Source organism: Eutrigla gurnardus (genome assembly GCF_963514095.1).
Source record: "Eutrigla gurnardus genome assembly, chromosome: 6".
NCBI classification, from domain to species: Eukaryota; Metazoa; Chordata; class Actinopteri; order Perciformes; family Triglidae; genus Eutrigla; species Eutrigla gurnardus.
This window is the reverse complement of record NC_139920.1, coordinates 28,126,259-28,411,611: the sequence shown is the minus strand read 5'-3', so window position 1 is coordinate 28,411,611 and position 285,353 is coordinate 28,126,259. Positions and strand designations below refer to the sequence as shown.

General features: G+C 44.6%; 15 protein-coding genes across 31 annotated transcripts in view; 9 read left to right on the top strand and 6 right to left on the bottom strand.

Annotated features, from left to right (window-relative positions):
• Positions 1-71,906: 71,906 nt before the first annotated feature.
• On the bottom strand, positions 71,907-74,248 carry foxd2 (forkhead box D2). Its single transcript, XM_084011519.1, has one exon. It carries the CDS (start codon positions 73,802-73,804, stop codon positions 72,704-72,706), a length of 1,101 nt encoding a protein of 366 aa, XP_083867645.1. The 5' UTR covers positions 73,805-74,248; the 3' UTR covers positions 71,907-72,703.
• A 4,695-nt stretch (positions 74,249-78,943) lies between these two features.
• Positions 78,944-80,239, bottom strand: foxe3 (forkhead box E3; the record flags this gene model as incomplete). The annotated part of the gene is made up of 1 exon (XM_084011378.1): positions 78,944-80,239. One exon carries the CDS (start codon positions 80,237-80,239, stop codon positions 78,944-78,946), a length of 1,296 nt encoding a protein of 431 aa, XP_083867504.1.
• A 7,466-nt stretch (positions 80,240-87,705) lies between these two features.
• Positions 87,706-91,497, top strand: haus8 (HAUS augmin like complex subunit 8). The gene is made up of 10 exons (XM_084010868.1): positions 87,706-87,837; positions 88,252-88,316; positions 88,654-88,715; positions 88,843-88,966; positions 89,353-89,463; positions 89,548-89,651; positions 89,757-89,915; positions 90,264-90,405; positions 90,521-90,653; positions 90,985-91,497. The coding sequence occupies exons 1-10, from the start codon at positions 87,773-87,775 to the stop codon at positions 91,109-91,111; spliced, it is 1,092 nt and encodes a 363-aa protein (XP_083866994.1). The 5' UTR covers positions 87,706-87,772; the 3' UTR covers positions 91,112-91,497.
• Positions 91,498-91,587: 90 nt separating this feature from the next.
• sac3d1 (SAC3 domain containing 1) lies at positions 91,588-95,298 on the top strand. Of its 2 annotated transcripts, none has more exons than XM_084010867.1 (4): positions 91,588-91,678; positions 92,657-93,080; positions 94,009-94,291; positions 94,416-95,298. In XM_084010867.1, exons 1-4 carry the CDS (start codon positions 91,650-91,652, stop codon positions 94,880-94,882), a joined length of 1,203 nt encoding a protein of 400 aa, XP_083866993.1. In that variant the 5' UTR covers positions 91,588-91,649; the 3' UTR covers positions 94,883-95,298. The 2 variants fall into 2 exon arrangements, with proteins under 2 accessions (XP_083866993.1, XP_083866992.1); XM_084010866.1 differs by having other exon boundaries at positions 91,635-91,678; positions 92,654-93,080.
• Positions 95,299-95,645: 347 nt separating this feature from the next.
• On the top strand, positions 95,646-136,739 carry cpamd8 (C3 and PZP like alpha-2-macroglobulin domain containing 8). Of its 2 annotated transcripts, XM_084012509.1 has the most exons (44): positions 95,647-96,276; positions 98,196-98,347; positions 98,805-98,827; positions 99,489-99,654; positions 100,388-100,440; positions 100,992-101,009; positions 101,515-101,569; positions 101,741-101,854; positions 102,298-102,382; positions 102,481-102,589; positions 102,765-102,992; positions 103,080-103,250; positions 103,337-103,465; positions 103,559-103,757; positions 103,929-104,149; positions 106,132-106,281; positions 106,356-106,517; positions 106,607-106,749; positions 107,756-107,818; positions 108,751-108,982; positions 110,871-111,024; positions 113,256-113,386; positions 113,527-113,578; positions 113,741-114,039; positions 114,737-114,805; positions 114,890-115,046; positions 115,139-115,315; positions 116,403-116,484; positions 120,023-120,179; positions 120,267-120,341; positions 121,674-121,839; positions 122,351-122,437; positions 122,581-122,717; positions 123,474-123,629; positions 124,419-124,481; positions 126,153-126,427; positions 126,514-126,601; positions 129,056-129,130; positions 129,288-129,393; positions 129,707-129,817; positions 130,219-130,431; positions 132,718-132,792; positions 134,900-135,101; positions 135,644-136,739. In XM_084012509.1, coding segments are annotated over exons 1-44 (5,667 nt in total). In that variant the 5' UTR covers positions 95,647-96,190; the 3' UTR covers positions 135,645-136,739. The 2 variants fall into 2 exon arrangements, 1 of the variants encoding a protein (XP_083868635.1); XR_014597338.1 differs by lacking the exons at positions 132,718-132,792; positions 134,900-135,101; positions 135,644-136,739 and having other exon boundaries at positions 95,646-96,276; positions 129,288-129,398; positions 129,687-129,817; positions 130,219-130,238.
• A 1,323-nt stretch (positions 136,740-138,062) lies between these two features.
• cimap1d (CIMAP1 family member D) lies at positions 138,063-140,461 on the top strand. Of its 2 annotated transcripts, none has more exons than XM_084011503.1 (4): positions 138,063-138,368; positions 139,024-139,134; positions 139,474-139,587; positions 139,784-140,461. In XM_084011503.1, exons 2-4 carry the CDS (start codon positions 139,068-139,070, stop codon positions 140,269-140,271), a joined length of 669 nt encoding a protein of 222 aa, XP_083867629.1. In that variant the 5' UTR covers positions 138,063-138,368; positions 139,024-139,067; the 3' UTR covers positions 140,272-140,461. The 2 variants fall into 2 exon arrangements, with proteins under 2 accessions (XP_083867629.1, XP_083867628.1); XM_084011502.1 differs by lacking the exon at positions 138,063-138,368 and adding an exon at positions 138,384-138,548.
• Positions 140,462-140,596: 135 nt separating this feature from the next.
• cks2 (CDC28 protein kinase regulatory subunit 2) lies at positions 140,597-142,223 on the bottom strand. The gene is made up of 3 exons (XM_084011504.1): positions 142,016-142,223; positions 141,459-141,586; positions 140,597-140,911 (listed from the first exon to the last, which is right to left on the bottom strand). The coding sequence occupies exons 1-3, from the start codon at positions 142,072-142,074 to the stop codon at positions 140,868-140,870; spliced, it is 231 nt and encodes a 76-aa protein (XP_083867630.1). The 5' UTR covers positions 142,075-142,223; the 3' UTR covers positions 140,597-140,867.
• A 1,937-nt stretch (positions 142,224-144,160) lies between these two features.
• Positions 144,161-158,386, top strand: shc2 (SHC (Src homology 2 domain containing) transforming protein 2). 2 transcript variants are annotated; one of them, XM_084012221.1, is made up of 14 exons: positions 144,161-144,331; positions 145,888-146,692; positions 149,536-149,606; positions 152,018-152,078; positions 152,345-152,464; positions 152,897-152,950; positions 153,104-153,155; positions 153,305-153,431; positions 154,179-154,359; positions 154,777-154,870; positions 155,721-155,900; positions 155,980-156,296; positions 156,392-156,542; positions 156,836-158,386. In XM_084012221.1, the coding sequence occupies exons 2-13, from the start codon at positions 145,931-145,933 to the stop codon at positions 156,518-156,520; spliced, it is 2,148 nt and encodes a 715-aa protein (XP_083868347.1). In that variant the 5' UTR covers positions 144,161-144,331; positions 145,888-145,930; the 3' UTR covers positions 156,521-156,542; positions 156,836-158,386. The 2 variants fall into 2 exon arrangements, with proteins under 2 accessions (XP_083868347.1, XP_083868348.1); XM_084012222.1 differs by lacking the exon at positions 144,161-144,331 and having other exon boundaries at positions 145,489-146,692.
• Positions 158,387-160,773: 2,387 nt separating this feature from the next.
• ankrd24 (ankyrin repeat domain 24) lies at positions 160,774-172,674 on the bottom strand. 7 transcript variants are annotated; one of them, XM_084011810.1, is made up of 23 exons: positions 172,601-172,674; positions 172,276-172,344; positions 170,528-170,658; positions 170,090-170,178; positions 169,950-170,014; positions 169,751-169,808; positions 169,520-169,590; positions 169,313-169,419; positions 168,633-168,805; positions 168,028-168,050; positions 167,700-167,792; positions 167,393-167,515; positions 167,187-167,306; positions 166,950-167,079; positions 166,664-166,845; positions 165,417-165,580; positions 164,203-164,960; positions 163,810-164,126; positions 163,493-163,726; positions 162,408-162,584; positions 162,161-162,331; positions 161,815-161,880; positions 160,774-161,076 (listed from the first exon to the last, which is right to left on the bottom strand). In XM_084011810.1, the coding sequence occupies exons 2-23, from the start codon at positions 172,309-172,311 to the stop codon at positions 161,011-161,013; spliced, it is 3,354 nt and encodes a 1,117-aa protein (XP_083867936.1). In that variant the 5' UTR covers positions 172,312-172,344; positions 172,601-172,674; the 3' UTR covers positions 160,774-161,010. The 7 variants fall into 7 exon arrangements, with proteins under 7 accessions (XP_083867936.1, XP_083867937.1, XP_083867939.1 ...); XM_084011811.1 differs by having other exon boundaries at positions 160,774-161,073; positions 172,601-172,673; XM_084011813.1 differs by lacking the exon at positions 167,700-167,792.
• A 2,871-nt stretch (positions 172,675-175,545) lies between these two features.
• shdb (Src homology 2 domain containing transforming protein D, b) lies at positions 175,546-196,385 on the top strand. 2 transcript variants are annotated; one of them, XM_084011814.1, is made up of 8 exons: positions 175,546-175,706; positions 176,215-176,584; positions 178,647-178,797; positions 181,471-181,692; positions 189,269-189,346; positions 190,084-190,261; positions 191,809-191,928; positions 194,868-196,385. In XM_084011814.1, exons 2-8 carry the CDS (start codon positions 176,252-176,254, stop codon positions 195,052-195,054), a joined length of 1,269 nt encoding a protein of 422 aa, XP_083867940.1. In that variant the 5' UTR covers positions 175,546-175,706; positions 176,215-176,251; the 3' UTR covers positions 195,055-196,385. The 2 variants fall into 2 exon arrangements, with proteins under 2 accessions (XP_083867940.1, XP_083867941.1); XM_084011815.1 differs by lacking the exon at positions 189,269-189,346 and having other exon boundaries at positions 175,547-175,706.
• Positions 196,386-213,180: 16,795 nt separating this feature from the next.
• Positions 213,181-216,879, bottom strand: s1pr3a (sphingosine-1-phosphate receptor 3a). Its single transcript, XM_084011670.1, has 2 exons — positions 216,109-216,879; positions 213,181-215,441 (listed from the first exon to the last, which is right to left on the bottom strand). The coding sequence occupies exon 2, from the start codon at positions 215,375-215,377 to the stop codon at positions 214,190-214,192; it is 1,188 nt and encodes a 395-aa protein (XP_083867796.1). The 5' UTR covers positions 215,378-215,441; positions 216,109-216,879; the 3' UTR covers positions 213,181-214,189.
• A 15,172-nt stretch (positions 216,880-232,051) lies between these two features.
• On the top strand, positions 232,052-241,736 carry mier2 (mesoderm induction early response 1, family member 2). Its single transcript, XM_084011043.1, has 12 exons — positions 232,052-232,144; positions 233,242-233,405; positions 234,074-234,187; positions 234,265-234,376; positions 235,479-235,558; positions 236,739-236,808; positions 236,923-237,074; positions 237,246-237,327; positions 237,827-237,921; positions 238,027-238,157; positions 238,453-238,595; positions 240,095-241,736. Exons 2-12 carry the CDS (start codon positions 233,379-233,381, stop codon positions 240,544-240,546), a joined length of 1,458 nt encoding a protein of 485 aa, XP_083867169.1. The 5' UTR covers positions 232,052-232,144; positions 233,242-233,378; the 3' UTR covers positions 240,547-241,736.
• A 5,377-nt stretch (positions 241,737-247,113) lies between these two features.
• On the top strand, positions 247,114-266,508 carry plpp2b (phospholipid phosphatase 2b). Its single transcript, XM_084010794.1, has 6 exons — positions 247,114-247,510; positions 260,712-260,863; positions 260,950-261,212; positions 261,873-261,930; positions 262,839-263,015; positions 263,813-266,508. The coding sequence occupies exons 1-6, from the start codon at positions 247,435-247,437 to the stop codon at positions 263,969-263,971; spliced, it is 885 nt and encodes a 294-aa protein (XP_083866920.1). The 5' UTR covers positions 247,114-247,434; the 3' UTR covers positions 263,972-266,508.
• The window catches only part of tle2b (TLE family member 2, transcriptional corepressor b), a 149,692-nt gene continuing 116,221 nt past the window's right edge, over positions 251,883-285,353 (bottom strand). Inside the window, exon 21 of the mRNA XM_084010788.1 lies at positions 251,883-251,892. The gene's annotated coding sequence lies outside the window, so the exon portion shown is untranslated. The remainder of the gene's footprint in view (positions 251,893-285,353) is intronic.
• Positions 282,679-285,353, top strand: part of tle2a (TLE family member 2, transcriptional corepressor a) — a 40,083-nt gene continuing 37,408 nt past the window's right edge. For 4 of the 6 annotated variants that reach the window (XM_084010779.1, XM_084010778.1, XM_084010777.1 and 1 more), the window contains exon 1: positions 282,683-283,083. In XM_084010779.1, coding sequence (XP_083866905.1) covers positions 283,060-283,083 — 24 coding nt within the window. In that variant the 5' untranslated portion in view covers positions 282,683-283,059. Of the gene's footprint in view, positions 283,084-285,353 lie in introns of all 6 variants that reach the window. The other 2 variants (XM_084010781.1, XM_084010780.1) reach the window with 2 other exon arrangements.

Below are 285,353 nucleotides of genomic sequence, written 5' to 3'. Positions count from 1 at the left end.
ACTGCTTTATTATTCCGCACAAGGGGCACTTCACATGCGGAATGGGTTCTCTTTGATATCGACAGCAGCTTGAGGGAGAGAGTGCACTCAAAAACAGGCGCGGGCGAATTTATTCTGGGAAAAAAACAGATAGTTGTGTACTTCCCTTGGCAGTGGTTGCCGCACATGCGAAGAGCCAACCGCTTTGATGCTCCAGCGGTGACACTCCACACGCTAATGAAATATGGTAATTACAGCCACATGAAAGCCCTCCTAGACAGAACTGGAGAAAGGGTAAAAAAAACAACAAATATGACTTTATCCAAAGATACCCACTGTGATTAATTCGCCTTTTCATAAACATATATTTTATGCTGTTCACTTGCGACAAAGCAGCGTGGGCCATCAGTTGACCCAGGAACTGGCGAGGGGGAAAGGTCTGCTGATTAAGAACCCTATTGTTCCCTTTGAATAGTGCACCCTGCCTGCTGGAGAACACAGGTTGGAGCAGTGTGGAGAGAAAAAAAAAAAAAGACCTCCAAAGAGAGTGCTCTCTGTGCTCTGCTGCTCTAACTTAGGCCTCTTTCTTTACAGCAGCAGATATTTTTTCCTGATTTGAAATTCACCTAATCTGGACCGCGACGCCGACTCCGCAGCACGAACCCCTTGGCTCGATCGAACGCCTCAGAAGTCCCGTTTGTGGAAAGTCTGGTCACCGGATTGTTGAAGGTAAGCGATTTAAAGGAGCGTATTATGTTTTAAAGTTTACACAATGGAAATTGGAGCAATATGCTTGCATTTTCCAGTCGAGCTCCATCAGACCATGATGGAACCCAGAGAAAGAAATCAAAGTTCACCAGGCAGAGACCACAACTTGATATATCAGCTACCTTTTTATATTTTTATATAAATGATTGCGCTGGAAGCCGGTGAGCGGGGCAGAATGTGACGGAGGGTAAATTCGGCGGTTTGTTGGAGGTGAATAAGGGACGGTTTGGCTGGAGCCCTAGTGGTCTCTGCAGATAAATACGTCCCATGAGAGGAACCTGGAGACGAAGCAGAGATGGCACACAGGATATGAAAAGCACAGCAGATCCCGTCAGTCTTAACTATATCTTACTTTTGTTATCATAACTCAATTTTTTACACTTCTAGTTGGCAGGTTTAGGCAAGAGCATATGAAATCTGTTGCTAAAATTTATTCTAGGGAGAAGCTACGATATTGATTTTACCTCGAGCTGGACTGGAGTATAGCAGGACATTTAAATCTGTACGTTTACTTAACGTACATATTTCCTTTACAATAAAATAAAATAAGAAATATTACACATCACAACAGGCGAGGAACTGCTTGTCGCTGAGGAGGACGGAGAGAATACAAAGGGGTGGAGGAGGCCGTGTGTTTGACCATCAGTGTTTGCTTTCAGTCAGACGGCCCCCCCATCCTGTCACACACACTCACACACACTTTCGCCTCGCTGACCCGCTCTCCCAAGGGACGGAGACCTCCACCTTCTAGAGGTCAGGGAGAAGGTGGAGGTCAAATGGGCTCTGATAAGTCCTGCTAATAGGACGGTGTATATGTGTGTGTGTCTGAATAGGGCTGTGGGGGTCTGACCAGCTAACTGGGGCTAAGTGGACAAACACACAGTGATGCACTGTGCTGATCCACACAAGCATGAAACACACACACACACACACACGCACACACACACGGCGCGCCGCATGCACACATGAACACTCGTTAAGGTCAGAGCACAGGGTGAGAATGTTAAACGGCCGAGCTGGGACATCAAATATTTTCCTACCCATCACTATCAGCAAACCACCTGCCTGAAATCTTGAAGTGTGTGTGTGCGTTTGTGTGTGTGGAAGACAGGCTGGCTGAGAAACATAAAAAGGCTGAGCTGACTATTAGAGCACACCCTGAGTCAGATAGACACACAGACAGACAGACAGACAGGGTGTGTGCGGGCGCCAGCAGTTGTGGCAGAGCAGACAGACAGATGGGAGTTTTGGGGGCGGATTGTGGTCTCAGATAGGGAGATGATCCCCCACCCCCACCCCCACCACCGTGTTTCCAATACCCCCAGCTCGTTTTATCGCTCTCCTCCAGGTGTATCCAGGTAACTCCAAGGCCACGCTGCTCTTAAAGCCGCGACAGTCAAGGTAACAGGTAATTGCAGAATGGTACTCGTAAAACAGCCTGTTTGCCGACAGCTGAACTCCGCCCTGCTTGCTTTAGACGCCAAAAATGGAGAGCAGCTCATAAGACGAGGTGACATGCCGTAGTGTTCTCTTTTTCAGGCTTCATCCAAACCGTAATGTTAACATATGAAAAAAAAGGATGTTATCATCCTCTTCTTTGACTTTTCTTCCTTTACGTTACATTTTTTAAATATATATCCCCTCTCTGCTTCTTTATCTCTCCCCCTACAGCGCCCATATTTCTCTGACTTTATGAGTAACTCTGGCTCCCTCCCTCTTTTAATGTTTGATTTCAGGTGATAAGAGAAGACTGAGCGATGCGCCGGTTAATGTGGTCAAAGGGCAGGGGCTGTGCTTGTGTGTGCGAGGGGCCGGCTGCAGTCAGTCAGCCCGAGCCCAGAGTGGACGGCGCTCGCCTTTTGGACCATGAATTGTGGATGGTGGAGCTTCGCCAAGCTGCCTGCGCACAAGCCAGGAAAACATACGTATTGAAGCAATTGTCCATATCTGCCCGATGAGTCATTATCTGACAATCTATCAAGATATCGATCAAGAGTTTGTATATATCTACTGTCACATGTACTTACCCTCGAAACAGCGATAAGATTACTACTTCTCTTTGCACCCAGGCCAATAAACACATAGGTGCACGCGCATGCGCGTGAACTGCATGTGTGTATTTGTGCACATAAATATAAACATTGCATACAGGCAAACATGCACAGCACACATGAAGGGGGACTTCACCTCAAACACAATACTGTACGGTTCACTGTCAAACACAGTCACAGTCCATCTCCTCACGTTCAACGATCACTTGTTTGTTTCACACCACAAACAAACAACCCCCACATAGTGGTCATTGACACACACTCTCCTCTGGCTCCTCCATCTTTTTGCTCTCTTGTCCTCTCTAACCCCTCTCCCTCTTTGTCCCTCTCTTTCTCGCGCTCTCTCCCCTCTCTCTGATTTCATTCCTCGCCCTGCTCCGGCCATTATAAATTCATTGTATGCCGTCGTGGCTGATTGAAGTGATGGGCTGATTCCTCGGAGCTTCCTGCCTGATGGAGGGTGCTATAGCAAATAGCCCAATGGGTCTGTTTAGATAACACTGACCTCTCGCAAACCACCGCCACGTCTGCTGTGAGAGAGCTTTGTGGGACTCGCCGTCATCCCCTGAGTGGAAGGACGAACAGGGGGAAAAAAGGGGGGAAAATTGAAATTGATCATTCACAAATGTGAAGATCGAAAGAAAGAATGTGTTGGAGAGAGGAAAAGAAAGATGGGGGGGAGAGTAAAGGGGAGATCTCGGGTGGGCAATGATTTGAAGCGTATTGTAACTCCCACCTGCCCTCTCCATGAACAAAAGTGTCATCATCAGGGTGAATTGTGAGGGGAGACAAGAGGCCGCTACGTTGGTCCCCCTGATCTGCATTCTGCCCATGGGGTTACCAGGGTAACGAGTACAGTACACTGAGGGGCGAGGAGGGCGAGGGGGGGCATGGAGAGGGCACTCACCCTTTTCCTTGGAAATGGATATTCATGCCTTTGTTCTGCAGGGGTTACGATCGTGTTGATTATGAACAAAAAAAACCCGATCTTGTTTAAACTGCCCGCCCTCGCGGCCGGCCTCAGACATCATGTGGCCGACGGGGATCACTGGCCAACACATCAGCATTGAAACGGGAGGAGAATGGAAAGGCAAATAAATAATCAGTGAATGCAAATGTACGTGTCCTGGTTAATTCATTCGTGATGATCACAGGTGGCTGGATTTCTTTTTTTCTCTGTTGCACAAAAATGCTCTAAATATTTCTTCAGTCTGGATTCTCTCTCTCACATACTAAATTCACGAGTGTGTGTGTGTGCTGGTCGTTCCAGCCAAAGTGTGCAGCGTGTGTCCCATGTCCATATCTCCGGCCTTGTGTTTAAGTGCCCACTTTATGATACACATCAGAACACACATACTCCGCCTTGAAGTGTGCATTTAAAAATAATGGTCCTTGGCATTATGCAACACTTAGCACACATCGGGCCCCGTTTGAAAGCGAGTTACGGAGGGCAATGTTGTGGCTCATCTCTGAAAGCTCGGGGGCTGTAAAACGACATCGTAACTTCCTCATGTGACAGGACGTGTTGCAATCGCACCATTAAAAGCTATTGAGAGAGAGAGAGAGAGAGAGAGAGAGAGAGAGAGGGAGAGAGTGAGTGGCGGTTAGTGTAGGTGGCGCTCTCTTTCACTCCTGACGCAGCACTGAAAACAAGGCATTCCTCACTGCAAGGAGTGCAGCTGCCCTAAGACAATGTTGTTCTTTAATTAAACCATCTCTGCTGTGCAGTGTGTGTGTGTGTGTGTGTGTGTGTGTGTGTAGGTATGGCAACCTGAGCAAAACAATGCATTATGAATTCTTAGTATTGTAGGTTCTTGTGTGATCGTGGTGTGCAGAAGAAGTACAAGTGTGTGCATTATTAATGTGTGTGTGTGTGTGTGTGTGTGTGTGTGTGTGTGTGTGTGTGTGTGTGTGTGTACACTTTCCAGACAGATTGCCAATTAAAACAGCCCTCCGCTCAGAGAAAACATGAAACTGACTCTTGCAATCACAGTTATGAATCAGCCATCAGGGCTCATTACAGGAGTCGGGTGATCGGGCCTCTGAAGCAGCTTCAACCTACGAGATTAAAAAAAAGCCCACAAAACACAGCGACGCGGTCTCGCCACACACTGTATATGCATTAAGCCGCATCACTTAAACAAATACTATTAGATATTTCAAATAATATTTTCTCTGTGCAGCCTGTTCAATCTATGCAAATGTGGATATTTGAGCACCCCCATAAAAAAAAAGGCTGAATTATAATTGGTCTAATCCAATTGGCATGAATGCTGATAAAGTTCCATATAGTTATTTCTTATAATAAGTAATATTATTACTGAACCTATGTGTAGGCTTAAGTTTCACTCAGAAATTAACTTTCATAAATCACGTATGGTTCATGTTCCACCGGCTTTGTTCACAGTAGAAAATAGCGCAACAGGAAAACATGCAAATCAAATTAGCGGGGCTCCGTTTTAGTGGGAGTGTGTGTCGGGGTGATCGCTTGATTCACGGCGGTAACTTGATCCGGCAGCTTCTGCCGTCTGTAATTTCTCTCAGCCCGAGCAGCGGTAGGTCAGACCGACTACTGCTGAGATTTGAGAGGAGTAATTCCGCTATCTCCGCGTTGATCCGTGTCCTGCGGTTTCGTCCACCCGGCCTCAGGCATCTGCTGCCTGACACGAAGTTGGCGCACAGACCGCAGTCCGATTTAACCCGAAACACAAAAAAAATAAAGGGCTTGTAGTCTGCTGTTGTCCTGTGAACGCATCGCAGAGAAAGAAAGAAAGAAAGAAAAAACCCTCGCTACTGTTCATTCAAACGGGCTGCTTTTATTGCCGGTGGGCTCTTAATGTGGCAGGCTGCACTTCCCCCTGCGGCCACTAGGAGGAGGTGCGGATGAGGATAGGACGCCTCTTCTCTGCAGAGAAGTGCAAACTCAGCTTCGGTAGGAATCATTAAAGGGCGTACAGAAATAACCCCTATGAATAAAGTATACATTAAAAAAAATAAATGAAATAAACAAAAACATGTTGGGAAAGTGCATAAAGTGCATGTATAAAAGTATCTCCTTGTGGTTTCCACCAGTGTGAAAAATAATCATAATATGGAGAGTGGATTTTTAGAAAAAAAGAGGGCCGGGGGGGAAAATGTCATTTAGCATTCAAGATTTCCATTTGGCCGCCTGAAAGAGACTTAAGGCCAATTGTCCGGCTGGTCATCTCACTCGATAGAATGCAAATTGCGGAGGTCCGCGGGGCCTGGTGCGGGAAAGCCATTGATTTGGGATGAATACAGTGGCTACTCTCAGGCCCTTCACAGTTATTAGGACTAATAGAGAAACATAAAATAGTGAGAGAGGGAAGCACGGATCGGCACAAATGCTCCGAATGGCTGGCTACTCCACAGGCCTCTCGGAGAGTTTGGCTTGCAATTTGCATTCCTTTGTGTGACAACTTGTAATCCTCCCCTCAGCATGCCAAGAAACACACAACAGATTTATTGTCCCAGTCAACAAATCGTTTAAATCATCCCAAACCTATTACTGCCCTAATGCAGAGGGAGCCCCTCCTCCCCTCCCGTCCAGCTCCACGCACCACCTCGTCTTGTCTCATCCACCGAAGGCTCGCTGGTCCAGGGGGGGGGCTGCACCGCTTTGTTGGCCTATTCAGAGTGGCTGTAGTCCCGGAGCTCTATATCACCTCTCAGCTCGGGAGGCTGAGAGCGACGGGAGCCGCGGCCGAGGCTCGACAGCTCGGTGTCTGGAGGCCGCAGAGCTGAACGGACGCAAGGCTGAGGCCACACACGCTGCACACGCAATTTCTAACTGCAAGTTTGCAAAAAACACGTTTGTCACCCAGAGTTTGGATGTAATTTATGTTGAGGCACACGGTCAAATTTAAATATAAATCACACACACACACGACAGAAATTTGTACTCAAGCCATGCAATTTTCTGTCTGAAAAAAATAAAATTGTAGGATATGAAACTAAATCTGGATTATTTCGCCTTGTAATTAATTCTTGCCATTGTTGTTTATTTTATTATTTTAATTCTAATTCCCCCATTTCAAACATGGGCCCATCTTAAGTAAATCATCACACGTCATATTGTTTTTGGACAATGACCTAAGCATGACAGTTGCTTGGTCCTGTTATTATATTTGATGGAGCGTGACCACATCCTCACGTGCCTTGCAGGAAAAGCCATAAGCACACTGTATTTTTGCTCGTCTGGGACAGGCGTGGACTGAATGAGTGACTGACTGCTGTTTGTTTGTTGGTTTGTTGTGGAAGGGAGGCAGACAGCAAGATGCTTTGATGCACTCTCATCTCGTCGGGTTTTATTCCAGACGGGCAGATATTTTTAGCTGACACAAAAAGAAAAAAAAAAGAATCACACCAGCAACTGAGGCAGCAAATAGTCTTCTAAAGAGGACTGAATTGAGTTGCTGAGCTGAATTAAACTGAAGTGAATTGGTATGAATTGAAGTGGGAGTAACAGACTGATAATGAAAGAGTGAGAGGAGCGACAGAAAGAGAGACTGCAGCCCATCTGTGTGTCTCGGCCTCGCACCGCAAGACTCAAACGTGGGGTCAGCCCAGAGAGAGGGAGAGAGAAAAGGGGGAAGATCCTCCCCCCTCCTCCCACCAGTCATCTTCCCACAAACACAACGGCCCTTTGATTCGTTTGTTTGGACACACACATTCATGTCTAATTGTTGTTTTTCTTTTTTTAGTGCGCCCCACAGGGCGCGCATGCATCATGCAGGACGGCCAGCGCATATGGCATCGGTACTCCTCGGAAACCACACGAAACGGCTGTGCACAGGCACCGGCGTTCCCCCATCGCATGCAGAGCAGCGGCTCGGGCTTTTGCGGCCCGGCGAGCGTCATTCCCTTCTCTATGGAGATCAACACAGCCATAATTATAACGGAAGTCCTTGTCCGTTTTAGCATCAGTGAAGAGGAACGCTGCAAATACATCCTGCAAGCCGCGGAGTCACGCATTGTTCCTCTAAATTGCAATTTTTTTTTGTAATTTTTTGCAAATTTCGTTTTTTAGAAAATGATGTCATTTTTCTGCCACTTTTGTTTTTAGTAAAGATGCTTGTTTAACTCTCAACATACTGACTGCAGGAAAGGTTTAGGGCCAAATTTGATGATAGCACTGTTGTTCTTAAGGTTTCTATTTTTTCGCTCTTACTTTATCAGCAATATATTGTGGTTTCTTTCTTTTGACAAATGTACTTATTGTAAGTCGCTTTGGACAAAAGCGTCTCCTAAATGCCCGAAATGTAAATGTGGAGCCAGATGATGGACTCTTATAGCGGTCCCTATCTGTTCCACGTCCAACTCTCCATTATTACTCGGATCCACTAATGACGCGCGAGGAACTGTGGGGTAAATTACAGCCGTTAACGGTCCGCTTGTTGCCAGGCTGCACGGACCAGCGGCCCCCACTCATCTGTCAGAACTTCACATTCACTCTTTCTCCTGCCAACAAAGGCTCATCTGAGTGTTTAACACAGCATTTATTTTTTTTATTCGGCCCTAATCCATTTTTATCCTTCTTTAAAACGCCATTCACCGCAAAAAAACAAGAAACATTACAGGTGTGTGAAGGGGTTAAGAAAATAATTCTTCATCATCATGCAGTCAAAGCTGAAACACATGTTCTCCATTTCCATAGAGTCACTGTGTGATTCATAGACCAACTCCTGGGCCACCAGATAACATCATCCATTACATAATTCTTAAAGACTTAGAGAAAATAAATCAGATTTTTACCAGCGTAATTAGCGTAAGATAATTGATTTGAATAATGCAATTAGGATCCAAAAAGGGGGATTGTGAGTGAGGAGACTGAGCATGTATCTAAATTCAATTATCATTTGATTAAATAAATAATGAGGTTAAGACTTTGAAATGAATTGAAATGCTGCTAATAAATCACAAAGGCCTCATTTATAGAAGAATCATAATTATTATTAGAATAAAATATAGTGGTCATTAAATGATTATAATCATTATCAGTGCTGTTATTAGTATCATTTTTTTTCTTCCTATACTAAAAGAGGAAAAACACGTTTGACAAATGTTTTCTTAGAGAATGAGCTGCATGACGGAGTAACTGTTGGTTGAAGTGGTGCACCGATATTCATTTATTTTGTCACATTAGTTTCTCTCAGAGTCCGTCAAGCCCAATGAAGCCGGGATTTGGAGGGATATTTGGAGTTGTGCTTGGCAAAGTAGGCTGCCTCGTATTTCCAAAAAATACCTTTTGAGGTTTATTTAATTTTCAAAAGTAATTTCTCAGGCAGAATTTCCGGCTGCTAAACATTTGCGATAAATAACCCCCTTTTATACATATAGCCCAATATTCATTTAAATGAAATATTCAAAATCACAGCAGTGTCACTTTTGATTTCCCGTGTTTTCATTAGCAAAAAATAACGATGTGTTTAATGTTAAATTATGAAGGCTAGATATTTCCAACAGAAATGGTCCAATATGGCGAGGAAGCACAGAAAAGCAAAAGGAAGGTCAAAACGAAAGCATCTCATTTGGAAGAACTGAAGGCCTAAATTAAATACGTCTCCTTTGAGGCAGTGAAGCCAGAATGACCTAAGCGACACGAGTTTCGTCTGAATACATTTGTCTGGCCACATGGCTCCCTGCACACATGCCCCTGGTTAGGTCGTCTCCTTTTGCGAGACTTCCCACAGATTCCCTGCGTAACTCAATCTGTCGACAATCAATATTCTGCCCGGAGCCATATTGAATAAATACATTATTCAATCATTTGGGAAACTCCGCAGGATGCGTCTTTTTCCCCCCCTAATAATCAGAAATGGAGTCAGATTTGGCATGCTCTCAGTGTTAAAAAGGGAAATTAATTCAGAAAAGAAAAATCACTTTTTGTACAAAATACAATATTTCAATACTGCCAGAGGTGTATATGTTGAGTGTGGTGGGTAGCAGAGAAGCAGGTGTTTTTCCTTGGGTTTGTTGGGAGAGTCCCACCACAGGCTTAAGGACACCGTCATCCCCATTCTCCCCCCCATTTCTTCTGGACGGCCTGCTGCTCTCCCTTCCCTCCACCTCCTCCTCCTCTCCTCGGGCCTTTGATCAAAGCTGGCCTCTTTGCCACAGTTGCCCATCAGGGGGCTCCTCACCCTCACCTACAACAACACTGCCTGCTGGGCGTCCCTCTCTGATGCATTCACATGGGTGCAAACACACAGGGGCAATACGCAGGATCCCACACACAGATTCACTCACGGATCAAGCCACACACACACACACACACACACGAGTCCCTGAAAACTCTTATTAATTTCTAAGAAAACAGCGAGCAGGATGAGATGCCTGTTTTAAGCTGGATTGCTTTTGCGAGAGGAGAAACAACAAGCCTTTGTGCGTGTGCTTCTCTGTTTGTGTGGGTTTGTCGGTGTCCTGAGGTTTGCACACGGGTTCACAAATTCACACAGGTTCATATGTGTTTTTGCCAAGTGAAAGAGACAGGGAATGTTATCCAGAGTACATGCTATGCTTCGACTGAGCAAACACATTATGCGCTGGGAGCTGCATTTTCCACATACAAACAGACACCAGAACAAACAAGCACCGCAGCTTGCTTACATATGTCGGACTGTACTTAGTTCCACCTGTGAGCTTTTATCTGAAGGCCTGGTGCCCGAGTTACTTCCTCTTCTGTACTTGACCTCAAAACTCCTCTCATTTGGCATGTGTACCCCCAATTATAGACAGAAGAAACACTTTGGTCTCCCTTCCAGAGGCACCGAGAGCATTCCAGCGCAGCATTTTTATAAACCCTTATGTTGGCGGAAAATGTTTGTTGACTTCTTTTCTTTGTCTTGCTCGGCGGAGCAAAAAATCCACTGTTCTTCTCCAGAACTGGAAGTAATCCTGTTGAAACATCTGGTGATGACTCAGGCTGCATATCAGATACACATCACATGTGATTCATTATCCTGAGGTTGGCCTGTCCCGGGCAAATTGGACTTTGTATATTTTCAGATAGTCCCATACATATACATGGGACCCGGCTGTGATGACACATCGGCTCGATGAAAGTGTTTCCAGTGTTTGTGTCCCAGTTCAAAGGGGTTGATGGGTACCTCCACTGGTGACGTGACACAGGAAGCACCTTGGGCCAATCCTCTCCACCCTCACCTGCGCCCCCAAGCCACCCGTCACCCTGTTGCACCCCCATTCCTCACAACGCTGGGGTCAATTAACTAATTAAGTGCCAATTAAAGCATTAGCGGCTTCCCGGAGGTTGTGAGGTAGCACTGGGGTGGGACGTGGAGCAAGTTCAAAAGGGTTTCATTTCCTGAAAACACGACGACAAAGGAGGAGGTCGGGCCAGTTGTGGGGAGAGTGGATGACTTCAGTGTATTTAATGCCGTCATTGCCTGGTAAAAGGTCTCAGACAATAAAACGCTGGTCTTTTTCCAACCGATTAATTAGGCTTTGTTAACTATGACTCAAAAATGACATGCTTTTCATAAAAAACAAACAAATTAGGAATTATGTTACACAAGCAGCTCTTTATTCACCTGCCACATATAAGACTGTATACTTAATTGACTTTCAGAGACTTCCCCTTGTCTAAAGCAATTTCTGATAGCATCTGAGTGGTTCTGTCTGGGTAAACCCGGCCCACCTGACACTTCACGAGGGTTAAAATACACAGAGAGAATTATTTCTCAACATTTGGCCAACGTCTGGCTATTCTATCCTTTACATAGACACAACTACCGTTAACACCTCTGGCTCTGTGCTGAATACAGTGTTCTCTCTGTGTGTGATTTTTTTTTCTCCCACGAACCCCCTGCTGCTTTGCCTGGACCGCGCTTAAACCTTCAACGGTCAGAGTTGAAGGGGGAACCGGGAGTCAACGAGGTAAAAAAAAAGCACAAAGGGCGACATCCATACGGCTTCAGAGGGGTGAACGTACAGGACGAAGGGCGGATACATAAGTAGCAGTGCATGTCCATGTAGAGCTCGAATGACTCCCTTGTAGAGTTAGGGTCAATTTGCTCTCCGTTTACTCAGTTTAACATGTAATTCAAAACTGCAATTCATTAAATGATAACATACACTTAATACTGAATCACTTCCTTATAGTTATTGCAGCAATTTTATGGTTATTTCCAATTTTCAAGAAACTCTACGTGGTAGGTTGACTTAGAAGTAAATTTAGATTCGCTGCCTTGCAAAGGGGAAACTGACCCCTGGAAAATGATTTCCTGTTAGCAAGACCCAGGTCCAAATCCTGTCCGTTACCTATACGTCCCTCAGAGCGTCTGCGATCCAACTTCACTCCCAGCGAGCCTGTGTAAGGGTAAGCCTTGGCCCGGCTCGCTCCCCACAGGACCAGTTATTGCACATTTTTCCTCCACATTTAGGACCAACAGGCTGTGTCCCAGGCTCCCCCCTCGCACTCTGTTTACCCAGGCCGGACGCCACCTCCCTTTCAGCAGGTTCACATGGAGTTCTGGGGTTTCAACTGGCCGAGGGACGCCCGATTCACAGGAATCACATCATCATGACACGGCAGAGAGGGTAGCGAGAAGCAACCTGGCGCAGCCGAACGCAGAAAGGTCTTCACTTTCCATTCAGTGGGCAAACGGGCAGCTTCACAGGAGACGGGGTGGAAGGAATGAAGGGCAGGAGGCAGCCAGCGCCGAAGAAAAATATTGTCAAGAGATTGTGGTGACTCAATGATGTAATTCTGGCGGAGTGAGTAGGTTAAGCTTTAAGATGTAATCTATCTCACCTTTTTTTTTCTTTTCGGTAAGACGGAGGGGGGATAATTAATGTGAGGCAGAAGTTTTCATAAGCTCTGTGGCTTGCAAGGCATTCGTACAAATGTTATGTGAGACAGGGGGAGAGGGGAAAGAGACACCATGGGAGTGGAGGAGTGACACAGAGAGGAGGAAGACGAGGAGTTGGGTGAAATATCCGAGAATACAACAACCCAACACAAGTGACTGCAACTGTTGGGCATTATCATCCTTTTTCGCAGCCAGAAATCCCTGCAATGCACAGGGACGTGTACAACACACACACACACCAAACACACACACACAATCCAAGGAATGCTGACAGCAACTGCTCCTTATGTGCCTTCAGTGTTGAGAGGGAATCTGAGGAATGGTACTGTGAGGAATTTCAGATATCCAAAGCAATCTTTCACTTTCCTCCTAGTGAAGGAATTTAAGCTCTTACTGTTTTGTGGAAGAACATCTGAGACTCATTCATCAACCAACTCGTTTGCAACCCTGAATCAGCGCTAACCGAAAACGAGGACAAACGCTCCCGTTCCAATATGCAGGAATACAGCGGGTCGCAGGTTAGCGCTCAAACCAGCAGCCTTTCTTCCCCTGAAATATTACCCTCCTCCCTCCGACTCCATTCTCTGTCTTTCTATCTCTCATCTCTCCTTCGCTGCATGTTTCTTCTGGCACTCGGCTCCCCTGTCTGTGTGCATCAACAAACACATGAGGAGGAACCAGCAACTGTATTAACAGATGGCCAGAGTCAATAAAACACACACAAATCAAGTGTTGGACACATCTGTTGTGCGTAGAGGCTGACTAATCTTTCTGTGTGGTTCGACGGGAGTGATGGAATCGCAGCAGCTCGGCCAGATTAGAGGGGACGGGGCAGATCACCCAGGGGGCAGCAGGCAGCCTTGTAATGGATTGTAGAATGGAGATAAAGGCCGATAGAGGAGGGGGGGCGCATGTTGTAGTCCGATAGAGTCAGTAGCATGGATAAGAGCCAGGAATTAATGGCCTATCATGTGTCCATTAGCTTACTGTGGAGAAACCTTTCTTTTAAGGGGGCCATAATCTAAGTCACATTGCGTTTTTACAAGAAAAGAAAAAAGGAGGTGGGTGATATGGAAACATTATATATTGCAATAACATAGATTGTAACATGGATTTTCAGGAATTTCAGATACCGTTCAAATACAAATCAAGAGGTTTGTGATCATTTAAGGGGGGGTGAAATCTCTAAATCTTATTTTAGGAAAACTGTCATAGTTTAAAGAAAACACAGGCCTATGTCTAAAATCTGAGTGAATGGAAGTTTACTTTTTTTTTTATTAAATCAATCTGCATATCACGGTTCCTAAACCATCCATCATCGCATCATCAATCTGAGCCACACAAGTACCTGCAAGAAATGTACAACTAACTTTCCGATTAGTGTTTCTGTGAATCGATATAGTATCGCAAAACATACTGCGATAATCAAGTGTATCGATATTTTCTTTGAGTTAGAGTTACTGCAGGGGGTCCCCGAAATTAGATTTATCCCATTTATGTTCTATTTTTAGCTCTTACTTTATCGGCAATGATACGTTGTGGTTTCTTTGTTTCCTTCTTTTGACAAATGTACTTATTGTAAGTCGCTTTGGACAAAAGCGTCTGCTAAATGACCTAAATGTAAATGTAAATCCCAAACTTTTTTATTCAAAGAAATTAAAAATAGGTCCAAAAATACACATTAACATTAATGCAACTTAAATTAAGCAAATATATATTCCAATTTGTTAATTCTTATGTTGTGAAACGCAAATACAGAATTAAAATACATTCTATAAATATATGAATCTGTCAATAATTATTATTTTAATGGCTAAGCATTGTATACATCATAACACAGTAATTTTATACATGGCACTATAAGCTGCACTATACATTATTATTGACTGGTTCAAAAAGCAACACTTGGGGGTCCCTCCACCGTGTCACTACAGGCCTAGGGGTCTCAGACCTCTGCTTTAAGTACACGACTATATCAAACCATTTCATCACTTTGATTCAACAGTCATGTGAGCCAATAATAATAAAGCAGTCATGCTAGTAGACGTGTCCATTCTACTAAACCCAGAGATATTAAAGATAGGTGTGATATGTCTGACAGTTGAACAATTTCTAACCCCACATAAAACACTTAACACATGAAAATATGCAGCCCCTTTGAGCAGAATCACTGAAGATTAGAGATTTCTAGTGCAGCCATACTATGCTTAAAATAAACCCCAATAAAGTTAAAGTGGTAGAGTAATTAGGCTCAAACAGTCCTAATGGCCGTGTCAAGTTTGTTGAACTGTTTGGGACAACCAACTCACTAACTGTGTGACAGAGTGAAGTACTCTAGCTGCTGGTTGCAGCTAATAAAATATACATGAAAGACAGTGATTAAGAGGGAGACAGAGTGAAACACGAGGAACAGGGGAAGAATGGAAATGGGGAGGACATAAAAACATGTCACACACAAAAAAAAAGCCTGGAGAAACAATTATTACAAGTAGAAAACAAAACCAACTCCGATGAAAGCCCCGACAGTGACTAATCCATCCCTGCTAAGCCGCAGCAGTTGCTTCAAAGTGATTATGAGTCATCAATTCCATACACGTGATATTTCACTAACTATTGTTGTATGTTCTATTGTTGTAAAGGGTGCGGATTATTCTTTGAGAAGAGTTGAGGATGTTATCAGTTCCTCTGTCCTCTTAATGCAATGCACAGCAGTTGTTGCTGACACTCCTGCAGCCTCTTGCATCACTGCTAAGTCAAACATTACCAGCGAGATTTCATTGAGAATAAGTCCACGTTTACACATAGCAGGGTATTAAGAAAAACGATATTTCCCCCCCTGCGTTTTCAAAAATAACATTGTGCAAACAGCATCGTTTTCACACGTCATTTACATCAACCCGCATAAATCCGCCGTCGAGTACCATTATAACTATGCCACACCTATGAGAGGCAGTGTAGGGAGAAGGATAAAGCCATGCAAGCCAATCAGAATCCTCAGAATCAGAGCGACTTCCTGTGACGCTTGAGAACCTAAAACCCTGTTTCTCCCTGTTTCAACACATAACCGGCGTTATCAGAAATCTCTTTTTAGAAATAATTGTTTTCTGTGATAAAAACAGGGTTTTCGTGTAAATGAGAGGCCAAACCGCGTGGAAATATCTGCGTTTTCCCTTCGTGTAAACGGGGCCTGAGTCACTATTGAAAGGCCAGCACTGCTGTGACTGGAGATGTGACAGTGCACAGAGGGTCTGCTGCCTCCGGTGATTAGAGGCAAGGTTAATGCCGTACAATGTGAATCCTCCATTTGTCTGAAAACACATCAAATGCATACAGCAAAGAAAAAAAAAGAAAAAAACACGGAATACCGGCGAGCCGGCTGCAGAATAATCAATGCTGGAAAAAAAAGCATGAAAAACATCAAACAGATGTAATCAGATGAGGTCGATAAGCATCCAGGCTCGGTTAATTCCCAACAAATTATCTAATCCAGATGTTGCACTCTTAGTGTAAACACAGTGCCCTGCAGAATCGTAAAACAAATAAGCATGAAAAAGGTTTAAAGTTTCAAACAGAGCCTAACCCCGGACTGAGACCTTTCCACTAAAAAAAAAAAAAAAAATCCACACCACACACTCCCCCTTTTGCTGCCTTCTTGAAACAGGAAAATGTAAATATGGTAATATTTAGCACGTGTTTTAAAACAGATCGGTTTTCTCAAGCAGAGAGAGAGAAGGAGAGAGAGAGGCAGACGGGGAGGAGAAGAAATGAAAAAACAAAAAGGAAAAGCGGGCCACACACGAAAGAAGGCCTCCCCAGATTTGTGTGTGTGTTCCCGTCTGTGCGATGTGGACAGACTGCGGCTTCCTCTGTTTGCACACAGCTCCACCAAGAGCTCTGGCCCGGTGCTGATGGCCGTGACACACTCCAAAACACCAAACTGGATCTGTCACACTGTGAGTCTAGAGAGTCAACAACAACTTAACAATAGGAAAACACCACTCCAACGGCTCATATCATCCGTCTGAACGGCCGCAGCCATTTTTCACAGAGGGGGAAAAAACAGGAGGTGGAAGATAAAGCAGAGGGGAAGAGAGCGCGAGAGAAAGGGAGCGGAGGGAGGAGCAGAAATGGAAACATATGGATGTGTTTAAGGACCACCAGGGAAGGGAAACTTGTGCATTTTCGCATAAACCCCGATAAACTCCAAATATGTAATTACACGGGGTTTAGGGCTTGTCTGTTGCCGATTCATTCAGGAATTTCTGGTTACGTCTCTCTGAGAGTTCGGGTGTAACAGGGCTCTTTATCGTTCTCAAGTGGCGGATCTGCTGAGCTTTAGTGCGGCCAAGCCTTCCACACACACTCTCGCCTCGGCCCTGCTCAGTGTGAGAGTGCCATTGTCGACCCCCCTTCCCACCTATTTAACAAGGCGCTGTGTGAAAGAAGAAAGCCGTCAAAAGAAATACCTCCAACTACATAAAAAAGGCAAAAGGAGTGGCAGCGTCGTAAAATACCTGCAGCACGTTTAAAGGTTTCATCACGTCGCAATATTTATAGTTCTTCAATTCCTTGTCAGTGTTTGTAGCCAATTTGTTGAGCTCCAATAAATAGACTGGCCTATTTATCAGCAGACCACATGGCAGCCATTTATGGCGCCTAACAAGAGGCAGATGTGTTTTGTATATGTTTTCACATGCAGGTTTGACGCGCTGACAGGCCGAGACAGATAGCTGAGATGTACAACCGTTGTCCTGACTGCAGGACGGCGCTGTAAACACCGGCTCTGATTAGAACGTGGTCAGCACTCGCCATTCCCTGAGCCTTATTTGTCTTCCCGTGACAAAGGTCTTTGATTCATACGCTAGCTGAGTCACTTTGACTGCAGGACAGACATGCACCGAGGAAGTGTGCTGCCTGTGAGGCCTGTGCATGCGAGTCTATGTGTGTGTGTGATGTCTATCCCTGAGTGTAAACACAAACTCTGCCTTATGTGTGTACATTTAAGTGTCCATTTCTTTGTACTTCCATGCGTTGTGTGTGTGCGCGTGTGTGTGTGTCTGAGTGTTGCCAATTACCCCAGCTATAAATACAAGATCCCTATCCGTCACTGAGTTTCTGGGTGGCTGCAGCGCCGCCATAATTGGTTTCAGATGGTCACCCAGATCTTTCTCTCTCTGCTGCAGCGCCATCGCACCGCCTGTGTGTGTGAGAGAAAGCCGCAGGGGGAGAGCGAGGCCGAGAGAGGGAGGGGAAAAAAAGGAAAAAAAGATGAGTGACAGGCGTGAATAAATACAGAGCGAGCACAGGAATAAACAAGCAGACACTAAATGTTTCTTTTGTCCTGAAAATCCTCCTCGGCATGAGCTTGGGAGGAAAAGGAGGATTTTACTTGTTAATTCAATGAAAGCTCATGGTTTTGCAACTGGGGTTTTCATTTTGATGTGATTTATTAAAATCAGATGAGGTTTGAGAGATGGGATATTTGGGTCAGATGTAATAGAAATGTTAACATATTTATTATTTATTATGAATGCATGTGGAATTAGAGAATAAAAATAATCACATCCTGCTCATGTCAGCTCAACATATAATAAAACTTTTTTTTTTATGTAATATTTTGATAGCTTTTAAGTTACTTTAATAGTATTAAATTATACGGCTAATGAAAAAATAACACTTTCACAGTTGGACTATTTTATTTAGCGGTTATATTATAAATATTTAATTTATTCATTCAGTTATAATGACTCGGCACAGCTTGGTAATTTCACTTGATGGTATCTATTTGATGTCTTACTTAAGGATTTAGTTCAGGCTGTGTGTGCGCTGGTTCTCTATCCGGTCCCAGAGGACACTTGATCAATGGACATATTAACAACGAATTAGCAAACTATGCCCATCGATTAACTAAGAAGAGGACCCTGAAACTCAGTGACAGCTGGCGAGGAGCTCAGTCTGAAAAGGTTGGAACAAAGAGGAACTACAAGCAAACAAAGACAAGAATTGTGCCTCGAAATCCAAGGCCTTATTTGCAGGAATATAGGCTAAGTTAGGGCAACGCTGTGGCTAATAAAAAATACAGTGCGACCTGCACTGGGTGAATTCCGCAATATAAATCTTACTTTATTTTATATGCAACACCCAATAATTTTACACCCGACAGCATATTTTAAAAATGATACATCTTCAGACTATTTATTGCAATATCAGTCAAAAGAACTGCAAATGGATATTTTGTCAAAAGTCGTTCAGCTCTGGTGTTAATTAACACAAATATTACCTTCTTCTCTATAATACACCTGCCTACGTCGTGCTATGCTACCTATAAAATACTGGTATCAATTGAAAGCAGATTGTTTATCCAAATAAAAAATGTGAGAAAATTACCATCATTATGAGCATTCACGTCTACAAATTTCCACATGCAATTGTTCACACTACTCTTCTATCAGCCCAGCATCTGTGTTGGCCTGGGCTACCTGTTCTCAGCGTTGCCGTGGGAAAGCAGTCAAGAGGAGATCTCTTTTTCTCCCCCCCCCCTCTCTCTCTATGCTTCGTGTTAATGTGGAGGCGGCTCACCAATTATCACAGACATTTCTAGTCGGCGAAGCCAAGAGAATGCGGACACACAGGAATCCTCCACTATAAATCCATCTAATCCCTCTCATTAGAGCACGAGCCTCGTTGCTGCGAGGCGGGATGCAGAACGGGGGCGCGTGCTGGTTCTCACACCGGGTGTCGCCCTGCCTTCGTGCACTCCCTCCACACCGCAGTCATTACCGGCTGGCTGTGGCTCCGACTGACCAACTTCGTTGACGACAACAACAACATGATGTCAGCGCAACAAAACACACACGGCGCTCATTTCAACGCCGTTCCGACAGAGATTCTTGTGGACGGCGGTGGAGGAAGGAAGTTTTGCCTTGATAAAAATAAAATGAATATAAATTAAATATACTCAGTGACAAATAGATACTTTATCATATTATAGGCTATAATTACATTGTTATGAGATAATAGCAGTTTAGTTTGCAGGTGACAATTTTTAATTAAAAATCATTTTTTTTAATTTAACAAATATTTGCCATGGAAAATCTTATCTACAAAAGTATACAAACTATAGCTGTCAAATTTATGTAAATGACATGCATGCATTAAGTTCTATAAATTGAAATACTCCAGTACAACTACCTCCAAAGTACTGGGCAACACTTAAACACTAGTACTTTAAATCATTCTACAACGAGCCACAGAAAATGAATCAGTGTTGACCTTTCCATACATACTGTCAAATATTCAACCATGAGTTTCTGTCGTGCTATATCCCAGCATGCATTGGGGGAGAGGCAGAGCACCAGACAGGTCAGCAGTCTATCACAGGGCTAACTTCTACAGATATAAACGCATTTGATTTTAATAAAAACATAGCAGTTATTATTGTTAATTTGATAAATACTGCAGCTATCCAACTGTGGGCTACAAGATGCATTCAGGGGACCTATAACGGAGGGTATTTCTTTACAAGCAGCAGTCCTTGCAGGGTCCAATGGAGTGGAAAGCTATTTTACAATATTATTCAATTTCCTATAATATAGAATGACACGCTCTTATTTTTTATTGTTCGACTGGAAAGCAAGTGAAAAAGGAAGCTAAAATAACAAGCCCCATATTTTTCCTGGGGCAAATTTATTGCAATCCAAAACATCCAACCGGATCGGTGCTCCATTTTAAATAGGAAAAGTGAGTTGTTCCTATAATACAGTGCAGCCCAGAACTTGATTTACACACGGGTCCATAAATCACTGTGACATTTTCAACTGTGTCAGCTGAATCCTGTTTTTCACGGTGTACTCTACACCGTCTGTCAACAAGCGATACGTCTGCGTCAGAGCGGATAAAGACATCGGAGCCACGCACGTTGGTCTTAAGAATGAACATTTGGATCTTTGCATTTAACAACTGGAGGAGATCGAGTGTGCATGAGGAAAAAGGGGAGACAGTGGGAGTGGAAGCTGAGGAGGGTGCGACAAGAGAAAATACGGTACATGGGCGAGAAGAGACACTGCTGGAAGATGGAGAGATGGCGGGTGAAAGTGAAAGGAGGGAGACGGGGAGGTGAAGGAGAGGACAGCAGGCTCTCATCAGGAGGAGAGCCCCGAGACGGGAGCGGAGGCCACAGCGTGGAGAGCGGGCCCTTGTGTAAATGGAGATGTACTAAACCTTTGCTAACCTGGATCGCCCAAGATAAAATATTTATATATGCTATTGTGTGACGGAGCTCAGGGCTGAGTAGAGCCTTAATTTGTTTTTCTCCAGGGTAAATTAATTCCCTCCCCATCATCAGCGGAGTGAACCCGGAGCGATTACTGCCCGGTTCTCCCTCTGGCCCCTCCAGCAACAAGCACTTGAGAGACTTTAATGGTCAAAGTCCACCTTACAATTATACTTCATCTGCTCCATACATTTCCACAGATTAAAAAAGGTGAAGCAGAGACACTTAAGGGAGATGAACGTTGATCCCTCACTGCCTTGTCTCCTCTCCTCTCTCACTTTATGATTGCCGATTGCTTCCTTTCTCAACCCTCATCTCGTTCTCATCTTCGGCGTCGACGGTGAAAGAAATTCAAAACAAAATACTCAACCCGTGAAACGCAACCGATTTGACAAGTGCGACCAGTAAAATTGTTTACCCTTTAGATGTAAGCGACGATATTGCGCCAAGTGGTGTATTCGTATGGAAAGATGTAGATCATCATTAACCGTGTATATGTACGCTCCGTACACGGCGTCTTCTCCCGACACCGAATACAATGTATAAACAAGATCAATAGAGCGGTGACCAGGCAACGTCTGCGTATGCTAACCATATGTAAAACACACGGTCAGAGGACATGCAGCGTGAGCAGAATTTGGAGCCCCGGCACAGATCGACACTGATTGTCATGCTATTACAGGCAAATAGCAACACTTGCTCGGGAGTCGACAGGGCATAATCACGCGTGACTAACCGTGATGGAGAGAGTGCTACAAAGGGAAAAAGGCGAAATGGTGGAGGTAGAGGCTCTTTGTCTCCCCTGCCATCTTCCTCATCTCTGAGTAGCCTGGAGGGGCGACACAGAACTGGGAGATGATAAAAAGATGGAAGCCACTCAAAGTTCAAGGCAGAGATGCCCCCTTTCATCTATTTCGAGACAATCACGTTGGGTTCTACATGTACATTACTGCAAACTACCAATCTTCGCCTCCTACAGAAAAGAGAGCGAAAGGCAGGAAGAAGTGAAGAGGTGGTGGCACGGATAAGTCCTGCATAATACTTTTCACTTGTTACTTTGGAGGTTCTGCCTGTGAAAAAATAAGTCAAATGCGTCGTTGCATTTTTGTTTATATACTGCAACAGGAGTAACTTAATGTTACAGGAGTTATGTTGAGGAAACAGTTTAAATGTAATAAAGTCGCAAAATGTTATGACCAGATCTGCTTTGTTTTTCTTACGATATCCACTCTTGCGTTACAATATCCACAATATTTAAGGTTAAAGTGAAGGTGGCCGGCTCGGTTTACAAGCGGGCTCGGTAGCCGAGCTGGACCAGAGAATATTTGGTAAAAATAGATCAGCGATGCCGTTTTGCCCTCGTTGCTCTCTGTGAAGTTTGCTGGAAGCGATGAAATGTAGCCCCGTTGAGATTTATGGTGACTGAGCACTGCACCGGACTCCATTTAAAGAAAATGCCTTTTATGTGCTAGATTGCCTTTCAGCAAACGGTCAGCGAGCAGCTTGAAAAAAGTTTTTTTTTTTTTTTTTTTAATAAGTGCTGTGCCGTGATTTATTCTTTTTCTGAGGTGAAGAGTGTTTCATGTCTATTTATAAAAAAAGGGACTGATAATAGATATTTAGAAAATCAACTAAAAGTGTTACATTTTAGCACAGTATTTAGTGAGATGTAATTTCAAATAAACTGTTTACATGATAAACAATTCTACATATTGTAGAGAAACGAGCTGTAGTATGAGGTTTTCATTCACACAAAGTTTCACAAAAGTATAATTGGGATATCAGTTTTAAATTCAAGGTATCTGTATCAGAATCGAATATTTTTTAAATAAGCTCTATTTGAAGCAATTGAAGCTTTTTTTTTCCAGATTAAATTGATACCATGATCTTATCCAAACCTTTACAAAAGAGATTTGGTTTAATTAATTATTTTAACGACACAGGAGACTCAGGAGGCAAACCCTGGTCTCTGCCGTTGAAAAAGAAATCTCCGGAGAGGGTTAGTAACGGTGATTTTATTTTTGCGGTGTGACTTCACGGCTCAACAGACTTCAGTGTGTATTTCAGACAGATATCATGAAGAACCTCCGGCTGCACACAGCCATCGTGTATGGATCACATATCTTAAGTCGACACTGCAAACTAATCCTCCCTCTTGCTCCACCGTACCTCAAAAAGCAGAGAGAAAGGAAGCAGTGGTGAATCAGCAACATGGATTAGTAAGACTGACCGCCAGTCAAGTCAGACATCAGGTCAGTCAGAGCGCCAGTAAGTCCACCACAGCCTAGGTAGTCATTGTCTTGTCCTTCGGCATTTCCTATGCATTTCTTCAGCAGCGGTAGGCCACCACAGCAAGAAGATTACGAGCGCTAAGCCCAATTTCCTCTCATACAGCAAGTAAGTACAGGGCCAATGGTAAGAGCTGTTTTGATGCTGCTACATGCACCAGAACCACAACTGGAACTGATGGACAATTAACCTTAACTGTAATTAACCCCGGCAAGCGCTGCTGTGGAATTGTCACTGCATTGTTGTCCTGCATTACTCATTCTGATGAAGGCCTTCCACAGACTGTTTTAAATCCCCGGAAAAAAGCCATTTTATTTTCGCTCCGAGTGAGATTCCCTTCTTTTGATCTTTCAGTCAGTCACCCGGCTCATCAGATAATCAGTCATCCGGCGAACAAGGAGTCAGTCAGTGCACCCAGAAGGCAGACAGACAGACAGACAGGACGCAGAGTTAAGTACAAAACTGTTCCTGCCACGCAGACTGATAACGTATGCATTACACACTTACAGTGGAGCAGCAGTCCGCGGTTTAATGAAGGTAACCCGAGCTCCCTGTTAAACAAACAGGCCGAACCTGTGAAGAAAACCTCCACATCGCCCTTTCTTCATCTCTCATTAAAATCGCTTGGACCTACAGAACGAGCCAGACTCGATGGCCGCCTTCCATTTCTTTAATCTTTCAATTATAGTTAGTGTTGCTACTCTGCATATTTTCATAAGGAAACGTTAGAAGTCGCTGCTGATGGGTTTTTCCCCGTGCGAGAATGTGGATGAATGACCTAATTGATTCATCGTGACACCAATACGGAAGGGGAAGACTGTCTGATATAAAGATTACAGATAAATGATATCCATGTTTTTCTGCCTTTCTACTCCTAATGGCCCCTTCAAGTGCATCCTGTTTTCTCATTGCAGTGTTTTGGGGGCCTTTTCCTTAAATGATTTATGTAGCTTAGTTTTGCTTGCTTTGCCTGGCTACAAACACATTTATACTACAGTGAAATTTGAATTACAGCTTTAGTATTACAGCCATAACTGCTTTGCCACTCCAGTGGTAGAAACTATTTGCTCACTATGTCAAAGTCAAGCTGGAAATCCAAAACCTCTCCAAGAAGTGTATTTTCAGCTTTCTAACACCCTGACAGTTTACAGCTGTTTTTTTTTATGATTCACAAGGAAAAATAGTGGAAATGTTTCGGGAATATAAAGGGACAAAGAGAAAGACCCCTGCAGAGAGACCTGACGGAAAGAACATTTGAAATGTTAAAGGAACAGAGGGAAAGAGGAGCGACTGCCGGGCCAAAACAACACAGGACTCCCCGTCTTCCTCACCCGCCCCCTGACTGTGTGCTTTGCCCCAGCTGCCCATCAAAAACTAATATCCTCAAATTTGATGCTGGTGTTGTCCTTTGAAATTAGAAAGAATCTGTGTCTAATGCAATAAGCCAAACCTGACTGCTATGAACTCTAACCTCCTTCCCCTGATTCCCATCTCCCCCCCGTTATCCTCCCTGCTGCCCAGCAAGTCCCTGTCCAATCTGTGCTGCTAAGACCGAGAGGGAGACCCAGGATTTAGGGACCTGCAGTACAAACCCCTTCTCCTAACCCACTGCAAAAATCCCCTTCACACAGCCTCCATCTCTCTCCCGTCGCCCCCCTCAGTCATTTTTAAATACAGTAATACAATCTTAGGGAAAGCTGATATAATCTTTTCTAAACTATAAAAGTCAGTCACCCAGAGAAACATCTGCACGGTCAAATTTAAAACAAACTGTCAGGGAGTCCGGTGTCCCCATAAAAAGGGAGCAGAGCAGGAGGAGAAGTGAGGAGGGAGGAGAGAGGGCTCAATGGTGGAAAATAGAGAGGGGGAATGATTTTTAGGAGGGACTTTTAGTGCTTTCCACTTGGCCCTAACTTAAACACAAACCTCCCTCAGGCCATCCGGATGCTTGCAGGGTAAAGCTAACTCATCACCAATGCTACCAGTCTTTTTTATGGCTGCTGGAATTACCAAGTGATTGTCACTATTTTATTGTCTGTTGACACCTTCGGACAGAAAAATATGTCCAAATATGTCATGGTTGACACCTTAACGGGGTGACATCAACGCAAATTCGTGTTTAGATTTGGCTGTGCATCGACTTGAACTTAGTGGAAGTGGTGTGTGTTTGCCCGAACAATCCAGACGAGTCAGCTAACTTAAAAGCAGCCATCAAAATGTCTGGTTGTTTCATGTTCGGTTGTCAGAATCGATATTCCAACAGCAGACTTCTACAGAATCCCGACAGGATCGTGACCGTTCAAGAGCAGCAGGTGTTTCAGTTAAACAAGTGACCATGTTAATTGGTGACTTTGGGCCGGATGTATTTGTTGTCATTGCTCTCCGCCACACTTTAGTGGGCGCCGTGGACCAGTCTACAGTAAGAACACGGGAACTGCAGAAGAAGAAAGCAGGAAAAGCAAAACGTGACTTTCCCTCCACTGAAAGTTACGTTAAACTATCCATTTCCTTCATAAAAATCACCAATTATGCTGCGTTTTCAAGTTTCATCTTAGTCTCACTTGACATTATCGATGGGTACAAAATGTATTATTTGGATTTTAAAAAACTGTACAGCTGTGTGAGAGTTTACACCAGATAGTATTTCTGTCTAATGGTCCAAATAATCTGGATTGACCATAAAACTATATATGTAAAAAATCAGAATGGATATATTGTTATTCATCTCAAAGCCTTGAATGTAAGCGGGCCTCTACAGAAAGCATTATCCTGGAGTGAGTATAGCTAAACAATCCAACACACTTCAGTCCAATTCCCATGGGTTTTAGGTTAGAATGCCACTGAAGTACACGTTGAACAGGGGGGCACAGTGCCTGCTCTGCTCTGCCCCGTCTGTTTTCAGCCGAGTGTTGGATTGCTTTAATTGATTTAATGGGAGAGCATGGTGTCACAGAGGGAGATGGGGAACACAGGATGCTTTAGGGATGTCAAGTGTGTTGCACTACCTCAACCCGATCTTAGACAGCCCGTGTCAGCTGGCAGACACAGCCGGCAGCGATGATACATACAGGCAAACATAACACACAAGCAGGAAAATCTCTCTCTCGCATACAAACACACAGATTCACGCACGCTTGTTCCCAGCCGAGAACACCACGCTCCCTGCTAATGGTTTGAATAACACCCAGAGTGGCGTGATGAAGCCTGAGCGAGACGCCTGTGTGTGTGTGTGTGTGTGTGTGTGTGTGTGTGTGTGTGTGTGTGTGTGTGTATATATATATTCACACACGGTATGATGGACACGGTGGCAGCAGCCCGCGCTAATGCCACCCTGAATGGTGTGTCTAATTACTTGGCCCAGAGATAGCTTTTAGCTAAATCACCCCGCCTTCTGAAGAGCCTGTATCAACAGTGACAAGGGCCTGGACAATTACATTAGCCCTCTCCCCATCCACCAGGTCCAGCACTAACAATCAGTGTGATTTGCAGCCGCTTCATTGTTGTCATCTCTCTCTCCATGACAAGGATGTTTTTCCTGCTGGAGAGACGAGAGAGAGAGAGAGAGAGAGGGGAGAGATTGCAAAAGAGAAAAAGGCAGAGTGAAAATGTGGAGAAGAGGCCAATATGAGAAGAGAGAGAAATAGAGAGTTGTCAGTAGAGGGCTTACTTATGTTAATGTTTTCCCTGCTGGTGGGTTGACTGCAGTAGAGAGCAGGGTAAACCTGGGTGAAGTGAGCTGGTGACTTTATTTGATACTGGAGGGGAGTCTTCTTGCTGGATTGCTCAACCACACACACACACACACACACACACACACACACACACACACACACACACACACACACACACACACACACACACACACACACACACACACACACACACACACACACACACACACACACACACACACACACACACACACACACACACACAGTAGCCACCTTCAGAACACACACAAGCCAAAGCTACTAATCACATCAGGCCGAAGACGTTTTCCGCTCTACTCTTTAGCTCTTACATTAGCCAACTATAATGCAAGTAAATGCAGAATTAGGCTCCCAAAGTGGCCCTTTACCTCAGATTGTTCAACGTTCTTCCTTTCTCACTTACAACGCAATGTTACGCACGCATGAAGTGCACACAAACACACAAAATAAAGGACATAGTCGCCGGGGAGTAACTTCACGGTGTCTGAAAAAGGGGCCCTTGCGGAGAACAGGAAGAGATGACCTTTGAACTCCTTGCCATGTACTAGGAGCTGTGGGGAGAGAGAGTTGTGGGGAATGCCACAATACCTCAGAGAGACACTAAACATCGGCAGGAAGTTTAAAGAAATCAGACGAGGGGCAGGGAGGAACTATTAATGGACGAAGGCCGAAGACTTCATGGACGGAATCGTTAAGATTTAAGAAGGTTTCTTGTTCATTTAACTCCTAAGTATTTAACAGAGACACGCAGATTACAATTTTATTAGCTAATTATTTAGAAGTCTGAGAGCTAAATTTTCTTCCTGAGAAGTATAATAAAAGAAGCTTAATGTTTTTAACACCGTTATTGTAATCTATAGTGGTTGTTTGTATACAAACACTTTTGAGAACTTATGTTGATGGTGATGTTTGTGTTTTGGGGGCCTTATTCATTTTAATTATGTATTATCTTATATATAGAGCTAGTGTCAGGAAGTTAAGGAAGTCATAATTCCCTCTAAAATCTATTTCATATTGCTGTGAAAACATGTCCTTCAGACAACTAGATTTTAATATTTTACCTTACAAACTGAACTTCACAAGATCACATTTAAAAACATCATGATGGCATTATAATGCATCTTTGCCCAATGCTCAAGTTTTACTGCATGGGTGCATCATAATGGAAGTCTGTGCATCCTGTTAATGGTGTTTAGCACCGTGCCGTTGGCCAACGAGGTGGTGATTACTCCGAGCACCAAGCATGGGAATGAATGATAGGTTAACAGTTCCTAATGTTGAAAGCATGATGCCTATTTCACTCATGTGTATGCATATAAATGTGAAAGGTAAAGAAAATGTTTTTAAATGAAATATAAGACTGATTTGTCAGGGCTGTCCTCAACCATAGAAATTATTAGTCTACTTACAGGCATCCGATTTTTACTACTACTTTCTCCACAAATAATCACACAAAAGAACCACTTTAAATCTTGTTTTCACCGGAGATGAGCTCATAAGTATCTTGGTAATAGCCAGTCAGCATGAAAAAAAAAGAAGCATAAAAACAACTAATCAGCTGCAGAAATATTGGTCAACCAAGTCCAAAACGACAGATAAGTCGACTAATGGACCAAGAGGGGATAGAAGAAATACCGAGATAAAAACTATATGTATAACATTCTACCAAAGTTGTAGTCAGTAATCTATACCTCCTTGTCAGTTATATAATGTGTCATGGCGCTAAAGTGACGAGGAAACCCCGAGACACCGTGGAACAAATGGGAGAGATGTTATAATGATCTCATGGCGATAAAACTTCTTGAATAAAATTGAAAGTGAATTGAGAAGCAGCGTCAGAGGAATGAGAAGAACCCTGAGTGGGATACAGACACTATGGGGAGCAGAGTGGTGCCAAGTGGGGTTGGATCACTCAACAACAGCCTGTCCCACCCTATTACCCTCCGAGCTCCCCCACCTCTACCCTCTCCAAACCTCCCCACCACCACCACCAACGTTTCCCCCTGCTCTGTGGGGTAACACCACCAGTCACACCACAATGACACCATCACTGGCTCTTACTGGTTGAATGGGGAGAAAGAGGGGAGCGAGGGGATGGCGGGCCGCTCTTCACGTGGAGGGCTTTGCAATCACTGCGCATATTTTATGGGCGCACGGTGTCATTGTAGCAGACGCCTGTGGGTGTCTATCACTAATGGGATTACGAAAAACCTTACAAGAGATTAAACATGTTTATTAAATGTTGCGTGGCGTTTCTTGCACCGCTTCTACTTTTCTCCTTCTGGAGGATTATCAGCTAAATGACAGACTAAGTAGCATCATGCTACAGCAAAAAGACAAGTGGAGATTGTAGCAGGTAAACATGAGGTTTCACTTTCTGGCCATGAGCATCAAAACGTGAGGGCCTCTTTTAGAGTCTATTTTGTACCAGCATTCAACAATCATACTGTACGAGGAGAGGCAGAAACACCTATTTCAATTCCAGGAGTAGCCTCCGTATACCAGAATGCAACACTCACTTTTATTGAGAGCACTATATAAGAAATGTAGGAAACCATAAACTGAAGTAAATGTAAGAGAGAGACACAGACAGAGTGGGGATAAATATCATTAAATATCTCCATATCTACACTGATAGAGGTTGGAATCGGGGTGGGGTGAGGGTGATGGATGTGGGGTTAAGAGGACAGGAGAGAAGAGTGAAAAGTGGAGCGCTTTGGGAGACACCCGGGCTCTCCTGATGTTAAGGGGGTGCTCCCAGAGGTCAGAGACAACCAGTCAACAACGGGAGCTGGCCTGCCTCGTTCTCATCTCTCTCTCCCACCCTCCATACCCGTCTCTCGGTGTCTGGCTCTCTTCTGTGCCACACAAAAGGCCTGGTCTGAGGGGGCGGGGGTAGACCGGTCGAGAGAGCGGCATGGCATTTTAATGGTGGTGGAGAGAGTGAGAGAGGAGATGAGGTGATGGGGTTGGATGCTGGTAGAAGTAGAGAGGACCCCCCCCAATCACACACACACACACAGATACGTACATACACAAATGGCACATGTAAGCAAGCATGGCAGCATCATTGTCGAGGGCTTTTTATCTGAATGATTGCCCTCAATTAGATCCCTGCTCAGAGTAGGTGAGAACAGACAGCTATCTGGGGAGGGAAGAAGGCAAGAAGGGAGAGAGGGGGAGTCAGAGGGTGAGGAAACCGCTTCCTCCTCGCACTGAGAAAAAAACGTTAAAAAGAAATGCATCATCTATTTAAAAAAAATGTAAAATGATATATATATTTATAAAAATGTAAACACAGCCCTAGTGTGCATCACTTTAATGTTGCAGCTGCCACACTTGGGTTGATTTCAAGTACTTTATACACTGCTAGCTTATAAAAAGAAAAGAAAGAAAGAAAATAAATCATTTTGTCTCCTCTCCTTGGGTTTCTACCCATTCAAATACTCCATCAATATGTGGACAATCTGCCTCTAGTAACTGACATTTTATTCATTCCTTTAATTTTTTTTAAAGGTTTTTAATCCACAAGCGTAAAACATTTAAAAACCTGAACAGCTAAATTACATAAATGATAAAAAATAAAAACGTTTTAGGATGATCTTTTCCTTTAAAATCGGTGGCAAACTCAGTAACTTCATGCTTTTAAGATTAGCTTATTTCTCAGAGGACTTTGAGGATTAATAACTTATGAGAAAATAACAAAAAGTAGGTTAAACTAACGCCCGTTGTAGTTGAGTTGGCTGTCTGTGTGCAGGCGTTTTCCATCAGTCTGCAGCACACCGTCACACACAGGATACAGGACATCCAGCCGTTCCCAGCGCTGCCCACTAAAGCCCAGTGTTTACACCGTTTTGTATTTAATCACAGCAAGCCTAAACTCTAGATGTAATTTTCCACTCTGCATACACCTAAACACAAACACAGACACATAGAAAGATACGCATCCGCATTCACACACACACACACACACACACACACACACACACACACACACACACACACACACACACACACACACACACACACACACACACACACTCACACACATACAGTACGCTCGGCTCTGCAATTACCCCTCAATTAGAGATAATAACATGACCACTTCCTGACCAATCACCTGCAGCCTTGTTATGACTCACACGGCGTCGCTCTACAATCACACCCACACACTCACACATACAGGGTCAGATGGTTTATAAAGTTAGTGGTGGCTGTCAAAAGCGTCGTGTTATTTTGTCTGACCGCAGCGCTTTGTGATTTTCTCTGTATCAGGCAGGTGGAGCAAAAACCTTTCCCTCATTCATTTTATGGAGATAAATGTTAGCTTTCTGTGGTTTCCTGTATATGCTGACTGCTGTAAAGACACTCTCACACACTAACACACAACACAGACACATTTCCTGGAACTGAAATAACCTTTTCTGTCTCCTTGTCCCTCTCATGGGTGATTGAGAGAATACAGTCCTCTCCCACTCTACGGCTGCAACAACAGCAGGCTTTACCTGCATTTAACTTCAATTCGCCTTTCTCCTGCCTTTTATTTTCCCAAGAAAAGACATCAGAGCTTCTAGAGTTAGCACAGCCTTCCGCAGACCGCTGAATGTAGGGGCTGCTACCTGGAGGACATAAATTGGTATTTAATAGCTAAACGTATTCCCACTGCAGCCATTTTCAACTTAAGTCATGTGCTGGCGAGGAAACCTAAGCCAGATGTAAAACCGACATTACAGCTGAAAATTTCACAGATTTACCAGTTATTAAATTATCGAGCAATGCTTGGAGCAGTAAACCATTTGTTTCTACAGTAATAATCTGATATTTTCAGTGGGGAATTTGTAAAATGATAGAAGTTTTTCCAATTTATGATGTAAAGCGTACAGTTTGGTTGAAAAATTGGACGTGACTGGGCGTTCTGGAGGTCGGGGCATGTACCGTGAAGTTCTCACCGTGAACGCTGTAGTCCTTCTCTCGTCTCCCATGATTCCTGTCTGACCTGCACTGAGCTACCACAGTCAACCAGAGACACGACAGTTTTGATTGGTTGTAATTTGTTTCTGATATGCTTGAATGAAGGGTGTTTTACAATGATCAGAGACGTAAAACTACCGTTTCTGTCAATGGGGTCTGGTTTTGACAAGAGCATATTAATTGCATGTTTAGTACTTTAATAAATTATACCAATTGTTCAAAATCCCCATTGATTTTATTTATTTTCTAATAACACCACAGTTTTCCTGTCAGCTTGGCCTGGGCGCGTACACAATGTCGTGGGAATAAAGTCTGTATAGGCGTATCGACGTCTAGTATTATTTGTTATTCTAAAGAGGCATCGCTTACTTGCGCTGGACATGCAGGTCAATGGAACAAACAAACAAAGAAGAGCAAAAATAATTGCATATCGTATTGGCGTTCTTCTTAGACGGTCGAGAAAGCAGGTTTAAAATACTCAGAGCCAAACCCTGAACTGAATATGTTCACTCTGAGCTAAGCTTGGGAGTGGTGAATGAAAAAAAGCCATCATCAATTCACCATGGCAACAGGTAAATAAAACGGTAGGACCTCCATTTTAATCCAGTGGATGTAGAGATATGAACTGTGTATTAGGGTTTAGCCATTAGATATTTATATATTTTTTTAGCTGTAATCTCACGGAATCAGCAAGTGAATATAAAAAAATTAAAAACATATAGAAGACATGATTGTAAGCTCACAAGCTGATCCAGTAATAATGTGTCGGGTGATTTGCACTTGAAAAGGCATCAAAGCTAAACAAATTAGATTTTAAATTAGACACATTCGGATCTTGGCTCAGCAACATTTAGTGGCTTTATTTAAGCTACTTCAGATATAGTTGATTTAAACATTAAAACCCGTTCAGACTATACACAGCTTATTTAATTAAAGAACTCTGCAGCTGCACCACAACCCTGCTCATCCAGGACCTGCATTTTTATTGTGCTTTTCAAGTCTTCTGACTACTCAAATTGCTTTACACTCAACATTCACACACACACATTCATACACTGATGGTGCCATCTGCCCATCGGGGTCCAACTAACACATTTGTGCACATTCACACACACCGATGGCACAGCCTTCAGCAGCAATTTGGGGCTCAGTATCCTCCCCGAGGACCCTTGGACATGCAGTTTATATTGACCTCTAATCTCCAGTATTATGGGAATTATGTTCCATCAGTGCGGCCAATCACATCATGAGTGATAGAGATCAATATCCATTGATCCAACGTGTCTAAGCTTCGTACCGTCATTTACAATTTAATCTGCAGTTACAAATTTTGTGCAACAGTGAAACTTTACTGATCTAACAAACTGACAGTGTTATAAAAAAAAAGGACATATACAAGAGTTTCAGGGCTCTGGAGATAATTAACCCAGAGTTTATGGTAATATAGGCTCATGTCAAAACATTAAACAATAACAGTACAGTAGAAATTATTTACAAAAGATGCACATGGAGAAACATTTATGAAATCTTATACAGTAAAACTTAATCTTAGCCACATCTCCCAACTATAGTCTATCACTGGTAGCACAGCAGGTAGAACAGGTGATTCTCAGCTGCTCTAATCTCAGTGAAAAGGTCCTTTACAGGTAACCAAGATTAAAATATCTACATTTAAACACAAACTCAATAACACACAAACCAAACGCATGTAAAATCCAGCCGTGTGACACAATACTGACACAATCCTCAAAGAGCTCCAGCCCTCGTGCTCATAGGATCATATTGTGGCCCCATAGAAAACATTAGCGGATTGACACCATCACACCAGCTATCCGGCAGAGCCCCTTTCACACTTAATTACAGGCTCTCACTTCCCCCCGCCGAGGGAACAGGTGCAGGGGGAGAGGGAGAATAGTTCAGGCCCACTGTCTCCTTGGGCTTAGGGCCTTTTCCTGGCTCTGAGAGGCCTGTATTGACAGAGACAGGGGGGGACGCCAGCGCTGATAAATCACTGCGAACGTGTAAATGCCACTGCACCGCATTCCACTAAAGAACAGGAGGCCAAACGGCTACAAGTTCCTTTCTCTTTCTGTTGTTTTAAGGCCACCCCCCTCCTCCACGCACACACACACACACACACAAAATCACACACACATGCACTGTCCTCGCCTGTTTCTTTTTTTCCTCTCTCCCTCCATCTCCATCCCCCCCCCCCGTCTCCCTCTCTTCACTCGCCGAAGCAGCTAATAGCATAATTTGAGGAAGAATGTTCCCGGAGTTTCCTGTGAATTCAACCATTAGTCATCCAAATGACCTCTCTGTTCCTCTCCTTTCCCTTCCGTGTCACTAGCACAGCGCTGCAATGGAGCAATGGCTGCCTGGGGAAGAGGTAAATAGGAACCAGAGCTGAACTGAGATTTTGTGTGTGTGTGTCAAAGAGAGAGCAAGAGAGCGAAAGGGATGTATGTGTGTGTATTAAAATATGAGTGTGTGTGTGTGTGTGTGTGAGAGGGAGGTGGAAGCTCCACCACTCAGCGGGGTGCAGAGGTAGGGCCCCACTACTTACCCCCTGACACTGAGCTGTTAACTGGGAAAAGTAGAAAAGGAGATGTGCAGGGTGGAGTGGGTGGAGGGTGAGGGTGTGTGTGTGTATGTGTGAGGGTGTGTGTGTGTGCGTCATGGTGGGTGAGGAAGAAGAGATACGCAGCAGAGGGGAGGAAACGGAGAGAAAGAACGCTTGTGTCACCGCCACCGCGATAGCTGAAATTACTTGTTTATGTTCCTTTCAGCTCTAATAACCACAGTAATTATTTGCTTTCACAGTACAGTTACTACTCTGTGTCCATTTAAGATTTATTTGGATTGATTAGACAACAAGACAGCGAGAGAATGGGGCCGCTATGCTGCGCAGTTAGGACAATTACAAACACATAAACATCACTGCCAGGGATAAGTTGCCGTTTACTGTGGGAGCGTGCAATTAGTTTCGGGGGAGTGAAAGCAAAGGGTTGTTTTCAAAAAGAAAACAGACTTCGATAAATTTAACTCCAGATGATGCAACATTAGTTGGATCTGGAAATAGATTTGGGAATCTGAAACCAATTATTTACAAAAGGAGATTGAGAGTTAGCTTTCTAACAGATGCTTTTGTAAGTCGTGATTGACTCTGGATTGGATTATTATTAGCTGCTCCACTAAGGTTTTTCCAGTGTAATCCTCTGCAGCACAGGTAATTGGCAGACCATGTTCCATTACTGCAAAACATTTATGTTAACATCGTCGGTTCATTGGTTTAATCATAGAGCGGGCAGTAAAGATGTCCAAACCATGTTCATATCGACCCAACGCCGTCCGTAAACTGATCTAAATGGAGGATTCTTCAGAAAATGCATGCAGATGCTAACCTGAACATTTCAGTGACTGTACCTATCATACAGTCCCGTCCTCCATCCCAACACCCTGTGCCTCTGCACCTCCACCCTCCATCAGCACCCCCACCCCCCACATCAAAGGCCATCAATCTCCCACAGTACAGGGGGAAAGGCAAATATTTAGAGAAGGACTGAGCCCCCATAAATCTGTAGTAGGAGAGAGAGAGAGAGAGAGACAGAGAGAGAGAGAACATGATACCCAGCCTACTCCTCCAAACCTCCACCCCCACCACCGTCCCAGTCCCTCAGCAGTCCTATGTCTTGACAGCGAGAGGAAGCCTTGGGAGGCCACAGGAACCGGAGAGGAAGAGAGGAGGAGGTCTGTGGCAACACCAGCGAGGAAGACGATGGAGATTAAGGAGAAAAAAAAAGAGAAAGAGATAACACCCTCCCACACTCGGTAGATGCACAGTCAGTCAAACAAAAACACACTCTCGTACACAAAAAAAGAGCTCACAAACACACACAGCATGGAAAGGGTGCGACTCCTCTTCTCAGCCTTTGATTTACTACAACTCTAAGTTTGACTCAAGTGAGACCAAAATATTAGGAGTATTTATGTCCTTTTACATTTGAAAACAATATGGCTTTCAGTAATAAAGAAAGGAACGCTGCACTGACAGGTCAGGGTTGGGAGGTCACTGGGAGAGTAAATTGGGGGCAGATGAGATCCTGAACAAAGCTAGGCTAGCTCCTACAAAAACTGCCCGGGTAGAGAATGGAGGCTGCTCCCGAACAGCTTGAAGGGAGGCTCCGCATACAGAGAGACAAAGCCATTAGAGATGAGGTTTTCAGACAAAAATCCAGCTCAAAGCCGAATGTTTCCACTCGAGAATTAATAACAATAAACAAGTTCAAGCATTACAAGTACTTATCTCTATTTTCTAAATGCCTCTGGTTCCAAGGTTAACCAAATTCTTGTTCTGTAAACCAATTCCCGTTGTTGAATTGTGAAGACATCCGATGTGGTAATAAACATTAGGAAGTAGAGAGGAATAGCCAAAACACACACACACAATACACTGTTGCAAAACACATGCAGTCACACACATCCAACCGCATTTACTCACAGAAATGCAGATAAGGAAACAGTAAATAAAACATTTTAACACGACAGTGCATGTATTTTGCTTCAAAAGTGAAAAAGGACACCAAACATGAAAATGTACACACTCACACTCACACCCAAAGGTGTCCCCCGCAGTCAGCTGTCAGAGCAGTACGAGGGATTTAAGGAGCTTTGCACGGCTCTGGATGCCCCCACTGACTAATCGAGAGTCCCGGGGGTGAAGGGCATTGATCCTTGGGCAGTGTGTGTCCTGCTCCCCTGACAGACTAGTCGATTGACTTTTTAGCCCCAGTGGGAGGCAGCAGGGGCAGATAGAGACACATAAATGCCTTAACACCAGCGGCTTGATGTCGTAATGCATGCACATATCAGTGAGGAGGGCGGACGCGTGGGGGAAAACGCATAATTTGTTGGTCAGGTCATACGGGCTCGCAAGCAAACACATGCCGTAAGATACAGTATATGCATGCATCCCACACAGCCGCTAACGCCATCGCCACTGTCACCACCACAGCTGCCATATTCATGAGAGGATCCGCACTGAGCTGCATTATCATGGCCCAGATCCTGCCTTTGTTCTGGCCTTTGTTGGCTTTCCTGCCTGCCTCTGCCTCTGTCAAATGTCACGTCTCTGCAGACTCTGTATTTTGAGCATCAATATCAATAATTAGACATGCGACGTAACGGGAGCATCTAGACCTTTTGCTCAAGACACATGGATAATATTTTTCTGTGTGTTTTTACCCTCTCCTTTGCATTTTTTTCTTCAACTTTCTAAGTTACTTGTCCAGGTGTGATAAAAACAAATATGTAAAATAAGGTAGTGCACAAGTCATGTTAGCATTTATTTATTTTTGGATTACAAGGTGACAAAAGGATGGTTTGGCGGCCACACAGACGTATATTATTGCTACAATGCAACATTTCTCTGCCATTTTATTCCGTTTTTAAAGCAATCAAGTCGGGTCAAATCACGTCAAGACTGCACTCTGTCATTGCATTTCCCTATTCTTTCCCATTATTACACACACACACACACACACACACACACACACACACAAATACACACTAGATGTGCCTGGGGGAGGATAAGGGTTTGGGATGTGCTGGGAATGGGCACCTAATTACTTCTTACTGATCCAAATAGCACATCAGAGGCAACGGCACTTCAGTGGACCTCCGAAGAGATCCGCTAGGTTGGGCCTGTTCATTACCCTGCTGACCCCCCAGCTCGACCCCCATACGCACACATATTACACACACACCTCCGCCCCTTCACCTACCCCGGCTCATTGTCTCTGGGGTTTAATTGGAGCGATGTTCTCCATTGTGAGCGGGCTCAATGGCAGTGGAGGGCTCCATTGTGGGGCTGAATGAGGGCAGGAGTGTTCATTAGGTGAGTCTCTGAATAAGGTCTTCTGGAGGTAGGGTACTGAGAGCCGGGGGCTGCCCGAGACCTCCGGGGAGGGTGAAACTGCATGCTCTTCTCTCCTCTCCTCTCTGTCCTCCCAGCTTCCCTGCTCCTCTCCTGTTGTCTCCTTTCCTCAACAGCCTGACGCTTGGCCCTGAAAGGCAGCGGCTGCGTTTGTTGGCTGGGCGCTCTTTGTCCGCGCCAGGAGGATGAATCGTAGGAAAAGAAGAGAGACAGGGGATCAAAGACGGACTACAGAAAAAAGGCAAGGACCACCTCCTCTGATGGAGGGAGAAAGAGAACCCATGAGGCTTGGCCTGAGTGAAGTTTCATCATTCCTCGATCTGCATTTGGACTGCCTCCCTCACCGGTGGTCGCAAGCAAAATACTCAATGAAACTGTAAAAGTGATACTTCACTGATGCCTGATGGGAATATTCTTTTCGTTTGCCCTCACCCGTGGAGGTCTGAGCAACGGTTCAGCTGCAGAGCAACACCTCCTGGGCTGATGTGCGTTTTTCCCTCCTTGACATTAGCCTATAGCTACTTGGCCACCCCGCAAACGCTGCAAATGTTTTACAAGCCAAAGAGAAAAGATGACTGTCAGTTCTGTGATTTTAACGACAGGTTATAGGAAAGGGCACATTTTTATTCACCCCAAAAGTGATACACGTGCAAAATTACCACTCATCGCGGCCACGTCTGGCGTTCATAAATATTAAAACTGAACGGAAGGAAACAGGTGGGCATTTCTGCATGTCTCACTGCTGGAATTGGCAACATTCACACTTCCTTGGCACGCTGCCACATGTATGCTGCTGCTCAGCAGACATAACTACGTTGCAGATTACAGGGGTTTAACCACGCAGCTATATCTTAGTTCTTCTTTTGTTTCCTTTAGGGAGCGGGGGTTGTTTGAAATGAAATTAAACTCATTCAAAATCTACTTAAAAGAGAAAATCCCAATCAACTACATTCTAATTGACCTTAAAATGTTCAATTTACCGTAGAAAAGTACACACCATTTACTTCCAGTATGGCCGGGAGGCTGAGATGGAAACCTTTTAATGTAGAAATCCAATGCCAACATTCGCCGTGACTGTTCCTTCTCTCTTTCCAGACTGCTGCGCTGAAACATTTAAGCTGCCACGGAGCTGACAGGCTTTGGCAGACCACCGTCAGCCAGCCCTCAAGCCTGTGCCAGTGGCTGAGTGCTCTGTTGTGAGCGTGGCGTGCAGTCAGACGACGTCTGTGTGACAGACTCTACGTTCACACTGACCAGAGCCCCTTCACCCGCTCCCTGCCCAGCCGCTGATGTCATCATGCGTCCGCCACACACACACATGCATGCACACAAACACACGCATGGAACGTCTCCGCTCTTCCACTCTCCCTTAGCCGCTACCTTCCGCTGTTTACATTTCTCTTACTGCCCAAAAAACAATACCAGACATCATGTTTCGACACATTGAATACACACACATTCGCACACGTGTAAACACAGGCCCAACCTCACGCTTAATGCTAATCTGACATCATCAGAGAGGTGTGTAGGGTTACAGGAGGCTTATGTGTAGACACAGAGCCAAGTCTTGGAACTGTGTTATTGCTGCCACACACAAACACGTATTATTGCTCCTTAACAAGGGGTGCGTTCAGGTTTCTGAAACAGGATGGTTCATCTGTCTCTCAGCTCCCCGCTGCAGCTCCCTGACTTCAAACAGACGCGCTTTCCACTCCTCTCCTCCCCTGACAGTATTTATTTTTCTGTCTGAACAGCTCACATAAAGCCCTGCATGGACAGTGTAGCTTCTACCCTCTGGATAGGTTGTCACAAGTATTACTACACTCCAGGTCCAGGCACACGTCAACACTCAAACGTGGACGCAAGATCTAAAAACGTACACATACCGCAGGTGTGCACTCATCCATTCACAGCAGCTCATTGGTGTGCAGATGTGCCACTCACAGTGCGAAATGTGGCTACTTGTAGGTGTTTGGCCTACGGTAATGTTTGTGATAATCATTTAAAGGAGTAATGGTAAACTTGATCCACAACGAGAGGGCCTGTTGATGTGGGCCTGCATTCGGAGTCCCCAGTGACGGTCTCCTGTCCCTTCCTGTTTAGCCTGGGCGTCTGCCGCACATAAACACTCTGGGGCCTCCTCTGCTCCAGGATATGGGGATGGATGAAAATGGAAGGGGGGCAAGAGTCATGGTTTCAATCCCGCCTCAGAGAAAGCCAGTGTACAGACGGACTGGATGGGGGCATTGTGGAGGGATGATCCCTCCACCTAAACTAACCCAAAAATTAAACTCTCCCTTTCCTCTGTGCTTAAAGATACCCTATGGAATTCCCAGGAAAATAAACACAGCGGCAGAATGTTTACATTCAGTGTTTCTCACCAAGAGCTCTGTGTGCATCTTGGAAACATTTCAGAGTCAATCCCAAATTCACCATCCTTCTGTCACAAATATTCCTGAAAATCACCCCAACAAATACTCAATTAAGATTACGTTTTAGTGACATTTGCTATAATAAAAGTATAAATCCATGTGTATATAAATAAGCAGAAATATCCTTTTCACAAATGGGATATATGACATTTGCTTTTTGATGTTTTTGTTATTCTATGATTTTTTTTTTTTACAATTAAATGTTGTATGTGAAAGTGTATCTGTAAATGAGGGCACCTGGCATTGTATTTTTAAGGGATGAACGTGAAGAACGACTTCCCCGTCCTGCTCCGCCACCATCCTGAGTCCTGCTCTGATCACAGGGACGGATTTGGTCAGAAATAATGAATTCAAGAGCACAAACCCAGTGTCGCCACACCCAACTCCCTCTCATCTTTGACATGGAGGGGAACCACGATGACACCATCTGCAGGAGACCACACAGTCGGAAACTCAACCATTCATCAGTGTGAACATCTAGTTTTGGTCTGAGAATGATAAGATGTTATGGTAGACTGCACACTATGGGCCGCCTGTCCCCAGTGTGATTACTCCACATAGCTCTGCAAAGGCTTGAGTGTTTTAAAATGTATTGTTTGCCATCCTGTCAGGGTTTGAGTCCAGCCACAAACATATTCTGTCCCTGTCATCACTGTTTCCCTCTTTGTGAAGTTTTAAATATTTACTGTCAGAGAATCTATTAAAAAACAAAAATAGGTTGCCACGGGCACTTTGGTACTACCACAGTCGTTAAATGATGCATCACAAGAGACTTCTATCATTAACTGCTGTGTATGGCTGTCATGTCATATGCTCTGCAAGGAACACAGGCTATGGTATGTGTATGTGTGTGTGTGTGTGTGTGTGTGTGTGTGTGTGTGTGTGTGTGTGTGTGTGAGAATCCATGCACATATGCTTTCATGTCAGCATGCTTCCATGTGTACGTGCTTGAGTTACAGCTGAAGGGACTTTGCAACACTTGTCGCCTGTAGCACTGTGAGAATGTTTTGCAGGCTGTTGCGTAAAATTCTCCAGTTTGTTTGTTTGCTCTGCCTTGGTACCATAAAAACTCAGGGACGGGCAATTGGCACCGCCCTGTTTACATGCCGAGGCTGCGACTCCAGAGAGATGAAGCAGAGTAGGTCTGGGGAACAAATGTTTCCCCACGCTACCTCACCGCAGAGGAGCACTGATTAGGGCAGCCGTGGGGAGTCTGACGTGTGAACCACTGGCTGTGGTGGGACTGGGAACGGGTAATAGAGAGCCTGCAGATCCAAGGCATCAGCGAGGGTCTGCTGCATGGCAAGACAGCTTCATCACTCATCTTTCCTCCTCCTCGTCTTTGTCCCACTTGGGAAGCGGAATCCCGACTTTAGCCACATCACATGACCGCCGTGCATTTGGACGGGAGAAGTGAGAAGGACAGGGGAGGCAAGGAAGGGGAAAATAAAAAAGGAAAAGGATACGAAACACATCCCCCAGCAGTGAATATCCTGCCTGAAGGAGTGCCATCTGGGACTGAACGTTGAAAGGGAGAGAGGAGAACAGAGAGAGGAGAGCCGGGGTTGGGGTCCGTAAGAGAGGGAAGGTGGGAGTCCAGCTGGGTCCCATTAGGGCCGGACCACATGTGCCTGCGGGGGGGTGGGGGGGTGTAGTGGCGGACCGAGGGGGCAGGAGGGAGCAGAGAGGGCAGCGGGGAGGAAGTGCTGAGAGCGATGGGCCTAGACCCTGTGAAGCTTTATTAGGCCTGTCGTCTGCACTTCTCAACGGGGCTGCTCACACCCCCCAGCAACACCAGCCACCCTACCTTAGCCCCCTCCTCCCAACCCTCCTCTGCCCTCGGGCACCGCCAGGGCAGAACAGTGTAAAACTATTAGAAGGAGAGAGACGGGACTAGACCACCCAGACACATACACATTACACACACACACACAAACACACCCATAATGGCTACCAGGAGGAGGCCCCAGCATGAGAGCTGCAGCTGGAGAGGGACATCCACACACACACACACACACGTGAATAGAATGACACACACTACACACACTGAAGTGGGGTGCATGTGCAACAGGGACCATTCAGTCTCTCATTCAAATGTCAGACACACATGTGGAAGTATATTTCCTTAAATTTTATCCGCTTTATTAAGACAGTTTGAAACGTTCGGAGGGACATTACTACGACACTTGAATCACATTGCAAATGTTTGTGCAAAAATGTGGTTCGGTCATGGCCACCTGTGGCTTTCCTCCCCTGCGGTTCAGATAGGTGCATATGTCGGAGGCTGTGTGTGTGTGTGTGTGTGTGTGTGTGTGAGTGAGAGACAGAGAAAGAGCAAGAACAGTCGGAGATTGTTCTCATGCATACTCTACACATGCCTTAATTTGTGTATGTGCTTACATTTCACAGTCCTGGCATATCCGACATGCCTGTAGGCTCATCTGCCTCCTGCCTTCCTACCACCCTCACCCTCTATCCATCCCTCTGTTGCCCCCCGGGGGGCGTATGAGTAAAGTCTGTCAGGAATTTGAGCCCTTTTCCAAAAAGTTGACCAGCACCATGAATCTGCTTTGTTGGAGCGATGATGGTGATGATCCTACAGGGTAGCAGACGGATAATGAGCCTAATGACGGAGAGCTGTCGGTCTGGTATGTCAACATTAGCATACTGAGTGCTGAACTCGGATTTGACTGTATGTGTACGGGATCAGACCCCATAATGGCTGTGCTTCAAAGCTCCCCGTGTTACTGTGAAGCAGATAATTAATTACTGATACCATACACAAGAACATCACGAGAATAATATACTAAATAAAAAATATGATTTGCAATTCCATACGATTGTCACAAAATCCCTAGTTATTATTTTACTTCTGCCAGGAAAGTGACTGAAATTGCAAGATTGGTAAAGTATTGAAATACGTGGAATGTTTGTATTAAAACAAAAATGGTTTAAAATAAAAAATCTCTTCATCTGAATGTAGTTTTTTTAATGAATTAATGAATTTTCATTCAGTACTAATATTTAAACTGTAATATCCACTCCAACATAAAGATTTATTGTGGAAACTCTTCTGCGAAGGTAAGGCAGGGTTGTGTGTATATTTATTATTATTATTCTTATGTGTGTGTGCACACGTACATTTTACCCTATCAAACTGCTCTGCCCCACCCCCCCAACAGACCCCCACCCCCCATCCAGGTCAGGACCCCACAGCCATAGTTACAAGGTTTAATACTTCAGCCATTCAATCATTAAGGCGTTTTATGCAGCCTGTCCCCGGACTTCTCTCGCTTGTAAAAAAAATAATATTTGTCTTTCCAACTGCACTGTGGACCACAAAGTCCTCATGTTTTATTTTAGTCAGGGCAGTAAAACCCACTTCTTCCTCCTGCCAACCTACTTCCACCATAAGCTGTTGTTCTTGCTCTGTAACTGTACATGAGGGTGTGTGTGTGTGTGTGTGTGTGTGTGGCCACAAGGGGAGGAGGTCAAGCCTTCTTGAGATTGGGTTTTTTAAGCTCCTTATATCTCAAAAAGTCTAAAGCTTTAGAGGAGAGGGGAGATCTTACTTTAAATGTTTCATGCATTTCTATTGTTTCTTACATTTTGCCTCTCCTTTGGCTATTTTGATATCCTAATTATTTGAATGTGAAATCCTTCTTGTAGGATGGCATGCTCACAAATTAAATTCTACACACTAAACATTTTTTTGTTATTCAAGAAGTGAGGTACAGTTTTGTTTTTTCCAGAAAGCGCTCCCGTTAATGAGCTGTGATATAGCTTATATATTTGTAAGGACATTAGCGTATTTGTTCCTTTACTAAATCCTCACTACAGTCCTGAATTCGGTTTTCTTCTGTTGTTGCATGTTGGTGAATGGGCTGCATGCTCCTTTATACTTTTTCATTCATAGTTTTCTCTTGATCAAAGGCTAGAAAATCCTTGTCCTCTCTATAAAGACTTGGTACGGTGTGGTTGCCCACAAGACCCTGATGTTAGCATATTAAAAAGGAGTACGCCGGATCATTTTTCAGTTACGTGAAAGCTCATTTTGTGTGATGGCTAATTTTGTCTGGTTATTAATTGTGAGATGTATAATATCCTCCAGCTTGCCTGTCATTTAAAACAATTCAATAGAAAAGGTTGCAGCTGAAGTGAAAAGTGTATGATATAGGCTACAGTGTGTGTGTTGGTGTAATAGACAGCAGGTTTGGGTTGAATGACTTTGGAGTATAAAGATACTAAATGCAATAATGGCCATGAGCTAGCCAGTGGGCCACGTGCACTAAAAACCACAGCAGCATAGAGAAGCTGGGAGAGAAAGAGTCTTTATTCTCTGCTCAGGTGGACGTTGCTCCATTATATCTTTACATGGCAAGTAGCTGATGCTGCTACATTAATGAATGTCTGGAAGTTGAATAGAGAACCTTTAAAGAGAAGAGAGAAAATGTCTTTGAACGCGCAGTGAATGGAGACTCCTGTAGTACAGAGAGCTTGACCTGCTCTCTGTAGATTAACACTGTGATAAAGATAAAGGGGCCTCTTCCTATCATAGATAATCACTGCTTTGAGCAAGATGCCACTGAGTTGAATGACCCCACAGCTAAAGCCCTGTTATTTCGTTGTCACTCACACCTGACTGTATAAATACAGTAAATGCATTCTTTTCACAGTAGCTTAATATGACAAACAAGCAGTGCATTCATAGCTAATCACCATTATGGCATACAATTGTATTTTTTTTACTTTATTTATTTATAATTATTTAGACAATCATTCATACCAAATAGTTCATCATTTTAAAGTTTCTTATTTGAAATGTCCTTCTTTGTTTTTTTTATGTTTCCTATTCAAGATAATAAAAAAAAAAAAAAAAAAGCTTATCCTCAGCTGCTGAGTATTTATGCATGACTCCAAATCATTAACCACAAGTGCATGTGTAACACCATCTCATTAACTAATCAAACCGGAGTCTCAGACATGCGAGGAGAGACGTCTCATTAAGCAGAAGAGGAGAAGGTAAGATGAGAGAAGAGCCATCTTGATGTGCAGTTATGTTTTCTCTCCATGCCGCAACACAAACTCCAGCTGAATGAATGATCAGGATTCCCGTTTTTAGTCCCTAATGAGCAAGGTCAAAGTTTGATTTATAATTGATTTACAGAAGTGCTTATATCTAAACCAGTTATTTGCATTCCCCCACCCCCCAACACGTTTATACAGAAATCTGTTGATCTTGTTTTAAATTGATTTACCGTAGGTGAGACCCACAATCATCGGCAATCATAGCTATGCTTCGTACTTTTTGTGCATTTTAATTCATGTGTTAATGAGTATGAATAATACTGAAGAGTGTCTTTAAGCAAGTTGGGAGGAAATGGGGAAGCAGGGACACGTTGATGGAGTTTATCGGGGGTCGGCTTTGTTAGAGTTTCTACCACTCGATGAATTATAACATTTAAGCCACATAATGGGGTCCTTGAGTGTTTGTATCATGTTTTTAGATATTACATGAGTCATTTTTGTAGAATGGGGTTATTTTGGGCTGCATATAAGGGGATTCAGTATATCATCACTTAAAACGGGGAGAGTAGAGATAGAGCTCATTGGGAGGAAAGTAAATGTTGTGCTGTGTATTATATCATCTCTGGGTGCTGCATCGATGAGGAAATCTAAAAGCAGAAGCAAGTCTTTCTATTTTCTATTAAACATTAACTGATGTCTCCAGCTCTTTGCTTTTAACACCCAACTTTAACGGCACTAAATTCCTTTTGTCTGCCTTTCCTGGTTTGTCTTTCCCTCCATCCTCCTCATACACCCATCCTCCTTGCTTCAGACATCTCCTCCTCTGTGCCGTTCTCAGTCTCCTCACTCCTTGCATCAGCTCACATGAGGCCATATAGAATTCAGCGGACACAAAACACATCCAACCATAACACCAAGTGTTATATTTCACACCTTATCAGATTGTGATACTGCGAACAGTCTGCAGCTACTGCAGAATAAAAATGCCAAGCCTGGCTGCCTCTTATCAGCCGTTTACAGTGCCAGTAAACATAAATCATTGCCACCACTTCCACCTTCACAACCATCATCATCAGCCATCAAAAACCCACTGCTATATCAAACAGTGTGAAGGTGTCAGCAGGGAGGTCCGGGCTGAGTGTCGGTGACAGAACAGCGCCCACTGCAGCTTGTTGGGATGAACTGACTTCTTCAGTGTCTTCTATTTGAAGGATAATATTATGGCCGACTACTCCATCCTGCTGCATTTAATCTAAAACACAAAGGTTATTCACTACGTGAATATTTGTGGAGATGTGCACACCTGTCTTCATTCTGTGTGGACAGGAATGAGGAGCATCTGAAGGAATGGCTGTGGAGTATTTCCCTTTTCAGTCACACTGGAATGTCACATCCATACGTCTGTCTGTCCATCTGTCTGTCTGCCTGCCTGCCTATCTTCCTTGCCTATATAATGCCCTCCACCTAATGGGCATGATCAACATAATGGATCCACAGAAATGTGTAGTGAAAGTACAGTTTCAACTAACAGTCTGTATATTTAAATTATGAAGAAGAAAAGCAGCACTACAGTGGTTATCTGCCTCGCTTGCAGTGAATGCTCTTTTTAAACAGTAAACATGTTTTTTTTTAGTATTGTGATATTTACTGTAAATGACATACAATATAGCCAACAGCAAGTAGGAAACTTCCAGCCCTGTGGCCAGCTGTCACCATATTTTTAGGTTTTCGTATTGAAATGAGGAGGTATCGTGTGGATAACTCATCATTTCAACTTCACGGATCAGACGTTCCTCGTCCACTGTGGGCAAAGTGAGCAACAGGAATAAATAGATAACAGGGTGCCGACAACAGTTCAGTACAAGAAGGCACACTGCAAGTTAAGATACGATGTCATGGTCACATGGTTATACAAATATAAGTCTTTTTTGGACAATTTCAACAGCCTGAGTGACAACAAACAGTAACAGAGACAGAAATGATGACACTGGAAGCAAGAGATCATTCACTTGCACTTGGGGATCTCAGACCGAATTTGGCATTTCTTTTCCTCTAAGTGAACACATCATTATCAGTAAAATCTGGAAACTTGAGCCAAAAGACAAAAAGACAAAGAGTAAGTGGGGAAGATAGACAGCTACGGAGGGGGTTGATGTTTGTGAAGGGGAACATGAAGTGGCAGACGGAGTATTCAGTGTCAGTGCTAGGTTAGGTTTCCAGCTTCAGCGTTGTCAACACTTTCACTCCTTTCAGCCTGGCTCTGCGTTGCTCTGCGGCCCACCATGCGTTGGGCAGGATGGGGTTCGCCCTCAGAACAGGAGCTGGCGTCGCCCCCCGTGCCAAAACCACTCCAACTTTACAACACATGGAACCTGCGAACCCGACACCGGCACTCGGTGGAAAACAGCATGCAGGACCAATTCTGTCACGGCCCGGGCCATCTGAAATGAATGTTCTCGCCCCACATCGCTTGATCTTGTTGATCCATTCCCTTACTCCTGCCAGGTTTAGATTTCCCCCCCCTCACAAACACATTTTGTCACACATGAGCCCCCTGGATCAAAGCCTAATAGACTTACAGTTCTTCACTTTTGACCGTGTTTAACTTATGTAGTCCTACTTACCATGTGTGCATTTGATGGCCAAAGCCGCTTGAGAGACCAAGAGAAGTAAAGGAATGAGAAGATCAAAGATGTCAAGTGTGGACAGCAGAAGAGAAAGAACTTGCTGTGAAGATATGAAAAAATATTTCTGAGAGTAATACCCAAGGAGCGAGAACATGTGGGCTTGTTAAATGTTGGTGTGGGAAGCCGATAGGAGTGTAGCAACAGTGTGAGAGGGAACAGGGTCTGTGGTTGCTAGTGTTTAGGTTCAGCAGCATCTGATGACAGCTAGCTGTTCTTGAATGTGGCTTCAAGCTGCCCACACTACTGCTACAGCCTGAATAGGAATTACCAAAGACTCAGAAGACTGCAGGAATGCTGTACGTTACAGCATGACTGACAACTGACTTGATGGACGACGAGTTGAGAATGCTGCATTTCCACTGGGAACATTTGGCCACCACAGCAAATAATAAATCAATTAACAACAAACAAATAAGAAAAACCAACAAATCACAAAAGAAAAATGGTAGTTAGTTGTACAAGAATTACAAGTGTTGAGTTGTACAGTCGTGAAAAAGGAGGGTCGAGCTCATACTCGTCACAGCCCGGCACTCACGGAGCAGAAATGCACAAGACATTTTGCCAGGATGCTTTTCTGGTTGCTCGGTGTGTTTTTATCCAGTGCATGGGCCTGGTTTTTATGTGGGTGGATTGTAACTCATTAAACACCATAGGTGGGTATGACGCCCAGCAAAGTGCCTGTAGTTAAGGAACACTCTATGAAAGAAGGAGGGGGCGACAACGACAGGTTCAGACCCAGATACCACTGATGATGAAAGATTAATCACTGATTAATATCTTAGTACCCTAAAAAGATATTTTAATTTAAGACCTACTTTAAAAGTACCAATAGCACAAATTAAAAAAAACATCCTCGTTCAAAAACATGTAAATATATAATCGAGAAACTCATTCCATGCAGTCGAATGCAGTTGTTACATTTTTAATCTAAATATCGTAATATTAGATAATTAATTTTGGCTGCAATAAATCTACTTTCATCATTTTTATACTGTTGTATTTCATTAACTCACTATGAATAAATAGTGAAGTAAAATGTGCCGGTGTGGAAGTAGCAGTAAATTTACTCTCCATCACTGATTAATAATATGCTTTAGAAAAAAAGGGCGTGACCAAATCAGAAAGTTGGTAGCACTGGAAAATCTCTAGACGCACAGCTCTCTGCCTGCTGCCTTTTTCTTAAAGGGAGACTGTGTGAAGTGAAACACTTAAGCTTTCAATACTTGATGCCTTTTTTATTAAGCCTGGATATTTTATGGTCAAGAGGAATGAGTTATATTGGCTAAATGCAGTCTGTTGTTTTAGGACCCGTGCAGCTACTCGATTAGAGTAGTCATTTTGGTCTACACCTCATTCTGCAGCCCATAAAGAGCAAAACCTCAGAGAATGTGCATGTGTAAGCTCTACATGGAATAACAATGACACAAGAATAGAAGCAGTAGTCTGAGGGAAAGAAAACTTATTGAAAAACAAGGATAGAAAAAAAAAGGATCAAACGGCCTTGAAGGAAATATCAGATGCTTTTGATTATTCCCACAGTTGGATACTTAACATACGGAACTCCTTTCACTTTCTGACTTCCAGCCATTAACACACACATAAGGACACACAGTTCGCCGATCATGCTGACCACCCAGCCAGTGCCCCCTGGCCCCCACCTCTCACCTCGCTCAGGGGTGCTAGAGCTGAGAAAAACTACACCATTGACTTCCTTCCCTCTCTCCCTCCCCTCCTCCGCTTTTCCTCCCTCCGTAGCTAGTTCCTCCCTCCCTCCCTCCCTCGCTCAGTGCTCCCATTCATGTTGTAACAACTCATAAAGGAAGGAGACTTTGACCCCCCTCAGTAAAAAGTTCCCCAATCTCTTTCGTTCATCTGCTGTGTGTAGGAGGGTTCGGCAAATTCAGACCGACTCTCCTGGAGAGGACGGCTGTGTACTGACTTCCTGTTCAAAGTTCCATTGTAAATGGCCAAGCTGCTAAAAGTGGTTTTAGCTAAATAAACGACTGACTTGTTTTATAATCCAAAGCAAATGCTGCTTAGGACTTATTTTAAAAAGGCACGGCTCATCCGTTTCAAGGACAGAAGACCAACCACAATGTTCGTACTGTACCACTAAAAAGGAGGGCAAGATGGAAACACTGAAATCCTTACAAACCAAAATCTCAAAAATAACTGTTTGAAAGCAATAACTAATTTCCACACAACTGTATCTAATCATTTTGACACAATAACTGTATGAGTTCAATTATCTTCAGATGACCCAGCATTGAAAATGGGTTACACACTTAAAAACTAGTTTTATATAGTATAGTATAGTATAGTATAGTATAGTATAGTATAGTTTATTAATGAGTATTGTGAAAATCAGTACCTGCAATTTTACAGCACACTAATTCAACCTGTCATATTTTAGCAGTCTGGTACTGTCAGACTGTTAAAATAATCTGTGAATAAATAAACTCCAGATTCATTTAATAACAATTCTCCAGTGTTTGTTCAACTTTATTACCGCGGTGGATACCGAGTCATACACTTTAGTTTGTTGATGTGCACTTACTCTCATATCGAAAATACCTCTGCTTTGACATTCAAACTGGATGTTTTTCAATTGAGGTATTGGATGAGGCAGCGTGTTTTCAGTTTATGTCATTGTGGTGTGGTGAAGAGATGATATTTCTTTCTTCAGCCTACAATGAATGCAGTTCCAAACCCCAAAGTGCTTGCCATCGTCCACATGTGAACGGAGAAGATTTGATGAAGCGGATCCAACTTCAGCCACTACCCTGCATTGAAATGCTCCCTTTTAAGGACTGTATAGAACAGTAACACATACACACGCACCACTGTTCCCACACAGACTTTATTTGGGCGGGTCGCCCAAGCATATTAAGTATTTTTGGCAAAGCATTTTAGTGTTATTAATTTTTTTTAATCTGTCCGAGAGAACAACATCAGCCATGATCTATTAACCAGTAGATAATGCTGCTCTACTTGCTCTACACTTTCTCTACTTTACCGCGAGAAGGAGACACGCACAAAGGAGAGAGACCTCCACTGGTATTATGTTAGAATAAGTGAAGACATGCAGTGTTTCCTCATACAATGACTCACTCACTCACTCACTCCCTCGTAAAAAATGTGACTTTATTGACTTGCAAAGTTAATAAAGGCTAAATTAATAAAGGCTATGTGTAATTCACGGCAGAATTAAAAATAAGGATCAAACAATTATTGTCTAGCTATTTAAAAGGCCTAGTTTACATATTCTTCACAAAATAAGGTCCCTTGATGGTCCACCAGAAGGGAAGTAACTTCCCCTCCCTGTAGAATATAATTCTTTATGTGTAATATTCATTCATGAATTTGTTGTTTAAGGGATTTACGACATGGGGGTGTATTTAGCGAGAGAGACACAAAAACAAAAAGGATTTTACTCTTAAACAAAAAAGTCCATCTCTGTAGGTTTATTACATTAACTGCCATCATTAAAGAGCAAACGCAGCATGTGTTTACCTTCAGCCTGCCTTCAGTAGCTAGCATATCATAGAAGCGTTGATGTGCTGTAACATTAGCGCCATCAAACATCTGTACGGATGACAGATCAACTATGGTCTAGCACTAGATTGTACTCAAGCAGGTATTTCAAATATACATTTTCTCTGTATTTTCAGTAGTAAAATTAATCCAACAGCTACATGTTGGATGTTCAATAAAGCATCAAACAGCTGCACAGAGAGATGAGAACCATGAGCCAGAGACAAATGCACAAACATGTTTCAGAAATACCAGCTGTGAGCCTGCACATAATAACCTCGAGTATTCAGGGACAAATCAACTACAGGCCCAGTTTACAAAAGGCAAATAACAGAGAGAAATTTAGATGATCCTCCTGCCTGCTAAACATCCGACCAGATGTGTTAATGAACAACAGCAATGACACACTAGTTTATATTTAACATGTGTATCTGCTGCTGCCTTTTTAAACAGACTTTTTTACCTATGTAGTAGTACGGTGAGTGATCAACTTGTGTATCAAAGATCAGTTCAAGGCGACTGAGGATACAGAATCAAAACCTTCGACACGCACTCACAAGTTGTGCTCAGCTATTGTGTTCACTAGTTGACATGAATACAAACATGAAGCAGGAGGAGTTCAGTAAGCATCCAGTGTGTCGGGGATACAAACTATTTAGGGGAGAAACATTTTCTTTCGGCTTTTGGAAGCATTTGATGGCTGGTCATTACAAATATAGTAATAACATATCAATTAATTTCCATATTTCATATATTGGATGAGGGTGGGGCGTCATTTGTTGAGAACTAACAAGTTTAGAACAGTTTCAACACTTAAAATCATGGCATTTAGGTCTGGAACTGGAACTCTGAATCATTACATCTGCCCTTGAACAAATTCTGTAATAAGAAGTATTAAGTGCACTTGTTGTTGTTGGTTTTTTTTTTTTTTTTTTTTCTTTCTTGTCTTTGCCTGTCTATTGTCTATGACTAGTTTGTCACGTTGATTTTGGGTTTGAAATGTCTCTGTCTATTGTCAGGACTGTTTGTTGTAGTTATTTGTAATACAGAGAATATGATTGTTTTATATGTTAACAGAAAATTACAAATAAAGTGTTTAAACATTTTTTTTTTTTTTTAAATCATGGCATTTATTTTGTAATTACCTGTAACTGAACTGGTCCAATGAAGTCTGTTCATCTGTATTTTGGAAGATGAGTAAAAAGGCTGAGAGACACACTCATCCCACAGCGAGGCAGGCCAACAGACAGACGGGCCAGTCATTCAGTCAGTAAGACAGGCAGGCAGAGATAAACAAAAAAATATGCATGAAGAGTAGGGGTGGGAAAAAAAATCGATATTGCAATATATTGTTGTGCTCTCTGTCGCAATAAATAAATCGATACACTGACGGCAAATATCGATATTTTGGGTCTACGGGTTTTTTTAGACTCCCATCGGTGCATCTAAGAGTTTACGGTTCTCCGGAGCGGATCCGCGGGGGCCGCCCGCTGCCCGGTCTGATTGCCTATTTACGGGCAGGATTCCGAGCGGCGCGCTAGAGTTTAGAGGCTCACGGACTCACGGACTCTGGCATCGGGTACCCCGAGGCGGAGGAGCAGGGTCCGCCGACGTGACCCGCCGGCTCCCTGCCGGCGCTGCCCTCGTTTCCCCCGCTAGAGCAGCACCGGTTCAAAAATGAGCGCGAATAGTCCAAAATGATCAAGCGGCGCGATACACGCGTCTCACGCGATTGTATTCGCGTCTATCGCGTCCGGTGTGAACGCCGCATAAGCGTGGCCGTGTCCTGGCCGGTGCTGTTGTGAGCTTCAAGCGCTTTTCACACAGCATTGAGGGCATGAGGACCCACTTTTCGGCCGGGCTCCATTGCCTATTTACGGGCAGGATTCCGGGCGGCGCGTGTTTACCGTCCGCATGTGTGGATCCGCGGAGCCGTGTGCTGCCCGGTGTTGCTGTGAGCTCCAAGCGGTTTTCACCCAGCTCTGAGGGCATGAGGCCCGACTTCCCAGGTACTGGATGGGTGAACATAACTCTGCACATAATTGGTTGCATACTGAAATGTGCCCAATATTTCATTTAATTCTGATGTTATTCTTATCTTGTTTAGCTATTTAAGTTTACATAAAACAAGTTGCTACTGACTTTTCAGTATCAGAAAGCACTGTCCTGGTTTACATAAGACATGTTATTAATGTTCATGCACTTTAATGTGTCCAGCTGGACAGTGTTTATTCATTTGTACATTGTACGAAGTTGTGGAATTTATTTTTTATGCATATTTTTTCTTTTTCAGTCACATATCGTGATATATCGTTGATGAAATTTCTTGCAATATATCGAATATCGCAGATATCGTGTATCGTGATATTATCGTTATTGTGGGCCAAATATCGTCACAGTATCGAATCGTGAGTTACCTGTATCGTCCCACCCCTAATATATATATATATATATATACATACATACATATTTATGTACTGTATATATTGTGGGAGAAACCTGAGCAACCCTTTCACATTGGAGGTGAGGAATAACAGAGTGGAGTGGAGTGGAGGGAGCAGTAGCAGGGAACAGAGGTCAGAGGTCAGATGGGATTTGGATTTCCGGCTTCTAGACACCAGTGGAGCTCAGAAAACCATCACATCTGTCTGGGTCTGTTCTGCTCTGTGTCGTCTACAACTAACACACCTGCGTTCCTCTGTTTTTATATAACTAGCATCCAGAACTCATTCTGCAACTGGAAGACTTTTTTGTTACACTGCCTTAATTACGTTACTGAACTGAAACAGTGTGTCTCGCTCTCTCTCTCTCCTCTCCAACTTCACAAAAGCCAGGATGTGTGAAAAGCATGTAAAATGTTTGTACAGTTTGCAAAATTGTATTTTTGTGCAAAGGCTATGTGTTTCTCATAGATGTATGCATGGCACTATTTCAATCACTCATGTCTTTGTGTACATATGTTTTTTGTGTATCCTATGTATTGTACATGTGTGTGTGTTTATATGGAGGCAGCTCCCACTGCAGCACTCTTTATAAACACATCAGTTGGGCTGACAGTGCACAGCAGGGGGGAGAGAGAGCCTTGAGACAGCCTGAGACAGAGGCCTCATAAAAAATCACTTCTAATTTATTTCCCTGCAAATTGGAAAGTGCACGCTCACACCTGACTAAATCATCACACGTCAACTGGAGACGGCCCCCCATTGCACGCTGACGAAACCTGACCCCAGTTTTGCTGCGCAGGCCCAAACCGGGCCTGGCAGAGAAAACACAGCATCACGCCGCATACACAGACACTCCTTAATGGCTTTTGCAGATGTGCTGCTCCCGATAGCCCCTCTAAAGCCCTATCCCAACCCCTCCCTCTCGCCTGTGGGCTTGATCCAGCCCCCGCTAGCCAGCAGGGCTTTATCAAATTTTTCATTTTAACCCTTTTTTGTGGTTTTCTTAGACTCCACATGCCCTCTTGCTCTTTCCCACCGACTCACCCTCCTCTTTCCTAGTCACTTCCCCATCGCATTTCCACCCCACTTCTTGATCCGTTTCTTCCCTCCCTTGTCTCATCTGTCACTCCGCTACAAGGCATGAGCTCAGCAAACGTTTGGAAACACCTCCTTCTTTCTCCCTCTCTTTTCATTTTTCACAATAAACTCCCCTCCCTCCTGTTCTCCAAGGTAGGTCCACTTTTCTTCTAATGTCAAACACAGCACATTAGACAGGGGAATCATAAACTTGACAAATACTAAACAAACAGCAGGGGTGGCCAGTAGGACATGAGTTGTGTTTGTGTCAGATGTCAGTGCTACTAATGCCATCACAACAACGCACCGACGCACAGGAGATCTAGGAGGAAGTTGCTGTGGAGAGCCGCGCTCCTCTGCTCTGAACTCAGCCACTCCTGACTCACTTCCACCCCATCACATTCTCCCGGCCCCCGCCTGCCACCACCTCCTCTTTCCAAAATAGCGGCTCTGCTCAGCAGTTAGTCAGCTTCTCTTCCGATTGACTGGATTGGCCAGCAGCACACACTGGAACTATCTTACTGGCTAGCTTGCCGGCTAGCACACATGCTAAAGCTAGCGACCTACCGTGCTATGAATCAACGACCACACACACAATAAAAAAAACATTTCAGGAAGCTGGAAGAATCGTCTTCACTCTAACCGAAATGAAAATGTTAAACTTACAGTTTGGTTTCTGTCCTGTAGAGACGTTTCGGAGAGTAGCGGGTGACCGTGAAGGCTGACATCTTGGTCGGAGACACCGAGGGCTTTTCCGGTCACCGGTGGCGCTATCTGACCTTGTGACGTGGTCCCAACAGGTGTCTTCAGTGGACCAACACAGCTTCCCCGGTCCGTCTACACCCTAAATCCATCGACGTCGGGTCCAAGTTCACGCTCACTCTTGGTTTCTAGAAACCACACAAGCTAGCTTCAAGAAACTATTGCTAGCCGGTGATACCGATGGCTAAACGGCTAGCCTCCCGCTAGCTTACGGCTAACAGCTACGTAACGCACAGATTTTAGTCATACACACGTAATAACGCGGTGCCTACTTGACTGAAGCCAGGTAAAGGTGGGCGTTAGCGTCTTCACCGACTGCTGTTATTTATTTTTTCCTCCTTTGCGCACTCTTCCGCCTCGTCCTACTTTCTCTTCGCTCGTCCCCTCCGTGCTGTGCGCGTGCACCCGCCCTCTTCAGTTTCTTTTCCTCACCTACAGCCAATCACAGCAGCGCCCACTGCCCCTAAGTAACCAATGAAAATTAAGATAGACACTAAAGGCGCAATCGTTGTTTTTATTCTAGCTATCCCTAAATATTGATTTTAATATTCTATTTTATATATATATATATATATATATATATATATATATATATATATCATATATATATATATATATCAATTGTTCCTATAATATATATTGTCCCCTTGCATATGTTCACATAAAGACAGTTGATGGAAACATTAAGATATACCACACTTTAGTTTGCTGAAAGTTCAGAAAAAGAAAAAGTATTTAAGAATAAAAGTATTTAAAATGTTTAACTGAGTTACAATCAACCCTAACACACAAATAACATGAGCTAAAACTGACATCAAGCTAATGCCTCCCCCAGAAAACATAAAGCTGTTGTTTTTGCCGACTCATCAGAGTCTGCATTGCTCTTTGCGGCTGAGCGATCAGTCATGCGTGCGTATTCCAAACACTGTTTTGACCTTCACCTTTCCACCACAAATACTGTTCCCTTTCATTATCTAATGAAGACTGTGGCTGAGGAGTCACAAAACAAACACAACAAAAAAAATATCCCAGCATGCCATGTAAAAACAAAACGTGGCAAGCTAAGATGGATGAACCGTGTCATGTGCAGTCCCGCAAAAGTTCCCAAGTCAACATGAGGCTGTTAAATGGTGCAAGGACTTGCCAATGTGTGCCTCACACACCATGTTTGGATCAACACCAGATCTCCCCACAACATAAATTCAATGTAAAGTTCAAACAGAGGAAGACAAACTAACAGCATGAGTGTGTTTTGGAAAGGGTTTCTCTCTGCTGAAGTGGACACCGTGAGGCCTGCTCGTTGGTCTTTGCTGATGTGGCTGGCTTGCATTTGTGGTGCCTCTGTCTGTGTTTTATTGCAGGTACAGGACAGACTGGTCAGATGTTGAGGTCACTGAGAAACTGTTTACAAACTCACCCCAAGGCCTCGAGGTCGGGAGAAGAGGGCAGTAAGGGGCTGGGAGGACGTTGTTTGTACGACGTTGTCCGGCTGTTTTTTCTTTTTTTGTTTTCTCTCTTCCCCCTGTTTTCTTTTTCACCCTCCCATTTTCACTTTTTTTCCATTTGGTCTGGGTTATTTTGTGGCGGTAGATGAATTTGCTATGAAGGAATTATCACACTATGCTTTATGTATTGCAGATGGAAAAACAGAGAATGATTGATATTATGTGTTTCTATTGGCAATCTTTTGGGTAAATTATAATATCAGCTGTGGGTTATCCTTTGATCTCAAGAGAAAAAACAAAGATTTTGTACTTCACTTAGGGGGTATACATATATATAGTATATAAAGTATCTATATTTTATACAGTACATACAGTATGTATATATTAATAAAATATATTAAATGATTAAATGATTTTATATATTATTGTGACCAGTAGGGGGTGTAGTTTCACTCGCTTATCGGGGCGGTCGCTCGCTCAGAGGTCAGAGGGCGCCGGGAAAAACCGGAAGTGCAACCTAACTTGCTATTTTGCGCGCGGCGGCAGAAATATCCGCTTTTTGCCAGAAAGCTTTTTTTTTTTTTTTTTTTTACCCAAACCACGATCTTTGACCAAATCTAAGGAATCTGGCGAGTTTCCTAAAACCGAAGGAGATTTCTTACAGAAAATCCCCGAGGGCCCACATCTCCTATTGACCTATTTTGCTGGGAAATACAGGAAGTGCATTTTGTTGGGAATGTATTGCCACGGTAAGAACGAATATGTTGATTGGGTAATAGTTTCTTAAAGAAATCCACAGTTTGTGTTATTTCCGGGTTTAGGATTGCCTTATTATCCCAGCGTTAGATAGGTAAACAGTGTTTGGGAAATATTTTTGATTTGCTTTCTTCTATTTTTAGCCAATATTTATGTTACTTTTATTCTATAGATGAGCACTATAAAGCAGAGGAGACGCCACTGAATAGCATTTGAAGTTGTCTGTGTGATTAAGATGGCTGGGAGGTGAATGTTCATTCGAATGCAGATCTTACAGCTAAGTTAGAAGTGACCTGTTTAAGTTAGAAGTGACCTGTTTTAAAGTCAAATTTAGAAAGACATCGATAGAATTCCTCCTCCTCACCAGCTGTCACATGGAAGTAAGACATTCATGTCAGGCGTTTTAGTGCTGGTTTGGCAGAATGATTGCTTCAGTTCAATATTATGCGCTCTCTGGCTTGCATGATGTTCTGAAGTTGACCGTCAGTGGGATTGACAATGGCAGCCCAAGGCCGTGGACTGTAGGACATCATTTTTGAACACATGGAATTTGCAAAAAAACCTTCATCTGTCTCCTCATTTCTGACTCTCTCACATGCTCCTCTCTTGCTGTCAGAGATGAGTAACACAATCTCTGCTGTCTTTGTGTCCAGATGTTCAACTTTGTATAACCCACGGCTGGATAATCCAGGCAGATCACAGTCTGAGTCCCTCCTCGGCTCTCTCTCTCTCCATTGGCACCGTCACATCCTTGTTCAGGTAAAGTCAATACGCTTTTAAATCAAATCATTTCTAAATAAAGGTTCCAAATGGAGCTTTTAGCCAATTGTTTGATCCGGTGCAGGATGTTCAGTTTGTGAAACCGTGTTTGAGTGATTCACACCAACAGTTCACCCACACAGTTTTTATTGGTTAACAATAATAATTCATATTTAGTAAAGATTTACAACCATCACCCACATGAGGTGAAACAATGTCAATTTTAGGTAATTTATGTTCATAATAGAGCAACACAGATAGTTGCAAATAGGCCTTTTTCACTGTGGATTTATTTATAAATTACTGCCTTAATATAAGAACATTCATCAAAATGCTTTTTATTGTGTGGACTAGAGCAGTTATTTCAACCAGTGGCCTGGTGCCAGCGCTATCTAGCTGTCTGCAGAGGTACTGTTAAATCATTATACTAAATAAAATTTAAAAAATGAATTAGTTAATCATTTTTATATCTATGTGTGCTCAAGAATCAAGTCAAATTAAAATGCATCAATGACCAGTTACATTCGAAATACCCTCAGGCCAATTTGTGACTGAAGCATTCTAATGTTCCCTCAGAGGCAGTGATAGAAAAAGTGTGTGTTAGAGATTTAACATATAGAACAAGAGGTTGGTTTACCCAGTGCAGATGTATTTAATAAAGCACTACTCCCAGAGCTGAATGTTTGCAAGTGCATTTCTTTAAAAAGTCTGTAGTTACGCTGGCAAAGGTAATTTCATGGTGACTTATTAACTGAACATGGCTGATAAGATGTAATCCACGCATATGATGCAGTACTCATTGAAAACCAATCAAATCTTTGTTGACGTGCTGTACATGAGGACCCCCCCCCCCCCTCTTTTCCCCAACTGGTATTAAAGCGGGTCCACAGGGAAGTGACCCAACAACCCACAGACCAATTCCCCGTCCGCTCATATCCTGGTGTGTGCTCAGAGGCCACTGGCCCGGCCCGGCCAGGGCAGGTGAAGCCCTGAACTCCATTACATAACGCCAAAGGAAGTCATCCGTCAGAGGGGCGGGGTGGCACTCAACTATGTCCCGTTTTATTTTCTCGGCGGGAGCTGCAGCTTCCAGCGTCTGAGGTTGACGACGCAGTGTTTGTGTTAGCCTAAATCAGTTTGAGAGGAGTGGAAACAATCCAGGGGGGCTCGTGTGTGTGTGTGTGTGTGTGTGTGTGTGTGTGTGTGTGTGTGTGTGTGTGTCCCTCCCTAATGATTTATTGTGACAAATGATCAGCCATAAACAAACAATAAGCAAGCCACCCGTCTGTCCACATAAACAAACAGACAAACAAACAGAGTGACGGCCAAGTTTAAGATGATCAATCACGGTTAGGCGAGAGATCAATGGCGGCTTGATTCGTTGTGATCAAGGGTGTGTTGATGTGTGTAGCTGCGCGTGCACGCACATCTGCATGTCCACCTGTGTTCGCGAGTGTGTGCGAGCACATGTTTTTGGTAAGCGTGCATGCGTGTGTGTGTGTGTGTGTGTGTGTGTGTGGGATGTAACCCAAACCAGAGCGGCACAACACAGCAGCCTGTTCAAAGGCCCGTTTGTATTATTACAGCTTGTCCAGCTGCTCAGGACAGACAAACAAGACTTAGAGCTCTGAGCTGCAAAACACAGACCTCCCACCCCATCGCAGAAACCCCCGTGGCCCGGCCCGGCAACGTGGCTCAGAAACGGACAAACAAACGCCTACAAATAGACAAATTGGCAGGCACGAGTGGAAGTTTTGGTCCTGCGATGATGAAGGATGAATGCAAATTCAAACACCCCCCTATTCTTATATTTTTTCTGTTCTTCTTCCACACATTCGGCCTCCCTTAGTCGTTACAGTTGAATGAATGTTCACAATGCTTTGTTGAAATTGATAATATCCATTTATTTAAAATAGATATGCTATACGAGCGTCAACATTTGGACAGAGGCTGCCGGCGGCCCCATCCTCTCCCCGTGAACCGTATGGAAAGTCACCTATACATTTCTGCACCACATCGTAATGAGTAACGCTAGCTCCTGTCAAAATATTGAGAGGCCATTCCACATTTGCTTTTCAAATCTCACATGCTACTATTGAGCAAGGATCCTAAAAACAAAATATTGCTTTACATACACAGTGATCTACTTAGAAAGCTCATGAAAATTAATGCCCCGTATTTCCAGTGCAGCCCTTTTTTTTCTGTGGTATTTCTTCTCGGTGCACTCTGTTGCCCTCTGACAGCTCTCTCCTCTGGAGATCTCCCCAAATGGATCTGATTGTGGCGATTAAGATCGCAGTAAGCCAACACTCTCGCTCCCTCACACCTCCTGCTCTCCCACCTTCCCCACTCCTCTGTACTCTCTCCCTTTCACCTCAACTTGTGCCGTTCGTCCTCCCCTCCATCCTCTGTTTTTGTCACTCGTCCTCCATCCTCCTCACTCCGCCATTCCTCCTCCTCCTCCTCCTCTCTCCCCGTGCTCCTGCTCCCTCTCCCTCTCTGAATCAGGGTCCCTGTGTGCCTGTATGTAACATCAGTAAAGCTGTCAGGCAGCCAGGCCAAGGTAAACAGCCCAGCGCTGGGTTCAGGGGTGACGGGGGCCGAGATGTTTTTCCTCAGGAACCCAGGGACCCCTGGAGGCTTCTGGCTGGGGCCAGGGAGGGGCCGAGGAGGGAAGACGATCCCCTCAGTTGCCCCCCACAAGAACACACACCGGCCTCCTTTTTTTCTCTCTCTCTCTCTTTATCTCCATCTTCTCCCTTTTGTCACCTTACTCCTCATCACACTCGCTCTCCTTCGCTTTCTGCATCTGTGTACACAAAGCTCTTCAACAGCATCTCCTTGACACATGCACAATCATTCATCAGCACCCTCACACACTCCTACTCCTACACTCCGACTCCTATGTCTCAGCTTCAAGGAAATACACACATGCATGTGTATAGGCGGTATATGTGAGATGTTGAAATCATAAATAACAGTTTATTTCCAAATGCATGCCTCTTAATAGGGAAAATTACATTTTAAAGCTAGTCTTGGAGTGTGATTCGGCCCCGATGTGCTTCTGGAGGAATTCAGCAAAAATCAATTATGTCACTTGACGAGGTGGAAGAGGAGAAAGAGGAGGCGGCGGAATGTCTGGAGGGGAGAACATGAAGACAAGAAAGGGAGAGAAAGACGTATAGAGGAGAGAGAGGGAGTTAAAAGGATGGATAAGGGAAGGAAAGGTTAGAAGGAGATAGGGGAGAAGTGATATCCCTCACCCAGGCGTGACCCCTCTCAGCCCCAGTGAGCTGCTCCCTCCGAGGGAGGCAGACGGGCCCGGAGAAGGAGCGCGAGACGGGGGTACGTCCAGAGGTTGCAAATCAGAGGCATCGCTGCAACCGGGAGCAAGAGGGGGAGACAGAAAAGGGGGGAGAGAAAAGAGACGGAGAATGCTGGGAGTTGATGAGTGGGAGAAGAGGCTAAAAATGAGGTTTTGAAAAAAAAAGAAGAGATGGAAGAAGGATTTAATGGAGAAAACAAAGAGGTCAGGGAAGACACAGAGGGGGGGAATTTGTTGAATGAAGACAGGAGCCGGTCATGCCAAGAATAGCATGTAGAATTGAATTAGGGGAGGGAGAGCCACCGAGCAAACCAACGGGAGAGGAAAGCAGGGGTGCAAGGAGGAAGAGGAGGACCATTACCCTTCGTACATCAGCCATTACATCCCTTGGCGGCCGTCAGGGAGGAAAAAACCGAGAGGAAACATCACAGAGTGAATGGAAGGATTAGGATAATTGGAGAGGAGTAGGAACGGGGGAGAGCAGATTCAGCTGAAAGAGAGGTTAGGACCAGATTTTATTCACCAAATACTGTTTGTTTTAACCTTCCTGGAGGAGCAGGTGGTGTGGGTTTTTTAAGGAGGCCCGGAGCTGGAAAGAGTCCAGATATGTTGTGTCATGGCGGATGGCCTTCGTCAGAAAAACCTTTTGGTTTTCTTTTATTTTCTTTCACATAATAATTCACATGACATCATCAGAGCTGTGATGCTGTGGTGGTTAAATTATTTACTCTACCTTCTTTACAACCATTTGGCCTATGATTTATAATCCTGGCATTTTTCTGAGTCAGACTGGAAGAAACGACTCTTGTGCCGCACATGAACGAAGAAAAAGAGTGCAGTAATTGTAATTGTATCCCTTTATCAATGTCAGCGCACACTGATACTTAACGACTTGAAAAGCTGAGTGAAACTGGTCGACATGCCAGCCTCCAGACGTGATATTTTCCTGAGCATCAACAGTCTTCTTTCCCGTTCGACGCTCTGCAAAGCCTCACGAAACCTCTCGTCCCCAATTAAACGTGGCCTCACATCTCTACCTGCAACTTGAGTTCTCTTCCTCCTCGCCTTCCTCCTCTCGTCTCCTCCTCTTCCTGTTCCTGTTTTGCTGCAGCCATTAGTCGCCCCGTCGCTGCTCCTCATCAATCCCACACCGCCACAATGGTGTGTGACAGCAGCACTGACAGCCCCCTGACAGGCCTGCCACCCGGACGGCCTGTCCCAGCCAGCCAGCCAGCCAGCCAGCCAGCCAGCCAGCCAGCCAGCCAGTCAGCCAGCCCACAATGTGGGAGAAGACAAACAGACATGAACATGCACAGCTCACTTCCCTTCCCCCTCAGACCTCGTTGGCGCCGGGCGTTGGGTCCCAGCCCTCTTCCTCTTGAGGCACAGCCTCGGCCTGCTTACCTGCCTGTGGGCCTGGATCACCTTGTAGGGGTGCTGCCGTACGGCTGGAGCTACGGTAACGCCGGTCCGTCGGTCTGTCCACCACTTTGGTCCAGGCTGAAATATCTCTTCATCTTTTGGATGGATTGAAATCAAATGCTGTCCAGATATTCATGGTCCCCAGAGGATGATGACTTATCAAATGTGGCAACGTTTCTTCCTAAACATCAGCCTTTTAGCATTGGTTATTATGAGCATGTTAGCATGCTAATGTTAGCATTTGACTCAGACCACCACAGAGACAACAGTGTGGCTGTAGACTCTCAGCGTAGTCATTGTACTTTGTGGTCCCTCCCATGAAACGGCAGGGTTTTTTTTCTAACCACGTTCCTTTTTGAATTTTGCCTTTTCATAATACATTGTTTCAACAAGCTATATTAGCTCAGTGCCCAGTGCTAATTAAGGCCTGATTCTCTTGTGGTCTTGAGTCATGTCTATATCTCCAATAGCTTTGTTTTTTGAGAGGTTATTTTACTGTTGGTTAACCTTTAACATTTTTTAGCGAAGGTTTTTTTTTAAACAATTTTACCACCAACCATAAAGTTGTCATGCTAATTATTGTTTTAACCTTTAAGTTTATGTTTCTCACTGAAGATACTTTTTTTTTTTTCAAACAATACTGAAAAATAGTCTGTTTGTGTTGGCGAAATACGATGTGTTCACTTTAACATGCAATCTGAGTTGGCAAATTAGGTTGAGTTTATCTAAACTTACATTTAGTTTTTTTGGAAAGCTCTGAATGATTATAGCCGATGTCTCTGCCGTGTTGTTGCTGCTGCACACCAACACATAAACTGGATAGTACAGATTTGGCTTTTTACAGCTGCAGATTTAAGAAGTTTGACTAACGCGCTTGTTCCCACTATCCCGTCGGTCACTGTGTTAATTTTATTTTATTTTCATTAGAGGGAGGGAGGAAGAGAGGCAGCGCCGTCCAAAGCCAATGTCGACTGGGATAGAAAGCATGAAATATGTCACTAATACAATATTCACGCTACAATTATGTCTTGGTGGCACTCCCGGAAATCTGTGTAACTCTGCTTTCCTCTCCCTCTCTCTCTCTCTTCCACACACACACACACACACACACACACACACTCAAACTCCCCCACTCTTGATCTGCTTAGATCTGCAACATCTAACTGCCACTTAACCTCACTTTCTCTACTTACCCATCTGCTCGCTCCTTCAGCTTCCAATCCATCATCCAGCAGCGCCTTTGGCCCTTTGAAATGACTCTACTAGTCATTAATAACATTAACCCCCCCCCCCCCCCCCCATCCAAATACATGCACGCATACACATACATACATGTGATCAGATGCCCCTTTACCTCTACTCAGAGTGCAATCTCGGGCTACTTCACCCCTGCATCAGCCTCTCGCTGTGGAGCCAGTTGTTTTCTCTGCTTTCCTTTTCTTTATATGTGAGGGTTTTTTTTCTCTCAGAGTGGCCTCGGCATCTTTTTGGCCTTTTCACTCCCCTCGCCTTTGAACCTGGCTGTTTTACAGACACACAGATGTACTCACGGACGTAAAAAAAAGAAAGAAAATACACTGTATTTATGATACATCGGTACTAATTGGATTTCCACCGAAGAACACACACTTGGTCTTCCGATGAACGGCGCAGCTGTCGCGTATTATCACGTATACGAGCAGACTCGGGTTAATAGCGCGAAAAAAAGAGAAAAAATCAATGTAAATAAAAGCTAGCTGTGTGTCGGAGAACCGGTTTGATATCGGGACTCGGTGCATGCGAGACTGAGTCAACACATGTGTGTGGTGTTTGAAGAGCAGCGCTTTGTAGTGGGAACGTGTACAGGCTGCCATTCATACGAGACTTTTTATTATGTTTTGTCTACCTGCACGTCCGCATGGTTACACTTAACCACATAAAGGCTGAGCAAGTCCAACTTGAACTGATAGGAAGAGAGTTCACGGATTTAAACCTCCTGACACAAGCCGGCTTCAGCATCATGTGTGTACAATATGAGCTTGTTGCATGCTCGGACCGAGACATAAAGGAAATGAGTAGCTCCATGGCCATAAAGGAAATAAGAATATAGAGTTTGCCGGGTTCTGTCCCTCCACTCTGCCTCTCCAGTGAAGTGGCAGCTCGCAGGCTGTGATGCTGCTGACGCTTTAACTGCTGTTGTGGCTCCTCAGGGCTCTTATCGGCTGAAGAATCATATGGGCCTATAGTGCAGTGCAATTGTGCAGGCACTTTCACGTACAGAAAAGGGCGGCCATCTTTGAAGACTGAACAGCTTCTTATTCCGAGTTTGAGCAAAGTAATGATAATAATTTCAAATGTCATGTTGCATTAAGCACCTTGTTGTGAAAATGATTTGAAATACATCTAAACAACTCAACTGTACATTTAATTTTAAACAATTCGGACCACATGCACTTTTTTTTTTTTACATGCATTCAAGGAGTTATACTCCTCGCTAAAATGTTCATGTGGTGTGATTTGTGCCATTTGACAGAAGGGGTGTGTGTGTGTGTGTGTGTCTCTCAGATCAACGTTGGTGGCGGGTGTGTGAGCTGCCCAGAGGAGGAGAAAGTGAGGTGTTGCTTGGGGGGGGAGGGGTTAGGGGGGGTCTGCTTAGGGGTTAGAGAGGAGAGATGGTAAAGATAGAAATGGACGGCACGGACACAATGTCTAATGGCAGTTCCAGCTGAGAAAACAAAAATACCCAAGGAACACTAAAACCTGAGGGGTGAAAAATCTGCGGCTCTGGCGAGAGGTCAGATTCCCCACCGTATCTAATTTAATTTTACAAACTGTAAGAAAACACGCTGCTGCTCTGCGGGCACTGGGGACACGCGTTTTTACACTTTACAATGGAACTGTTTTCTTCTTTTTAAAGGGATCAAAACGCCAGGTGAAACAACGCCACTTCTTCCAAAAAATGCGGTTTCAGTTAATAAGGAATATATTTTGTAAATATCATTGAAATATTGATAAATAAAGATTGGAAATATGTAGAATGAAAATAAATAGATGCACTCCAATTGATGGAAATGGGTGTTTTTGGTGTAATATCTTTTTTTCTTTTAAGATTTCAGTGACATATCACATCAGAAAATCCTTGGCTTTTTAAAATGTATTTTTTTCTAGCAAAACAGACGTTTGAATTTGTTTTATCTCATCCAGAATGAGTGTAAACTGTGTTCCATCCACTTGCCGACACTCGGCCTGGTTTTAATGGTGGATTAGTGGGACTCAGTGAATGAAAAGGCCACAACAGGCTGCAGCGAGCGGTGCAGTCCTGCTGGTGGTCCGCTCCGGCCTGGTAAAGACATTAGTGGAGCATTCTGGGAGAACGGGGAGTCCCATAGACAGCGCTCACTTCTCTAAATAAACATTAGTCTTAAAAAGTTTGGCCCCACGACCTCAGCGTGATCGCATTTCACTCTGGATGGTAAACTTCAATTTTATCGCGAGCCCCCCCCCCCCCCCCATCCTCACCAACCTCCTACTTTTCGAAAACACACTTTCACGCTGAAAAAGATTAGATAAACAAAGATTAATTTTCACCTTCAGGCTGCAGTGTCCTTGGCATTTCTTATATCACACCGCACTCTTACTTTTGTTTAACTTCACTACCATTGAAGTATAATCATTACACTCTTTAAAAAACCATTAGGCAGACATCGATGCATGTGATTGGCCGGTTAAGAAGGCAGACAAATGAAATAGGGTAGATTGCCTCCGTGGTTTTTAACGAGGCTGTATCTATTAGACTAATTGGGCTCAAAGTCTTAATTAGAAGACAAGCTCTACATATAGTACATTGTTTTTATTCATAATGCTCCATGTTTGGTCAGTGGGGAGAAAATTAAACAGTTTGCAGGGCGTATAAGAAACCCTTTAAATGCTAAATCAATAATCCTGGGCTATAACAAATGGGCCCGCCTGCTGCCGTTAGTCGCGGTGGGTCCTGGCTGTGCGTCTAATGCGTTGGCATCAAAGGTCAAATAGAAGAAGCCGTAAAAGCGCCCGCATGACACCGCTGATTGTGAGGGAGAGCGACCTGCAGCTGCGCCCCTCTGTCTAAAGACACCGGCCTTTTCCTTCCCTGAGTCCCTGATGGAGAAGACTCCTGTTGCATTGTGGGGGTCCGAGGACCACCAGGGAACGTTGAAAGGCACCCAGAGGTCCCGATTTGAGAAGGCGGGAAAAACAAGTTTGATTTAATAAGCTTATGAGTGAATGAGTTTGATCCACGGTTGATTTGATCAGTCCTCCCCCAAACATGAGCTCCCAAAGTGTTGGGGTCACAAAAACTGCTGATTAACTGTTTAATTTTACATTTACATTGACATTTAGGGCATTTAGCAGACGCTTTTGTCCAAAGCGACTTACAATAAGTACATTTGTAGAAAGAAAGAAACCACAACATATCATTTTAGCCACATTTCTACTCTAGATGTTGAATCTGGAATCAAAAGTAAATATTTAGAGAAGCCCAAACTGGAAATGATGCTGATCACGTGACAGACACCTGAGATGCAAACATAAGAAAAACAGCTTTATATTTTCCTCATTTTCTGAGTCTTATTGATTCGTTTATCAATGCGATGTTAACTCATGATCTCCTGGCGCGTGCGCATGTCGTATCAGCCAATGGATCGGCACGCGCAACGTGGGTTTTTACACGCGTGATTCGCCGCCAGATCAGATGGCTGAAATCATTTGTGCGGACAAGTTCACGAGCACGTCTCCGCGGTCACGACTCTGTTGGACTTCTTTTTTTATTCCCCGTATCACTATCGCTGCTTTTTAATTTGAACACGGCCCCGACCCGAGAACAGTTTCATTTTACTGGATCTTAAGCCAAAAGTATGATCAAAGACTTTAGAACAACAAATAGGAAACAGAAGGCACCAGACTTTACAGTAAACACGCACGCGCACTCTTCTAAAACAGGCCTGGATACCTGCTATCAGGTTCTGGTGACCTTTGCAGGCTAATATCTGCGGTCATTAATACCCCGACACTGTGTGTGTGTGTGTGTGTGTGTGTGTGTGTGTGTGTGTGTGTGTGTGTGTCTGTCTTTTTTTCCCTTCTTCCACTGCAGCAGGTGTTCGTTTAGTGTGTCAGAGTCGGCGAGGCGAAGATCTTCCAAAGTTAATATTGTGCTTCCAGAGATGATGGGGAGTTCACTGTCCTCGCTTTATTTACACATTCTAAATTAATTAAGCGAAGGATTCCTCCGTCTGTTGCGAAAACACGGCGGCTGCAGGGAGACGGGGAGCCGCGAGGAGGGGAGGCTGTGATTTATAGCCGCGGTGCAGCGAGAGCCGCGGCTCGCCTCTCCTCCAGGCCGGGGAGCCGCCGCGGACCGGGCCAACATTCCTCCGCGGGGGCGAGGAGGCGCGCGCACCCACACGGAGAGACAGAGAGGGAGAGAGAGAGAGAGATGGGGGAGGTATAGGGGTTAAAATATAGTCCTATTTGTTTCATAGAACAGTGAGAGAAGTAGCTGAAAGGCTCTAAAGGGGGAAGAGTCAGAGTGGTTGTTCCCAAAGGTCTCCTAAAACTGTGTGTGTGTGTGTGTGTGTGTGTGTGTGTGTGTGTGTGTGTGTGTGTGTGTGTGTGTGTGTGTGTGTGTGTGTGTGTGTGTGATGAGGTTTTCTAATGTCTGAAAAAAGTAAATTATTATATTAGTACGCTGCCTAAACAATAGCCCAGCCGCAGCCCTTTCCCTGCGGCCTGATGGGCCTCTGTTTCGGGGAACAAAGTTCAGGAGACCGAAATTCAAAATCTTCAACCTGCTTTTGTCTACAAGATAACTACAGTGATGATATCGATATACAGGCCTTTTATTAACGCTAGAACCACCTGCAGTCTCCGGGTGTCTTGAAGGCAACATTTTGTTTAAATAAATATTTATATTATTTCTAAACTCCAAACTATACTTTGCAGCTTTGTTAAAGTAGATTATATTACGTTATATGTTTTAATACAGTTTCAGTTGACGAGCGTGACCTTGGGACCTGACATCCCTATTAAACACATGGACGCGCGCGCGCCTCTGTCCTCGTGCCCTTCAAGACGCAGCAGCGCCCCGTGCATCGTAATTGGCCAGGCAGAAGAAGATTGAAGGAAAACGATTTAATTTAATCCCCTGATGTCACGCGAGGAAGAGGAAACTCTAGTTATAATAATAATAATAATAATAATAATAATAATAATAATAATAATAATAATAATTGTACGGGCTATAATTAAGTCATGTCATCCAGACTTCCCCCGCGAATCGTAAAAGAAGAAGATGAATCTTAATCTTCCACTGACATCAAAAGTCTATAAATAAATTATAGCGGCACGAAAAGCCGCGGGTTCGAGTCCGCCTCGACGCCCCAACATATGGGAGCGGTTACACAAAGATGGGAATTGCCTTGAAATGCATAAATGTGTTTTTGGTGACGGTTGAGTCATTTGGCTGTCACTTCACATATCGCTCGCTCCACTTTTTTTTTTCTTTTTTTTTCGTTTGAGGAAAAAAAAAAACGTCCCAAAAAAAAAAATATGACGGATGTCGTGATGCCTAAATAAAGACACGCTGGGAGCACGTGGGTGGTCCCGGAGTGACAACCACACACGCATCTTTGTGAAGTATTAACGTGTCAACGCGCGAGCGCCGACCTGATCCCAATTAGGACTTAACATGGGAAATTAAAGGGCGCTGGAGAGACGCGTCCCGGATGTCTCACGTGTTCAGTGCGGTGGTTTTCGAGGAAGACCAAGTTCCAGGTCTATTCTGGTCCCAAGCCTGTAATCTGTGCAGCGGAGACGGACGGATCCACTCCGAGCTGGGAGTCCGTTGGAATGGTTTCAGTCTCCAACGCCGGTGCCTGTGATCCAGCGTGTATTACGTGATATTTTATTCTCACTTTATTGCCTCGACTGTTCGTTCCTGCCGTTATTTAAACGCTTTAACCACCTCTGCGGGCGCTTCATGTGGATTTTAATGGAGTGACGCGGCGCGTAATGACTCCCTGTTAGAACGTGTGCAACTTCAATAAGCCCGCTTATGTTTTTCCACCTCATTTGATGGACGCAGGATATCAATTAACATCACGGATACAGCGGGACAAGCTCTAATCAAAATGACGCCCCCCATAAACCCCCAAACCCCCCAGCCGATGGGGGCGAGAGAGAGAGAGAGAGAGAGAGAGAGAGAGAGAGAGAGAGAGAGAGAGAGAGAAAATAAAGGCTGGCTCCGCATAAAGAAAGTAGTCATGTGTTGGTTTTCGTTTCAAAGAGTTTCAGTGAAGCTGTGCTGAGGGAAAACAGAGGAGTCAGCCCTCCCACCCTTCATCCTTAATAATCATCTGTCAAAACACCCACAAACTCATTTAACCATTTGCACACAGATCTGGTAAATAAAGGGGGCTTCACACACACACACACACACACACACACACACACACACACACACACACACACACACACACACACACACACACACACACACTCCTGTCTGTAAATATGTGCTCCAACAACTCTGAAAAAGACCAATAGGGCTGTTTTCTGTAGCAGGACGACGCTTCCTTTATGTGCGGCCCCCGAGACGGCGCATGATGACATGAAAGCGCAGCAAACCGAGGCCCTTTGGAGGGAGATTGCTTTTCAGGCTCTAAATGCGTGTGGCGGGGCTCGCATGGGGACCGCACGCTGCGCGCACATTCACTCCCCTGGGCCAGGGGTCCGCACTGACAACATCAACAAACGGCCCCAGAAAGCCGCTTTATGGTGGATTAGGAGCCCGGGTGAAAAATGCTGCTACAAATTAGCAACGAAAGCCCGAAAGACCGTGGGTATATCCTTGTTCACTTTCAATTACAGACCGCCGAGGCCTGCTGACGCCCCCATTCATTTAGGGCCTTTGTAACTGGCTAGAAAATGGTCCAAGAGCCACACAAGAGGAATACTTGCCCACTGTTGCGTGATATTCATGACTGTTTATACGCACGGAGTTGTGTTTGGGGTATTTCAACTGAATGTTGTGCGTTTGTTAAGTCTTAATTAACTGCGTTACTAAGAGACACGTCTGGTGTTTTAATTGGACAGTGTCCACATGAGCTCATTATATTCAGAAGCTGCACGATCACAATAAGGATGGTTTAAATATTCAGATTTTACCGTAATGCATATAAAGTAGGATATGAAAATCTCCTTCATAATGAAGGAAATGCGTAAAAATAACAAATTAAACGATGCGTAAAATGGATGGAAAGAAAACGTTTGATTTGAATTTGTAAGTTTGCAAAAATCAGCATTTAATCACGTGCTGCTGTCTCTATTTGACCCTTATTTTCTATCTAAACGAGGCATTAAACTTCCCACGCAATAAAATCAATTAACGATTCCTTCAAATTCACAAACATTTATTATTCTTGTCATAACAACAAAAAAAATGACCTATGAACATTTAGGTGTCTTTCTCTATTGGCAACACATGACATACTGTTTGTTTCACAGAGTAAATGTGAAGTATAGGAACGAACAACAATTAAATCGTTGAGAGAGGTAATGCGCTCTTTTGTACAGAAAAAAACACATAACCTGCTGTGTAATGATTCCTTTTTTTGTCACAAATTCACCTTGTAGAGGAGATCCGGGGGTGGAGGGAGTGAGAGTGGGGAAATTCTTATTTTGGGGTCAGAAACTCCCCTTTGTCTCCATGTGCTTTCTAAGTAAAACCTGAGTTTTTCGTCTCTGTTCTATGTCAACAACAACAGTGCCATTTTCCTCACGACGCACAAAATAAAAACAATATAAATCATATTAAAATTCTCAATTATATTTAAAAAAAGAGAGAAAATAATCGGAAATCATCCTGGTTATGGGTGACACCATTTAACTTATGTTAAAAATAACAGGATCTTTTTTTTTTTCTCCCACTGCGTTTGAAAAGATCCTTCTCCGAGTTTCTCTTGCTTTTTGTCTCTCAATATTATACACATATTTACAAACCATAAATAAACCTTTCTCTCCACATTGATAGGAAATGTGGAGAGTCCAAACACCCTTCCTTTTTTTTATTTCTTTTTTTTTTTTAACCAAGAATGTACAGCCTACCTTCACACACGACGACGCCACAATTGGCTTTTTTTTTTTTAATAAAAGATGTTCATTCTTGCCATTTTTTTAATTCTTTTTTTTTTTTAGAAAGGACAAGTGTTCATATTGGGGGTTTTGCTGGAAAAAGTCTGTGGCCCGGCTTGTAATATGCTGTCCTGTGATAGGTTCAAATGATTCGAAGCTGAGGCCAGTGCTGGGGTCAATATGGCCAGGATCTGCGCCTGGCTGCCCGGCTGCGCGCTGTAGGGAGAGCCGGTGGTGGAGTTGGCCGCACCGATGATATTGTCAATGGAGAACGAGGGCCGACTCGGGGCGCTGGAGTCCGTCTTCAGAGGCGGCAGAGACGGGCTCAGTTGCGGGTAAAAGGGCTTTCTTAAGTCGGCCCCTAACAGGGAGGGCAGGTGATGCGGCCCCGGGAATATGGAGGCGGACGAGGGCAAGGTGCAGGGCGCGTTGGGGAACGGGAACGAACCACCTGTGTGGTGCGGGTGATACGGGTTGTGTGCTGCGTGGAAGTTCTGCAGCTGGAGTCCATAGTTGTATCCGTACGGGCCGTATCCGAACCCGGGCAGGAAGCCCCCGGACTCCCGGAGGATCTCGTTGGCTTGGTGCCTCTTGAAGCGCTTCCTCCTGCGCAAGAAGCTCCCGTTGTCGAACATGTCTGCGGAATCCGGGTCGAGGGTCCAGTAGTTGCCCTTCCCGGGGTTGCCGGGCTCCCGCGGGATCTTCACGAAGCAGTCGTTGAGGGAGAGGTTGTGGCGGATGGAGTTCTGCCACGCGGGGAACTTCTCCCGGTAGTACGGGAATCTGTTGCTGATGAACTCGCAGATCTCGCTGAGGGTGAGGCGCTTCTTGGGGCTCTGCAGGATGGACATGGTGATCAGCGCGATGTAGGAGTACGGGGGCTTCACCAGGGCGCCCTTCCTGGACTTCTCCCCGATCACGGTGCCGACCTCGGCGCCGGAGCCCATCTGGTCCGACGGGCAGTCGGAGCTGCTGAGCCCGGGAGAGGAAGCCCTCTCGGCCGCGTTCTGGGAGTAATTATCGTCCGAGTCGTTGTCCAAGTTGAACTCGTGGTGGATGTACTTCCCGTCCTTGCCCACGGATATGTCCCCGCCGACCACGTCGATGTCCACATCTTCGGACAATGCAGAGCTGTCGGACATATCCGTGCCTAGAGTCATCCTCGGAGACGCCGCTTCTCTTCCCCCTCTCTCCCAGATTCCCTCCTCCTCGAGTCCAGTCAGGCTATACTCTCTCTCTCTCCCTCTCTCCCCCTGACACCCACACCACTTTTTGTTGTTGTTGTTGCTGCAACTTTATCCGCAACTACTGAATGCACACATGGCTAGAATCTATGAAAAAGAGGAAACAACTTTTGACCTGTAGATTTGGCGACTCCTGGTCGTCCGATGGTCAAGCAGGGCCGCGCCAGCTTCTCACCGAGCAGCAAACTTCTGGTGTTCGGGGTTTAAAAAAAAAGCCACCCAGTCAGAGATCATCGATCTTGTGTTTTCTTGAGATTGTTTCCGGTCGTTGCGGTTCAGTTCACGATGTTTTAAAAAATGCTACTTCTGGATATCCAAGCGTCTTTAGCAAAATGTCTTTTACGCGCGGGGTCGGGTAGGTATCCAGCCAGACTATCACACTATCCTTCACTAAAAGGTATTTATAGGACCCCGCTGGTCACGTGGTCTTGGTGTCACTGTTACCAGGAACTGGACGAGATTGCCCTGCAGAAAGTCACATTTGGAGCTGCACTTGAAGCTTTAAATCATATTTCGATTCAAAACCTAATAAAGAAATAACAAAAACATGTTTTATGAGCTGTCCTCATGTTATTTTTACTTATTGGTGATGCCCCCTATTATGTGCTTTATCAGTATATTGACAAAATATGAAGGAAAGTAGGAATATGTATAAAAAAGCATTACAAACAAAATGGTATCACTGATAACGCAACTATGATATTTTATTATTTAATCTCTCAAACGCGATTTTATTTCTGAACAAGAATTCAATCAAATAGTTTGTTTTATTTTTCTGTATATGAGAGAATTATAAAGGGGGTGCTGATTGGGATCTTTATGAAATGTCCTACAAACACAAGCAATGCACATATCAATATTTAGACAATAATCTAAATGTATATTTTGTCAGATTTAAACGTCCAATTTGTTTATTATGTGGTTAAAAGTAAGTTGTAAACATGCCTTAAAAATATTTGCACGTAAAGCTCAGAATGGTCGAGGAAAAATACGCCCTGAAAGCAAATTATTTATTCTTATTAATTTTATTATTATAGTTATTATTATTATTATATCAGATTTCGTTCTTTCTCCGAATTTAAAACTCCAATGTAGCCTAATTGTTGAATTCAGAAATGAAATACATTTTTAGCCCATATTGTTTTAATTTTATAATGATACCAGGATGTGACGTAATATTTAACATTTAATTAAACCTGTTGTTTAGACTTACATCTCTGATTGTTTAAGGTGTTATATCAACGTGTTACTAATTAATTTCCTCATTTCCCAGTTGGCCGTGCAGCTTTTTAATTCCCCCTCAGACGTTTTGGCCTTCGCCTATAATTCCCAGAATCCACCGTGCACGTGCATCTTCTGCCGGGTTCCCCGGTGGACACCGTCCGCTGCAACCTGCTCCGCTGTGCGTGTTGGTGTGGAGGGGAAGGCCGTGGAAGGCTGTGTGATGATGAGTCTGTAACGCTTGATTCAGAGCCTGACGTCCCAGATTACAGTTATTACAACGCATTCGCGTCATCTGCACCCCAAAACCCGAGTCCTTCATCTAATCCGGACCCCAAAACCCAAGTCCTTCATCTAATCCGGACCCCAAAACCCGAGTCCTTCATCTAATCCGGACCCCAAAACCCGAGTCCTTCATCTAATCCGGACCCCAATCTGGTATTTATGTGTAAACCTGAATTTGTGCTCCTCTATGTTGCAGGGAAAACGCAGCTCCACTGAGGAATCAAGTGCACGTCAAGCGTGCAGCTTCTCCCGGCTGACCTGCGCGTCACGAGCCATACGCGCGCGACACATGACTTCATCCTCGCCTCACAAGCAGCTGAACATTATAGAAGGTATTTATTTTTTTTATTTTAATTCATGGACTCCAAACACTGTGCACGTGACTGGTTTAGGCCTTTGTGTTGACGCGTCTTCCGTTATCTGTGCTCTATACTGGACTATTTTTAATATTTTATCTGACAATCAATACATAAAAATTAAAATATATGCATTTATTTTGTGTAGCAACAAATTAATAGGCCTTTTTTTCAGGTTCAGCATTTTGTTTTAGTATGAATTCTAAAAATAATAATAATAATAATAATAATAAGCTTTCACAGCAGTAATGTCGTTGGGACTAAAGGCCAATTATTTAATGAATTATTCAGTTGAATGAGTTTAACTGAATAAGCTGAATTACATAACGTGGCCTGTGGGATATTATAAGTTCGCAACGGTTCAGTGGGCTTCTTGGTTCAGTGGAGCCGGGATTTGACTGGAGGGGGTTCTCGTTGCAGTTTGTGGAGTTGAAGCGCCCCCTGCTGTTCACAAAGTAATGAACATATATAGATAAACATGGAGCATGATGCACCTGAAAAACTGAAGGCTGGTGAGATATTTTAGATTCTGAAAGAGAGGGAGATTAAGCTCGAAGTCAAGTTAACCAGCTGCAATTTATTTATTGTATTTTACTATTTTTATTCTTGTATGCAGTTTGGTAAAAAAGAACAACAGACTGAAAACTAAACACAACATTTGAAAATCATGAGTGCTCAAGTCTTGTTCCTGACAGAACTTTTGATATATGACACTATAAATAAAATATAATTTAATTTAATCAAGTTAAAAGAAACACAATGCATGTGTTCATACATTAGCAGGAGCCATTATGTTGTGCTTTTATTCGTGTAAATTATAATATTGAAAGACATTTGCATTCACAGACAAACTGTGATGAGCTTGTAACCTACAACACAAGGAGGTGAAATTAGACAAACTACTCAGAAAATATCCACGTGTTATGATTAGTAAGACTTATGAGTGAATGTAAAAGCAGGATTTTTACTCATCATGTTGTTTTTGTGTCAGACTGAAGAACTAATGATTATTTTTAATTCTAGATGAATCAGCTGGTTGATTGTTTGGTTCGTGATCAGTGTGAAAATATAGTGGGAAATGTCGTCACATTTGTACAATGTCTTCAGAATGATTTAAACAAGTCTCCAAATAGATTTATATATATTAACTTTCTGTCATTCATCATTCATTCATTCATGCAGCGGTTCCATTGTTGGCTGTGTGAACATCCTTGTGAAGGAGTGAAATCTGAACATGTTGTTTTTGCTTCCATCTAGTGGTGGAAATCTGAACCTTCTTCAGTTCCAGTTTTTAGTGTTACACAGAAGAAAGAGGTTTAATTTGACTTTAATGACAAACTGATTTGAAATATCTGTGAAGTCTGAGTTTATTAAATATCTGGATAGATTATCAGAGTTAAGCGGGTTCAATGTTTGCTTGGTCTTCATTAGAAATTATTCTGTCTTCAAACCAAACGAGATTCTTTCGACCTGCTTCATCCATATCGTTTGGATCAGGTGCAAAGTCTGATTATATAGCTGAGTGGGAATAATCTAATCCTAAAAACCAAGGCCCCATAACTTCCATCTGCCCCTTTTAAAGCATCAATAGTTTGAGTGCTATTGAGTCTGGGGGGCTGGAAGTAACACAAATATTATTTACAAGCATTCATAACCTGAGAATAAAACAGACAGACATTAATTAATTCATTATTGAATTTGAACAAACTTCAGCATTTAATCAGGAGCCATGTGACCGCAGGATGAGAACTTTGAGGATCTATATTTCTAAATAAACACCTTTTATGTCTTATTACTTCTACATGACCTCATGACTCGGGAAGCAAATTTATCAAATTCTGGTTATAAATTGGTTACTATTTTTCTTATTTATTAACCGAATCATGTGTTTAGAATTGATCGATGTGTAGTTGATATTGTTACAAGAGAAGGGAAAATTAAAATGCTAATGCTTTAATGTGAATAACAGTTAGTAGTTGATAGTAACAACAATATGTTAATTTATTTTGTATCTTACTATTGAATAAAAAAAATATATTTTTTTAGGAACATAAAAAACTGCTGTATTCACAAGCAAGGATTAAAGTAAAAGTAAAAAGTATTTTAATTAAAAAATCACCTGAAAAAGAGAGAAGATGAGACCAAGTCATCAACACGATCTGAACTTTATAATAAAACAATAAATAATTAATTATGAGGAAAAACAAGCTGCTGGTTAAATTGTGATCAAGTTGATTTTGTGTGTATTATATTTATAAGTTTACAGTTTTGAGTTTACAGTTTCGAGATTACATGATCGACATCCTTCAGACATCCTTCAGTTATTGTTTGTACATTTGTATTCTTTGCTGAATAGATGAGAACATTTGTGCTTTAGTAGTAGAATGTTTGACTAAATCCATCAATACGTTTGATCAATAATTCATAACCCTCCTGATTAGTATTTAATTTGTTGAGTTTAATTGCTCATTTGTGGCTGCATTGTCTCTAATTGATTTGTTCCTAAAACATATTTAGTCTTTAAGGCGGGGAATCATTTAGACTTTTTAATTAAATCAGATAAATAATTTGATGTTTATGTTGTGGAAGATATATAAATATAAATACATAAATAGGGATATAAATTAAATTTAAAAAAGGAGTTTACACTTTAAACAGGTAAGATCATATTTCCACGCACAAGTAGACCTGAATGAACATAAAGACCACATTTATTTTACTGCAAAAATGAATTTATTTCAGGCGACCCGTCGTCAGCAAATATACTCACTCTTTTCCTTCTTTTTTTTTTAATAAAGTTTTCATACATGAACAAACTATTTACACGGAAAAACAGCAGAATTGGTTGAAAAAACGCTCTAAAAACACTAAAAACGCATGAAAACAGCAACGAAACGTCACATGGAAATACATTAAACGTCTCTGAGAAACGGTCACGGAATGTGTCAAACGGATCGAAATGGCTTTTAAAACGTAGGAATGTTCGTGTGATGAGGCTCGGTCGTGTCTTTGTGTCTGAAAAAAATATACTTATAAAATGTGTGACGTAATAGAAGGCCATTAAACACGTCTAAATATAGGCCTCATGTTGGGCTCTAATGGGATTCATGTTATTATAGGCCTTCCAGACTTCTGTGTGTGTTATGGACTCATTATTCCTCTAATAATTAAGGGTTTTCGGGTAATTAACGTCTCACATGTAGCGCTCTAACCCTGACGCGAAGTTGGCCTGTCTCATGTAGGTGTTGTTGTAGGAGTTCATGGGCCCGGAGAGGCCCAGCAGCTGCTCCGTGTGCTCGGCGCAGGAGCCCGGGCGCAGCGCCGGCAGCGACAGCCGGTTCCCGGAGCAGTACACCTGAGAGCTGCCCGGCGAGAAACCGGACTGGCTCATGGCGGGCAGGTTCGGAGGGGAGGCCGAGGAGGAGTACGGGTACCCGGCGGCCAGGTTCGACGACAGGTTCCCGCTGTTCCTGCCCAGCATGTTGGCCGAGGGGTTGACAGTCTGGCTCTGGAAGCAGGCGGACGGGTCGGTGCCGGCCACCGAGCAGCTGGAGGTCATGGCGCCCAGGTCGCCCCCTACTCCGACCCCCCCGTGCAGACCCAGACCCAGCGCCTGCGTGTTCAGGTCCCCCCCCGGGCCGCCCTGCACCACCGTCTGCTGGCTGATGATGTTGTCGATGCTGAACATGCGCGGCTGTCCTTGCCCGACCCCGGCGGACGTCTGGTAGTGATGCAGCATGGCCGGGTGCGGCGACGTGGCCGCCAGCTGGGAGCCGTAGCCAGACCCGATCCCGGCGTACAGGGTGTTGGGGTACGAGGGCCTGCCCATGGGGGTCGGCGTGAAGGCGCTGGAGCTCTGCATGTAGCCCGGGTAGGTGCTCACGTCGGTGCGCTTGAACCTCTTCCTCCTCCGCAGGAAGCTGCCGTTGTCGAACATGTCCTCGGCGGCCGGGTCCAGGGTCCAGTAGTTGCCCTTGCCGGGTCTGCCGGGCTCCCGGGGGATCTTCACGAAGCAGTCGTTGAGGGTGAGGTTGTGGCGGATGGAGTTCTGCCACTTCTTGGAGTTCTCCCGGTAGAAGGGGAAGCGCTCCATGATGAACTTGTAGATGCCCCCCAGGGTGAGCTTCCTCTCGGGGGAGTTGGCGATGGCCATGGCGATGAGCGCGATGTAGCTGTAGGGGGGCTTCCCCCGCTGGACGGGCCTCTTCCTGCGGCGGCTCCCGGTGGGCAGGTGCTCCTCCGTCTGGCCCAGAGCGGACCCGTCCTCCGTGTTGGGGCTGGTCCCGCGGGGCTCGGACTTGATCAGGACGTTGTCCTTGGACCGGGCCTGCAGCATCAGGGGCGGCGGCCCAGGAGGAGGAGGCGGCAGCGGCGAGTCCAGGCTCACGCTGGGGGACATGACGACGGGACTCGCCTCGGCGGGCGAGTGCTGCGTCTCGGCGGTCATGTTGCACATGCCAGAGAAGTAAGAGTAATTTGCCAGATTCATAAAAGAAACAACGTGGAGGTCTTCTTGTTTTGGGATGAAATGATCAGCTGGGGAGGGAAAGGAAAGGGAGGAGGGGGGGATCGAAAAGTTCCCTTTTTTCGCTCTGGGCCAAAAATAGCAGGCTGCGTCCCGGCCTGGTGTTTGGGGAGGTTGTGTGTCAGTCCAGGTGGGAGGAAGGCGTTGACAGTTTTATAAAGCGAGGCTGGAATGACGCCACTGGCTGGCCGGTGACGATGGAGGGCAGGAGGACATTTTAATATGGCTCCCTCTCATCCAATATTTCACAGTCAAAATCAAATGATGTCACAGTTATGCAGTTTTTTTTTGTTGCCAGATGTGGTTATTCATTTTCTGTCATACTTGGATAGCAATTTTCAAAAAGGGATGCTTTTATTTTGAAAAAATGGCCTTTCATCAACTGAATGTGCATGTGTGTGTCATGCATGGATTATAAAGGTGTTAATGGCTTTATTACGTATTCTATAATGTTTCAGGTACTGATACCCCCCCTCTCTATCTCTGCTCTCCCCTGCTTTCACTGAGAGCTCTGTTGTATATCCAGGGCAGAAACAACACCCACAGAGCCGCTCCGTGCTACTCCAAACCCAACAGCCAATCCACCAATTGAAAAATAATAACAGGCCACTGAAAACAAGCAATTGAGCTATCAAAGCTTTTGGGGAGGAAAAGTAAATATCCCCCCTCATTTCATGTTCACGTTGGGAGAGAGAGAGAGGAGGTCTTATCGGACGGGTTCTTGGAGTGAAAACACACTCCTGCATGCAGACAAACACCCTTTGAACACGAGCGATGGGTGCTTGTAGCGGATTGTTTAGGCAAATAAAGGGTTGAAGTTCATTACAAAAGGCATCGCTGCAGGACTGAGCCCAGCCAGGATCGGTCTATAACCTGAAACAGCAGGTTTAGGGGGTTTAATGAAGGGGTTGATGAGCAACGATGTGAGTCAGGTATCAACCTAATCAAACCCCAAATGAGGGAATATCGTTTCAGAAAGTTGTAGAGGGATAGACAACACCATATTAGGAAACTTTATGGCTGTTTTTCCATAATGTATGCAGATACATTGGGGATGGATTGAACCGAGAAGAGACTCATTGTCTTTCCAACAGGAATGATATTAAAAAAAAAGGTGGCGATGATCCAGCCAAAGTCATTAATCATAGCCTTACTGGATTTCCCCGTCACCCTCACACCACCAACACAAAGTAGCTGGCCCCCTCCCTCCCACAGATGATAGCACCCCCCCTCCTCTCAGACCAAGCCGCAGCTCAGACAACACTAAGCCCAGCTAGCTACTCACAGCCAGTGGCTAACAGCTTCAGACAGGCGTGGGAGCGGGGCTGTATCCAAGCAGGATCTGCCCCCAGAGCTGCCAGGTCAGGCAGGACAAACAGGGGCTCAGGCCAGGAAACGGGCCTTCTGCCTCGGGCTCTGCGGCCTCTTGCTAATCCCCTCTCCTCCTAAACCCGTCCCACCGCCCCACCAGAGCCTCCCTGTATACCTCTCGGCACCTCTGAGCTCCCTGTACACTGTACGTCCATGTAACGTGCACATTTGTTTCTATGCAGTGCGCTGCTTCGGTTCCACGCTGCAGAACTAAACATGATGGTGTCGCCCTCGCCATGATGATGATGCAACATTGGCAAAATAGAAAATGACATATTTCTGCAGCAAAATTATGACCTCTTATGCAACTGCTGCTAACTTTATGCAACGATGCATGTTTTTTTTTTTGCCTGTAACCACAAACATGTGGTTACAGGCAGAAAGCTGAGTTTTTCTATAAAGTTATAAAGCAACGGAGCTGAGGCCCTGCTGGTTCAGGTTCATATTGATGAGAAGAAATTAGAACTTGGAGGGTATTATGGTGTCATCTCTCTGTAATGCATAGCTTTGAACATTTAAGTTATATTTGGCTTAGACTTAATCACTTTAATATGTAGACGTGACCAATCTAGAATCTGAAATTCAGGCAATGCACAAAACAAATTTGCCTAAATATGCTGTTTTAGCTTGTAAGAATAAATCAAACTTAACAATTTGTTGATTTTTAAATGCTGGATACACCCAAATATAAATAGTTATTTAAAGAGAATGAGTTTTTAGAGGAGCAAAATGTATATTCTTAATTGTTAGTCAGTGAAGGACGGAGGTGGCCGGCCATCCTGTTTGTTTTTGTTTTGCATATGTTTCAAATCGTGCTTCAATTTTTGTCTCTTTTTTTGGAATTCCTTCAGCCCAGCAATAAAGCTCAACCCTCCAGCTGAAATAATATTTAAATAAAATAAAAATGTGAATACAAGTATACTACACCCAGTAATACATTACAAAGTGGCTGGATGCGTGTCTCCCTGGAAGCATTCAAATGAATCCCAACAACGTTTGTGTTTGTGACAGAAGCAAATCACAACATGTGAGTTTCCATGAATGCAGAATGAGTTGAATACAGGTTTGTATTTGGAGTCACAGATGAAGGTCTCTGGTCTCTGATGGCGGCTCGTCTGCAGGTTCTGTTCAACTTAAGAAATTCTTAGTCAAATAACTCACCAATTAGTTGATTTAGAATAGAATAAATCTTTAACGTCCACAAAGGTGGAAATTTTTCTTTGGTTCACCAGACATAAAATACAGATAGACATACAGCCACAATATCATCTCAGACATATGAAAATATTATGATAAAAAAGAAAAGGATAATAAATATGCTTAAATACATAAGAATAAGAGTAAAAAAGAGTAAAAAATAGCATATCAGTTTGATATTGTCGCTTGGTTTGGTTGAGGATACTGATGGCATTTAGAATAAAGGATTTTTTAAATACACTTTTTGCCAGAGACACTCTGTAGGGCATCCCAGACTTCAGGAGCTCAAACTGGCTAGAAAGAGACAGATCTGTAAAACTGAGCTTCTCCACAAAGAATCACACCAGAGCACCACTTTGAATTTGTGTTTTCCAGATGTGCTCATAATTGTCTTTGAAATAAGACATTTAATGTGCAGAAAAAGCATGAAAAACAGCTGATTGACTAAAGAAATGAAAGTCGGCTGAGACCAAAGTTGCCGACTAGTCGACTAACTACATTTTCTTTATGAAATTCTGAGAAATATAGAGGGACAGGCAGAGTTGCTGAGTAAACACTTGGTATCCATTCATTCGCAAAGTGGCTCCAGGGGACGGGCAGGAGGGGGGCATGAGAAAAAGAGGGGGAATAAAAGAGTGAGAGACAGAAAGAGAGGGAGACAGATAGAAAGAGAGAGAGAGAGGAACATACGAGTGAGAGAGAGAGAGAGAGCGCAACCTTTTTCTTGCTCAAGCTCATCAAGTACGGGCCAGGGCTCCTGAAAACGCAGGGATTACCAGAGTACTGGGGCTGGACCGGCCTGGGCCGCCTCTGTTCACTCCTGCACTGCACGCTACACTGCCCTGCTAAAGCACCGCACATGGTTCTCACACACACACACACACACACACACGCACACACACACACACACACACATACACACACACACACACACACACACACACACACATACACACACACACACACACAACCAGTCATGCTCGCTGTATGGTGCTCATCTCTCATTCGCAAAAATTCACATGGATGCTTATAGATAAAGACAGATACACACACACACACACACATACACATACATACACACACACACACACACACACACACACACACACACACACACACACACATTTGCAGGAATTAATCCGTCCAAATCTAATGGTCTCTAAAGTTATAAACATGTCATATTTTGCCTGGTTTCCAATGGTAAATGGTGCTTTTAGAGTACCATATAGTATGAATAAAAAGTAGGAACATCTCCTCCTGTTGCACGTTGATTGGAGGGACGTTGACCTGCACTGATGTGAGTGATGATACGCCGCATGTTCTTAAAGCTTCTGCCTGAGTAAACACCCCACCGCCCCCAAGACACATGTAGGAAATCCCCCCGGCCTCCGGCGCTGCCGCTCGGGGACGCTGCATCCACAAGAGCGAACACCGAGCCGAGGTCACATCCTGGGGAGATAAGCACCGTAATTAAACAATTAGGGGAGCGAGCGACACGTGGGCGAGGTGGAGGACGAGGCTCCGGGTCGTTTGGCGCCGTCTGCGGCGTCGGAAGAAAAGATACAGCGACCTCGGCTTTAGTCCAGCTTTACGTACCTTGTCGTTTGTGACACCTGAACTAAAGGTCAGCAAAACGGCAATGACTGAAATATTGGACATTTTGGGAAATTCCCGTTTCTTGCAGGGAGTTAGATGAGAGGATTGAAACAGCAGCCACGTTTTCAACATCTGTTACTCTCACTAATTTACCACATTATATATCTGCCTTTGGCTGGCTCCAGTGTTTATGCTATGCTATGCTAAGCTAAGCTAACCATCTTCTTGCCACAGCTGCACATCGACTGGACAGAAATTAATGAAGACAACACGCTTATCATCTAAGGCTCAGCCACAAAGCCAATACTCTTTAAACTCTTTATTCTCACACAGCTAATCTTCAGGTGTTGATAGGTGTCGACTCTCAGTGGGAATACTTGTCATATAATGCAGGGGTCTCAGACCTGGGGCCAATTGCGGCCCCAGGAACAATATTTTGCGGCCCCCTATCTAAAATCAAAGCTTGGTGTTTTCTTCACTTCATCTGCGTGAGTCGTTGTTCTGTGCGTTTTGTATTTTTAACACTTGTGGGCTACCGTAGCTCAGGCTTGTGACAACAACACGAACTAGCAACGTTGGTCACTTGTACCGTAATTTCTGGACTATTGAGCACACCTGAATATAGTATATAGTATATAGTAGGAGGAAGTAAGAGAAGCCTGTGTTCTGAAGAACCATTCATGTTCTGAATTGTTGAGAAGATTGAGATCGGTTGTACTTTCTTTTGGAATACTTGAACCCTTTTTTTTGTGGAGTACTTGATGCGACCCAGCCTCACCCAGACTCTACCTCCAGCGGCCCACAGGTAAGTTGAGTTGGAGACCCCTGATATTAAGTCTCTGCTGCTGACGGTGTGATACACCTAAAGTGCGTTGGAGATTTAAAAGGCACGGAATGACCATCAGAGCCGCCCGGACGCTCTGAAGGCCAGAAGTCAACACCATCCTAATGCTAGTTAGTTACTGCCCAACAGAGACCAGCTTAACTACTTAATACTGGGAGCTCCTGGCCGACTGGTTCCTTACCTTCTTCCTACAACAAGCACCTCAAATACATTCACTGACATACCCACAAGCAAAGGAACCATCGTCACATGTAAAGACCAGTTCAGATGTTTGACTGCAAATCCTGCCGATTGGCTTTACTGTATGAGGCACTGTGTATTTGAGGCATTCCTGGAAGACTATGTGGACCAGACTGTCAGACTGGGCAGCGATGAGTAACAGCTTACCGCAAAGGGAAGAAGGGCTGGTGTGTGGGCTGCATGGGTGGGTTTGTGCGTCTGTGTGTGTGTGTATTCATGTGTGCATACATGTGTGAGTGGCTGGACAACAGCTTTCCTTTCAGAAGGTGAATTCAGGCCGTTTCATCTCACATTTTTTTTTATCGCCCTAAAAATATGTCTCCAAGCGGCAAAGCGGAGTATCAGTGAGGTCACCGTGACGGAGACGAAGCCTTCGCTGGACGTCAGAGTTTCGGAGCAGAGAGAAAGTGCAAGAGGGGCGTGTTTTGGAAGAGAGACAAGGACCTCCATTCAGCGACTCCACGGTGCCGTCTTTCAACGTGCACTTTCACGCTTTCACGACCTCGGATCTGGAACTCCAGAGAAAAGCATAAAGGAAACCACCTTCCCCTTAAAACGAATGATTGTTTAATCACACATTTTACTGATTGGATCCTAAAGCATCCATGTTGCATGTATCACCATCATGAACACTTGTTTTCCACCTCAAAGGTCCCAGCATTGCTTGGTGGTGAGAGATGGACGGCCAGCATGCAGACACACAGCAGCCTCAAGGCTTTATTACACTGAGAGAGAGGGAGAGAGAGGGGATAAGACTCGGCCTTTACACACACACACACACAGACACACAGACACACACACACACACAGACACACAGACACACACACACACACACACACACACACACACAGGCATGTATTTGTGAGATATTTAGTTTTTGTGCCAAGCTCAAATGTTCAACCTTTTATCATGAAAATTCATTAAAGCAGAAAGGTCAGGATAAAAGTTTGAAGACCTGGACGTCATCCAGCACACACTCTTTATACGAGTCTCATCTTTAAGTACTGTTAAAATACTATAATGTGATAGGCCTACTATACGATACACACTTTAAAGCCATTATTAATTGCCTTCATTCCTTTCAGCCCATATAAGAAGAAGGTATTCTCTCTCTCTCTCTCTCTCTCTCTCTCTCTCTCTCTCTCTCTCTCTCTCTCTCTCTCTCTCTCTCTCTCTCTCTCTCTGTGGATGTGACTTAGGACGGAGGTTGCTGGTCCGTGTTTACCACCCAGACCACACCCGCTCCTCACATTGTCCTTCCTGTTGTCGGAGAGCAGCTCAGACAGGTGGGATCAGCACCCATTATGTTCTTTAAGACTTGTGCACACGAACAACCAGCCAAATGCAGGTATGAGGACTTGGTAAGCAGACACACACACACACACACACACACACACACACACACACACACACACCTTATATTTCTATATGCTTACATATAAGAGCACCTTTGATGTTCACATTTAATTTAAAGTTCACAGATATGCAAATTAGGCGGACGCATGGATGCAAGGATACTGAAAGTAACTTAAATGGGTTGTCATCGGATGTGTGTTTACACAGACAGCGAATGCAGACCCTTACACCCATCTAGTGGTTACTAGAGCAACTGATGTGTTTCGCAGTTTCTGCCTCAAATTCAAACTTGCATTCTTTCTCTCCAACATGTATTTTTTGAATGGAGCCCCTATGGAATCTGCACCCTAATAACTGAGATGTTATGTGATGAAATAACATAGTATTTGGTGTTATTATGAATGACGCAGGTTGCAGCATCATTATTAGAGTAACTGCCAGCGACTGGAACAAAACAGGGCAGCAATAGATCTTTAAATGTTGCTAAGGAAACATGATATGAGGATGAAGTATTCACTGAAAGACAAGATTAATATTTAGTTTTTACTTCTGTAAAATACATTTAATGGCAATTGCCAAGACACAAAACAGATGCCACTTACTACTTTATCTATAAACCAGGTATGCAAAACCATATATACATGAGTATATGACTTGTTTTGCCTTTGCACTTGTTTGTCATATGTTTACAACATGCTACACATGGAGATAGCATCTTTTTGAATTAAGAGGTTGCTATTCCACTCCACTGCAGTAGATGTCAGCACTTCCAATGCTGCTTTGTAAACCGCCATAAGCGACAACGAAGAAGAGGAAGAGCGGAACAAAAGTGTCGCTTCGTGTTTCTGCCGGCTTCTAAAACGTGTAGTACGGGCGGTTCACTTCAAAACATCATGGCGTCGAGAAGAACGTCCACAGTGCCGAGTAGTTTTAAAAACACCTCCACGGACACTAAAAGGTAAAGTTACTGCTCGTCCTGTTAACTATCTTTCTTTTTAGCGAGTGTCGTGTAATTTTAGGAGAATTTAACGCAGCGAAGTCCGGCGGCTGAGCTGTTTTAGTGAATACTATCTGACGTCACGATTATATTGTTTTATGTGGCATAAACGTCACGTTTTCACCAGAAATTTAACGTCAGCTAATAAGTAGGTTATGCACTCAAAGACACATAACGTTACGAGCCGTTGTGTTCCTGTGAATTGGAACAATAATGTAGCTCATCGTTAGCTACTGTAAGCTAGCGTTACTGCGTAGCTTCCGGTTTAGCTCGTTTCAAAATAAATAAAATGAGCTTTTATTTTGTAATTTGTGCTCTCGTTTATACATTATTGAATTTCACTGCTAAATTTGAAATTTAACAATGTGTTTTCAGCTCGAAAAGCGGGAGCAATGCTAATAAAGCCAGCACCGCTGTTACTGGGAAGAAGGGTGTTAAATGTGAGTATTCATAAAGGTTCATGTTAATTATTAAACCGTTCTGTCACTTACCAATCCACATAAAGTCCTTTCCCAGTGTTTTTAAACTATCTTTACAAAGTGTCTCTCCATTTATTACCATACACCTCAATTTGAATTGTTATATTCCCTTGATGAGAAGTTGTCACTGCAGAAAATATATAATAAATAAACTTCTTAAAACATTTGTATACCCCCATAAACTCATGATAGATGGATAGAAAACTGTATTAATCTCTATTTTTATGGAAGAAAATTCAAAAAGCATATGGCTGCAATGCTTAGTGCTGTAATCTATTTATTTTTCTTCAATCTTTAGCAAGCGGTACTATTGTCAAGTCACGATATATGCAGTCTGCTGAGAAGACATCTCTTTCAAAGGTAATACTAGATGCCAGTATTCTGGGAAATGTTTAAATGTGATAAATTCTGCCTCTCTTGAATCCATGCAATTCATGCAGTCTGTCTGTTGTTGTCACACTTTCTACTCATCTATGTCCATTTGTAGAGTAGCTCACTGACCGAGTCTTTCGCTGTACCACTGAGGCCTTCCTCACCTAAACCCGGTGGTGTGAAGCCGAGAGTGGGAACTCCACCAAGACGCTCAATGGCCCCGCAGGCTCTAGCAACATGTAAGTATGTACTATGTGTGTATGTATGTATGTATGTAAGTAGTACTCCTGAGGTGATACTGTATTCACAGTTGTTCATGACAGATGAGGACATTTTCTCAATTCTATTTCTCAATTTTTCTCATCTACATCTAATGAGTATGGTCACTATAGTGTGTCTGAGGAGCATTTATGTTATCTTAGAAGTTCTTTAACTGCTTTTTTATTTTTAGGTGTAAAGACTGTTGTTGGTTTTTGAATTGTATTATTTTCTATAAGACTCTATTGTTTAAATCTTGCTGTGGAACCCACTTAATCACTTATTTCCCCCGAGTTCTGATTGAGACTGTAACATTAACAAGAACCATAAATAACCTTTGGCTATGTTCATGTTATCTCCCTTACAGCAATGATGTCACATGAAGCTGAGCCTTCGTTGCTTGGGAAAAGTATTCTGCAGTCCACTTTCTCTGATGGACACTGCTTTCGACCAAATTTTGATATTTCAGTTATTAAAGGTAAACTGATTTAAACAATTAAAATACTGGAAGTTATTGATGAGAGTATCGAGTATCAGTTTTTTTTTCTTCTATCTCTCTAAGAAAAATCAACGACTGAAAATGCAGCAGAGCTTGAGAGAAACCCAGAGAATGAGAAAAAGATCATTGAGATGCAAACATTCCTACTGGCCTACCTGACAGCTAAGGTGAGTGAGTCTAACATATAAGTGTATCTTATAAGCTGCTTTCAAGGCATCCGCTTTCTTAAATCTGTGCACGTTGACCCATGCTGGGTTGATGTTTGACTTCAGATGGAGAGCAGTACTGCAAAGGCTGTGGCTGAGGCTGAGGCAAGGCTCCTGCAGGAGATGGAGAGAGAGGAGGCGCTGTATAATGAGGTCCAGGAGAAGAAACGTCAGTACCACCTCAAGGAGAGGGACAGGACGGTGAATGAGCTGCTGGATTTACAGGTCAGGAAATCACCTCCTTCGTAGACTATCACAAAAGGTTATTGCATGGTGGTTGAAAAAGCCCAAAATAAGAAGAACATGAAATTCCTTTTATTTCCAGTGTTATTGCTCAGGATCATGTGAATATCAGCTCCTCGCCAAGCAGCAACAAACTTACAGATCAAAAATGTTATATTGTAATATATTGATGGAGTATCAAGCTATTGCATACTCTTTGAGGCTTGTTGGGTCGCATATGCACTTATTTGATAATGAGGTTACGACAATGAGGTATAATGCAAAATAATGTGTGTACTGTGTCTAAGATAATATACGTGCATCTTTACTAATATTATAATTCCCCCTCAGATTGCTGCACTGACTCCTGTAGCAGAAATATCCCAGCAGTTCACAGACGACTACAAGTCTTTCGCCACAGCGTTAGACGGCACCCGACATGAGCTGCCCGTCAAGAATTTCTACATCGACGGGGACAGGAGAGAATTTTTAGGTTTGTTGTTGTTACTATGTTGATGTTTAACATTTAACAATGGTGTGTGTTTTATGTATTTTGCATGAAGTTATATATATTATTCTAATCACATCCACTTGTGTGTTCATTTTAGATAAGGCTGTGGATTGCCTGAAAGAGAGTGAGACGTTGCTGATGGAGTGCACAGAGGGAGATCACAGCACTTCTCTGGAGTGCCTCAGGGACATGAAGACGACATCAAAGACCATCGGCCAGCAGCTCTCCGGGTATCTATCTATCCATCTATCCATCTATCTATCTATCCATCTATCCATCTATCCATCTCTTCTCTGATCCTGGTGAATTCACAATCTGCTGTCAGCTTTTTGATTTATTCCCCTTTGTCCTCTCAGAGGATTTGACTGTATGATGCAACAGCTTTGCCTTAACTGTTCATGACTATCTTAATTTTGTATTTATACAGCAGAAACAAGATGATTCGTTCCTTGCCTTGCTTTTAAATAATTGATCCCCAAAGTATTTAGTAGCACCTGGAAATGCCTCCTGACTTTAACTAGGACTTTAACTAAAACATTTTTTTTGTTTTTGTTTTCCTAGTACGTTTTCAGAGCTGCTGGAGCTCTCATCATTAGTCTCCTGCCATACCGTCCATGTCCAGCAGGCCATGGAGGAAGAACGGCTTGGAACTGCGAAAACCCACCAGCTCTTTTTCCCGAAGCCGTGAAGGACACCACCCAGCATGGGGACACAGTACATGCACTTTGGATACCACTCGACACCAAATGTTCCCCATTGTACATAAACATTCGTACCATTTGTGTCTAGTGTCTATGTATGCTGTCTGATTGTTTTGCGACTGAATTATTTGTTGTAAATGTTGAATAATGACTTGATACTACTTCACTTTTTCATACTTTTATTTTTTTCTATTAACATTGGGAATATACAGTAAGAAACAATTTAAATATGAATTGAACTTGGGAAAGAAATAGGACTATATTGGAAGAGTTATAAAGCACGGACAACTTTAGATCCTTGTTAGATATTTGTTCACTTGATAACATAAACTAACATTTTTTATTAAATATTTAAAGCAGTATGAAGTCTGGATTTAAGAAGTTTTTCAATCATTAAATAAACGTTCAGTAGAGTCTGCTTGGAGCCGCGGACCGGCGTTCAATTCAGCTCCGGATGTGACGTTCAATCACAACAAGAAGCGCGCATTTCTATTGGCTGCTTCCTGGGAAGTGACGCAGTGACCGATGAACCGCAGGAGAGCGCCTCGTCGCATGTGAGTACATGTTTTTCCTCCCACGTATTAAGCATTTTGCGGTAAATGGCATCCAAAGCCGAGTTTTCTAATGTGTGTTCACGGCTCTCTTCGTTCGATTTGCGCATTCTCCGATAGTCTGAACGTTTTTCGCGCGTTGTTATCTGCACTTGCTAGCTAGCTAGCTAGCTATCGTAGCTAGCTAACGACAGCAATTTACAGCTACCGGTTTGTTGTTATGCTGTTTGTCATTTCATAACACGTTAACATTGATGTCGTGCCATTTTGGTGCATAGTTTTAGAAAAACGCAGTTCTCGGATATCGTTAGCATCACAGCGACGTTGCTCTCTGCTCTATTAACGGAGGATTTACGTTGATTTGACATTAGATGGATTGTATGGTTCGTCCATGCATGAGCTAAATGTGGAGATGGTTGTCTCTTGTGTCAAAAGTTATAAGAATTCTTCACTAAAAAGTTTACACACTGTAAGATAAAGGTAACTTTGAAATGTCTCTACCCAATCAGCAGAATTGACTTCCATAGCTTAACAGTATGGAGTGGTGAAGTCCCGCCTTTCTATTTCCGGTACATGGCACCTCCAATATGAATTTCTGATGTGTTCCTATGGCGAGATCGAAATTATTTTCTGGTCCCGTTTGAATTGTGCCATGAATTTCCCATGTTTGTGTTTTTTAAATATAATTTTCATACAAAAAATAATACGATTTATGGCGAAGAAGTTTAATAATAGTAGGTTTTATGTGAAGCTGCTTTATGAACTACAGCGCGTCGCTGCTCTTGATATCAGTCAGTTTGAGCCAGCGATTCCTTGTCTTCTTATTCGGGCCATATAACGACTTGGACCAGCAAATAATTATTTTAGCTGCATTAAGACCCATGTCGGTGCAGGAAATCAGGTGTCATTAGGGCCTTGACACACTTGTTGTATCTGATCCCTACATTGTCGGCTAACAACCATCCTGTTTCCTTTAAGCAGCTCCCTCTCTCAGAGGAGGGATCCAGCAGGAGGAGGAGGAGAATGGAGACACAGGAACGAAGAGCAATCGCAGCGCCAAGGCAAATCACATGTGAGGGAGGAGGAGGAGGACGACGAGAGAGGCAAGCAGCGTGGGAAAGAAACCGTGCCCACGGGGACCTGCCAGACCATGTGCCCTGCTCGTGAGCTGCAGGACCGTGAGGTTCAGCACCGCCTTCACCGCTTCGAGTTGTTGGTGGGAACAGAACGAGCTCGGCGCCCCAGGGGAGACCCCTTGCGTGCTGTCAAAGAGTATTCCAGACCGGCGGCTGGGAAGGACTCCACAAAACCCTCTGACCTCCGTCCACCTGCTGTATTGGTGAAAACTGTGCATTACCTTATTGATGACATCGCTGCCTCCCCTGACCTGCATCCTTGGACTGAGGTGAGTAGTATTTCCCCCCCCCGTCGCTCAGTTTTTACACGCCCCTGATGACGATTCGTACATCGATTAGGTTTTACTTTACATCTACTCTCAACACCTGGGCTAGGACCCACTCTTGGGTCTTAGAGCACCATCTAGTGGGCCGCAGAGGTACTGCCAATTTGTTTTTAAATTTAAAACTTTATTTTTATATCTAAAATGTGATCAAGAATTCAAATAAATGAATACAAATTTAAACAAAACATATTTTTAGACCAGTTGCATTTAAAAATGACTACTACAATCATGCCACATCGGATGTGGTGACACAAAATTGATCACTTTTTGTAATGAAATGAAGAGTGATGTGGGAGGCAACCCTGTGCCAGTAAAAGCTCCAAGTGTAATATATAATAAGATTAAGATTAATAATGGCAGGCAGTGATGGGTGAAGGGAGGCATAATATTTATTTTGGTCAGTACAGCTGAGGGAAGGAGGGAAACTGGGCTGTAAATATGTGTTGTGCCAGGGAGGGATAAAGCATATTTACAGCCCAGCTTCTTTTTATTCCTTTTTTTTTAAATTATTATTTATTTTTTTCACATTATTTATGGGATGTTGGTCCAATGTTGAGAACCTGTGCTGTATCTTTCAAAACAATATAAAGCATATGTGCAGAAACCAGTACCAAACAGGCCCCTAATCATCATCTAACGATGAGTATATATTTGGCCTTTGGACAAGCTGTGTGTTATGGTGCCTTTACAAACCTCCAACAACTGATGGCCAAAGAATTAACATAAGAATCTTCTGCTGAAAAACGAATTTCAGCCAATAACTTTGATCCTGATATGGTTAATTTGGTACTAGGCCCTTAAGAACACTGTAATGATGAAGTTGCAATCATCTCCACAACACGTATTAACGTAAATGTTACTCGTCTTGCAGGTGTACAGCTTTGCCTTTGATCGGCTGCGTGGCGTGAAGCAGGACATGATCATCCAGAGGGTGTCTGGGTCGAACTGCGTGGCCATATTGGAGCGAACGGTGCGCTTCCTCATCTACGCCTCGTTCCGTCTTTGTGGCGAGCCGCTGCGGCTCTACGACCCGCGCATTAACGACACGCACCTACAGGAGAGTCTGAGCTGGCTGTTGGATTGCTACACTCATGAAACCGGACCGCATCCCAACCAGGAGGAGTTTGAAGCTCTTGGTCTGCTGAACAACTTGGGTGAGTCACTGTTTTATAAACATCCTATTTTTGATGTATTTGCATGCAAGTCAAAGCATCCTATACATTACACAAGCAGGCTATTGATGTAAAGATCTGATGAATCATGCTTGCTTCCCCCCAGGTTCAACTCGTGCCACAGAGCACGTCATGGAGCTCCCAGAGCGTCTCCGCAGCTCTCCTGACATCGCACTCGCTCTTTCCATCAACAGAGCTTTTCTGGAGCGGAACCCCGTACGCTTGCTCCGATTGGCTCGCAGGCTGAACTTCCTACAGAGCTGCGCTCTGCACCGCCACTTGGTGACATGCGGTCGAGACCTGCTGCTTCTGTACAGCCACGGATACAGCAGCCGCAACTGTCGCTTCCCTCTGGACACGCTGGCTCAGCTTTTGACCTTAGACACGGCGCTCGCAGCCCGACTCTGTAAGGCGTACGGGGTGGAGGTTAACCGCGACAACCAAATAGTTTTCTCGAAGGCTGCGTTCACTGAGCCCGAACAAGAGAAGCTACACTGCAGTTTGTATCACAACATAGTGGCCGAGAAGCAGAGAGACCTCAGTGTTGGGAACATCATTCACGGTTACGCTTGAGACACATAAATGAGTAAAAAGGTATTATGATGCTTGATTGGTATCCAAAGGATAATTGTCTGTTCAGGGATTTAAAGTCTTAAGCGACTTGAGCAGTGGTTTCATGTTGGATTTGAGCCTCAGGTGTTTCGGTCTCAGACCTGGTTTAAAATCCGGGTCTGGGCTTTTGTTGAGCTAATGGTGCTGAACTCAGAGGAAAGTTCCCTTTAGGCTCTCAAGCTACTTTTTCACTCTGAATTTTCACCACAAATGTGAATTACTTTTATACTGTTACCATTTACTGGTTATGTTATTATTATGTATATGTTCTGTTAACGTCATAATTGTTTTTTTTTGCTGGAAAAACTACTGTGCAACAGTGTTCATTTACTCTCATCAATGCAGTACCTCAGAAGCATTTCAATAAATGTTTGTTACCTAAATGAGAAACGCCTTGATCTTTCATTTGATACATAACTGCAGTTATACTGATTTCCACTAGAGGGCAGCAGATATCCGTAGAGGGTATCGACATAAAAAAAAGTGACTAAAATGTTGGTTTTTTAAGTGTTTTTGTTGTTTTTTTGTAAACCAGTTTGATCTTGTGATATATATTGTTTTCCAACCCCAAATGAATTAGTCGTAGCACTTAAATCTCCCAGGATGTATGAAGAAGGGGAAGTATGTGAAACGTGCAGGTAATTTATGGATTGAGCAGCAGCAGGCTCCTTCCACTGGGGTTAGTCATGCTCCCGCAGCAGCGCTGAGAGGAGCGCAGCAGATCCCAGACCGACTCTGTAGGAGGAGAACAGATCATAAAGATCCACCACCACTCTAAAAGAGAGCACTGAGACGGAACTATCGGCCTGCACGGATTTCTCTTTTTTCCTTTTATTCAACATGTCAAACATTTCTTTACTGTGACATTTCTGCTCGCTGAAGTGGGAGGACGCTTCCAATTTGTAATGCTGAAATATGAGAGAACGGAACCGGGGCGGGTGAAGGCACATGGGAGAGGACTGTCCGTGTACTCGGGGCTCTGAGAGGAGGAGGAAAAAAAAAAAAAAAAGAACACGATTTTGGAACTGGATTTGGCGAAGTGGGATGATTACAAAAAAAAGTTGATCTTTGGGGGTTCCGGACAGAAAGCTGTGCACACCTACCATGCCAGCCGAGCTCAATGGATAGATAAAGAGGGAGCCGAGACGCAGGCTGCTCATTGAACTTCTCATTAGATTCGGAGGATTCCCCCCCCCTCCAACATACTCCTTCAGAAGGGAGAACCGATATCCAGCAAATCTCGGTTACCGGGGGTGGTGGGGGGGCAACATGTTGCGGTGGTCTCTGACAGCTTTGAGTCTGTCCTGGACTTTGTTCATCTGCAACGTGAGCAGGAGTTGTGCACAAGAAAGACAGTAAGTAGTCCGTGTTGCATGCTTTAAACTCAGCCTCTAAAGTCCCATTGAAATGGGAGGAAGTGTAATTAAAATGCTGCTCAAGTCTTGATCATTACATTCTAATAATTGCTGCATGATCAATCTGTGAGATACTTGTTTCCATGCCTTTACTAACACTTCTATCACAGCAACTTTCATTCACTGCTGTATTATTGGACCTGCAGGTCTACTTTTGGAGAGAGGGAGACGCATTTTTTTAATTCATAGGTTTGACAGCAGTCTATTTTCTAGCAGCATTTCCCTCCAGAACCAGAGGCGAAGGAGGTCAAAGTGACTTTTCTCTTTGGTGCCATCAGTCAGCTGCTTAGGAGCTCAATCCTGACCTTGAGAGTTGAGTTAATAGTAAAAAAAAAAAAAAGTTTTAAACAATTGCAATTTTCTTGGGAATCAACCACAAATTCCTCAAAATCCAGGCTTGATTCACAACAAACCAGATTAAGTGTTAAATGGCTCAGCTGAGGTCGAAAACACAGAACCATGTGACTGAACTAAAACAGAACTGGCTGTTAAAGACTTCACCTACAAAAGAGAACACAAATCCTTTCTCAGGCACCGACCGGCTCTCAGCTGAGGACAAAAAAAAAAAAAACCCCAATGAGAACTTGACCACATCCAGCCATGTGACTGAAATAAGCATGGTCTCCACCACCTGATCCGGGCTCATCCCAGAGCTGGTTAAACTCACTGTAGATCAAACGCGCGGAGTCAATTTCCTCGTATTATCTTCCTTCTCAATCTTTTTTTTTTTTTTTTTTTTTTCCAGGGTATTTTCTCATGACTCTCTCAGGAACTGCAGTTGCCTGTGGCTGTAATGCCGTAGTGCTGTAATGCCAACCACCTGATCCGTCTCTCAGGCATGCAATTGGGTTTGCTGCTCGAGGCTTTGCTCACTCCTAATTTGTGTGATCTTCGGTTAAGTTTCCAGGGGGAGAGGAGCCTTAAACATGAGAGTCGGAAACAAATGAGGGGATATTAAGCCTCATATTGCTCTACATAGTCTGAGACCGTCTTTTCTCAAATCAAGTTTCTTTTTGATTCTTGTTTTGTCATGTTTTTCTTGTGTAGCATTTCATTCGTTGCATAATGACAATAAATGATCCTCGAGCCGCTCCACACACCTCCAACATAACCCCGCTAGCGAGCCACAGTACCGATTTAAGTTTACAGGACCGCGCTAACAAGACCCCCTAAAGCTGGGCGCTTTGGCTCTTCCAAATAAAATTTAAATTGGGCTTTCCCTCCCCCTCCTCCCCTCCCCTCCAGTTGATAAGCATCAAAGAACGACCTTTGCTCTGTGACCTCAGCGACGGGCTCCTTCCCTCAATTAAATGTCAGAGTGACTGTGTGGAATCTCAGTCATTATTTTTCCCCCAAAAAAACAGAAGCTAAGGTTCTTGTCAGAGGTGGCGGACCACCCAAAGAGAAAAAAGTAGAGCCCGGAGCTCATTGGCCGACAGGTAACCGTGTCCCTGCTAACAATTGCAATTAAATCTGATCTTGCTGCACAAATCCCACGTGGAATACCTGCCTGCCTGTGTGTGTGTGTGTGTGTGTGTGTGTGTGTGTGTGTTACGTCTTGCAAGATAACACTTGAAATGATCTTTGCTTTAAGTCAGGAATGGTGATTGGTATCGGTGTGTGAGTTCACCTAAACGTGGAGCAGTGATGTAATTCGTATGTTCATGTGTCTCCTTGTTCCCTGACCTTCTCTGACCTTTGTCTCCTGCCACCACCTCTCCCTCTCTTTTGCTTTTACTTCTCCTCCTCCTCCTCCTTTTGCACTCTTATGTCTTCTTCTTCCCGTCTCACCTCCCTTCATCCCCCTTCCTCTTTATCTTACATCTCACACATCCCGACCTCTCTCTCTCCTCTCACAGGGGTTATCTGGTCGCGGCGCCCTCGGTCTTCCGAGCCGGCGTGGAGGAAAGCGTGAGCGTAACCATCTTCGATGCGAAGGCAGAAACGCGTGTCCAGGTGCAGCTGACGGTGAAGGGCCAGGCGGTCGCCCACAGCCACGCATCGGTGCTGGGTGAGAACAAAGCCGAGGTTAACGCCGGTACAATGCATCACTTTTTAGAGACGGAGAGAGAGAGAACTTGCACTAACAAGTCGAGCTATGAGACACCCCTCCTTTTGTGTGATTTATTCAAAGGATGTGGAGATCACACAGGCAGGCTGGTAGAAACAGATTGAAGAAGCTCCTGACCAGCTTTGGTTTTCATAGTTACCTTTGATTGGAGGCGTCGGCTAAGCCCCTCCCACCAGCCACTTGGTGTATACAGTGTGTGATGTGTTTGACAGCTCCATGAATAGATGGGCGCTCGCTCTGCCTCAGAGTGGCATCCAGATAGGCTGCAGCTGGATTCCCACTCCAAGCTCTCGTAACTGCCAGTTATTAATAGATACAGATGTTCCGATTTCACTTGATCGAAGTGAGAATGCACTAAAAATAACCTATTAAAATATCTCCCATGTTTCTGTTTTAGATAAAGGCACCATCAAGCTAAAGGTGAGTCTCACTTGTGTGTTCAACTTTCTCACTTATTTCCGTTCCGAGTCCCACAGTCACGAGGGCGGCGCTTTTCCAGAGATGTTTAAACTCCACGGCGCTGTTTAGCGGTGACAGCTGCACAGTAGTGAGAGCCCCGTGTCCGTTATGTGCACATTCCTCAGGCAACATGCAAATCAACACTAACATTATTTGTAATGCAACATCTGTCTCTGCTCATTCATTGGGAATAAGGTAACAGCCCCAATATAATATGCAACAGCTGTTGACGTGCATGTATGGTCCGCCGCCCCCGAAGGCTGGAATAGATCAATCTAGTATACACAACTCGATCCCCCCCTCCCCTTCTCTCCCCCTCCCTGTAACCTCCACCCTCATTCTCCTGAAATACAGTCATGTGTCTGTGTTATAGCTTGGCATCTTCCTCTGGTGTTTAAATGGACTTCTTTTGGTATTAAAACATGCAGAATCAAGGTGAACTGTATGAAGCAGCTCCCACCACTGAGCTAATTTAGGGGTGTGTGTGTGTGTGTGTGTGTGTGTGTGTGTGTGTGTGTGTGTGTGTGTGTGTGTGTGTGTGTGTGTGTGTGTGTGTGTGTGTGTGTGTGTGTGTGTGTGTGTGTGTGTGTGTGTGTGTGTGTGTGTGTGTGTGTGTCACCAGGTTCCCTCTGGGCTAAGAGGCCAGGCCCATCTGAAGGTGTGGGGTAACCGTCACCTGACAGAAGGAGGCTACATCTTCCACAACTACACCACCGTCACGGTGGAGAGTAAAGGCACCGCCGTGTTCATCCAGACCGACAAGCCCGTCTACAAACCCAAACACAAAGGTTCCCTCATAGAGCAGCCGATCACTTAAAGTCCCAGTCGGCAAGTCCGGCGGATGGAGGGCACTCTGTCAGATTTTCAATGTTTACAACTCTCAGGCTCCTCCCCCACGACCACCGAGCTCCTCCCCCTCCACTCCGTGCCCTTTGAACTCCCTTAGATCACGCCACCTTTGAAACGCGGGTCCGATGTTGACTCTGGTTTTATCACGGGCACCGTCGCCATCTTTCTTTTTTTCCTTCTTTTCCACCGGTGTTTTCTTTTCCTTGGTTGTTTTGGACCTCCTCGTTTGGGTTTTTAACGAGGAATTGGAAGCTTGTTGCTACTTCCCTCCGCCTCCCCCCTGTGATAGTGGAACGACCCGAGGGGGGAGGGGCTCTGTGTGTGCACGAACACAGCCCTGCGTGCTGATTGGACAGGATGATCCGGGCGCTGGCGATCTTATGTTGTTCTATCGGGGCGTAGTGTCGGCTTCAGGGAATATGATCAAACAAATGTTGCAGACTGGGACTTTAATGCAGAGAATATTGTACTTATTGTAGGTGTTTTTGATGATAGAATCCTTCTTGGTTGATAACCGTCATGGTGATGCTGGGTTCAAAGACGTGATCCCGATAGGAAGCGTTTTAATCCATAGCATTCATTTAGATGGTCAAAGCGTTCAAGCAACAAGAATTTTGAAATTTGAAAAACCAGATTCATGTTAAAATGTGGTGTTTTTCTTTCTTCCTCTAGTGTTCATCAATGTCTACACAGTGACCCCTGACCTGAGGCCAGTAAATGACAAGGTGAGTGGATTTAAGGTCACATTGAAGTAAATAAAGCTGCACATAAAAACATCACAAGCATTCGTCAAAAGGCAGAAGTCAAAATGATAAAAAATCTGCGTTCTCGCCGTCCAAACCTGCTTTTACGTGACACAATTGATGCATTCATCTTGTTTTCGGTTCACTTCGGCAATAGAACAACATAATATTTAGCGCAAACATGCTTTTCCATCTCTAATTGCCGGAGTTAAAAGGAGAAACCTCGGCCTGCCGTGAGTGCAGAGAAATGTACAGTTACCTATTTACGGGAGCCAAGCTCCAGTCATTTCTCTTGGAATGCTAGCAATGGCTCCAAATATACTGTGCAACTGTGCAGACAGACGGTTTATTGATGTTTGCAGCTATAAAGGTCTGCTGCCGGTACGGGGCGATGCTCACTTTCACAGATGGATGATTGTTGGATCAGGAATGAGGAGCGTTGGGAAGAGGCTCGGGATCCTCTCTGGGCTTTTAGTTTCTATCCGATTCATGATGTCTTTCTCTCTCTTTCTTTTTCCCTTTTTCTTTTGCAGATTGATGCGTATGTTTTGGTGAGTGGAGGATGTCGGGACCACCCAGGGGGACGGTGGCAATTTTAGTTGCCTGGTTGGAGATTACAGGAGTCACCTAGATAACAGGGTGCTCTTTGGAACAGGGATAAACAACATGAAAGGAATCTCTGCTCGTCTCTTGGTTTTGTCTTCATCAGCACTCCCCCCCCCCCGCACACACACACACACACACACACACACACACACACACACACACAAGCCGCTGCTTCATAAGAAGCTGAGGGAAGTCCATGCATGACTTATAGCTCAACAGGAGCGTAGATGTTTTTCTTTTACTACTCTCGTCCCTGCAGCCCAGGGGGTCACCCCGGGGGGGAACGTTGTAAAAAGTATTTTGACAGTGGTCTGAGAGACTCGGGGGGGTCAAGTTCAGTTCAAAGACCCAACAATAACAGTATATGACATCGTCACGGTGTAATGACGAAGCATATCGACACTTCAACGTGAAATCTGAACACCGGTTTGTCTGCTTCTGGTTTGTCAGGATCCAAGAGGGTCCAGGATGGTCCAGTGGAAAAGTCTGAAATCCGTCTGCTGCGGTGAGTCTTCTGTAATGGATCCCCACCATCACTCTGCATTATATGGATGCACATGTTGTTGTTTCTCCAGGTCATTTTGACTGAAGTGATTATTATTATTGAATGAGATTGAGAGAAACTCTGTTCTGGTTATATCAGGAGAGTTACTAACTGTGTTTCTCTGTCCTCCAGGCGTCGTGAACATGAGTTTCCCTCTGTCCGACCAGCCGGTGTTTGGAGAGTGGTTTATCTTTGTGGAGGTGCAGGGCCACACCTATAACAAGTCCTTTGAAGTGCAGAAATATGGTGAGAGTTTTATCAGGAGTTCTTTCTTGTGTTTTTATTTTGAGTCGTCATATTTTTATGTTTAAAAATGCATTATTTGTAATTGAGGAGCACAATTAAACTATAAAAGCTCCATTTAGTCATTGAAAAAGACATTTCACATTATTCTAAAAGACAGAAAAATAATAATTATGTTGGATGAACAGCAGAGTAACCCTTACCTATAGCACTTTGATCATAGCACTGTTGTTCTTAAGGTATGTTTGCTGAACAGCTACTACTTTAACACTTGTTTCTATTTTTTCGCTCTTACTTTATTGGCGATGATATGTTGTGTTTTCTTTCTTTTGACAAATGTACTTATTATAAGTCGCTTTGGACAAAAGCGTCTGCTAAATGCCCTAAATGTAAATATAAATGTAAATGTAAATGTATGAAGGAATGTTCTGTCCCCTCCGTCACAGTGATGCCCAAGTTTGAGTTGATGATCGATCCGCCCCACTACATCCGTGATCTGAGCTCGTGCCAGCAAGCCACCGTCAGGGCCAAGTAAGTGGCTCCGCATCCATCGTAGAATACGTGAAACACAAGCGACCCTTGACCTTTTTGTGAGGGACGTAGCGGTCTGACGCGTGGTCGTTGTGCAGGTACACGTTTGGGAAGCCGGTGACGGGGAAGTTGACGGTGAACATGACGGTGAATGGAGTGGGCTACTACCGCCATGAGATGGGCCACCCTGTCATTAAAACCATGGAGGTCAGTTTACATAACAACACATATAGATTTAAAGCTGCGTGTTAATGCTCCTGTTTAAGAATGTAATAGAACATTCAAGGTATTGAATTATGAAAGTTGTGTCTGTATTATCAGTCGGGGCCATGTATTGTTAATAATATTATCATATATACAATTATTGTTATTATGTTGTCAGATCAAAGGCTCTGCCAACTTCAGCCTGTGCGTCAAAGACATGATGCCCTTGGATGTAGCCGACCACTTCAGGGGCACCGTGAGCATCTGGGCGTCGGTGAGCAGCGTGGACGGCAGCAGGCAGACCACGTTTGACGATTCCACCCCCGTCCATAAACAGCTCATCGACATCAAGTACTCCAAGGACACGCGCAAGCAGTTCAAGCCTGGTCTGCCTTACAAAGGGAAGGTGAGGCAGCGAAACGGAGCTTTAGAGACTGTACTTCTAATAAAAAAATAGGACCAGTTCATATCTAACCTGCTGCTCTCCCTGTAGATCGAGGTGACCTACCCCGATGGGAGTCCAGCTGACGGCGTGAGGGTGCGTGTCAAGGCCGAGCTGACCCCCAAGGACAACGTCTACACCAGCGAGCTGATCTCCAAGGACGGCCAGGCCACCTTTGAGATCCCCTCCATCCCTACTGCGGCCCAGTATGTCTGGCTGGAGGTCAGTAGCACGAGTGGAATGTGACGTGGACAGAAAGTGAGAAGGTCATTTGAAGCAAAACTCCTTTTCGTTTCTGTTTGGCGTAGACCAAGGTGACAGCCATCGACGGCAAGACAGTAGGAGACCAGTACCTGCCCAGCTACCTGTCCATCAGTAGCTGGTACTCTCCCAGCAGGTGTCACATCCAGATTCAGAGCCCCAGCACGCCTCTCAAGGTCAGTCTTCTGTCCAGTCTAAAAAAAAAAAAGAAATAGTACGTCATCCTGCATCTGTCGGTAAAACGATGACGATTCTCTCTGTGTGTGTAGGTGGGCCAAGAAGCAGAGGTTGCTTTCAAGTCCACCTGCCCCTGTAACTTCACCCTCCACTACGAGGTGGCATCCAGGGGTAACATCATCCTCTCTGGCCAGCAAGCCGCCAACCTGACGGCCTCGCACCGAGGGAAAAGGGCGACGGTCACCTTCGACAAGAACATCCACACCACCCAGCTGCCTCCTTCTGCCTCCGGTAAGCGTGCTTTTATCCATCCGTGATGTAGGAGGCGTGTTATTTTACTCTCAGCCAGTTAGGAGGTAAAATATCCCATATTTATGAACACATCTGTGATTCTGTCTGTTCTTTTTATTGAATACCTTATCATCAGAATACCTAGTCGTTAATACCTTGTCCTTCTGCCAGGTGTTGCAGGCTCCTCCCCCTCCTCCTCCTCCTCCGCCTCTTCCTCCTCCTCCTCCTCCTCCTCCCAGGCCGAGATGGACAGCTGCGTGTCGTATCTGCGTTTCCCCGTGAGCCACAGCATGGCACCTCTGAGCCGCCTGCTGGTCTACTACGTGAGGGAAAACGGCGAAGGCGTCACCGACAGTCTCCAAATCCCCATCCAGCCTGTCTTTGAGAACAAGGTTTGCATCATTTTCAAATATGAAGCTTAATATCCACCTTTCCCTGCACACTTTAGTTTATTTGATATGGACGTCACAGTAGTAGCATTAATGCACCAGGACCAGGTTTAGTCATCTGTCTACAGCAGGCAGAAAAAGAAAAGAAATACATCCACAGAAACGTGCAAAGGGTGTTAGCTTTGAGAACAATATTGATTCTCTTTTAACCATTTGTTACCTGTATTAAAAACTTGAAAATTGTCTTTCATAGTTTGCCAAAATCAGGTTTTCCACAATGCAATGCAACAGTTATTGTTTCTTGAGGTTGAATCTACTCGTGTGCTGCTGTCTTGTAACTTGTAACAAAATAATCTTTAAGTTGGAATAACTTATGCGGCTTTCATAGCTGAACATCGCATGTTTTTCCAAGATGTTCTACACACAGAAGGGCAGCCTTCCGTCTGTTATCTGTAACCGATTCAGGGTCGCGAGGAGGCTGGAGCTGCAGGGCGAAGACAGGGTGAAGCTCAGACAGGTCGCCGGGCTTTCACCATTCACACTTAATTTAGAGTCCACAATTGTATATAGAATAGAGAACACACATTATTAATTCAACCGATGATAACTGGGGGTTCCTTTGCCCAAACATTGCTGTTGGATATGTCTTAGTTATCATAAAAACAGCTTCATTATGTAATAATTAATAAAAACACGGAAAAAAAGTGTGTATATATTTTGGAGGCGAGTCCCAGTAAGCATGCACCAGCTCCGACCACAGTGTGATGTCTGTAAACAAACAGCTGTGTTGGCCTGGGAGAGCTCCCCGGTTCCTGCCTGCATTAGGTGGAGTTAACTCCCTGAAGTATTTACAGCTCCCTGGTATGCCATTACAACACTCCGTCTGTGTGTGTGTGTGTGTGTGTGTGTGTGTGTGTGTGTGTGTGTGTGTGTGTGTGTGTGTGTGTGTGTGTGTGTGTGTGTGTGTGTGTGTGTGTGTGTGTGTGTGTGTGTGTGTGTGTGTGTGTGTGTTGGGCATGATGAGGCAGAGGCCACGCAGGCCGCAGGCAGATGAGTGGGGTCGTGACAGCAGAGGATGACAGGTTACAGAGTGGTGAAAGGAGGGCAGCGGAACCGATTAACGGGGCTAATTTGTGACTGCGTGCCGCTGGAAAATAGTTTTTGATGTGTGAAAGTTTAACAGCCGACTCTCACCGGCCCTCCCCTCTTCCAAAGCCGGTAGTTTTCCACTCTCCGGTCCTCGTGTTTCCCACCGCATCTGACCATTTAGCACGGCAGGATTTATGTCCGTCGACTGTATAAGGTGCAAAAAAAAAAAAGAAGGTGCTTACTTAAGAGCTATCAGGCAACACTGCCGTCTAGTGCTGAAACATTCATTCATTAGAAGATGAATAGAAAAACAACTTTGAGCACTGATTTATCCTTTTGGTTCATTTAAAGCCAATTGCTGGTTTTCAAAAATGAGATTTGTTTTTAAAAAAATATTCTTTTCTATTATTGTTTCTGTCAGCGGCGTCAAGCTTTGGAATTCAGAAGGATTTAAAGGGTTGTACAGATATTTTTCAGTTTAAATAAATGTATAAAGAAGGACAAATTACACAATATGCATATGAAATTTAACTTTTGAACTTGAAAATGTCTATTTTGCAGGTTATTTAGTTTTTTGTTGTTAGGATTAAGGGTGTAGGTGAAGGTGTAAGTGAGGGGCAGACAAAAAAATAAGAATTATATTCCTTCTTTCTGCTCCTTTCCAATCATGAAATGCATTAATTTAACATCTGTGATGTCAACTTTATATTATAATGTGCATTTTGATGAAAGGAACAAATAAAAAAAGTAAATGAAATTCTGAATTAATCTAAATATCGATCAATGACTAACTAAAAGCTGCATCCTGACTTCACTGTGGTGTAACATCCAGGTGCTTGCTGCTCTACAGGAACGTCATGTTATGGTTTGGTTGACTGGTGTTGCTTGGCTTGCAGGTGTCTGTTTCCCTGTCAGCTAATGAGTCCATGCCCGGCGACCCCGTGACCCTCCTCGTCCGCGGAGAGAAAGGCTCCTGTGTGTGTGTGGCCACTGTGGATAAGAGCCTCTATCTGTTGAAGCCTGACTTCCAGCTCAGTCCAGACAAGGTGAGTTTGATGTTCCACTATCGCGACGTCCACCTTCTAAAACGCCACTCAATCTTCTCGTGGCGTCTCCACAGGTGTTTAAAGAGCTGACGGACTTCGACGTGTCGGATGCCTTCGGCGTTCCCAAAGATGACGGACACTTCTGGTGGCCGGGGCTGTCCTCGAAGAGACGCAGGCGCTCCTCGGTGTTCCCGTGGCACTGGGACATCACCAAGGACGCTCGCTTCGCCTTCTCAGTGAGGACGCACGCTTCCTTAAAGACGGCGGCGGGACGGGGGTGATAAGGATGCATCGTAATCATGATGTGTGTGTTTTTGTTCATCAGGAAACGGGGCTGGTGGTGATGACGGATATGGTGAGTTTAAACCACCGGCAGAGCGGAGGCATGTACACGGACGAGGCCGTTCCCGCCTTCCAGCCGCACTCCTCCACCTTAGTGGCCGCCATGCACTCTCGACCCACGACCAGGTAAATGACCTGCTTTAGAGAGGGGCGAGACGCCAGAGTTTACTTTGATAGAAAACTTTATTTGTATAGCACCTTTCTTTTTTTATCATTTAAATGTTTATGCATATCATTAAATCATTAATTTATTCATTTATTTATAATTTTTCCTTTTGCAAAGCATTTTATAAAGTAACACAACATCAACATGGGGTGTTTTCTGTCACAGCAAAGTAATTAACCAATCAAGTACATCTTGATATAGAAAAATAATTAAATGTGTAGCACCTTTCATACACAAGGCAGACTCAAAGTGCTTCACGTCATAACATGTCGTATTATTATTATTATTATAGAATTAAAAGACAATAAAGGCAAAATTAAAATGCATTACAGAAAGACAAAGAGAATAAAAACATATTTGCAATACAATAGACAATAAAAGACGTTAAACGAAGGTGAACATAAAAGTTTTCAGTCTAGTAATGGATGTTTAATAGAGTCTTTGTCAGATTTCTGTGTTGGGATCTAAGCACGAAGGGTTTGAACTCCTCGTTTCTCTCCTTAATGTCGGAAGGCAGAAAACAAGTTAGTGATGAAAAATGTATTTTGATCTTTGCCTGGACCGCACACAGTCACTAAAGCGTTTACTTTCCTGACAATTCATTTGAAAAGCAAACCCACAAGAGAGCAATAATCATCTAATGTTCCCTTGGCATGATATTAGTAGTATTAGTCAGTATTAGTACTGTAGACAATAGTATTTGTCATGCCTGGGTTGAATAAGGTCTCCGAATGAGTAATGTTTAACAAAAAAACATGACAAAAGAGATGTTGGTTTGTCCATATTTTCATCGGCATTCCTCAGCGCCACGAATCCGTCTCCTTCTAGTGATGAACATCAAACGCATGACGTGACTCCGAGATTGTCAACGTGGAATTCGGAATAATACATTCTCCCATGATGGTGTTTGTTTTATTGTGAGCAGCTGAAACCTTTTATTGATGTCAGCTTGTGTTTTGGTTGCAGAGCAGAGAAGCGTAGGCGTACATTTTTCCCAGAGACTTGGGTGTGGCACTGCCTCAATGTCAGGTATTTAAATCTTTGTATAAATATTTTTCACTTTGTGTGTGCGTGTGTGTGCGTGTGTCGAATGCCTGTGGCTAGAAATATCAGGTGCACCAGATTGCCTGTACTTATATGGGATTTAGTCACAATCTCAAGCACTTAGGGAGAGTAGAGGAACAAAGATGAGACCTGTGAGAATGAAAGCGAGGGCAGACAAAAGGGGAAAGAAATGGGGAAGGAGAATGCGAACGGAGATGGGGAAAGGTGGAAGTTGGGGTTGTTGGAGAGGAGAGTGAAGATGGAGGAAAGGTGCGAGCCTGATGTTCCATCCCTCCGGCAGGGTCCAGCGTTTCCCCCCTCTGGGTGTGAATGTGCCTCATTTAAATTGGGCGATCTTGGAACGGAGTGTCACTTCTCTCAACAGCTCCTTCCATTCATTTTCAGCCAATATAAATGAACTGCCCATAGATTTCCATATGCTTGATTCCTTTGGATGGGTCTTCCAGCTCTGCCTAATTTCCTGTGAAGTCCAAAGCTCTGATTCCCCCCCCCCTTTAAAAGTCTATTAAAGTGGGATTTTTTTGGGCAACTCTGATCAAAAGGAAGGGCGTGCATGGAGTTTTTCAAGTTTATTATGCCCGGGCGACGAGTTGCCAACACCAACATTAAATACGCGTTGCCAATAATGAGCTCAGCCCGTTTGGTCCAAAGAAACAGATCGGGTCAACACCTGACTGTCCGTCGCACCTATCCGTTTTCAGAGTGTTTCACCGGTGCAGGTGTTGGTATTGACACAGGTGCTCACATAAAAGTGATCTACGGTGATTCATCAAGCCCGTCCTTGTAGTCGGTGCTGTGTGTTTGTGTGTGTGTTGTATGAAAGCATGAAAGGATGCAAGCTTTTTTTTTTTTTTTTAAATCGCCCTCCAACCGTCTCAACATGTCTTCACTCGCAGCTCCGACACCGGCGAGGCCGAGCTGCGGCTGGATGTGCCGGACTCCATCACCACGTGGGTGACGGAGGCCGTCGGGCTGTCGGAGGAAAAGGGGCTGGGCTTAGCGAAGAGGGCGGAGCTTCGCACCTTCAAGCCCTTCTTCGTGGACTTCACCTTGCCGTACAGCTTAATCCGAGGGGAGCAGACCAAAGTTCCCCTCACCGTCTACAACTACCTGTCTACCTGCTCCGAGGTAAGACAGGACAGGAGAGCGGTTCTGTTTCATCAGCATCACACAATACAAACGTCCTCATGTCCACCATGCTTGTGTGCGTCTTACGTAGTAAGTATTACAAAGGTTTAATTGACAGAAGTCTTGCCTGCCGTAGGTGGGATAATGTTTGAAGAATGTTTTTCAGGCCGGCTGTTGGGGTTCATGAGGATATTTTCAATATTTTCAAAAGTTTAATCCAGTGGAACCCAACCATTTTTATTGTAATCTTCCCAAACCTCCCAAATCTCATGATTTCTTCAGTTTTAATACTTTTTAAAATGTTCTATAAACCACACTTAATGCAAATGGAGCTGATTCTCTAAAAGTCATGAAACATTGAAAACGCATAATAAATAATCTTGCAGGACCCTTGGCCCATCCTCAAGGTAAACCCCAGTATGTTTTAATCAATTATATCATTAGGAATTATATTTAATACGTCTATAATATAATATATGTAAAAAAAGAATAAATAATTCTACAGAGGAGACGCAGACTTGACCAAACAAAGAGTTGGGTGATTAATCAGCTTCTTGTTGCTTAAACTAATGTACTGGATGTTGTTTCCACATTGCTGACTAAATAAAAAGGAGTAATATATGATATTATTATCATACATACCGCTATTGCTGATACTGTTGCTCCAGCAACTGGTATTATTGCTCCTGCTATGACGACTGCAACTCCTACACTACATTAACTTTTACTGCTACTGTTTCTCAGGCTGCTTGTATTTTACATCCTGTGTGGTTCTCACTCTGGAAAATAGTTTCTGCGGAATAAACACCGAGGTTATCTGAGGTTAAGCCGCTCGACAATGCAGGCGCGCGCGCACACACACGACAAACTACCACTTCTTTGTTTGTTTGGAAAGAAGTCTGTGGAAGTTGGTTGGATTGCTGGATGTTTTTGTTGTGTGGTGAAACACATAAAGATGCATTTACACTGTAGAAGGAGAAGGTCAAAGAAAAAACAACTGCTTTACAGACGGATGCAAAAAAAAGTGTAGTAGGAATGGCATGTTTGTTGTTTTATATTGCAGAATATTACTAAGTTGTCTCTTCAGGCTTTACAAATGAACGATGAAGGCGACAAAAAGCTTCAGTTTCAGACAGAGTGTGGAAGTGTTGAAGTCAAGAGGAGACAGAAAGCATCACAGGTGCTGGAAACCAAACCCAGAACACAGGGTGTGCTTCGTAGGTGATTCCCTTAAAGCTGCGACGGCCCTTAAAGGTGTTTTATATACTGATGTCAACACATGATGATGGAAGGTCGGCCCGGAGGACCGGAGGGAAGCACAGGTTTGTAATGTAAAATGATGAGATTAGCCCAGAAGTGCGTTTTAGCGCTCACTTCCAATAACCCTGGAAGCTCTGCCTTGGCCTTAAATGGGTCCATCCTGCGCGCCACACAGATGACATCATGATGTTTGCAGATGAGCCTGTTAAATAGCCTGTGCGTGTGCTGCCCTGATGTCATGTTAGATGAATATACAAACCAGAGTAGCCCTTCCTTTGATGTCCGCCGCGGCAACATGTGATTCCTATATTTTCTGCTGGGTTATTTACGACTTGTGGCGTGTGGATGGAGAACAGTTAAAAGATCCCTCTGCGTTGCTGAGCCCTCTGTGAAAATTGGACGATGAGTGGAACATAATCCTTCAGGGAGCCTCGAGAAGCATGAGTCAGTCGGCATGGAAAATTCACAATGTGATTTGAAAAATTCTTCCCTCGCTTTCGGAGCTTTGAGGAGAACACGCTATATGAGGGAGGGATGCGCCGGCAGGAATGATGTCATCGCAGCATGTCAGAGGAGATCAATTGCCCGTCTGATGCGTCTCTTTTCCTCTTCTCGCCGCCTCTCCCAGGTTCACGTTAAAGTCTCAGTTCCGAAAGGCATAAAGTTTGTCGGCCACCCTGGAAAGCACCACCTCACCAGGAAGAAGTGCGTCGCTCCCGGAGAGGCGACACCCACATCCATCGTGTTGTCTTTCAGCGAACTGGGCTCGGCGAACATCACAGGTACAACAACAGCAGCTTTCACAAATCACTCATTCACCCCGAGGGCTGGAATCAGACGAGGAAAGCTCTCTAGGAGGGTTTTTGGCAGGGTTGAAGGGTTCTAACGTTATCTTGTTCCATGCACATTTTCTCCAGTTGCAGTTAAGGTCAAAGGGCAAATTCAGGAATCAGACACATTCAGTTGTAACTAGGGGTGTGAATCTTTGGCTTCGATTCAATTAACGATACAGTAGTTGGCGATTCGATTCAAGGATAATTTTTTTTTTTTTTGGAATGATTCGATTCGATTCAGTAACTTGTAACCAAAATTCTATATCCATGAAATAAACATGCAATAATGTGAGTGAGACTATCTGTATTCTTCTGAAAGGTGAAAAAATAAACAGAATTACTTATTAAACATATTTATTCTATAAAAAAGTAGTCCTGCATAATATTTTATGCTGAATATCAAAATGTGATGCTCAGTTATTTTGAACATTTTTCAATAGAATACATGCTGGCAGGGGAGAGAGTGTCTTAAACGTATTAAAACATTAATCATAATTAAGAATTCATAAGATTAAACACATTTATATTGGTTATTGGTGAAGCCAAAACGATTATTCTATTTATTTTAGCAGATCGATTTAGTTGAATCATAGGACTGACAATCGATTCATCGATTAATCAAAACACTTGACAAATACATTTCCTCCAGGCATGCATCTTCACCATTGGTCAGTATTATAATAAAACAGACAGTTGTATTATTCTACAAATAGTAACAAAGCCACTTTATATTTCCTGAGAAAGGAATCGGGCTCAGCCTTTGTTTTCCGTAGGTTTGCTTCAGTTTGCTAATGTAAACAATCCAGATAGAATTGTGCTGTCTCATGGAAATAGCATTACTTGAATTCTTAAGAGGCATGCCATTTGGAAAAGAAAGCAGCCTTTCACCGGGACGTCAGTGCCCTCAGTGTGACGCCTCACAAAAAGCCTTTGACTTAAGAGAGCTCTTCTGGCCAAGGGGCCGAGCTGTGTGTGATCTGGTCACCCACCCGGAGTTACAAACAGTCCCCTCCAGAACGTATGTGAGAACAAAGCAGGCCAGCAGTGGGGGAGCAACCGGAGCTGTGCTGTGACACTCAGTGGCATGTTGATGAGTTTGCAGGTCACTGGTGGTCAATGGGCCCCCCATGGCCCCACTCCTAGTCCCCTGGCCCCTTGTGTTTCCCTCTCAGTACACATGCACAAAGAGACGCCACTGGCACGGGGCCACATTTCCAATGTGCTCCCCAGTAAGAGAACTGGGAGTCCTCTTACAGACATGTTTGTCCCGCGTAACGTATGTTGATGTCCACGAATGACGTTGGAGAGCAACGGCCAACGGGCAACTCGTGATTCTGGACTGCAGCGCTTTGTGATGTTTTCCAAAGCCTGTTATGTCATGATCATTTTGTATACATATCTACAATTTTATATATTTTATATATATATATATATAGATGTATAATTATATATCTATTAGAGCCCGACTGATATATCGGCAGGCTGATATTATCGGCCAATATTAGGCATTTTCCAAACTATCGGTATCGGCGTTTATAACGGCCGATAAATGAATATTTTCAAAATAAAATAGAAACGGACGAAACACCCTCATAGAACTTAACAGAATTTGTCTCCAGTCTTGTTCAAAGTTATATTTATGAAGCTTACCAAGTCTTTTAATACTGGTAACTTTGTGTTTGGTTGTTGTTGTTATTGTGTTTTTGTTCAAAGGACTTTAAGTTTTATATCTTAAGTTTATATTTTTATACATTTTATTTATCAGTTTACTTTAATATATTTTGATGTTCCTCTGTTCCGTTGTGACAATAATATAAACAAGTTTATTTTAAACTGCATTATCATATTATTTTAGTGAAGACTCATAAATAACTACAAATAACTAATGTTAGAGAAATCTGTTGATGTTTTGTTACGCGTTTCTGAAAAAAAAAATATCGGCCGATATACCGGAATATCGGATTTTTAAAATAACAAACATTTGTATCGGTATCGGCCTTCAAAATCCTTTATCGGTCGGGCTCTAATATCTATATAAAAAAGCTGACAAGACAAGAACCCAAAGTGTGACTGGCTTGGGGCGGCTCTATGCTTGGCTAGACAACCAAAGGAGTAACATGGTGCTGTGACGTAACTGAAATAAGGAAAGCTGATGCCGGTCTCTGTTGCCCCGACAACAGCGCGTGCCATCGCCTACAGTGAACCAAGTTGCTGCTCAGATGGATTCCAGACGAGCAAAACGAGCAACGACGTGGACGATAGAAGGACCCCGATTGGCCAGGATTATGTCCGCAGAACTGTGCAGGTGGAGGTAAGAGAGCTGATATGGATTATTGTCCCTTGATAGAGAAGAACTCCTTTGATGTATTTTAATTCTCCAACATTAGGTCTGTCAGAACCTTTTTCCTTGATTTATCCCACTTGTGGTGCTTTTTCTCCTCCTCTCTGTAGCCTGAAGGCCTCCCCAGGGAATACACCTACAGCGTCTTCTTCTGTCCCAATGGTAAGTGCGGATAAATATCATCATCAATCTTTTTTTTTCTTCAGGAAACCAATGAAAGGTCATGTTTTCCTGCTGTATCATCTCCCTAATTACGTTTCCTCCACTGATGAATGCTCGTGCACCTTCGCCATACCTAAGTGCATTTAATATTTCCATTCTCAGAGAGAATCCACATTTCCACCCCCAACAAGTATGAGTATCAGTATGTGAAAAAGCCAGCCAAGATGAACCAGTTCCAGGTGGCAGTGAAGACCCACAACGACGCCCACTTCGCCCTCTCCGCCAGCCCCCACGACAGCGCCGAGATGCTAGAGATCGTGCTCGGCGGGAGGCAGAACACTCGCTCCTGGATCTCCTTGGGCAAGATGGGCGAGCCCCTAATCAGCGCCGCCACACCGGGCATCCTCTCCTGGGACGAGTTCCGCAGCTTCTGGATCAGCTGGAAGGGAGGCGTGGTGCAGGTAAGGAGAGAAAGGAACCGCAGTATATGAGTTATGAGTGGATATACAATAGAAGCAATGAATAGACAGATGAGCACATAGAAGGATGAAGTGCACCAGATATGTGTTCAGATCACAAGCAGATGCTTCGGCACAAAGAGTGAAAAGGACCCAGCAGGCCATGGGGTCTGTGTGTTAGGAGGACTGGCGCCACTTTTACTGGCATGCCTTCCTGTAAGGTCATGCTTAATGGTCTGATGTCACCGAGGGCACTCAGTGATCCATGGCTCGGTGCTCGCATGGCACTCTGGAGCTGGCACACTGCTCCCCAGCCCCAGCGCTAGCAGCCTCGCGCCCCCGTTCAAGGCAGCAGTTAAAAGCGTATCGCAGCCCAATAGGATCCGTTTATCTCCTCGGGTACGACGGCGTTTTTTGAGGAGGGGGGTTGAATGAGCTGTGGGATTCGGGGGTCTTTGGTTTAATTTGATTACGCAATGAAAAACCTCGAGTACCGGAGTGGAAATGTGCTCTACATGGGTCTGTTTGTATGTTTGTGTTTGTGTGTGGGGGGTTAGTGAATCACACTAGCATCACTAAGACTTGGCAGAGGGACGTTATTAGTGCTCAGTATGAGGGAGTCCAAAACAAGCACCAGTTGCTTTCTGGGGGTTCACCGCTCTGTCGTGTTTTCTCGTTGACCGCTGTCTATTCTCCCTAGGTGGGCCACGGTTTACACCCGTCCAACGAGTCCGTGATCCTCCAGTGGGCAGGCCAGTTCCCTGGACAGGTTCGACTCTTACACTTTTTATAATAGTTGTAGTAATTTGTCTTTCTAGAGAGTTAAATACCAAAAATGTGTTTGTCCATCCAGGTGCGTCACATCGGCTTCTCCACAGGCTGGGGGTCCGTCGGGGAGTTTAAGATCTGGAGGAAGGAAGACTCTGATGAGAACCACAACGAGGCCTTCACTCTGGGGGTCCCGCACAACATGGTGCCTGGATCTGAGAGAGCCACAGCATTTATGATTGGTAAACGTTTGCATACGTTATACATAGTATTGTGTGGAAGAGACATTTACTCGTCTACAGCTTAGTAAAACCTCCATGTGTGCGTCTACCAGGGGATGTGATGGGTCCGACTCTGAACAACCTGGATAAGCTGCTACGGCTTCCCTTCGGATGCGGGGAGCAGAACATGATCCACTTTGCTCCCAACGTCTTTGTTCTCAAGTACCTGCAGAAGACGAGGCAGCTGAGTTCGGAGGTTGAGAATGAAGCAACCGACTATCTGCTGCAAGGTAAAAAAAGAACCTCACTAAGCTTTAAAAAAGCTTGTATCTTATGACTTTAAGTGTCAGGGAAACATGGGTTTGAGTTTATTCCTCTGTCTTTTAATAATTTGTTCTAAGATATTTATTAGAAGTTGAGTTCCAAGAGCTCTAACTTCACATAAACTTTATTTTAACACCACTTCCTTGTGACTAATCGGATACAACATGTGCCACTGAGATGATGGATCACCTTTGGTACCACAGATTCCACCTGTATGGCGAGATAACCTTAAGTCCCGCCTCCTACCTTCCAGTAAGATAGCAGCTGTTTAAGCAAAAGGAAATGCATCAATTAAATGCACCGTGAATCTCCACGAGTAAAACCCCTTCTGGCCGGACAGAACGACTCTGTGCTGAGCAGAAGGAATGTTTTCTAATTGTTGGCACGTTGAACACTGTTGTTGGGTTTTTCTGGAAATTATTGGAGGGAAGTTTACCTTGGATGGTAGGATCTGGTTGTGGGACTGTGGATTTCTTGACGAGGAGCCTTGGCGTGGCTGGCACTGAATACTTTGGATCGTGGATCGGAACAAGAAGCTGGATGTTGTTCCTCAGCTACCCAGACCAAACGTTTCTCCACCCCTTCTGTTTTCTCCACTTAACCCTCCCAAAGACTCGCTGACCTTTTTTCCTTTTTTTTTTTTTTTTTTTTTGCATGCCGAGCCTCAGGATTCCAAAATAATTTGTATGTTTAGAGGTTTTTGCATCATTGAAAGTGGGAATTCAGCTGCTGGGCTGTTTAAAGCACAGAAACAAACATCCGATGATTTACATGTAAATTATTTTTGTGGACTCTATAAAATAACAAATGCACCACCTATAAGAGACAGCCCCAAGGTTCAGTCTCACTTTGTTGCTTCTCATTTCCTGCCAAAACTTTAAAGATCACATGATTAAAGAAGAACCCCTCACATTAAATACACTTTACCGTCTATTTACTCTCATTATATCTTCTTTGAATGAGTTCATCTCCAGTTCCATTCCATGCTGTGTGAGCGGTTTCAGTGGTGGAGAGAGAAACTGTTCTATTCTCACTCTCCTGTTCTGTACCCAGGCTACCAGAGACAGCTGACCTACAAACGTCAGGATGGATCCTACAGTGCCTTCGGAGAGAGGGATTCCTCTGGCAGTATGTGGTAAGTCGTCGTAGGTGTAGCAACTCCAACCAGCCAAACCGTAGCTGTAGCCACATTCTTCCGTTTTAACTGGGACATAGGTTGCTGGCCAAAGCAATGAAGTTCCTCAAATGAATCAATTCCTGTTGTTTAAAATCGCAGGTTAGTGTTTATTTCAGGTTTGCACTCCGGCGGGTGAGCAGGAACCATCTCATGATATTAATAAAAAAGTGAAATCGAGCTCCTCCGCTTGCGTTTTGAGGCCCACGCAACACAACGTGCATACCTCCGGTTGATTTATGAGCCGAGGTGGGTATTATGATATTTAATAGAGCTAGCGCTGTGAAACAGCAGGTTACATAAACGGCAGAGAATCATAAACAAACTGCATAATTGGATCCCCCGAGGTAGGCGAAGCTGTGGAGGTTTGTTTTGCAGTTAATCAGGATTCATATCCGTGGCGGTGGACGGAGTGGACCCACGCTGCTTCGGCCCCCGCGGACCAGCTGTTGGAGACGCTGCTATAAGTCGTCTGGAGCCACTTCACCAAATGGCTCTTTTTTTTTTTTTTGACATGGTCTAGCAAATCGAAGCAGAGCATGCCTCTTAATGACTCACCACCTGGGTGTAATTGGTAACATTAAACTGCTATGGAAACCTTGAACTCTTCCCGCGATGACTACGAGAGGATATGAGGATGTAACAAGCGGCGGTCCGGAGTTTTCCTTGGCACGCCGGGGGCAACAAGTGTGGGTTGTGGTGCCACAACTTAGGTGGTGAACCCTCCGTAAACCTGCACCAGACACTTTATGAATCCATCAACAACACGTCTGCGTCCAAAACAAGCCGGGCTTTTGTTTTGGTTCCAGAGTTCACGAGCGGAGCTCCGCGTTTAAACCGCATGCTTAAAAGCAGCCGTAATGCAGTGTTAATGTATTCCAGCTTGTAAAAAATGTATCTGAGTGGAAATTGACAGGATCTAATGAAAAGATTGAACATAATGACAAGGGCTGGCTGGTGATGGTTTTGGTGTGCAGGCGCTGGCCGTGTCCGGTGCCAAAGGCTGTTAACACAGAGCGGAGAGTTCACTCATGTAATTCAGAGGCAGGGAGACACTGACGGGGAAGCATGTGGCCCAGAAAGTATGTTTTTTAACCCCCGGCTCCTTTTTTTTGTTCACGCTGAGCTGAGTGAGAACTACCTGCTGTTTTTTTTTTTTTTTTGCAAATCCAGAAAATACAGAGCAACATTGTGGTCGGGTGTGGGTTTGTGCAAACATACATAGGTTTTTATTGCCATGCTTGTGAAGCCTTTTCCTCGGCTACATTCATTTCCTAACCGCTAACCCCAGCTGCAGCCCTTTTAACCAAACATAACCTCGGCTTCAACCTTAACCTTGAGGCTTTTGTGATGTTGCTTTCCGTCTCCTACATCTACCACAATGCACGCAACGTCTCCCCGTACGCTTCAGCCCCGCCGCCCTTTGAAAAACCTCCTCCTCGACTCTCTCACAAACACCGCTTCAAAAGACTTTTTTTTTTAATAAAGGTTCATAGGTTCATCCATTTCAAACGAGCTGAAGTCACAGCTAAACATAAAAGAAGCTTTTAACAAACTTGTCAAGAGTGTGCTCCCTCCTTCTGTAATTATTTTTAAGAGTAGGGCAGTTATTTTTTCATTTTCTCTGACATTCTCAGTCCTCGGCTGTACATGTTCAGGCTGGCATGGCATTTGTGTCTGCCCAAAGAAGACTGATCTGACAGCAGCGCTAGTGAGGGTTGGGGGGCTGAATACCAGAGATTGAAACAACTGATATCTTCAGCTGTATTAACCCAATATCTATTTCCAGTCCTGCGCCAAAACTGGAAGGTTTCTTTCTCTCTTTTGCTATAACTTGGCTAAAAACAAAGCCATGAACAGTCACCAAATATGAAGTCATGTAATTAAAAATATAGACATATCCACCAAATGGTGATGGAGACATGATCAGCCACAGGCCACTGGTGTCTTGATTTAATTTCCCAGTTTGGTTGCCTAATCCATCATTTCATCTTCACCAGCCTGGAGGTGTAATCCTGTCTAATCTCAGGCTAAATGATAGATCTCTGGATGCTTTTCCGGCATCGTCTCAGTCGAAGGTGAAAACCACTGGAAACAGAAGTGGGCAACACTTTCTCCGAGTCCAACTCATAACATTCCCCATTAAGCTGGCCGACCTCAGCTTTATCACGGAGCACAGCCGTGTATTGTCTCGTACTGGCCTTCAGATCTCCCCCTTTGAAGTGTGGAGCTGGATAAGGGTAGCTCAGCGAGGGGAATGTGGAAGTTAGAAAACAGGAGAGGGGAGTGAAGGAAGGGGGGGATCGGGAGAGGGGTGACCCCTCAGCCAAACAGCCGAGCTGTGGAAGTGAGCGTGTCCGGTGCTTCCTTCCTTCCCCCCAAACTAAATCATATTTACGCTCTTTCCCAGAGGCCCGGCATTTAAAGCCAGTGACACAATATTACTTAACATTATAAAAATTCCAGCAGGCTTTCGGCTTCTTCCCTACTTTTGTTTCCAGGGAGGAATAACATCCAGGTTCCAGCCAGAGAAGATTTAGTGTTTTGCTTTATGAGAGCTTTTTTTTTCTCTTTTTCCTTACTCCTCTCCCCTGGTACTCTTTCTTGGCATTCACTTATGAGCAATACTAGAAACTAGAGCACAACCTGTTTGTTTATTTCCTCATTTCCATCTTGTGCTTCGTCGTTTTTATGGCGAGCTCTTCCTATAAGTCCGTCGTGGTCAGGGGTGCTGTAATGGAATGTCTTGCTTGTCACCGAGGAGTCGTTGGCCAAAGACTGCAGGCTCTTTCGAACCACTACCGGGAGGTCTGTTGTTTATGGATGAGTGTGTGTTTATTAGCTCAGCCGTGTCCCCCAGGGCTGACCTTGGCCTTTCTCCGGTGGTTCCCCCTGGTCCTTCTCCACCGTGGCCGCACTAAAACCACGGCTCATAAACTTCCAGTTGCACTCCCAGGCCAGCCAGATCCGCAACCTTCGTCCCTGGGATCCGTGTTTGTTTAAGTTGCGGAATGCTTTTGGGGAAACTCCAACGTACATACAGAAATATACTTGATTGGCCTGTGTGCGATTTTCACATTCTCAAGAGCGCAGCTGCCGCATCCTGTGGTGGCGATCAAACCCCGCCGCACCCATCTGCTCCCCTCCTCGCTTCCCTTTCGTTTTTTTTTTTTTTCCTCTTTCATTTCCTCAGATCCGTCTATACATACCAGTCCTTTCTCCCGTCTATCTTTGACAAAAACATCCCTCCATCTCCAGTAGCCTCCATCGGCTCCCCCTCCTCCCCTGATGACAGACTGAAAGAGTGACTGGTTGGGAAACTGCTCACTCTGTTGAAAAAGTGATTGCAGTCAAACTCTTGATAGTTTTTTTTTAAGGGGGGGGGGGATTTGTCAGCACATGTATCAAAGGGTCTTAAGCTTATTCTCCTCTCTTATCTCCTTCCCCTCACCTGTCTGTATCCGTCTCACCCCTCCACCTCCATCTTTTCTTCCTCCAGGTTGACAGCATTTGTGCTCAAGTCCTTCGCTCAGTCTCGGGGTTTCATCTTCATCGACCCTGAGGAGCTCCGCGCAGCCAAGTCTTGGCTCATCAAACATCAGCGAGATGACGGCTCCTTCCCCGCCATGGGACGCATCCTCAACAAAGACCTGCAGGTAGGATGGTGTGCCCACCTCATAGCTGCCTTTAAACGGACTGAATGACTGGATTTAATCTGAAGCTCTGTCTTTTTTCGTCCACAGGGAGGGATTCATGGGAAGATCTCCCTCACAGCGTACGTGGTAGCAGCTCTGCTGGAGACGGGGATAACCACGGAGGTGAGCAGCCACTAATGTGACTTTAACACGCTGAATGGAGGTCAGATGTTCCACTTTGGCGTGATCTGGATCCCATCTACGCATTCATGATGTCAGCGGGCTAAACAGTCTTTTTAATCAGCGCTACCTGCCCCACTTCCTGCTGCAGCCGATCCCGCCGGCCTGCTGGGAATCTGGAATCGTGTGTAGACGTATCGCTGCATTCCTGATCGTTGTGAAGATGGATGTGCTGGCAGTCAGCCTCCTCATATTTGTTATGCCCCAGTGCTGCTAATCTAATATCTAATCACGTTTTTTTTGGGACCACATCAAAAGATTCGGGCTGACGTGCAGAGACGATTAAGTTTCCGTGAAAGACACCTCGGTTGCATTCCTCCCCGTCTCCTCTCTCCCTCGTTGCCCTACTTTTCTCTCCGTTTTTGGTTTGATTTTTCTTTAATCTCTCACTCATAGCCATCCTCAACAATTAAACATGGCCCCATATGTGCTGCATAATCACTGAAAGATATGACAACAAAATTCCTCAGCACGTATATATAAGCCTCTAAATAGTTTTTAGCCTTTGTCCACAAAGTTGTCTATTTTTTGAGCGTTTCCTCTCGCTGGCTGCCCTCCATCTGTCTCTCCCCTCTCCTCTGCTATCTCTCTCCTTCTGAGAGTCTGTCCTTCTACGACTGATACAAATATGAGAAGGTATCCTTCACATCAAAGCCGAACCTTCAACCCCCCCTCAAATTTCACTTAATTAAAAGATGACTGCAACAATTACAGTGAGTGGATCTGGAGGCCTATCATCTCAGGGATGAGAGGGGAGGTCACATCTGCATGAGATGAAAGTCAACTTTTTAATGGCCGGAATGGATGTTTATTCAGTGTCTGTGTGTGTGTGTGTGTGTGTGTGTGTGTGTGTGTGTGTGTGTGTGTGTGTACACGTGGGTGCGAGCGCATATTTTTGTCAGTTATAATGTTGCAAATCTACCTATTTACCATTTTATTTGACAATGTTAAAGTTTAAATCGTCGCAAATACAACTAAATAGTTTTGTTAATTGTCCGCCGAGCCACGAAGCTACCATTCACTATTTACACACACAAAGTGTATCAAAAGGGGCCAACATAAATTAAGAATAATGAACTGACAACATTGGTTTTACCAGTTGGAGAAAAACTACACACAAATGTCTCCATCCATGCAAATTTTCTGCTAATTCCATTAAACGAGGAAAGTTGGACCAAACATTCCAGTGTTAAAAAGTCCACGTCTGCCACGTCTTGTAAGCTGTTGACACACGATCGTTAGTGTTCTGTTTTTCTTCCGTCCCGTCTGCTCCAGGAAGAGAAGGTGGCTGTGGCCAAAGCCAAGGATTTCCTGGAGAGCAACACCTACTCGGCTGATGACCCGTACACCACGGCCCTGTCCGCGTACGCCCTGGCTCTGCTGCGCAGCCCTTATGCCCCGCTGGCCCTGCGTCGCCTCAACCACATGGCCATCACACAAGGTAAGACAGCAAGTCACCGCTGGTTCATCCGCTCAGAGCTCAGTAACCTGCACAGTCGTTGGATTAAAGTGTTCTCAAACAATAATTTATTGACTTTTTGAAACACATTTGTTGTTTGTTTCTTCACTAAAACCACCAAACTGCTGCAGGTTTGCAGTTAAAGCCTCCTCCCCTCAGGCTGCTTACATCTTGAACCCTCAGATATAGAAGAGAAGTGACTGATAGAAGCTGCTGTCATGCTCAGCAGTTCATTCCACCCTCCCTTCCCCCTCTGTTTCTTATCTCACGCTTGGTTTCCTTTGGCCATTTCCTTCTCTTCTTCTTCTCCACTCAGAGTTTTTCTGCAAGCTTTGGCATATTTAGCAGAACACACACATTCTTTCTTCATCACAGTTATTGTATTAACCCACGTGTAATGTTTGCATAGCTGCTGAAAGATTGAAACAGTAAGGATATTGATGAGTCATGTGATACAGGATGCCCTCGCTCTGTCCTTGTTTGTCTTTTGTAGATGGACTCACCCACTGGAGTCTGACGGGCAGCACCATGACCGATGAGGACACTTTCATGGGCTTCAGTGATGGACTCTCTCAGTCAGGTAACTATTTAATGATATTATTGTGATTGTATGAGCTGGACTAACTTCCTGTCATCCTCTCTGCAGACCACACGGATCCGATACTGTCTGTTTAAGATATTATGCAGCATCCAAACAGAAATCTAACTGGTCTTTGTTCCCAGTGGTGTCAGCGGAGGTGGAGATGACAGCCTACGGCCTTCTGACCTACACCCTCCTGGGAGATGTGGCTTCTGCCCTGCCTGTGGTCAAATGGCTCTCCCAGCAGAGGAATGCCTTGGGCGGCTTCTCCTCGACACAGGTAGCCCCGTTTCTCTGGCATCTTTATGGCTTTTGGTTCAGTCCACATTAGGGATGTCCCGATCTCATTTTTTAGCTGCCAATCCGATCCCGATATTTTCATATAAGTTCCGATCCCGATATTTCCCGATACCAGTTTTCCGATATCACTTTTTGTGTTTGTTTTTGTGTACATTAAGAAATAGACAGCCATCCAAGCTGTGCACAATGGCTTTTATTCTCTCACTATCACAAATAAGATAATAAAAAAATCTGATCTTTAATTCAGTTCCCTTTATTCTGTTAAATAGGACTTTGGTTGTTCAACATGCCAGTACTTAGAAACTATAATATGAATATTCTGCAGGTAAACTTTACTATCCAACATGAAGTACCTTTACAACTCAACAGGTTACTCATTCAACAGTAAATACAAGTAAGCTTCACTAAACTTTACTTCTTGGAAGTCCTTTTTTTTAACTAACCTATGTGTCCGCTCCACTTTCCAACTAGATAATGGCGGCTGATGCAATAGAACAACAACGACAAACAAACATAACAATGGAATCATGGGAAATATTAAATATGGATCGGCCATGAAATTTAATTTGATCGGCTGATCCCGATCCACCTTAAAAACCCAGTATCGGGGGCTGATCCGATCCTTAGTCCACATGTAGCAGCATTCAGTGATCTAATGAAATCAAACAACTGTGATGTGACTGAAAACTAGCTGTTGTTAAAAGTGTAAAGTGGATTTTTTTTCTCCGACCCTCAGGACACATGCGTAGCTCTGCAGGCTCTGTCGGAGTACGCCATCCTGTCCTACGTAGGAGGGGTCAACCTCACGATCTCTCTGGCCTCCACCAACCTCGACTTCCAGGAGACCTTTGAACTCAACAGGGACAACCAGAAACTCCTTCAGAGCGCCAAGGTAACCACGCCAATGGCTCCGCAGATGAGGCACGACAATCGATTGGCCGCGCCGCGGCCTTTGGATTGTTTGTCCAGGTTGACGGCACTTTATCAACATTAGTCACCGACTCCACTAATGGTTTTCCCGAGGAAAAGCCCCGGTGCTTTAAAGCCGTGGAGAAACTTTCCCCTCTTTATTAAGAGTAATTGACCAGCAACTATACACAAGAGCCACTCTCTGGCACCGGACATTAATCTCTGTTTCTATGTCCGGCTGTTTGGTAGCCAGGACCTTTTCACGCTGCCAAACCAAACCAGGCTTAACTGGACTGGATTTCCCAGAAGCACCTTGTTGGTCTGTTGATTTTATAACTTGGTTTTATTGGCCTGCTTGCCCACACATTACAAATTTAACAGCGTGGGCACGCACCACCTTGGCTTGGGCACTGTGGCCTCAGGTCACCGTGTGTGTGTGTGTGTGTGTGTGTGTGTGTGTGTGTGTGTGTGTGTGTGTGTGTGTGTGTGTGTGTGTGTGTGTGTGTGTGTGTGTGTGGAGTGGAGTGCTTCATCAGACAGACAGAGTGGTTCAGGTGAGAGTGCAGTACGTTCCCTCTGCCGGGCATGTTCCCTCTGCTGTGATTAGTGGTGTCAGCTTAATTGGGGGCAATTAAGACCTGCTGGTTAGTAGCCAGGGAACCACTAGTGGCGGTGTAGCAGCCTACAGCATTCATTCACTTGATAAATGACTCATTCACCTCTCCCTGCCCCCTCTGACTCTCTTTGTTTCTCTTCTCTCGCTCTCTTCCAGATCCCCAGTATCCCCACAGGCCTTTTCGTCAGCGCTAAAGGAGAGGGCTGCTGTCTCATGCAGGTATTGTACTTTCACAAAAACAAGCTCACACAAACACAAGAAGGGAGCTCTTAATGCTTCGCTTACTTCATCGGGGTCACAGCGAGCATCTGCCGGTAGTCGTCCCATAATGCCCGAATCCGTCCCTTCTTAAATGGGAGTAATCTGGTAGAGTTTAACCAGTTGTTTTGGAATGTGTTGATGATTCCTGCGGTCGCCCCCCCGGACAGGATGCTGTTTGCTTCCTACCTTTGTCACAGACAGATGAAAAACCTCTCTGGTAAACAGCGAACGGTCTTTCTCCCTTTCTCGTTGGATGATATTCTGTCCTCGCTTCTTATTGTTTCAACATTTGTCTGCTTAAAGACCCACAAACAAGGCATGAATGAAATAAGCAAGAGCGATCAAAAGGTGTTTACAATCCAGTATTTTTCTGTTTTTCTTCGGGAAACGTGCATGAGAGATGTGGCTGGGTTTTGTATGAGGCCGAGCCAGCCACTGCAGCGGATGTTGTGCTCGGCTGTGCAGCGCCTGAAACGTCTTCCAACTTGTTCTCCTCGACATAACACACACACACACACACACACACACACACACCTTTCTTCACACCTCTCGCCCTCTCTACTTTCCCTCCATCCACACCTCTCCATGCGTCAACACAGCCCTCTGACAGCCCCTCAGGCCAGCAGCACCTGGGCTCTAATGAAATACAAGAGTGGGGCAATTAAAGAGAGCTGACTGTGTGTGTGTGTGTGTGTGTGTGTGTGTGTGTGTGTGTGTGTGTGTGTGTGTGTGTGTGTGTGTGTGTGTGTGTGTGTGTGTGTGTGTGTGTGTGTGGACATACTCTATGTGATGAGTATGTGTCCCGTGCCTCAGGATTATTATTTTTGTAGCTTTGCAAAGGTCTCAAATCCGATTGGATGATTCATTCAAAATGTGTACAATTATGGGAATAATAATAATATTCTGTGAAATTTAAAAAGCTGAAATAGTCTATTGAATATGTGTCCAGTGAATATATATATATAAATATACCAGGTATGTCTCTATATCAGGACTACACAAGGCTGTTGCTTATTGTTGTTCATCTCCTCGTATGAAAACTTGAAGCTGCCACCAATAATGTGGATAATTGTGTGTATGAGCCCAAGACCGGATGTCCTCATCACAAAGGGAAATATTAAGTTACTGACTAACTCTACAGCCATGCTAGCAGCTCTGTGAGGCTGCAGTTAGGGGACCCCTGGGCAACATGAACGTCTGCACCAAATCGCCGGGCAATCAATCCATTGCAGGGTTGTTGAGACGTTAATCAGCTGGAAAAGTCAGTAGGCTTCATCCTGTTGGGACCAGTACTTTCTGTACACAATTTCATGGCAATTTAAATAGTTGGTTGCAATATTTCAGGACCAAAAATGGTGGTCGAACAGACTAACTGGGTCTGAGTCATTCTGCTATTATGGCTGTCTTTACAAGACGACCGTGAACATTCAGGATTTATTAGGGATGTCTCGATCTAATTTTTTAGCTTCCGATCCGATTCCGATCCACCTTAAAAACCCAGTATCGGAGTATTGGATACATGATACATATAATATGGTGTTCATCCATTCAGGCTGAGCATTTAAAGTCTTCATTTCATGGATATCCGTCTTAAACACCGTTGTCCTGCTACTCTCCGTGTGTCTGTAGATCGATGTGTCCTACAACCTGCCCGACCCGGTATCCAAGCCAGCCTTCCAGCTCAAGGTGGACCTGAAAGAGCCTTTTCAGGAGCGACACCCGCAGCCCCCTTCCTCCTCCTCCTCCTCCTCCTCGTCTTCCCGCCATCCTTCCTCACGCTCCCGGAGCCGGGCTGACAACCGCTCTGAGCTCAACCGTAAGCGGCGGGCGCCCATCGACGATGACGACCCGGCAGCCCACCAGGACAAGATGGACTTTCACATCTCCTTGGAAGTCTGTGCCAGGTAGAGTACGAGTGAAGAAGGCGGCCTTACACGTATGCACAGCTCTGCTTCTAACATTTCATCCTCACCCCCGACTCTCTGTGCAGGTGGCTCCATTCAGGATCGTCCAACATGGCCGTCATCGACGTTCCCATGATTTCCGGCTTCCGGGCAGATGTTGAAAGTCTAGAGAGGGTATGAAATCACATTAGCACACAAGGTTTAGAGGTTGCACATCCCTCCTGAACACACACACAGGCCCGGAGACACCCACATGGCTAATGTCATCGAGGCTCGCAGATCGCTAGACAGGCATTGGAAGGAGTCAGGTAAGTGCCCCCAAACCCGAAAGGCAGGTGGAAAGAGAGACAGATGCATCCACATCTGGAGCCCATTTGAGGAAAAAATGCAGTATGTCATGGAATTCATCAGACTCCTCCTGTTTCCTCTGCAGACTCCTTTTTTTTTTTTTTTTTGCTCACGTGTACACATTCACACCCACACAGGATGCATCCCCGAACATACACGCATACTTAAGATATGGGTGTTTTTTCCTGCGGTGCAGCGGAGGGGTGTCGTGTAAATATTTGTCGGAGGAGGAAGGCGTCGTGTTTACCTGACATAATCTCCATTGTTGTAAGAGGTTCGACAGACTTCCTCCTCTGAGCGCTGCGTGTTACACACGTGTTCCAACGTGTCATAGAGAAAGGAAGGATCATTAAGGTGGGGGTCCTTTTTATGGTGTTTCTTTTTTTTTTTTAAGGTACGATAAGAGAATGCCAGTCGGCTCAGACCCCGTAGAGTTACAATGTCTCGAGGTCAGAGGCCATCGGGCCTCTCTGGGTCGACCAAACACACACACACCTCTTTCTGAAACATTGTGTCGTTACAGAAGACAGAGGGAAGACACAGACAGACAGACATCTGGATCAAAGGAGTAACGGACGTCTGACGGACGGCTCATTTGAGGAACGGAGCGATGATTAATTTAAGGGGGGCTGGATCCAGGTCAGCTCCCCAGCCACCCATCAGAAGCCTGTCCCTCATTACTGGACAGTTATGGGGCTTTAGTCTGCGGGCCTCCACCTTTTAAAAGGGCCACCTCTCTGGCTACCTGGGGAGACGTTAAATACGCACACACATACGTCGACGCTCCCGCCAGTGTGTCAGTTGAGGCTGACCTGAGTTGTAGTGGCTAACAAGCTCAGTTTACACCCCCGCTGGCCTCCCTCGGAGTTTTACTGCCGCCTGCCCCGACTGCCACTTACATTCCTCAATTTATGGTGGCAAGCTTGGCTTCTGCAGTCATGTCTAGTTGCTTTCATGGAAGCTGCAGTCATGAATGATTAGTCCGGTGACCGACTGGGAGCCACCGCAGCCATCGCCTCTTATCACCCAATATAACGAGCTCTGTCTAACGACCCAGAACGCACTGCGGGTAGAACGGTGGAGCTGAGGGAGTTCATTGGCAATGTTTAGTTGCTAGATAGACAAACAATGCTTTTGTCAGCAGAGAGACCAGTTGTGTAGTGTGTATGTAAAAGAGTGTGTGTGTGTGTGTGTGTGTGTGTGTGTGTCTCGGTGGCGCCAGCTCAGGCTGAGCACCTCATAAACCCCTGCTGTCCAAAGGCTGCCACCTTTGACAGAATGAAAAATCCCCCCGTGGGGGAATTAACTCTGCTGGCTCTCTATGCACACACACACACACACACACACTCACATTTGCAGTAAACAACTTCCCCAATTACTCATTCATACACTCATATTTACAAGATGTCTGACCTGACTATACATTTGTGCACAAGGTTCACAAAAAAAGTACACTAATCAGGCGAATCCCGGAGGAAAAGCGTCATCCCTCGTTGATTTCAGCTAATAAAAGCCTCGCCAAGTCCGTGATTGGTAACCTGTACATTTTCCACCCTGCAGTCATGTCATGGTGGAGTGCATATGGTTTGCATTGCAGCTGTGGCCCGCGGAGCACGTTGAAATGCAGACCATGTGGACCCTGATGGTTACAGCACAGACTAGAAGTGTAAATTACCGTTCACTCGTTACTGAGTTTCAGTGACGTTGGCGAGATCGGCCCGAGCTGCTAACGTTTAGTTCGGTGCAGGACGAGGCCAACACAAGCATTGTTTAGACGGGTACCAGCCTCACCTCGTTCATCACATCACGAGTCCACACCCCGTGAGTCCAACAGTTTAATCTCAGGGAATCATAAACCCTGGTTGGCTGGAGATGGAGCTGTCCACTCCGCTGTGGTGCTGATCACCACTTATGTCCATTTCCATGTCCGTGACTACTAGTCGGCCATTAATGTTGGGATCAAATGATTGATAATATGCCTTTTGTACTATTAAATGTATGTCATTGCACAATGAAATGTAATGTGGAGTCCCATTTGATACATAAGAATATTACACACACACACACAAAACAAAACTATATTTATTCGGTGAAGGGTGGAGATTAATTATGGAGTCCAGAGGAAAGAAGCTGTTATGATATTTGGTGACAGATGATACTTCTGTAAGCATCAGCCATCACGTTTACTTTGTCCTGATAGATGGAATGCACAAAAGAGATGTTTAATTTTCAACTTTCATGAATGAATGATGCATGATTTTCTTCTGTCTACCTCACTAGCTGCTGATGGACAAGCGAGTGGGTCTGAAGAGATACGAGCTGAATGGAAGGAAAGTGTTGTTCTACTTCGATGAGGTGAGTTTTGGCTTTGTGTCCATCAGGGCTCCTTTCAAAGACCACTGTTTTTTAATTGTGTGTGTTTGTAAAAGTGTATCAGCGTGCATTGCTGTTCATTTGTGGTGTTTTTGTAAGTGTTTCATGTGTGTGTATGTGTGTGTGTGTCCCTTCTTAGATCCCCAGCCAGTGTATGACATGTGTGGCCTTTCAAGCTGTCAGGGAATACATTGTGGGCAAGACAGCACCTGTTCCGGTCAAGATCTACGACTACTACGAACCAGGTGTGCCTCTGATGAATATTCTAAGTACTGTTTTGAAAGATGTTTTTTTTTTAGAAATGTGGTTGCCATGCAACAGAGGTCCCAGAGGACGGAACTGAACCCCGGACGTGTAACTATTCGGCGCTCCAGTTCTCTAGCTCTTTGAAGAGTTACAGAGCAACAAAACTGTCTGACTCCCAGTGATTTATGAAGTGGATTCCTTGCGGTTATTGATTGATTTTGCAGTTTATGACCGAGTTATGGTGAGCGTCATCGTTGTTTTGTGTGTGTGGGTGTGTGAACGTGCTGGTGTGGGTCTGTGCTTGTCATGCAGCCTTTGAGGCCACCCGGTTCTACAACGTCAGCGAGAGCAGCCCGCTGGCCCGGGAGCTGTGCGACGGACCCACTTGCAATGAGGTGGAAAGTTCGACCAATCAGTGGACAGGTGAGAGTCCCCGCCCTTAACAATCCCCCTCCCCCACTGTCATTGCTCTCTCTTTTTTCAGTTACAATACAAAAACACAAATCAAAACACATCAATAAGTAGAAAAGGCACTTGAAAATTAAAAAAATATGCAGATATAAGTGGTATATTGCTAGTTTGGTAACTAACTGTTTCATCATGTTTTCCTAAGAAAAGTAAAGAATAAAAACATTTTCATCAGCATCCATATGTTCATGTTTGTGATCGATGAACAAAACAAAAAGTAAAATAAATAAATAAAACAAAGCAAGAACAATAGACTACAAAGCTGTCATGAAATCATCCCCCTCCAAAAAGGCCATAAATGATATTTCCCTTTAATAGCATATGTGAGTTTTGTCATGAGCATCGTCTCCCTGCAGGTTTCGTGCAGGCCAACCAGTGCAACAACGTGTTCGGCTGTCTGGAGGAGGAGCAGTTTGAGCGTTGCACGTGCTACAGGGACTGCGGTTATGACGGGGAGCCGGTCTGCGGCTCCGACGGCCAGCTCTACCAGAACCAGTGTCAGATGGAGGTGTTCGCCTGTCGCAACGGGACGCGCATCAAACAGGTCCCGCTGTCCCAGTGTCCTCACGGTAAGCAATGTGTCACCTGAACTCTGACCTCACAAGGAGGCAGGCTCTTCAGATTCACTGGTGCTGCTGCATGAACGACCATAAAAAACCAGCTTCCAGGCCTCTAAATCTCACAACCACATCCCTGATTTGTTCAACCTTTTAAATTCCAGTCAAGCAATCAGAGTTTAGTGGGCAGAATTAAGTCATTTTCTTACATACTTAGCTAACTACCTAGCTATATTTGGGGTGTCTGTGGCTCAGTGGGCAGAGCGGATCCTACTTTAACCACAGTGTTGGAGAATCAATCCCTGCTCCGACCCTGAGAAGTGTCCTGTGTGAGTGAGGACGCATTGAATGCAGAGGTTTCATTGTTTGGATTTCATGCATGTGACGACTGTAATAAAGCTTAATGAGATCGACTCATCAGTTGTAAATCTACAGAAACTCTTAAATCAAAAATATATGTGAAAAACGTGAACTGATCCTTGAATCCAAGGCAGCAGCAAACAAAGAAACAAAGAAGATGTCGGGCTGAAAGAACGATGTGAAACCACGTTAATGCTAGATAGATAGATAGATAGATAGATAGATTGATAGATAGATAGATAGATAGATAGATAGATAGATAGATAGGTAGGTAGATAGGTAGGTAGGTAGATAGGTAGGTAGGTAGGTAGATAGGTAGGTAGGTAGGTAGGTAGGTAGGTAGGTAGATAGGTAGGTAGGTAGGTAGGTAGGTAGGTAGATAGATAGGTAGGTAGGTAGATAGGTAGGTAGGTAGGTAGGTAGATAGGTAGGTAGGTAGGTAGGTAGATAGATAGATAGATAGATAGATAGGTAGGTAGGTAGATAGGTAGGTAGGTAGGTAGGTAGGTAGGTAGGTAGATAGATAGGTAGGTAGGTAGATAGGTAGGTAGGTAGGTAGGTAGGTAGGTAGGTAGGTAGGTAGATAGATAGGTAGGTAGATAGGTAGGTAGGTAGGTAGGTAGATAGATAGGTAGGTAGGTAGATAGGTAGGTAGGTAGGTAGGTAGGTAGATAGATAGATAGGTAGGTAGGTAGGTAGGTAGGTAGGTAGGTAGGTAGGTAGGTAGGTAGGTAGGTAAGTAGGTAGATAGGTAGGTAGGTAGGTAGGTAGGTAGGTAGGTAGGTAGGTAGGTAGGTAGATAGATAGGTAGGTAGGTAGGTAGGTAGGTAGGTAGGTAGGTAGGTAGGTAGATAGGTAAGTAGGTAGATAGGTAGGTAGGTAGGTAGGTAGGTAGGTAGGTAGGTAGATAGATAGATAGGTAGGTAGGTAGATAGGTAGGTAGGTAGGTAGGTAGGTAGGTAGGTAGGTAGGTAGGTAGATAGGTAGGTAGGTAGGTAGGTAGATAGGTAGGTAGGTAGGTAGGTAGGTAGGTAGGTAGATACAACAGCGTTTTACAGTGTGATAGCATGTGGCAGGAAAGATTTCCTGTATCTACGACACTTGGGTGGAGATAATTGACATTTATACATTTATACTAACTCACAGACTTGGAGGGCTTATCCCAGAACGTGCATTCTCAGGAGCTCTCGTGTGTTTTACTGGATACAGTACGTCGGCTTAGATGTAACTCAATCTGTGTAATCGTCCATATGTCCGTGTGTGTGTGTGCTGTAGAAACAGCTGTTCAGGTGTTGAGCTGATTACTGGATGAGTTTTCTTCGGAGAGCTACCCAACGAACCCCCCCCCCCCCCCCCCCCCCCCTCTCTGCTGTATTACAGGGCTCCCTCCAAATGACAGAGTGCTTTTGTCCAGCCCTTTGAAATCCTTGTCACATTCCTTTCCGACGCGCAGCCCAACAACAAAGGAGCCTTCATGTTGTGGGGCAGATTGGGGAGAAAAAAAAAGGCATAGACAAAACTTTGGTGGGAAAAGACCTCAGTTTGTGCCAAGTGGGTTCATGTTGTAGATTATCAAGAGGAGCGTATCTTTGTTTCCAGCTCCCCCGACCTTGTTTGTTTGTGTATGGTTGTGTGTGTGTGTGTGTGTGTGTGTGTGGGTGGGGGGGGGATTCCTGCCACCATTTCCCTGTTTTGAAAAGGAAAAAGATACAATTTGTTTCCGCACATGGGTCCCTCTGGCCACGGTTCGGCCCTGGCTATTTTTAGAACGGTTTGAACGCAGGCCCTCTGTTGAGCCCGAGTGTTGCTCAGTGGGGTGGATAATGCTTCTGGGCAGCATTTAGATTATGCAACACTGCAACTCTGTTAATTCATGACCAGTTTTTGCTGTCACAGAAATGGGAATAATGGAACGGATGTGTTTGTTTGTATTTCCAGTGGAGACGGCGGTGGAGGAACGGCAACCAATCGCCAACCAGGAAACCGAGCAGCCCTCAGTGCCTGTACACACAGGTAACTTACATCCACCACACCTTTCCTTACTCACACACAGCTTTAGTATCACCTTCCCCTCCAACCTTCCCTCCGCCTGCATGCTGAGCTGCACCCAGCAGCACATATATTCTACAACTCTCTATTTAACAGTCAGCAACATGTTACATCTGCTCTTTGTTGGAATGTAACCTGCATCCACTGAAAGTCAATCTGGGATTCAGTGTCAGCTGAATGTAAATGTGGAGAAGGCGTGTGAAGGCATGTCGTTTGCTTATAGCGTTTTTTTAGAAGATGATGTGTGTGTTTTTGTAATGTGGAGCGTGAAGGTTCACGAAGAAGGAGAGGCAAAGAGATGAAAGGGTGTTTGGAGGGGGTGTAAAACTGAGAAAAAAGAAGGGAGGGGGGGTAGTTAAAGAGGGATGACAAGATGAAAGAAGAAGGAGAGAAAGGATGAGAAGAAAGTAGATACTTGGTGGGGTTTGTGGCAGCGCATTCCCCCGCTACCACATCATGTCTGCGATCGGTGTGATAAATAGGTGGATAGGTTTCACACTGCAGGCTCCACTGTTGCTCTGCCATGAGCTTAGATCAGCTGCCACTTCCAGAGAGCCGGCCAGAGAATTCCTGATAGGATGTTTGGCTGCGTGTGGAGGGGAGGATGTAGCTGTTGGCAACAAAAACATACAAAAAAAAAAAAAAGGCACCGCAAGTCATTCACAACTTGCAGAAGTGTGTGTTAGCGGGGTTGCATGTGGCCAATATGTGAGCTGTTACTGATATGTAACATTGCAGTCCGCCTGTGTGAATGTGTTGGTTATGTACAGGTGTGTGTGTGTGTGTGTGTGTGTGTGTGTGTGTGTGTGTGTGTGATATGGCACAGCCTGCACTGACTTGTTTCCCAGCCTGCAGCTCCCGGTAGCTGCGGCTCACAAAGCTGCTCTCAGTCAAAGGTCTCTGTCGTACAAAAGCTAACGCTTCACACACACACACTCACCACAGGAATGCACTCACACACCCCAACACACACACACACATATATATATATATGTATATAAATATATGCAAACACATACACATTGCATGTTCACACGAGCAAATACGCAAACACACACCCACCTAGAGTCCGATAACCCGGGTGATTAGATTGAATACGCGCTGTAAAAACAGTGTGATTGTAAACCATTAGAATGTTGACGGCGTGCCCGCTAAGTGCACTGAGAGTGTAAAAGGTGAAGGCGGGCCGTGCCAAGGAGCTGACAGTTTCCACTGGAACGGCGGAGGAAGCTGAAGCTCTGGAATTAGCTTCCCTGTGTAGACTTGTCTTATTAGTGAACTTGTAGCAGAGGACAACATCCAGCGTGATGATACACAAACACGCAGGCTTCCTGTGAGACGTGTGTGATGGTCACTTTTCATTAAGACGTCTACGTGGACGTCTTTGTGTGTGTTTGTAAGACGGTGGACTCATGAGCTTCTCAGAGGAAACGTTAAATAAAGCTATGCTCTTGTTGCATGTTATGTGAGAATACATTTTAAGCAAGGAGGGCCCCCTACTGTCTGTGGTGGGGTATTGCAGTTGCTCTGTGCGGCCACAAACTCCTCAGGGTGCCTTTAAGTCGCCATGACGCCCAGTTATTTACCCGTCACGCCATTTAGATGGTGACATCATTCAGTGACTACGCCTATCTGCCAAGTCTCACTCTGTGTCTCCACCTCTGTCTCCATCTCTGTGTCTCCACCTCTGTGTCTCCATCTCTGTGTCTCCACCTCCGTGTCTCCATCTCTGTGTCTCCATCTGTGTCTCCACCTCTGTGTCTCCACCTCTGTGTCTCCATCTCTGTGTCTCCACCTCCGTGTCTCCACCTCCATGTCTCCATCTCTGTGTCTCCACCTCCGTGTCTCCACCTCTGTGTCTCCACCTCTGTGTCTCCATCTCTGTGTCTCCATCTTTGTCTCCATCTCCGTTTCTCCACCTCCATGTCTCCATCTCTGTGTCTCCACCTCTGTCTCTCCACCTCTGTGTCTCCACCTCTGTGTCTCCACCTCTGTGTGTCCACCTCTGTGTCTCCACCTCCATGTCTCCATCTTTGTCTTCACCTCTGTGTCTCCACCTCCGTGTCTCCAGGTGAAGAGGAGCAGGGCTCCATGGCAGAGGTGTCTTACTACTCCTATGAATACGACCAAGATTCGGAGCCTTTCCTGGCTGATGCAGAGGGAGCGGACCACCTCGACCCTCCTGAAGGTGGGGAGGAGGTGGAGCAGAAGGTGCTCCTGCCAGCAGATACCCAGCTGCCCACACTGGACACAAAAAACACCCCTGAGCGATGGTAGGAGCCAATGATTTATTATTTATTGTTGGTTTTTTGGGTTTCAGGTTCTCAGGCATGTTTGTAGTGTGTTTTGTCCAGAGCTTGATGGATGCTTCCAGTATTATTTCCATATATTTTCTTTCCATCAACAAACCCTGTGAAAAGACCAAAACCTCAATCCTTGGAGAGTTCACTCACCTGTCTTTAGCGTTCAGCCTCAAGCTCATTCATTTGTACGAAAGTTAATATTCATAAATAGGTTCGCAAATATACAATAAAAAACTACACCTGGGCTCTGTGGTTTTTAAGCAAACGTCACTCAAACAGGGGTAACGTCAAATAGATAAACTACTGTGTTAAACTCCTGTATGTGGTCAGAAGTGGACTTGACGTGGCATTTAATATCATTATGTGTAATTATTGCTAAAGATATAGCGGCGTTATGTCTACATAAGCAGAGAGTGAAGTCAGAACGTCGTATAAAGAACCGTTCAAGAAGGATTTGGTTCCGATGACAGATTGATATTGTTGAAGTTCACCTTGTTTTCTTGTTTCCACAGAAACGCCCACAGAGAGAGAAGCCATAGCCACCTCCAAATTGTACATTATTTGTGAATATGCTAGTGAATGAGAAGAGAAGAGAGGACTTGGGACTTGCTCAGCCTGAAAGGAACAAGATGATGGAGTCTGGAGAACGAGAGTGTGTGTTGTTTGGTGTCGGATGGTTTTGAATGAAGTCTGTGTGGATGCATTTATACATTTGTGTGTGTGTGTGTGTGTGTGTGTGTGTGTGTGTGAGACTGACTGCATATGACTGCTATTAAAGTCCTCCAGACTTATCTTTCTTCCTCCAGACTCCTGGTCACCAATAGGCACCATAGCGTCTTTGTTATTCACTGTACTGCCTTTATAATCACTAGAAGAAATAATCAAGTATTTATGTTTGTAATTACACCTGACTTTAAGCAAAATATTTTGTTATATTTTCTATCTGTGGTATTTATTTGTAGCTAGAGGTCATATCATTTTTATTTTTAATGTTTTACATTTTGTCCATACAGTCTTCTTTCTGCCCTCGTGGTTCTTTGAATTCAAACAAAAGTTACGTGCTGTCAAAGGCTTTTTTTTTTTCTCTTTCATAGCAAGCTTTAACCCAATTATTGAAATGTTTGATGAAATTTCTGTGCTGGAATCCTGCTGGAAAAAGACATATGCCAACCATATGCTTAACGGAAACATAAGCTCAAATGTTATTCATTTTAAGATATTTGTTGGGGGCTTTTTGCCATAATTAGACAGCAGTAGAGATGGACAGGAAACAGAGGAGGGGACTGACATGTGACGAAGGTCTCTGACCGACTCAAACTGGTCCTCCAGGACGAACTCTTCTGAAACTGTTGCACCGAGACGCCAACATCATCTACTTTCAAGTCACCTTTCACCTTACCTACCTTGAGATTTGATTGTACAGTTCATAAGCTATTTTGTTTATTGTTAAATTTTGATTCGTGAAGCAATCAACTTAAAAAAAAATCAAGAATGAAGTTTTTGAATTTCTGTAAATGTCCCAAATTTGATTAAATATAGCCCCTATTCATATAAAAAAAAAAATGTGCTTTTTAAAACAAAGGAGAATAAAATTTGTATACAATCCAAGGTGTCGGATTTGTTGCGTTAAACTCTTTCAGGTTTTAATCTGAGGTGTTAAAGGATACAGATGTTCTTAAGACTCCGGTAAAAGTAGAAGTTCTGATTCAAGTTCAAGTATGAAGTAATCCCTATGAAGGACATTTCTATTGGCTGTTGTTTAATAAGGCTAACTGAATCTTGCATCGTATTAATAAGGAGGAAAATAATCAAATTCTCCTCTAATGCATTAAAACTAAAGTAAGCAGCCTGTTTTTTTAAAATGTGAAGTAAAAGTAAAAAGTTAAGGAAAGTACAGACACCTGAAAATCCTACTTAAGTCCAGTAACAAAGTATTTGTATTCCCACCTCTGGGTTTTTATTCTGTGGTTAAACAGCAGTCCAGTCATTAGTGACTAACCACACTTAGTCCTTCTGATTTAACTTTGTTTAACCGTAGGAAAGAAACACCTTGACCCTTGACCCTTGTTGCTTTTTCGAACAATGCGAAGTCTGCAGACGCAGCGCGGTACATCTGCTCTACTACAGCAGCGTCGCTCCATTTCCTTTGAACGGCTAGTTAAGTCTGGAGATCATTTCCTGTCAGCAGTGAGCTGTGTTACGACTCTGCTGCTTTGGGAAGGCGCTCTGCTCTAATATCGGACATGCTTCTGTGTTGGAGACGGTTTGGTACACACTGTTCACATCTCCGCGTTCGGATGTGCACCGTTACGATTGATTGGTTGGGGTTACTGAAAGCAGAGAAAGTAGGAGCCTGTTAAAAGTGTAGTGTTTTGTTTTCCGTCACCCTGGGTTACCGTGGCCTCTGGCAGCTCGGGCCTTTAAATGACCGCAAATCCTCACCGGGATGAGAGGAGATCAAAGAGGGCTAAACTGTGACTGCATCCGGGTAATCAGTCTGACCTCAGGTTAAAGACGAGAAGCCGGGGGCCTGTGTGTATGACAAATGAAGGTGCTTGGCCTGTAACTGCTCCAGGTGTGCTGCCCTCGCTTCTGACCCCGCCGTATGCACTTTCACAGCAGGGACATGCATGTAAAGTCTGGAGAGCCAGCGGTGCCACGTGTTAAATAGTTGAAGACGATCCACAGCAGTCGCCGCGGCAACTGCATGCATGGCTGAAGAGTGATATTGCGTCTCCGCACTCCGATGAGCAGAAAGAGTGAAAGGACAAAGGAAGGGAGAGGGGGGGGGATCTTGGTTTCACGGTGCAGGGGGGAGCTAGCATTACACCAGAGTGAATCGGAGTGATGACATTGTTCCCAAAGTACCAGCCGAGTGCACCTTTACATCCACCTCTGTGGAGGACGGGCTATTCATCTGCCCCAGGCACTACAAAGGGACCAACTGGCAGACACATAAAACCCCATCCAGGGTAGAGTCCGCTCTGCTGTTGACACTTTGATAGGAATTATACGTCTCGGGTTCCCTGATTGTTTCAGAGGAAATTAGAGATTGATTCTGGATCATCCGGGGGATCTGGGTTTCAGTGTCAGCCAGGGCGGTGACGCCGGTTCCCCCCCCCCGGACATACGATACTGTAATATCTGAGGAGGGACCACCAAGATGGATATGGAGTGAGACGCTCCTCCAACTATGCAGCCTGCCTCAGTTCTGGCTAAGAGGGGGGATAATCTGTGGTAAGGTGCTTTTTATGACTTTAGAACAGTCGACCTTTATTTCTTCAGCCAGTTTCTTGTCGCGACTGACGCTGACTATGAATGTTTTGCGTTGCAATCAGTGAGGAAATCCTGAAGTATCTGTTACTTCTACTTCTCAAATGGAGAAAAAATACCCCGTAATAGCAGGAAGAGAAAAAGGTAAGTTCATCAATAGTCTGATTGTGTAAATCCATGTGTATAAACTGTAAATCCTATCCAAAGGCATGAATGTTCCAGTTTTTGTCATTTGGTATTTCATGATTTTGAAGGGGCAACGCTGACGTGAGTGGAGTAGAGGGTTTCTCTGTGCAGACTTGCCAGGACTTGCTTGTTTTCTGTGAAAAATGCTCCCCACTTCTGCTTGGCTCTGGGTTGTGTCCCGACGTCCGCTTCAATACACATGATGGACAACAATCAGATGCAATCAGCTCATAGCTGCTAATTATAATGAATTTTCAGGTTTAATGCAGATCAGTCTCACCTCTTACTGGAGTTTAACAGATCAGTTATTCCGATTTATGTAAAGTTCTGTAATTTTGCTAATTTGTGGACTTTGCATTTTTACTATTAATGTTACAAATATGTGCTGTAAACATGTTTTATATAATATGTATGTATTTCCTCATGTCTCCAGGGCCGGGGCCTGGTCGCTATGGGTTACCTACCACTATTGGATATATGGGCCATGACTTCACCAAGCCAACTAGTGCGGCCTATTCTTTCCACAGCAGGATGAGTGACACCAGTAAGTTCTTTATCTCTCTCTGACTTTTAAATGATCATATAGCTATAACTGCAGTGAAAACGATTATTATTTGTGTAATTAAAGGCTTTGATAAGAACTTCGATGTCAAAGCAATAAATCGTATCAAGATAACAAAAATATATCACATTTTATAGTGACAATTATTGTCAGTCTACATCCTCAGTGCTGTAATGTCAAATACAAGCCAGTAGGGGGAGACAGCACCTCATTTATGTAGTTATAGCTCATCTAGCCAGTGTATTTTAGATCTGTTTCATGGTTCAATAAACTGACACAGCAGATATATCAAATTAATGTTGATTGCTTACTTCCCTGCAGTGTATTGTGTGGACTCGAGTCCCGGGCCGCGGTATCACGTCGATGCAAAAATGACCCGTTTTGGAAGGGATGGCACGCCTGCATACTCAATGTTGGGCAGACTGAAAGCACAGAGTAAGTTCTTCAGAATTATTAGTATTATTATTTTGAGTGCTAATATTATTAATTGCTCTATTATTTTTGAAAGAATGACCCCATTGTTTTTTGACGCTACTTCTAGAGATCCAGTGTCAGCTGTTTCAACTGAAAATCTGAACTGTGCCATATGCTGTTGATGGTTTGTATTGTTCAACCGTTTTCTGTTCTCTAGAGGAGCTGCTCCAGACACCTGGACCAGGGGCCTACAGCCCTGAGAGGACTCCACCATGCAACCTCCAGCGCAGGCCACCTTCCTACACCATGGGATCTCGAACAAAGTACCGGAGCATCGACTCGGTACCTGCTCCCAACAAGTACCGTCTCCCTTCTCTTATGGGTCCTCACGTCCCAAACAAGCAAGCCAGCGCCAGCTACACAATGTCAGGTAGTTACAGCGCAGGGGGACCATCTGTGGATTTAGCCAAGACGCCAGGGCCTTGCAGGTACAACAGTACGGATCCAAGCGTGTATCTACCCAGACAGCCCGCCTTCTCCATGCTGGGACGGCACAGTTTACCCAGAGATACCTCTAACAAACCCGGTCCGGGAACTTATAATCCAGAGAAAGTGACAGTCCACAAGGCTCGGGCACCAGCCTACTCCCTGGGCAACAGACACTCTGAATTTGTTACACCACTAGTTGTCAGTGTTTCTGACTGAACATCACTGCACACCAAAAAATGACAGTAGTATAATTCAGACAGAATAAAATATTCATGAGCAAACATAATGTGAAGAAGTACATTTAATTTTGTTCTTTTGGCAACAAAGAATGTGTTCGATCAACAATGAAGCAGTCAAAATGTACAATATCTAGAAATAATATTATGTACAACATAAGTTTAAACAACAGGAAAAACATAGAAAGCTCTTTTGGGAAAATAATGGGCTTGAGAAGAAGGGAAAAAAACAACCTATGCCTGTACGATACTTAGTAAATAAATCAAATCATTTAAAAAATGGCAAAAAAAGACATTTCTTTAAAAAAAAAACATTAAAAATGTACAACTGACAGGCAAGCGTTCACCATCATATTGTTCATACGGTTTACATTCACAGTGGAATCAAGCTGTTTGCCTCTCATTACCTCTAAAAAATTGAGGGAGTTTGAAAGGACAAAAAGAAACACTATACAACTCGGGGTTTTCTACACAATACAGAACATATGTAGACAATATGTAGAGAGAGAGATGTATGGGTCAAATACAACACATATCACCAGAGATGATAGCAGGCATTTCACAGATGGTTCCCATCTAATCCTTCGGGAGAGGTCTTCTGAAAAGGAGTATGTGTGGCTCTGGAGAGTAAAGCAAAGTACCTGTCAGCATCATCTACTGTACAGTACAGTAGTTACACCATACTGTGTACCTTCATGACTATCTTAATACATTCCTCACACACTGGTGTACATCTCTTTTGTAAACCAAGAGTTACCCGTCCCTGAAATCACTATTTCCCTTAGTTAGTTTGGTAATTGGCCTTCAGCTGCCCGAGTTAAAGGTGGTATTTTCAAAAATGTACAGTGTTAACTACAAAATATAATATTTCCATTTCCCCACAGTGATTCCTTGATGAGCTGTAGTGAAGTGAAATTGACATTAAGGGGTATATAATGTTGGAAATACCCATGTGCTTGGTTTAATTTCTACGGCTGAAACCATAAAAACATACATTTGCTTTGGTTGAGCATTATAACGCATCGCTGCACTGACTGTAGATTGCATCCCTCATCTCTTGCAAGATGATACCCGGTAAGAAAGGATCTCTTTACACCCAGCATAGATAGAAAGTGGTTTGTGAGCACAAGAAAAACAAGGTGATTTTGTCCTACAAGGCCACCGTACCTGGTTTGTGGATCATGTAATGAATCCAGCCCTGGCTCTGTTGCACCCCCAGTCCCCTCCACTCGTCTTCTGTCATCAGGTGGGAGGAGGGCACTACTTTAGACAGCTGCTTCGGAAGCACCACATGCCTGTGGGAGATAAAGAAATAAAACTTAATTTGACGGTGACAAAGACGATTTCAGATGACGTATACTTTAGCTAACTTGACTATCGAGGCCACGATTTACGACACCAGTCATGTAAACTCTAATTTAACTTAACGTTAGTTCGTTTTTATTTTAGTTATTCCCCGCAACGTTTAAAGTAAAGCAGTTTTAACTTTAGCCACAATTAGCAAAGCTGTGTTAGCCGTTAGCGTAAAGTGGGCGAGGCGTTTTGTTTTTAGTTAGTTTTGTTAGCCATTAAATTATTTCAAAATAAAGTTGCCAATACACGCTAGCATTATTTTAAGTAGTGTAAAGTTAGCTAACTTTACCAAACTTGCCGTAATTTGACGTAAACGAACCAACGTTAACGGCACAAAAATAACGGACTTTTGACAACAGAATACAACGTACCTGTATTCGAACTCCTCGTCGGTGTACTTGTCAGAGTAGTAAATCTGTTTCTTCGACATTTTCAGTCGACGGTAGCGGTCAAAGCTGACGTTCAGAAGGCTGTTTTTTCGGGTTATGGAAGAAGCTAGCTCTCTAACTTGCTCTTACTAGCGACGTTTGCGAGCGCAGCAACAACAAGCAAGCTGTCATCTGCCGCTGTTTTCGCAGGACAATTCAAACCCCCCAACGGTTCCCCGCATCCCTCTGATTGGCCACGGCGGCACCACGTGGCCTTCCAATCTAGTCAGATCGTCTATGTTGAAGAAGATGAGTTACTCGGGCTGCGAAACCGCAACTCTTCAACGGTTTGCTACATTCGGATGTATTTCCCTGTGAATTATATTAAAACCTACATTTTCAGTTATTAACTAAGTATTTTTAGGGGGTTTGGGGTATAGGGTTTGAACGGAAGGTATTTAACACATTTTGAAAACGTTTCTGGTACTTCCGCCAGGACTTTTCTGAAGGTGCAAAGAGGGGTTGAACGAGAGGTCATCGCCTCTGAATCCCCTCTGCTGCGTTGCGCCTCTTTCTGCCCCCGCCTCCCGGGCAGCGAGTCATTTTGCCCGGGGTGGTGCTGGTGGAGTCGTGACTGCCTGGAACTCGGTACACCTAGGTACACCGTAGTAGGTAGGAGGTGTCAGGGGGGTGAAGTGCACAAGGCACCCGGTAGTGGAGAATTCAACATCTAATATTGACGCACGAAACATATCAGAATTAAATATGAAATCTAAACGTTACAGTCGGTGGGCTTACAAAGCGTAATACATAATTAGTTACTCCCATGCATTTAGTCTACAGTCAGTCAGCAAGTAATGAGTATTTAGTTGGAAAGTTATCTAACCTAATGGAATTAAAAACAACTATAAATGTAACGTTAGAATTTGTTTTAAAATGGTCATAATTCGTGTTGTTTTATCCAGTTTATACTTGTTATATTTTCTCTTTATTTTGCCATGTTGACATGTCGTTGGAAGAGTAAACACAGGTGTAGTTAATAAAGTTAATTACGGTCCTGTTCCATTCAGGTGAGCCAGGGCCCTGATACCCTACATGCACACTAAATTGAACGGGACCATAATATTATCCATTATATTAATATTAATTATATATTAATGTTATCCTTCTTTGAGCAGGTCTTGGTAAAATTATATATTTATGATCTATGTTACATTGTTGGCTGATTTGAGGCAAAGAAAATAATAACAAACTGTTATACGCACTTACAATTAATTAGTAGTGTTGCTTATTGAGTTATACTTTTGTTAGATGACCTATTTGGATCCAATTTAATTTGTTTTGTCAATTAATATTTTCTGAACTCAAATTTTATTACTTGCTATAACATTTGATCACTCATATTCCTTTGTTATACAGGCCTATTTACGCCGACGTTTTTGTATTTCAATAATTGCTGTTGTGGCACCATAATAGGCCATACATACATATAGAAGTGCATCAGTCATGTATTATATTTTCTCCCTAGACCTGACATCCATATATTACTTTTCTCAGTCAATGATTTGTAAGCACACGAAGAATAAACTCCTTACATTTTAACCAAACAAAGTACTTTGAGGGTTCCTGTTGTTGCAAGCAACCTACGTTGTCGCCCTTGGTTGTAATTGCTGTTGCCACGGTAATGGCTGCTAATGAGTTGTGGTGCATTCACAGCATGACTTGTTCCACTCGTATATGCAAACTACCAAAGTCAGGAGGTAAATATGTTAAATACTCTGGAGAAATCACAGTATAGTTGACTGATACAGATAAATTATTTATTAAACCTATGCATCTATTTGTTTAAACTGCTTAAATCAATTTGGTTGGGATTAATAATGGCTCCAAATCTGTTGTATGTTTGTTTTAGTATGTTGCTGGAGCTGTTTGTTTTTCTTTTTTCTACAAAAAAGGGGACAGAACGTACCGAGGAAGGCCATCTATGTGCATCTGTCAACATGCAATGAATCAATCTGGTTTATCAGTAACTTCTTAGACTCTGTAGCAAACAAACAAGAGGTGATTGGCTGTTTGGAGGAAGGTGGGGTGGCAGTGGTTGGTGGAGTCATAGCCTCACGGATGGTGGTTTGTTTGTGTGTTTGTAATGAGGTCTCCATACTCGTGGAAGGAAATTGTTCTCTTAGTCAACCGTAGCTGCAGCTCATTTGTGATATTTGAAGCGTACGCGTTGCTTTTTTCTGATTTAAAAAAAAAACAATCCATCATTGGATGTTCACTGGGCTAGATCTTTTTCTCCATCCTCTTGCTGACATCGAGGTAAGCTCTCTGATGCCCTTCTAATTAACTCATTCATTGTAATGACTTGCTTGATTGAATTGAAGCAGTTGTCAGGAACATAACGTGCCTTCCCTCGGCCGCGGCCCCTCTTTGTGCGTAACGGATGACCCTGACTATTGGGTTATTTCACAATCAGTGCAGACATTGCTCTCACCTGTTTGCATAAAAGAAAAACAAAACAGTCCTGTTTAAACACTTGATTTCACGCTGAGAATCCGGACTGCTACGTTTCATTAAAACTCGAAAATCATACAATTGAGTGAAATAGTGAGTTTAGAAAACAGAGTGGACATTTTTTGATGGGGAATGAGGAAAAGACATGAGGGAGGGTGCAAGTGAGGAGCTAAAAGCAGCGTGCTGAGATGGCTGATTGCTCTCTGGGGAGGAGGACACAAAATACACTTTAACTAATTGGATGAGGCTCCTGCATTACATTTACTCTCATATCCATTTTGAAATTAATATTTTGTATTTCAATAAGACCCTATCAGTGCACATCTATACACGCTTTCTATTCATGAATAACATTCCTTTACTGAGACTGATTAAGGCAAATTAGCATGTAATATACATTTTATTTGGATAGCAACAAAAAAAACAAAGGTTTACAAAGTGCTTTGACAGAAAAAGCAAAAGGACACACAAATATCAACATAATAAAATAAAATAAATCATAGGACACCTTTTAAAGGACAGTAAAAACAACAAACAAATAACAAAAAAAAATGAAATGAACAGATGATAAGGTAAAAAAAATATATAAATAAAAATAAATAAAGAGTACACATAGACAGATACATAAAAAATATTAAACTGATAGTGGGAACCAAGGAACACTTGCTTATTCTTCATTATTTAGCTTCCTCACTTTAGTAACAAAAAAACAAAAAAAAAAATCAATATTAATCATCTAGAGAGAGTGAAAAGAGGATTGACTTCCGAGTGACCGTTCTCTTCACAGTAATCGTATTGATAACCTTAATATCATTGCTTCTTGTTGTTTCAGTTTGTACAGCGACAGCATTGTTCAGGTTGAGAGGTTTGAAATACCGCTGCTAACCTCGCCAGGTACAGGTAACGTGTGTGTGTGTGTGTGTGTGTGTGTGTGTGTGTGTGTGTGTGTGTGTGTGTGTGTGTGTGTGTGTGTGTGTGTGTGTGTGTGTGAGGTTGACTATGGTTCAGGCAGATGTGTTTTAGCTAATACAGTCTGAGAGCAGCTGGGCAGGGCAGGGCTAATAGACCCGATGACATCATCCAGAGAGAGAGAGAGAGACTGGGAGCATGTGAGCGAGCTTGCCTAAGGCAGTGAAAGGAAGCAGGCCAGCTCAGACAGAGAGGAGAGCGGCATGAGAGCGGGACAGTGTGTGTGTGTGTGTGTGTGTGTGAGAACGGGAGAGGACCCGCTAGCGTTCAGTTGACAAGGATATAGGACTCCACCTGGAAGATTTTTTATCTAGTTTTCTCCCGTTCATCCATTGCACCTCTTCCCCCCTCCCCTTCCCCCTTCCCCCTTTCCCCTCCTCATTCTCCGGCAGTTATCCCCCCCCATCCCTCCTGCTTCAGGCGGCTCCTCCGGGCATGCTCCTTAAGCCAAAGTATGGCCGCTTTCGCAACGAGTCTGTGACCTCCTCCGACGACCTGATGCAGAGCTTAGCCATGAGTGGCAAAGTTGTGGCCACGCCGGTGGTCTCCTCCTCCGCCACAAGCCTTCCTCTGCCTCCCCTGCCTCCTCTGGATCACGGCGCCAGATCATCCTCCTCCGCTGGGGCTGCAGCCCTGGCCGACTCCCCTTGCCTGGATGGGGAACAGGACGCCACGACGACGTTCTGCATGCTCATCCCCAAGATGCCCCAGTGGAAGTTCTCCAACTCCCTGCTCAGCCGGAGCCCGTCCAACTCCAGCTCCAACTCCAGCTCCAGCAAGGACTCGGGGAAGGCGGCTCCTTCCCAGACCTCGATCTCACACGGCTCCCCGTCACACAGGAACAGCGGCGCGGCCTCAGCCAGCGGGCCAGTGGCCAGCCTCGCCGCGGTGCTTAACTCCTGTGACCCCGTGTGTGTCACCCCCTGTTCCTTGCAGGCCATCCGAGGGCAGAGAGCAGTGGCGGCGGCAAACTCGGCGAACGCCGAGGGGCACGTGTTCGGGGCCACGGAGGCCATGGCGACCCCCGGGGGTTCAAGCAACTTCAGGTCAGGGATGAACCGTAGGACAAGGGTGGAAGGCATGTGGCTGGGGGGAGAGGACTTCACCCAGAAGGGCAGCTTCATCCACAAACCCTCTCAAGGCTGGCTGCACCCTGACAAGAAGATTGCAGGACCAGGGGCCTCGTACATAGTCAGGGTGAGTCAGTGGGCGCCTTTTTTTTTAATGCATGCTGTAAAGACACACCTCTTAAACATCCACTGACATCAGGATTTGTTTTGAAAGTGTTTACATCCAACTTTTCTTTCTCGGGCGCTCCGAATATGAATCAACGGCTCACAGGTGAATCCCCGAATCTGAATTAAAGGTGTCTCTGTGTGGGTGGGGGAAACAAAAGGACACCACAGCGCCAGGCAGTTTGTTATGCAGCTCATGTGGCGAGGGCTGGGGCAATACATAACCCAGATAGATGGCTTGGTGTGGCTGCGTCAGGGCAGCACACAGGCGTCAGTGTGGAGGATCAACTATAACATTATGTGCACAGACTGCAGTCAGGATTGTCTTTTTCACTGCAGCGGTTGCCGAAGGTTGTAATGCATCATAGGATTGACTCCAAACAAGAGCCGTCTGTATTTAGAGTGCATGGAACCTATGGCTGGTGAGCTCCCACTGTAAGCTGGTGGGAGTGGTGTTCTTTGTGTGGTTTCAGGGTTTGTTTACATTCACGTGTTCAAGGACGCCACAAGATTTCATCCATAAAATGTGATCTAGAATCCCTGAGCAGAGTGAAATCTTTATTATAGTTTGTGTCATTTTTAAATAGTGTGCATGTTTTTTTATTCAAACAACATCAACCATGGAGGAAGCAGACCAGATAGATGAGAAGAATTAAACATAATACGGGAGGGATATGAAGAGACGTCTTGTGATTTATGTTTATAAATGCAGACTGCTCGACGTCAATGTCAATGATCTCCCCCACGCCTGTTCACCCCCCCCTCTCCTCAAACTAATGACATGGCTCTTGATTAGCCCCGTCTGGGGCTCAAGCAGGCTGTCTAATGCCATTATACAGCCACCATTCATTGCTATATTCAATTACATTTAATCACAGTCATTTGCATCATGTGATGAGGACGGTTGGCTCGGTGTGGGCGGGCTTCCAGGGACGAGAGCGCCATGCGGGGCTCTCCTGCGTTCATAACAAGTGCTGCCTCCAATGTGTGATTGATATGTTGGTTAATTAGAAGACCAACGGCTTATTGTCGTCATCTTCCAGTGGTTTGAGATAGAACGTTGTGCATTTCACAGCAGCTAAACGTGCGGTTCAGTGGTGGATCCGTGCAGGGAGGAGCAGCGCTGCATGGATTAGTGTCAGTGTGACAGTGGATTTCTGCTGCCCTGTGCCTTTTTTTTTTTTAATCGGCATAGCTGCCACAGCACACAGCTCTCTCTACCTCACACACACACACACACACACACACACATGAACTCCTCTGCTGGGAAAGACACAAATATGATTTGTAGTATTGGTTTGCACTTTCTCTTTTGTCCACGCAGCCGCGTCTGGCCTGCATCTGCCATCTTTGACAGCCGGGGAACCATCAAACCAATCACTTAGAGGGCGATACACAAACCAGACTGCTCTCATTGGATGCAGTTATCCCTCACAATCTGGTTCACCTGTCAAATTACACAAACATACGGGTGTTTTGTTGCTTGTTGGTGCAGTTTCCAGAAGAGTCCGTCCGTGGATGATCTGCTCAGCGCACACATATGAAATTAAACCACATAAACTTGCAGCACGAGTTACAAAGAAGATCTCCGGTAACATCCTGCTGTCCTCGGTATCTGCCCCGTAGTTACACAACATTGTTGCTTCTCCATCTTGCCTCGCCTTAGCGGTTAGATAAGTAGCTGCTTGACAATAAAGTGGCTTTTTTTTCTTACATGAATTAACTGTAAAACAGAGGCCACACGATTGCCATGAAATGTTTGAAAGGGTAAGCCAGTGTTATTACATTTCCCAGGAATGCTTCTTGGACAGTCCGTGTCCCCGTCGTTCTGGGAACAGTGTGCCGGAGAGATTTGGCCCAAAGGAAGGGAAGGGAGATGGAGTGATAGAAGAGGGGATGTGTTTCATCAGCAGATGAGTGTGTGACAATGGAGGCTTTGGCAGAGAGAGGGGAAGGGAAAAAAAGAGACAATTTTCCTGATGGAAGACTTCCCCTCGTCTCCAAATCTGGTTAGAAAGCTCATTAAGCTCTTAGGCTCGGAGGATGCCTCCCCCTTCTCTCTCTCTCTCTCTGTTTGTTTGTGTGGCTGCCGTGTGGTCTGTCTGCTCTCTCTCTCAGTCACCAACAATCCTGGAAACTGCACTAAATCCGGCATCGAAGGAGCCAAAGTGCAGCCGGAGAGGATGTAAATTGTGTAGCACTAACTTAGTTGGGTTTATGAGTCACACAAGCTAATACACTGTTTTTCAAACAAGTGAAACATGGAGTCACGATCAACGGTGACATTAAAGTGGATGTTTTCTGCCCTACGTTTTCCTCACCCTCTCCACAGAATTGCCAAAACATCCTCCCGTGCATTGATTGTGAACACAAACACACTCACACCCTCAGCATCGCCTGAAGAAGCTGCTGTTTGTCTGCGATGTGGAGCTTTTAGTGCTGCTAATCCAGTCAAGGTGCTATTAGCAACCTGACGGCCATTAGGAAGCTGCTCAGCTGGCTGCTGCTCGCTGTAATGGTCTCTTTGTGGATTTGAGTTAGATTATCACCACTAGAGGAATACATAGTGCATTCAACGGAAATGTCTTTTCTTCACGTAAGACTTGTAATTCCACTGCATACTGTAATAACTTTACATAGTTTATAGATATATTTAAACATATAGATGCTCGTTTATTATGCAAGTTCTAATAAAGTGATCCTGCATCCCAACCATCACATCTCTTATTTCTCTTATTAAATTAAAACTTAGAACTTACATATTTTCACACTTGTTTTAATGCATCCGTCTGTTTCTTTCTGCAGTACATGGGCTGCATTGAAGTATTGAAGTCCATGCGCTCCCTGGACTTCAACACGCGGACTCAGGTAACAAGGTACGCTGGTAACCATCTCTATTGGAAGTGATGAGTCAGCAGAATTTGATCCAAGATGTATGAGATTATCTGAAAGTATCGGCCCCTGTGATGTCACATCGATACCAGCCGTGTGTCAGTTCTGTTATTTAAAAGTGTGGTTCGATTTTTTTTGTTTTGTTTTTTGTTATACATGTTGCTCTTATGTATGTATACATTTACATTTACATTGAGGGCATTTAGCAGACGCTTTTGTCCAAAGCGCTTACAATAAGTACATTTGTCAGAAGAAACCACAACAATCATTGCCGATAAAGTAAGAGCTGTAAAATTAATACATTTTCCTGCTCCATATGTACCTTTTCCTCATTCATAACTCTTCTTTCAAAGTGTGGTTAGATTTTAATGTTATTATGTTGATGTTGTTCCAGCTAAAATGTGGTTGTTTGTTTCATTTAACGCTACTGGAATTTAATTTGCCCAAAACTCACTCAACCCGTCGTGTGTCCCCGTGACGGTATGTGTGTATGTGTGTATAAAACTATACCGCAGGGTCTTTGTTATGTCATGCTGTGTTGTTATGCCCCCACATGTGATGTTATTGTTATAAAAGCAGGATTCTCTCGGGAGACTCTCCTTCTCCGTCTCTCACCCTCCCCTCTCTCTCTCTCTGGTTCTCCTCCATAAATCGATGGGGAGTAATCGGAGCCTGCCGTGCAGCCCGGGCTTAAGTGCAGGGGGGAGGAGGCAGCGGAGGATGGAGTGATGGAGGGGGAGATCTATTATTGATGATGTTTGCTAATGACTGTGGAAAGCTGCAGTGGTGCCCATGAACGCACCCTGCTGGATGATGTGGTTGTAACGTCTTGGTGAAGAGGAGGAGGAGAGGGAGGAGGAAGAGGAGGGGAGGAGAGTTCAAAAACATTAGCAAAGGGAGAAACCACACCGAGCCCAAGATGACGAAGACACGTTGTATTGTATTCTGACTGATGACAGCGGCTTGGTCATGATTATTTTAGTGCGTTGCAGATGAATGTGTTTGTTTTTACATCCGAATAGAGTCGGTTCTTTATTAATGGCACCATTAGAACTGACTTCCACATGTCCAGTGATGCTAACGTTCTGGATTCTGCATCCTTAGATCCCACAAAGCCAAAAATCAATCAATGATCTCCATAATTTAGCACATTTACAACATATTTTCCTCTGTTAATTGTTGCTGGGTGCAGATGTACAGCACCATTTTAAAGTCAGAGGCTGTATTATGCATCCAGACCCGGTCCTGGTTCATTTAGTCCTGGAAAACCACAACAAAATAAATCTTCAGTGGTTGTCAGAATTTCAAAAATGTACTTCAGCTCCTAGATTTGTCCCAACAGAACGCTCTGTGTCACGGTGTTAAACGGCAACACCGGCGGTAACGAGGCCCGGGTCGGGGTTTTATTGCAGGGAAGAGTCTGAGGCTGCAGACGAAAACAACAGCCCACCTCCTCCACCTCCTCCTCCTCCTCCTCCTCCTGCCTCTGCGCCCTCATCAGCATGAGTCATTCGAACATTGTGGTGTTTTGCAAAAATCCCTGAGAAGACCTTTACTCGAGATGGGGCCCGGGACGCTGCTTTTTAAATATTTACGAGCCACTTGATAGGGGCAGCTGGGTTCCTGACTGCTGTCCCCTGGCAGCGAGGGCATCGCAGCCTCAAACCCACATCACACACACGGGGAGGCTTTAAACGCCCATTAGGCGCTCCATTCCCAGGAGTTACAGCGGCTTCACTGCAAGTGTTGTTGCAAATATGCAAAGGATTGCACTGTGGAAAATAAATGTGAGTTACGATGCCCTGAAGAAGCGGTAGAAAACACTTTGTGTTGGCTCTAATACAAAATAATCCCTGTTGATGGCCTTGAATGTCAGTGGGATGCTGTTTTTGACCTCTGAACTGTGATGGGTCTGTGACCTATGACCTTAGCCCAAGGGAGGGAACGCAAATGCTGCAACCTGTGCTCTTCAAACTCAATATGGCTCCGATTGTTCAGCATACGTTTGTGTCAACAAACAGTAACTTTTGGGACACTGAAGTGTAATGACTCACTTCCTGAGGGCCTCCTTGCCGGTTGGAGAGGCGTAACCATGGTAACCCATGCCAACCTCATGTGACCAAACAATGATCTGTGAGCTGAACTAACTTAAATAGCTCAGTAGCATGTTGGCATGGAGTTTCAAGCTGAAGCTTGTGTTCATGTTTAACCTCAGGAGTTCTCCATCATTGTGATGCAGCAAAATTTTCCTGAACGCTGACTCAGCATTTCTCTCACTTATACTCCTCACATTGTTGTGCAGTTAACAGGAAAACCACATGATTTTTTTTTACTTTTAGTGTCCATGTTGCTCACACCAGTCTGACCTTTGACCTTTCTTCATTCCCCTAATCAGGGAAGCCATCAACAGGCTGTGTGACACTGTGCCAGGCGGGAAGGGAGCTTGGAGGAAGAAGGTTCATAGTGAACTTTAATCTTACTGTGCATGTTTAATCATACCATTGTTACTAAATACTAAATAGCTTTTTTTCCCTTGCTGAGGAACTACATAGGTTAGTACAGCAGTTTTAAGCAACTAAAAACTATCTATGAAAGTCACTTTGGTACACATGATGTCTGAATATTGATAAACATAAACCAGTATTTTTCTCTCATAACAAATACAGTAAATACAGGATGTTTTAAATGTGTGATTTTAATCTGTTGTTTTCTCCTCATGTAGGCCCACAACAAAGCTCTCCAGTCCGTTATGGGGAAGAGTAACCTGCGATTTGCAGGCATGAGTATTGCTGTCAACATTTCCATCGATGGCCTTGGTCTGCTTATCCCCACCACCCGACAGGTACCATACATTCACATATATATATATATATATATATACACTACATGGGGTTTGGGGAAGAATAGAGATCACCCTGAAATGTTTCCACTTAATTACTCTCTTTAAGACGATTGTTTTTTATATTATATATATGCACACGGGCCATTATGTTATTAAATATGTGCTCATTTGCATACATTTCTGTATCACATCTGAACCACAAATAAATGAACAATATTTTTTCAATAATTTGTTTCAATTCATGTTATGAGTTTATTCAGTCATCAATGTCAGTAATGATTTCATTGAATCCCAATTTCTTTCTCATCTAATAAACACTTGGTGTTCATCAATTGATTGAAAGTGAAATCATTTTTTTTTTATAAATATGGGGATTAGGGGAGAAATGCTCCACAATGGAGTCTTATTATTTTATGTGCTCGTCTCCTGCAGGTGATAGCTCACCATCCCATGCAGTCCATCTCGTTTGCCTCTGGAGGAGACACGGTGAGCTTCTTCACGCTGCTGGTGGACATGTTGCTCATATCTGACTGGAGCGGAACCATTGGTTTCTAATCCCATGACCAAAGAGGGCTTTAATTAAGTTATATATGCGCCGTTAATCTGGTCTAATTGAATTTATCCGCCTTTCTGTTGCAGGACACGCCCGATTACGTTGCATATGTGGCCAAAGACCCAGTGAATCAGAGAGGTACGTCTTGAAGAATTCACTTTCATGTGATTATTAAACATTGTTTCAAACGAAGCTCACTTCTACGTGTTTTTATGTTGTCGCAATGGATTAAAAATGAATATCTTATCCAACATTTTGAAAGGAATGTGTTGTTTGGTCTCCTTCAGCGTGTCACATCCTGGAGTGCTCCGACGGTTTGGCCCAGAGCGTCATCGGCACCATCGGCCAGGCCTTCGAGCTGCAGTTCAAACAGTACCTGCACAGCCCGCCCAAAACCATGGCGTCGGTGGAGAGGTAGCATGCTGCATGAACTGTGCAACTTTCTTTCTTTTTTATCTATAATTTCTCCTTTTACAAAGTCAATGAAGAGCTGTCGTTATTTTAGGAAGACACCCAAAGGAAGTGGAGGTGGTCACACATCAATACTGTCCTGCAAATAAAAAGAGCTTAGTCGCGTTTTCCGACACAAACACACCTGATCCACTGTCTCACATTGCTTTGTTATTTATTCCAAGGAGACGTGCTCCTCAAGTCCGTCTTCTCATATCGATCCTCACAGATCGTCTCTCGTCTCTCGGACCAAACCTCAGGTGTTGCAGTGATGTAGACACAGAAGGAGTTATTCTTCTGGATTCTGGTTTCAAATGAATGTCTTCCTGCTGCCAGCAGCTCTGGTGATCTATATAAATGTGCAGCAGGCTTCTATAGATCACTGTCGGATGTGGAGATGTCATCCGATCGGACTGAAACCATTTGAGAACCCAGATCTTCTGATCGTAGTTATTACTATTAATAGAACTACAAAAAGTAATAATAATAAGCAATAATAATGATCAACATCATGATTGTTTGTCCCGTTTTCTATCAGTGACATATTTTATGGACATTTGATATGCAAGTAACCCAAATAATGAATGCAATACTTCTTTTCTTTCAGAGATGAGTGTTAATATAATTCTGTGTCTGTATTAACTGCATAGATAGAAGTTGTGGTATTTACTGTGCTAACAACAATCCCACGTGTCTTCTCCCTTCCTTCAGGGCCGTCAGGACGGACGAGGCGATGTGGGCGGAGGACGAGGACTTCTCCGAGCACGATTACTACAACAGCATCCCGGGGAAGGAGCCTCCCGTCGGGGGCGTGGTGGACTCCAGGCTCAGGCCCAGCGGAGCCCTGCTGGGTCACATCCACACACAACCGCAGGGCAAGACGGCAGCACAGGTGAGTCTCCAGGCGTAATGATATCACAGACGTAATCCAACATCTGGTCATTATCAAGTAAGACGAACCTGTAACAAGCAGCAACAGCCAGGCTCGAGGTCTTTCATCTCACAGGCTGGTGACTGATGTGTTTTCATGCTCCTTCCCCGTATTATTTAGATATAATATACTCCATAACTGTCCTGATGCGCCTGCACCATCATTTAAGATAGATGTGATTACATAGAGATGAGTGGAATCACCGCTCTCCCTCCCTGCAGCTCGTTCAGAAGATGGTGACACGCTGTGGCTACTGTTTCAAATAGAGTGCCTCCAAACTACATTATGTGTTTGGGAAAAGAGACGGGAGAATCGTCCGCTCGGGTCTAGAGATAGAAATGTACTGAGGACGTGTTCCTCTGGTGTGTGTTTGTGCAGATGGGCTCACCAGCCAGGAGGGAGCACGCATCTTACCCCCCTGGTCAGCTGTGCTATGAACTGCACTGGGACACCGAGACCACCAGCAGCTCAGGTGAGACCCCCTGTGGCAGAACACGGGTATGACATCACTTTTTGGTGACTTGGCTCGGTGGTCCAGTAATCACTGCACTATGTGAAACTTATTTAACACAAAGAGAAGCTGAATGTTTGGACTGTTCTCAAGTTCACATTCTTAGGATCTTTAATCAGGAGAGACTTCAAAATAAAAGACTTGATGGTCCTCAAGATTCCCTGAATTAATTTAGATTGTTACAAGAGTTAATCTTCTAATTAATAATGATAATGACATTAGAATATAAATGGTTTTGATTACAACTATTTCTGTATTACATATATATCATCTTCCTTTCATGTTAATGCAGTTCAAAGTACTTAAAAAAAACAAAAAGCAAAGCTATCTTCCAATAATGAGAATATAAAAATATGTATATCACAGTCTTTTGACATAATGATATAATGGTTAGTCAAATCTGTAAGCACAGCAGTTAACAATGAATATGTCAGTATATAGCATAGTATTTAATATTTATACCGTGAGAAGCCTTTTCAATGGCAGCGACATGCAATTGGTCTATAATTAGTACACGTGAAATACACACCGATTTTAGTTCATAAAGCTGTAGGTTTAATTGTTTCACTTATAGAAATAATCTATACAACAGTTTAGACAGTTTACCAACTGTGAACTCTGATGGAGACTATTTCAAGTTGTGATTTCAGCCACTAGAGGGAGCCAGAAAGTAAATAAAATAAAAAATTCCTTATATCTTCAACTGCATAACAAAGGTCATATACATGCTAAAGAACAGTTTACACACACGACACACAGAAACACACACATCCAGACCAAAACATGTATGAAGAACAGCTGACGTTCTCAGGTCTGACGTCGGACGGGTACCTGTGTTCTGACGGCCAGCCGCCAGCCAGCAGAGACTGTGAGGAGCATCAGTACGTCAACACCCAGAGTCTGGAAAACCTGGAATCACTGGCACAGGGGCCCAACGGACACAGAGGACCCAGGGCACCCGACAGTCCACAGATGGACCTCTTTGACATGAGTAAGTCCTGAGGGGTCAGTGGCATTCTGACACTTTTGGAAAAAATACAGTTAAGTGACCACATTCATTGTCCCCGTAGGGCCCTTCGAGGATGCCCTGAAGCTACACGAGGCCTGTGGAGGAGCCGTCGGGGCCGGAGGGGGAGGCGTCCGGGTCCTGGAGGACCAGTGGCCCAGCCCCCCTCGCCGTCGAGCCCCCGTGGCCCCGAACGAGGATCAGCTGCGGAGGGAGTCGTGGTACCACAGCCGCATGAGCAGGCGAGACGCGGAGAAGCTCCTGGTCCGCGACGGGGACTTCCTGGTCCGGGAGAGCACCACCAACCCGGGGCAGTACGTGCTCACTGGCATGCACTGTGGTCTGCCCAAACATCTGCTGCTGGTGGACCCAGAGGGGGTGGTGAGTCTGGCAGCAAGACCAATACGGTTCACCGACCAATAGGAACGTTTGTGTAAAGGTGAATGTGGTGAACACGGTTGCTGTCCTCCGTACAGGTCCGAACAAAAGACATGTTATTCGAGAGCATCAGCCACCTCATCGCATACCACCTTAAGAACGAGCTGCCTATCGTAGCGGCGGAGAGCGAGCTCCACCTTAAACAGGTGGTCCGGAGGAAACAGTGAGCCATCCGGGCCTGCATGGGGGGTAAGCATGCAGTATACTACTATGCTACTACTATATATATATATATATATATATACAGGATTGAAAATGCAGATATTAGTGGGAATGTGTAGGGTAATCCTTAGTCTCCATGTTTAAGTAATATACGAATAATTGATCGGTAAAAGTCTATTTTTTCAAGGAAATCTAACCTGTCATTATAGATCAATATTATTATATACTTTATCAAGTGTCAGGGATGTGACTTAAAAAATGAAATAACCTTGAATCTGTGCCAAAATGCCTCATCCTTCTTTGTCTGCTATATTTTACAGCTGACTTCTTTGACTTCCCATGCCAACACCACAGAGAATATTTAAATGAACATGGAATAATTCTTCCCAGATGGACATCTGTGTGGAACCACGGATATCAGTGATACTTTTCTTTCCTTGAACACTTTGGCTGAGGAGAGCATGAGGCGTCTTGACATCTCCGTGTACTTTCTCTGCCTTTCTCTGCCGACCAGGATCAACCAAACTATCCCTCACCTCGTCATGAACTCCTCGGCATGCAGCTGTTAAGCTAACGAACCAACCACGATCCACAGTTTGGCACATTTCAGAGCTGGAGAAACGTGAAGGAGACGGCCGTTTGAAGAGGAGGGTTTGATGCACATAGAAGTCCGGTGGTAGTGAAGTGCTTCCAGTCAGTCACAGAACCAACGATGGACTTTTAATCCGTTACGGACGACGTATAAAAGATGTCAGGTTTCTCAGTAGTTAATTTCTGTGTAGAAATGAAGACACTGTCAGCCAATCGAAGGAAATGTCTGATCCTGCGACGGCACAATGGAAACGCTCTGAGCATGATTCCACACGGAGCCACACATAACGCCTTTTCTCCTCTTGTTTCTCTGTGATAACCGAAGCACCAAATGCCACTTTAAAGAAAAATGAATGAATCTTCACACAGAAAGTCACGTGGATCAGTCATTTGCATTGCGGTTGTAAGGCCTTTTTATGAATAACCTGTCAAAGATGTATGTGACGTAAGCCTGCGGTCCAATGAACACTACGTCCTGAGACGGAAACGTTTGCATATGAACTCAGTGTATCCACGCCTGTCTTTCCACAGTCCCTCCAACTTCAGTGCCTTACTGACTTCAGAGACAGGCATTCGTGTATATACATGTGCATTCACGCTCTTGATGCAAAAACACTGGGTTTTCTTGCCATGCCAATGAACGACGGAACACTTCAGGATGATGAAGCTCTTCTACGTGTGAACAGTCATGTAAGCTGCTCTTGTTTCGGGCTAAATGTTTAATACTGTCTCGTTGTGTCATGACTGTTAATCGTCCCCTCAGTGAAGCTCCTCAACAGTAGATTTCAAAGAACGAGGATTCTGATTTGATCTTTTATTTGTCGTTTATCGATCGTCCTGATCCCAGGTCTGTCTTCACACGTCGGTGACTTGCTTGTGTATTTCTGCTCCTCATCTCCTACTTTAAAACTTCCTGGAGGAGGTCGTGTACTTCGTGCATCTCTCTCTCTGTGTGATTAGCAACGTGTTTAATCAGGTTCTCCACTGTTTCTTGGCTGCAGCCTCACCGATGCACAGAGACGAGGCTTTTTGCTGACGTCCAAACGATTCATGTGATTATTTATCACATCTCCCTTCTTTTTGCTTTCTCAGGTATTTTCTCGGATCTCTTCTTCTTTGATTAACTTTAATGGCTTTTTGTCAATAAAACCAATTGAAAAGAGGGTTCAATTCAAATGGTCTTTTGTGGTTTGTCAGTCTTCATATCCGACAGCTGTCCAAGGTTATATGCACATACGCTGCAGCCAAATTAAGTATGGATTAATCAGCTTTACATCACCTTAGAAGAGCTGTGGGACAGTGTAGCAACTGTAGCTTTGATAACCTGTTTGTTAAAGCTGCAGTATCTGTGCATGAAGCAAGTTATCAACACAAGAAACAGCAATTTGTATTTAAAAAAATGAAGATTTTAAATTAAAAAAAAACATTTGGACAACGTTTTCTTAAAAGAAATACGTAAATAAATGGACAAACACAGTTCTGCGAGTGTCGGCTGTTCTCTGTTCTCGTGACGTCACGTTCTCAACCCCAATCCTAATCCTAACCCCAATCCTAATCCTAACAACAACCCTAAACCTGAAAACCCTGAAACTAACCCCAACCGTAACCCCAACCACAGTGTCCCCTCTCAGAGTCCGCTGGCTGTCGAGCTGTGTGACTTCACTCCCGGCCTCACCAAGCCTGCTGCAGTTGTAAAACCAGCTGTCAAGCTTCGACTCTTAAGGTGCATCACAGAATGAAGAAAAGAAACTAGTCTATAGTTAACCTCCAGCTGCACACGCTCCTCCTCACGACCTTCTGATATGACAGAAACCTTCACATACATCAGGAGATCCAGAGAAGACCTCTTGTCAGTCTGCTGGTAGAGCTGGATTTCACCACAAGAGGGCAACAAAGCCTTTTCGTTGGCCTCTTCCTCAACCATATCAAAGGATTGGGTCAGCAAAAGCTGATGCATTTTAGAGTTAAGAGAGTATCTTTACCTTTTGTGATCATTTTATGAATGGCTAAGTCTGATTTTGATGCATTTGTGATGATGACCTCTCATGCTGTCCTTTAAAAAGACCTTTTGTCTGCTGTTTGATCATTTTCCTGCTTTTCCTGGATTACAATGAAGATTTTGTATTTGGTGCATGTTTAACATGCATGGTTGTGGATATTTTCATTTATGGCACCCAGGGGTGACTCTTTGAGGGAAGGGGTGTTAGATGTGACTCAATGAATGAAATATAATCATCTTTAATATTCCCCTCCTTTATAATCTGATGTTCCTTCATAAGACTTTAAACAGTGTTATGTTAACAATCAACTACGGTTTGATGGACAGGTGTAAATCAGTGTCCCTTGTTGTTTTCGTTCTGAAGCAAAAAAACTATCAAAAATATAAATAAATAGATAATTGTCCAAAATACATATTTTGTTAAATATAAAGTTCCTATGAATGTTTAAAAAACGCTTACATATATTTGATTTAATTTACTTAAAAGCTGAAACATCCGGGTATCTTTCTGGAGACGCGCACCTGGACACAGACGTGGTGAAATGTGTTAATTAGATCACGTGACGTGCACGCGGAGACGGCGCGAGAGACGAGAGGAGCTGGGAGGGAGTTTGAATTTGTTAATGTGGATTATAAACAGGATGATCAGCAAGAAGACATGTTTGAGTGAGTGACAGAACGTTTAATGGAGGTTTGAATGGTTTCACCTCTTAATTGCCTGCTCGTTAACTAAGAGAGAGAGAGAGAGACAGATGCTGCTGCTAGCTAAGCTAGCTCGACCCGGTGGTTCCGGACTGTTTCCGCCTGGAAACCAGAGACAACAAGCTGCTCGTAAGGAGCCTGAAGAGTGGACTACACAACTCCAAGAAGGTAACAAGCTGCTCTGATATTTTATTTTGCTCAGTTTGAATGAAGCGACCACTAAGTTTTTGGTCTCAAGCAGCGAAACAGGTTTATTTAAAAATATTGTATTTTGCCAGCTTAGCTTAGTGTGTGTATTCATATAATATAGTAAAGTGCAGGTGAAATTACAGGAGAACTGTTTATTTTATGTTGAAACTAAGAAGAAATAAGAAAATAAGAGATCATTTTCATTCAGGATTTTAAAGTGTGATTCACGGTGAAACATAAGGTGATAACAACTGACTTTAAAGTGATATTTTCTTTGATTTTTGAATTTTGAAATTCAAGTAAGAAATCACTTATATTTCTTAAATACCATTTCTGGGTGTAATTATTTTCCTACGTGGCTAAAAGGGTTTCTACAAACATGATTTAGAGTTTCTATATTGTTGTTTGCTTGATTCACATAAATCCCATCAATAAAACGAGGTTTGTTGAGTAGCCCAAGATTCACAAAGTCATATCTGCCAGCTAACATTCAAGTCCAGCTGTCCAGCGTTCCAATGCACACATGCTGCAGCCAAATTAAGACCCCAGATCCCCCGAAAATAGATGTGAGAGACGGTGTAGACGCTGTTGCTATGGAAACGTATTGTTTGGTCAATCTACAGTATCTTTGCATGAAGAAAGTAACAAAAAAACAGGGTCAACAGCATGGCAATTAGTATTTTGTTTTTATTATAACAATATTATATAAAATCGATAGGCTTGTCACACAATCAACGCACGCACATATTCTAAATAATCACTTTCTATTCACATTCATTTTCTGCTACCAAAGGCACTCTGTAATTCTTTTTTCACTGCTTGTTCTCAGTCAAGCCTCCTTTAGCTGTCGTTTAAGTTGCTGTATTTTACACATGCAGCCTTTTCTGAACACGGATCAGATGTATTTGGCTTCCTGGACAAGGTCTCTGTGATGTCGGACCAGCAGGTTGCAGAGCTGAAGCTGCTTCCTGCCGTCCTGTAAAGAGAGACACGTCCGTACAGACGTGGTACGGTTCAGTGCTGCGACATCCTCAGGATTTGGAGCAGCAGACCCTGCACCTCTTCATCCATCCGGCCCTGCTGGGCATCACACAACCCGTGTTAGAGTATGACCTTTCTACATTGGGTTCCACATTGGTTCCTGGCTGTATGAGCACAAGCATCCTTGCAGAGCTCCTCAGCAGGTGTCAGTCTTCAAGCCATAAACTAAAACCCCGCCTCTGACCTCCATCAAAAGGGGGTAAAGAGATGCAATCCCATTATGGCGAGGGGGTCAGGAAGCCACCAGTCATGCTGACTGGTAGGTAGAGGCATTCGCTGATGGCTTGTAACGCTATATGCCTCTACCGAAGTGTGAAAACAGACCCAGGAGGGAAGTTCTGTACCCATGTGGACTCTGTACACCCTGATACCGAACGGCACTAAAGATTTTGACTATAACGGCCATTCATTATGAATGCCGGATGCATCAGGAAGAGGGATTGAGCACGCTGGACAGCCTAAACTGTTCCCAACCTGCCATATAAAGCATAAAGATGGAACTGATAGAACGAGAGAATGAGCTTTTTTTTTTTTTACATGCACCTCTTCTGAAATTTCATCCACTTTTGTCTGGTAAGCAGAGATGGCGGCCGGATCTTTCTCGATCTTGATTGTCTACACCACAAAGGGGGACAAAGTCCAATCCTGCAGTCTGTCCCATTCAGAGTTCAGACTATGAGTGGCACTTAGAAAACCTCATGACTTACACAGATGGAAACCGTTTTTACATCTCATAGCAAAGTCTTAACTTGGGTTTATATGTGTGCATCAACTCACCTGCACAGCTGCCAGTAAATGCGTTCGGTACACAGTCACCACTTGTCTGTGCTTTCTCTCCCAATCCTGCAAAAAAAGGTCACATGCAAAGTGCAAGAAGAACATTGCAGGGGATTTTGGCACAATTCTTTGGGCCACTACCCACACGTTTAGCTGTGTTGTTCATTCCATGAATGCGTGATCCTTGCAAGTTGTACCTCATTGTAAAGGTGACTAATCAGGCTTTCCAACGATATCAAACACAATACCAATTGGTATTATTAAAGGGGAGGAATAATCGACCGAAATAATGTTTCCAAACTTTTTTTGAGGAGTTTAGATAATGGTCGATATATACGGAAAATACCTGGATCTGCTGGGAGAGTATGGCGATCCTGTTCTGCAGTGCCACTTGCTGCCCGGGGTTCCCATGATGGGCAGACGAGGAGGAGGAGGAGGGAGGGTTGATGCCTAGAGGAGGTGACAGAGCTCCCAGGGCCTCCTTTAGCCGAAACACCTCCTTGGACAGCTCTGTTACCTGTACAAAGAGGAGAGGCATCAGTTCCCCCCTTCCCTACAGCAGTTGATTTTTTACTGGCCATCCAAACCCTCACTTTGCGGTCCTTCTCCTTGATCAGGCCCTGGGATTCCTGGATACCCTTGTGGAGGTCCTGGATGTGGCCGGACTGGGCCTGTAGTTCGGCCAGCTGCTGCTGCACCGTGGCCAGCTGGGACTCCGCCACCTGCCGCTCACTCTTGTTGAAGAGGGCCTCCCTCTGCACCTGGAACACCTAGACCAGTAAAACCACCAGCGGCACCCAGTCATTACAGCAAGGCGGTCTTTGTTTGATCGCGTCTCAAACTCTTTATATAGAGGTGGAGGCTGATCCAGGAGCACGTTTGATACTTAAAGGGTAATTACAGATGCTGCTATGATGAATAGACAGGTTCATCCAGACAGAAATAAAAAACTTCCAGGAAATGGACTTAAAGACAACCGTACAGCATGTATCTAAGTATCTAACATTTCCATGCTAACACCTCATGCTATCAGCTTGTCTTGTTTCCTCGTTTAGTGGATGAACATACCCTCTTCTATCATTTTATTGCTCTTATTTACTGAGTAAAATCTAAAATATTTCTTCTTAAGAATCATTATTCCCCAAACTACTTTGCTCATGGGAATTTCTTTGATCTTCATACACTCGTGCTAGAGTGCACATAAATACAGCAAACCGAGCCACAGTAAATAAACATGGCAACAAAAAGGCTCTATTTTTAACTGTGGTTTTGTGACGATTACCAGCATGTAATATAAAATGTAATACAAAGCTAAATATGAACGTTGCATTTGGTTTCCAAATGGGCTGTTGTTGTAATTCTGCTATTAGCAGGACCCAATTCATGAAGTACATAAAAGACATTTTAATATCTTGGCCCCTATGTGGCCCCTTATTAATAACCCCGAGTCAGAGAGAGCCAGTTTACAAAGAGTTTTTTATAGAATGACTTTTGGAGTCTCATTAGTCGCCTATTGAGTCCATACAACACTACTTCAGTGCATCAGTAAGCACACACACAGGGGGCTCAATGAAACACAGGGACGGACTGAATAGAGAAAGTAATCCACACATGAATAATGTAGAGGCCTGCATGGACACAATAACACTTAATGTGGCATTAGAGGGGACTGACGTACCTCGGTGCAGGTCTTCTCGTGTTTGCGAGTGAGATCGTTGAAGCGGGCCGCGGCGGCGTTGATCTCCGCCTGCAGAGAGAGCCGCAGGGCCTCGTGGTCCTCCTTGGAGATCAGACCCTGTTCTGCAGCCTTCTGGGACTTCAGCTCCCTCAGCTCCATCTCCTTCTCACACAGAGCGTCCTGAGCTGCTGCTGCACTTCTCTCACTGGCCTGTAGGGAGAGCTGGAGCTCCGCCTAAGAGGCAGGGAGCACAAGGCTTACCTGATGAATTATGTACAGTCTGAATAGTAACATACTTAAAAAAGATTCCTGCAGACCTTGACTTTGTCATGCTCCTCTTTGGGTATGGCGTCCTGCATGGCCTGCAGTTTGGCCTCGAGTCCGGCAGCCTGCTCCTCAGTCTGACTCTGAAGGGTCCTGACCTCCTGGAGCTCCTGCAGCGCCTGAGCTAGCTGCTCCGATACCGCGGACAGCGCCTCCTTATGTTTTGAGAGCGGCACCACGTCGTTCAGCTGCAGGGCGTCCTGTGCCCGGCCCTCCCGCTCCGCACACAGGCAGTCCAGAGCCTGGGCTGCTTCCTGCCTCGCCACCTCCAGCTCTTCTCTCACTGCCGCCATGGTGCGTCTGGAGTGCTCTGATTGGACGGAGGCACGATCACTCACAAAACAAACAGAAATCATGTTTGACTTAAAGTAAAAATCTCTGCTCACCTGATAAGCCTGAGCTCTCTGACTGCTCCTCCTCCTCTTCCTCCTCCTCATCATCTCCGCGTGGAGGAGGCCTGAGTCTCTCCAGATCCAGGAGAGCGCCGTTGAGCCTCCTTGCCACGTCGGCCCTCTCCCTGGCCAGCTGCTCACACTGGAGCCCCAGAGTCACCTGCACCTCCTCCAACTCCGATCGGGGCACACACGTTCTCAGCTCGCCCTCCAGCTCTCCCAGACGCTCCTGGAGACGCCGGACCTGACCTCCATCTCCTGCAGCTCCTCCCTCTTTCCCGGACGTCCTGCTCTCTGCCAGGGCTGCCTCCAACTCAGCGACTTTGTCGCGGAGACGCTCCACTATTCCCGTCTCTTCTCCTTCAACCTCGTTCTCCCCTTTGGAAGACTCTCTCTGGGGCTGAGCAGCTAGGAGTTCCTCCACTTTCTCTGTCAGCTGTTTGATTGTGTCACTGTCCTGGCCCCGTGTCTTAGCTAGCTCCTCCTCCAGCTCCGTCACCCTCGCTCTCAGCTGCTGTGCCTCCTGGCCTGGACCCTGCTCTGCAGCCCCAGATCCGCCTCCAGTCCCGGCACCTGCCGCTGCAGTGTGCCCTTCACCACACTCCACAGAAAGCACCCCGAGGAGCATCTGCTCCTTCAGCTCCTCCAGCTCAGACTTGGAGGAGGCCAACTGCTCCTTTAGGGCTTGCAGCTTCTCCTTCAGAGCAGCCACACTCTCTGCGTCGCCTCCTTTCTGAGACTGCTCATCACCACTGCAGAACAAAACAAACTCAAACAATAAAAACATGACTTGCATCACACCATAACCCCCCACACTAGGGAGCATTTCCAGTACTGATCAATATGCTGATAATATCCTGGAAAAAAACCAACAAGACCAAGACAGAAAACTATCAAATTCTCCCATTATTTTTGCTTAATAAATGATTTTTCTATTGACTAATCAATTACCCAGGTAATCATCATGCAGCATGTAACACATTGTAATACTGAAGCATACAACATTAATACACATATATTATAATTATGAGCTGCCATCTTGGCACTAAGCCTGCTCAGCCTCCAGCGTGCTGCTGGAAAAAAGCAACGACTCAGCACTTTTAAAAACGGCCCCGACGGAGGCCCCAAGCAGATACAGTTGAGATGCTAGAACTGATCTGAGTTCAAGTGAATTTAGTCCTCGACGTACATCAAGTAATCGATCTTACCGCTCCTCCTTGCCGCTGGATGCCTCGTCTGAACCCTGGACCTGAGCGAAGCGCTCCTGAATGGCTTCAAACTCCTTCCTCAGGGTCTCGTACTGGACTACGGGGACGAAGTCCGAACTCGAGGTCTGCATGTCCGTGTCATCCTTCTCAAACATCTCCAGCATCTGTGCACAGCAAATGTATGGAGGCCATCACCTTCCGATCACTGTTCATCAGTCACTTCAAACCACTTCACGTTTTTGGCAGCGGACATTCATTTTTAATAAAGGCATTAAATGCTAGACTTGTAAGTAGATGAGCCCCATTTACTGCAGGTACCCATTACTTAAATAACTCTTTATGAATGCAGAAGACACAGATATATTGACCGTTAATCATATCGAGTCAAGCTCCAGAAACACTCGATATTATTGTGCAACTATAGTTTGCTTCCTGGCAAAGTCCCACATCTGAACTCAACCAGCTTGTAACAAAGAGTTTCTGTTGTGTAAATGATTTATAAAGTGAAGCCCATGCAGACACAACCCTGATGACATCACCCCCAAGTCATTTTCCAACACTTGACAAAGGTCCTCCAGAGCCACAGAAGACATTGTATAACTTATACAGGCTTCAAAAGTACTACCAAGGACGAGTTAACTGACCTTTTATGTCTAAAACTGGTAGAGCTGCTCTTTAATTACCTTGAGTAAGTATGAGTTGTTGAATCCCTCCATTTAAATCGCAGCAGGAGGTTTTGGGTGTATTTTAATCTCTCTCTCCCTTTTGCTTTTCTCACATCGGACCTTCGATTTCCCACTTTTCCTGTCCGGCTCTTTTTCACACAGCGGGGCAGAAGTGAAGTTGTTGGCCTAGATCGCTGCCGTTCATACAGCGGTGAGTGAACCACACCAGGACCAAATACTTCAGCGCTTCAACCAGCGTGACCCAGTTAGGGAAGAATGTTGAGAAAACGGCCCCCGTGTCTGCATCTGATGCTGATCTCATCTATTTATACCTGCATGAAGACATCTGCCTCACTGCATTAGTGAACCAGAGTGCGGCGGCGCCATGAAGTTTAAGTGGTCATGACTAATGTTTGAGTCAGGAACATTCACTCATTTCCATTTCATTACGTTTTGTTGGATGCTTTTATTTCAGTTTCCCTTTTTTGTGACTATATCTTGATGTGTGTGAGAGATTATGACATGACATGATGTAAGTGTGTTCATGCATTGTTTCTGCGTTTGTACTCTCCCTGACCTTACCTGCACTTTCAATGCTAGTTCAGCGTTTTGTGAGGTAAGTTCCTCTATTTGTTTGTGCAGCTCAGCAACAGCTCCCGGGTCTCCGCCGGGGACAGGGGAGGGGTTGGCCGAGTCTGAGTCTCCTTGAGAAGTGGCCTCCTCCTGAGCAGGGGAGGCTCTGGATCGCTTGGAGAGCAGCTTCTCTAGAGGGACATTTAAAGAGAAACCAATCCGTGTTCATCACGATGGGATGTAACCACACACAGGGTCCTTGCGGAACAGCAGGGGAGTACGTGTAGACGCATACCTGGGAAGTCAAACATTTCATCCATGTCCTCGGAGTCACTGGCTCCCATACCATGGCCTCCTTTCAGCTCCTCAAGGAGCCTGTCTCTCTCTGCCTCCGTCTCCTCAAGGCGCTGCTTCAGCTGCGACAACTGGAGTGCACACATGTGTAGAAAATGGAGGTTATAACAAGCAACCCTCAGTCTTCACAGACTTGTTTCCTCTGATACAGGGTAGATGGGTTTGCAGGATGCGGTACCTCCTCCAAAGCAGAGAGGGCGCTCTGTTGCTGCTGCTCAAGAGCTTTGATCTTCTGGAGCAGACGGCCTCGCTCCAGACGCAGCCGGCGAATCTCCTCAAACACCTCTTCATCCTCTGACTAACTCAGACAAACCACATTAAATATGAAAACCCGATGAAGCCAGCATTTGGTGTCATGCATAAATGAAGATTTACGGTGCTAACCTGGGCTGACTGCTGTGTTTCTGGAGGCTGTGGAGAGGGAGAAGGAGAAGGAGACCGGGGCTCGGGGGAATGGGCAGGTGGAGCAGGACTCCGGGGCCGTGGAGAAGGTGACAAACCCTGGATCTTTGTGACGGTAGAACAGAATAAAATACATCTTTGTTGGTAATAAAAGACACAATCTAGCTAATCTTTTAAGAATGAACTAAATTAGCATAATTATGGACACTTATGGAGAAAAGTTGCAAACAATACCGTAAAGCTAGCCTGGCTGGCTTTGGGTGGGAAAAAGATGTTTGTTTCTCAGTACCTGGAGAGGAGAACGGGGCGGCGGAGGAGCTTTCCGTTTACGGGGGGTAGTACCCCCTTGCATGGATGAGGCGCCTGAGGGGACTTGGGGGGGCTGCGTGGGGGGTGATGGGACAGGGGTCACAGACGAGCAGAGGTCAAGCTCAACACAAAACGGGAAAATGGAGGAAACTGAGATAAGAAGAGAGGCTCGGCAAACAAAAGGGGAACGAGGGCCAACAAAAACAATGAGCTCATACTGGAAAACATGCAACAATATGATCAGCAAAAGGAGGCCATGATCTCATTGGATGGAGGGAGTGATGCAACACACAGCTATGCAACATTACCTCCTCGCCTGCACCCTCAGGAGCTACGTATGCAGAGGGGGAAAAAACACAGAGCAAGACGTTTTAACCTCCGTAACAATGAGGCTCAACCAACAGCTAGAGGCACACGCCCTGTCATTTTCTTATGTTTATTATCATCCACATATCTTGGTAGTAAATCCACCAAATTATGGAATCTAATGTGGTCAGGTATCCTATGCACACTAACCTCTCCCCTTCATCTCCTGTTCAAACATCTGTTTTCCATAAATCAGCAATGTCTTTGTTGGGAGATAAAAGAGGAATAAGCCTTTCGTCTCTCTCGCTCTCCTTTTTATTTTTTTAAATCCTACTTTACAATCGCACCCAGCTGTCCTCCTCAGCCACTTCCTCCTATTACAGTTTCCTGGAGGAGCAGAGACTCAGCCAGGATCCAGAGCAGCACAGCCACGAACAGAAGCCATATACTGGGTCTGACAATCTGTTACACATATTTCAATTGATGCTGACACTTTATATTTAACGAAAAATAGCTGGATCTGTTATCCCACTTGATTTAACACAACTAACTCTGATCAAAAGAGCATTTTGTGAGATCTTTTATCTCTCCAGGCCTCATACTGTACCTGGAGGTGCTCCATCCTGCAACATTTGCATGATGCGTCTGTTGCCCGTGGTCACGCTGTAGTCGGCGGCCTTGTGTCCGAGGGCGTCGGCCAGCTGCGTGTCGGCTCCGCCTCTCAGTAGAGCTTCCACCGTCTCGACGCTGTCGCTCTCGCACGCCAGCATCAATGCAGACCTGCGATTCCAAACCAAGGAAACGAACAACGCAGCAGAATCACGCGCATCAATTTTGGACTCATTGCCTGTTTTTCATGAGAAACACTAATAATTTCTGTTTTCATTTTGGTCGGGGATTCCAAAGATTCCAAGGATGATTCACCGTGAACCGCATGAACACGTTGCATTTTTTCCATTTGCTGTAATGTGATGTGCTTTCTAATCATCCTCTCTAAGCAGATATCCAAAGCACAACTGGAAAGCTGGAAGGGGCTTGACCTGCATCCTTCCAAATCTACCCCACGCTCTGGAGACTTTCTCTGGGAATCCTGACCCAGACAACCCCACCGCTGTGACAATAATCCTGCAGAGGTTTTATTGGTTTGCTAAGAACTTTCATGCGGCTGTCGCCTTGAGAAAACCTCCCGCCGTCTGACACTTTCCATCATTCCATCTGTCAGAGTTTCAGCAGCAGCAGCGACAAGGGAGCGATCCACACAGAGGGGGAGCATCATGAATACGGTACCTTCCCTGGTTGTCTTGTACGTTTGCATCGGCCCCTCGACCCAACAGGAAGACGCACAGCTCCACTCTGCTCATCTCAGCAGCTAAGATCAAAGCCGTGGCTCCGTCCTCAAAGAGATGGATGCACACGATTATTCAATCACTGGTTATCGTTTATTAATGAATCTCAGCTAACTGTTCAAAATGTATACACTATAAATAAACCTACTCCGTCCTGGACATCCAGACTGGCTTTAAAATCCCACAAGGTCTCACAGCAGGACAAGCAGCCACTGACCGCTGCAGGAATCATCACAATTATGGTCATATCAGAGGTTAACTGCACTTGAATGCAATACTTTACACCTGAATATGTTAATATTTAAAACATGGATGCTACGAGTTATTTGTTGAATGCAAGGTGAATAATGTAAAGTAAGTAAGTAGTATTCCGGTAAACCTGCGTGATGAAGAGGCGTCCTGCCGATGCTGTCGGTGCAATCGACGGCTAATCTCTCCTGTCAGGTAGAAATGGAAATAATGACAGACAAAAGCAAAAGATAAACCATCGTTAATCGTCTTAAAATCAACGCTTGCATTATTCCATGTTTTACAGTCGTCGTTGGTTAACCTGGCTAAGCTGTCATTCTCTGTTTTACCTGTAGGAGTCTCTTCAAACACTCAAATTGGCCGTTTTTGGCTGCGAGGTGAAGTGCGCTGAAGCCTGCAACCGGTTAGAAAACAGTGTGATTCAACAGATATCAAACTAGTGTTGGACGAAACCCAGTAATAACCCTACCGGCGCCATCGGTGACGTGGACGTCTGCTCCGTGAGCGATGATGACCTCCAGACAGTCCAGCCGACCTCTGGATGCACAGAGGTGGAACCTGCCGGGAAGGACGAACGGCGTTTTACACATCGCTGCTGTTTAGAGGTGAGAATCGGTTTCCCATATAAAACGTCTGATTCTCACTCATCACTTTAGTTTTAGTTCAGAGGAAACGAAGGCAATGAATCGTTAACAATTTACCAAAAATAGATCAACGCAAAAAAAATGGGTTAATAGGCAGAATTCATAGTGGGATTATTACAGTTCACCCAGTGGTATTTCCATGGGAAATTACTTTGCTGTGGCACAAGAAATGATGTTTCACGTGACCACGATGGAGCGATATGCACTAACTTATAATAAATGAATTTGGGTGACTAAGAAATGTCATCATTAGGGGAACTTACGCTGACTTGCCCTCGGCGTCCAGCTTGGTAGGACAGAGGCCTTTTTTGGCGATGAGAGCGGAGACTTTATCGGACTCGTTCTGCTCCACAGCCTGGAGGAGCCTCTCATCACTCTTACTCCAGTCCTGACTCTGAAGGGGACCAGACCGGAGAACGGGTCACTTTCACCACACCACATGATGCCCATGTAACAACAGTACAAGTTACAATACTTTTAAGATGGGAATATTTCAAAAAGAAGGATATTTCCTTTCCTGTTCCTGTGATTAGTGGATAGACAGAGAAGATACCTACTGGCAGCGGCAGCAGGCTGAAACACGGACAGAACCGCTTCATCAGGCTAAAAACAGGCTGCTGGGGATCCATACTGCTAGCTTGGCATCACACACACACACACCTAAATACAGCTAGAGCTATGTGACCATACACACTGCCACCTGGCTACATCACAGTTACATGGGATACTGTAGAACTCCACCCATAACTTTCTACCAGACGCCCTTTAGAGGTCGCAGCAACGTCATAGTCGAGATCTACATACCGGAGAATTAATCCTCAAATCACACCTCGGGTGAAATTAAATAGCTCGCCACACCAAAAAACCTCTGACACACACACTATCACTGCTATGTCCTCACGACAGTGTCTCCCTGTGCACTGCTGCCTGTACCGCATCCAGAACGCTACCCCGTCATCCTCGGCTGCTAGCAGGGACGGCAGGCGGTCCGTCCACTGCACCTCCTTCCTCTCCTCACTGTCCTCCTTTCTCTGACCTAATCATTCCTCTGCAGCCTTCTTCTCTGGGAGCAGCCGTCCTCCTTCTCTACATTGGTTTGGTTCTGTCCTGCACGGTCCTGCACCCCCCCTGGCAGCCTCATGCCGTGGCTCAGTTTCTCTGCAGTTACAGAGCGGGGGCCTGTGCGATGTGACGACTCAGCAAAAAAAAGAGGAGAAACAAGCTGGCTCTCATCTGCAAGTCAGAGGGGACGGAAAGAGGCTCGGGGGGGAAGTTTGTGTAGGGATGCTGTCATCCATCTGACAGTTGGACTATACTTCTAATAATAATAATAATTATTATTATAAAAGACACCGACAGGCTGTGATCGAGCTGAAACCATCTTCAGGATCCAAACGCTTGGACCAGATTGCAGAGCCAGCAGATGCTAATTCATCTACTCATCAGAAAGGTCGCTGACCCCAGTGTGTCGGCCTGCGACAAGCAACCGGCTACATGGAGAATCATAAAAAGAAAATTCTAATACGTTAGAGAACAAGGTTACATCCCACGTTATAAAAAAAACAACCTTCAGAGAAGCACGGGGATGACAGCAGGGAAGTGGAGTCCCTTTGTGTGTGTGTGTGTGTGTGTGTGTGTGTGTGTGTGTGTGTGTGTGTGTGTGTGTGTGTGTGTGTGTGTGTGTGTGTGTGTGTGTGAATAATTGAAGGCTACCTGAGATCTCTGGTTATAGCAGCAGTCTGGAGACAGCCCTGCTCTCCTGCTGCTGCACCCTGACACTGAATCCCATTACCCCCCCTACACACACACACACACACACACACACACACACACACACACACACACACACACACACACTAAAGGAGCAACCTGCTATCTATATAAATGACTAGGAGCAGGCGAACACTGTGATATTAGGTTAAAACACAGCTTGATATGGCTCCAAGCCTATCTCTAAATCACTTGCAGCAAACAGGTGTGCTACTTTTAAACACATCCAACTATAACTTACCTCAGTCTTTTTAAACTTTGCCTTGAGACTCTTCATGATGGTCTGAGAGTCTCCGTCTCAACAGTAACACTGCAATAAACAGGATAAAGGAACAGACGTGAGTGTTATAAGTTACAGTGTAAAGTGCTTTTAATTTATTCACCCATTACTCAGTCATTGCAACATGTGGGTGCACCTAACCCACCAACATATATGGAATGTACCAACTCAAATAAACCCTAATGCAGTCAAAACACACACACACACACACACACACACACACACACACACACACACACACACACACACACACACACACACACACTGACCTGCAGGAACAGCCTACCTGTGGAGGACAGTCCGGCTCCAGGTGAGTGTTTCCTTTATCCCATCAGAGGCTCACAGCAAAAACACTGGAGTCACTGCTGCCTGGCTCACAGCGGGAATGCCCCGCCCCCCCTGCCGTAAATCAACCAATCAGCAATGCGCAAAACGCCGGATCAACGTTTGATTGGTGATGATGAATGGGGAATTGTCTCGTGCAGCAGAGCAGGCACGACGTAGTTAAGCGCGAGGACAGGAGAGCAGCGTCACGTACACTTTCTCACACGGGTTGTGAGAAAGTTCCTTATTTGGGACGTTTTTAACCAATCACAGAAAGGTGAAGGTGAACGACCAATGACAACACGAGAGGAGCTGAACCCGGAAGCTCGTGTTTTTGTGCTGAAATGAAGAGAAAGGTGAGTAAATAAATAAATAAAACAGTTCGGTGCGGGGCTAAGCCAAACTTTACTCTAATATTTTGGGTTCTTCCGAGCTTATATACTTTATTTAATATTAAATATATATTTTATTGAAGCTGTGGCATTAATTGCGTCCACGTTGCCCGGTTCGTGTAAGAATACATAGCAACGTTAAGCTAGGCTACTTTTGTATTCACGTCCACCAAACTACAAATGAGACTTAACCACTGTTGTTATCACAGTTTGTTATTAAAAATTTAAAAAAGCACACGTGCAATTCACACGAGCCACCGAATGAGGGCAGTAAATGCACGACAGAGGAACGTATAGACACTATTAAGGCTGTGAAGCGTCTTTTCCAGCCCCCTAAATGTAACTGAAAGACTCACAATGGTCACGTTTAACCCTCGAAATGGAGCTTTTGTTGACGTGTGTCAGGTTGTTTGAAAAGCGTTGCCTGCAAACCTCATGAATGTTGCTGTTCAGCTGGGAAAGAGCACAGATTTCAGAGGAAAATGTCACATGATCCATATTTAGCCCTTTCTAATGAGGGAGTCTTATTAATTCTCTGAAATATTCCACTGTGCCTTGTTGTTTCTGTTCTGATTCAATTACACTGTTGGCTCCCAGGCAGCAGTATTTGCATGGAAAACACAGTTACTTTATACCTGTCTGTCTGCCTGTATGTGATTATCTCTCGCAGTGAGAAATGCTGGTTTTCCATTCTGTTTTCCTCTCTTTCCCCCTCCATGCGGCTTCCTCTAACGGAGTCCGACAGCTCGTCTGTCTCTGTATCTGATTTCCCATCTCTTGCACAGTTTCAATCTTTTCCTCCGTGTAGTTTTGGCTCCCACCCACAGCCAGGACGGAAATACAAAATTGAATGTATGCTCAATATGTTGGTTGTCAGGGAGGCTGGAGGAGATGTTAAAACTGTGGATTGTGTGGATGAAAAACAGGAATGTATCGCTGAGTGGAAGATTATTGGTGTGATAATGGCAAAGAAAAGGTCCCTGAATGATGATTGTGGTGTTTGTTTGACATCTGAGTGTGTCAAAGTTATTATCAAAGGGTCTTGTAAGACCCTTTGTTGTGCCAACAAGATCTGTATCACCTTATCGAATGAATGGATCTCATTCCCAGAAGATAAGACCTGTAGCACAACTTATTGATCTTGTTCCCACATGATAGTGGCTGGTTCTCGCAGCATATGAATCCGGTTCCCTCAATCTTGCTCTGCTAATGTTTAATAAAAAACATCTTTAGTGCAGTAAGAAGGAGACGTTGAACAGGTGGGGGGTTTACGCTGGAGAACTTCTCTTCCACAGAAACAAAGCGGACATGCCTTCGCGTTGATGTCACGAAATCAATCCTGTCTTAAAGTTTACGGCTCCGTCGCTGTAAGTGATTTAAAAGGGACTGCAGGGAAACACAAGATGTTCACAATCACACACCCTCGGGTTTCCCTCAGAAACGGATTAGGACTTGTTTCTGATTCCCATACCCCCCCCCACCCTTTTAGGTCTGAAACCCGGTGCTTGGTGAACACTGGGGCAGGCACGCAGAAAGGAGGAGGAAGATGTGAAGGTCTTGATGGGATGATGTTGATGGTTTTGGTGTGTGGGGGTGGATTGTAGCTCAAATGACCTCATCCACTCTCCCCCCCCCCCCCCCCACCCCCCGCCCCTGGGAGAAAGTGAGCTCATGAGCGTCGTAAAGAAAGAGGCATTTACGGTCTTTTAACAGACTTAGATAGCCATACCCTCTGTAGCACAAATCCAATTTACCAGACTGGACTTCGGTTAATGGGACATCTGTGAGAGGATGAGCACGCACACACACACACACACACACACACACACACACACACACACACACACACACACACACACACACACACACACACACACACACACGTGCCCAGAGAGGATGAAACAAAAGGAATGAAACACTCACAGGCTCAACACAAATGTCTTTAGGCCTTTTGTCATCTTGTTTTTGTGATAACCAGTGTTTTTTTGTGTGTCAACACTAAACTTCACTGTTCATATTGCACAGAGAGGGATTACTTTACTCCACAAAACCCTCTTTTTTTTTTTTAAACAAAGGAAACAGTTTTGTTCACCCTCAAGGCTTTTGCAGTTAGACAGTCTTTTAGGGAGAAACTGCACAAAAAAATCACTTCAGTGAAGCTAAAACGGGGGAAATTCTCCAGTGATGTCATGCGAATAAATAATGCACGTTTTGGAGCACATTTCGTGCGAGCTGATTCTCCCCCCCATGTTCCTGTGCTTCATATGTTTTATGTTCCCCCCCCCCTTTTTTGCAGTTATAGAGGATGTATCTGTTGTTGCAGACGGTGTGATGTGCAGCTATTTCAATGAATGAACGGTCGGCTGACTGCGAAAGGGAATAGGAGGTTATTCCAGTGGGAATGAAGCGCCTCCCCTTTAATCGCTCGGCTGAGTTGCTCCCGGAGTCGCTCTCTCCGCTCGCGCAGTTGCCGTCAGTCGTTAGAGGAACTCCGGCGGATTTCACTGCTCTTCTTTTTGTTGCAGAAATCTTTCTTTTTTCTCTCTTTTTTTGTGGAATAAATAAAAAAACACAACACGCGTGCAGTGGAAGGTTTAGTCACCGTTTTTTATTGTGATGGACACGAAGAAACGCGGAATGAAGCGTTCAAAGTGGCTGAAGGACTGAACGGGGTTGGTAAGTGTGCGCGTCTCCGCGGCGGCGCGCTTCTGCTGTTTAAATCCACTGATTTTGACTGTTTTTGAGCGGAAGTTTAACAACATCATCAACACCAAACACGTTTTCATGTTGGTTAAACACGGAATGGAAGCTAAATAATAAGATTCTTCAATTTAAAACTAGATTTCCTCTCTTCTTCAGTCTGTTTTTAACCATCATGTTAACGCCTGCCTTTATTGCACGGGTGTGAAATGTTATTGCAGCCTTTGGGCAAAGTCCAGATGCCTGACTGTTATTGCCTCCCTGTGTAAAGAGAAAAGCGGTGCATAAAGTCCAGCTGTTTACTTTACATTAATGTCACATGAGCGCGCGTAAAAGCGCACTGATTGCTGATCAGTTAAAAAGTTGTCCGGAACATATTTTACTAAGAGGATCAGGACGTGTGGATTAATATTGTTTGGAGATTTTCTGTCTCCTCAGGAGTCGGATCAAGCATTAACCCCCATGACCCTGTGTGCCCCCCCAGCCCTCTGCTCTCCCTCCACCACACACCCACAGCTGCCATGGCCAAGTGGCTGAAGGACTACCTGAGCTTCGGCAGCAGGAAGGTGCCTCCGCAGCCGCCCACACCAGACTACACGGAGAGCGAGATCCTCAAAGCCTACCGGCTCCAGAGGGACCTAGACTTCGAGGATCCCTACGAGGACTCAGAAACAAGGTCCAGGTGTGAGTCCGGGACCTCTGACCCCGCCACACCGGTGTACGGGTCTCCCATGAAGTCCTCCAGTGTGGATGTGAAATCTCCCAAACACAGACTGATCAAAGTGGACTCCCAGGAGCTGGGGCGCACCAAGATCCTCCTCAGTTCCGTGTCTTTGGAGGATCAACAAGAGCCTGTAAGAGCCTCAGTTTCTTTGGATATGTTTTTTTGGTGTTAAAAGCAGGCGATGACAAATTATTTTTATATGTAAGTGAGAAGGAGGGATGAAGGGAAGGCAACTAAGTGGTTATGGATGAAAAAAAAAAGCACTCCCACTTCTCTCTCATCCCATTTTCCATCACTCTGACAGCTTTATTGATCAGACTCCATAAGCAAGTGACTAGTAATGTGTGTCTCAAATATGCATTGTTTACATAAATCACATTACATGCCGTGCGCCACATAAACCCGGGATGGAGGAAAGAATTATTGATGGGTTGAGCGGACCATTGCGCCGGAGAGGGTCACAGTCCCCTGAGTTTATGTCCTTCCATAAATAATAAATGGGGTTTGGTTTTGCAAGCTGAGAGAGGACCCCCGCACGAGCACATGTTAGGGGGCCCATATACAGTACGGCATATGGCGCTATGCCAAGGGTTATGCCAAGTTTGATTTATACCGCGGTGCTGTTTGTGCTACTGTGCATGTTGTGGCGTGGAGACGCACACTGCAAAGATAAAAAGGCAAACAGATGTCGGAGACTGAGCGACTGCAGCGGAAGCAACGGTTTTTACAAGGAAGTACAGTCCTCACATTAATTCAGCTCACATATGCTGAGGGAGTTAAGGGGTATTTCGGGGTTTTCATCTCCCCTGTTAAATCCATGACTCGTGGAAAATGCTACAAGTGCGAAAAGTCTTGAAGTGGATTGAAGTAATAGTCTTAACTCGAGTCGATAGCCCACTCTCCTCTTGCTCTCATTAATTTCCCAGGGTCTGTGGGAACATCCGCACTCTAATTAACATTGCAGATTCCTGTGCATCGATAGATAACCTGTTACAGAATCAACATGGGATTAGAATGCAATTTTGTGAGGGGCGTGTGCACGTCCAGCAGGAATTTAGGAAGCCGAATGTTGCTACATCGCTTCCCTTTGTCAGAGAGAAAGCGATAGGAAGAGAGCACGTTGCCAAAATGTGTGTGTGTTTGTAGGTGTGTGTGTGTGTGTTTGTGACCATATGGTTGCCTGTGTAGCTGTCAGTGTGCCAGCTGACCACTGTTTTCCTTCTGTTCTTGCATGAAGGAACAAATGCTCCCAACCGACCGACCAACCAGCTCCCCCTGTAGGCCCTGTTTACACGAAGGGAAAACGCAGATATTTCCACACGGTTTGGCCTAATTATTTCTAAAAACTCCGGCCAAAGAGGAGATTTCTGATTATGTGTTGTCGTGTCAACTGGGAGAAACGGGGTTTTAGGTTCTCAAGCGTCACAGGAAGTCGCTTGTGTTATTCGTTGTTGTTGATTCTGAGGATTCTGATTGGCTTGCATGGCTTTATCCTTCTTCCTACACCGGCGCCCGTAGGTTTGGAATAGTTATAATGGCGCTCAATGGCGTATTTATGCGGGTTGATGTAAATGACAACTTTTTTGAAAATGGAGGGGAAATATTCATTTCTCTAAATACCCTGCTATCTATAAACATGGCCGAAGTCTCTGTTCTCGTCCCCCTCGTCCTGAGACAGGATGGTCTACATCGCACGTAGCTTAAATGTGGCAACACACATGCAATATAGTCGCTTAGATACACTCTTGGTGTGGTTTTGTGATGTTGCAACACTAGAGATGCAAATTGGATGCCTGTAAGCAAACATAGTTAACGTGCCATTCAGTGAGGATATGATTGCTTTGTGCGCTGCTCTTACCATCTCCCTCTTCTCTTGATGAGCTATTGTCTGTCTGTGCTTCTTCCTTTTTTTAATATAGTATTTCTGCATGTATCACCCACTGAATTCTCCTAATTATCAGAAAACAGTGTCGGGATCCCAGGATGCTTTAATTCAAGTTTCTTAAGTGTGATTGATGTGCAGCTTTTACAAAACACCAGCTCAGAGGCATTGAAGCTTATTATTCAAAATTCTGTGCCTGCCAGACAACAACATTTAGAAATTTGGTTTCTATTCATTATATGACCGTTTTCTTTTCAGTAACAAAACCCATTGCTCTTCTTCAGTTACATTTATGTTTTTTTATCTTTAGGTGGTGCCGTCCGCTCCGTTGGCAGGCGAAACGGATTATTCTGACCCATTCGATGCTCGCATGAACCACAGGTCAGAACCTGATCTCAGACCGGCTCCCTGCGAGAACAACGGCTACATGGAACCGTATGAGGCCCAGAGGGTCATCACAGGTCAGTGGACTGGTATCAGTCATCACCCAGCATCTTATCGGTGTTATGATGATTCAATGAGCCCAGAGGGAAGGTGTTTCAGTTCCATTCTCCTTCACTGCTTCCTTTTTGTTACTTCTGTTAATTATCGCCACTCATACTAAACCCTTTACATCCACATAATAATAAGAATTACCATCATAATATAGAGTAAGTATCTTTAAGGGTTAAATTCAGACCTCTTATCTGTTGAAAAATCACTGCCATTATATTTAATTTTAGCTGCACCTATGGCATGAAGTAATATCATCTTTGATCTAAAATCTGTCAGAAGTTTCCTTTGTTGAAGAACCAAGGTGACCAATGACCTCATCATTCTTTATTGCCCTTTTTTCCTTTAAAGTGAAGTATTTCTGCCTTTTAAAGATGAATGTATCCTTATTTCCATACCCTTTGTTCTAAAAAAAAGACCGAGGTTAAATGCAGTATTGCTCAGTAATTCTAGTTTAATGACTCCTTTTGTTGGTAGACGCTTGTACATTAGTTAAACCTGTCCACCCCGTGGTGCTTTTAGTCCGTCACAGGCGGCTCTCAGCCTCATGAAATATCCCTTTATAGATGTCTACCCAGGATCCAGTCCCAGACCCTCCCTCCTCCCTTGTGCTTTTCTCCCACATCATCGAGCTCACATCTATCGTTTTCCATTTGTCTCTCCCCCTATAACATCTCTGTCTGCCCCTTTCCCTTGCACTCTCCCTGCTCTGTCCCAGTCATTTAGTGTAAAAGCCTGCCCCCCCCTCCTCTTTCTATATCTCTCTTCATCTGGAGGGCTCTCCCCGGCCCCGAGGGGAGTCTGGCTGTCTCTCTAATCCATCCTGTGGCAAATTATATGTCCTGTCCTCGCTCTGTTGTCGCCGGCGTTTTGGTGGTCAAATGAAGTTCCTAATATCGGGCTTGAAGTGAATGGAGCGTCCCTTCCGTCGGCCCAATTGAGAAACCTTGAGGAAAAGAAGAAAAAAAATGTTCCCGCTGCAGCTGGAGAGATTAGATTCATAGCGCCGATGGCAGAGTGTTTGGCAAAGCATTGTCGCAGCTCTTTCATTGACGTTGAATTGGGCCTGTCACTCCGGGGCTGTCTGTCTGCCTGCTTTTGTCTGTCTGTCTCTCAGCCTGTTGTGGCTCATTAAAAAAACACAGCAGAGCAGCAAAGACAGATGTGAGATTGGAATAGTAATTATCTCTCACAAAGACTGTCCTGAAAAGACACTTGTGTGCTTTTTTTTTTAACTGTACTTTTAGGAGAGAAAAACATCTTTGGTGCTAATAGCTTTGTTCAAACGGATAAAAGATTGGTCTCTCTTTCCAGTTTCCAGCTCAGACGTACATTTGTATGCCTAAACACTTCCTGTTGTCATTTTTCTCCATTTTCAATCTGTCACCTTTCCGTCAATTTGCTGCCTCCCCCTTGTGTTTTCCTCCATCATGTTTCCGTCTGAATTTCTCATTTTATTTCCTCCCCGCCTGTTTTTATCTCTGCGCCTTCATCTTCTCCATCTCCAGGCTGTCGCTGACACCGCGGGTTCCCAGCACAGGTAGAGCAGCATTCAGCCCCGCTGTGCTTCTGTCTCAATGACTTAACATCAAACGCAGACAGACCTCCCCCTCCTCAACTCCCACCCTGGTCTCTCCCATCACCCTCCCCTTTCCCCTCTTCACCGCTTCCTTTTCCTCTTCCTTCTCCTCCCGTTCCTCGTCCCACCACCTCCTCCCTCGCCTCGCTCCTCCTCTCTCTCCGTTCCCCCTCCACCCTCTCGCTCGTAACCTCGAGGCCTTTCCCCAAGGCTTCCACTTGGTCGCCATGGTGACTACAGGGCCGCCCAATAGCGGTGTCTTGTCGTCTGAAGGTTAAAGTTTTTCCTCTGCCTTTCACCAGGGAACCCTTCCATTTAGCCCTTTTCCCTTCTCACGTGAGTGCACCTCCTTTGCAAGGCTTCTGGCTGTGTGCACAAAAGATGCCTACTCCTTCATTTTTTCCCATTTTCTCCTCTTCTGTACCACCTGTTTCTTTTTTTTCAAGGGTAGATTTTCGAGGTCAACATATCAAAGCGCCACTGCTGATTGCTGCTGCTGCTGCAGCTTAGAGACTCCTATTGATGCATTTAGAAATCAGATTTCATCCTCTTGCTCGTGTCAATAATCTTAAAGCCTTTTATCTCATGGCCATATTTGACTCCACACACCAGTTGCAAGTGCCGATAAACATTTCTTGGTTGGAACCCACCGGCAAAGTGATGAAAATGTTAATGAGGGAACGTGGTGGGGTTGTGAGCCGTGCTAGATTGCTGCTGGGATGCAGGATGGAGGAGAGAGAAAGGAGGGTGAATTTGTCTACGGTGTTGCAACTCAGCATCTAGCCCAAGGCCTTGTTAAGCCCCTCTATATGAGATTCTGAGCCCACGGCAGGCTGTGCAAACATCATTTGTCTCTCCCTCCTAATTCTAGTCATGTCAGAGCTCAACAGGCTTTTTTTTTCTTTTTTTACAATAATATTCCTGTGTTTAGGGGAACTTTGTCACTACCGGCAAATACGATATCTTAATGCCACTCTTTTTATCTTCTTATTGCAAGAAGATTTTTATGTTTGCGTGCATGCATGTGTATGAATCTATAAATATCTTGCATGTGCATCAACAGAGCTCCAACGTGGTCCAGGAGGAGGGCGGTCGCGAGGCGGGGTGCAGCTCTACGACACCCCCTACGAAGATGAGCGAGGCCAGCGCCTGGGTCTGTTGTACAGAGAACCTCAGGAGGAGGGCAAGGAGAGCAGCAGGCTGCCGCAAGACGATGAGAGACCAGCCGATGAGTATGATCAACCCTGGGAATGGAAAAAGGATCACATCTCCAAAGCTTTTGCAGGTAACTGGAAAGATTATGACGCTATTCTGACAGGAAGACAACAAAAAGCCGGTAATGGATAAGCACTTCTTCAGTTCACAGTTCCTGCATCTGATTGGAGGAATACTCCGTGAACTGGACTGTCACTGGTCTTAGCTTGTGATGTTCTAATTGGAAAGCATGTCAGCTGTTCTGGGAAATGTCAAAAATATACAGGAAATCAATTTATAAATACATTTTAAACCATGGAGTTGCTGAATCATCCTCCACTGCACAGAAATGTAGAGCGTCCGAGAATAAAAGCTTTTCGCAAAATAATTGAGATCATTAGATTTAGGATAGCTAAGCAGTTTACAGGAACAGCCAATTGAATTCCCCCGTACTGGCAACCACTCATGTAACGGTACAGCTTCTGGAGCATCTGGGTGTCACGCATAAAACATAAGGTATCTCACAAAATCAACCTTTTTTTAAATCATTCATTTCAGTAGAATGACTGAAACTGGTTAAGACCAGACTCAAAGGAGGCTGTTTTAAATGTCAAAGCAAGGAGTACACAGAGAGTCCTGCCACTATTACTACATACTGGAATAGTCATCTAACTGTCTTGACCTTTTCAATGTATGTCACCCCCCCTTTCCCATCACTACGAAGCCTTTTCTTGCAAGAAACCGAGTGCTGTGACCTTTACTGTCAAAGCTCGAATGACACGTATCTTTCTGTTTCTTTCACCGCATTTAAATACCTTCTGGTGACTATTGATTTCTCACTCTTTCACATATGACAGACGACAACACCAACCTCTGAGTTGATCATTAGAAGGAAATGTCTTGCGTGTGTGTGAGAGAGATTCAGTAGACGCCATAACGAGAAGGTTAGCAGAGGAGCGAAATGTGTGAATCCCATCCCGTTGTGTTGCATGTATTGGATATAATTGGAGGGAGAGAGTGACGGGGGAGAAAATAGAAACAGGGCTGGACTGATGGGTCATTTAGGAGTGGATCAGTGTGAGGCATGCAAGGCCAGGTCGGCTTAATTGAGCTGCATCTCCAAGTCACCAAGGTCAAGGTGATGGGATAATTAATCAACCTAGCCTCGTATGCACTGCCCTCCATCCCCTCTCCCCGTCCTGTAACCCCCCCTCCCCACACACACACACACACACACTTATTTCTAATTACATGCCTGCATGTGCATGACTGATCCAGTGTTAATAAGAAAGACATGGTCCGCACACCATTGTCTGAACACACACACATCGACGTTCACACCGTGTTCAGGCTCAAATCACATTAACCAGAGGAGCAGCGAGGAGACGCCGTAACTTATTTGAGAGCGGGGGAAGGATTTCAAAAGGAGGTGCACGACAGTTAATTTAAAAGCCAATACCACCTCTCACCTACTTAGCACTCATTCCCCGCTTCTTCTGTCCTTTTTATTCCTGTCCAGCTTTTTCTTCTTTGTGCCACAATAGCGCGAGCTCCTGCAGAGCGGCGCTCGCAGCACCATTAGAGAGCGCGATGGAGGGAAAACGCTTGTGCGGCGCGAGTCGTCTGACCCCTTGTTTTTTCCATTTGGAGTCAGCACTCTGAGCTGGCGTGCTGTCTGTCTGAGCAAACCAAAGCACTGGAGTGTAAACACACAAACAGTATTTTCCATTCTCACATTTAATCCATATTCCCAGACCCACTCAGCGTTGCTAGGCACGGCCCACATGTGAGGGAGGGGAGAGACGAGGGGGAACGGGGATGGAGCAAAAAAAAAAGAGGGGAGGAAAAAAGACATGAGGAGGAAGTATGAGATGGACAGAGAGAGCATGGATAGAGAGGCTGTGGAGAGAAATAGAAAGGGACGTCCAAGGTTATGGTATGTTTGGTGGCAGCTCAATGGATGTTTGTGGAGGCCCAGTGCTTCAGAGGGGAGGGGCGTGGAGGAGAATTAATGGTCGGGGGCTGTGGCGAGGTGAGGCGAAGGGAGAGGAGGGGGAGCCAGGGCCATTGTGGCAGGGTGCAATCCGTCATCCACACACACACACACACACACACACACACACACACACACACACATATACACCCCGACGTAGCAGCGCTGACAGGGCTGTCCCCAAGGCCCTGCCTCCCTGTGGATGTGACACACTCACTCAGATAACCCGCTACAGGGGGCAAAGGGGGGCATCGCAATCTGCCAGCAGCCCCTCATCATCACCTTCACACACTCGCACACACATGTGGATTCTCTAGGTTTTCCAGCTCTAGAAGTGTGTGTGTGTGTGTGTTTGTGGGGGTGGAGCGTCGGTGCATATTGTGTGTGAATTTGCGTGCATTAGATGCAAGCAAGTGCTTCTGAATAGAATCTCTTTAATTATGGTTTTCACAGCTTATCCGTGCTTAAATGGATAAGCTGGGTGAATATCAAATTCTACGGCTTTATGTTTAACAAATAGCACCAGATATGAGCTCGCCTCCACTTCAGCCAGTTGCCTGAGGGGTCGGACGTGACGGGCCTCTCTCACTTCGGTGGGTTTTTTTATTTTAATTGCAGCGTTAGGAAGCCGTCACCATTCTGCTCAATCACAGCAGTCGTTAAGTCGTCGAAGTCAATAAGACAGTCCAGCAGCGAGACATTGCCTCTGCAACCGTTCAGCCCCAATTAGGGAGCTAACGACGAGCAGAATCTCATTATTTCTGTGATAGCAACGCCTAATGACCAGATGAATAGGTGTTTCAGATACTTCGTGTTTTGTAAGTTTGATAGTGCAGTACGGGAACTCTGGGCCGTTAGATGTTGGTCGTCTAAATGTGGATGAATGTGTGCATGATGAGAGAGCTGCAAATCAGCTGGAAATGTGTATGGGTGAGGCTGAATGAATAACATTATCACCCCTAGAAATTACTATCATGGTGCCATTGAGAAAAGCACTTATCCTCCACTTGTTCCAGTGCAGCTGCTCGTTAGAGAACGGCAAACGACAGGGAACCTCCCCAGTATGAATGTGTGCGTCAGGAAAGCAAGAGTGTGATAAGATACACTCTTTGCAGCACAAACGGAGGGTTTAAGGTGATCCTATAGTCCCAGATCCTATATATGACTGTTGAGGTTATTATAGTTTTTAATAATGCTAGCAGCGGCTATAGGGATGTTGATTGTTAGTTATGTCCACCACTTTGGTCTGAACTGATATCAACAATCACTGGATGGATTAGAGACTTTCATGGTCCCCAGAGGATGAATCCTACAGATTTTTCATTTTAGGTTGCCGTTTGTCGTTTTGAGTAAAAATGGACTAACCTATCGACTGTTTGATTATTTGGTGATGATGTGATTGAGAACACTCATGTCCCCCTCGGGATGAATTCACTTTTCATCCGGGGGAATCATCAAGTCAAAGTCTTAATTTGTCCGACAATCATAACATTTTACAGATTTTTATAACCGGAGAGGAGATCCATTCTGAAGAAAGATTCTACTTTTTTTTTCTTCTTGGCAGATGGACTGCATTTGGATGTGTTGTGTCTGTTTCTCACATGTGCTCTGACAGGATAGGATATGGTTTCCTGGGGTTATACTGCCATATATGTATGTCCCTATAGGAGCCAGAAAATTGCTTTTTTTTTCTGTGTGCATGCAAACAAACAAAAAAGAGAGAGGAAGAGGTTTCCATTTCCATTTTTGCTGTGATACTACTCTTTGTTGCTCGAGGCAGACCCTGGGGGCATCTGACCGGCCTCTTCATCGACCTCTTCATCAATTTACCGGCACAGTGGAAGGGCTCTTGTCTCTTTCACTCCCTGCCCCTTCTCTCTCGCTTTTCTCACACCTTCAGCGTGAACCTTTACTGACGTTAATGAAAAGGCATGTCCTCCGTGATTCCCTCTCGCCAACCAGTATGAGAGAGGAGGGAGGAGAGGTGATGGAAGAAGAGTAGGGCGAGAGGGGAGAGGAGGTAATATGGAAAGAGAGATAATGCCCCACTTAGAGGAAGATGAGTGGAAGAGGGGCAGCGGAGAAAGAGGGATGGATTTAATGAATGCCTAGAAAACAGATGCATGGACACGATTGTCAAGAAATGCGTGATGGTTCAAATTTTAAAAGGAGGAAAAAAAATCTTCAGTGGTGTTAATTGTGTGTCTGGGGAGCATTTTGCCCAGCGAGGTCTTTGTGTGCGGAGGGAAGATGGGATGCCAGGGCTGTTTGAAGAAACAGATGTCTTCATTAATGGACCTAATGAAGCTGCTCTGTTGTCTTTGTGTGATCCTCCTTTTATTGCGAGGACACAGAAAACAGCTGGCGTGCTCCAAAACTCAGTTATCCGTCACTCAAGGCAATGAGTCCCGTGTGCGACACGGAGAAGTGCGGTCATTCCCTTCCCCTCAGATCATTCCTGCTAATTGTTTGCAGGTAGTTGAGGCGCCGGGCACGTTTGGGATTTTGGCAGACCACAGATTACTGCGTCGTCGTCGTGATGGAAAACGCTTTGTTGTATCGTATGTAATGGATACAGTGGAGTAGATTTTAGGTGGAAATCATGAATGCAGGCTGTGAACACTGATGTCCCTTTGTCGTAAACGTTAGTGTGTGTCATTGTCTTGTAAAAGCCTTTGAGAGATCCACAGGTTGCCATTAGAAGTGAATGGAAGCCAGATGTTCCCTTCTAGTGTGTGTGTGTGGGTGTGTGTGGGGGGCGGTGGGGGGCTTTGTATGAAGCCTTTTGTTATCAGAGTTCAGGCAGTGTTTGTGTGTGGTGTGTGTGTGTTCAGCCTTCTGCAGTGGAAAGAGCTGCCACTCTGCCCAGATAAAGACTACACCAGTCCCTAGTTAGTGGAGCCACAAACAACCGGCAGCTGAACAAGTCCTGAAAATTCAGGTGACCAACATGTTATAACCTTCATGAACTGAAAACGCACTGTGAAAGAGTAAATATCCTAACATGATGAGATAGCGGAAGGCGAGAGGAATTGACCCTTCACTAAGCTGCAAAGCTGAGTCACTGTTCCAATCATTAAAAAGAAAAAGAAGCATGTCAGTATCCGGTGTAGCGATGTGCTCAAACACTCTGCTGATGTTCGCTCCACAGGTTTTATGTAAAAACGCGACATATTAAAAATCTAAATCCACAAAACCAGCCTGAAAATGAAGAAAATCTGAATTGCATGAGAGTCTACGGAGCAGAGACGGATATTTGTCCATCCCTGGTCGGAGCTGGCAAATGCCACGCTATGATTGGCCGGTCTGCGTTTCAGGGGCGGGTCAATTCCATCTGGAATAGGCCCTCAATGGTCAATATTTGAATTTAAATATACATGAAACTACTTGACATTGATGTATTGTGACAGATAGTGGAATGAATCACAGCAGTAATACCTACTGTGTTTCTGTGATGTATTGCCTCTGTCATGTGTGTGAGTGCCTCACACACACTTACACACATGACACCAACATCTGTCTTGTGTTTGATTATTCCAATTGTTTATTTAATTGTGTTTTGTTTATTGCTTTTTATGTATTATTTGTACATGTTTGTGATGTCATCTTGTGGATTCAGTGATTGGATTTTTGATCAAATACTAATATAATAGGCTTACCATTCCTCTTGCCCCCACTGCCATCCTCCTATATATATGTATATATATATATATATATATATATATATATATATATAAAATCTCCTTATATGGTCTTTCCCCTGTCCTGTGCACAAGCATGCATGGTGTTGTGCGGCTCGGTCTGAGTCACTTTGTTTATTTCCTACTTACGGAGACGGGGCTGTGTATGAACACCAGATTTTTTTCCTGTGAACACACAGAATGGACAGCTAGCAGAAAACAGTGGAGATATATGTGCTGAATTTGGAAAAAGGTGTATTGGATGGATGGATTGGAATCACTGACTGCACCTTTTTAAGGTTTCAATCCAGGTTTTTAGGACCCAGTCATCTACTGGTTGTATTTACTCATCCATGGGGATCAGGGTGTGATTTACTGCTCAGATTAATGTGGTTTACTGCTCAGATTAATGTGGTTTTCGTGTCCTTGCCGTTGTACCTGCAAGGACAAGAACACTCCCAATACCCAGGTCCAACAGACCAGGGTTTAAACCTCGGCTCGATGAATGATCTGCCTAATTTATTGTGAGTCGACCAACATAAATCTCACCATTTACTCTTTGGCAAGGAAAAATGAGTCCTTAAGAGAGACAACAACCACCTAAAAACCAAAGGAGAGGAATTGTGACGGGATTTCCGTGTGTCTAACACCACCGCCATAGCTTATCTCTCACTCCGATGGCTGAGCACATATCTGATCTGTGATAAATCGTCTCGGCTGTCTCCGTTCCATATCTCTTTTCTGCTTCCTTGTCACCCTTCACCTCGCTTTTTGTGTGCTCCTCATTTACACCCTTCTCTCTTTCCAAAGCCTCTCTCTCTCTCAGTTTTGCTTGAGAATTAGAGGTGTGAAATGTGATGTGGTGGTGGTGGTGAGTGGAGAGGCAGCAGAGTGTGGCAGCGGTGGTGTTTCAGGGTGTCAGGTGTGTGTGTGTGTGTGTTTGCGTGCATGTCTCCCATTGAGGGGTGCCAGGCCACACTTTAATCCTGGCTTCAGCGGAGGTGTGGGCTGCTCCAGATGGGGCCATTGTACTGCGCCATGCATCAATAATTCACGGAGAGCCAGAGAAAGTGGCGGAGTGTGTCTGCCTGCTCAATAATTAACCAGGGAGGGAGAGGGGCATGTATGTACAGCCTGGGTCTCTCACCAAACGCCCATTCAAATGGCCTTTTGATGTCGCGGGCCTGGGGGGTCTTTGGATTTGTCGGCTCATTAAGACGTCATCCCTCTTTCCCTTTTATTTGTTTTGTAATCCGTTTTTTCGCTGTGAGCAGGAACTGAATGTACGGTGTGAAGCTGGCAAATCGCATAATGTGTGTGTGTGTGTGTGTGTGTGTGTGTGTGTGCGTGTGTGTGAGGCTGCAGTAATGACTGTTAAAGTATATGGTTGCTTGCCACGCTAGATAATGAGCTATTTTCAGTCCTCTGTAGGTAGGGACGGTGAATGGAGCGTGATTCTGCTCCGTGGGCTGCTCGTGCACATAAAGTCCCGCTTTTGTTTTTTTATTGCATCCGCTGCTGCTGGACGGTTTTCTCAAAGTGGATTCGTTCAAATGACTATAAATAATGCAGCTCGTGACTTCTCCTGTCCTCTCTGTTTCATCCGCTTTGCTCTCTGCCGTCTTATCACACATGATAAACGACGGTAAACATAGGTGGTCGGGGGGTCGGAAGATGTTTCTTTTTTTTCTCCCCCACATGTGTGATGGAGCAAAGATACGGGAAGGTAGCGTGTATTACTTCTGTTCATGACAGGAAGAAGTTAATCACCGCCATCTTTTTCACACAAACACACATGCAGCCTCTCTTTCTTCCACCTCTTCTCATTCTCGCTCTCTCTCCCTCACATTAAAATCTTGCACCTGATTTCAGCATCGTGTCCTAATCATCGCCACTCGCATTTCTTCCCTTATTTGTTCAAGCCCATCTGCTGTTTTCTCACTCTGTCGCTCCCTTTTTTCCTCTCTCCTCCTCCCCCCTCCCTCCTCTATTAGAAATGAGGGAGTTGTCGGAGTTGCCCTGGCCTGCCCCGGTGGGTCAGCTGGAGGAGGAGCCCCCCGTCAGAGAGCAAGGTGACCTCCTACCCTGAACACAACCCTCCCCCCCCTTTGCCCTCCCTTTAACACTCCTATGCAGTCACCCTGACCTTCACGACCTAAGCTGTTGTTCTACATCTGCTTTACCTCCATCCTAACCCCCCTCCCTCCCCTGCTTCCTGCCCCCGCACCACCTTGCACTTGCCCCTGCCTGTTGCTGTTATTGTGTTATTTGGGGGGGCTTCTTAAATTACCACATTCCCCTCTTGCATCAACCACGCATGAAAAGCTCCCTCCAAATTAAGACGCCCGGCTTGTTCATTTCAGGGTACTTAGGAGTGCTACGGGTACACTTAATGTTTAATTACAAGTTGTGTAGATTGAATTCTCCACCAAACTCAGGCACAGAAGGGGTAAATAACACTTCAGGCTGAACACATAATTCGCTCCAGAATAGAATCACTTTTGTCAACATCAAGTAATCTGCAGCATAATCTACTGGAAGACCAGACGGTGACTTCCTGTCTCTTATCTGCCAAAGGTGACAAAAACAAGTGGTGATGACTGTAATTGTGGGCGATGCTGATAGTTTTGCAGCCCGTCACACGGGACCTGCTGTTCGACCCGTTTGTGTGAGGTCTCTCTGCTGCATGCGTGGTTTTGCAATAGCGGGATAAACCGGTGTTTACCCGAGTCTGGCTGTGAGGTTTTAATCCCCTTTTCATCACACCGCCGTGTGGAGACCGACACTCACTTTTTCTGTCCGCCAACAGTGCAGTTTGACGTCTCCGAGTGGGACCGCTCCTCGTCGCCCACGGAGCGGCTGCGTCCGGCGGGGCCCAGGTCCAGCCCGCTGGCAGGAGGAGGGGGGCTGAAGTTTCGAATGCCGCAGGAAGGCCTCGCCATGGTGGGGGAGAGAGTGGACCCTACTCTGCCTCTGGAGAAGCAGGTGTATGTATGCAGTCTTCTGTTTGACCTACAGGAGCTACATTAGCACATATCAGCTGCTTTGTATGGATGGAGTCCCCACTCCAGTTATGGTTTAATCAAATTAAAAGGCCTACGTGCCTTTGGCTTTTGATAGTCAATCATTGAGTGTCTATGATGTCATCCATGTAATCATCTTTATCTTTTGCCTTACTTTATCGGCAATGATATGTTGTGGTTTCTTTCTTTTGACAAATGTACTTATTGTAAGTCGTTTTGGACAAAAGCGTCTGCAAAATGCCCTAAATATGAATGTAAATCTATAATAAAATACAGGATAAATAAACTAGATAGAATAAAAATGGCAGTACTGATCATAAAAAAAAACTTAATCATGGGACAATCCAACTACTGTAAGGAATGAAATCACAGGAATAAAGGATTCAACTTGGAATCTGGAGCATTATATGTTCTGATGTTTAAATGCTTCAACACATCTAAATAATGCAGTTATTTAAGGCATAAGCCATTAATCTCTGTAGGCTGTAAATGTCTCTGCATGGCTGCCATGCCCATACATTTATCATACATTGTTATATAAATGATTTGAGGAAGAAACGGAGTTGTACATCCTGAAAATACATCCGAAAATCAATTTCCTTGCACCGCTTTGATGTATTAAGGGCGGGGACGCGTTCAAATGAAATGTGCCTCGGCTAAGCAGCGCTCATCAGAGCTCACGGCGCTGCGAAAGGTTAGAATGAGAACTAATTAAGTCAGAACATTAAAAGCACGCGTTTAGTTTGGAGTTGTAATTTCAGACATCATTGGTGTAATTGATGTGTTTCTGTGCACATAAAGGGCCGTTTTACTAATGAAATCCAACACAGCCCTTGAACACACACACACAGTGTTGCGCTCACAAACACACACGTGTGCACACATTCACTCGAGGATGGTAGTTGATTGTTACGGCCCATTACTCTGATGATCTCCTGAAGGCTGGCATTAGCTTTGTGTTTCCCTTTTAAACGGAGAGACAGCGCCACCTGTAGCGTTCAGTACAACTCACGTCCAAGAAGATCTCATTACTATGGCAGGAAAAACAGAACTATGTTACTTTGAGGTTGCGGTTGACATTTGTAGTTTTGAGTGTAATTTCTCAACAACCATGGCCACCGAATTTGGTGCAGATTTTAATATATTCCTCAGGATGATGACCATAACTTCTCATCCAGCGCTATCAAAATCATCTGAAATTAAAATCAGTGCATTTCTGCTTGAGCTCTACTTTGTTTTTAGTGTTCAATAACAAATGTTACCACGTTTACATGCTAAGCTAACGTGGAACCTTTGGGAAACATCACACTTTATTAGCATCTTAGCACGTTGGAAAAACAGGCAGCAGTGTGTTTCATCATGGTGTTACGACTGTTTTACTGCTGTGATAATAATATTTTATTCATCCCTCTCTCTTATTATCGACTTGTGGAATCAAATCAGTAAAATAACACAATAATAATAACTGTGCGTGTGTGTGTGTATGTGTGTGTGTGTGTTCTGTTTCTCAGATGGTATCACGGTTCGCTGTCACGCTCGGAGGCAGAGTCGCTGCTAACGCTGTGTAAGGAGTGTAGCTACCTGGTGAGGAACAGTCAGAACACCCGCTCCGACTACTCCTTGTCCCTACGGTAAGACTCACACACACACACACACACACACACACACACACACACACACACACACACACACACACACACACACACACACACACACCTGAGCACCTTCAGTATCATTCTCCAACAAACAGAGATGCAGTTTAATTGCACATTTCTCACTTTGCCTGCCATGTGACTGAGGTGTGTGTGTGTGTGTGTGTGTGTGTGTGTGTGTGTGTGAAGCCACCTGATCTACCGTTCTCATATCGCAGTCTCCACACCTCTCCATCTGTCTCCCCCCCTCCCCCCGCCCGTCTCCCTGCCTCCCCTCCTCCATCACCCCCCCCCCCCCCCCCCCCACTCGAGATCACTGCCGCACTGATTCCTCTCCCGATACTCATTTGCAGGGCACAATACTGCTTATCTGGTCAAATCTCTCCCTTGTAATTACGACTGTGATCCATGTTCCCGGCCACACGCCGCCCTCCCCCCCATCCCTCCGTCCTCACCCCATCCTTGGCCCCCTCTCTGTGGTCGTCCTCCGTGGCCCCAGCGGGCCTTCTAAGTGGTAATCAGGCAGGTAGAGCACACTTGAGCGCACACATCATCCTCCCCGTAATCACTAATGAATATGAATTACCGTCTGTGGGCCACACAAGGAGGGAAGGGAAGGGGGGGGGATGAGGCTCAAAGTGTCACTGTGCTGTCCTGACATATAAACAAGCTCATGCATTACTCATTTACATGAGTAGAGTGGGTTTGACACACACACACACACACACACACACACACACACACATGCATGCTCAAGCAACAAAATCAATCGTTCCCCAGTCTGGTGCATGTGAGGTTTGGAAGAAGTGATATCTCTTATGAAGCTGCAAAACCTTCAGACAAACCAGGAACAGCGAGTCGGAGCAGCTTAGATCTTTAATTAAAAAGAAACTTTATTGTCTTAGTTTTGGACATCATTCTATCCAGTAATAATCATGAATTGTTCCAGGAATAGAAAACACGAAAAAAAGAAGAAGAATCTGAAAAGCACACAGGTTTTAAACGAAAGCTTTCGATTAGCTCAACAAATTTGGAAGAGAAAACGTTAAAATAATAACCAAGCTCATAACTCGTATGTAATCATAACTCCATCACAGTTTAAAGACTTTGACCTACTTTCATTTCCCCTACTTTCCACTGTCTGACAAATTATCCCCCTCCATGTTTGTAGTCTGCACATGCCAAGAGACTACAATCCCCTTGAGTGTAATCTTGTGTCTGATGTTTTGCATCAGGGCCATTTACAGGAACGTCTATTTAAGTGCTCCTGCAGTCTGTTTGGTCTCGTTTGCCTGGAGTGGCTTTATGAAGGAAGGCTCGGGTGTCTAATGAGAGTGTGTGGAAGTTGTTTTATTTTTTATGATGAAGTTGTTTGTAGCACTTGTTATTGTCTTCATACATCCAGCGAAGTCTTCCAGCCAGCTGCCTGGTTTAATCCTTTGGGTTTAACTCTCAAACACAGTGGATTACATAATATGGTTATTATTTCCTTGGTAGGTATAATGTCATCATAGCGGATAGAAACCAGAACTGCATAAATGAGATCAGTCTTTATCGGGCTGGTTGTTTGTCGACACTACCTTTGTGATAATTTTAATAATAATAAAGTTTGTGTAATAGCAACTGAGATAAGCAAAAATATGTGAAATAATTTTGTCATCGTGGTGCTCCAAGAAGTGAACAGTTGGACAGTAATGTGTACAATTATTTGATCCTCCAGTGTTTATTTTTGATGCTTTCTTGATGGTTCTTGGTTCTTCTATGGTCATGAACTCTGGGTCGTGACCCAAAGAATAAGATCCCGGATACAAGCGGCTGAAATGAGCTTCCTCTGCAGGGTGGTGGGGCGCTCCCTTAGAGATAGGGTGAGGAGCTCGGAGTAGAGCCGCTGCTCCTCCACATCGAGAGGAGCCAGCTGAGGTGGCTCGGGCATCTGTATTGGGGGGAGGTGTTCCAGGCATGCCACACCGGGAGGAGACCCCGAGGAAGACCCAGGACATGCTGGAGCGACTACGTCGCCCGGCTGGCCTGGGAACGCCTTGGGATCCTCCCGGCAGCTGACCCCGCGACCCGGCCCCAGATAAGCGGAAGATGATGGATGGATGGATGGATGGATGGCTTTCTTGTTCCCGCTGTTTTATTTGACGTTTCTGTTTTGGTTTTGGTGTTCTGTTGTTCTGGAAAGCACTTTGTAACTCTGTTAAGAAAAGTGCGATAGAAATAAAGTTTATTATATATTATTATTACAATGGGAGGAATGATTAAGGCCGTTTTAAAGGAGACAAAATGAAGAACCAGGATATTTACTGGAAAAGTGCTCAAAGAGATGCGAAACCAACAGGACTGATTGAAATCACGCTGTCCACTGCGGGCGCTGATGTGATGAAGCGTCTCGGCCCTCGGCGTCGTTAACTGCCTTGTTGTTTGTCTGTTTGTGGTCCCAGCGAGCGTCTTTTACTGGTTTCACGGCTCTTCAAAATTTCATTTGGTCGACTAGAACAATGACAATTATGGTGACCGATCTCAGCCCTCCTTCTTTCCCTCCGCTTCTATAATTAGACGTACATCACGACTGGCTGGCTGCCTCTTAAAGGGGAAGTCTCGTCGCGGCTGAATGGCACTTAAAGGGAGGGGAACCGGTGCGGTCGGCAAAGCCACTTTCACAGTCCAGCGTTCCCTGGCTTTTGTCTTTCCTCACAGCGCTCGGTCATCCTTCATCATGACTCGTCCTTCCTAATTTGTGACACGGCGTCAGATCTTGGTTAGAGTCACGTCCTCCAAGTGCAGGAAAGAGAACATAAATCCACCCCTGTCATCTCCACCGTGTCATTACGGGACAAAATGTGTTTTATGTGCCCCACATTTCATGTCATCACTCTTTCTTCTTTCACGTCCTTCTTTTTTTTTTCTCCCCACAGGAGCTGCCAAGGTTTCATGCACATGAAGTTCACCCAGTATAAAGACGGCAAGTACGTGCTGGGACAGAACAGCCCTCCCTTCGACACCATCCCAGAAGTCATCCACTTCTACACGGCGCACAAACTCCCGATCCGCGGCGCCGAGCATCTGTCCCTGCTGTTTCCTGTGCTGGTGCAGACGCTCTGACGCTCCTCCTCCTCCTCCTCCCGGACGCCATCGTGATCGGACACGTAATAAAAAACTTCTGAATGTTTGATGGGATGTTTCCCAGCGGAGCCAGTTCTCTCTCATCTCTCCTTGTTGAGCTGGACTACTTTTTGATGACTCAGCACAGCGTTCGTACCTGTGCCAAGTGTCTCTTACATCCACGGGGATCGATTCACACGAAATGCAATACCTGAACTCCTGGCCACCTTTGCTGTAACTCCTCTGTCTGTCATCTCCTTGCCGACACCGGGGGCTGACTCCAGGACATATGAAATACTCCCGTTCTTTATTACATGTCTTTCACAGCCGACTGCAATGCAGATGAGCAAGAGCTGTAGTTGGGAGAAAGGCTGTTTAGTGTGAATGTACCCAGGAAGTTTGCAGGAAATTTAGATTTAATTACAGCTGTTGCACACAAAAAAAATAACACCTCATTTACACTGGTTAACAAAATATTGCTGTTGTTTTGGTGAAAACCTTACAAGTCATATTTTGCCCAAATCTTTCATGTCATTCATCAATAAATGAAATTGTACTGTATAAGATGATGCATCTCGTTACATCCAGGGGCGAGGGAGACCCCGTTGTGAATGTTGCAATGTTCACATTTTCCGAATAAAAAAGAAAACAGTGCTATTTTCAAAGATTTAAGGTTTTTACCGACAACAGTTCTATTTTGGATGCTTTTTTTCTACACAAAGAAGACACACCCGGTCTGTCCTGCACCCGGTCTGTCCTGCACCCGGTCTGTCCTGCACCCGGTCTGTCCTGCACTGTCATGCTGCTGTACGTCGAGGGTTTGCCCGACTCATCTCCGTGTTGCTTGTTGGTTGTTCATCGTGGGCAACAGAGAAGCCTGTCTTGTATCGGTACTTGTGTTGACCTCGCTGACCTGTGTTCCGTCGGTTGCTTGCGTTGCATTTAGGAGACGATGCTCGGTTTGTAAAAAGAAAAGAAAAAAAAACCTGTCACTGCTGTCATTGTCTTCTCACTGACTTGGAGGCTGAGCTCGGAAGCACTCAGACAAACTAACTCTGGGACTGTCGGCCACGTTCTCACACTTCCTACATATCTGAGCGCAGATTTTTCATTGCATGCTGGTTCGGAGTTAAACGCTTGCCATCTGGAATGGGTTCCCGTGTCTGCTGCCTGGTTGCAGCGTCGCGGTTTTAGAGAAGAGCCAACTTCCACCCAACATACTTGTGATCATCCGAATCAGATAAATTATTGAAATCATTACATCCAAAACTGGTTGTATTCATTGTTATTATCGTCATTTTGGCCATTTTCTGTCACTAATAAAAAAAAAGTATGACAGGATGTATAATTCACCCGCTGTGTTGAAGCATCTCATCTGTATTCAGAGTGTTAATTCACGCAGACCTTTTATGTAGATGAATGGTTCCCAACCTGGGGGCTGAAGCTCCCGCCAGGGGTTTAGAGACGAGTCGTGGGAGTAAATAATGAAAAATCTGAAGTATGTTGCACACAAACTCGTTCAGACTGTTGCTAGTTTCTTGTGTATTTTAAAAAGCGACTGCAGAAGGGAAAATGCTTTTCTTCCAAAACATTGACATTGAGAGTACAGGTGATACGACACATTCATTAGACTCTTCCAGAAAGAAGGAGAAAGAGGCACAAAGGAATGGGCGAGATCCACACACTCCAATGCAAACACATTTGCTTCCCCTCATCCATTGACAGCAGGGTTGGGAGAGGGGGGGAGAGGGTGAGGACTGGGGGGGGGGTGAGGTGTGGCTGAGGAGGGGTGAGGCAGCCCTCATTATTTGGGGCTGCGCCGCAGTGAAAAGCACTGGGATTGCTTTCATTACGGAGGCAAATGAAATAGTGGAGGCTGATTAACCGCGTGACGGAGAGACGAGACGAGCTGGATCCCTCTATTGGGGAGAAAGGAGGGGGGGGTGCTGCCTGACTGTACTTCCCCAATGAGACTCCAAACAAGTGTGTGTGCGTGGCATGTGGTTGTTTGTGAGTCTGAAAGAGAAGGAGACGGTGATATGGAGGGGGGGGGCTGATATAGTCTCATTTTTCAAACAAGGCTCCCTGGGGAGGGATATGAATATTAACGACAGTGGCAGTGCAGCGTGTTAAAAATCAAACAACTATCACGCTCACACTTCCACGCCGTTTGTATCGCTCTTACCTCTTGTCTTTGTTAGAATTTCAGCTTTAATTTCTGGTTCCACAGAAGGATCCCTAAATATAAAGCTCTATTTTTATGTTTTTATGAGCATATTTGTGTAGGTTGGAACAAATGTCAACCGTCCTTGCAGTGTTTTACCATGATCTTGGCGTGTGTGTGTGTGTGTCTGTGTGTGCAGCTGTCATGTCACAATGTGTGTAATGTCAGATCTAGAGGGGAGGGGAGGGGGGGGGGGGGCTGTTAATCCATCAGACAGGCTTGGAGGAATGAACACCTGTGATCGCAGCAGAACCGGAGAACATGTTAGGGAACCACAGAACGTGCACTCAGGCATGCCTGGCCTCGTCGAATACGTACTTGTCGCTTTATTAAAAAAGTGTAAATTATTGATGTTATTAGTGACATCATTTCCTAGTAGGTGAAAAAAAAAAGACAAACGGATCATTTACAATTACATTTAGGGCATTAAGCAGACGCTTTTGTCCAAAGTGACTAACAATAAGTGGGGCGGCTGTGACTCAGAGAATCAAAAGATTGGCGGTTCGAATCCCGGCTCCTCCAGTCTGCATGCCGAAGTGTCCTTGGGCAAGATACTGAACCCTTAAATGATGGTTCGGAGTGAAATGCACCCGAGGTAATTTCCACCATGACATTGGTCACAGCATTGGTCAAGATAGCCGCTATCAGCCGAATGGCTTAGTACTAGCGCTACGGTACAGAGGGTATATCTCGTAAATTACCCCACTAATAATGCATGGAATGTTACCAGACGTCTGCAGTAGTACACATAGGGTCTGTACTCACAAAACGAGGCATTTGAAAGTTTGTAAGTACACCAGGAGTTTATATAAATGAACACTTGCCTGATAGCTTCTATCCTCGGCTGCTATGCTACCGCAGCGTAGACGCCACTTCCGTGTTTTATAAATGCTTGTATTATCAGGTCAACACTTGTCAACACTTGTTGACAGTGATAATACAAGCATTTATAAAAATGTGTTGACCTGATAATACAAGCATTTATAAAAACTCAGCGAAACTTTTTCATACTCTTGCGTGAAACTCGCGTCACGGCACGGCGTTAGTTAACGTTAGTAGCCGAGGATAGAAGCTATCGGGCAAGTGTTCATTTAAATAAACTCCTGGTGTACTTACAAACTTTCAAATGCCTCGTTTTGTGAGTACAGACCCTATGTGTACTACTGCACAAGTCTGGTAACATTCCATGCATTATTAGTGGGGTAATTTACGAGATATACTTTATGTACTATAGCGCTAGTACTAAGCCATTCGGCTGATAGCGGCTATCTTGACCAATGCTGACCATCGCTAAAAATGCTTCTGAGGGGGTATTTGGCTGGATGTCATGGAGGAAATTACCTAGGGTGCATTTTACTCCGAACCATCACTTTAAATTGCCCCTGATGCTGCGCCATCAATGTATTAATGTGTGTGAACGGGTAAAAGTGACTGAATGTAGTATGTGAAGCGCCTTGAGTAGCTAGCTAGAAAAGTGCTATATATATATATATATATATATATATATATATAAATAAATGCAGGTCCATTTACCAATAAGTACATTTGTTGAGATCAGCAAGTGTAGCGGAAAAAAGTGATATCATGTGACATCATTAAGGGCAAAATACCAATATGAAACACATCTTCTGCCATTTAACTTTCATCATAAAAAACACATTTAGATCCCTTTGATTTGAAGCCCCTCCCCTAAAGGTCAGGAAAACAAACATTTAACAGGTATAACTTGGCCCTTCACTTCCACAAAGTTGGGGAACTCGTGACAGGCAGATTTGAAAACCGAGTCGTCAAGAGGCGCTTGCACGCTTCAAGACTATGGAGGACAGTTGCTCTTTCACACACATGCAACATGCAAAGCTCCGGGGCCGCTCGCATGCACGGAGCCGGCGACTCAGCCAGCTGTGCACACACGCTCAACGCCACGGACACGCATGTCAGGCTAAGAAGGCCGCCGTCCTCCTTCTCACTTCTCCCCCATCCCAGACACGCTAATCCCAGCAGCCGTGGAGGGAAATAGATTGGAGGTCAGCGTGAGCAGGTGTGTGTGCATGCGGTCGGAGAGCCTGCCGGAAAACACTGCAATCAGAGAGGGTTTGGAGAGAACGCAGCTGCTGTTTGGGAGATTTTTGGGGGGGGGGGGGTATTAAATTTGGAAGAGATTGCTTAGCCACTTCTGCCCCCTATCTGTTATGATAGGATGTCATCGAGAGGCATACTTTATTTAATCAGGTATACAGCATCGCTTTTAGAAGAGAGACACAAACATGAGTGTGGAGTTGTTTGTGTTGCTGGCGAGGACCATCGAATCATGTTAAAGGTCATGAAGTCGTCATGATGCCTCTGTGTGTTGTTATCTGAGCTTCTCCGTGCTTTGTTTTAGTAGCTGGATGTGCTTTTAGTGCAGGTGAGTGTGACCTGCTGACCTCTCTGCGCTGCGTTAGCTCTGTCAGTTCTGTTGCCAGCGTTGCCGTGTTGAGAGCCGCGTGATAACGCGTTCATAACGAGCATCTTTAAAGTAGAACGAGTAGAGAGAATATCTCCATATTCCAGCGCAGACATGATGATCGATTTTCCTGTCCTCAGGGGAAAAATGTACTCTATTCTAACACAGTTATGTAAATGTAGTCAATGAATGAATTACTGGATTGAGAGAAAATTAATTGACAACAATTTTGACAATCAATGAATTATTGAGGTGGTTCCAGCGTCTCAAATGGAAAGCATTGCTGCTTCCCCCTGTTTAATATCATTATTTATTGAAAGTGTTTGTATCTAAAAATGAAGCATCTAAAAAAACTTTGGCTCCGGGAAATTGAGATAGGGATGTTTTCCACCTATAAAGTTAAACAATGAATCAGGTAATTGAAAAAAGGAATTGAGAGATAAATTATTCAGACAAATAACTGCACACATCAGACTCCCGTATAATAAGACTCATCATTTAGCATGTGCTGGAGTGTCTGATGTGGCCCTGGCAAACGTCTCATCAGCAGAGGGAACGCGTTGTAAAGCTGCAGAGTAGAGCATTCTGTTGAGGCATTTTGAAATATTGAAATCACAATTACCATTCTTGTATTAGGATTTAATCAATAGCTTTAAAATACTCTACCTGTCCCCAAATGGAGGCTTGAATCTGAAGAATTTTGCCGAGCCACTTCATCAGTTTCACAAACGTCTCGTTGCCGTACTCAAAGCGATGACCAAAAACCAGCGAGCAGATGATGTTGGAGACGGCGTTGTTGACGACGAGGTGTGGATCGAATGGCTTCCCTCCACAGTTAAAAAGAAAGATGTGCTGTTAGTTGTGTATTTGTAATCCTCTATCATTCTGAATGTGACGCTGTGCATTCACTGTTTACCTTTATAGCCGTTGAAGACTTTTGCACAATATGTAAATTCATCCAAGATGACCGGCTCAAGGGACTTTTTGGCAAATCCTAAAAGTCGGGTGCATTTTGGACTTGAAAGAGCAAAGCGTCTCTGCTGCTTCCATGCATTGCCGTTACTGAAGAGTAGCACATCAAATGTAGAGCAACAGTGAAGTAGATAGACAGCAGGGAAATAAAGGAATATTTTTTACAAGAACTAAATTAACTTCTGCAATCTTACCTGTCTTCACAGTGATTGTTTTTCCTCTATATTTACAACGTAACATGGAAAATAATGTAAAAAGAATGTAAAAATCTTTGAACATGTGAACAAACACAAACCAGAGAAACATAGCCTTTGCGTGTGTGTGTGTTACATCCTCTCACCTAGTCCATGGGTAATGTCCTGTACCAGAGGAAGCTTTGGACGGTCCACCAGGCTGTCTTTTTGGTTTACTAGGGCTTCTTATATCATATCTACAGTGTAATAAATAAGATTATTTACAGTTAAAAGATCAAGTCATATAAAGGTCTTTAAGTTCATTTATTTATGTGATCTGAGAGAAAAGGAGAGAGGAAGAAGCCGTGTTTAACCTAACTTGTTACCAGTTCAAATAGTCAGGTGCAAATATGACTTGTATAAAATATAAATATTCTAATTAGCATATGTGCATGATAAATAAGTGATTACAAGTACATTAAGGTGATTGTTTACAAGCATATTTATGTGAAAAATAAGTACAGTTTCCCTGAAGTAATTGTATATTTCTCCTTTCTCGTATAGTTTTGCCTTGTTTTGGTGGTTTCTGTGGTTAATAACCATTCTTTTGATTTTGACCCTCTCGCTGTGAGGCGAGAGTGCTACCCACTACACCACCGTGCAGCTTTTCTTTTTATATTTTGTTCAGTTGTTTCCTCTTCTTATGGTTGATTTTTTTATATTTGTTTTGCACTGTGACCTTCACTAGATTTACCATTAGTCGTCACACACTTCGTCCCATAGAGGTGGATTATTGTGATTCTCACAATTCTCAAGTTGGCATGGTCTACAAGCAGGCATACATGGCAGTCCATATGCCCTGCAACTGCACCGTTGATCAGTTGATCATCTGCAGGAGGCCTTCTGGGCCAGCAGTCTTCCTTTCCAATCCACACCATGAGTGGTGAACGTGCAGGTCACAACTTGTCCACAAAAGCGTTTTGGAGATGTTGGATTGTGTATTTGGATGAGTTACCAGGAAGTCCCATTAGCCTCCGTAGCATAGCTCTGAGCAGCTAAAAATAGCTTACACCGACAAATAAAGGTAATGAACCTATTGCTGTGACTATAGGGATTATAGCAATGGGCCAATTTGCCAGAGTGTTGAACTATCCCTTTGTTTTTGTTTTTTGGAAAAAAAATTCTGGCATAGACGCCTTTTATTTAGCAGTGGACAGAGAGGGGGGTCACTGTGCTGCCCTGAATGAGGAGGAGGGTGGAGCAGGAGTGGAAGGAAGGAGTGGTGAGGTAGATGGATGAAGGGTGTTTTTATACATATATATATACATACATACATACATACATACATACATACATACATACATACATACATACATATTTATTTATGTACTGTATATATTGTGGGAGAAACCTGAGCAACCCTTTTACATTGGAGGTGAGGAATAACAGAGTGGAGGGAGATGGAGGTGAGGTAGATGATGAAGGGTGTTTTTTTTAAATATAAATATAATATATATGTATATATTGTGGGAGAAACCTGAGCGCCAGGAGAAAACCCTTTTACGTTGGAGGTGAGGAAGGACAGAGGTGAGGGAGATGGAGGTGAGGTAGATGATGAAGGGTGTTTTTTTAAATATAAACATAATATATATTATATATTGTGGGAGAAACCTGAGCGCCAGAAGAAAACCCTTTTATGTTGGAGGTGAGGAAGGACAGAGGTGAGGGAGATGGAGGTGAGGTAGAAGATGAAGGGTGTTTTTTTAAATATAAACATAATATATATGTATATATTGTGGGAGAAACCTGAGCGCCAGGAGAAAACCCTTTTACGTTGGAGGTGAGGAAGGACAGAGGTGAGGAAGGACAGAGGTGAGGTAGATGATGAAGGGTGTTTTTTAAATATAAACATAATATATATGTATATATTGTGGGAGAAACCTGAGCGCCAGGAGAAAACCCTTTTACGTTGGAGGTGAGGAAGGACAGAGGTGAGGAAGGACAGAGGTGAGGTAGATGATGAAGGGTGTTTTTTAAATATAAACATAATATATATGTATATATTGTGGGAGAAACCTGAGCGCCAGGAGAAAACCCTTTTACGTTGGAGGTGAGGAAGGACAGAGGTGAGGAAGGACAGAAGTGAGGTAGATGACGAAGGGTGTTTTTTAAATATAAACATAATATATATGTATATATTGTGGGAGAAACCTGAGCGCCAGGAGAAAACCCTTTTACGTTGGAGGTGAGGAAGGACAGAGGTGAGGTAGATGGATGAAGGGTGTTTTTTTTAATATATACATATCATATATGCATATATTTTGGGAGAAACCTGGGCACCAGAAGAAAACCTCTTTCAAAGGGGAGCTAGTGTCCAACCTAAGCTGAACAATCAGCAGCCTCCTCCACCTTTTCGTCGACACTCAAACTATTTGAATTTAGCCTCTCCTCACATTCTTTCTCCTCCTTCTGCCGCTTGGCTTCCTTCTTCTCCTCCTTCTGCCGCTTGGCTTCCTTCTTCTTCTCCTCCTTCTGCCGCTTGGCTTCCTTCTTCTTCTCCTCCTTCTGCCGCTTGGCTTCCTTCTTCTTCTCCTTCTCGTGCATCTTGTCCTTCATCTTCTGCAGCTCTGCCTGCTCGTCCTGGATCCTGCCGAAGAAGGTTCCTCTCCTCTTCTTCTTCATGTTCAGACAGAGCTGTTCCAGGACCCTGTTGTCCTCAAGGACCTCTCGGACTCTTGTTTCACAGATCTGTACTTCATTGGCCAGGGCCTTTGAGTTGTCCTCCTGTTCCTTTCTCTCATCCTCCATCTCTTGGACTTTTGTCTCCAGCAGGCGGTTTCCTGTCTCCGAGCTCTGCTGGGACTCGGCCAGGTCCTTTTGGAACTTGTCCTCCAGTTCCTTTCTCTCATCCTCCATCTCTTGGACTTTTGTCTCCAGCAGGCAGATAATTGTCTCCGAGCACCGCTTGGACAAAGCCAGGTACCTTTGGAACTTGTCCACCTGTTCCTTTTTCTCATCCTCCATCTCTTGGACTTTTGTCTCCAGCAGGCAGATGCTTGTCTCCGAGCTCTGCTGGGACTCGGCCAGGTCCTTTTGGAACTTGTCCTCCAGTTCCTTTTTCTCATCCTCCATCTCTTGGACTTTTGTCTCCAGCAGGCAGATGCTTGTCTCCGAGCTCTGCTGGGACTCGGCCAGGTCCTTTTGGAACTTGTCTTCCAGTTCCTTTTTCTCATCCTCCATCTGTTGGACTTTTGTCTCCAGCAGGTGGATGCTTGTCTGCGAGCTCTGCTGGGACTCGGCCAGGTCCTTTTGGAACTTGTCCTCCAGTTCCTTTTTCTCATCCTCCATCTGTTGGACTTTTGTCTCCAGCAGGTGGATGCTTGTCTCCGAGCTCTGCTGGGGCACAGCCAGGTACTTTTGGAACTTGTCCTCCAGTTCCTTCTTCTCATCCTCCATCAGTTGGACTTTTGTCTCCAGCAGGAGGTTGCTTGTCTCCGAGCTCCGCTTGGACACAGCCAGGTACTTTTGGAACTTGTCCTCCAGTTCCTTTTTCTCATCCTCCATCTCTTGGACTTTTGTCTCCAGCAGGCAGATGCTTGTCTCCGAGCTCTGCTGGGACTCGGCCAGGTCCTTTTGGAACTTGTCCTCCAGTTCCTTTTTCTCATCCTCCATCTGTTGGACTTTTGTCTCCAGCAGGTGGATGCTTGTCTGCGAGCTCTGCTGGGGCACAGCCAGGTACTTTTGGAACTTGTCCTCCAGTTCCTTCTTCTCATCCTCCATCAGTTGGACTTTTGTCTCCAGCAGGCGGTTGCTTGTCTCCGAGCTCCGCTTGGACACAGCCAGGTACTTTTGGAACTTGTCCTCCAGTTCCTTTTTCTCATCCTCCATCTCTTGGACTTTTGTCTCCAGCAGGCAGATGCTTGTCTCCGAGCTCTGCTGGGACTCGGCCAGGTCCTTTTGGAACTTGTCCTCCAGTTCCTTCTTCTCATCCTCCATCAGTTGGACTTTTGTCTCCAGCAGGCGGTTGCTTGTCTCCGAGCTCTGCTTGGACACAGCCAGGTACTTTTGGAACTTGTCCTCCAGTTCCTTTTTCTCATCCTCCATCTCTTGGACTTTTGTCTCCAGCAGGCGGTTTCCTGTCTCCGAGCTCTGCTGGGACTCGGCCAGGTCCTTTTGGAACTTGTCCTCCAGTTCCTTTCTCTCATCCTCCATCTCTTGGACTTTTGTCTCCAGCAGGCAGATAATTGTCTCCGAGCACCGCTTGGACAAAGCCAGGTACCTTTGGAACTTGTCCACCTGTTCCTTTTTCTCATCCTCCATCTCTTGGACTTTTGTCTCCAGCAGGCAGATGCTTGTCTCCGAGCTCCGCTTGGACACAGCCAGGTACTTTTGGAACTTGTCCTCCAGTTCTTTTTTCTCATCCTCCATCTCTTGGACTTTTGTCTCCAGCAGGCAGATGCTTGTCTCCGAGCTCTGCTGGGACTCGGCCAGGTCCTTTTGGAACTTGTCCTCCAGTTCCTTCTTCTCATCCTCCATCAGTTGGACTTTTGTCTCCAGCAGGCGGTTGCTTGTCTCCGAGCTCTGCTTGGACACAGCCAGGTACTTTTGGAACTTGTCCTCCAGTTCCTTTTTCTCATCCTCCATCTCTTGGACTTTTGTCTCCAGCAGGCAGATGCTTGTCTCCGAGCTCTGCTGGGTCTCGGCCAGGTCCTTTTGGAACTTGTCCTCCAGTTCCTTCTTCTCATCCTCCATCAGTTGGACTTTTGTCTCCAGCAGGCGGTTGCTTGTCTCCGAGCTCCGCTTGGACACAGCCAGGTACTTTTGGAACTTGTCCTCCAGTTCCTTTTTCTCATCCTCCATCTCTTGGACTTTTGTCTCCAGCAGGCAGATGCTTGTCTCCGAGCTCTGCTGGGACTTGGCCAGGTCCTTTTGGAACTTGTCCTCCAGTTCCTTTTTCTCATCCTCCATCTGTTGGACTTTTGTCTCCAGCAGGTGGATGCTTGTCTGCGAGCTCTGCTGGGGCACAGCCAGGTACTTTTGGAACTTGTCCTCCAGTTCCTTCTTCTCATCCTCCATCAGTTGGACTTTTGTCTCCAGCAGGCGGTTGCTTGTCTCCGAGCTCCGCTTGGACACAGCCAGGTACTTTTGGAACTTGTCCTCCAGTTCCTTTTTCTCATCCTCCATCTCTTGGACTTTTGTCTCCAGCAGGCAGATGCTTGTCTCCGAGCTCTGCTGGGACTCGGCCAGGTCCTTTTGGAACTTGTCCTCCAGTTCCTTTTTCTCATCCTCCATCTGTTGGACTTTTGTCTCCAGAAGGTGGATGCTTGTCTGCGAGCTCTGCTGGGGCACAGCCAGGTACTTTTGGAACTTGTCCTCCAGTTCCTTCTTCTCATCCTCCATCAGTTGGACTTTTGTCTCCAGCAGGCGGTTGCTTGTCTCCGAGCTCCGCTTGGACACAGCCAGGTACTTTTGGAACTTGTCCTCCAGTTCCTTTTTCTCATCCTCCATCTCTTGGACTTTTGTCTCCAGCAGGCAGATGCTTGTCTCCGAGCTCTGCTGGGACTCGGCCAGGTCCTTTTGGAACTTGTCCTCCAGTTCCTTTTTCTCATCCTCCATCTGTTGGACTTTTGTCTCCAGCAGGTGGATGCTTGTCTGCGAGCTCTGCTGGGGCACAGCCAGGTACCTTTGGAACTTGTCCTCCAGTTCCTTCTTCTTATCCTCCAACAGTTGGACTTTTGTCTCCAGCAGGCGGTTGCTTGTCTCCGAGCTCCGCTTGGACACAGCCAGGTACTTTTGGAACTTGTCCTCCTGTTCCTTTTTCTCATCCTCCATCTCTCGGACTATTATCTCCATCAGGCAGATGCTTGTCTCCGAGCTCTGCTGGGACTCGGCCAGGTACCTTTGGAACTTGTCCTCCTGTTCCTTTTTCTCATCCTCCATCTCTCGGACTTTTGTCTCCAGCAGGTGGATGGTTGTCTCCGAGCTCTGCTTGGACACAGCCAGGTCCTTTTGGAACTTGTCCTCCCGTTCCTTTTTCTCATCCTCCATCTCTCGGACTTTTGTCTCCAGCAGGTGGATGTTTGTCTGCGAGCTCTGCTTGGACACAGCCAGGTCCTTTTGGAACTTGTCGTTCTTCTCTGTCTTCTCCTCCTGTGTCTGAAAAAGTTTCCTCAGTTGGTCGACCTTCGTCCCCTGCTTCGGCATGGTTTGGTCGTTCTTCTCTGTCTTCTCCTCCTGTGTCTGAAAAAGTTTCCTCAGTTGGTCGACCTTCGTCCCCTGCTTCGGCATGGTTTTGTAGGTCTTTTCTGTCTTCTCCTCCTGTGTCTGAAAAAGCTTCCTCAGTTGGTTGACCTTCGTCTCCTGCTTCTGCATGGTTTTGTAGGTCTTCTCTGTCTTCTCCTCCTGTGTCTGAAAAAGATTCTTGAGTTGGTTGACCTTCGTCTCCTGCTTCTATCTCTCGATTGGACTTTCCTGCAACACCTTTAAGAAAGGTTGTGTTTGTTCAGTACCTGCACTATATTTATAGACTGCAGCGCTTTGAACATGTGACATCACAGAGACAAGCCACTGCTTTGATGTCTCTGTGATGTCATCAGAATGGAATGGAATCACAGAAGGAAAAAAAAACAGTGATGTCATCAAAATGAAATGGAATCAATGAAATGGAATGCTCTCCCTAAACATCAAAGCCACAATAGACTGTGGATTCTTATTTGTGCACTGTAGCACTTTGAGGTCATTGAGTTGATGTAAAGTGCATTATAAATAAATAAATTATTATTATGATTATTATAATAATTATTATTATAATTATTATTATTATTATCAATGAAGGGAAAAAATAGAGAATAGGGAAAGAAGCTTGGAATGAAATTATGTCACACACTGGTATTTGTTTGTTTGTGTGACTCCACCCTCATTGATATAAATGTGTTGGACAAAATATATAACAAATATTTAAATATTAGGGACCACAATGGAAATAAGCCTTCAGGCTTTACTGTGTCATCCCTGACTATAGTTATGTATATAATGTATGGCACAGGTTGCTGTTTCATATATTTATATCAAGAATGTTCAAATAAAATCAATCAATCAATTCAAAAACATAAAGCAAGTCCAGTTTCCTATGATATAGCTTTCAAAGATCATAGTATCATCTTCTTCAATATTTAAACATGTGGTGCGCAGGTGGAAGAGTGGTTAGAGCGCATGCCATGTACCCATGAGCATACGCAGCCGACGCAGGTTCCAATCCCAGCCGGAGGTCCTTTGCTGCATGTCACCCCCCCTCTCTCTCCTGTCTTCCCTATCTGTCCACTGCTAATAAAAAAAGGTGTCTATGCCTGAAAACATCTTAACATTTTTATTTTAATGTAATCATGTTGGATACATATTGAAGGAGACATTGGGGGTCATTCGGCTGTAAGAACTTTCTGTGGTGTGCAGTAGTGAGCGGCTTCGGCTGCAGGGCAACAATCGATCCACTCTCTCCTCTCACACTTTCTTTTCACTTTATTTACATCCCGCTCTCCACCCAACCTCCACCTGCTGCTACCTTTTATTAATGTCTCCATCCTAGTTCTCTCCCCATTTGTTGTTATGCTTGAGACATTTATCTTACTGTAAAAGAGGATGAATGGTGGATTTGAGCGTTTCTGTTTGCTGTTTAGTCACAGTTATCTGCTGAGGTGATCATTTGAGGAGCGTGTTCATAAATCTGGATACAAGATAAAGGTTGTGGTTATACTGTAACTGCATACCTCCATTGTGTTTCACACTTTCCTTTCATCTCTCCCTCGGTCCATCCAACAGTTTTGCTATTTGTTGTTATTCTACTCCGATGTCATTTACCTTGTCTTCCACATGCTTTCTCTTTGGCCTCTTCTTCCTTTCTTTTACCAGTATCTTTAAATCAGGAGGAATGCATGTTCAGACATGGAATTAGAGCATCACATATTTCACATAAACTCAAAAGCATCCTCTTTCTGTAAACAATGTCTGTCATGCTGTCTTAAAACTACTGGCTGGACTGAGGCTCGGTTGGTGGTAACAGTATTGAATCCCTCAACTCTCACTCATCTCCAAAATCAATCGTCTCGTCAAAATCTGGATAAAAATGGATCTTCGAGTCATGTTGACTTCAGCTGGGACCTAAATAAATCTTTGACAAACCCTAATTCACCAGAGCCTGTCAGAATAATTTAATAGTAAAACTATCCGCCTCCTTCCAGCCCCCTTCTTTCAGCATCTCTACACGTAAGCAGTGTAAAACAAGACTGTAAGCAACATCAGCAGTGTTTCAACATGTGATCCAAAGTATGTACATGTTTCCTCTAAGACGCCCTAGAAAGGAGCTTCAGGAGAAAGAAAAGAGAGGCTCAAACCTTTCTTTTTGTTTTTTTGCTGCCGTCCTCCTTCTGTACCTCAACTGGAGTCTGCCTGATACGCACCAGACAGGAGATTAATGGCAGTGGGGTGTTGAGGGGAATGCTGGGAGGAGTAGTTCACTCATCCAAGTCACAGCCAGCTCCTTCAGATCTCCTCCTATGGAGTGACCTTTGCCTTCGCTCCCCATAGCTTCTTCCCAGCTGTTCCCGGGATGAAGCCCTCTGAGCTTATCACCAAAAGTATGCCTGGGTCTTCACTCCCTTTGGTGCTCCAAGAGATTACACCGTCGACGTGGAGGTGGAGGAAGGGGAGGAGGCGCATCATCATGTGTGTGTATGGGAGGAGGGAATGGCATCAGCTAAGGGGGGCTCCCTGTGTGAGCGTGGGGCCTCAAACGGGACCCACCTGGCCCGCCCCACCTGCCTGGGCCTGCTCCACCCGCCTGGCGCCGCACTCCACCTGCCTGGACCCGCTCCGCCCTGCATGGCACCGCTCCGCTTGGCCCCGCCCCACCTGCCTGGACCCGCTCCACCCGCCTGCCCCCGCTCCACCTGCCTGGCCCCGCTCCACTTCACCCGGCTGGCCACGCCCCGCCCCACCCCACCTGGCCCCTCTCCACCCGCCTAGCTCCACTCGGCCCTCCTGGCTCCACCCGCCTGGCCCCACTCTACTTCACCCGCCTGGCCCCGCTCCACCCACCTGGCTCCACCCGCCTGGCCCCACTCCGCCCTCCTGGCTCCACCCGCCTGGACCCGCTCCGCCCTGCATGGCACCGCTCCGCTTGGCCCCGCCCCACCTGGCCCCGCTCTGCCCCGCCTGCCCCCGCTCCACCCGCCTGGCCCCGCTCCACTTCACCCGCCTGGCCCCACTCCGCCCTCCTGGCTCCACCCGCCTGGCCCCGCTCCACTTCACCCGCCTGGCCCCGCTCCACCCACCTGGCTCCACCCGCCTGGCCCCACTCCACCCGCTTGGCCCCCGCTCCGCCTCCAAGCTGCTACAAAAAGGGACTTGAGAGTGACAGAAGCGTTTCGTACTGGCACATTCGACGGCTCGGACCAGATGGAGTCTTTGTTCTTTCTCTCAAAAGCACACATGGATGCACACACATACGCGTCCGTCTGACACATGCAAATACACACACACACACACACACACACACACACACATGCATGCCCACTTCCTCCTCGCCACACAGCGGAGTAAAGCCAGGATCATGATGACAGGGGGGTGGTGCGATTCGCTTGTCCTCCGTCGTGTTCACATTAGTCATATGCAAATAGGCATTGTGCACAGAGAATGACACAAATCCACCGTGTCTAAATCCTCAAACAAGCCCGGCGACGGCTATTTGGTTAACATGATTTATTAAGGTGTTTGACCCAGTTAGCGCTCGTTAAACAGTGTTTGTTTCAGCCGTTTGGACAAATGGAATCCGTCATCTGCCGGAATTTGAGGAGATGAAAATGAATTCATTAGAAGTCCACTGAACATGTTGAGACAAAGATTTAGGGAACAGATGATGAAATGAGGACGCTTGGATGCAATAATGCGTCTTTCCTGCTCATTTTCATTGTGTGACGCGCTATTCTTCCTCTTCAAAGGATGTTGTTCTCCAACCTGGAAACTATTTTCCATGTTTTTATCCGAGTGACTAATAGGAATGAAGACCTCTTGAAATCCGTCCAGTGTTGAGAAAGAACGCTGCAGCTGCAATGTAATCGCTTGGGGCAACTCCTCACTGTCAATTTATATTAAAAGTGCTTTTTCTTTTTTTATTGCCACTGACTCAGATTGTTATTATGTGTCTGGCAACATTATGGAAAGGACCCTTTAGAGAAATAAAACCTTTGTCTTTACCTTTTGCTTGATCTGGCCTGTTGTTATGCCTAACATTTCTCAAGGAGACGTCTCATTCTCCACATTGTGGAAATCAGCTCAATATTCAGCCGTGACATTGAAAAGAATCACTAACAAATCCCAACGAACCCGCTTGAATTCCTCTCTCCAACGGCCCTTTCTCCGAAAAATGATGTTCCCATGAAACTCCATTGTTAATGACATTTAAAGGAGATACGTTTTAAATGAGTTGACTAAACCTAATCACAAAGTTTTGTTGTCTAACCAAACCAAGTCGTTGGTGTAATGATTTTTTATTTAGTTTTACTACGAATAATAATCATACATTTTATTTGTATAGCGCTTTTAAAAGTTTTAAAAGTATGTGGTTCTTTCTGTGATGTCAGACATATCGAATTGCAAAAAAAGCACTTTTAATGGGCCTTAATTAGCAGTGAGAAATTGCCCCTCATACTGGAACAATTAAAGAAGTATAGTCAGCCTCCACACTGACAAATACTCTTAAATAACCACAAAAAAAAAAAAGATTTTGTTTGGTTTTGGTCCGTTATTTCTGTCTCTTAAGATTCTTAATAACACATGATGTTCACTTAAAGTGGACGTGAAGCAGAGTTCAGCGTAATAATCATCATTATCTCCAGGACCTGTGAGGAGATGCAACTGAACCTGAAACATGAAATCTTCTTGCATTCAGTTGGATTCTTCCTCCGTTTGAATCTATCTAAATGCAAGGTTTTCATTCCATCATGACCTCTGTTACATATTTTGACCACTAGACCAGGTATACAGGTTTCCCGGGTTTCCAGCTGATTTGTCTAATTGACACACCTGGCCTTTATGAGCCTCTTCTGCTCCTGATGAAGCTGCAGCCTCTTTTACTCTTCTGTTTATTGCTGATGGTGTAACGTTTGAACACACGGCTTTTGATTCATTCGTGTGGACTTTCTTTCTTTACGAACCCATTTTCTGACATTTGGAGTCAAACTAAATCTAACGAGAACTTTGAAAAGGAGCAGAGGGATCCACCGACTACTAATGATGATGCAGCTCCACGTTTTGTCTGTTTTTTTGTTTTTATGTTCCAGACGGCACGAAGCCACCGTCATCCTCGGCTAATTCAGGAAGCAAGAGTGTTCAAAAGCATTTCTGACAGGAAGCAGCAAGTGACCTTTAAGGTGGAACTGCTCGGCTGGCCCTGGCTGCCTTTCCTCATCAGACGTGCAGGTGTGCGGCAGAGACGCATCCTTTAGCTCAGGTGAGTTTGAAATGCCAGTCTGTCAGCTCCTGTCTGTCTCTACACAAACGCCGCTGCAATCAGCCCGGCTATCGATCGGAGTCAGAGTAACCTTCACCGCCGAGGGTTTATCAGAAACCAGAACCAACACGTTAATGAACGTCAGAGTCTAGAAAACAAACGTCCACTAGAAGTGTCTGATCATTTCTCAGAGTTCAGAGCAGTGACTATCAAACCCTTTACACGAGGTTAGAAACTCTCTTTGTTAAGACTGTAAATGAAGTGAAAATCGCAATATAATACACACACACACTGTTTAAATCAACACATGATGGCTTAACAAAACCTCACAGTTCAGTGATTCATTTAGTGCATTAAATCGGAGCGTTTATACAGAGATTTGTCACAACAGGAAGCTCTTCAAAGTAAGAATTAATTTCATGACTAATAGCTACCTGACCTCGCCGAGCTGCAAAAACCCCGACATCAAATAAATATCAAGAGTTTCTCTGCATTATTCATCGGCTGACCCCGGTCTACCTGGCGGTGGGAATGAAAGAGCATCCATCAGCTTCCCATTAGGATATTAAACGAGTGCAGCAGCGGGTTAGACCACATGACGTCTCACGTCAAACGGTTTTAATGTGACTCCAGATAGACGTACCATTCATATGGTGCAGATTAAACAGACAAAATCCCGTCCTGGTTCTCCTGTATGTGTGTGTATGAGTACCTTGAGACCAACACAGAGCTCTATGCACAGAGGAGAAGGAGTCACTGATTTAATATCAAAACATGAAACGTGTGGAAAATCTCATCAAAGGGAGTAGGATTTTTTTTTCTTTTTATTGTATTTACTATATAATGATATCACTACACAACCCTGGGCACAAATGTAATTTACAGTCTGCCGCCATTAAATAATTCACATCCAACAATCCTATTGGCTAGTGGTTAGTTGACGTGTGTGTGAGTGGTTTCTAGAGTTTAGTTATTACAGAGCAGACTGAGGACATGAGTCAGATGTAGATCTGGGCCACAAACATGTCCCCCATGCAGGACTTTCCCTGTAGCACCACCTTCAGGACAGTCTTTACGCTCTCGCCCACTAGTGGTGGAGTCTAATAACAGCACGCTGCTGTCATTTGGATGATTTCTGGTGTGTTATGAGCCTCACAAGGCTGCTGGTCTGACAAATAAACTTTACGGTCTTCATTATTCTCACAGTGCGTCTCAAAATCATAACAAAATAAAATGTAAGTCCTAGTACCGTGATGGGGTTTTTGATGCACATGAGATATAGTAAACAAGCATACTAATAGCATAATATTCAGATGGCAAAATGTTTTCACAGAAAATAAATAGTTTACCAAGTTGTGAGGGGAAATGCAGGTGTTTTTACAGCACATGCAAAAAGAAAAAGTGCCCCGATTTCAGATCATAATGACGCAATAAAATAAACACATTGACACCAAACAAAAACAAATGAGTTATATGCTGTCGTTGTCTGAAGCTTTAGAGTCTAGAATCACAGATATGAATATAAAACAAGAGATTTGCTTGAATCCATGTCTGAGAAACTGTCCTCCCGTATTTCATAGTGAAACGTGAAGCACTGAACGTGAGTTACATTCCAGTGATGCTGTGAATAATACTGAAGAGTGGCTTTAAAAGGATTTCCATTGTACTCTAATGTGCATTTGTGTGGTTTTTCATATGAATATCGTCCCTTTGCTACGCCGGCCGTAGTGCATAAACAGAAAAGTGGCTGATAGCAGGACTTCGTCACTTCTACGTCTACCTCTGTGTGACTGCGAGGCCTCGTTTAAGGTGCTTCCCGCTCAGAACTTGTTGAGGGGCGGCAGCGCCTTCACCAGCACAGCTGAGAGCAGGTTTGCAGGTCCAGGCGGATGAGGCACCGTGGTGGCCGACGGATCTCCGTGCTTGTGGTCCGAGGTGATGGCGCCGGGAACCTTCCCTCTGTTCAGCGTGGACTTGCTGGCCCCGCTGCCCCCTCCTCCGCTGGTCTTGCTGTTCTCCGCCGTGGGCATGGCGGTGCCCAGGTGGGGGTTCCCCGCCCCGGGGGTCCCGGTGTGCTCCATGCTGGTCTGACTGCAGCACAGCAGCCTGAAGAACGCCGCCCTCATCTCCCTGCTGGACAGAGTGTATATCAGAGGGTTGAGGGCGGAGTTGAGCACAGCCAGGGCTATGAACCAGTCCACCTGGTAGAGCACGGGGCACTTGTCTGGACTGCAACCCACATCCAGCAGCAGCAGGAGGAACAGGGGCGTCCAGCACATGACGAACACGCCCAGAACGATGACCACTGTCCGTAGCAGGGCCAGCGAGCGCTCCGAGGGCCGGCTGCTCACCCTGCGGCCGCTGGAGGTCACCAGGCGGTAGATCCTGATGTAGAGGATGATGATGGCCACCAATAGGGCACTGAAGACGCTGATGCAGAAGGCCACGTAACTCTTGGCGTAGAGCGGCAGCACCGTGGAGCAGGAGGCCATATTGTCCAGGCAGTTCCAGCCCAGGCTCGGCAGGGCGCTGAGCAGCACCGACACGAGCCAGCAGGCCGCCAGCAGTCCCAGAAGTCTCCCTCGACCCGCCGTCTCGCACGGACGCAAACGCACCATGGTCATGTGCCTCTCGATGCCGATGGCCAAGAGGCTGAAGGTGGAGGCGCTGAGGGCCACGAACATGCTGCCTTCTCTGGCCAGCCACTGCACCGGCGTCAGGAAGAAGGTGTTGGTCCCGGAGGTGAAGATGTTGACCACGTAGGCCACGCCGGCCAGCAGGTCCGACAGCGCCAGGTTCCCGATGAGGAAGTACATGCGGCTGTGGAAGCGCTTGTTCCTCCAGAGGGCGAGGAGGACGGTGACGTTCTCCAGCACGATCAGCACGCAGATCAGCAGCAGCGGGACGATCTTGCAGACGCCGCTGCTGCGAGGCCGCTCCCACTTCCCAGAGTGGTTGTAGTGGCTGACGATGACGGGGTTCATGCCCTCCTCCAGCAGGTTCCCCATCCTGCCTGACCTTCCTGGCCTTCCTCGGTCACACAGCAGAGGGCGCCACAGCACTGGACAGAGCCTGAAGGACCAGTGAAGAGATTTAAATTACCAGAAGTTACTTTCAACAACATTTTGGACAATTTATGGATGAAAAAAAAACATAGGAGTCTCATAAAAGTAATAAAAATATATATTAAGCCTACTTCATTCACATTACTTATTCTAGCCAGGGGAAGCGCAAAAATATTTTTAAGGAAGTGCCCTGGATCTAAAACACAGACTTATGAAGAAACTGATCCAATCAAAAATATGAAAAGCAGATCCAGTGGATTTCTTCTTTTTCTTTATTGGATCTTTAATACCGAATATATCGGCAGTTAAAGCCGTCCATAAATCACGTGTCAATATCTGACTAAATGCATTTCTAACGAGAATAATGATTTAAAAAAGGTTCCAAAAATAATCGTGAAATTATAGGATACAATCCTGAGATTGTCTCATTATCAAACTTAATCATGTGTCAAATATAAAAAATACATATTATTCGGATTTATCCGAATAAAATGTTGTTTTTTTTACACTGAAAAAAGATGCTTATAATCAACGTCCCTGTTTGTGGAAAAGTTGCTGAGTCTTGTTATTATTTGGAAACTAATATAGAGCTGCATTCTAGTCATAGAGCTGCATTATATTCATATAGAGCTGCATTCCAATAAAGTCACCACAGTTTCGGTCACGTCTCCTACCTGTTGGATCCAGTGCTCTCATCTAAACATCCCGGTGGTTTTGTCGAGGCTTGCAGTTGGAAGTTTGGATATATTTTTCTTTTGCGCGTAATTTCCAACACCAAAAAAAAACTGATGGTCTTCGAAGTCAAAAGTCCATATTTTGTCCTTTTTTGAAAACGCGTCCCCTTTGCGTCGCGTCCCGAGCCTCGCCAGTGTGACTCCCTCCTCTTCCACACTGTGACTCCCTTCGTCTGCCTCCCCACCTCCCACCTCCCACCTCCCTCCCCGGCGGGGCGGGATCTTCCCTCACCTCTCCACTTAGGTTTGATTCCCGCTGATTAGAGGTCAGATCCGCGCGTGTCAGGCGCTTAAAACGGCGCACAGATGCGTCACTTAGTGCGTTTTCTCGCCGAGCAGCAGGGGTGTGATTTTTAAAAAGCTGTCATCTGTAAGTTCCAAAGAGTTTTGTTTTTGTCTGAGAGCAGCTAACATTTAATTTGTCTGTGTCATGAAATTGCTGCACTTAACGTGAAGCAACACACGTGACGTGTCTGGCCTCCAGGCTGGTTGTGTCATCCTCTAACGGAGGAGCAACATCTACTGTTCTGCTTTGGTTGCACATTTCTATTGATGGATTCTCAAGCAACCATTTCCTTCCACCTCAGCTCATTTTTCATTTTTCGTTGGAGCGCACAGACGGCCAAATCCAGATGCAGTCGTCGTTATCTCGACGTTGACCACGGCTTCGTCAAAAACACCACAAAGTGACTTGTGTGTTTATTTGCCTTTTTCTGGGAATGCATGCTTCTCGGGCCAAGAAGTTGCTAACCCGTTTTTTTATTTGATGACCGACTGTTTTTCATGTCATCGATAGACGGCTGCTTCCCTCTGAGTGTGAGATAGGTCAGACCTCTCCCTTTGGAGCCCACTCATGGATGGGGAGGTCGAGTCACACTGTCCTTCTCCTTTTATGCACTTTCTCCGTGTTGTTCTGGAGAAACATGTCACTGATAAGAAGAGGAGGGTTCGGGAGGCTGAATGTGGCCGAGGCGTACTGGTGTCATCTGGAGGGGAGGGGAGGGGGGCTGGGGAAGAAGAGGTAACTGGACTTCCATGCCCCTGTCGCCGTGGTAACAATGACGTTTTCTTCTTACATCAACTTCCTGGTGTGCAAGTTCAGGAACCAACTGCACAATGGTGAACCCACAGCTGGATCTGGCTGCTACGGCACATGCTAGGCACCGTGTCATGCCCCCCCTCCCTGAGCTGGCCCTGCATTGTGTTTGAAAAACAGAACACGCATTCCTAACAAATTCCCCAAAGCCATTATTCCGACCACTCGACGGTGGAACGGATGGGAACTGAGGGGTTAGGGGGCTTTTACTTCTCATTGTTTGTGGTCACGTTACGGTTTCTCACATGACGGACACTGACTTTGGGTGCCGAGCTTTCACATTCGGCCTTCGGAGTGAGAGACAGAGAGACCTTGTCCTTTAACTACAAGGTTGGCAGATGTGTAAACATGAGACACTGGAGCGCCAAGTTGCTACCTGGTTGCTTTACAGCAGCGCATATGATGCTGGAAATTAGGTTTTTAAGGTGATGGGAGATCAGGAGTCTGAGCAGCAGAATAGGGACAAGAACAAGGCCGCATGGAGAAATTTGATTTTTTTTTTGGAGACCAACAGATTGTGCATATGAGAAATTTAAAAAATGAAAAAAGGTATCTTTAAAAAAAGATTACATATCCAGCTCTAATATAACTTAAAATAAAAAAAAATAAAACCCACCATCTATCCATCCACCCATCCATCCATCCACCCATCCATTTTTTCCCACTTCTGGATGAGTAAACTCCCATGACCCCTCAGACAGATCAGCCAGGGTAAAGAGACCGCCCTGGTCTACCCCTCCACAGGCACTGTCCCTAATTGACATGCAACGCTGAAGAGGCATGTCAGCCAAGACAGCCCAACTCTGTCTTCAGCATGTCAGGATGAATCTCATCCACCCTCCAAGGAAAGGATCAGAATACTTCCACCAACACAATACAACGTAAACATGGCGTACTAAAGAACAAAGGGAGACAATGTTGTTCAACTTCTATTTTATTTGCATACAATCTTATAGACCAAAGGAAATAAGTGTTAAACTGTGGCTAAATAAACATAGATAAATAAACATTAGATCAGATTGCAACAAATCTAGAACTTTTGAGTTGGAAAAATAAAAGCATGTTGTCCCTTCAGTGGCCGTTCTGGATATTTAGATTTCATCACAAAATGTTCCTCAGCAGATGGAGCGGCCCGGTCGTCATGGAAGTTACCTTGTGGTAAGATTGTTTTGACAAACTGCTGTTTCCCTTGGCTGAAAAAGTCTTGGCAACACAAAATGGAAAATAGAGTTACAATTCAATTCAATGACAGCCGAGCAACTCGGTTTGCTGAGAAACATCTTGTGATGATTGAAATCTTCAGATCAGCTTATATGGTCAAAATCATACCTAGGTTGTTAATCCTTGAGGACATAAAATACTAAATTGGCCGTGCATATCGTCAGATTTTAGAGCAGGATACTGGATGAATGCAGTGATTCAGCCCAGTGGTGCTCAAAGGCAAGGTATCCAACACTGATAGCATGGCTTGGAAGTGTCTCTAAAGTGTCTCCATGATTTTGTTTTCTCTCTGTGGTGTCCGCTTCGTTTTTTAAAACTGTCCATCTCTTCTGTTTTTTGTTATTCGCCCATGTTTTTGCTGTCCACTGGGCTAAAATAGCACAGAACAGGCCAGAAATTGAGACTGATGGACGACGGTGCCGGCTAACAAGGGCCGACAGCGTTACAAATGTTGATAAAAAGGAGGGGAGATGGAAAGAGACAAGAGAGCAGGATACTTGGGAGTGGTGGGGCTCACAGTGTCCCCCCCCCCTCTCTCAGCCCTGCTGGTATCACTGATTGTGAGAGGTTACAGGCACCCTCGCGTACATGTCGGCTGCAGGCATCGCAGATTAATGAATGACCCCCAGAGCTGTTGACTTTACCCTCTGAAGCAAGAGATGTACAGACGCTCTGACAACCCATTTATAACCATATGAAAACAGCCCGAAGGCCTTGGCTCCATGTTCTTGGAAGCTGGATGCAGACTTCCTGGATGTTTGGTGACTTTGGTAGAAAGAGGAAATGTAGTTACAGGTCACCAGATCATGCAACTACAACAACAACAAAAAAATGGTCCTTGTTGCCAAGTTAAACTCTGTTGGTTCTACGTATTTCAGTGTGTGTGTGTGTGTGTGTGCTGAAAGTGTACGAGCAGCATTGTGAGTCAGGGCACGTTGACGTAGGGCCGGCTGGTGAGTTAGATGTTGGGGAATGTGAAGTGTGGTGGGAACGAAGGAGAATCTGCAGCGGTGGAAAAGCGAGGCCTCTTGGGCTGTCGTCCCACGGCCCTCCACTCTGGCAATATACCCACAACCACTGGTAATATTTGGGATTATGAAAAACTGTTTGCTCAGCCCTACGAGCTACAACGGCATTTCAATATGACATAGATGTACAGTAGATTTACAGATGCAGATGTTATGGAGGTCAACACCTTTAGGAATTTAGTGAAAAGCCAGTGTCAATGATTCGATGGCCCTGGAACATGCCAAGGAGTATAAATATTTGTTTTTAGTAAGATCTAAACTGCTGGTGTGGAGGTACCAGAAAAGTGAAGCCGATGCAGAAGTGCCTCAAAATGACCCCTAGTTCTCTCTTGATTTATTATCCCAGTCAACATTGTAAACATGGGTTTATGAGTGGAATTACGGAAGCTGACTTTGTTAACGGAAGCTGACTTTGTTAACAGCTTCACACCAGAAGCCAAATGGAACCAGATGCAGTAAGGTTGCTGCTCAGGGCGCCGCTCTGCCGTAACATCCACCCGATCCAAAACGCCAACAGCGAGGCTTCAAAACTGTAGTCCACAACCAAATGGGTGACCTCTTATATCCAATCTATGGTTGGAAGAGAAGATGGCAAATGAACAAATCAACAACGGTGAATGTGACTGGATCTCACTGAATACTGAAACTCCATACATGCGTTTGTCAATTAGGGTTTGAAGGTCGAGCTACGGCATCAAAACAGGAAGGAAGTGGTTAAGTAGTAAAGCCCCCCCCCTCTTGCTCAATTTGATTGGCTGCTCTGGCAATTCTTTGCTACATTTTTAGTCTCCATGTTTCTTGTATATGTTTGTATTTTCCATCTTTCAACCAAGCAAATCCTAATGGTCAGATTTTTGCAACATTGCCCGTATCTCAAGGACCCTCGCATATTTCCTTGCATGGATTGTGGGTCACGTCTCTGCTGGAGGTCGTGAGCGGAGCTCTGAGGGCTGATAGTGTATCTGGAGGACGGGTGGTTATCAGTGCAGGTCTGAGGTCTTTAAGGGCACGAGAGGACTGCTTGTCAGGGAAAGAGCCTTGCTGGTTCTTTTAGATAACCTTTTTATCTGCATCCGGCTCAAAATAGCGACATCAAAGAGTGCACGGATGGAGGGATGGATGGATGGATGAAAGACAGATGGATGAACAATCCATTTTCACGGCGAGTTTATCATTTGGTGATGTGTTCTGGGCAGAAAATGGATGCAATTATTAAGTCTCTCATTCTTTTTCTTTTTTAGAGAGGAGATAAGCAAAGAGATAAGATTGTATCCTGGTTATAAGCAGCTGCCAGGAGGGAGGAAATGAGAGAAATGATCAGCAAGGAAGGGGAATATCTTTGTATTCTGTATCATTCGACCAAGGTTTAGCAGTCCTCAATGAACCTTGTGGCATCGTCGTTTTGGAAATGATTAGAAATCGGAGACAGGAGTGTTTAGGATCATGTTGACATGTTGTTATTCTGCATGGCTGGTGAATTTCAAATACGACAATTAAGGACTTGCAGTGAAAATGCTTTTAAACATGACGTCCTCTCACACAATCACTGCAGAACTTCCGAATCTTAATGGCGTTCTTGATTTTCTTTACAGTGCCAAAATATGTTAAAAATAACTTTGACCTCAGTCACGTAAACAATCATGCCCGATTTTCTCAGAAACGCGTCTCTGATGTCTGGGAAAGCATTCCTGTGTGGGCGTGCGTGAACACAGAAAACGTGTCACCGTGGAAGCTGAGAACATGCGTCCTTTTATATGTAAGAATGATGCTTCTGGAAGTCTGTTTGTCTTGGCTGGCGGTGCTGCGTTCGTCTGCTGTTTTCATAAGAAAGGGTCACAGGGTCATTTTGCTTGAGACGTGGACTAATGGTTACACAGTCCAGCGTACAGATGTGACCCAACGATCACACACCATCTACCGACACCCAACAGACCCCAAACCCAAACCCTCAGCTCTCCAAAGACATGCAGCAGGAGCCTGAGAAAGAAGTGACCAGACTCCATCTCCAAACGCCATCAGTACAGATTTAGATCCAAAAAACAAGTGCGTGTGTTTCTTCCCCTTCGTGACTATGTGGTATGAAGACCCTAAGAAGAGTTTGACAGGAAACATTGGCACAACATGACCTCACAAAATATACCAAAATATAAAATTCAACAAATCCATCATGCTGCATATTACGACGGAGTATTAGGGCCAGACTAAAAGGAAAACATATATATTTTTTTTTTATTACGAAAATAAAGTCATAATATTAGGTCTTCGAGAATACAGTCGTAACATTACGAGAAAAAAGTCATAATATTACCAGAATAAAGTCAAAGTCGTTATCAAGATCTGACATGACCAGCTCAACCAAACAGCAGCCTCAGTTGCAGTTGACCACTACCAGACAGCTCCTCTTCCACAAAAGAAGCAATTTCTTCCACCGTGTGGTTCTTTCTTCGAAACAGACACAGTCGTTTGCACAATCGCTTCAAAGTCCTGATACTGATGATAATTTGATGCTAAAGGGCCAGAAGACTATTTCCTTATTACGACTTTATTCTCGTAATATTATGACTTTTTTCTCGTAATGTTACGACTTTATTCTCGTAGACCTAATATTATGACTTTTTTCTCGTAATGTTACGACTTTATTCTCGTAATTTAAAAAAATCTTGCCCAATAATAAAGTCTTGCCCTAATACTCCGTCGTAGCATATAACCTAGCCCACATATCACATATATAAAGTATAAGCCTATTTCAACGTGATCTTACAGAAAGGTACTGTAGATATAGATTATAACTTTATATTACTTGTTTTTAACCGTTTTATAACTTCACAGCACATCTTTTTAACTTATCTACTTAAGAATAACCTGCTTGTTTTAATGCACTCACTTGTAGCCTCCCTGTGTTTAATAGTACTTGTTTAAATTTATTGATTTTTAACTGTATATGTAAAGTGTCTTTGAGATCCCTTGAAAAGCGCTATACAAATAAAATGTATTATTATTATTATTATTAGATAAATGTGTCACTTTTAAGGGGATTTGCCATGTCACGCCTTTATTTTACATCCTTCTGATTCCCAACTTGGGGTTTCAAGTGTATTCAAACAAAACTACACGGTTAGGTCGAGGACGAGATCATGGTTTAGTACGTAAATTAAGTTACGGAAAACTGTTAGGTGGTCAACGTATATAAGTCAGCTGACTTTGTCACGTGGGACACGATCAAGAGTTTTTTTAATCCGGTTGCAAACCTTCTGAGTCTTATACTACATCACCTGAATTTAGTGTCTGTTGCTGCAGTGTGAAATCGCACATAATAAGAAAAAATGCACAGCGATAACACACACAATTTACTTGAGAAATTGATAAGAACTGAAGCTTAACGTGCACTGAATGCACTTAAACGGATCTACCCAAATATGAAGAATAGCAGGACAGACTGGAGAAGCACAGATCCTGATAGGGCACACATAAAAACTACTGTTAATCCTTAAAGTTAATGGTTATCGCACATTTTAATGTGTTTAGTTGTGTGATGAGAGTCAAATACAAATAAACTGAAAAAAATACAACATGGCTCCTACACTCCCTTTTAAGAGGAATTTTTTTTCTCTTTTACATTTTTGAAAAAACATTACTAGCCAAGACTAAAATGACGTTTCTGTGGTTTTTGTACAATTTCTAAACAAACAATATAGAAATTATTCATTGAGCGATCAGTTATATTGAGAACATTAGAGGTGCTGAGCTAGCTATGCTAGCTAATCCCCCCGTTTCCAGTCATAGTGCCAAACCAAGCTAAGCTAACCGGCTGCTAGCTTTAGCTAAACCTTTCAACATGAGTGGTATCAACCTTCTTACCAAACTATTGGCCAAAACCAAATAAAAGTATTCCTCATTTTAATCAATATAACAGTCTCTTCCTCTCAAAATCCAGCTAAATAGATCCTGTATTGATAGTTTCTGTGACTATTCTCCACCATTTCCATTGTCATGGTCTTTTAGTAAGACTTTCAGATAAACACGGTGAAACCTGTTAATATTGAGTGCTGAGCTGAGAGACGGTTAGAGAACGTGGGCTCGTTCGTTGTGTACGTTCGATGTTGGGAGGTATTTTCCCAGCGTGTGACCCCGACGCTGTGAATGAATGGCCGAACACGTTTGTGAATGAGTTACCGTGTGAATGGCGAGGACGCTCCAGCTAAAAAAGAAAAGGCAACGATAGAGATCTGCCGAGGTAGTAAAGGCTGCCATGGCGACCGCTGATCCAGCAACAACAATAAGACAGGCTGGGCCATCCTAAAGCTCCCCGGCTCCACAGACACACTGGACAAAATAGAGGCTGAAAACACACACTTCACATCTCATTAGACAGGGCTGCTGTGAGCAGGTCTGACCAGCCTGTAAACTCAACAACAATGTATGGAAAGTAGGGACAAAGATTGATATGGTTCATTCCAATTTTTAGATGCAGAGCTTAGAGCATTTTTATATTGTGCTACTACTTAATGGAAGGATCCCAGTCCTTATTTAATCCCATTAAAATGTAATGTGTGACACGCAGTGTTCCTCATATGGAATTATCATCTGCACGAGGCGCACACAGCAGTGACTAATCCTTGGACTTGGGCATCTGTGGGGCATATGTTGTGGCAGCCTCACACACACACACACACACACACACACACACACACACACACACACACACACACACACACACACACACACAGTCCCTGGCCTGCTGTGGTCAACCTCTGTTTATAAGCCTAACACATGACGGCCCAACACATTGCTGCGGTCTCCTCCACCTCCCAGCCAGTTACTCTACATCTCTCCTCCTGTCCCTGTCAGTGGGAGCTGTGGGAGCTGTGGGAGCTGTGGGAGATTCAGCCGGAGTGGGGGGGTCTGACAGCAGCATGCTTCAGCGGTGGACGAGAAAGGGTGACTGTGATGGTCAGGGTTTGTTTATTGATGGAGTGTGAACAAGGGAGAGGGTGGAAGAGGTGTGTGTGTGTGTGTGTGTGTGTGTGTGTGTGTGGGGGGGGGGGGGGGGGGGGGGTTACATGGAGGGTATGTGGTGTGAAAATAAACCAAAGAGGCCTGCAAACACCTGGAGCTGACAACGGCGTGTCACATCCAGGTCTGTCTCAGTTTTATGTGCTTGCTGAGTTCATCCTTTCCAGCAGTAGACCACCACAAACCCACTATCTACCATATGCACAGGCTCACACACACACACACACACACACACGCACACACACACCCTTGCTCTTGGACCTCTGGACTACATTCCCTGGAGTCTAAATGAAAACAATCAAATCGCCAACACAGGAAAGTGAACATATGTCTCCGAGCCTCTTAGAGTCACGACCGAGGCCTAAAATCTGTCCGGACACGCCAACATTTCTTAAACAAAGTCCGACTTCTAGATATTATCTTTAACATATTTTGAAACTCGAAGGCTGGCAAATGAGCTTGGCATCTTATCTGGTGCCATTTAGTCATGTTTGGCTCCGGCACATATGCTTGGACATTCCCCAGCGCCGTCTGGTGCTTCATCTCATCACCGGGACGAAGTTTTTATCGTGAAAACATATCGAAACTTGTATTTCCATAAAGTTTTGGGCTTGTTGGACTTGGATGTTTTCTCTGCCGCTCTCACCCCGGTGGATTGTTTTCCATGGATGCGGACCAAAAGATAAAGACGTGACCTCTCAGTGGACCGCTTTACCAGACAGTCCAAGGCACTCGCTCACTTTGCTCTCTTTAAAATGGAGCCGTAGAGGGTTGAAAGAGGAACTTTGTGGTAAACTACTGGTGTAATGGAGGAAGGCCGAGCCTACGGAGGTTGAGCGTGTGTACATTTATATTTATTACTAAAACAATTTAACCTCCTGAATATATGCGATCAAAGAAGAGGCTTTCGGAAACCAGGCAGTTGCAAAGCACATAAACATGTTTCATGTGATTCAGAGCCTCAAACCAGTGACCGTTGAGTCGTGATGTAATATCTCAAACAGCTCGTATCCACTCCTTCTCTCTCTGCAGGTAAAAAAAAAAGGGGGGGGGCTGGTCATGATTGCGGATTAACCGTGGACTCAAACAGTAGCCTGGTTGTGTGCTGCATCTATGGCACATGTGTGCATCAACGGGTGTGAAAGGCCTCGTGTGTCTGGGGCGTCACTGACTTAATGACACCACTTACTGGCACTAATTCACACTCGGGTTCTTGTGCATATTTGAAAAAAAAAAACCTCACGGGAGGAAACCCCGAGCAACAGAGACGCGGTTGTGGCAGTAACGTCGGAGGTGGACGCTTTTAGGGTTTTGATGCTTCCTCCGGGTCAAAATAGAATCATGTCTGCGCTGTTTTCACATCGGCAACTTGAAGAGCCAACTCTGCTTGAGCTACTTATGAAGTGAATTAGGGCCAAAAATGGTAAATGTCATGAAAGGAGTGGTTTGAGCAGAGATTCACAGAGAGAGGGAGAGTGATACGGGGGTTGGTGGGTAGAGAGAGTGGCTAAAAACAGGACGGGGCAGAGCCACGCACATCTTTCCACTCCTGTGTTTTTATTTCAGCTCGGTGCGTCTCACAGGAAATGCCCTCCACTGTTTCCACGAAAATGTGTTCTTCTTCTATGGTAAAAACTCAGGCAGGCTATTAATATATCAAGAGAACAAAACAAAACCCACTGTGAGGTTTAATAATCTACTCATACATACTTATTTATATCCATCCTCTATACAGTTCTCTACTCTTAACTTTTTTTTATTTTGTTACTTTTATTATTATCTCTACTTTAAATATATTTAAGGGTTTATTGTTTACTTTCTATATTTATTTCGCTAAGTTTTTGTAAGCTGCTGGATATTCAATTTCCTTCATCCTAAAGGGATCAATAAAGATAAGTCAAAGTCTAAGTCTACATCATTCACATATAAGGGATGCTATAATCTAACAAATAATTCCTCACAATAACTGACGAAAGCTATGACATGTTCCGTCCCACCCAAATTGACTGTATTCGGCCCCGAATGGCGCTTTGATACCTCACACTTGCTGCCACATTGTTTTGCAGTGAAACAACTTCATGATTCAGATCCTGTCCACAAAACCACTGGCATCTGATATTAGCACGGCAGTAACAATACACGGAAAGCCGAGGTCTCCAGAGGCTCATGATATCACCTTTTGAACGTGCCCGTCGTTGGAGCCTGAGTTATGAGGGCCCATAAAGTCATTGTCACACCAACATATCGGCTATTGTTATGAGAAGTGGGACACTCTTTGTGTTGTCATTTTCAGCTATTCTTCTGTGTATGTATAGTCCATATGAGGCTGAGAAGCAGTTTGAAATAAAACATGGAGGGGGGGCTTTACTGTCAAGGCAACAGGCGTGCCGTCGGCTCCATGACCTCCTGTGTTTTGCCGTCTCTCGCGGCGTGTTGGTTTAGTGGGGGATCCGAGTGGAAGCCACTAAATCCCAGTTAATCTGTCCGAGCGCTGGGAGAACTGGGCACTCGGCTGCCACGCTATCTGGTCATCAGCTTTGTACTGGTCTGCAGCCCCGCTGAGACACAAACATCCTGTTTGGAGAGGGAGAGGGGAACGAGAGAACGAGAAGTAGAAGTGGAAATGGTCAGATGGGCGAGAGAGGGTTGGAAACCCTCAGAGTGTGTTTGGTTTACTCACCTGTTGAATTTCTTTCTTTTTATTTTGTTCAAAGCTGAACATGCAGAGTGCAGAGAGGTGCGGCGAGTCATATCAGTGTGAATGCAGAAACCTCAGGAGCAAACCAAGACTGATTTAGACTCATTATGACTCTGCTAATAATCTCTTGTTGCCATCTGAGAGCCAGACAGGAAAAAAAAAACCCACAAACCAAATATGGAACCAACAGAGGAATGCTCTCAGAATAAACTCGCTTCAACGTTTCACCAATTAATTTGTGTAAGACGGTTTTTTTTCAAAGTTGTTGAAAGAGATGTAGGAGAATTGTTTGTTGCCATGTTGGAGTGAAGCAACCTGTGAACAGGACAGCATTGCCCCCTTGTGGAATGGTAGTTACAGTGTTGGGACACACATGAATCCTTGAAACGGAGACACAGACGGACAAATAACAAAGCAAGAGCAGGTCCAGTATGTCGATTAAAATAACATCACAAACCTGGTGTAACTCTCATTTAAACAAGGTCGTTAAAACACCACAAGGAAACAACCTGTTGGATTTAATGCACTGGTGAATTTTGAGATTTTAGATATTTTGCTTTCATAACGTCTCCCTTCAGACCACTGGAGAGAAAACATGAAAAACACCACACATTTGTTGATTTCTCTTGAATTCAACAAAAGTTAGAATAAGATAAAAGCTCATTTGTATGTTTAAACACAAACAAACTTGGATTACAAAAATAATGTAACTTTACCATATTTACTTGTAGTGCCAAATTGAATGGAATTTTACTTTATGTATCTTTAAAGGACATTTTGTCAAAATATCATATAAAATATCATATTGAGCCAGAAATCTCCACTTCACTACATACACCAAACTTTACAGTTTTTTTCGTAGGTTCCGAGGGGTTTTTCCATCGATAATTAATTGCTGATTAATATAACATTTCATTCTTAAAAATATCTTTTACATGTTTTTAATGACTGTATTTTCTGAGACGTCTAAACTTCCCTCTGTAGAATAATTTGACTCTTATATAACACATAATGTAACAAGCAGTTTGAAAATTCAAATCAGAAAACTTGTACTACAAAAAAAAAATGTAAGTAACAAACTGGGGAATTTTCATCATGATATTTATTCATTTAAATATTTTATAGTGTTTTTTTTTATTTTAGGAATATTTTTGAACTCCTTTTAAAAAACTTTAAATTCCTTTTTACTGGAAAACCAAAATGTCAAATGTTCAGAACGGCCTGAGTTTGAACTAGAACATGGATCACATTACACTGCTGAAGACACTGCTTCTTTTCAAGTGTATTTGACTTGTTTATGAAGCTTTAAATGACCTTGATCCTCCAAACATCAGAGATCCTCTCATGTCAAGTTCAGGCAGATCAGTGAGGTCTGGCTTTTCTTTTAAATGTGTCCCATAAACGTGGTGGTGAGAGTGCCATCTGTTCCTATGAACCCAGAACTCACTGCCTTTTTTAAATGAAAGATCTTTTTAATCTGGCTTTTCATTTGGAGTAACGCTTCGTTTTTAAGATTTAATGATTGTTTTTTCCACATTATTTTTACCCCTGGTGTTTTTTGTATTTGATTCTACTAACAGGTTTGTTATGTTGTCATCATGGGTTCGTGATGAGGATGTGTGACAAACTGAAAGAGAAAGTGTTGACCAGCCAAGTCATTTCCAGGAAGTGACTTGAGGAATGAGAACAACACATTCCTTCCATTCTTTTCCTGTAAATTGGTCAAATTAGAAATGATTTCCCGTTTGATTGAAATGACTCAGCATTTCTCCTTGCAGGGGGGCGGGGCTACTCACGCTCCTCCATGTCCAGTACACTGAGAACACAGAACATACTTTGGTTATTATCATGCAAAGTGTCACATGGTGTCACACGTACACAGCGTGCCGTGGCGGCACATTTTCGTGACATACAACATTGACATATGACATGTTGTGGCCAGCTCTTGTGACACCTCTGTGGTTGCCGTGGTGACTCGTGGACGTTTGAGGAAACCAAGACATTCAACAAAACGTTTTTTTAGAAACATGTAATAACACACATATTAAAGGCATTCTTCTTCCTTGTGTGCATATGGAGGATCCACCCCCCCCCCCCATGCATCACCGACCGCCGTCATCCTCCACAAACAGCAGCGTTTGTTCTGGAACAAACCCTCATGTGGGCTGAGGCCTGTCAGCTGACTGCTGCGGCATCTACGGCTCGTCTGGAAGTAGCATGTTAGCAAAGCTCTCAGCTGACTGGACCTGCTCCTGGATCCACCACGGTCCACGAGTCTCTCCATCACCCCCCCATTTTTTTTTTTTCAGGCGGAAAGCAAATAACAAGCATGTGTGTTAAAGTTGAAGAGAGCAGGGTGAAACACTGACTGTTTACAGCGCTGTATTGTATTGTCTCCAGTGTGTTTTCTGCATTCCTCGGACTTTCTGCTCTATCTTGAGTAAAGAAAGTCCACGAGGCGCCGGAATGCATCCATCACCGGGTCTAAGTCATAAACCACAGGCTGAATAACACAGACAAGCATGGTGGAATGTGTTATGGGGTCTCACGTCGCACGTTACAGCACCAGCATTTATACGGGTCCTACCACAGACTGGAGAGGATCATATAAAGAGAGAAAATACACACCAGCCAAAATCTCTGGTCCACATCTGCCTTTTGGGCTCCAGCAGGGTGTTGTGGGTCGTGGTTCAGCACCCAGTCAGTTACATAAAAATCAAGTTTGCACCATTTTCACTTAGAGGTGCTTGAATAAATTCATCATTTTTGTGCTGGTCGTCTTTTCTCTCAACAATCCGACCTCTTACTTCACTAGAGGCCTGACTGAACTGCTGTATGATGCCAGGACAAACACACAACCACTGCCCCCCCCTCCACATCTACACACATACACACTCTATTCCTTAACACCCCCCTTTTTTCCCTTGACATGAATATAACCTGAAGTTATTAACAATGTCATTCCCTTGTAGAGTACTACTTCCTCACAAAACGTTTTCATTCCCGACCTTGAAAATTGCACTTTCACAAAACAATCCCGACTCAAGGTTCACTTGCTTGTTTTCTCTGGAGCTCTCAATCGGGCGGTATTCATCAGTCGGTGCTTTCATCTCTGGCTCTGGTGAGACAAAGTGAGGAAGCGCGTCTTCAGTCGCTATTATTCTGTCGCACGAATTATCTCCAAGGTCCAGGATTAATTTCCAAGTGCTCAAGGGCTGATGAAAACCACATGGCATGGAAAAAGCCAGCAAGTGGACCCTGAGTCGGGATTGTTCTCTCAAACTATTTAAAGCGTATATTAGTATTGCATTGGTATTCCATGTGTAAAATAAAATAACACACAAAACACTGAAAGACCCTGAAGAAACAGAGGGCAAAGACCAGAATGGAGGTCTCTCCCTCAGTGAGGGAGGAGCTGCCTGTCGATGTGCACCTTTATATATCTGTCACATGTTGTCTGATGATTAAAGAAGCAGATGTGCGGTGTCCGTATCTATATGTGCTGTAGGTTTCCACACATCAGCACCTAAACTGACAATCGTGTGTCTCTGAATTGACTTCCACTAGGTTGGCGTCTGTTTATCTGTTTATCTGTTTATCCTCCAGTGTTGAAATTCTTTAGTTTCATCGCAGAATGACAGCAGAACAGCTCACCTCTAAAGTGACTCCATTCCTGCCCTCCATACACCCAGACCTTCTCATTACGTCGGCCCATACAAAATGTCTACGTATAATTAGACCGAACCCATGCAGTCACACTAACGAATGTGCTTTGTTGTGTTTTCTGTGTGGTGGAGTCCTTTGTTGAACACAAACCCCAGTTCTTTTCTCTGCCGCCTTTTGACACACAGTGACTGACGTGACGTCGACAGCCGGACTTTTTAAAACTGTTTTATGTGATTAAAAACAGGACGACTATACAAAGACACAACAAGAAGCACACATCCCCCCCCGAGGGAGAAATTGTGCTGAAGACGATGTGAAGTTGTGTTTTACGAGCTCATGCATCTTTTAGTGAGACGCTTTTTCTTTCCTTAAGTGTGACTTTAAAGTCAATAACATCAGGTTAAAGTCAACTTTTCACACCAGGCCTGGAGCTACGATCCATAAAGAGATAAAAAGAAAAGAAAAATGCTGTATCGCTACAAATATGGTCAGTAAGGACTAAAAAACTACCCAAAATGTTTGAATTATAGTTCATAAACCAAAATGTCAGTGGCTGTTTAACAAGCACTACATACATTTTGTATTATTTGTGTTTTATCTCAGTGTTTGTGGCTTTTCCACTTGAAATCTTACTCCTCCAGTATATGAACATCATCATCACATGATCTATATATATATTTATATATAGGCTGTATGTGTAAGGCTGCCTCTCCTATCTCTTGGGAGCTTCAAGCAGTAATTGGTCTGAAGAAAGAGCCTTGTATCTTTATCTGCTTTGACCATGTCATGTCCCCTCCCTGCTTTCAGCCTATAGTTACATATGTGGACCGTATGGACATGTGGCTGCTCCAGAGATGACGTTTAAATGTATTTTCCATATCGTATTCAGTGCAAACCTCCTGTTTTAAGGGACACTAGCATATAAACAAGTAAGTAATATAATAAATATCAATAGTTTATATATTAAACAAGAGTTTTACTGTCTTTTGAAGTTGGTAAAACATTCCACAACAGCAGGATTTATGAATTAATACCGAAAGTGGGAGGGAGATAAAAAATAAATAAATAAAGGGATTTTCAAATGCGATAAAAGATGAAATAATTAACTTGTAAATAGTTAATAGTGGAGTCTGCACCGACTAAAGTAGCTGCTCGCTGTCGCCGAATCGTTGCGGCAATAAACGGAGCCGTACAGAGGAGCAGACCTACAACATCCGGGCAATAGGCAGCTCGCGCAGAAACGGAATGGCGGAGGTAAGTGAGCGAAAACGAGGAATGCAGCGACTCGGATCATAGCGGAACCGGGCCGAACGCGAGGCTCGTGCGACGCCGCCCGGTACGCGAGACTGTCGACGGTGTCACCGGCCCGCGAGCGCCGACTGAACGGCGGCTACGGAAGGGGGGGAGTGGGCATTTTAACCGGGGGAGACTAGAGGAGGAGGGGGGGAAGAAATGGAGAAGCTCTCCGGCGTATCGACTCTCTCGCTCCGCGTCCACGGCTTTAAAGAGCCGTTCCCCCTCCCCGGGTTACCGACCGCGGGGGGGACGATAGGGAGCCCGGCGGGGTCCAACACCGCGGTGCTCAACTATTTCAGGTGCGCCCCGGCGACGGAGTGGATTTAGTGTGCGCGCGCGCGTGTGTGTGTGTGTACGGCGCGCGCGCGCGTGTGTGTAGGGGGGGTGGGGGGCGTTTAAAAAACAAAAAAGTTGGTAGAAATGTCTTGACTCGGTGAACTGCGACCGTTGCTTTCGGAAATATTGAGAAACAAGTTATTTCCTTCTTGTGTGTGTGGGGGGGGAGGGGGGGACGTTCAGCACCAAGTCACAGGAGAGCGCCCCTGGTCAGACAGGGGGGGGGGGTACCGATAACTGATCCTGTTTCTGGAAGTAGTGGTTCAGTGAGTGAAGGGGGACTATGGTGGGCTTGTTTAGGTTACATCCATCCTGCCCCCCCAGTCTACCTGACCTTTCCCTCTCTTTCACTTCTGTTTGAAACTCTAATATCTAAAGACGTTGATTCAAATAGTTCTATCTTTTCTGGTAAAACATGACAAAATGTGCCGTCAGCCCGTATGAAAAACTATATTCCATTATTATATCACACCAAGTTCTATTCTCCAACATTCTGGTTAGAGATGTGATGTTAAGAAACCTCATGCAGCAGGTAGCGAGTTGGGAGTCAGCTGATCTGTAATGGGATGAGCCAGGATCAGTGTGCGTGCTGACCGTGTGTGTGTGTGTGTGTGTGTGTGTGTGTGTGTGTGTGTGTGTGTGTGTGTGTGCGTGTGTGCGTGTGTGCGTGTGTGCGTGTGTGCGTGTGTGCGTGTGTGCGTGCGTGTGTGTGTGTGCAGGTGGGTGAGGAGGCCCTGATGAAGAGCGTGGAGGCCGTGGCCTAGCGGAGAGGACGAGGTACGGTGATGAAGGCCCTCGGCGGGAGAAGCAGACGTCTCAGCGGGCCGTAGAGGAGCTGGAGGAGGACTTTATCCCCATGAAGATGGCAGCGCAGTCCCACACTGTACGGTCAAGTCCAGCCATGTCCTGTGCAACAAAAATGTGTTTTCCTCTGCTTATGGAAGCCTAATAGCTGCAGGGCTCACCTTTTGTGCATGTTTTTTTTGTTTTTGTGGGAGGAAACCCCATGACTAAAGCTGCACTCGTGCTATTTACATCTTATGTTTACCAAACCTGTAAGAGTTAGAGAGCTCATGGTGAGCCCAGAGCTCCAGGGAATAACGGCTCCACGCTCCCCCACTGTCATTCCCTTCTATCGTCCAGCACTGAGGTGGAGTCGTGTGCAAACAAAACCTGCTCTAATCAGCAGCAGCAGTTAACAGATAATAGATTTGTGTCCTATGACTAAATACAACGCAAGGAAAAGATGCAAAAATGTGTGAAACACTGTTTTAAACCAAATATTTTAGATTTTTCTTTGCTTTTCTCATTAAACTGAATTTCTTTGGGGTTTGTTAATGACATCACCGTGGACTTCGAGAAACTAGGATTTATTTTTTCAGTATTTTCTGATATTTTAAACCAGACGATATAATAATAGGCAGTTTAATTGAAAATGAAAGTAATTCTGAGTTGACAGGCCTTCATTTGAGACGGTTTGAAACTGGTAGTCGTCGTCTTAAGTTGCATGGATCAATGATGTAAAACAGCTGTCGATGATCACATCTGCAGGCTGGTGAGCTTCCTTTGGAGGAGCTGCTGGCTCTGTGCAGCTACACCATGTCGGACCCCGAGAAGGAGAGCTGTCACATGGCTGTCAGCCTGCCGGACATGACACTGGACAAGGTGAGGTCCAGCATCCCTGAATCAACTTGTGTCCGATGTTGCTGCTGCTGCTCCACTTCATGTTGCTCTTCATACAGGATCAGATAACTGAGGATATCTTTCCTGGGGAGGAGGAAGACGAATCGTTAGCTGATGATCTCACCCCCTCAGTCACCTCAAACACCTCAGATCTGCTCCGCCGCCTCCAAGGTAACACACACACACACACACACACACGCACACACACACACACACACACACACACACACACACACACACACACACACACACACACACCTAGACGTATGCTTACATATGACTGTATGACATTTTAAAAGTTAGCAATATGCAAACGCTGGCCATTTTTTGAAAATATAACCATATAGTTGTACTGAAAGAAAGGCTTTGCTGAGATTGCACCATGTTGTTTACAGCTATGGATACGTTTCAATAACATGACATGCCAGAGTTTATAATGTCAGGAAACGACATGAATGTTTTGATTTGGTTACTTCTGTGTAATGTGATCTGGGAACTTCCTGGCATGGCAGCATGTACTGCCTTTATGTTCATATGACAGGATGATGTCAAAGACACTGGAACATCTCCGTACTGAAGGAGTTTGAACAGATTCAAACACCTCCGATAGTGACAGTATTGGTGCTGAGTCCTCAAAATGTCACGGAAACCAAACATATGGTAGCAAGACTTTTATGTATCCAGGAGATTAATTGAGCACTAAGAAAGGAAGGTGTTTGCTGGCATTGTATTTTATATTGCGTTCGATATATTGCATTTTTATTTTCATAACTTGGGTGCCGTCTCACTTGATTTATATATTTATTTTATCTCAATAGGATTTACTTGTTGAATAATGGTTAATAATAAACAAAAGTTTCGGAAATATTTTTTAAATTCACTGTGATTTGTCAGCAAAAAAACATATGACTTTAAGATTGCATCAAGAGGTTTAGAATAGAATAGAATTTTATTTATAAAGGGACGATACGGTTGACATACAGCTGCTGTACAGAGAGTTTATAGATATTGCTAACTTCCGACTCATGATCCGAACATGAGCAATAAAATAATCAGCATAAAATTATATAAATGATCAACATGCTAAAACTATATTACACATCAATAAAATACATATGCATGATCAGCACAATGGGATTTAAAGCCTACATTTACACTGTACTCCAATACACACATCACAAAACCATTCCTGCACATTGTTAAATACACCACCTCCACATCTTTTTGACACGCAGCACATCCTCTCTGCTGTGTTTTCTTCTTCTTCTCTCAGGTGGAGACAAAGACACATTAGTCAGCGCGTCCGATGAGGAGTCCGACGATGCCTCCGTTCCCTCCAATGAAGAGCACAAGGTAGGCCATGACGGCTGCAACACATCCCATCATCGGCGGGCCTTTTTAGAAACACACACAAGCTGATTTAGTGTCGAACCAGCTGGAGTCGGCTTGTGTTTGAGGGGCGGATCCATAGGAAGTGTGTTACAGACGGGAGGAGGAAGGAACCAATGTCCTACAGTGGACGAGGCCTGCAGAAACACCTATTTTAACCCATTTATACTGGTTGATGCACAGCAGCATTGTTGATAGGTCGTCATTTTCATGCAGCATATAATGCACTATCATTGGTTAAAAGAATATTTATTCTTGCAATTCTACAGATTAATTAAAATAGTACATTTTTACTGTAATCTATTTTTTTATTCTATTGTTCCTTATTGAAACATTTAAATGTGTGAAACTCGTGACGTGTTTGGATATAAAATTTCAAATTTGAGGCAGATAAGGGGAGTTATTACATTCTCCACATAATCTGAATGTAGGATATATTGTTTCTGAAGTTCTTTAGCTGTAAATAAGTGCTCTGGATTGCCAATAATACGCTATTGTAAACAGTTTTTGCAAACGTTTTTACTCTGCATAAACAAAGAGTCAGCAACATCCGGTATAAATGGGTTAACATCTAAAATAAAGGCCCACTAAAAGAACAATCGATACCAGTTTCAATACCAGTTTATACGATGTATAGAATATCTTTTGCAGGTTTACCGTGCCATCAGAGTCAGCTTTACAGTATATTTCTAACAAGGAAGTGAAGCCATTATATTTGCTCTTGCCAAAGCCACCAGACCCCACTGAAAAAATGATTGATTTTACAGAAAACAGGAGTTTCTGGTCGACCGTCACCTCGATCGGTTGGTTTGTTTGTGTTGTTGTGTGACTTTGTTTAGTTCAGATTCAGCAAAATCACACAATAAAGACAAACTAACCAATTGCGGCAGTTTTCTTTTTCATGTTTAATATTTTTAGATATGATCCAGTGACCTAAAAGTGGAAGAGTGTGATTTTTTTTAATGGAGGTCCTGATGGTTAGTAGGCTTCGAGGTAGAAATCTGGTGCAACCCAGGCCCTTGGCTTCCAACTGCATTTGGTGTTGGTAGTAGTATAGTAGTAGTAGCATTAGCAGTATGGTGGTACAACGCTGCATGTGACTTATTTCAGAGCTGTGATGGACTGTCTTTGGTTTCATCCTCAGGAGATCATGGTTGGCTCTATGTATCAGGCAAAAATCCCTCCCCTCAGTTCATATACCTGCCAGGAGAGAGGTAAGCAAACAGTTTGTAAAAACCTTCCAAGCAACAAGTCTTTTAAGGAAATACTGTGTAAAGTTTTGAGAGGAAACAAAGTGACATCGGCGACCTGATCTTTGGTTCCTCCAGACTGCAGCAGTGACGACCAGCTGCTGTGGACGCCGGCCGTTCTGCCGCTGCAGCAAGTGGAAGAGTTCCTGCTGAATGCACAGAGACCACACGGCCAGAAGGGGGCGACGTGGACACAAACGCAAGGAGACACTGTCCGAGACAACCAGCAGGTATAGCAACTTTAAAATCGCATCCCACGAGGCAAAGCCTCGACTCCATGCAGTTGATGGTGGATCACGGTTTGGTCGGTCCTGAACGCGTCGACACAAGAACACTTTGTTTCTCTGAGAAACATTCTGACCCTTTTAGGCTCATCCTCGTCCTTTTCTCTTGGTTCTCAGGCGCTGTATGAACTAGTTAAATGCAACTTCAACACAGAAGAGGCGCTGAGACGGTTACGCTTCAACGTGAACGTGTTCAGAGGTAAGACAACGTGCAAACGGTGGATGTGCAGTACGGTACGGTCTAAAGAGTCGTGTCCCGTCCGGATCTGAGCAATGTAATGACAGTTTAAATGGTAGCAACTTCCTCATGAAGTGGGACGTTTCAGAAACTCCAACCATCAATACACAAGGAGACTAGGAATGTTGGGTCTCTGGGTAAAAGGGCAATGTATGTATGGAAGCATTGAGATCAATCTTATGTGTGAAAACCCAAATTTGAGGCCTACGAAGGCGTTAGCCCTGGAGGAGACTGCAAAGTCTGACTGTATCTGATACCCCCTCAATGCAACAGCAGCTGCTGACTCAAACACTGTAAAGGAGAGCCCTGATGAACATACAACACAATCATAATTTAAGATAATAAAGCAATATTTCAATGTGTTTAATATCTGGAGCACAAAGCTGTGACTGCATTGCATTAATAAAAAGATATATAATGAAAATGATGCGAAGTTAAAGCGGTGCTTTCCTCCCTGTAGAAGAGCTGTGTGCCTGGAGTGAGGAGGAGTGTCGGAGCTTCGAACACGGCTATCGGGTTTACGGGAAAAACTTCCACCTCATTCAGGCTAATAAGGTGAGCGCTCAGGAGATGTCGACCTTTTTCAGTTCCTTTTCCTTTTTTTCAAAGCGTAACCAGCGTCTTCCTCCTCCTTCTCCTCCTCCTCCTCCTCCTCCTCAGGTACGAACGCGCTCCGTCGGAGAGTGTGTTGAGTATTACTACATGTGGAAGAAGTCTGACCGCCACGAGTACTTCACCCAGCAGACCACCAGGCTCACCCGCAAGAAGTTCAGCCTGCTGTCAGAGAGCATGTGAGTACTGGAGCTTATGACGACGACATCTTTGTTTTTTTATCATTTATAAACTGTCAGCTGAAGCATTACAATAAGCAAACGTTTTTACGAACTGTCAAGTTAAGCCTCTTAAGTGGAATTCCAAAGAGACCACTTTTTTATGCTTTTGAACACCGTTCGTCCCCATGGCATTGGGGCAACAGCAAAGGACGTGTGGCACCGTGATGTTCTACTGTTTGTTTGTGTGTTTTAATCTCATATTGTGTCTTCATCGCCTTTCTGCCGCTGACCGTGGTCGTGTTGCTTGTTGCAGGGAGGACGGAGACCAGGACGGGGAGGTCGGGGAGCTGGACGGAAGCAACAGCTCGTCGGGTTTATTGTCTCACAGCTCCATGAGCGCCGGACAGCTGGAGTCCCCGTTACCTCCCGAGTCGAGCCTGGATCGGGACAAACGAGGTAAACAAGCTGCTGATGTGGAAGCCGTAACGCCCTGAAATATTATTCCCATTATCTCGTGTTTACAGCACGATGGAGCGGCTTGGAATACAGGTGTAGTAAAAGCTTAGAAAATTGACGATTCATATAATAGGATGTAATAAAGCATCGTTATATGGACCATGTAGATGTCGGGCACGTATTCCAAATCACATATTTCCTGCTATCCATCGTGTTTTACATGCAGTTCAGTGGATTTCATTTGTGTCTTATTGAATGTCTTCCTTTGATGATTTGCCTTTTTTTATTTTGACGTTCACATATTCATCATCGTACATTATGAATCATTTTATGTCTCACCTCCTTTTTTTGTTTTCGCCGTTATTTTCTTGCTTCTTGTACGTCCTGTGTCGTTGTTTGTGCACGCATGTATGCATGTGTGTGTGTGTGTGTGTGTGTTTGTGTGTGTGTGTGTGTGTGTGTGTGTGCATGTTGACGTGGCGCTCCAGAGGAGGAGAGCCGTCCCCGTCGCAGACGAACTCCCCGCTTTCTCTTAAAGCCATGAACTCGGTCCAGACAGGCCACAGAAAGCAGGCCGGGCCTGAAGGTAACGAAAGGCAAGGAGAGAGAAATGGAGGGAGAATATGAATAATATGAATAATGTGGTGATGGGGAGCAAATGTCATCAACCTGCCTGTGGTAGAGAAACACACTTGAATTGGAGCCAAAAAGTGTAAGGAAATGCCACTAATTATCTCAGAAATAATGTTATTTCAGGTTTTTCTTCTTGACTTTCATGCATTGAAAAATACAGTTAATTGCATTTGATATTTACACATCAAATCAGGAATTAAATTCAAGAACAATACAGTCCCTGACAAACGTTTTGTCACTTATCCATTTTGTAGAAACAACAGCTTATAAACCTGACTTTTAATGAATCCATTGGTTTTAGAAATGGCTCATATGAAAGCTAAAACCCTCCCAAATTATGTTTAATATACTAAAATAAAATGTTAGTTGTTTGGCAAACATTTATAAATAAGTAAATAAGTGTACATAAGTAATGGCTGCAACTGATAAGGAATTTACAATGAAAATCCATAAAATAAAAAAAGCATAGATGTTCTCGTGCTGAAGAATTTAAAAAGATACATTTTTCTCATACTTTTACTAAAAAAGGGGGAAACTCATAAAGCCTTGCCTGCAAATCAAAGATTTATGAGCCTCTTTGATGCAAGTTTCTTTCAGTTACTTCCGTCGCTAAAGAGGAACTCGACTCACTGACCCATAATTCCCAGAGTCGCTCTGTCATACATAACATTTCTATTGCCTCTCCCGTTTTATTGCTTTCATCTCAGGGTCATTAAAGTGGCTTTGATGGAGCTGTAGGTGCTGGTTTTACACACGTTGTAGTTCACTGCATATGTTTGGATGAAGCTGATTCAGTTAAAGATGATTTCCAGATGTTAAACAGTGTGTTAATGTTAATCCTGTGAACTCCTCCTATGTCTGTCCAGATGGTGAGCTGGTGATGGAGCTGTCAGACTTGTGTGGTGACGGATGTCCTCAGCAGCTGTTTGCGTGTCCCTTCTCCCTCCCGCCCATGGATGACCTGCGGGGTCCTGGTCCAGGCAGTTGTTGCCCCTCCTCTCTAGTCCAGTTCCAGTCCCAGCCCTCCCCGCGGAGCTCCCAGTGGGCCGGCGGGAGCCCTCCGTCCTGCCACGACGACCACTGCCTCCCAGGCTCCTGTTTCTACCAGCTCCACATGTGCAGTGGACCTTTTGTCCCCGAGGGCCCTGACTGTGACCCAGCGGGCGGCGGGACCGGCTCCCACCACGGGCTGCAGGTGGAGTTCAGCCTGCCGTCTTCGTCGCCTCCCTCGTCTTCTGTCCTCCCGTCTCACTTCCAAGCACTTGGCAGCCTGCTGCACCCGTCTCCCGTCCAGCATCCCCGCTCTCTCACGCAGTGACGGGACGCGGGGAAAAGAAACGCCCCCCCGTGCCAAGATCCTTGAGTTGGGGCACAAAAAGTGCATTTACCCAACTTTGTGAAAAACCTACTTCCTGTGTTGGCGGGGTCACACATCTGTCTGAACCCTCTTTTTAATCTGAGACACTTGAACTCCATGTCCATTGTGGAACGACGAGCGTTTATCACTATTTCCAAGTGTTGATTGTTTATTAACAGTTTATTACCACGACCTTCACGGGGGCGGAGCTATCCATCGGCTGTGATTAATACGAGCATTCAAACAAAGCAGAAACACAGGCCGGACAGAACGTCTTTGTTAACCACTGTTACTTTCTTTTTTCTTATTTATCAGGTTGGAAAACTTTATTTACAACTTCATCCAAACGTCTTCCATCACACGTTTCATTCGGTTTGTTCGGCGTTTTGCTGCTGCAGCCGTCAGAGAGTAAAATCTGTCCCTTCAACATCCAGAATATCGTATTTAAACATGCAGTCATGCATTAACTGTGTCATTGGCTCCGCCTTTCTCCGTTGTGTTTGTACTCCTCCACCTGTCTGAACATTTTAGGAGTCAAACCGTCTCAAGAATCTCTTTTTTTCCCCTTTTTTTTTTAAAATATGAACTGAAACTGAATAAGATTTGACGAAAAACTACTTTTGCAGGTTTTATTTCGAGTTTTTGTGTAAGTTTTCATCCTTGTTCTTCATTTGAATATTCACATAGAGGTTTCTACAGGTGTTTGTCATCGTTTCTCATCACGGTTTCCATCATGTTGAATATTCCGTGCTATCGAAGCCTGTTCGACTCGCAGAGTAGACATGAAATAAAATGTGTAAATGTAAAATGTACATGCGAACATAGGTAAGTCACTGAATGCACACACACTTTTCTCAGGTTCTGCTAACGCCGTTAATCAGTGAGTGGATCACCATCGCTGAGCAGACGCTTCTTATCGGTGTGAGAATAAAATCATATCTGAGTAGAAGCACTCGGATGGGGTGAACAGGATTGAGATCTGCTCCTGAATTGCTTCGCCCTAACGGGGTTTCCGTAATTCTGCTGCATCCTAACTGAACTGTTTAATTTCACAGCCAAACGGTGAACGAAGGTACATAAGTGATACATTTTAGTGTCCGAGTGGGACGGATCCAAACTGCATTGTGGTTGTAATAAACACAGAAAATCTCTTTTTTTTTTTTTTCCTTCTTCTGAATCCCTTCACTGATCTCTGCCGGATGATAATGAAATATACAGATAAATGCCATGCATGTAGATGTATTAACATTTCTGATTCTATATTTTTTAGTGCAAATCTCTTAGGAAGTGCATAAAGGAATCTCAACCTTTTCTTAAAACACTCGATACATTTTGAGGATGACGAACGTTTATATTCTCAGTGCTTTTCTAAACATTTCACAGTATTTCATGTATTTTCCAAAAAGCAGCGATGAGGCCTCGAGATATATAATTAGAAACCAGCAGCTTCATAATAAGAATTCTACCAGGATGAGAATCAGACACTTAATGTAAATATATAAAACTTAGCAGATTATTACCATGAATATGATTTGATCATTCAATCGTATGTGACAGAGAATACATCGATGAGCTTGAAGATGCCTCTTTATGAGGAATGATTTCATAAATGTTCACAAAATCATGTGACCACATGACACGTCGGCTTATGTCAGTGATGCTCTCTAAAGAGGACGAGTTACAGGGAAAGACAGGATGCAGCCCCATGTTCCTCCTCCTATCGGTCCTATTTATTCCTTCTTTCTGGCTGTAAATGTTGGTCTTTGTTTACATGGGGGGGGGGGGCAGTAGAAGACCACGAAGGCAGGAAAAGGTGCCTTTGTCATTTTTACTTTTATTTTTTAGCAATTTATATAATGTACTGCTTCTGTTATGTTTGTTTATAATCATTTCGTAAAAAAAAGCAATTAAAATGAACATGAGTGAAGCATTAATTTGTCTTTGGATACATTTTCTAAAAAGCTGATACTTGTACGACTTCCCAACAGAAATTGCTAATTCTTTTTCATTTGAATGAATTTAAAGGTTAAACAGGGACTGAGTGAGATGCAGAAAACAAGCCTTCGTTGTCTGGAGACGCTGCTGATGTTTGTCCTCATGGCTCGCCTGCTTCCTCCCGTATCTGCAGTCCAGGAACATTTCAACGCCTTCTGAAGGTAGAGAACGTTTCCTCGGTTTCTAACTCTCTTGGTGTGATTTTAGCCGTCTTGAACCTGATGATGAAATCTAAAATCAGCTGTCAAATCACGAGTGAAATTTGACTTGCGTGTCCCCTCTGTAGAGTTCCTCCCACGCCACAGTGTTGTGACATCATCATCACCTCAGAACTACACGTAAGATCCATGACTCACTAATACTCTTCCTCTCTTCATGGCTCGCTGAAGCGCATTGAAATGAACTGCGACAGAGCTCATTTCTATTATCTGCTGGTTTTCTCTGTCAATCCCACAAGCCCTTGACAGACAGTGTTGTGTAATGTGTGTGTGTGTGTGTGTGTGTGTGTGTGTGTGTGTGTGTGGGTGTGTGTGTGTGTGTGTGTGTGTGTGTGTGGGTGTGGGTGTGTGTGTGAATGAAGTGGCCCATGCTGTAATGTGTGGCCCTGATGCTGCTACTCTGAGTATACCTTAAGTGTTTTTAATTGATTAGCCCGTTCCAATAATTGTGAAGAAATGCAATTCTTTCTAATCCACATTTCCTCAAGAGGCTCTAATACGTCCTTCAGAAGGTTTATATGTGTTTCCAGTGTGACCCTTTAATTTCAAAATATAAGTCTTTTGAAACATATTGCTACCTTAAAATCTCTTCACTTCTTTTTAAAATGACAAATTAATATGTTTCCCTTCATCCTGACTTGGTAATTCAGTTTTATTACTTGTATGTTTTCAGCAGAAAATTGATTGCTGTTTATAAATTCATAGTTTGAAGTGATCCCAGATGGAAGTGGGAGATCTCATGGCCGAGCGATCCCTCATGAATCCCTCTGGATCACAGTCAGCGTGTCGAGGACGGTTCCCTCGACGCTCCAGTGCATCCATGTGGGAACATTTCACTTCTTAAAGGAAGTTGAAACAAATCTTTCTTTAATAAGATCGTTAAGTTCAAGCCTTTGAGCAGCTGATAGAGTTAAAACAGATGACTCTCTTCCTTCCAGCTCTGATGACATCATCAGCGAGTGTGATGTTTTTAGTAAATGTTGGGTCTCATTATTCCTGAGATCCTCCAAAAATGAAAACGTTTGCATTGTTGTGGCTTCTGCACTTAAACACTTATGTCTTCCCCTTTTGGCCGTTGCAGCAGTTTGGAGTTAAATGCCTTGCCCAAGGGCACTACAGAGATATCCAAGATCAAAGTGTTGAGTGCTGGCTTCCCCTTCCTGTAGTTCCCCCGCTGGCTTCCTGAACCTCGTTAACGGCTTGTTTACAAGTGTCTCTTTGCAAACAGCAGCGGAACACTAGGATACTAGGCTGATATTTCATCCATTTATTATTTCTGTATTTATCATACACAAGGACGTTTGTCTTTGATTCCCAGTAATGCTGTATTTGTTGTATTTGTTTGAAATGAAACCCAACGGTTCCTTTAAGGGAGTGCAGCCGGATCAATGTCCTCCATGTCAAAACTTTAAAGGGAGTAAATGAGTTCCGATGGCAGGTGTTGATTTATCTTTGAAGAAGACGAGCAGGATTAAGATCTGTTGTGTGGTTAATTACTATTATATACTTATTTATCCCCATACCTTTGGCATATATCACTTCTGTACTTTACATCTAAAAATACTTCCTTAATGCCATACTTAAACGACTCGTTGTAGAGAAATATAACGAATCATAGATAAATCGTTTATTCTTCTATTGCAGCAGGTTAATCTCTCTTTTCACACACTTCCACTCCATCACTTTATCCCTCCCTCTCCTTTCCATTCTCCCCTTTACTCCCCTCTAGCTGACTCTCCAGTGCCCTCTGCTGGACCCATGCGACGGTGCAGGGAGCCCTATACATCCAGCTTCTATTCTACAACACAGCAAGTAGCCTAATGTAACTGTGAGTTTACAGCCTAAAGAAAATAATGTTACACTCATTTACTGGACAATAATGCTCAAAAGTATTAATTGAAAGCCTTGGATACAAGCAGTATCTGTTAAAAGTGTTATCCTATTAACCTAGGGGGGTCACACTCACAAACAATATGTTGTACTATACACTTAAAACATAGTATATCACTTTCTCCATGTGCTCACAACAGTCGAACACACTCATCTGCTGGAGCCGTCCAGCATTGGCGATCACCAAAGAGCTCCAATCCTCATCTTGCTTCCTGGTCTCACTGGCAGAAACTTACGCTATGTATTTGAGGAGAATAAATGCAAAGCAGCTCTGTGAGAGGCTTCTGAGATGGCAGCGAAATCAAGTTTTACTATAATTATTATAACAAGACACACAGCTGAATGACAACATGTTTCTTTTAATATTAGTGGCATGTACTTATAGATGCTTTGTTTTCTCTAATTCAACTAGAAATTAGAAGAGTCTCCTCCACTGATGTGTCTGAGAATGTTATTCTCTCATCAGTTATTTAAAGACTACTTGCTCTCTCTCACTCTTTTTCATCTTTGCATGGGGCAGCAGTTCTGCTGTATTATTCATAGTTTTAACTTCTTATTGTGTCCATTAACTGCGATCTTTATTTATCCTTATTTCTTGCAGATGGACATGTGAGACTGATTTGACTTAAAACGAGCCCATATGGTCCTCGTGTTCCCTTTAGGTTCATCTCATTTGAAGAAAACAAACCTTGGTCAGATGATTGTAAAACAACTTCCTATGAATTCTGATCATCGCCCACTTTAAGAGTCAAACATTCATTGTGAACATCTTATTTAAAAGAGTTTCTTGATCTCGTTTCCAGGATAAAGTCGAGCATCCGGCCTCCAAACCAACTAACGGACAACAAAGACTGAAGCTCGGGGTTTTTCCTTTTATAAGTCTGTGGCCGAACATCCTTTTAAACGTGAGCTTGCAGAGGAAGAGACGCTCGGTGCACATTTTGACATTTGGTTTTATGGCGGCATGAAATGCAAAGCACTTGGTCCACACCTAACTGACATCACATCAGTGGCAGCTTCTGTGTGTAGAATGTCTGTGCAAGACATTGTCAGACTGAATTCATCTAAAAGTTCATGCAATTTGGTTTCCTGCCTTCTTTTTTTTTAAACTCATTCTTTAGCATCGGTCATGGTTTCCAGTAGAGTGGACAGACCAGCTTGTTACTGTTAGAAACAACCAGCAGGGGGCAGAAGAATCTCAGTTTTAAATGCAATTCACTGTGATGTTACATATCCATGCAGTCCCCCCCTCCATATTCTCCTGCATGTACTTTTGTTATATTTGCAAATGATTGACTTGTCGTTGACACCTCTACACTCCTGAATACTCAGTTTAACGTATTAAATTCTACAGTTTGCAAATTAAAAAGTCCAATTAAAGTGTGATCCAGAGTCTGTGCCTGTAGATTATCTGCTTAACTGGAGGGTGCTGAACCAGCAGGCTTGGGGGGTAAACTTGGTGTTTGTCATGCAAACAGACTGTTAAATGACTCCAATATGCACATGTTGGCCTTGTATCGGCTGCTGGCGGGGGGAAACCTGACTGCCTGGAGCTCAAAAAGAAACCGTATTACTTGGAGTCATGCTGGTGTTAAGTCATGCTAATGTTGCTCCAGTACCAGCAGGTCTCCCTGCCTTTGTTGGGGGGTTTCACCCACCAGGCTGCTCCGTGTGAGTCCACCTCCCGGTCACACGGAGGTGTTGACTAATGTGTCTGCACCTTATTTAGAACATGTTTGCTTATTCTTTTTTCTTTTTACTCCACTTCAATATAAATCTCTCATTTATGGGAGCAGAGTGCACTCTGGGAAAAAAAAGGTTAACATTCTCCAAACTGAGCCAAGTGTCAAGTGGGTCTTTCATGGGAGAATGGAGTGCATGATGGGATGAGATAATGTAGGACTCTCATCGAGGTGAGGATGCAGTGAAGTGGGAGCAGATCCGTATCCTAGTGCTCTTTGAATCCCATGCTTTTCATTAAATCCAGATTATCCCGATGATGAGGTCAGGTGACCGTCCATTGTGTCAGGATATGACTTTATTTTCTCTGTTTATCGCATTTATTTCACCTGAAAACCATGTTTGTGTCAGATCTGCTGCTTCCAGCCACCTCCTCCTGCTCTGATCCAATATTTTAAAAAGAAAGTTGGTTTTCTTTTCTCTCTCGCACTATTTTGCGTCAAAACTTGGAGCGTGGCGGAGATCAGACAGCCAGAGAGGAGCCAGACGAGGAAGCGAGGAGGCGGGACCAGCGCGGTGGCGTGGTCTGTGTGTATATGTGTGTGTTTGCGTGTGTGTGTGTGTGTGTGTGTGTGTGTGTGTGTGTGTGTGTGTGTGTGTGTGTGTGTGTGTGTGTGTGTGTGTGTGTGTAGTGCATACTGGTTCCTCCGGACGCCTCCAGCGCAGTGAAATCGGAGGATCTCTCCAGTTCGGGTTTTGGACCCGAAGCAGTAATGCGCGCAACAGGACGCAGGACTCCCGCGCCACCGCCGCGTATTTGCGCACAAACGAGTTTTTAAAACCACGCTGCCGTTTAAAAGGAAGTCCACACACACGCGCACACACACACGCACACACACACACCTTCGCTGTCAATGTCAGCACAGGTAGGGAAGGGAAGGGGATCCCGGAAGAACTCGTAGTGCAGGTTGCCAGGTTGTTCGCACAGCCTGCACCCGATGGACTTGTTTCGCCTCCATTCAAAAAGTTAGCCGCCGTGTGTTAAAGTGATCGAGTCGGAGGCTGAATGGACGCGAAGAAGATGAAGGAGCCGAGGAAGAAGCAGCTGTACGTGGTGATCGACGTGCTGTGCGTCGTCCTGGGTGAGTTCCGGAGTACAAACTAAAGTGTGCGTTAAAAACCGCCTTTCTGTCCGGTAGACTCCCGATCCGGCGCGGATCCGCGTGTGTGTGTGTGTGTGTGTGTGTGGTGACGACCTGCGTGTTTGTGTGTTTTGCACTTATGACAGCGGCTCAGGAATGTTTGATTTCCACGTTAAAATGACGTCAGGACCGGAGTCCAGCGCCGTGGAGGAGCAGCCTTGTCATCCCGGGTTGTTTTGTGTCCAGGCTTGAAATGTGTTGTTGTGAAACCACAGGAGGAGATCTCATTCTCAGCCTCCTCCCAGGCCTGCATGCTCCAAGCTGCCTCCCCAGGAACGCTCTTCTTTTTACAGAGCCTCAGGAAGTCCAATGTTTGTTTATGGAAATATGATATGGCCCGCTTAGTCCTCATTTTCTTCCATATTTTGTCTGCCAGGGATCTTTCCTCTCTTCCCCCACATGCATACTTCCACGTTGCTCCATTGTTTTGCATTTTCTATTTCCATAGTCGGCTTGTTGCTGTAGCAACTCCATGGCATCAGTGCTGTGCATGTTTGTCTCCCTCCACCCCCCTCTGGGCAACAACAGCATTATCATGTTGGCTTTTTGCAATCAATCTTTTATTAATGATTGTCTCTGAATGTGATGTGATATATAGCGAGGACCACAGGTGTCGTGTAAATGGTTATGAAGCCCCCCATTAAGTCGCCTAATTGGACAATTAAACCGGAAGAGATAAAAGATTTTACAAATTAACTTATGAACCCATAAATCTCAAGCTGGAGTTGGTTTCATTAATTTAAATGGGCAATAAAAAGGAGTATTAAAACAAAAAAAATGAAATAAATATATTAGGTTTTATAGAAGAAATAAAATGAGAGACTATCTTGTGATGGGATCACACCAGCCATGTTGGACCAGGGCATAAAGAGGGTGACCCTTTACTCACTTCCTCCCCTTATATGGACCACGCCCATCCACCGAATTTTTTATGTATGTATCTAAGGCTCCGTTTACACGAAAGGAAAACGCAATATGAAACGCAATATTTCCACGTGGTTTGGCCTCTCATTTACACGAAAACCCCGTTTTTATCACAGAAAACTATTATTTCTAAGAAGAGATTTCTGATAACGCCGGTTATGTGTTGTCGTGTCAACTGGGAGAAACAAGGTTCTCAAGCGTCACAGGAAGTCGCTCGTGTTATTCGTTGTTGATTCTAAGGATTCTGATTGGCTTGCATGGCTTTATCCTTCTCCCTACACTGCCACCCATAGGTTTGGCATCGTTATAACGGTGCTCGATGCCGTATTTATGCGGGTTGATGTTAAATGACAACTTTTTTGAAAACGGAGGGGGGAAATATTAGTTTCTCTAAATACCCTGCTACGTATAAACGTGGCCTTATACAGTCGCGATGCTATCATGGTGACATATCTGATACCTGGCAGAGGAATCCAAACCACATCTGTTGTAGTCTCTGGGACCACTAAATGCCACACAGACCGGTAAAAGCAATACCAGTATATTCACTGGTGTGGCTGTTGTGTAAATTAGCTGCATCAGTAAAAAAAATCATTAATGCCTGAATACATTTAAAAGCTCATAAGGCTTAACGTGACATAATAACGGCGATAAGCTTCTGACACAAACCAACTAAAATGAGAAGTCGTCGCCGCCCTCGGCTTCAGAGATTTAGTGTGTATGAGGAATGTACCACAGTGGTGGGGACGCTGGTTTTCTCTGTCAATCCCACAAGCCCTTGACAGACAGTGTTGTGTAATGGTCGTGTGTGTGTGTGTGTGTGTGTGTGTGTGTCTATACGCTGGCGGTGGAAGTTGGAGGAAGAACGCTGGAGAAGATGACGGCTTCATGCATGTGCAGATCTGCTCCGCTGTGCAGTTTCAGTTCTCCCGTGGCTTTTCAGAGAGCTTAGGGGTGTCGCCCCCCCCTCGTCTGTTAGAGCATCCAGACTGCTGATCTTGATAAGCCTCAGCATTTCGCTGTCACAAGTCTGGGATTAACGTCTGGGCTGGGTCGGTCGGTCGGTCGGTCAGTCTGCATCCCACCCTTTTTTTTTTTTTTTGGCCTCTCCCTTCCCCTTCGCCACCCACGTCAGCCACCCAGATAATCGTCAAGTCAACCCCGGGCTGATGTGAGGTTGCCCCGGCTGTGCAATAACAACATGGTGGAGCTTGTAATTAAGCTAACCGTTAGCCGATATCAAAACAGACTTTTTGAGTTGTGTTTTGTCTGCATTTTTCTTATCGTAAGAATTCACAGGCAATCGTGTTTCTGAAAAGTGAAGCCAATGTGGAAGTGGTTTCTGTCCAATGGCCAGCAGGGGGCGACCTCTCTAGATTTGATAGAAGTCTTACTAGAAAATGACTCTACTTCTCACTCTAATTTTTTACCTCAGTTAACATTGTGTCAAGTCTTTTTAGGCATCGGATGATATGACAGTTCATATCATCGATATTCACGATTATCCCAATAATGCTTGGGTTTTTGTTTCCCTATATGCCATAAAATCTGATATCGTCCCATCCCTACTCCTCATAGTGAAATCGATGATGCTTTAGGGCGTGGCTACCTTGTGACTGACAGGTTTAACTCTTTCACAGTGCGTTTTCAGCTCATGAAAATGAATTATAAACTTTTTGGTCACCTCAAAAATGTCTTTTTTCAGTGTCAGTTGTACTTAGCTCCGCCCTCTAGCTTCATTACAAAACCAGGAATCTGAGAAATGATGAACTCGAGGCTTGAAAACCAAAGTCCACAAAGTATGACTCTTATTTCCAGTCTTCAGAGTCAACACTTCTCTACATCTGACTCGATATGAATCTCCTGTTCATAATCACAGAACGATTTCTTTCTCTCTCTTACTCACCACCTGCCCTGCCCAGGTCAAACTAACAACCCTGGTTGTGGCTGCGCCTCCCTTGGCGTTCATGCGATCCCAATCCTTATCCTAATGGAGAAATATCTCATAGAAGTAGTGATTTCCTTCAGGTCTGTTGTGTTATTTGACTAGTTTGTAGGTAAGAAACCTCTGACACATGAAAAAAGCATGAGTTTATTGTTCACTCTCAGCTTTTCTTCATGGTGTCCCTCCCTTCCTCCCGTCTTTGTAAGTCTACTCTCAGCACAAACAGACGCTGGGTGTTGGCCGAGAGAACAGAGAGGAAGGTCCGAGGTTTAGTTTCTCCTCGGCCACAACTCCCAGCACATAGGTGCAGCAGTCCTGCAGGTGTAGGTTACCCTGGAGGAGGAGGTGGAGGAGGAGGAGGAGGAGGAGCACAGCTCGCATTGCTCGGGTGCTTGGGCTGAGCTGTGTGTTATGAGTAATGCTTTAGATACTCCAGGTTGTTTCTAAACGGCCTCGAGGCAACACATCGGTTCAAGACGAGCTCACGCACAATTTTGTTTTTCCATGTGGCGCCTTTGTGCTGTAAAGTATAGTGGCAAACCTGTTCTGTTAAATGTATAACGCCTTCGGTCACACACACACACACACACACACACACACACTCACACACATGTGTCTGCATACACAGGGGGAACAACTGGAGTTTAATTTTCCTTTATGTGCAGGACATAACTGTGCCTGAAAGATGACACGATAGTATTACACTAATTTGTTTTGGGTATAAACTTCTGTGGATTTGAGCTGCACAGATAGCAGACACACACACACACACACACACACCCACACACACACACACACACACACCCACACACACACACACACACACACACACACACACACACACACACACACACACACACACAGCGGGGATATTTTGCATCAGCGTCTCGTTATTGACTGATTCATGACCTGATACACAATAGAGCTCGCTCCCGAAGACCCCACGCAGCTGTAAAACCATCAGTTGCTACGCGTTTCCTCGCCTCACGTTCATTCTCTACATGTAAATATCCCCGCGCTCTGTTCCTTGACCTCGCTGGTCGGAGTTTTGTCCGTGAAGCCGCGGCGTCTCCGGGGAGTTTGGCCTCCGACGCTGTTGTGTTGGGAAGACGGATCGGGCCCAGTTCTCAGTGAAAGGCAGCGAAGGCGGTTGATGGGAATAGTTTTCCTCGGGAGAGTTCTGTCATGGAAACTGAAGAACAAACAGGCATGTCCCTCTGAGAAATATGAGCCTTTTCTTTTCTTCTTCTCCTCCCCATTGTTGTTTGGAGTCGTCTTAATTGCACTAGGATTTCGGGTAAACTTCTAATGTTTCTTTTGGATCAGTCGTACTCTAAAGTGGATGAGGATCTTCTGTGGTTGGTTAAAAACATCGCAACCGCATCCATTTTCAAGCATTAAAAGCCACATTTCCAAAAGGCGAGTCAATTACAGAGATGAGTTCAAAAATGTTATTGTTTTTAAGGAAATTGACGGCTTCTTCCCCCTCTGCGTTGTTTTTGGATTTCGTGAGAAACGCTCTTAATTGCTTTGCACGTGGAGACGGTTAGCGCCTGCTGTTCTGATGTAGCTTCCCAATGTATTTTTTTTTAAAGGCGGATGATTAAAAGTACCTGCCAACATATTTCTCTCCAGTAAAGTTGGAGATAAAACATCTGCATTGAAGAAAGGGAAGCCTGACTTTTTAACAGGGACTGGAATTATGGGAAATGTGGACCCAAATTTTGGAGAAACAAACGATATCACGCTGTCTGAAAACTGAAGATTCACTGTATATTTATCAATATGTGTACGACGAAGCAACGCAAGCTAGGTGCTATTCGTGATAGTTGACGTGATTGGGAACGTTTCGATGGTCATCAACACGGCGTGGCCTGAGCTAGCGACCTCGCAGCTAATGTGGCTAACGTGCTGACAGCACTCCACTGTATCTTCACATAGCAAAGAGTCCCAATGTTGTCTATGTCTCCTTTTTTAAACGCCTCCTTCAGACCTCCGTGGCTTCGGTTTAAACCTGTGTGGCCCACATCTTTGATCCCCTCCAAACCCCAGACCTCTTTGATTGCCAGATTTAGCTAACCCTCCCACCACTCCCACGCCTTTTTGCCCTCCGCCTCCTTCCTCCTGCACCGCTCGGACCTAAGCATGCGTAAACGGACGGACGGAGCGAAAAAAAAAAAAAGAGAGAGAAAGCGAGGATTAAAAATAAAGAATGGGCAGCAGCAGGATTTGGTGTGACTGGTGAAGTTGGGCGTTCCTCATGTGAATTAGAATTCCAGAGGCCAACGGCGGCAGAGGTTGTAGGCTCAGCACATACCTTCCACATTAGTCAGTCCGGCTTTGGGTGAGACGTTCAGAAAGAGGGAGCGTTTTGGTTGTTTTGCTTTGAGCTGATCTTGTAAAGGTCTGTAAAAGCAGCGATGTTGAAAGAGCTTCCGTGCTCCAGGTTTCTTGCTGTCATTGCGACAACGCATGTTTAAATTGTAGAGGGGGGGGGAACAAAAGAGAGAAGGAGGGGGGGTGGAAACGTTGAGTGCAGCTTCTCCGTCGTCATCCACAGTGTTAGGGGGATGAGAGATGGAGTAAAGGGCTAAAGAGTGACACGGGATGAAGACTGAATGTTAGAGGAAACATGGGGCTATCAACAAGACAAGATGGAGGGGAGAGGGTGGAGGGAAAAAATGCAGAAAGAAGAAACTCCCTGGGTGACCTTCGCGCTGGAAAGACGAGAAATGAACGTGGAAGAAATGAGGAGGAGGAGCGAATGTTCCAGCTGTGACCCTGAAGGAAAGTTTTAGACCAAACAGGGCAGCCCAGGGGCATGAGAACACACACACACACACACACACACACACACGCAGGGCCGTAGCCAGCTATGAGGTCACCGAGGTCCGGACCTCGGTAAAAAATTGGGCCCGAACAGCATATTAACACACCGCCACCGGACAGCTTTTATTTTGAAACCACAGGAAGTTATCTATCGGCGGAAGTCACGGGAAATTTACAGAAGAGATGACCACAGACAACACTGCGAGTTGACAGGTGAGTGACAGCTTTTAAATATTATGCTACAAGCAGAACAAGTTAAACCAATGATCGACGCGATCCAACAGTGTAAACTTGCAGTATTGATCCACTATTTTCGGTCTTAAGGCGGGTCCACACCGCACCGACTGCCCGACTCGCGTCGGTAAATGAAGTCGGGCTACTTAATATGGCGTATAAGACGCGTCGTGGCTTATACGACGTGGGCCGATTCGAGCGACCACACCAAGGAGACTCATGTCACGGACGCCGACTCTCTCAAAGACGCCGATTTTCGGTCCGGTGTGGACTCGCCTTTAGTCGACACAGTAGGCTAAGTAGCCGAACGTATGAGGAGCGTTCGGATGGAGTCCGGCAGACAGCAGTCAGACCGGGTGACATTCAAGTAGACGAGAGAGCGACGGTAAAACTTGGGGGAGGTCGCCAAAATATATTGTGGACGGTCACGGGAACGCTAAACGTCCGACTCCCGAGATAAAACATTTTGCCGGCTGCCCTGGCGGTATCTCACCGCGAGTTGGTAACCTTTAAGGCTCATAGCGTAGCAAGTGTGTGTATGTGTGTGTGTGTATAAACAATAAGATAATAAGTGATCATGATGAGAACAGTCTCTCTCTCATAGGCCATAGGCTTATAATGTTATATTATGTATATAATCAATAAGGTCTAATCAACCTCTTTTGATTTCCCCCTACAGAGGAAAAAAAAACAAATCAGTGACTGTCTGAAGAGTGAAAAATATCAAAAAGAAAAAAAATTCAACAGAGTACGTTGGATTCATTTGTTCAAAAGAAAAACAGGCCGTGTGAAAATGAGGACAGAGAAGGGGAGAATGAGCAGAGGAAACAGGAGGATAGAAAGAAGTGCGGAGCCTCTGCAAAGAGTGGAGAAGAGACAGGACAGAGCAAAGAACTATGTGGAAAGACAGGAGAGACGAGAGAAGAGAGGAGAAGAGATAGGGCAGAGTGGAAAACCAAGTGGAATGGATGAACAGAGAGAATGGAGTGGAGAATCAGGAGGACCAGTTCAGTCAGAACAACAGAGGGGACCAGAAACACAGACAGGAGAACAAATAGGACCAGAAACACAGACAGGAGAACACAAACAACCAGCAGCACAGACAGGAGAGAGAGCTCAGACAGAAAAACAGAGAGAGGGTGGGAAAATCCAGAGAGGACCAGGTCATAGAGAAAATAGTCAGAATGAAACAGTTGTCTTCGATGCTCTGGATCCTGTGAACTACAAAAATAAAATGTAATCGGGGTGATCATTTTAACTTATGTTTGTGTATTTTATGTCATTTCAGAGGGCCAATGCAGAGAGAGGAGCATGTGGAGGATGACTGACTGAAACACACACACACACACACACACTGCTAGCACAATAAAAACATTTTCTTTTTACCAACAAGTGTATCAGTGTACTTATTTTTGTAAGTGACATTTTGGTATGGTTTGTGCAAAAACTGGTAAAAGGGGTGTCTTTCCTGGGACGGACCTCACTAATTTTGAAATCCTGGCTACGGCCCTGCACACACGCCTTGAAAATATGCATAATGAAAACCCAGACTGTATGTTTTTCAAATTGAGGAGGATAATTGTCCGTCCACATGGTTTTGCAGGTGCAGCAGGTTATATCGGAGTAACAGGGCAAGTAGGTGTGAGACTTCCAGATGATGGAAGGCGTCGACTTTCCTTTCAGTGGTGAAATGTGATAGAAGACAGGGGGAAAAAAACTGCAATTTAAAAACACAGAGAGAGAGAGAGAGAGATGCAGAGAGAAGACGTGACAAGCCTTGAATCCGGGCCCCAGAGTGCTATTGTGGTCTAAATGGTCCGTCGTAATTGCACATCTGCCAGCTAAATAAAGCAGCGTCCCATCGAGGCCTCTATATTTACAACAGAAGCAGAAGTGTGTGGGAGGAAGACGTGATCAAGAGAATGACGGGCAGAAAGACGAAGCTCCGGAGAGAAGAATGAATGACTTTCAATAAGAGAGAGAGAGGAGGGGGGAAAGAAGCAGAATGGAGAATGTGAATCAGAGGCGGTGGAAGGAATGGACACTGACATCTTTGTTTGTCCGTGGTATCAATTCTCCACGATGCTTCGTGCTCTTCGATTTCTCGGCTCTCATTTGCACCAGTTTCTGCAGGCGGGGGGGGGGACCGAGGAGCCTAATTTGTGGCCAGGTAAACGAGAAGCCTTGAACTTCCCAGAATGGAACAGAAGGCCTTCCTTAATCTGAGACGGGGGAGGCTGGAGCCCTGCATCCTGCGACTTCAAACGGGGGTCCATTAGGGGCTCAGGCAGGACGTTTCTGACTGGCCGCTGGAGATTAGCTTCCTGGCCGCATTCCAAACCCCTTTGCCTGCCTCCAACCGTAGAAGCAGGTGTCTAGAAGGAAGGTTCTCCTGTGCTTTTGTGTTCTCTCTGCTTGGTCTTTGAGTAAATGGAGCAGCGTCGGTTTGGGGTTGTGGGCTTGTCTCGTGGTGGCCCGGAGATGTATTTCGTCTGCCGATGGGTCTATTTTTGTGTGTGTGTGTGTGTGTGGCTGGTTTGTTTCTTGTAGATATGATCCACATGACACACACACACACACACCTCAGGATGTACCATTCATTCCGCCCATGACGGCAGTCCAGACTCTCAACAACATCATTTTTCATCCAAACTTTGTAATTTATGACTGAGTTCACGTCAGCTGAATTAGGGCTTCATTTATGAGCACAGACATTAAATATTTTTTTTCTTTTCTTGTTTTACAAGCCAGGGGAGGGTTATTCAAGGCCAGGTGCTCTGGCTTCACTCAGCCTGTGAAATGGGTGGCAAACTGGCAAAGTCCAGGTTTGTTTAAAGGGATTTCGAAAGTGCAAAAAGCCTCTGAAGCATTTGGCGAAACAGATACGATACATAGACACTCACGGCTGTGATGTTAATGATGCACATGCAGATAATCAGCCGTTTTTGAGGCTTGTTTAGGTTGAAGAAGGTGCTGTATTTCATTCGCTGCTGGCGCTTTCACTTAAATCCTCTCGCTCCGCCGTGATTAATGGCCTTCAGTCTGGCGAGTGTTAAAAGCTTCATAAAACAGTTTGAAGTTTCGACACCATGTGACTAGAAATAATTATGTCCTCCTGCTATTTTAAAGTGACATTTACCATGCTGTATTAAATAAATAAACATTCCCCCCTGACTTGACTTTGTCCGGGGCCAAACATACACAAACCCTTTTTTTTTTATGAAACTTGCTTTTATAGTTCCGATAAATGTTAGAATACAAGCGTTTTCTTTGCTGTAGTTTTCCGTTCCAGTCGGCTGGAATGACGGCGAGCAACGGATTCAACAGTCTAACCCCAAAGGATAATATTTGTTGTCATGTCTGATGATATTATGTTAGCATATAAGATATTTGACGTGCTGCTTGAGTGTCTACTAATTGCTTCCATGCTGGATATTTTGGGGAGTCTGGAAATAATTTTTGAAGATACTTCAACTGAAAGAACCCATGAAGAGTTTCCTACGTACGCTTACTTATTTAAAAAATAAAAAAATGCTTTAAACCAAGTAATCGCAGAGAGATATTTGTTTTAGAAGTCTAGTAGTCGCCACGGTAACAGTCTCACAATCCCCTGTAATCTGTGTGATTTAAGTCCAACTATGAGGTGATGATGAGATGGAAACGGTCTCTTGCCAGCTGGAAGCAGGACGCAGGATACAGATGCAGAAAATCAGTAAATCACAGAACATATATTGTGCTATGGTCGTCACAAACAGGGTTTTTTGGTGGCGCTAAGAGGAAACTGTGGATTAAGAACTTTTCACACACCCATTTCACCACGTCCTGGCGCGGCTGGTAGATGGCATGGAAGTGAGGCGTTGCTGTGGTGGGAAGTTGCCAATGTGGGGACAGGTGTCATCCAGCTGCTGTTTCTCCCAAAGGGACGAGGGTTTGCAGACAAAGAGGGGGAGGGAAGGTGGAAAAGGAGCGATAAAAGCAGTGGTTGTGCATTTGGGGAAGTGTGCTTGGATGAGGAGATTATTCCCACTTTCACGTCTGAACCCAAAAAGCCACATCAGTAAATCCATATCAGGGTGTTGCCCCCCTCAGACAGGATGTTGGTTAAATACAAGAGAACAGCCACCACCGTTCAGAGGGTTGGGATCGCCCACCACAAAGGCTTAATTCGTCACAGTCGGATGGTTGAGAGGATGACTCTATATGTTTAAAATCCTCTTTAGGAATAGATGTTTCTTTGTACGAAAGAAAATCATGTTTCAACGCCGTGCAACGGTTCAACCAGACAACGAGACAAAGATCCCTCTGAGCAACGGAAGAAATCACCCGTCACTGGAAAAAGAAGCTGGAAACTTCAGAATGAGTGTAGACATAAAGAGGAAGCGGTTCCTGTTTCCATGTCAAGTGCAGAATCATGTGTTTAACAATCTGGAATATGAACAGGTGTCTTGCTTAAGCAAACGCCATTATTGTAAATAGAAGGTTAGTCACGGTTTACACTCTTAAACCACTGAGTCGTCTGCAAACGGTCGGAGAATATATGGCTGCTCCAAATATTTAGAGCTCATAGTCAACAATGATGAAGGCTTCCTTTTTGCTTTTGTGGACTGGAACACAAACTCACAATCGAAGGGTATCTGGGGGGGGGGGGGGGGGGGGGGAATGGTTACAACATTATTCTCTGCTGGTGTTTAACAGTTTGAATCATTTCATTGTCCTTGTTCTCTTTTTGGTCTTTTTGTTGAAATGAGGAGGACTTTTGTCCAGTTGCCAGTTAGCTTAGCTTCACACAAAGACTCAACCTTTAGGTCAGTTACCATGGTAACTCACTCTGTTAATCTAAAACTGCTCGCTGGCAGGTTTTCTTCAACAAACCCCGAATTTCTCCCGACATGTCGCCGCCTTTTTCCGGAATCTGAACCAAATGGAAAAAATTCCTCGTCAACATCGATATGGAAGTAAATATTTTTTCTAGCAACTTTACGTTAATATTCTCCAACTTAAATTTTCAACATTTCATATCGCGGACATAATCCACTTCCAGATTCTTTGCAGAGCTCTATAGATTTTTTGTTTTCTGAGATGTTTAAGGACATTTCTGTGTTGAAATAGCCGCTTATATTTACTGTTTATTATGTGATATATGATTAAACCCATATGCCTTATTCCAGTATTTTTGCAATATTCTTATGCTTAATTTTCAGCTGCAGCCACGTTCTTTTTGCTCTCAGACGTGAAGGCCATTTCAAGCTGATAAGATTATATTTATATTTATTTTTACTTTAACAACACGTGAGAATCCTCATTAGAAACAATGTCACAAGGCCGTTTTTGTGTGTGAATATCATGTTGAAATCAATCCGTGTGTGTTTTAGTTTGACCCCAGCTCCTCCAGGCGTCCGTTTACCATCATGTGTTTACCCTAAAGAGCGCTATTGTTTCTTCTCCTCGCAGCACAAAGCTTCTATTTTGCTGCTGCTCTTCTCCGCCGAGCCAACAAGCCTCTTTGTCTACGTGGTGTCTGTGTGCCGTTGGCATGTCGCTGAACAACGGCCGTATTATCTCATGTCACCTTGTATCTGATGACGGAGAGACACGTTGCAGGTGTCGTCGATTATCGTGAATGACTGCAGTTATTAGGGGAGTTTCTCTGCTTCATCCAGTAGTTGGTGGTTTGTTAGAGATGGGTTTTGTCATAATGGTTTCCTTTTTTCTCAGAATGATGTCAGGTTTTAGCGTCACGTTAACATGTTATATGTCCTATCCTATATTTTCACCCATGGACACTACTTTGTCGTTCCGTATTGGTTTCAGGGTGGAGTTGAACCCGCAGCGTTCACCTCGGCTGAATCCTGAATCCACCTTCCACTTGTATATTTTCCTTTGAGTCTCGGTCTTCGGCGTGTGGACTCTCGGCCTCTCATCAGTCAGTCTCGCTGCGAGTCCTCCTGGAATTATGTCGGGTTCTTTTGTTTTGTTGGGGGAATGGGAGGGGTGCTCATTTACACAGAAATGTAATACTATTGGTGAGAGCACATTTCAAGTGTGTGCAGTGTTTTTTTTCACAGCTGTTTTTTGGCGTTTTTAGTTATGTGGCCGCATGACGTTTCAACCCCCCCTGTTATGGACATTCCTCAGAAGGGCGATTTATTTTCATCTACAATTAATTACTTAGACTTAGTGTGTCTGGTACTGATTCGTCATCATCTTTGAACTTCTATTAGCAATGTTTGAAGAACTTTTGAAAAAGAAAACTTTGAGGTAATGATAAATTCTCCATTTCTGTCTATAAAGCAAAGTCCTTCTCACACAAACAGGGTCTACTAAAGTCTTCCTCCATCCAATAGATATAATAGAGTATTAAACCCTCACCATGGTAGGCTTAATAAAGGCTCATAATGTGTGTGTGTGTGTGTGTTTCTGGGGAGGATGTTTCCGAACATCCAAGGACATCGTTGTGCGTCCGGGAGCCTTGGCTATATTTGGTCTTATTTTTGCTCACAGCCACATCATTGAAAGAGCTACAGTTGTGTCTGCAGGAGTTTGTGTACAGTCTTGTGTGTGTGTGTGTGTGTGTGTGTGTGTGTGTGTGTGTGTGTGTGTGTGTGTGTGTGTGTGTGTGTGTGTGTGTGTGTGTGTGTGTGTGTGTGTGTGTGTGTGTGCGCACTCTCCTGTCTGTTGAATGTGTGTGTTTTTTTACATATGACCGCATGCCTGTGTGAATATAAATACTATTTTGTGCTGTTTATTTTTGTAATCCCTTGCTGTGCATTTCTACCCTGGCATTTAAATGCTGAATGTTTTTCTCTCTCTCTCTCTCTCTCTCTCTCTCTCTCTCTCTCTCTCTCTCTCTCTCTCTCTCTCTCTCTCCTTGTCTCTCTCTCTCTCTGCCCCCCCCCCCCTTCCTTGTGGGTTTGTTTTCATCATTATGTTTTTAGACCTCGAGCTCCGGAGGGAGACAGAAAACAATTTAGCTATCGTTAGAGAAACATTTTCACTTCCCTGGCTTTTAGCGATGATGTCACGTCTGAACAAATGTTATTCCAGAACATTCTTTCTCAAACAGTGATGTCCGGTAACCTGGATCAACCTCGGTCCTGGTCTGTGTGCCCCCTATTAAAGATGTTGGCGGTGACCCCTGCCTTCATCTCGCTTCTCCAAATCTAGTAAATTAATCTCATCAGACTGTCGTTTCCTCTGTTGCGGCTCCAGCGGCGTTGCCCTTCATCATCATGACCATCGTGTTCAAGCCGTACGAACGAGGGGTCTACTGCGACGACGAGAGCATCATGTACCCCCTCAAAGCTGACACCATCACCCACGGCATGCTGGCCGCCGTCACCATCTCCTGCACCGTCATCATCGTGAGTTTGCCTTCATCGCTTCAGCAAAGCCTCACCTCGGGAAGTCCCTCCAAAATAAACCTTCTCTGTTCGCCCTCTCCCTTCAGATCTCCTCAGGAGAGGCTTATCTGGTCTACAGCAAGAGGATCTACTCCAATTCGGACTTCAACCAGTATGTAGCCGCGCTCTACAAGGTGGTGGGCACCTTCCTGTTCGGAGCGTCTGTGAGCCAGTCGCTCACCGACCTCGCCAAGTTCACCATCGGCCGCCCGAGACCCAACTTCATGGCCGTGTGCGCCCCGAAGGTCTGCACGGGATACATGCAGGCCATCAACTGTACCGGCAGGCCGCAGGACGTCACCGAGTCCAGGTAGGAGAACACATATCAGCATCGTAGTAGTCCCGATGTCGATATCCACACCTGAGGGTTTTAGTGTTGGATAGCGAGGAGCGATCGGACACCAGTGTTGAAGAAATCAGCTGTTATAAGCTACCGTAAATCCTCTAATATTGGCCTGTATTCTATTACCGGCCGGGTCTCTAACATTCGGCGGTCTCGCTGTCAACGGAGGTAAATAAAGGCCTGTCTCTAATTCTGGCCTCCTTCCAATAAAGCTTGAGTAAAATAAAGGCCCGGGTCTATATTAGAGGATTTACGGTAATTTTTTTATGTTTAATGCAAGGCAGGCTTGACTTAAATGTCGGTTTCTTTACCTTTTAAAAAAACAAATACATACATTTGAATTGTTATTTTCTATTCTTCCAGTAGATAAACATACCCGATCAGTCTGTATCGGCCTGGTGTCTGATATCGGTATCCGTCCCTAATTATAGTATACTTGTGTCATTATGCTTAGAAAGGGAACTATGTAATCAGAAAAATGTAATTGGCACTTTAACACTAATTATCACATACTGGTGTTTATCTGGGGACACTTTGACATGATAATAACGCCAACAGGATTTCACAGTTTTAAGTACACTGTGTGACACATCGGATGTGATTTATTTCTTTTTTTCTCTTCTCCAGATTGTCCTTCTACTCCGGTCACTCCTCCTTTGGAATGTACTGCATGCTCTTCCTCGCCGTAAGTACATCACATGAGCCTCGATCCAGGACTAAAAACACGGTGTGAATAAGTACAGTAAACATGGAAACAGATAACGGCCCCCAGATAGACTCATCTGATAACAGGCCGATGCTTTTGGGATCCGACCTCGAGGGCTGATTGTCGGAGAAAAGGCTCATAGAGGAGGTTTGTTAAAGGCCGAGGCAAGAGTTCAGTGAAGGAATGATCTGGAGGCCTCCGCTGCCTTTTTCCCAGCAATGATGAAGGCGAAGCATGTGCTGCGTTGTGTCTTCCAGGGCTATCCGGTTCATTACCCTTGGCCTCATCTCTTTGTGTTAAAAGCCAGGCACCAGTGCTAGACGCCGAGCCTTCAAGGGGCCAAGTAAAGCACCGTGGTTCAGTTCAAAGAACATTTGAAAGGAAAGACAGACTATAATGGTCATTCTGTGTAAGCGGTTCGGTCCACAGTCTCTGTTTTGTTCATGCAAACCGATAACTGAGCTGTGATATCCAGCCTGTGACGGGACAAACTGTAGCATGAGGCCAGTTTCTGCAGCTTCAGCAGCAGCCGGGAGAAGTCTGTACGGTTGCCAGGGATTTTTTTTTTAACGTCCATGGTGGACATAAATTAGAGTCAAACACCTTCTTACAGGAAAATCCAATTTGAGGCACAGCAGCCACTGTTTTTACATCAAACTCCAATAATACTGTTTTATTCTGATTCATACTTGATGCACAAACTCTGAAATGATTATTATTATTTTGTATTTCCTGTTTGATACCATCCACCCTGTAACCAAATACAGAGATGTGCTGCGTATTCATGTGTATTTATACAACACTGTGTCAATGCAAATACTGTAGATGTTGATCAAGAGACCAAAACCACCTCAGTGACCTTTCAGTGTTTTGTTTTTTTTCTCCAGCTGTACGTGCAGGCCAGACTGGCGGCTAAGTGGGCCAGACTCCTCCGGCCCACCATCCAGTTCTTCCTGGTGGCCTTTGCGGTGTACGTGGGTTACACCCGAGTCTCTGATTACAAGCACCACTGGAGCGACGTGCTGGTGGGGCTGCTGCAGGGAGCGCTCATTGCTGTCCTCAACGTGAGTCTCCATGGCAACTTCCTCTCAAGGGCAAACATTGTTTTTTTGATTCAAGAATTCCTCCACGTGATATCAGACAATCAAAAAACTTCTGGTTTGGTATCAAGATGCTGAGTTGCCTTTTTATTTTGGCAATTTACAGAAAGTCTGAGATTATATAGGCCTCCTGAAAATACATTGTCCTCAGCTAAAAGCTGAAGAAACTTCTAGAAGTCATTCTTTGACATTTAACGTTCTGTGAAGTGGCTCCAGCTTCAGACCTGATGACATCTTAACTCTGAGCCTCACTCTTGTGGTTTCTGGCTCAAACAAAGACGGGGTCGGTCCAGATTCTTATTTAATGGAAATCTCTCTGTTTAGCGATACTCCCTTCAAAGAGGAACAGCTGCTGCATAATCCATATTTCAGCTTCATTTCAGCCTGGCAGTTAAAAAAAAAAACGGGGGGAGTGAAGTGTGACAGCGGCTAAGTGTGATTTGATACAAACCCATACACTTACGCTGACAGCCTCTCACTCCGCTCACTTCATCCAGCTGGCCGTCTTTTATTGTTGGGCCACTTCCCTGTTTTGAGCGAGTCACCGTCAGCACCGCCTTGTGGAATGTGTGTGTGTGTGTGTGTGTTTCACTTAACAGCTGTGTGTCGACCTGTCCAGACGCATGTAATCACACTTTCCAGCCCGAACCCTCGCCGCCTCCGTGTGTCCCTTACGTGCTTACACTCTAATCTCTGTTGGGAAAAATATTCCCAGAGTAACCCAAGCTAACATGCTCTCTCCCCTCTCTCTCTCTCTGCAGGTGCACTTTGTTTCCGACTTCTTTAAGAAGCGTCCTCCGCGTTGCGCGAGGCCGGACCCGGCCGATAGCGAGGAGCCGGAGAGGAAGCCCAGCCTGCAGATCGCCGACTCCGAGCACGGCAACCATTACAACTATCACCACGGTCCGCCTGCCGTGTGACGGCGACGCTGCAGGGAACGGAGGCTGCAGCCTGCAGACCACACCTGCGTGGTCAGGGTCCAAACATGGGACTTGGACCTGCGGTGCGTAGGTCTGAGTCATGCTGACTTGGTTAGACTCCTGATGCTATGCGAGAAGTCCCATGAGCGTGAGATGTTAAAAGTTTGAGTGTCTGTATGAATTCGGCAAACCGGCCCTTTTGCATGTAACGCTCGGGATCTGCAGCTTGCAGCCTCCGAGACCCCCCCCTCCTCTTGTGTCAACCACTCACACACCACCTTCCCCCCAACCACTGGACTGACTGAGGGTGCCGGAGCCCCCTCTCAAAGACGCCAAGATGACCCCCTCTTCTCCTGTAAGAGAGAGAGGAGCATGATGTTTATTCAGACGTCATTGTTGATGTTGAAGTGCTTAAAGCTGCATTAAGTGAAACCCCACGGATACACTTTAGCCGAGTTTGTCTGAACGGAGGACCGCGGGCATCGAGAGAATCACTCGCCTTCATGCCACCTCCTGAGAAAAATATGTTCTCTTTGGCTCGATAGGCGCTCCACTTTATTTCCTTCACGAGGCGTACAATCTGTTTCTCAGGCAGCGTTTGAAGGAAGCAGCTGCCCACCGTTTTCTATGATGCATGAATGAAAGTGTCGGGTTGATGAATTAAACTAATCCTGAGAGCTGGGAAGATTTGTCAAACGAGCAACACTTTTAAGTTTCTTTTGAGTTTCTATCAAATATGTCGCTTAATGTAGCTTTAACGATTATTTTTTGTGTGTTTTTTTTCATTTCTGTATGTAGAGAACCCAATTTGAATGTTTGTCAATGTACGTAAAGGCACAGTAGTTGATGAGCTTCTTGTTAGAGCACCTTAAACTGACCTGAGAAGAGCGTCGTGAATCATAACGCATCACTGAACCGGTTGATTTTCTCCATCTGTCACGTGATCGACTCACAAACTATAAACCTTTGAAAGGAGATTTTGTTGCCTTATACGACATCAAAGGTCAAAGGTTTCCCTACGATCTGAAATGAGCTTTCTTCCAGCTTTCTATCTGGTATCTCCTTTTTTTAAAGTGACGATAAAACACACTACAACGGATTCAGTAGGATTTCTACGACCAGCGATTATGAATTATTATTATTATTAAGCGGTGTTGTGTCGCTGTGTGTCCATATGAGTGTCTGACTTCATCGCCTCTTCACTGCCAGTCTGTCTGGACACATACTTAAACGTTACGGGCAGATTTAATGTCCAGATTAGGTCAGATTTACTAAAGAATAACGTGTGGATGTAATTGTGAATGGTTTTATATTCCCCCTGTGTGAAATGGACTGCAGAAGTAGAAACCATTGATGCAGACAGCTTTTAATTCCTGTTGGACTTTGTGTCATACCACTACTATATTTGCCAATCAAATATTAAGCAATTTGAACTGTGTTTTTTCTTTTTTTTTTTATTATTTCTCAAGTACGAATAATCAAAGAAGGATCCGACAACCATTTTGAAAAATGGTGTTTAATTTATTTGAAATACAAGAAGTTCTTGGAGATGCCGGCGCTGTTAAGGTTTTTTTGTGCAATCACCCCCCCGCCCGCCCGCTTGCCACTATGAGCCACAAATACTGTACGTACTAATGCTACGAGACGTGCTTCATGTTGCGTGAAGGATGTGTGTATATGCTCGGACGTTTTCATTTCACATGTAGGTGCGTTTTCATTTCCCCCTGTACCGTGTGCTTTGGCCCGTTCCGGACTCAGACTGGCGGCTCTAGGAGTTGCCACACAAACGGATCCGATTCCAGCTCCAAACATAAGCCAGATGCCTTGGCAGGCCTTTTTTAAAGAGCTATTGTAATGATACAGGGTAACATACCCAACTGTGTTTTTGAAGCCAGTAACGCTGCTCTGTTCCCACTTCAAAGATCCGTCTGTGTTCCTTTTCCCCTTCCTGTGTGGATAGATGAGGTCAATTTGTGAATATGGTCTCCTGTACAGTTCTTGTCCAGCATGCAGACCCCTGGAGGACTGACAGATCAGACAGATCATGAACCTGATGGGGGGGGGGGACAGGAAGACAGAAGGAATCTCACCTGGTAGTGATTGGGAGGCCTCCAAGCAGAGCTGGGACCAGAGAGGAGGGGGTCTGGGTGTGTGGGGTATCCCATGGTGTAGCGTTGTGTCCCTGGGGACTTTAAAAAACACACATTTCCAACGAGAAGCAGCTGGAGCTGGTTGTGGTGCAGCTCCAGATCATACGTGCATTACTGCAGCCAGACTAATCACCCAAACGAGGATGAGGATCTAGAAACGTCACGGTGTTTGATGCCCCTCCAGCCTCACGGAGAACCGGCTTCCCAGCCGGTCACGTGTTATTATGCTTTATTGGATAAGTGCCTTAAAGCCAATCCCCCTGTTTACATGTCCACTTGTAGTTATGATTCACCTTGTTTGCTTTTTTTTCTCCCTTTTTTTTTGTATATAGATTATATCCATAGGCTCTAAACCAGAGGATTTTAAATAAAGATATAATCACTCAGTGATGTTGTTTTATTCTTATTTCTTGTCTTTAACTGAATGTCATCGGTGTTATGATGGAATTACAACATGGAAGTTGATACAGAGATTTGAAGTATAATGTATTTCAAGTGATGGATGGAGTCCATCAGAAAGGAACTTTAACCCTTTAAGAGTTCTCGGCGAGTTCAATGGTGACAACAAGGAAATAGAAATGAAGATAGTTCATTTCATAGTGAGTCAGCATGTTTTGCATCCTCCGTACAATTAAGGAATATACATTTATTTTTGTGGTGCTAAAAGTTATCAACCAAAAAAAAGACATTTTGAATATTCCAATCAGAAACCGTGTCTGTGATGTTTTGGTCGTTCCTCCCAGCACATGTGTTCCTGTAGTTTGGATGAATGGACCCTTTTATTGTCATAAATTGGATTTATTTTCCCAACTCAGTCTGTCATTCGTAGCCAACGTTTTTATAAAGCCAGGGAAATAAAATTGACCAGCATGTGAAATCAGATTGTAGAGCACGATGCCCCATTTAAAATGAAACTGAAAAAGTAGGTTTTAGGGTAATCTCTGCTGAGTTAGAGGAGGCGATATGGAGATCAACATCAGCACAGAATCAGAAAATGTTCCAGCAAAAGTTTAGAAAGCACTCATGTGTGTAACGTGTAATGGTTTGAGCACTCGTGCACTGCGATGCCTAAATATTTACAGTTTTCCCTGGAGACGAGCCGGTGGAGTCGCTGCCTGGTGACGTGTATTTGACATTTTCTGCAACAAGAATAATCTAAACCAAGTGCTGGGGATGGGGGAGGGGTTAATCAGGGCTCCTCTGGTTCCTCGGCACGTCCATTCTGGCTCCACGAAAATAAACCCGTATATTTATAAGGAAATAAACAGCGGACCCAGGGGGACGTTTGTGGGAGTTTTCCTTGGCAGCAGTAATGAAAACCACTGTCATCCCTCATTTAAAACAATATTACTCACAGACACGTGAAACATATGGGGCTATTTTATTTTTTTCAAAACAAGTGGGACTGAAAAACATGGAGGTATTTTATATACATGATTATTTATTTCTTCCTGTGTGATTTACAGTTGTATGAGTTTATTGCTTTCTCATTAATTTCACCAGAGATGCATAATGCACCCTCGCTGAATATATTATCCTCGAGGCCTAATAGAAATGTACCTTGTTGCATTATGAGAGATGATCGCTATGGTAACCGGGGAGTTTCTGGGCTCGCTAATCAGCGTGTCTGCCTGTGGTTGTAAACAGAAAAACACTATGTATGTGAAAGGCTTTATCCAACACAAACATCAGATGTATGTCTGCCTGAGGGCTTAATGATGAGGAGGAAACAGATACCTGGAGAGGACGGATGCATTCCTGTGGCTTTGCTCACAAAACCAACCTTCCAAAGTTTGGAATGACTATATCTATCGTGATATATTGTTATTTATCTTTCATGAAAGGTATCTGATCTGTCGACGCAAGCACAGCAGATAGATCCTTCCTCAGGAACCCTCACAAATCCTGAATGGTTCGGTCCGCGGGGGTGGAATTCTGTGAATGACCCGGTGGTGAGAAGTGGTTCTCGACATGAGCGGTTTTAGGGGGGGAACCTCACCACTGGAAGCAGTAAGCCATGACAGAGAAGCACTCGGCTGCCAGGAGTTTGATGCTGCGGTCGACGATGCTGAACGTTATATACCCGACCGTTCCGCCCACTTTGGTCAGTGACCCTGTGGCTGACGGTCACATGGTTTCAGATTGGAATTTCGTGACCTGAAACAGGAAAGGAGGCGGGACGGGGCTGGTGCTCTGGAATGTTTCAACTTTTTGTTCCCAATCGAGCATCTTGAATGTGGCGTAGATGACTCTTCCACACTTAAAGGTGCTCAAGTTTTTAATTTAGTTCAGCGTGAGATTTTGGCTGAAGGTTCGTGTCCGCAGGCAGTGTTATTTCCACGCTTCCCATTGTCTATATTAGAGGATTTACGGTATGTAAGAAGCCTTGCAATGCCTTCACGTCGCGGCGAGTTTCGAGAGACTCCGCCACCGCCTCCCACAAGCTCATGGAAATCTTTTAAACTGACCGTTGTCGATCTAAAATAAAGACAGATTCAGCAACTGCATAGCTTATTTCTCGCATAAAATGTTTTCAGAAACACATTTCGGTGAACTATTTTCGTAAAATAAGAGAAAGTTCTTTTAATTATTCCGGTAATTCGCCTGCGTGAGAAATACTAGATGTTGCGTGTGAACAGGTTGAAATGCGTGAGACTTGAGAGCCCTGTTTTAAATTTGGTGAAAGGTTGAGCCGGCGGTTAGCAGCTAACGGTGCTAACTGCGTGAACAGTCCAAACTAGTGTGAGTGCCATCTAGGGGGCCTAAGAGGTACTGCCAAATGTTTTGTTTTAGCTAATTTAGTTTGAATATGACTGGACCAATCACAATCAGGTAGAGACAAACTGTGTCTAACGTTCCCTCGGATGCAGTGACACAAGTTTTTTGTCCTTTTTTTTTTAATGACATCATGAGGTGAGGAAACATGAACCAGGATACATTCAGTTAGGATCCATAATGGCAGGCGGTGATGGGTGAGAATAAACAGTACTAGTAGAAATACCTAAGTTACAGTAGTTTGAGACCCATGAGATGGATGGAGGTTAGCGGGAGGGAAGGTCAGAGACTTGAGGTCCTCCTGGAAACTGACAGCAGAAGAGAGAATAAAGAGGCAGCATTAAGAAGGGAATCAGGGGGGGGCTGAACTGGTTTACATGATTAGAAGTGGATAATTGGGAAACACAGGCCCGATCCTGTTCTTCGGCCTGTGTCGAATTTAACTTGATTATCTTGTGGCTTCCATCGAGCTGGAACTGTTTACATCCCGTTTTCAGCACTCAAAGAGGCACAACTGCCTCTGAGAACGTCACTTAGTCGCGCTTCGCGATCACACCCCGACGGTGACTCAGTCGATGCTGCAGCCTCGGGACCGATCGGCACTTCTCACCCTCTGGACAGTTTCATTGATTGGAAAAAAGAAAAAGAGTCAAAGGGCCGGGTACATGTCGGTGCAATGGCAGCTTAATGGTTTTACACGAGGGGCCTTTGGCTGAGCCGAGCAGAAGAATTTGTACGGATTAGACCCATTTAAAAGTTGCTGTTGTAGGACACTGTGCACGTCTAACAGTATCCAACAACAGTGACTTCTGAGAAGTTACAAGGTTATATGAAGTGCACCTTCATATGCAGCATATCAGAGAATTTCCAGGAAACTCTTGTGTTTCTATTTGCCTTTGGCTGAACTACAGAATGAACTATCAGAGTTTCCCAAAATGGATCACAATGCCATCTGAAAGTTATATTAATGTTTAATAGGGAGTGGATGGACGCCAGGATTCTGAATTATGTTATTGAAACACCCTCCCGAGTCACGTAACATGCAGGTTGGATGGTGGAAACTCTGAATAATGTAAGTTACATCCTCCCTCAAATGTAAATATGAATCACTGCTGCGTGGTGGTCATTATTATATCATCCATCTCATCCTTTCTGCACACGTAAGACGATGTCATAGATAAGTTATAGCCGTGGGCTGCTGTAGTCTCGAGTGGTGTGTTATATTGGTGTGTCACTGGAAAATGATCCCTAGAAAAATAGTAACAACCCTGTATAATCAGATGATTCTGCAGCATTGATTGGGAGCTGCTTCTGTTACTTTCTCATGCTAGAGGCCAGCGGAGACGCTTTTAGCTTGGCGCTGTATTGTAGCAATTAAAATGCCTCCCGAAATGAGCGGCGAGTCTCCGTTGTTTTTCTCTTCCTATTATAGACAGTAACTCTTCCCGCTCCGCAGCCCAACGTATTGCTTCTGCTGAAAGAGGAACGTTAATTAACTTCCTTTTTTCTATTCCACACACAAAACCCGTTGATGCTGGTTCGTCAGTCAGTGTCACGGCCTTGTCTGAACACTATTCATATGTTGTTTTATAATTAAACCCACAAGACCACAATATGAGGAATCGTTCTAACCATGAGGGAATCATTTTATTTGATTTATTGATCGGAATTTCATCAAAATCTTCTGTGATTAAATGTGGTCACATACTACTGATTTATGCTACTGTAACCATGTAGATTATTATGTGTTTATTATTTGAATTATTACATTTTATGTTGTTATTTTTATTATATTACAGGATGTCATTGTTTTATTTTGTGTTTAAATTATGAGGCATAATTAATTTAATTATTCATTAATTTAGTCTATATTTTATTATCACTTTCAGTGTTAAAAAGCTAGAGATAAAGTATGTGCAGTTATGATGTTGTTCCGCGTGCTCTTGTTTTGGTGGGGACCGATGACATATTTTTTATTATTATTTAAAATTTGGACCATATTAGATGCTTTATTCCATGTAAATCTGTGCCTGGATTAAGAACAGGAAACCATCACTGCAACAGTGAATTATGTAAACATGTTTATATGAGGGAGCATCATCATTTACACCGTTAAAGGGGGTTTGATGCATGGGGTCTCATCATTTTGTAACTCAAGGCCTGATGTAGGACCAACTTCCAAAATTAATAATAAAAAAAATATATATATAAAACTAGCTCTGTGGATGACCAATCACTAGGGGGCGCTGTTAAAAAATGTTGCTACAGAAATGTTCAAAACTGGGGTCAGAGGTCACTATGGGGTGATTTCAGGAGTAAGAGGTGAGAGGTCTTTCAGTGTTTTTCCAGAATTTTGTGTTTCTTTTCCAGATATTAAAAACAATTATAACCATTAAAACAGTATGAAGCTGTAGTTTAGATGCATTAGGATGAGTCGAGGCTGTCTTCTCATTGTTCTTTAAGGATATAAAAAGACACTCACAGGAATGATTTCTACACTTTTTGTTGTCTTGATGCAGGAGATATATTCGGCTATAGCATTCCAATGAAATTCAACTTTCTCGCCTCTATTTCTGTTAATTTTCTTTATCAATTAAACAACCAAACCCACAGTGTGTGACTACCGACGCTACCATGAGGCAGGCGGTTGTCCACTAGATGGATTTGACAGTCCATGTCTTTTGAACAGAATACACTGAAGGAGGGACACGTTAGGCTTCCACGTTGACAGGGGATTTATTCATTCAGGAAATTAAAGTTAGAGTTGTGACGACCAAATCTGTCCCCTAAATCTAAATGGACCAGGAAATGTGTTCCTATTAGACAACATCCAACTTCTTTCAGTTATAATGAACTCACTGAGAGCATTTATTTTGACTATTAATTTAGTTTTTCCAGCCAGCTAACCTGCAGCTGCCTTTAGAACTGATCCATGGATTTATTCAAATTGATGTTGATGATTGCTTCTATAATCACTGATGACAGACCGGAGTGACCCTAAACCTATGATTAAGTTCAGAACATCTCCTCTCCGTTGCAGTGATCGAGTGGTTTATGGCAACTATGATTACACCACTCAGCCGTGGGAGAGTGAGTTTAAGACGGTGGGAGATGAGGATGGGGTGAAGGCAGTGGTGATGACGCTGACATAAGCAGTGATGGGGATACTAACCTTTAACCTTGGCAAGCCGACTGAGGCTGTTGGCTGTTAACCTAGGTGGTAGTCTGTGGAGGCTGGAGGCTGGAGGCTGAAAGGTGGAGGATGGAGGCTGGAGGCTGAAAGGTGGAGGATGAAAGCTGGAGGCTTGAGGTTGGAGGTTGGAAGCTGGAGGCTGGAAGGTGGAGGATGGAAGCTGGAAGGTGGAGCCTTGAGGTTGGAAGCTGGAGGCTGCAAGCTGGAGGCTGGAAGCTGGAAGCTGGAGGCTGGAAGGTGGAGGATGGAGGCTGGAAGGTGGAGGCTTGAGGTTGGAGGTTGGAAGCTGGAGGCTGGAAGCTGGAGGCTGGAAGCTAGAGCTGGAGGATGGAAGGTGGAGGCTTGAGGTTGGAGGTTGGAAGCTGGAGGCTGGAAGCTGGAGGCTAGAAGCTGGAGGCTGGAAGGTGGAGGCTTGAGGCAGGAAGCTGGAAGCTGGAGGCTGGAGGCTGGAGGCTGGAAGCTGGAGGCTGGAGGCTGGAAGCTCGAGGCTGGAAGGTGGAGGATGGAGGCTGGAAGGTGGAGGCTTGAGGTTGGAGGTTGGAAGCTGGAGGCTGGATGCTGGAAGGTGGAGAGTGGAGGCTGGAGGCTGGAAGGTGGAGGCTGGAAGCATGTTTGCCAGTTTGCTTCCCTTGCCCAGCATTACTGAAGCAGACCTCAAGGTGATCTCCGCTGCCTGGTGTGAAGAAGAAGTTTTATTTTAAGTTATCTTGTTAGCACTATCTATCTACACCCTCGGGCAGTGTTGTCATCCAGAACAGCCTCGGCTGCTGATAAAGGGAAAGTGATGACAGAATGAGATATCAGTCACATTCTAATATCTAAGTCATTTTCATTTGTTGAGAGAATCATTCAGCAAACATCACACTAATCTGACACCACGTTGTCATGTGTGTGTGTTGTTGTACTTGTTGTTTTTTCAGAGGAACAGTTGAATCCTTCATTTGCACGTGTTGAGTCAGCTTCTCAGGCCATCAGGCGCTACTAGTGGAACCTGGTGTTCCGGTTTTAAATGCCGTTCTCCCTCATTGTTCAGTGGATGAATGGTAGCGGCCTGATTCTCCCTCCCTTCTGCTGCATCGGGACCTTCAGCGGAGGAGGAGGAGGAGGAGGAGGAGGAGGAGGTTGTTGCAGAAAAGGATATTTTCTTTGATCTGCTCATCCACTTAACATGGGAGCTCTGACAAGATCTAATCGCTATGAAGGTTTTCGGGCTTTACGTGATGTATTATCTAAATCAGATTGTAGTTCGGGATTTGGCTTTTAACGTTCGTATCTGGAGCATCTCGAGTAATACTTCACAGCTGAACTGCTGCTGGCCGGAGCGACGAAGCCGTGCCCTCTCCAAATCGTATTTCATTTTCTGGAGATCAGTCCATGTTGGAACTCAGGAATGCCAAGAAAGAAAGAAAGAAAGAAAGAAAGAAAGAAAGAAAGAAAGAAAGAAAGAAAGAAAGAAAGAAAGAAAGAAAGAAAGAAGCGAGTGAAGAAGAGGTTGGGCAGCAGCAGCGTTTGGCTGTAGCGGCGGTGGTCGTAAACAGTCTGGAGGTATCTGAAGCTCTCTGGCCTCCAGACTCTTGGCCTCCATGTTGTCTTGGACGGCAGCACAGTGCTGTAGGGGCCTCGCTGGATAATGGGACATTTCTTTCAGGCAGCCCTGGGGAGAGAGAGAGCGAGAGAGAGCAGAAGCAGCTTATCTGGCTGCTAGCCATCCTCACCGCGACCACCAGTGACCCCAAAGAGGGATTTATATATTTATACATTTACACACACACACACCATTCCTCTCGCTCCGACTTCACGGCGTTCTCCCTTCGACCCTGCAAGTCATGCACGACTTTATAGATTTATGGTCAAGGGGAGAACGTGTCCCGCTGTGGAAGAGTCGCGACACGGAGAGAGGTAAACAAACCTCGGGCCGGACCGCTAGAGGCCGAGTGTGACAGGGCCTCTGTTCACGTCCTGTTTCTGGGGGAGTGATGTCATCGCGGAGGCGACGGCACCGCGTCGCCGAGGGCCCACGCGGACGAATACAGGCTGCAGTTATTAGAGCACGAGAGCGATGATCAGGAAAGGTGGAGTTTTGTTTCTGTCGTTTGGCGCAAGAAGGTGACTCACTGACACACAGGGACGTAGTGTGAAGGTGCAGAGACCACCCACGCCATGTGTGTCAGACGATTTTACGATGCCGTTATGTTGTGTTTCATAGATTTGGATCGCAGAGTTATACGTATTATCTTACTGGGGGGTCAGAGAGGAGTTACAGGCATAATGTGTGTGTGTGTGTGTGTGTGTGTGTGTGTGTGTGTGTGTGTGTGTGTGTGTATGTGTCTCCAACCATCCAACTCAGCGTTTTTACAGCGTGCGGACGGTGATTCACAAACACCAACATTTTTTTCCTCAGTGACACTTTAACTACATTTTTGTGGAGCCCGAACTGAGCGGTCTTGACTTGTTACTAAATCAGCTGCGTTGGATACACACTCGCTCGCCACCAGTGGGGTGAGAAGGTGTTGTATATCCTCCTGAACTTGCTGTTTAACACTCACTGCTCAGTTTCTCCGAATGTGGTCTAATCTGTGCGATAACACCTTTTTCCCTGCTGATGATAAATCCCTCAGCCGTGCTGGAAATTGCTTTAGGATTCTGAAGTTTCTTCCTTACATGCAAGTTGGACTCGGTACAATATGTATAAACACAGTAGCGCCAGGAGCAGAATCTGACTCTGGAGCTGTGGATGTAGAGCTGCAGCAGAGAGAGAAGGACCACAAGGGGAAGTGGGAGGCTTGGGTCTGCTCGACAGCCAGCTGGGCTCCCCTGGAAAATACAAGATGCTTTCCTGTGCCAGAAGTCTGCAGAGCAAGAGGGAATAGTGAATGAAAGCAGGGAAAATGTTAGCGTGTGAGCGCCGCCCGCCAAGAAGGAGAAGGAGAAGGTGGTTCATATTCTTTAAAATTCAACAAAGAGGGGAAAGGAGCGTGAAAGAAAACTGGAGCAGGAACAGGAAGGGAAAAAAACCTCAGTAATAAGAAGGTAAAGTGGTTGAAGGAAGACAAACAGGCTTTACTTTAAAGGCTTTCTGATTACATTATGAAGAGTCAATAAAGACATCAACTATTGAAGGTTTTACTTTCTTGGATTGACATGAGGTAAACATTATAGCTTCAGATGACCTCTACTTGACCTTATAAGACAACACTTAGGAAGTTAGACACACACAATGCCTTGTTTTGATAGAAACTTTGCTGGCTAATATGTTACATGCAGCGCAGATGAATAAATAGATAATAAACTAAAGAGGAGGTTTTACCCTGAATGGTTGCAGCAGCTAACAGCAGAGGCAGGAAGTAACAAAGTACAAATACTTCTTATTATTGTGACGTGAGACTCAGTTAGGCTTGTAGAAATGTCCTTCATAGGATGCTTTTTACTTTTAAATTTATATTTTAAGCACATTTCACAGCCTTTCTCACTTTTACTTGAGGAACGATGTTGAATCAGTACTTTTACCACAGTAATTATTCTACTTGATTATAGAATGTACTCTGTCTAACAGTAATTCATTGTGGTGGTTGTAAAGAAGTCCGACTTTACTATTATTATTAGCATTATCATTCACAGCTGCAGGAGCATCTACCTCCCAATATGAATGAACGTATGAACATGAACATAAACTCATAGTTTTATAAAAGTTACAGCCGTTTTGCTGATGAATTCAAATGCAATGAACTTTGGGAAACAAAGACAATTATTAATTATTAATCTGATTGATGATAAATCAAGTAATCATGCAAGTTTAAAAGACTTTGTTGTATAGCAGACCTCCCAAATCACTTTTTAAAATAATATTTATTTTACAAGTTTACAAAAGGCAGCTTTGATAGGCAACGATCAAATTAAATCAAAGCCGTTATTACCTCATAAAAACGTGTGTGAGTATGTGAAAATATTATGGTCTGAGTGGGTGGTATTAAATAATGACTTCTAAACTCAGGGTGGCCTTTATAGCTCCGTCCACAGACACCATGTGAGCGAAGAGAAGCCACGATGACTTAATTCTATTTTCACTGCCATAATGACTGAATTGTGATTATTTGAGGAAAATCCCTCCCCGTCGCCCGGCAGCTTGTTGTTTGTGAAAGTGGCTGTGAGGAAGTCGGATTTGATTGCTTGTGCGTGAGAATAAGTCTCTGAGGAAATTAATGTAATGCACCTGTGTGCTGACACACACACACACACACAAGCACACACACACACGCACACACACACACACACACACACACGCACACACACACACACACACGCACACACACACACACGCACACACACACACACACACACACACACACACACACGCACACACACACACACACACACACACACACACGCACACACACACACACGCACACACACACACGCACACACACACACACACACACACACACACACACACACACGCACACACGCACACACACACACACACACACGCACACACACAGGATGATTCCTGCTGCTTGAATACTCATTGATTTCCTGACGGCTCAGCATTTACAGTGTAATGGCGACACCGTGTGGTAAAGCGTTGTAATTGCAGCCTGCTGCCGGATATTGGATGTCATTCCACAGTTAGGCATGTAGCCTCGACCTCGCTGCTCTAAACCAACAGCAGAAAGTCTCACCATCTTCTCAAGACGCGGGAAAATGGTAAATATCTAAATAATCTGCAGGCACAACAAGAGTTGTTTGTTTGTCAGTAGCTTGATGTTTGTGACCAACTGGACTTGTTTGAATCATCGAGGTAATTAGCAGGTTCATTAACTTAAATACCCTATAATAAAGAATACACATATACAGCGTTCACAGGTGTGTTAGCATGCTGTGTTAGTTCTTCATTAAATAACAGTATTGTGACAAACGATATAGTTCCTACACATCCTGACTTTAATGTTTGATCCGGATGCAATACCACTGTTAAACGGCAGGTGGCAGTATAATCCAGTGTTCTAGTTATGTGTGCAGGTAAAAGCTTTTTTGAGGACCCATTTAATGTCAGCTGTTTACTGTCTATCCATCAGCAATGATGTTTATGTATTTATTTATATCCTGCACAAAACAGTACATCTGTCTGTGTTTTTTTATTTTTATATCCTTGAATATGCACTGAATCTACTAGCTAATCAACCTCATTCTGATTCTGATTATTAACCAATCACAACTCACAGATGCGGCTAATCTGTGCTGCATATTAATCTCTAGTTTAATTTGAACAAATTGGTTATTCTTTTGCAAAACGCAGAAAACGTCACATTCTTTTGTTTGTTTTTGTGGCAGATTTTAGATCGCTGTGTATTTATATTTATCTGATATCGTAATAATCAAGCTTTTATTGATATTTTGTCTTTTTGCCTGCACAATGAATTCATGTAGTCCCCTTCCCATTTTAACACACAAATTAACACCTGCCCTGCTCTCTCCAGCTTGCCGGCACTCATGTAAAGTGGAAACCTGTGGCAGCGACTGCATATTATATATTATTTTTTATTTTTTTTGCGGGGGGAGCATCACTCTGCTGTGCGAGATGAGTGACAGCGCATGCAGAGTGCTGTCAGTAGCATTTGCAAGTCAATGTTCAGACTTAACCTCTTCACTCTCCCTTCAGTGTGGATCGACTGGCTGAATTCAAAATCAGCCTCTGAAAAAAGGGAGGAAGATGCTCTTTTTTCTCTCTTTCTGAATGTGAGAGAATGAACCGTTGAGCCGACTTTGTCCGGGAATTCCACCGACACACATGAAGTTATCTTTATACGACAACATATCTTTTGCTTCCTCATTACTCCGTGACCGCGCGGTGCGTTTTTATATCTCATGGCCAAACTGTGGGAGCCGATGCATTCAGATATTTAGAAAGGCAAAAGGAGATCTTATTCCGCTCGGCTGCGGAGAGACACAAATCGACCCATTGTTCTGTTTCATAAAGGGGGAAAAAAATGCCAGTGAAGAGAAGAGGCGTGCATTCCATCTTCCCGAGGTTACAATGGGTTATGATGAAAAAAAAAAAAGGTGTCCTGTCTACCAAAAGAAAGAGCTATTAAGCAAATGCCACAAAAAGGAGATGGTCGGGTATTGATCTCTTCAGGGGAGGAGACTTATGAGGGGCAACGCAACGGCATGGTGCTTGAATTCTTGAGTTCCCTCATACACATGCCTGTGGGCATAAATGTGTCAGCGTCTGTTGTGTGTGTGTGTGCGTACATGTGCGTGTGTGTGTGTGTGTGTGCATGTGAGCATAGCTGCTACTGATGTGGGTCATTACCCCTTCTTTCCCCCAGGGGCCATGCAGCAGGAGAGGACAGAAGGGGAGGGGGTGGAGGGGGGATGGGAAAAATGGAGGTGGGTGGAGGGAGGGGATGAGATTGTGTGTGTGTGTGTGTGTGTGTGTGTGTGTCCCAGTGGAGTAGAGACCAATAAATCACATGGCCGTCTCTGCACTGACACCCAGCTTGTCTGATGAGGGACAGGAAGGGGGTGGAGGTAAAGTGAGGGGTGAGGAAAAGTGGAGGGGGGAGGGGAGGGGGAGGAGGGGTACCACCATGACAACATTGTGGCCTTGTCTTCCTGTCACTCAAGCCCACGCTGGGCAGCAGCCATTCTTGACCCCGTCCCAGAGGCACAGGAGAAATTAAAGGGAGGCGGCGGGGAGGTTGGGGATCCCAGAGAAGCCGAAGTTTATGACCCGAACCAAAGCTCTGTCTAATGTTGGGTTGAAGGAAAAGGAGATAATAATAAATAAATAAAACTCTCTATCGAGCATCCAACAGTGAGAGATTGTTGATTTGTATTCCAGGGGCTTGTTTTTTTTTTTCTTGTTGAAGAAAATAGATTTTGACTGCTTAAAGATCAGTTAGTGATTTTTCTTTCTTTTCCAAAAGTTTTCTTGAAAAGAGGATTGAACTTAGAAAACATTAGAATGGGATGAATAAAAAACAAATGCTGTCCCGGTCCTCCAATAAGCAGTCCTGCAGCAATGCATTGTGGTCTAACTGTCCTGCTATCGGAGAAAACGTTTTCCCCACTGCGTCTACGTCGGTCTCCCACTGCTCTTAAAGTCCCAGTCGGCAAGTCCGGCGGATGGAGGGCACTCTGTCAGATTCTGAATGTTTCCAACTCTCAGGCTCCTCCCCCACGACCACCGAGCTCCTCCCCCTCGACTTCGTGCCCTTTGAAATCCCTTAGATCACGCCACCTTTGAAACGCGGGTCCGATGTTGACTCTGGTTTTATCACGGGCACCGTCGCCATCTTTCTTTTTTTCCTTCTTTTCCACCGGTGTTTTCTTTTCCTTGGTTGTTTTGGACCTCCTCGTTTCGGTTTTTAACGAGGAATTGGAAGCTTGTTGCTACTTCCTTCCGCCTCCCCCCTGTGATAGTGGAACGACCCGAGGGGGGGAGGGGCTCTGCATGTGCACGAACACAGCCCTGCGTGCTGATTGGACAGGATGATCCGGGCGTTGTCGGATCTTTGCAAAACAAACAACAGGCTCTACGTGCACGTAGAGGCACGCTTTTTTATCTAAAACCAGATGATTTATGTTGTTCAATCGGAGCGTAGTGTCGGCTTCAGTGAATATGATCAAAAACATGTTGCCGACTGGGACTTTAATGTTGCAAAATGATAGGTCTGGAAATGTGACTTTGCTCCTTGAACCTGCAATTTACCGATGATGTGATATTTATATGTTATGAATGAAAGCTTTGTATAAGTAGCTCTATTGAAATACTGAAGTGGGCTTTTTCATTACAACATTCAGCTACATCGGCCATAGGCTGTGGATTGCTTTTCAGAGAGTGTCTCCACCTGAAAGTTCATAGATTTCAGAATACAAGCCTGCAACTCCCAGCGTCCGCGGCAAGCAGCGAAGCTTATTGATCCGAGCAAAACATTGTAATAACCGTTCTCATCGTGCTGCCGCCCAATGAACAAAAGGAAAGACACGACGGTCCGTCTTCCCTCTCCAGCAGACCATGTCCGACGTTATTGGTGCATCATTCGGCGCTAATATCGTGGTTTGACACTGCCGTCAGCGACCGCAGGGGGAATTAATTTGTATTTGTCAGTGAAGTCAACTTGTTTCCATCACCTCATTTGCTAAAAAAAAAAAAGAAGAAGAAAAAAACACACTCCCTCCTGGTGCTGCTTGGTGAGAATTTGCCCACACAAGCTCCTCACTGTTGTCTAAGTTGTGGTAATAAAGGGATCCCGCCACTCCCTCCATTCCACTGTTTTTGCTCTTTCAAACAGGTGTGTTGTAGGTGAGCGCGTTGGCGTCCACGGGCTCGACGGACTCGTCCGTTTACAACCTCACACCCCCCCCCCCCCCCCCCCCCCCGGGCTCAAACCAAAAGCTCCTGTAGCATTACGCCCATTGTGCTCTGTCCCATTGTGGGGCCACTTTGATGTCCCGTTGCTCCGAGCCTCATTGGAGGAGAGAAGGGCACTGTGGACTTGGTGTATTTAATCACTGGAGCTCAGCCAACACACACACACACACACACACACACACACACACACACACACACACACACACACCCCGAGCACACTCCTTCATCTGACCTGCCAATAGCAATAATATGTGTCCTTCACTTATCATTTTCTATCATCTATATTATAATGCCTCCCCCCCCCCAGCACAAGGTAACGCAGCCTCATACATCCTGTGCACCCCCTCCCCCCAACCCCCCACCCTGCTACACACACACACACACACACACACCAACATGAAACATCTCCCCATGCAGCAGCAGACTGCAAAGCACTGCATTCCTCATGACTTTTTTTTTTTTCTTCTTCTAATAAATGTGATCCCAGAATCCGGGAGGGAGACCAGCGCCGTGCATTAAAATTCATGGGAAAAAATGGCAATAAAATATTTCTTTTTCTCTCTTTCACTCCCCCTCTTTCTCTCCTTCTCTCCCCCCTTTGCTCCCCTCACCCTTCTCTCTTTTTCATTCCCTCACTTGTCTGCTCAACACACAGGCCTACATGCACAATGCGCACGCACACACACACACACACACACACACACACATTTTTTTCTTCCATCACCCGTGTGCACTCTCTCCCTCTCGTTCAATCTCTAACCCTCCTACTGGCTCGTCTTTCTCAGCACCCCCCCTGCTGTCCTTCATCCTTTATTCTCTTCCTCCTCCTTCCCTCCCTCCCTCCCTCCCGCCCTCCCCCTCTGCGTTTCCTCTCTCTGTCTCTTTCTCACACACACACACAAACACACACACACACACACACACACACCCATCTATATTTTCCAACTCCACCTCTGGCAGGTTGTGATTTCCACTGTCAGAAATTGCTTTTTCAATATCTCTCTCTCTAATTATGAGCCCCGCCAAAGGGGTCATGCCACCAGAATACCAATTTTTTCCACCATTTCTCCCTTCTTCTCCAGTATAATTCTCCTTTTCCCAGGTAACAAACATAAGCATATTCAACATTACGCCCATGCAAGCATTGCAGCATTATCACCGTTGTGATTTGAGTTCCGTTGCCTCTGATTTAGATGCATTTTGGTCTTTTTTTTCCCTGTTTGGTCAGCTCCCCGTGGTCATGATTAATTTTTGACATCTAGGATGATGCAGAAGTTCGAGCAAAGTCTATTTATTTCCACATCAACAAGGACGAATTAGGAGGGGGGGGTGTAAGATTTTTCAATGCATTGATGGTTTGTGGGGAATAAAAAAAAAAAAAAGAAAACCACTGAATCTTGATCCAGCCACCACACAAGTCCTCGTTCTGAATGGCTCCTCGTCCCGAGGAAAGGGTTAACCTCGCAGAGGTTGTAGCCCGTTTGATTGACGTGCGGAGCAGCGTGTTACCCCGACCGTCCAATCAGCAAACGGTCAGCACGCCCCACGTGGGTGTCCTCGACGCTCATTGGCTCCTTTTACCAGTGTTTACCGTGCCGAGGACGAGCCCCACGTGGAGATTTCATTCAATCACTGAACAATTCCTCTGAACCTCTTATTTCTAAAGAAAACGCTGCACTTTTGATGAAATTAAAATGTGATAATTGTGCGGATGTTTCTGTTTAATTACAATATTAAGAGAACAAAAAAAAACTGCATTTTTTTCTTCCCTTCAAATATCATCAGGCTATTTGAAGAACAGCATTGTGTGAATGCTCGGTGCTCTGATTTGTCCAGTATTTATAACTTTAAATTGGATATATAACACAAAAAAACACTGTGAGGAAAATCACCAAAAACCGTGGCGATGTTATTAATTTTGATAAAACAAACTGTGGGTTGGAAAGCAGTGTGTTTGGGTCTCCTCCCCCCTCCTTAAAGAAAGCTGCTCATATGTTATGTCCCATTGAGGATCAGGGAAGGGGGGAGCGGGAGGAGTGAGGGAGTGTTGTGTGAAAAGAGTGCAGGCCAACGAGCGAGACAAAAGAGGCTGCGGCTGCATTGAAAGTGCCGGTGGTGTGTCCGTCTCCGAAGCCACAAGCAAACCACATTCCCCCCCTCCCTCCACCTCCACCACCACCACCACCACCACCCCACCTCTCCTCTTGGCCTTAATGCTACGGACGGAAGACACATCGGAGAGGGAGACCGATTGCGATATCGTAATTGCTGGAAGCGCGAAGTTGAGGACTTGAAAGGAAGCTCCGCTCGGACCGGGTGTTTGTGCTCTCCTCTCCCCCGTCTCGCTACACGTCGAGTGCGGTGCGGTGTGCGGTTGGGAGCCGTAACCCAGAACAAAGGGAGTCTTGGAAGCGAGGAATGAGCGAGCCGAGACTAGCTCTGCCACTACCTTTGAAAGCGGGCCAGATGCCTCTCTGAGACCGACTACAAGTACAGCGGCTGCACGTATTTCTCGACGAAGCTTTCCGCCCCGAAAGGGAGAAAGAAGGAGGACAAAAAAACACACCGAACACGGAGACACAAGTCGGCGGCTACAATGTTTCCTCAAAACCGACCACCGGTAAGTAGGCTACGCTACTATGTAACCGTCCGCGTTTAACGGGGCTATTATGTGTTAATATGTGGAATTAAACGCAACGTGTGTGTTCCATAAAGAGGGGCTTGTTTTAAAACGCCTCGATAAGAAAGTGGAAGCCCATTTTCTTCCAGTCTTTGTCATCCTTACAGTGTATTTCCGGGGACTTCTTTGTGGGGGGGATTTGTAGGCGGCTGTATCCAAAACGTTATGTATTTATTTGTATGTATATATTAAGTTCGTCTGGTGAAGGTCAGGCTGTCAGGAGAGGTTTAGTCCAACTTTGCCGAGTGTCCTTTTTGTGTGAATCCCACGTCCTTGATGGCCACAACCTCCACCTCCAGTTCAGAAACATGGAGCCTCCTTCTATTCCCATACTATTGTGGAGTTGACCCAGATGATGAAGTGTGTGTTTGTTTGTCCCTTCCTCACGGGCTGTGAGGAGGGGGTGGAGGGTGAGGTGGTGGGGGGTGGAGGGTGAGTCAGCCTGGCTTGTTGACACCTTCACTCAATGCTCTGCCCTTGTTTGGGGGGGTTATTATAAAAAAAATCTGCTTTTTATTTCTTTTTAATAACACCACGAGTGATTCACCCATTTGATGGACTGAAAACTAGAAGCTTCTCCCATTTTTTTTCCCTCGTGAAGATGATTTTTGCCAAAAATAAGTCTTCTAAGGGCTGGTAATGTGGCTGTAAAAAAAAAGAGGAATAAATTGGCATGCTGTCTGTGTGTTTGAGATAGATCTCCGTGAGGTTGGGAGTGAAATTCATGCTGCATGGCTTTAATTTGTTTTAGTCGAGTTAGGTGGAGAGCTTTTGAGCAGACTGAAATACATAAACACTGGTCCTCGAGCTGTGTGAAGTATCAATTAAGACCTGCTCATTTGCCTAACCCTCATCTGCATTCCTCAGCCATGCCACCCTGCACCCCACCCCATGACGGTGTTTTGACATTCATGTCCCGGCCATTCAAACCAGATTAAGTATAACTTTGTGTGTGAACGCCACTTTAATTAATTCTCCTCGCGGATTAATCCGTGCAGGTAAAGACCCCCGAAACGCCCCATTGTTTTGACCTCCGTAGCTCCTATGCGCTCCCATGCGCTTGCATGTGGCTTAAATGGCCCCGAGCATCGAAACTTTATATTATTTCAGCCTGCACTTCCTCTTGAGCGATGAAGGGAACTTGTGAGCCCCCCCCCCTTTATCCAAACACACACACAAACATCACACGCACACACCAGCAGCTGTGTATGTAGTATAGCTGGCTTGCAGGAAGGCAGGGCAGGAGGCAGACTGTGGGTCTGTGGTTTGCACTGTAAACCCAATCCCTCTCATCTAGCCTCTCCTCGCTGTGTTCCTGTGAGAGCTCCAGACCACATCTTAATGTATGGGCAGGCGTCCCACGGCGAGAGGAGCCCAATGTTTAGGGCCAGCGGGCCCCGCTGCGTTTTCAGCCCTCGACAGCGCCGTGCGAGACGCCCGTCCTCAGAAAGTCTCCGACCATAAGTAGCTCTTGTTTGCACCTCGGAGCGAAGGGCCACTCAACCCCGGCAAACTGTTTAATCTCTCTGAAATGCTCGGCTGGCGGTAACCTGTCATCACTGGATACTGGTCTGCTGTGAAGGATGTGACCCACATATTACATAAACATGTGACTCACGTCAACATATTTAGCGCTATTCTTTTCAAATCGAATGATGCTTTTAAATATTGGGCTATATTTGTTTCATTTCCACGTCTTGAACAAGAGACTTTGTCGCTGTTTTTACATGTTTGTAGCTTTCAGGCGCATTGAAAGATGAAGGATGTAATCCCAGCTGTAGTTCAGATGTAAAATACTAAATAAAAGCCCTCCTTGTTGATTTATGAAGCTTTTATATAAAGGTGGTTGCTAAGAAGCGGCTAAATGAGACTACAAAAATCCCCCGTCGACCGTGGCGTAGTTCGTTTATGCATTCAGGATTTAAAAAATCCTAAACAATTATGTAAATGTGTGAGCTTTATAAACAAAACATATGTATTAACTTGTTTGCCACGGAGTATATTTGCTGCAATAATCCAAAATCCAATGGAGTGATGCTAAGTTCTGGTCTTAAAAGAAGACGTCATCCCTGCAGGCCTCGACACTGTAGACCCATAGACCGTACATGGACAAAAAGGAGAACGTAAAATACCACAGCAGAGTATCACATGTATTTGAGATCAAATTGCCAATTTCTTTTCTTGGCCTGTAATGATACTGAGTAACTAAG

What these genes read in the sequence shown, in the direction of transcription:
- foxd2 (XM_084011519.1), bottom strand. Translation starts at nt 73,804, where the DNA reads ATGACTCTAGGCACGGATATGTCCGACAGCTCTGCATTGTCCGAAGAT.
- haus8 (XM_084010868.1), top strand. Translation starts at nt 87,773, where the DNA reads ATGGCGTCGAGAAGAACGTCCACAGTGCCGAGTAGTTTTAAAAACACC. An exon ending in AGAAGACATCTCTTTCAAAG is followed by an intron (nt 88,716 to 88,842) that starts GTAATACTAGAT and finishes GTCCATTTGTAG; the next exon opens with AGTAGCTCACTGACCGAGTC. An exon ending in TGGCCTACCTGACAGCTAAG is followed by an intron (nt 89,652 to 89,756) that starts GTGAGTGAGTCT and finishes GTTTGACTTCAG; the next exon opens with ATGGAGAGCAGTACTGCAAA.
- sac3d1 (XM_084010866.1), top strand. Translation starts at nt 91,650, where the DNA reads ATGAACCGCAGGAGAGCGCCTCGTCGCAT. An exon ending in AGGAGAGCGCCTCGTCGCAT is followed by an intron (nt 91,679 to 92,653) that starts GTGAGTACATGT and finishes GTTTCCTTTAAG; the next exon opens with CAGCTCCCTCTCTCAGAGGA. An exon ending in ACCTGCATCCTTGGACTGAG is followed by an intron (nt 93,081 to 94,008) that starts GTGAGTAGTATT and finishes CTCGTCTTGCAG; the next exon opens with GTGTACAGCTTTGCCTTTGA.
- cpamd8 (XM_084012509.1), top strand. Translation starts at nt 96,191, where the DNA reads ATGTTGCGGTGGTCTCTGACAGCTTTGAGTCTGTCCTGGACTTTGTTC. An exon ending in CTGTCATTAAAACCATGGAG is followed by an intron (nt 102,590 to 102,764) that starts GTCAGTTTACAT and finishes TTATGTTGTCAG; the next exon opens with ATCAAAGGCTCTGCCAACTT. An exon ending in CGTCTTCTTCTGTCCCAATG is followed by an intron (nt 113,579 to 113,740) that starts GTAAGTGCGGAT and finishes TTCCATTCTCAG; the next exon opens with AGAGAATCCACATTTCCACC.
- cimap1d (XM_084011502.1), top strand. Translation starts at nt 138,509, where the DNA reads ATGGAGAAAAAATACCCCGTAATAGCAGGAAGAGAAAAAG. An exon ending in AATAGCAGGAAGAGAAAAAG is followed by an intron (nt 138,549 to 139,023) that starts GTAAGTTCATCA and finishes TCATGTCTCCAG; the next exon opens with GGCCGGGGCCTGGTCGCTAT. An exon ending in GGGCAGACTGAAAGCACAGA is followed by an intron (nt 139,588 to 139,783) that starts GTAAGTTCTTCA and finishes TCTGTTCTCTAG; the next exon opens with AGGAGCTGCTCCAGACACCT.
- cks2 (XM_084011504.1), bottom strand. Translation starts at nt 142,074, where the DNA reads ATGTCGAAGAAACAGATTTACTACTCTGACAAGTACACCGACGAGGAG. An exon ending in GACGAGGAGTTCGAATACAG is followed by an intron (nt 141,587 to 142,015) that starts GTACGTTGTATT and finishes TATCTCCCACAG; the next exon opens with GCATGTGGTGCTTCCGAAGC. An exon ending in TTACATGATCCACAAACCAG is followed by an intron (nt 140,912 to 141,458) that starts GTACGGTGGCCT and finishes TTTACTCTCCAG; the next exon opens with AGCCACACATACTCCTTTTC.
- shc2 (XM_084012221.1), top strand. Translation starts at nt 145,931, where the DNA reads ATGCTCCTTAAGCCAAAGTATGGCCGCTTTCGCAACGAGTCTGTGACC. An exon ending in GGGCCTCGTACATAGTCAGG is followed by an intron (nt 146,693 to 149,535) that starts GTGAGTCAGTGG and finishes TTCTTTCTGCAG; the next exon opens with TACATGGGCTGCATTGAAGT. An exon ending in ACGCGGACTCAGGTAACAAG is followed by an intron (nt 149,607 to 152,017) that starts GTACGCTGGTAA and finishes TCCCCTAATCAG; the next exon opens with GGAAGCCATCAACAGGCTGT.
- ankrd24 (XM_084011807.1), bottom strand. Translation starts at nt 170,893, where the DNA reads ATGGATCCCCAGCAGCCTGTTTTTAGCCTGATGAAGCGGTTCTGTCCG. An exon ending in GACGCCTCTTCATCACGCAG is followed by an intron (nt 169,591 to 169,750) that starts GTTTACCGGAAT and finishes TGATTCCTGCAG; the next exon opens with CGGTCAGTGGCTGCTTGTCC. An exon ending in TGAAATGTTTGACTTCCCAG is followed by an intron (nt 166,846 to 166,949) that starts GTATGCGTCTAC and finishes ATGTCCCTCTAG; the next exon opens with AGAAGCTGCTCTCCAAGCGA.
- shdb (XM_084011814.1), top strand. Translation starts at nt 176,252, where the DNA reads ATGGCCAAGTGGCTGAAGGACTACCTGAGCTTCGGCAGCAGGAAGGTG. An exon ending in TGGAGGATCAACAAGAGCCT is followed by an intron (nt 176,585 to 178,646) that starts GTAAGAGCCTCA and finishes TTTTATCTTTAG; the next exon opens with GTGGTGCCGTCCGCTCCGTT. An exon ending in CTGCCTCTGGAGAAGCAGGT is followed by an intron (nt 190,262 to 191,808) that starts GTATGTATGCAG and finishes TCTGTTTCTCAG; the next exon opens with ATGGTATCACGGTTCGCTGT.
- s1pr3a (XM_084011670.1), bottom strand. Translation starts at nt 215,377, where the DNA reads ATGGGGAACCTGCTGGAGGAGGGCATGAACCCCGTCATCGTCAGCCAC.
- mier2 (XM_084011043.1), top strand. Translation starts at nt 233,379, where the DNA reads ATGAAGATGGCAGCGCAGTCCCACACT. An exon ending in CTGTCCGAGACAACCAGCAG is followed by an intron (nt 237,075 to 237,245) that starts GTATAGCAACTT and finishes CTTGGTTCTCAG; the next exon opens with GCGCTGTATGAACTAGTTAA. An exon ending in CAACGTGAACGTGTTCAGAG is followed by an intron (nt 237,328 to 237,826) that starts GTAAGACAACGT and finishes TCCTCCCTGTAG; the next exon opens with AAGAGCTGTGTGCCTGGAGT.
- plpp2b (XM_084010794.1), top strand. Translation starts at nt 247,435, where the DNA reads ATGGACGCGAAGAAGATGAAGGAGCCGAGGAAGAAGCAGCTGTACGTG. An exon ending in CAGGACGTCACCGAGTCCAG is followed by an intron (nt 261,213 to 261,872) that starts GTAGGAGAACAC and finishes TCTCTTCTCCAG; the next exon opens with ATTGTCCTTCTACTCCGGTC. An exon ending in ACTGCATGCTCTTCCTCGCC is followed by an intron (nt 261,931 to 262,838) that starts GTAAGTACATCA and finishes TTTTTTCTCCAG; the next exon opens with CTGTACGTGCAGGCCAGACT.